The 288,358-nt window shown below is 44.8% G+C and overlaps 1 protein-coding gene, 2 long non-coding RNA genes, 1 other non-coding gene and 1 pseudogene across 15 annotated transcripts in view; 1 reads left to right on the top strand and 4 right to left on the bottom strand.

Annotated features, from left to right (window-relative positions):
* Positions 1–37,044: 37,044 nt before the first annotated feature.
* LOC117711850 (small ribosomal subunit protein uS14 pseudogene) lies at positions 37,045–37,217 on the top strand (annotated as a pseudogene).
* A 44,131-nt stretch (positions 37,218–81,348) lies between these two features.
* Positions 81,349–82,622, bottom strand: LOC143442898 (uncharacterized). The gene is made up of 2 exons (XR_013111498.1): positions 82,454–82,622; positions 81,349–82,303 (listed from the first exon to the last, which is right to left on the bottom strand). It is a non-coding gene; the product is annotated as an uncharacterized LOC143442898 (long non-coding RNA).
* On the bottom strand, positions 82,490–82,561 carry Trnat-cgu (transfer RNA threonine (anticodon CGU)). Its single transcript has one exon. It is a non-coding gene; the product is annotated as a tRNA-Thr (tRNA).
* An 18,622-nt stretch (positions 82,623–101,244) lies between the features above and the next one.
* Positions 101,245–260,769, bottom strand: Mrtfb (myocardin related transcription factor B). 8 transcript variants are annotated; one of them, XM_076937449.1, is made up of 18 exons: positions 260,577–260,599; positions 243,726–243,786; positions 194,350–194,552; positions 188,925–188,987; positions 144,923–144,988; positions 143,176–143,231; positions 141,591–141,666; positions 138,746–138,949; positions 137,308–137,486; positions 125,556–125,693; positions 121,579–121,841; positions 118,135–118,216; positions 116,613–117,653; positions 114,951–115,106; positions 112,837–112,995; positions 112,294–112,431; positions 108,513–108,573; positions 101,245–106,445 (listed from the first exon to the last, which is right to left on the bottom strand). In XM_076937449.1, the coding sequence occupies exons 3-18, from the start codon at positions 194,501–194,503 to the stop codon at positions 105,892–105,894; spliced, it is 3,390 nt and encodes a 1,129-aa protein (XP_076793564.1). In that variant the 5' UTR covers positions 194,504–194,552; positions 243,726–243,786; positions 260,577–260,599; the 3' UTR covers positions 101,245–105,891. The 8 variants fall into 8 exon arrangements, with proteins under 8 accessions (XP_076793564.1, XP_076793563.1, XP_076793565.1 ...); XM_076937448.1 differs by lacking the exon at positions 260,577–260,599 and adding an exon at positions 251,069–251,231; XM_076937450.1 differs by lacking the exon at positions 260,577–260,599 and adding an exon at positions 251,069–251,226 and having other exon boundaries at positions 138,788–138,949.
* Positions 260,770–277,852: 17,083 nt separating this feature from the next.
* LOC143442897 (uncharacterized) overlaps positions 277,853–288,358 on the bottom strand; it is a 20,154-nt gene continuing 9,648 nt past the window's right edge. Inside the window, exons 2-5 of one of the 5 annotated variants that reach the window (XR_013111493.1) lie at positions 284,796–284,907; positions 282,553–282,621; positions 279,556–279,713; positions 277,853–278,852 (exon numbers count right to left, since the gene is read on the bottom strand). This is a non-coding gene — a long non-coding RNA (uncharacterized LOC143442897). The remainder of the gene's footprint in view (positions 278,853–279,555; positions 279,714–282,552; positions 282,622–284,795; positions 284,908–288,358) is intronic. The other 4 variants (XR_013111496.1, XR_013111497.1, XR_013111494.1 and 1 more) reach the window with 4 other exon arrangements.

The raw sequence follows: 288,358 nt of genomic DNA, 5'->3' as shown, positions 1-288,358 counted from the left end.
TGTGGAAAAAAAAAGTGTCCTTTCATCTCCTTAACCTATTCTCCACCATGGACTTTGCCCTTGAGTAAAAAAAAAAAGAAAAAAAGAGAATTCATCACACTGTTCTGATAAGAATATATAATTAAAATTGTGGGGAAAAAAAAAAAGGCTTGGGGATCCCACGGTTCCTCCTGCCATGCTGTGGGTAGTCGGCTGGGAACGCTCTGGGTTTCTCCAGCTGGAAGTTGGGCCCGGCTGTTCATTAACTAAAAGTCTCTCCCTGGCTCCTCACGGTTCCTCATAGCGGTGCAGCCCCAACACACTAGGAAGCCCTTGGGTTTCCAAAACTGGTTTATTCACATGGCGGATCGTGGATGGATCTGGATGCATACCCCCTCAAACCCAGGATCGACCTGAGTTAAAAGGGGAGGGGAGAAGGGGGGAGGGGCTGGGGAGGAATGTTTAATCGGCTCCACCTCTGGCCTTCAGGTACCTCATTAGTATGTAAATCTCTCTAGGGCCTGTTCACGCCCTCCACCTGTATACAGGACTGAAGGGTGGAGGTGAAATGGAGATTAGACCTTGTGTTAGGCCCAACAAAAATCAGCCAAATGTGTCAGCACATGCTTGTTATCTCTGCATTGGAGGAAGGAGGCAGGAGGATCAACACCACCCTGGGTTCTGTATCAAAAACAGACAAGGGGCTGTGATTCAGATGTGATGTGCTTGCCATACAAGCAAGAGGATCTGAGTTCAACCCCCAGCATCCACAGAGAAGCCAATAACCCAAGTGCTGAGGAACTGGATCCAGGCAATCCTAGAGCTGGCCAGCTTGTGAGTCCAGGCAATTGATGAAGTCTAGTCCAGCAAGAGACTCTTGAGGAAGACAACTGACAGCAATCTCTGGCCTCCACAGGCATACATTCATATAACCATACACACACTTCTCCACGATTCCCACAGCCCTCTATGCCCCAAATCAATTAAAGATTGTTGAGGGCCTACTTTTAGCAGAAAGCAGCTATCAGCTTTGCAGCCATCTTGAGCCATATACCCTGACATGAGACTTGGATTACAATAGCCTACAACAGCTGAGCTCACTCTGATAATCTTGGTTTAGATACCTTGAGATTAAAGGTGCGTGAGATTAAAGGTGTGTGAGATTAAAGGTGTGTAACTTAAGAGTGACTTAGAAGTGTAGAGATCAGATTTAGAGACAAGACCTAAGGGCATGATTAAAGGTGTGACCAAAAGGCATGGCTTATAAGTGAGACATATAAAGGCGAGAGAATCAGACTATAGATGAGAGAATCAGACACTTAGAGGAAGAGAGACTGAAGAATAAATGGGACTGAAACACACTCTCTCTGGTCTCCATTCTTTGAGTCTGCCCTCACTCTCTCTCTTGCTGAACTCCGACCCTCGGACCGGAGCAGCAGCTTGGACCGGGATACAGTGGCCACCAAACGCGGGGCAGCCCGGGCCTCAACATTTTGCTCAGGCCGAGACATTTTTTGGTGCCCGAACATGGGACTAATGCAGACCCAACATTTTTTGGCACCCAACGTGGGGCCAGCTCGGTTCCCAACATTTTTTGGCACCCAACGTGGGGCTAGTGCAGTTCACAACAAAAGAATTTTTTTTTTTTTTTTCGAGACAGGGTTTCTCTGTATAGCCTTTGGCTGTCCTGGAACTCACTCAGTAGACCAGGCTGGCCTCGAACTCAGAAATCCACCTGCCTCTGCCTCCCAAGTGCTAGGATTAAAGGCGTGCGCCACCACCACCTGGCACAACAAAAGTTGTTAAGGACAGTTGTGGTGAAGGCAGGACAGAGCAGAAGGTTAACACAATTCACTAAAACCTCCACTACTGAGGTGAAGCAGAGGCAGGGCCAGAACCTGACATATCAGTGTCACCTGAGAACTACTCAGAAAGGCACATTTTTGGGCCCTACTCCAGGTCCACTGAGTCAGAGCTCCAGGGATGCAGCCCAGCAGTCTGCAGACACAGCCTCCAGGAGATTCTGGTGCCCATAAGAGCTTGGACCTCACTGAAAGTCCCACAATTGTTTATGGTCAAACCAGCATCTAAGTCTGGTTGACATTAGGAGTCAGTGTTCTGACGTGGACAGTGCCTTTGGTTTGAACAAGCTGGGCCATGTGGAAAATGTGTCACATTGAGGAGTCCAACTCTGAGAAGCTCTTATCACTCACACTGAGAGTCTCATGCTGTGCCGGGAGCTGTATTGTCATCATTACTACTGTCCCCAAAAGGAGAAATGAAAGCTGACAGCAGTTTACAGCCTCATACAGTCGTTGTCTTACAAGCAGCATGGAGAAGACACTGAGTTACTTATTCAAATGGGAGAGTTTTTCAAATTGTTGCATTTGTTGTTGTTCTAGAACCTTCCAAAGCTCACCCTGAGTGCCTCCAGAACTAGCTTTCTCCCTGCATTTCCTGACCTTCGACCCTGACAAACTAAAGGCAGTTTTGGCCCCAGGAAGCCCTTGTGAGGCTGACAATCCCTTGCCAACCAGGGAACCAACATTCTTTTTTTTTTTCTTCTCCACCTGTTTTGATTCAACTATAAGGAATAGTTTCTAGAACATTCAGACTTCAGGCATCTCTTTGTAAAGTGTCTCACTTGAATGTCATCTTGCCCCTGACCCTTGTGTAAATAACTTCCAATTCCCAGTTTGAATGATAGGTGGGCTTCAGCCATTTGGAAGGGCCAGGGATTGAGAGGGACCAGGGGCATGGGAAGGGGCTTCTGGGACTCTATTTTACTCCATTTTGGGCCTATAGTTTAGAATCTAGACTGGCACACTGGAGCTAAGCTTAGCTTCCTGGGGTAATGGAAGCTGTACCAGCAGCCAGGGCTGAGGGTGAAGTCAGGCTCCTGCCTAGAATGGTGCCCTGGGGAGAGCCTCCTAGCTGGAACAGAAAAAACTCCAAATATTTCCTTTTGGGAATGGGGAGGGTAAACCAGATGAAATGTGAAGAGGTGTCTGAAGACTGGAGGAAACCAGCAGGCCCTTCCAGAACTTCTATTTGTGGTAAGAAACCTTGGCATGGGGCAGCAGCTCTACTGCAAAAATAGACCAGTGTGCCGAGAAACAGCTCAATCCTGGAAGCAACTGTCCCTGTGCAGGGAAAGAGCTCCGTCTGAGACTCCTCTCCCCTCTGCTGCTTCTGGTCTTTACCCATAAGAAGAAGGAGAAAGATAAGCATTTGCTTGTATGCAGTGTGTGCGTGCATGCACTCGCTCCCTCGCCTAGACACACCCATGCCATCAACCTTGGGTGTAAATTTCCTTGGGTGCTATCTATAGATTTTTAGTTTTTGTTTGTTTTTGAGACAGGGTCTTCTACTGAGACCTGGAGCTCACCAGGTTGGGTAGGCTGGCTGGCTACCTTTGAGATCCTTCTGTCTGTGCCAATGTTGGGGTCACACCCAGCTTTTTACATAGGCACTGGGGATCAAGGTTAGGTCCTCATGCTCAAATGGCAAATGCTTTGCTTCCTGGGGAGTCTCCTCCGTGCCCAGATAAGCATTTTAAGGAAAACTGAGGAGTTTGTTCAGAGTCATGACTTCTCTATCAGAACCAGAGCCATTAAAAGAGACATGGGGCAAAAGGAAGGTTTTAGATCACTGCCTGGACCTCAGAGTCTACCCCTGCACCTGCTATGAGGTGACACATGGGGAGGATCAGCTCTGCTTTCTAATGTTCAGTCCCCTTTGCCTCTACAAATGACAATGAAAATAAGGGTGAGATGACAATGAAAATAAGGGCCAGAGTAGAGCAGAAGGGATGTGGATAGAAGTGATGTTATCACTTCTTCGGATGCTATCAAAGACAAGATGAAGCTCATCTGGGAACCTCCTCTAAAACAGCAGGTCAGCAAGGTGTGACACTACTGTAGAGAAAAAACGCAAGAGAAGATGTAATCCTGAGGCTATACTCGTTCTTGACTCTGATGTAATGGTGCTGAGGGGCTCAAAAGGCTTCTCTCTTTACACAAAGTCATTCTTTCTCAGGAGTCGGGACCCTGAGCAGGGAGAGAGTCAGGTCCCAGCTGGAGACACTGATCAATTTCATAGCACCACTATGGAGCTAGACCTGGAAGTTCTCTAGGGGGCTGTTGAATAACTCTGTCACCCCTACCTGACCCCATCTGCCAGCCATCCGAGGTCCCGGTGAACACAGTGTGCAGGCGCATCATCCCTGTGACGAGGCTTGGTTTTGCAGCTCAGGCAGCCTGGAGAAGACCTTGTAAGGAGGAAGGATGGCGAAAGATGGCTCACAGATACAGGAGAGCTGCTAGGAAGCCGAGTCAGCCCCAGTGCTCACATAGGGCAAACTATGGTGACTACGGGCCAAAAATGGCAAGCAAGTGGTTTCTGAGGGCTCCTAACAGAGGGGTGGTTACCATTGAGGTGCCCTGTTTGCCAGTTACCTGATCTACTCATTACACACTATCTACAGGTATTAAAATGTCATGCTGGGAGGGCAGAAAAGTGCACCTGGCAAGCACCAAGACCTATGTTCAAACCATGTGAAAAATGCCAGGCTGAGTCTGTGCTGTAAGCCCTGCACAGGAGCTCTCTGACCAGCTAGCCTACCTAATAATGGTAAGCTCCAAATCCACGGGGCACCCTTTAAGGAGGGTCTTAAAGAAACTACAAAGTTTTCCTAAGGATAATGCACAAGATTACCTTCTGACATTCACAATCATGTGTACACATACATACATACATACATACATAAAAACATAAAAGAGTCACCTTGAACCCGACATACATCAATTAAAAGTGAGAAGGCTGGGAGATGGCTCAGTGGGCAGAGGTCCCACTGCCCGGCCTGAAGACCTAGTTAAGATCCCCAGAACCTACATAAAGCCAGGCATGGTGGCGTGTATCTGGGATGCAAATGCTCCTGCTGCAAGATGGGGACAGCAGACTCCTCAGAAGCCTCTGCAGACTTGCTAGCTTGGTGTGCAGAATGAGTAATAGAGCCTGTTTCAAACACAGTGGACGAGCAGGACTAAGGCCCAAGGTTGTTCTCTGCCCTTCACACATGTGCCATGAATGTGACCTGCACCCACACAAACATACACACATACAAACACCATTTGCATACATCCACATACATGCACACAAATGTGCATGCCTCTACAAATCATACCCACACAAAGATTTATAAAGTAAAAATAAGGTACATTTTTTTTTTTTAAAGATCACACAGTGAATAAGACAGTGCAGTGGGTAAATGCACTTGCTGTCTAAGGACCTGAATTTGTTCCTTGGAATCCTTGTAGAGGTAAAAGGAGTGAGCTAGTGCCTGAAAGTTGTTTCTCTCTTCCTCTCTTTCACACACTATCACACACATATCATACACATATTACATGCACATATTACATCCATCACACACATATCACACAGCAAATAAAAAATTATAACAAGGAAACCTTTATTTAAACAAAGAGGCCCAGTGTGTCTCAGCTGGAACTGGGCAATGACAAGGTTGGACCCACTAGTCCCCTTTGCGCATTCAAGTTGGATGGGATCTACACTTCTTCATGTCTGTTCCTCTTAGCGACCTAAACTGTTCACACCCAGCTGCAGCTTTACAGTCAGCTGCTATTCAGCCTGCTAACGTGCAAAGGCCTGATGGCATTTGTAAAAAGCCCTCCCTGCCAGCAGCATCTTGTCTTCAAAGGGTGCCACACACTACAGCTGTCACAGCTCAGACAAGGACCAGAGAGGGAACTGCCTCTCCCATGTGGTTATTCTGTTCGGTGCATTCCGGAGTGAATGGAAGGACCTGTCCCAAGGTCTTTATCTCATGCGGGCTAAGGTCCTCTGGGCATGCTGAGACACGTTTGTCTTTCCAGCACTCAGAGGCCGAAGGGAAGTATTATCAGTTTGAAGGTAACCTCAGCCACATAGGGAGGTCTTGCCTCAAAACCAAACAACCAAACAGAAATACCTCACTATAGCGTAACTTTCCCAGACATGCCAGCAGTTTAAATGAAGACACAGAGTTGCATATATACTAAAAGCTTGGGCCTTTGGCTTGGGCTCTCTCCTGGCTTCTTTAATCCAACTAATTGTGGCCTACATCACAGCATGTGGCCAGGTCTACCTCTGTGCTTGCTCTGAGTTGTTCATCCACCTCAGCATTTACTGCCTGAATCCTTCACCTCTCAGTTCTCCCAGAGACCCCATCTCTGCAGGGAAGCTCTGCCTTCCACTTCCTGCCCTGCTGTTTGCTGTTAGATCTTTGTTAAAGCTAGTCAGAGAATGCCAGAGGCAGATGAAGAAGGAACAAATACTTACAAAGTATGAGGTGGATGATGGGCTTCTCATGACGGGCTCTCAGCCCAGTACAGAACTGACAATTGAATATACAGAGACATACCTTCACACAATGTACCCTAACATGTCACAAAAACAAACCAGCAAACAATGGAACAGAAACGTTATCCAGGTAAACCAGGTGGGAAAGTGATGGGGGTCACCGGAAGAACAGAAGACAGGTGTCCTTGAGGAGGTACGGTGTCTCTACCAGGTGTCTCTACCAAGGTTCAGGATGGCCAGGATTTGGTGGAAGACTTTTTACAAATGTGCATAGAAAAGCCACCAGCCACATTATGCTCCACTGTTCTGGCAGGGAACACTCCACTTCTCTGAGCTGAACTTCTTTAATGAAAGTAGTCTCCTAGGGCCTGCGGGTCCACTTTCCCTGCAGGAGATGGCCACGTAGCACAGGCCCCGCCCATCACACTGCATGTGACCCACAGGGCCTTACCTGTTTAACGAGTGTGCTGTCTTTCTAGTCCACATCAGTGGTTCCTTTGCAGCAGATAAGGAGAGTGACCCAGTTTGAGAGAACGCAGAAATGGTAGCCATATTTGTGTTCTTCTTATGTGCTGGAAGCTAGATCCACCTCTGCCTTTTTAGTTACATAAACCAGTACGGCATTCCCCCTTTGCTTATTCTAGTTTGACTCTGATACCTGCATGTGACAGGCACCATCTCCATACAGGAGGCCCTTTGCCTGTGAGCAGCCTGCTAATGCAAGTACTGGAGCCTGCCATCTGCAGCCTGTGGCAAAGAGGCAAGGAGAGAGGGTGAGCTCACACCTGACAATCTTGCAGGCCCTTGATATGCACCCAGGTGAATAACAATCCCCCAGGTCGCCTGGTGGGCCTTATTCTGTTGTTATGGACCCTGAGAGTTTGCTGGAAGGGCATGCGCAGAGGGAAGTGGGCTGAGAAGTTGAGCTTCAGACCTCATTCACCACTAATGGGAACTGGATTACCTGATAACATCCTGGAGTCTGAACTGGCAGTCCCTAAGGAGCATTTGCCCCTCTGGGCAGAGCATTCTGTCCCTCACAAGGACCTGGTTAGGATCCTCTCCAGGAGGTGGCCCTGTGCCTTGGAGCTTTCTAGAGGCTGTCCCTCCTTTGAGACATTCTCACTGGTGGCTTGGCCTGAGCCAGCTGTCTTCCCTGCCTGCCTCTGACACAGCCAAGCTCTTTCCTGGGCTGTGGGCAAGGCAGGCTCTTTTTGCTCCCTCACACCAGCCCTCCCCATGGCTTATTTTGAAATGGAGAATGTTTCCCAATCCACCAATTTCCAGGTCCATAGTGTTCCTCACTGAATGTCCCCACAGGACAGACAGGGAGCATAATGGAGACACGGCCATCTCTGCTGCTGTCTCCCAGCACTTGGGTCAATCATCTGACTTTCCCAGGCAAAAATGGGAAGATGGGACAATGGTCCAGATGATGCCCACTGGAGCTCTCTACAATTATAAGAAGAGGTAGGGGCTGAAGAGATGGCTCAGCTTTTAAGAGCACTGACAGCTCTTCCAAAGGTCCTGAGTTCAATTCCTAGCAACCACATGGTGGCTCACAACCATCTGTAATGGGATCTGATGCCCTCTTCTGGTGTGTCTGAAGACAGCTACGGTGTATTCATATACATAAAATAAATAAATCTCTTAAAAAAAAAGAATGGGAAAATTGGTGTGTAATGAAGTAAATTAGAAGTCATGACAGCCTCAAGCTAGCTCTTGACTTTGAATAACTTCTACAAACCTGTGAACCCTGTTTTTCTCTATGGTACTACCATGCATGCAACTGGGTTTGTAAGTAACAGAGCTCTGAATGTACTGGCTTACAGTATTTTTGTAGGAACTGGGAAGACAGCACAATTAATAAAGAGACCCCTCTGCAATCAAAAGAACCTGAATTCAAGCCCTCAGAACCCAGTTTTAAAAAGCTGAATTTGGTGCACACACTTATAATTCCTGCCTTGAGAAGGTAGAGACAGACAGATTCCTGGGGCTCAATGACCAGCCAGTCTACTTTGTGAGCCTCAGGTGAGATACCTTGTCTAAAACAAAACAAAACAAAACAAAAAACAAAAAAACAAAAAAACAAAAAACAAAAAACAAAAAAAACCCCCTGAACGTGGGGATGGTATTTCTTTAGTCCACATCAGGAATTCCTTTCCTAGTACATGATGAGGGTGCCCCAGTTTGAAAGAACATAGGAATGGCAGCTATATTGTGCTCACATATGCTAGAAGTTGAATCCATTTTTAACTTTTAAAAAGGCAGAAATATACCATTCTGCCCCACTTTCTCTTGCTCTGAGGAAAGCCAGCTGAGACTCACACAGGAACCAAAGCCTGGAAGGCTCATGGCCAGAGGACTCAGCCTGAGAGTATCATGGGTGAGCTCAGAAGGGGCTTCTCCCCCAGGTGTGCCTCAGATGTCTGTGTCCTGCTAGACCTTTGACCTCAGCCTTTGGAGATGCTTGATCTGGAGAACTCACAGAACTAACCTGAAAAACTTAGAGAAAACCAAACTTTTTTTTTTTTTTAATTTCAGCTGCTAAATTTAGAGCTCACTTGTTACATGGCATTAGCTGACTTGTACATTCATTTTCTAGCTAGACCCACTCCAGATTTCTGTTACTAAGAGGAAAGGAGGATAGGGATTGAGGGGCAACCTCCAGCTCCTGTCACATGTACCAACCAATAGGATTATTGTAAAGATGAAATGAGCTGTCGCTGAAATGGATCTGATACCAAGAAGTGCCTTGGGGTGGGGGGGAGGGGGGAACGGTCATTGATGAAGGACTGTGTCCCATCAGCAAGCTATGCCAGAAGGCACGTGATGGCGATTTTTGGTTGTGAACCTGACTATATCTGGAATGAGGTACAATTCAGACCAGGATCTTGAGGCTGAAAGACACAAGCTTTTGATTCGGGTCTTGAGGTGGGACAGCACATGCTCTTAATTTGGATCAACACACATCTTTAATCCAGATCTTGAGGCCTTTAACCTGGGTGATACCTTCTGCAGGTGACCTATGTAAGGACAATGGAAGAAGGAAGCCGTTGTTCGTTCTTCTCCTGCTTGCACTCACTTTGCCAGCACATCCACTGGAGTCTCCTTCTTTTGAATTCCAGCATATACAGAGGACCAGCTGAGACACCCAGCCTTGTGGGACGGAGCAACTACTAGATTCTTGGACTTTCCATTCACAGCTGCCCATTGTTGGGTTAGTTGTACTGCAGCCTGTAAATCATTCCAATAAATTCTGTGTATGTGTGTATGTGTGTATGTGTGTATGTGTGTATGTGTGTGTTCCATAAGTGCCATGACTCTAGAGAACCCTGACTAATACAAGACACAATGGGGCTGTCTCTTGTGTGATGTTTCCTGACTTCTCCTCCTATGGTTCAGATCCTCTGTCCTCTGTGAAAGTAGAACAATGCACCAAGTCTATCTGATAGGTTCACAGAATGTAAATTCTCAGAGAGACACCTCGAGAGCCCCTTGGATTCATCGGTCTTCATATTAACAGGAGCCCAGAAACAGTTCCAGGTAAGGCAGCCTCAAAGTGCTGGCCTTTTAGACAAGGTGACTGTTCTTCAAAAGGCCTTGTAGATAAGGTGGCCTGCATTCTTCAAAACCATATAGCTATTACTGAGAAAGACCCCAGTATGTATGCATGTATGTATGTATGTATGTATGTATGTATGTATATGACTGTATCCTCAGCTTTTTTAGGAGACTGAGGCAGGAGGACAACTTAAGCTCAGAAATTTGAGACCAGCTTGGGTTCATAGTGAGATTAATGAATGAATGAATGTCCCTGAATGAATGGATGAATGAATGAATGAATACCATGCTAATTCAATCTAAGGTTTTCACCTCATAGGATTTCAGGTCAAGTTTATGGGATGTAGGGTATTTCTGCATGAATAAGTTCCTTTGCCTTCCATCTAGCCTTTGGCAACCCCTGCTGTGCCTCTCTGGCTTGGCCCTGAACAAGCTTCTGCAGCCATTCCCAGAGCCCTGTCCTTGGCAAAGTCAACAGGAGGAAAGTCCAGAGCATCCATGGCCTCAGGTAGAAGGGATACAGGGTTTAATGTCACCCTGGACAACATGGGCTCTGGAGTCACATACAGTGAAGTCCCAGGAGAAACAAATGTTGCAGGGAGAGAATCCTTAGGTCTTAGGACTGTTTTCTCCTCCTAACCCTTTCAATATGTTGGGAGGGCCTGGTGGCATCAGGTAGCATCAGTTGGTGGCGCACTAAACAGGCTGTACTGGCCATACATAAGACCTAGGGTTCAATCTTACACACACATATGCACAGAAAATATAGAAGATAAGGGGCTGGTGAGAGAGTTCACTGGCCAAGACCCTCGTTCAGTTCTCATCACCCATATGGTGGTTCATTACTGCTGCAATTCCAGGTCCAAGGGATCTGATGCCACCCACCTTCTGACCTCCAAGGGTACCAGGCATGTATGTGGCACACACACACACGGACACTCAGGAAAAACACTCACACACATAACAGTTTTTTAAACCACAAATCTTTAAAATATGAAAGATAAAATGTTCTGTATTCTACCTTAACGAACTAGGTTATGTGAGAATCTAATTCCCAGCAATCTCAGCTGCATCAGTACCTCGTCACCGGTTATTTCAACTTCATGAAAGCAGCAAATATCGGGAGAAATGGGTCTGATATGCCAGACATTATTCACTTACTTAGTGCTGTGCTCACATACACTAGTATGTTCTAGTATGTGCAAGGGCTTGGTAGCATGCTCGTCGGGTATGCACAAAGCGCTGGGTTTGATCCCCAGCTCCGTATAAACACAGCATGTGGCACACACCCCAATAATTCCAGCAGGTGGGAGATAGGAGCAGACAGATCAGAAATTCAAGGTCATCTTCAGCTAAATAGTTGAGGACAGCCTGGGCTTCATGAGACCCTGTCTGCGTGTGTATGTATGTATGTATGTATGTATGTATGAATATATCTATTCAGACATATATAGAAATTTTAAGCATAACGTTGAACAGTTTCTGGTTGTAAAATGCAGGGCAGCCTGGCCATGGAAAACCCAAACAAAATCCTCACAGCTAGCTGTCCCTAGGAACACTGAGTTTACAAAGTCTGACATGAAGCTGATAGGTCTATAATGCCAACACTCAAGTGGCTAAAAACAGAATGATCACTAATTTGATAGATAAATCTCCTTGCCCACCCCCTGCACTGTGCACAGACAAAGGTCCTGGGGTGAGCAGCACTACAGGGGTGTCTCTGATAAGACTTGGCCAGAGAGGCTGTTTAAAAGCCATGAAACTGGACAGGTGTCCCTACTGGTGGCAGAATCACGCAATTTGGTGCTTGGGATTTCAGTTTTATCTGGTTCTCACTCACATACACACACAAACACACACACACACACACACAGACACACACACACAGACACACACACACAGACACACACACACACACACAAATTCTGTTTGCCAGGCTCTCATAACCCTACATCTGACCTCCACCCAGGTCATGGGACCCATGTGTTGCTGTAATTCTCTTGCCCATAGGGAGTCCATAGAAGAAAAGACACAAGTCAATAAATATCAAATGAATGCTGCATGCCTAGATTGGGCAGATTTACCATTAAACTACACTATTCCCCGGCTATGAGAGCTCTTAACAACTTGCAGTTTCCTAGGTCAAGGTCTTCTCCATCTTCTCTGCTTCCACCAACTGCCCCCCTCTCCAACGGCTCTCCTCGCTCTAAACCTCTTCCCCTGCCTCTGGCTCCTCCCACTCCTCTTCTACTGCTCAATCACTGTCTCTAGCCTTTATTTAACAAATTTGATTGGACAGAAGGTTCACAAGATACACTCCTCCTTAGCAGCCCCTCCCAGGAGTGGAATTACCATGACAACAAGAGGCTAGGGCTATCCACCACACCCATGTCCAGTTGCTCAGTCTGGCTGGGTGTCTGCAGCCCTCAGCACATAGAACCCAAAGTTGACTGTTGCTTTTTATCACTTTGTGAGTGTTTGGGAGGCAGGGCCTGGAGATGGGGGCTGGAAAGGGGTTGGGGGAGGCAAGGGCTGGAGGCCGGAGCTGGAGAAGGCCCTGGGCCCAGAAATTCTGCTACAGTTGGGGAAGTGCTTGGTCCAGCTGCATAAGGGCTTTGGGACTTCCTGAAAGCTGAGTCTGCTCACTTAGGAACAGGGCCTTGAGCTGGTTGGGAATCCAGCTGCTTAGTGGGAGACCTCTGGTTGCTTTAGATGGGCATGGGGCTGCATGCTCCTGGCAACCTGTTGGGGCTTTCCCTGGAAGCCAGTGCTTCCAGTGTTGTTGGCCATTGGTTCTGGCATCATGAAGTTGCTTCAAAGAGGTTACTGACTGTCTCTGAACCTTATTTCCCGGCCTAGCAGCAGCATGAAATACTAACTTCTTTCTGTGTACAGCTCCTGAGTGACATGTAACATGTGTAAAGTGGCTTCACAAAATGTCAGTTGTCCAGAGAGTTGAGCATGGTGGACAGCCTGTAATCCTAGTGTTGGCAGGCAGAGGCAAGAGGATTGGGAGCTCCTGGCTAGCCTGGGCTACAAAGTGAAGCCCTGTCTCAAAATAAAACCAATCTTAGGTGACCCAATTGCTGCCCATATTAAAGCAGAGATGGCAGCCAAAGGCTGGATCTGTGTGACCTTGAATGAGTTGTAGAACCTTTTGAACTTGAGTTTTACCAGCTTCCCAAGGCTACCATGAAGCTAGGCTCTGAGCTTAACTCTAGGCCTGCACTGTTAACAAACTCAGGTAAGTTCATGGCCATGCAGAAATCCCAGTGATATCCCCCAGATATTCTGATACGTCTACCAGATCCCAGTTTCTGGCAGCTCCATAAGAATTCATGTGCTTGCAATATTGCTTATTCCAAATGAGAACATTCAACTCCCTCTTTCTCTCTGATTGTGGGTGCTAGGGACCCTCATGGTTTCTGGACTCAGAGGGCCAAGAGCTCATGCTGGCTTAGGAAAGGAAGGAGCTTCTGAACTTGGCCAGGCCTCAGAACTCTAGAGTCCTAACTACACTGAGGCACTGCCTCCTGTGAGCTGTGAGTGCCCATCTTTCTGAGCCTAACCACCAACACTGCTTCCAACACAGGTTCAGCTCTTCAGGTCTTGAAACCCTAGATCCAGGCTGGGCTTCCTGGCTCCAAGGGATGCCTCTGAAAGGCAGATTAACACCTCAGCTCCTTTAATGCATAGCACAGTGCCTGGACCCCAGAATACACTTGCTGGATTTATGAGTAATGACCAAGGGCACTAAAAGTCTACTTTTAGTGTTGTCACCCAGGGGATTCAAATTAGAGGCACCTCTCCCAATTCCCAGAAATTACAGGTAGCCAGGGCCTGGGTTTCTGTACATTGTCTCAGAGTCCTAAAAACAGATGGCAGCATTTCTTGAACAACTACTCTGTGAGAAATAAGATGGCACCCAGGTCTGTGCTAGAAGACGTTAAACAGATGCCACAGGCTAGAGCACTGGGCTAGAATGCATCAAGATCCTCAGTACCATGAGGGAAAACGAATTCTTAACATGGCCAGAGCTGTGTCAAAGGCCAACTCCAGCACCACAGGGTAAGCTGAGGAGAACCGATGTAGAGTCCGATGGTGCTGATCGTCGATGATGGGACTGATGCTGACAGTGGCAGGTGATTTATGGGGTCAGCACTGACAAAAACAAAACTTAATTATTTGGGCTGGTACCCTCTGTGACTGGCAACAAACGATGGACTCTTTAAACTGTTTGGGGGCCAATGAGAAAGAAAAAGAGAATACACACACACACACACACACACACACACACACACACACACACTTAGTAAATGAAGCAAAGCAGGCTCCAACAAGCAGGTTCCAACAATTTCTCACATACACATGCATACATACATAAATACACACACACACACATTACACAATGGGTGGACAGAGCAAAACTCTAGCTAGCAAGCAAGCTCTAAGAACTTTATTTTTTTTTTCTCTTAGCCTTTTTATACCCCCTAAGACAAAATTCTCTATGTAAGAATTACTTCATTCAAAACAGATAAAATTGTTACACAAGAGGGAGTTACAGCAATATTATTGATTACATGTTTCTCTATTAAAACTCATACCTAACTAAACATTTTATCTATCTTTCATTCCATAAGCTCATTATAAGTCCAAGGCAGTAGTTTTATCTCGTTTTCATTCCATATGTTTATAAGTTTAAAGCAATAGATTTTTTTTCATGTCATAATTTCACAACGTTTTTTTTTTTTTTTTAACAAGAAACAGGTCATCTATCTTACATCTTATTTTTGAAGTCTTGGTCAGCTAGACAGGCTAATCTGTTCTCTGTTCTTACATTCACAGTGAAATTACCTACTCTTTGTTCACGGCCTTAATTACCATGGTGCACACCGAGACCTGTGGCCTCATCCCTAGACCTAACCTAAAACGAATGGTTTTTTTTTATCATTGATTTGTTCTAAGCCTATTTTTCTTCCTAGTGCAATTTACATGCTTGTAACGAATGAAAGCTCACCATGCTCCCTTTCCAACCTGTGCAGCCCTCACTATTCTACAAGCGAGGGACACATTTGAATTTTTTATATCTTTCTGACAAAACAACTTAAACCATCTCCTTTAAGTTTCCACCAATTATTCTAACTGTCTAAAATTATTTAAATCAAACTAACTTTATAAAATTATTTTAATCAAATCAGGAATTCCATAAGGTCATTAATTCATCTAAACAGCATTATTTCATATAAGTTCATCATGTTGGTCTGAAGGAAATCTGCCCAACAGAGTGAGCAAACACCCAGGAAGCAATCGTAGCAGACTATAGGCAGAAAGGGTCTTTCTTTGCCCAACCACACCACGTCAGAACAATGAGGAACACAACAATGACAAACGTGAGAAGGCACACTAGCAGCAAGAAGCAATCCTAGGACGAGGCCACTGTGGCTGTGCCTCTTCAAGGTACAGCCATTGCAGCCATGCAAAAATGCTGGGTCATCTCTAGGAAGCTCATTTGCTCACCGCAGTTCCTTCTGCATGGTGTCTGCCAGAACTACATATCAGAGCATGAAGTGGAGATTGGTGGGGGGTTGGGGGGTTGGAGAACTGGCCCTACAGGAAAGGAATGGCCTAGGTAATTGTTTCCCTTTTCATCATCTTCCTGTGGTTGCTGCATTCCTCAGCACCTTGAGATTTTTGCTCTAGCAAGTGGGGCTGTAGAGGAGCCCTGTGGCAGGCAATAAGGGAGAGCTGATGATCAGATAATGGAGAGCCTTCCAGACACGCTCCTATTGGGTTCAGCAGCTTTAGATTACAAAAGGACTCAGTTTTTCTAGAACTCTCTTCTTCTAGCACACTCTAAAGAAATCCCCCAGACCCAATCAGACAGAACCAGTTGGCTCACTCCTGGGACCTCTTGCCACCCCTGAAATTAGACCATAGGGTGGAGAGGCAATAGGAGAATGGGATCCCCTCTCCATTAATGGAAGAGGAAGTGGATCCAGATGTCTCTGCACATGCTGACATCATTGAGGGGAGCTGTTTCTGCCCAGGGCTTCCATTACCCTCAAGCTTTTTCGGACCAGCAACTGAGAGTTCAGAGACCCCCCACCCATATCCCACTTATGGAAGTGCAGGAGACAGGCACAGGAGCACATGCCTCTCTGATCACTCTGCTGCCTTCCCATCTTCCCTTGGACTTTAAATACATCTCCTTCTGAGAAATGTGCAAAGATGGTGTTGCCTAGGGACAATGGTGTGTGAATTGAGACAAGACTGTATAGAGAGCTGGAGGTGGTCAGGACTTCTCACTGGCTGAAAGCCATCCCTGATAGAGAGAGAATAGAGTAGGGTGGATGCCGTAAACTCTCAGCCTGACTCCATCCTTCTGTCTGTCCATTTGTCCAAGGATCACATTTTTTCACCATAATCTAATATGGTCTTCTCCTGAGCCTCATTCCCAAAGGTAAGGCAGAAGGGCTGGGAAAAGCCTGTGTTGGGTGAAGTTAGCCTCAGTCCCAAACATCTGGTAGACCTGTGGGTAGGCCAGTGGGTGGGGCAAGTAGTGATTGGAAATGGCTGGAAGGTGGAGAATCTGGGGAACATGCAGTTCTGGGTGTGGTGCAGGGGTGTTTGTGTGTGTGTGTGTGTGTGTGTGTGTGTGTGTGTGTGTGTGTGTGATTCATTCTCTGGAATGTAGGTAACTTTAGCACAAGGGCCAGGTCGTATCCTTCACTTGCTTCATGCCCTCTGCTATCATAGGGCATGGTGCACTGTGGGCTAAGCAAATCTGGATAAACTTAAGGGTAGGATTAACTCCTTGGCTGTCAATCACCTCCTTAGCTGACTTGCTTCTTTGGGAAATCCCAAAGATGGTTCAAGACTCTCATCTCGAGCTGACCACTCTGGCTCTGGCCCATTTCACTCCTAGGCCACTGGGCAGACCGAGTGGCTTGGGCCCCATTTTGCCCTCATTGCCTTATCTGGTCCTTTGCAGCTGCCCTCCTGCCTCAGTGTCTGAGCTCCTTGCTTCCTTCTCCCTGGAACTTCCTCCCCATTCTTCACTCTGCTTAAGAGTTAGCATTTGCTATTTAGTCCTTTCTTGGTGGGACAGGGATAGGTGTGGCTTTCCTGTTTACTGTTCACTATCTCACAGTCCTGTTCTATATATATACAACTAAGGATGGTAGCTAGATTTTTTTTTTGTCAACTTGATACAAGCTAGCGTCATCTAGGAAGAGGAACCTCATTTGAGAAAATGCCTCCATCATTGGCCCTGTGAAATTATCAGGATATTTCTAGATTAATGATTGATGTGGAGGGCCCCTCCCACTGTGGGTGGGGCCACCCATGGACATACAGTCCTGGGCTGCATATGCTGGTAAGCAGCTGTCTCCATGGCTTCTGTTTCTTTTTATTTATTTTCTTTCTTTCTCTCTCTCTCTTTCTTTCTTTCTTTCTTTTCTTTTTTTTTTGTTTTTGTTTTTTTTTGTTTTTCAAGACAGGGTTTCTCTGTGTAGCCCTGGCTGTCCTGGAACTCACTCTGTAGACCAGGCCGGCCTCGAACTCAGAAATCCTCCTGCCTCTGCCTCCCAAGTGCTGGGATTAAAGGTGTGCGCCACCACTGCCCACCATGGCCTCTGTTTCAATTTCTGCCTCTAGTTTCCTGCCTTGAGTTCCTGCCCTGACTTCCTTTTGTTCCTGGTTTCCCTGGATAGTTTTGGATGATTTCATTGGCAGAACCCATCCACAGTAGGCACATTATTCCCCTTCCCCATAACCAGGCATGAAAGAGACATTTGTGATCAGCAGAGTCTTCAGGGACCTTAAACACTGGGGATCAACCTGCTGGGCATAAGCAACTCCATCCTGCTTTGATTTTACGGTGGCATCCACCTTGCAGTGTGGAGCCTGTATAACATCTACCACATAGTTGAGGAACCTGACGCTCAGAGTCACTCAGCAAATGAACTTACAGGTCAGAATCTGCACCCAAGTCTGCCAAGCCCCAACTTCCAACCTCCTTCTCCAAGATTTCGTTTCTGCTCAAAACTGTAGTTGCAACCTGGTCCCATGGCTCCAGAATGGTAAAAGCCAAGACCTTGCCCAAAAAGAATACTGCAGAAAGAGACCAAGCAACAAACGAACGCTGCCCTGTCCCTATGAGACAATCGATATTTTTAGACAGGGAGTGAGTCAGGCCTGTTGACTCACAGGCCTGGCAAGGCTCACAAGGGCAGCCCCAGGCTACAAAGGGCAGGGCAAAGAGATCATCACACAGGAGACAAGACCCTAGTGGACAGAGAGCTGTGCCCGGGGCCACCACCTTCTTCTCTGTTCTGTGAGGGCTGGGAATAGGGGACTCAAACTTTCTCATGTTTGCCAACAGATTAGAAAGTGATGCATCTCTTCTGAGGTGTGTTGGTTGTTAAGGAGGCAGGTGCTCCTGGAGACATGGATGAAGCCCAACCCTGTGCAATACATCCCCTAGAACAGGTGGCTACACGCCTGCTCCATAAAGGGCCAGAAAGTAAAGGCTTCAAGTTTTGTTGGCCATACAGTCTCCATAGCAACTACTCCACAGGAAAGCAGCCCTAGGCAACTTGTAAATGAGCAGAAAGAGCTGCATTCTAATAAAACTTTATTTATAACAGCAAGAGCCTGCCTAGATTTAGTCCATGGACTGTAATGTCTTGGCCCGTCTTGTCTAGAAGATGCTTTTTCCCACATCCTATGGGATGTCAGATACCTGTGAAAACAGAGGAAGACAACACTTTGATGTTCTTCTGTCTTTCTTGATCTAGCTTTGGAGGTTATGATAACTCCTGGAGTCAGCAGGCTCCTGCTACTGCTTTTGTATCTAGTCCTGGACATAGGGCATTATGGGTAGATGGGCTGTGTCTGCAGAGAGAACTACCTAGACTATGCAATCTTTGTTTTTGTTGAAACTGGCCAAAAAAAAAAAAAAAAAAAAAGTGTCATGAGATTTCCTTCCCTGCGATCTTTTCTACTCTCAACCATGTTTGTGTGAAGGGCCTACAGGAAGAACTGGTGGGAGCCCTAGCCTGGCAGCCAGCACGAGCCCCCACTACTTCCTCTGTGAAATAGGTAGGGAGAGAACTTGCCCTTTTAAAATTCCAAAGTTTTAAAAAATTCTCTGGTAAATGAAAACCCCAGCTGAGCCTTAGGAAACCCAAGACCCACTCACTGTGCCTCTCGGCCCTGCAGAGGGCAAGAGCTATCCTTACTTTTACGAGGAACAGCCTGAAGCCTGGAGTGACCTGCTTGAGGTCACAGCCAGGAAGGCCGGGGTGTGGGGTGTTGAGGCCTGATCTCTCTGTGTTTCCTTTGACCCCGACTACTTCTGTGACCTGAGCACGGAAGTGACTAGCTCCAGCTTTTTGAGGGGATAGTTACCTGCCACATCTTCCTACCCAGCTCTGCTCAGTTTTCTCTTGCTCCCTAAAGCCCTGGCATGGCTGGGACCTGCCTTCGCACACTGCTACCAAGAATAAATACCTTGGCTGGGGTGCAGGTCCTCTCATTTGTACTATGGCTCTAACCGCAGTCACTCCAGCATCCTTTGCTGCCTTGAGCTCCCTGTCAGTTTCATTGACAGTAAACTCCTTTACAAGAGACTTACATCCCCATCATCAGTGAGAAACCAGTGCCACTGGCAAAACCAGTTCAGTGTCCCCTTTCCTTCTGAATCGGGGGTTTTAATGTCAGTTCACTGCGGTGATGTTCAAGAACCAAAGCAATGTTCAGCAGGAACCTGTGGCCTGGAAAACACACACACACACACACACACACACACACACACACACACACACAGGTTTGTCATCATTATGGCTCCTGGATAAAAAAAAAAAAAAAAAAAAAAAAAAAAAAAAAAAAAAAAAGCATCAAAAGCAAAAACACATTGCCAGGTGTGCCGGTATATCCCTGCCCTGCAACCCCAGCATTGGAGAAGCTGAGTCAGGAGAGTTGTTAGTTTGAAGCCAACTAGATTATATCACAAAATTTAATTTCTTTCTTCCTCTAGGACTGGGGCTATATGAGCATTTTGCAAACTGAGCTAGACTTCCAGCCATACAGAAAATTCCTAGCCAGCTCAGGCTACGTAGTGAGACTATCTCAAATAAACAAAGCCAAACACATACATGTAGATAAACATTCTAGCCAGATGTATGCAATCACCATTTGATGGGGTTTCTAGGGACTCTCCCAGGTACGTTTGATTTAATGGTATATCTGTGGATGTGTAAAGCACATGTTATATATTTACACGTCTAAATATAAAAAAGGACAGGCGTAATCTAACTGAAGAGCTTAGTCTGTGGTGTGCAGCAGTCTGCCTCCCAACCAGGCTGCCCTCTACAGGTCCCTCCTGAAAAAGGAGGGTGACCAGGAGTGAGGCTCAGCCAGACACTGGCACATCCTGGCTAGCTGGACAGAGACTGTTGGTCAGTCGTGAGAGTGAGAGACAGGGACTGCATGTCTTCAAGACTGCAGGTGTAGAAAGTGCTTAGCTCAGTACCTGGGAATAATGGGTGTTTCTTTTCTCCTTCCTGACCATGATTAGAACTCATCTAGTTGGGGTGTGTGTGTGTGTGTGTGTGTGTGTGTGTGTGTGTGTGTGTGTGTGTGTTATTGTTTGGTTTGGTTTGGTTTGGTTTGGTTTGGTTTGGTTTGGTTTGATTTGGTTTGGTTTGGTTGAGACAAGGTCTTACAATGTTCTGGCTGGCCTGGAACTCATAGAAATCCATCTGCCTCTGCCTCCATAGTGCTGGGAGTAAAGAGGTGTGCCACCATGCCAGGTTGCATGTAGTTGTGAAAAGTGTCTGCCAAGGAGTTAAAGAAGGTGGCCCTGCTTTGCACAAGCAAGGCCAGGGACATTGGTCATGGCTCCCAATACCACTTCCAACATCTTCCATTGTAATGTCCCAGTAAGCTGACCTTCCAGACCTGCCCTGAATTAATGCCCAGTGTGAGTACTGCTGTCCCCATCTCTTTCCTGGTCCACTCTTCATCAATCATGTGGTACACTAGGCTCTGGGGTGACAAAAGTGAGCAGGAGGGAGATGAAGGGATTAGAAACCAGAAAAGCCCAAGTTTGAGGCTCCAGTTTGTGAGAAGCAAGTTGTCCTCAACTTTAGAGAAAGACTCACATCTTACAGACGGATACTCTCTTCTGGGAACCTTGTGGCCCAGTCAGAAGAAACCATGTGTAACTACGTGAAGTCAGAAGCCAGAAGCTAAGAGTCTCATTTCCATGCAGATCCCTCCATCCCAGACACAGCCAAGCAGCCTTGCTTCAGCTAGGAAAGCCATAGCACATGCTGGTTCCCAGTTGACTGCATTACTGCTTATAAACAGGAGTCTGGCTGTGTCCCTGGCCAGCCTAATTAAATCAGAGCCCTTAGGAGACCAGCACCCACCATGGCATTAATGTTTTAAAATATTTTCACTTATTATTTGTGGGTGAGGAAGCATGCATGTTACAGATACATGTGGAGGTCGGAGGACACCCATGTGGGACTGGTTCTCTCCTTCCTTTTACAAGGCTTCTGAGGATCAAACACAGGTCCCTCAGCTTGGGAGGCACCCTTTACCCATGTAGCTGCCTCACCAGCCATAAGATTTCAAAGTTAGCATACATGGTAAAGGTTTCATTATGGCAGTTTCATATGTATATGTCATTATATTTTGTTTTAATTTGTTTTCCTCCGGCACTTGCCTCTTCCCTCCAATTCTGGCAGGTCCATCTCCTCCCCAGATGCTCTCCCTCGGCTTCCATGTGTTCTGCTTGTCTTTTCCCCCATTAGGCTTAGGCTCACCCCTTCCTTCTTATGAACCACTTTCTAGATCCACAACCTACACATACACACACACACACACACACACACACACACACACAGAGAGAGAGAGAGAGAGAGAGAGAGAGAGAGAGAGAGAGAGAGAGAGAGAGTCTAAAATCTGCATATGAGAGAAAACATGTGGTGTGTGTCATTCGAGTCTGGCCTTGTTTGCTTAACATGATTTCTAGCTCCACCCATTTCCCTACACATGTCAGACTTAAAAAACCTCTATAGTAAATCAAGTTAGAAGAAATAAAGATAAGTTTAAAATTTGGAAAAGATGTCATGCTCTGACTTTTATGAACAGTTTCATACATGTAAAACATTACAGTCATGTGAGGAGCACCTACCATCTATCTGCCCAGAGCAGCAACCAGTGTTTCTCTTTCCAACTCTTCGTGCCCTGGCTGAACTGTAAGAGCCCAGAATGCAAGTAAGTTGTAGGCCATGCTTAGCACATGTGAGGTCCTGGGAGGAAGAAGCAGAGAGAATTTGCAGACTTTAGAACCTGTCCTCTCCAAACAGAATTAAGAGAGTTAATTTCAGTACCACTGGATGACCATCAAGTGTTCTGCTTTTCTGGTGCATTGAAATATGTCTCACAGCTGCCTTTCCAACCACGCTCTGCCAGGTGTGGATTGCACACTGCATTTGGTTTCTTTGGGGAAGGGGATAGGTTGGTTTTTTAAGTATATGCTTAAGTTAAGTCATGGGTGAGCAGAGGATAGAAAGGACTGAGAAAAGCTTTCAACAAGAACAGTCACAAGAGACAGGGGAGTGGCTCAACTGGTAAGGCGTTTGCTCCAAGGACCTCACTTCCACCCCAGCATTCACATACAAACCAGACATTTAGCATGCACCTGGAACCTCAGCATTGCGGAGGCTGAGACTGGAGGATTCTGGTATTTGCTGGTAGTCTAGCTGAACCAATGAAGGAACCTGTCTCAACAAATATGGTGGGTACATGATTGAGGAAGATGCCCAGTGTCAATCTCTGGTCCCCATATGCATGTGTACATACATGATCACATACACACATGAATAGATACACACATACACAAAATGAAGTCACCAAATACACATTTTCTTTTATTTTTGAAATGGGATCTCTCTGTGGAGCCTCTGCTGACTCCTGATCTGCCTGAGTCTCCTGAGAGGAGGATGGTAAGTATATGCCATACCATGCCTGACTTGGTTGCAACATTTTTTCTTTTGCTTTATTTTTGCTCTGTCATCTTTTTTATGCACCCCTGCCCACCCACACTGTCTTTAGAAGAATCTAGAAATCTCATAAATAATATCAAATCTGTGATTACCTAATTGTTTGCTTATGGGGTTGTTGAATGTGTTCTGCTCTTTGTGTTTGCTGTGATCTAGATGAGATTTAGATAAGACACTTTCTCAGAGACAAGAGGCACAGGCAGTATGGATGGGTGTTCATGGGCATCTCACTGTGGCTGGGATGTTCAAGTCTTAGCTGGGTCACTTTTCATATTTTAGAAAATGGCCACCATATTAGCAATGCCGCTGCAAAGGACAAAGCTGTGAGCACTGAAGAAAAGATGAAGACTCTAGAAAGTCCCAGCTGTCTGAAAACATAGAGCATCTGCCCGGTAGAGCTGCAAGCAGTGATGAGAGCCATGCAGAGACAGGGCTTCAAACAGCAAGGCCACAGGGACAGGGCTGCAGAAGGCCTGTGGGACCCACTCTGCAGTCACATGTCCCTGCTGGCTTTTAGGCTTGCCCTTGTCCCTTTCCTCCCTTTCTGGGCTCCTAGAGCCCACAGCAGGGGGTTTGCATGAGTATCAGAGACTAGGAACTTTGGTGAGTAACCAGTGCTAGAGCATCTACTAAGGTGCTGGGGCTCTGGAAAGTGAAGTAAATGCCTTTTGGTGGGATGTTTGAGTTTAGCTATGTGCTGTTCCCCCACAAGAGCCAAGTGATGAAGGCCTAGTCCTCAGCTAGCATCAGTAATAGGGAATGACTGACCACGCCCCCTAAGAACTAATCAATGGACATACTCACTGATGGATTTTCAGTAAGGAGGAAATTGGCAATAATTAAATACAGAGTAGAACAGAACTTCTGTTCTATGGAAGAATACCAGAAATAATGAAAAGAAGAAAAAAAAAAAAGGTAGAGAATGTGGAGCCAGAAAGGATCAGAGTCAGACAAGGTCATGACCAAAGCTAAGCACTGGGTTAAAGGTCATGAGGAGCTACTTCCCCATGGCTACTACGAAGAGGTTGACCCAGCTAAGATTTGAACACAGACATCCCGACTCCAGTGAGATGCCCATAAACACAGTCAATACTGACAATGCCTCTTGTCTCTGAGAAAGTGGGGGGTAGCCTGGGGTGCCTCTTGGTGCTTCAAGGATAAAGAAATCCTGTTCTGCTTACACAACATTGGGCCAAAGGAAATGAAAAGAGAGCTTCCTCCCCCTGACCCATGAGGAGGGGAGAGGTGGGAAAGGCATGCCCAGGAGCCCAGCTTTCAGCCTAGGTCCCTCACTGCAGCTGGCACTGATGACTTCACCCTGCCCAAGTTACCTAGCTCATTAACCGCTGTCCCAAGAGACTGTCATAGCATCAAAATGAGCTAATTGCCCAAACAAGGCTTCCTTTCCCGCCTTGGCACCTCTGCTCATTCTTCCCCTAGGGATGTGTCCTGGGGCTAGAGGGTCTCTACAGAAGGAAGGACAATCGGGCCTGTCCAACTCCCGACTTCCCCAAGAGGGTTGGTTAGTCAGGAGTTGCCTTATAGTCTAAGAATCCCCAGAGATCTCATGGCTAGGATGACTGTTTCAGACTGCCCAGGCACCTTTAGCTGCCACGGAGAGAGGCTGCTTTTGAAACAGTTCTAATGGGACACACAGTACACACGACAAAAGTCACTAAAAAGTTGTATGAATCTCAGTACATGCACAAAGTAGTACAACTCACACCACACTCAGATTTTACAAGTGTCTTAACCTGGTCCACGGGGATGTGTGGCAAGACCTCGTTTGGAAGCCTGAGACTGTGGGTAGTACTAGGCCCTGTGATGCTGTCTCCTCCTGTAAGTATGCACCCACCCATGATGAAGGTTCGTTCACAAGTTAGGAACAAGAAGAGACACAGCAGTCGCTAATGGTAGAGTAGTGCCACTATAGTGTTATGTTTAATAGAGCTGGACTGTGGCTCATTCCTGCAATCCCTGAACTTGAGAAGCTGAGGCAGGAGGATTGCTATTAGTTTGAGAACAGCCTGAACTATATACTGAGTTCCAGGTCAATCTGGACTATGGTGTGAGACTTTTGTCTTGAAAAATATTATAGAAGACTACGGAAATAAATAAATGCTTGCTGTACATGCATAAGGACTCAAGTCTGATCCTCTGTACCATATCCAGTATATTGGTGCTCATCTGTAATCTCAACACTGCAGGGAGGAGACAAGCAGATGGATTCCCAGGGTTCACTGACCAGCCAGTCAGACCAGCGAGAGACCCTGACTCAAAAGCCAACCTGGCTGACACACACACGCACACCCACACGCACACACACGCACGCATCAAGCATACATGCAACACAATGCAATGCACACACACAATGGTGATAATTATGTGAATGTGGTTCCTCTCTGTGGCTGCATGTATTATGTTAATTTGGGTCCCCAAAATTGTTTGCATAGAGGTCTGCACATCTGCACATAAGACACTGAGAGACCCTGCCCCCAATTGGTTCTGATTGGTAAATAAAGATGCCGGCAGCCAATGGCTGGGCAGGACAGTGGCGGGACCTTAGGATTTTCCCAGGCTTGGGACTGAGGGAAAGGAGGAAATCTGCCATTCAGGGAGAAGAGGAGAGACGCCACACCTGAGAAGATGCAGGACAGAGAGCATAGCCACCAAGCAGTTGCTGGGAGATAGCAACCCAAAAGGGCTGCATGCCTGTCTGGGTCTGGGGCAGCCAAGATGGAAGATAGGATTTAGTAAGTAAGAACTCGGGAATATCGGAGGGAGGTGGATTAGCCTCGTGGAGGTTAGGAAGTGGCCCAACCATTGAGCTGCCAGCATCTTTATTTACCAGTTAGAACCAGTTGGGGGGGGGGCAGGGTCCCTCAGTACTTAAGTGTAGATGTGGGGACTCCCATGCAAATAATTTTGGGGACCCAAATTAACATAATACAAGCAGGCACATTTCCCCCCTCTTTGTCCAATTAAAAAGGCTCTTTTCTCTCAGATATGCATTGAACATCATTATAGCAACTATGTATATTATAAGGTATTATATATATTTATAACATCCAGCACATCATATTTGGCAATCTAGATAAATTACTCTATCATCCATCCTAACTTAGAAAGTTTACAATTCTATACCTGAATTATAGAATTATTTTGATTTTTAACTTGCATTACCATCTGAAAACCATCCTTTCAAACCTAGAACAACTTTAATGCTAAACAAGTTAAGCTCAAGAATGAGGCTGTAACTCGTCTTCAACCCTGTGGGGAGTGAGGACTATGTTGCTGCTGGGATCTACTTAAGTTTTTAATTAGGTAATACTACACCTCTCTGTCTCTTATAATACCTTACCATAGTTTTGCCACTTCACTCAATGCAAACACATTATATAGCGTAGGGATCCTTGCTGACACTTCTACATTGCCACATCATGATTCTCGCTTATGAAAAATGTAGTCAGCTTTCCCTTACAGCCCCTCCCTGTGGGAGCAGTGGGAGAACAGCATACAGTGGGGCACAAGATCTAATAGAACACAGAACAGTGCAAAGCCGAAAACTTACGTGTTGTTTCTAGAATTTTCCATTTCATAATTTTGGATGCATGATTTAAGCATAGGTTAACTTTGGGGTCACAAGGTGTCTCGTGGAACCTTTGAAAGCAAAGCTGGGAGCCTCGGAGGACACCTGCACAACACTGGCATTGTTTAAATAGCACTTGGTGTGGTGTCTGTGGACAATCAACCCCATTCCTCCTCATACTACCCTGTCACCATTAGTCCCATTAGACAAGTCCCTTTGTCTATTATTTTTTCTACAAATTGGGCCATGATATGGGACACTCACCTCCTCTAGATAGGTTGAGAGCATCAGCCTTTGGATTTTGGCAACAATGTACCTGGCCAGGTCCCAGCATTTGTGATGTGGGCATGGACTGAATGGCTAAGGCAGTCAGTCTCTCTTCCTATGATACATCTGGGTTGGGTGTTCAGAGGCTGGGCTCTTAGATAGACTTCATTTTGTCTCATGTGGCTGGAGATGGCACCAGGCTGGGACAGCAAGGAGCCAGTAAGCATGAGTAAGCAGGAGAGTCCTCATGTTTAGCTCCTGGCTCTGCTGGCCCTCTTGGTTGTGAGCTTGAACACATGGGCTTGTATATGGGCTTGTTGGACTTTTTCACAATGAGGGTGACCAGTGCCCTTTGTGTATTCTCCCTGCCTTGCCATCCTGGCTTGTTGACAGCTATCCCAGGCAAAGACGTCTTACCCACCCCAGATCTGGTGACCCTTGCTCTCTCCCTGCCAGTGGGGATGTATCACCCAATGAGGTTTGATGTCACAACTCATCTGTCCTTGAAAGGGGGCAATGGGGGTACCAGAGTGGGAGTGACAGCATCTAGGGGAGTCAAGGAGACTGATGGGAAGAGAGGAAGGGACACAGAGAGAGGCACATAAGTGGCCCTGAGGAATGTGCTCAAAAGGTATATGTATATTTCCTTATCTAACACGGTAGAATTCAGAAAGGAAATAATTTTGTGTGTCCTAGCCCTGGCTGTGCCTCTGAGCCACAAGTGACCCAGGTGGGCGGCCTGTTCTCTGCATTCTGATTTCAACAAACTCATTAAAATGTCATGGTGCTGCCGTGCCATAGGTGTCTGAGTCTCAGATCATAACTGCCCCTCCACAGCCATCCAGAGCAGGATAAGGCTGGGGAGAGTTCCCTGTGGGAAGCACTTAACTGTGCAAGCCTGACAAACTGAGCAGGGGTCCCCAGAATCCACATGAAAGTTGGGCGCAGTAGCGTGTGTCTGTAATCCCAGTTTGTCTACAGGATGTGGGTGTGTGAGACAGGAGCATCTTCAGACACTAGTGGGTCAGATAATCTGGCTAACAAAGTGTTGAAGAGACAGACAAAATGCAAGGTAAAGACCCACACCTGAATGCTGTTCTCTGACCCTACATGCAGAGTGTCACACATGTGTGCCCATGTCGTTCTCACACACATATATGTGTGTCCACACCTCTATCACACTCATACACTTGTGCCCACACCTTTCACAAACACATGCATGCCCACACCTCTCTCACACTCATACATTTGTGCCCACACCTCTCACACACACATGCATGCCCACACTTCTCACACACACATGCATGCCCACACCTCTCACACTCATACATGCATGCCCACACCTCTCTCACACTCATACATGTGTGCCCACACCTCTCTCTCACACACATGCATGCCCACACCTCTTTCACACATATACAAAGATAGAATTGTTTTTCATTCTCCTAAACAAGGTTTCTCTGTGTAGCCCTGGCTGTCCTGGAACTCACTTTATAGATTAGGCTGTCCTCAAACTCAGAGATTTGACTGCCTCCGCCTCCTAACTGCTGGGATTAAAGGTGTACCACTATGCCTGGCATAGAATATTTTAAAGAAAGATTAGAAAGCATACTTACTGGAACTGGAGCGATTGCTCAGGGGTGAAGGGCACGTGCTCTTCCAGAGTATTCAATTATGATTCCAGTACCTACAAAGGGCAGCTCATAATTGCAGGTTACTTCAGCTCCAGGGGGACCTGATGTCCTCTTCTAACCTCAACAAGCACCAGCATAGGTGGCGCGTGCACACACACACACACACACACACACACACACACACACACACACACACAAAGTAATTCTTTAAATATAGTTATTGTTGATCTGAAATTCAGAGTTGAACTGGGATAGAATGCTTGTCCAGCACCGACAAGGCCATGTTCAATTCACGCCGCCACGGGGGTGGAGGGAAGAGAGGAGGAAGAAAAATTTAATGTTAACTGGGCATACTGTAAGTCTGTGAAGTCTAACAGCCCTTGTTGTCACCCTGGCCCTTGACAATAGCGATAATACTGTTCCTAAATGATTGTCACCCACCTCCTATTCAGACAGGAGCCTCACTCACCTCCCAGGTGGGAGACTATGATAGGAAGGTGCCCTTTCCTCTGAGAAAGCCCAGGGACCAAGGAACAGTTCTTTACGAGGTTGTTCCTGCTTACTCTGTTACACTGCACTGCATTAGGAACTCGGATGCTTCGAAAGACTGCAGTGCCAGATGTCTGAGTTACATTTCTCATTGCTGCAACAAAGTGCCTGCTAATGAAAGCGAATTGAGAAGGAAAGATTTATTTTAGCTCAGTTTGAGGGAATAGTCTCTGGTGGTGCCAGGAGCATGAGGTGCCTGGTCACACTGGGTCCACAGTGAGACCTTCCTTTCCTTCCTTATTCAGCCTGGGACACAGCCTATAGGGTGCTGCTCATATGCCGGGTGGGTCTTCCCACCTCAGTTAACCCAGTCCTCAGATGTTTGTCGGCCAGGTGGGTGGAGATCCTGTCAGGTTGACATGACCATCCATTCTTAGATACTGTTGTCCTTTACTGTCCCAGTGAGTACTGACACCAGGTCATACTGGGCTCAGAGCGGCTGGGCAACTTAGCAACAAGGCTTGCTTTCCAGCCTACGACTTCTGGCTTCTTTCTCATCCAAGCAAGATTCCCACCCTCAACCCCGAATTCTCTACTGCCAGCTGATCTTAGATTCCCAGGTCTCTACACAGGGCTTTTGGGATCCAACCAGGACCAGAATGAAAGGAATATACAAAGTGACACTCTCCTTTCAAGTTTTTTCTTGTGGAGTGGTGGTGGCTCATGCCTTTAATCCCAGCACTCAGGAGGCAAAGGCAGGCGGATCTCTGTGAGTTTGAGGCCAACCTTGTCTACAGAGAGAGTTCCAGAACAGCCAGGGTTATACAGTGAAACTCTGTCTAAACTATTTTTTTTTATATTTATTTGTGTGTGCACATGTGCACATGCCATGGTACTTGAGTGGGGGTCAGAAGACAGCCTGTGGGACTCAGTTCTTTTCTTCCACCTTGTAGAATTTGGGGCTTGAACTCAGGTTTTCAAGCTCCTTTACCTACTGAACCATCTTGCTGGGCACCCACCCACCCACTGTTTTTAAAGACAGGATCCCATAGAGCCCAGGCTGGCCTCAAGCATGCCATGTAGCTGAGAATGACCTTGAACTTGTGATCCTCCTGAAGTTAAAGGGACATACCATGGTGGTGTTGTAGACTAAACTTGACTTTGTGCATGCTAGGCAATCAATCACTCTACCCACAAAGCTACATCCTCAGCCTCACTCTCCCTTTTTAAGCTTGGATAGAGTGTCTTCTGGATCTTGGGGTTCAGACAGAAGATATTGGAATTGAAGGGGACAGAGCTGGGACCCCCTGCCAGCCTGTTAACTTGTGACTTGTGAAGTGCACAGTAGTTTAGATGAGCCATTCTTACTCACCATAAAGCCCCGGAGGAGGGAGAAGCCCCATATGATGATATCACTGGACATGGAAGCGCAGTCTTGTAATCCTAGCTATTCCTGAGGCTGAGGCAGGATTTCAAGGTCAAGGCTTGACTGGGCTACCAATGAAGCTCAAGGAGAGCTTGGTTATTGAGGCTCTGCTTCCAAATGGGAAATGGGCTGGAGATGTAGCTCAGAGGTAGAGCACTCATCTAACATGTGTGAGATGCTAGAAACAACCTTCAATAACCCACCCCCCCACACACACACAATTTCTCTCCCTCTCTCCCTCCCTCCCTCCATAATAAGTGTTTTTATTTGAAGTAAATGCTGATTGTTTTGTTGATGTAACTCTGGTATAAGCCTGGGTGGAGACCATGGGAACACACCAAACTGGTCCCAGATGCCAGTGATGAAGCCTGGCAAATGTGGCTTCCATGGAAGCCACTGGAAGCAGCAGTGCACAGTCCCTTCCAACATGAATCTCCTGGCAGAAATGTCAGCCAAGCCCTGCTGTGTGAGTTGGAAACACTGCCTCCTGCCCGCCTGTTTCAGAGGTCAGGGTGACCTCCAGCTGGCCAGACCCAATGCTTAGCCTGAGCCATACAGCACCCAGCAGCTCCATGCTCTCCAGGGTGGGTGGGACCTTCACAAGGGTCAAGGCTACCCATTCCTGCCCTGTGAGTGCCTTGCCTTTAAGCCAGCACCCTGTGGAGCTAGCTCCTTCTGTCCACGCACGACTTTCAGGGAGGTTTTTTACCAACTCTCTTCTGAGCTTTGTCCCCAGCCCTACTTGAATGGCATCAGTCTGGCACAGGTTGCCAGGAATGGGGGTCCCAGCTCTGTCATTTCCTCTGTGAGAGCCACACAGAGGTGTGCCCTGCCTGTCACCAAAGGTATCTGTAGTTTAGCCTCTGCATGAGCTGCCACTCTTCCGTGTTTTCTGGGGACAGCTTTTTTGGGTATTGTGCTTCAGATGGATGACAAGAGGTAGGTGCTGTCCACAGAGGACACACATGTGTGACAAGAGGAAGCATCCTGTTCCCTCTACTCCTTCACCACTCTGGCTTATATCAAGAGTAAGATAACTAAGGTCTAAGAAATAGGGACATGGCTCTTTGGGTCAAGTGTGTCTTAAAGAATACTTGGCTCTAGCATGGGGTAAGAGGTCATCCTCAGCGTTTCCCTCAGGAGGGGCAAAAGTGCCACTTGTAGGAGACATGTACAAGCAGGAAAGGGTAGGGCACAAGGGAAAGGCTTCCTGCGCCCTGTCTCATGAAGTTGGTGTTCATGAAAGGTGGCTTGCTGGCAGGTCACCTGATACAACTGTCACCCTTCTGTCACTTCTTGGTAACACACACCCTTGACACCTTTAACATGGCAGAAGCATGGCCAAAGGGTGCAGAGACATACACTGCTAAACAGTAGCTGGTACTCACAAGGTCGCCTCTGAGTGCATGGGCTCATTTGGCTGGGGAGAAGGGAAGGAGTGATATGAAGTGTTCCAGAATTAGAATGTTCGGGGAAAGAAACATCCCCAGAGAATTGATTCAGCAACAAAGTAGGAGGTGTGTTATAGGAGAAGGAAACAGCTATGTAGGGCCCTGGGGCAGGGGTGAGTCTGGGCTGTAGCCAGCTGGGATGGCTGGATGCCATCAGTGCATTGCTTCAGTCTGGGGTCTGCCAGCCCCTAGTGTGCTGCCCAACCTGTGTCACTGTGGGCCTCCCCAGATGTCTCCACATTCTTAGTCTCATTCATTCCCCTTTGTTTTTTCTAGTGTGTGCATGTGTGTGCGTGCACATGCTCATGTATGCACGTGTGTGCACATATGGATGTGTGTGAGTGCCCTTGTGGAGCCAGAGGAGGATGTGACAAGCCCCAGTGATCTTCACAGCACTGGGGTTTACAAGTATTCTTGCCCCATGTCACAGGCTAGAAGAGGGTATTGGCTCCTCTAGAGTCAGATTTATAAGCAGTCATGAGCCATCTGATATGGTGCTGAGAACTCTGTCTTCTGCAAGATCAGTACTCTCTCTCTCTCTCTCTCTCTCTCTCTCTCTCTCTCTCTCTCCCCCTCCCCCTCCCTCTCCCTCTCCCCTCCCCTCCCCTCCCCTCCCCCTTCCCCTCCCCCTCCCTCCCTCTCCCTCTTTCTAAAACAGCTGAGCAATACTGCCCTCCCGTGCTTTTATTTCTGAGTAATGTCACTATTTGGGGTCTAAAGAGGACAGGACCAAGTTTCTCTGTGTTTCCCATATTTGGAGTCCAGCAGGACAGTAGCTCGTTCCCCATCTCCTGGATATAGTTATAGAGATATATAGAACTATACAGATATAGCTCTAGGATATATCTGTATAGCTTGGTCTAGCTATACAGATGCTAGACCAAGCATCTGTCAAGACCTATCTCCCTGCCTCTCATTACCAGGGCATTCCTTCCACAGGTTACCCAGCAGGAGCTAAGTGGGAAGTGTTCCAACATGTGTCTGGTTTTCAGCAGCCAGGGCACTCACTCGATTTCTCCTCCCCCCTTCAGCCAATGCCCTGGAGTACCTGGAGGGTAGAGCTTTGAATCAGAGCCAAGGTGGTAGGACTACAGAGCCTCCCCACCCCCTCCTCTGAAAAATGTAGGGACAGTGCTGCTGCAAATGTCTTTTCTTCCAGAGGAATGTATGCAGGAACCTGCCGAGCGGGGCAGCTCTGGGCTCTGGGCCTGAGCCTCTGCAGAGGCTTGGCCCAGGAGCAGTGGGAATGACACAGAAGGCTCCCCTGCCACTTCGAACTGGATTCAGCTAAGTCTGGTAGCAGATAGAGGACACTTGAAGTTAGCCAGGCCTGCCGTTCAGGGTACATGGACAGCAATGGAGGCAGGTTTTTCTTAGAAAATGCTTTCTTCTTGTGTGCATTTCTGGAAAATCTTAAGGTCTTCCAAAAAGTTCACCCTCCTAACAGCAGTGACGTAGGGCAGGGAAGGAGGTGATGAAGCATCGCCCCTCGGAGCTCATAGACTGTGGGTGAAGGTAGAAAGTTAGGGATAGATTGAGATGAATTAAGTAGTCAGTTTGGTGGTGCATCCTTGCAATCCCAGCACACAGGAAGGAAGGGCCAGCTTGGGCTATCTACATTGGGCCAGTGAAACAGCTCATAGTTCATGCTGCCAAGCCTAATGACCTGAGTTCAGTCCTGAAAACTCATAAAGTGGGAGGAGGGAACAGAGTCCTGCAAATTATCCTCTGACATTCACATACCCATTGTGGTCTGCACATCCCACCCACCCTCCCCATCATACGTAAGTAAAGAAAATATAAAGTTTTTAAAGAAAAAACAGATAACTTTGGGGGAGTCAGACATGAGTTCTAGAAGAAAACAGAATAAGGCATAAATATAAAGGGGGGCGTCTCAGGACGTTTGTGGGGAGCCCTCTCTGTGCAGCTGACTTCTGAGGGAAGCCTTTGAGGAATAGATTCCTGTAGGTCCACGGAGACAAACTGTTTATTGGGTACATGCAATAGAGAGAGAGGACATAGCAGAGAGAGTGGTCTTGAGACAAAGTAGACACAGCTATGAGGGAAATAGCACATGGCCCAGCCTGGAAGGATTGGCCAGGTGACGAACCTGCTTTCAAAGGCTCAGGCTCTGGGATGGAGAGGTGATGCAGTGGTACTTGCCTGGTGTGCATTAACATGCACAGCCTCCATTTCCTGCTGGGAGTCATAGGGAACAACCCCACGGGGACACAGATTTGTAGCATCAGGATAACACTTGAGGCTGAGGTGGGGACTTAGAAGGGTCAAGATGTACTGAGTTTGGAGTGTCAACATCTTGACTCCTCACAGTGGCTACATCTTAAGGAGGGATGTACTAGCTTCTAAGCTCGCTGGCCTGCTGGCTGTTTCTCAGTGAGTTCATATAGGTGAGCTTCTTTTCCTAAGCCTCTTCAGCCTTTGCCATCTGCACTGACGTTCTGCCCCTCACAGAACCTCTTCCTATCTGGGTCAGACTTCGAATAAACTGAACCATCGAAAGCAGCCTAGGTTGTTATAGACCTCCTACCTCACCCTGGGGCATCCTGCTCCGCACCGTCCATCTCAGATGTGTGGGGCATGGGGAGGGCATTCTAGGGCACTAATCTCCTTGACTGCCAATGCCTGCCTGGACCTGCTTCCTTTAGTCATGACCCGTCCACCGAGGTTCTCAGTGACTTGGTACTCCATGTGGACAGTGGAAGATACAATGTGCATCTCAGAATGTGCCCGGCCCTGGGTGGGGCAGGCACATAAAGTAGCTCAATAAATTGGGGCCCACAACAACATATCTGGGACTACTCCAGGCAGACCTTCCTGAGCCTGCAGGCTGGCAGGAGATACTACTTACAGTTGCTCCTCTCCCTCAGCCATGTTCTCTTCATCCTAGCAAGTATAGCCTTTTCCTCTTTGTGAGGAAAGTGCTTCAGGGAAGAGGGGACTTCAGGGAGGGCTGAGGACCCTCTCAGTTCAGGCCAATCCTCACAGATCCTTGGGTGGTGACATGGTCAACTGCTTCATACAGAGGGGGAAACTAAGGCTTAGCATATGTTGATGAGGGGCTGGGCTCTGCTGCTGAGGCTGGCTACAGAAGTCTGTCCCTCTGTCTGAGGGCCCGAAGGTCTCTTACACTGGGGCTCCTGGAGACCTTGAGTGTTGCAGGTAAGGTTCTTTGACCACTTGTCCAGGAGCTTCAGGCTTGGTTCAGATGTGGCTCCATCCCTGTTTCCTGGCTCCAGCTTGACCTAAGGGTATGATTGTCCCTTTCTAGTGAGGGTGGATGTCTCTGGTGTGGGCTGAGGATCAATTAGGAGCTGGCATGGCCAAACTGGAAACAACTATGAACAGTGGGGCATTTCAACCCTGAATTTCAAACCCAGCAAGTGCTCATATTATGAACTTGCTTTAAATTTTAAATTAATTTAAATTAATTAAATTTTATTCATTTGTTGGATTGATTAATTTAAGTTAAATTTTAAAATAATAAAAATAATAAACCAAGCATGAGGTAGGTATGCCTGCAATCCCAGCACTGAGAGATAGAGGTAGATGGTTAAAGCTAGCCTTATAACTCTTATAAAGCCTAGCTTTATTTAATTGGTTCTGGCTTACAGTTTCAGAGGTTCAGTCCGTTATTGTCATGGTAGAAAGCATGGTAGTATACAGACTGACTTGGTGCTGGGGGAGCCAAGAGTTCTACCTCTTGATCTGAAGACAGCTAGGAGAAGAGTCTTCTGTGCTGGGTGGAGCTTGATACCAGGAGCCCTCAAAGCCCGCCTACACAGTGACACACTTTCTCCAACAAGGGCACACTTCCTAATAGTGCCACCTCCCATGGACTAATCATATTCAAACCACCTCCTGTGACCTGAAGCAAGTGGTGGTTGGAATGAAAAATGGCTCCCACAGGCTCATCTGTTTGGATACTTGGTCTCTAGTCGGTGGAATTGCTTGGGAAAGATTAATAGCTGTGGCCTTGGTGGAGGGCATATGTCATGGTGGGTGGGCTTTGGGTTTCAAAAGCCCACACCGTTCTCAGTTAGCTCCTGCCTCATGCTTGTGGATCTGATGTAAGCTCTCTGCCACTGCTCAGTGCCATACCTGCCTGCTGCCACCATGCTCCCCGCCATGGCGGTTATCAACTTGAACCCTCTGCAAGTATAAGCAAGCCCACAATTGGATGTTTTCTTTTAAAAGTTCCCTTGGACATGATGGTTTGTTTTTTTTTTTTTAATCAGGTTGATGGCATTGATATGTAGAAATTGTATGAAAGGGTTTCATAGGCCTGGAGCCCTTGTGCAGTCTGGCAGTGGACAAAGCTGCAGCCAGATGACCTTCATGGTGACTCTGGGACAATGCTGTCACTTGATTTGTTTATAGTGGGCAGCATGTGACTCTTCCACTTCACCAAGATGGAGCCATCACTTGAAAGTACTGACAAGGGGCTAGAGAGATGGCTCAGAAGTTAAGAGAATGAATTCTTCTTCTGGAAGACCAGAGTTCCTTTCCCAGTATCCACATTGGACAGCTTATAATTTCAGTTTCAGAGGATCCAACATCCTCTCTGGTATGTATATACCAGACATCTGGTATATACATCTCTCTTTGGTATGTATATGGGGCAACCCCTCCCCCCATATACATAATTTTATAAATAAGAAATTAAAATTAAATCATGACATAGTTGGGCATGGTGACACAGCTCTCAGTAAGTTAAAGTCAGCACAGATTATACTGCCTAATTTTTAAAAAAAATTAGTCCTGGCTAGTGATGTAGCTTAGTGGGTGAAGTAGTTGACAAATGGCCCTGGACTGTATCTCCAGCACTACATAAGTCATGCATAATGGCACATGTCTGTATTCTCCGCACTTGGAAAGTAGAGGCAGGAGGACCAGAAGTTCAGGGACAACTGGGCGACACGAGACTGTCTAAACCAGTACAGCCCCTCCCCTTCAAACGCAGCAGAGCTGTCGCCTTCCTTTGCCCAAAGACCCTCCGTGCTGGGAGCCATCTAAGTCCCCTCCTTGAACACCCCTCTTTCTGTTAGTCCACCATGTATCCATGGAGTGCTAGGTCTGGCTGGGCCTAAAATGCATGAGTATCAGGATTGAAGAGATGCTCACTGGTTAGGAATGCACATTGCTCTTAGGAAGAATCCTGCCCCTTTTTCCTCATTGGCCATCTGGAGGCAAGATGGGTCACCAGCAGCTCTACTGGAGTCACCCACGGAAGTTCGGCCAGGGTTCTCGCTCTTTCCGAGTCTGTTCTAACCGCCACGGTCTGATCTGTAAATACGGCTGAACGTGTGCCATCAGTGCTTCCGTCAGTATGAGAAGGACATAGGCTTCATTACGTTGGACTAAGTGACCTTGAATGGATTATTCGACTGTCTACCCAGTGAACTGATCAAGCTAGACTTTGTGCACAAAGAGTAAAAATGTGAAGACCTCTAAAAAAAAAAAAAAAAAAAAAAAAAGGAAGGAAGGACCCTACACCCATTCTGGGCTGCTTACACTCCTGTACATCTCCAGCCCCAGGGGATCCAATGCCCTCTTCTGGCTTCTGTGGGCACCCGTGCTCATGTGGCTGACAGAAATAGAAACAAGAGTCTGAAATGCATGCGTTCTCATCACGGAGCCTGGCTCTGTATGCCCTTCAAGCTGTGGGCTTGCAGTGCACACACCGTGTCCATATTTGAGCTCAATGGACATGTTAGAAAAGCAGAGGCATCTGCGCTGGGAGTAATCTGGCAGCTGATATACTCATCACAGACTCATCCCAGGTCCTGGGTTTATGGATTTATTTCTTCCCCATATGTTTCGGCTTGTCTACAGTCAGGGGCATTAAGTCAACTGAATAACAAACTCGCACGTATGATACATGAGAAAAGGAAGCTTTCCAGTCTCCCTCTGTCCCCTAGAGGATGTGCAGATCCCATGGGAACTTGGCTGTCCTGAGAATTCTTTCCAGATGTTTTTAGAACCATCACCTGTCCCTTTTATACCCGTGGGTGATCTGTGGCTCTGTTCACTCCATTGCCCAGTGTGTACCTCAGCTGGGCAGTTAGCATACCTGTGACCTCCCAGACAACATGGCTAAGAATAACGCTGACCTCAACTGCTGCTGGAAAAGTTCACTGGGACTACTTATGTGAAACATAGTGTCAGAGAAGAAGTGGCTGCTACAGATACTCTTGTCATGAGATAATAGCCCTGGAAAGAGGCAGGTGGCCATCTTGTATCTTCTTTCAGTGGCTCAGCTCCAGAGTTGGGTATCCTGGAAATAGTCTCCTCCCTAGTTTGACCATCTGGGGGCTGACGGGCTGAGGGCCACCCTTCTCGGGCATGCTTTTCAGTTTTGCCTCCTTTTAACAAAATCACGATCGTTTCTTGCCTCCTGGACTACAAATTATTCCACAGGATGTGTGTTCTTAAGGATTTGGTTTCTTTCTTTCTTTCTTTCTTTCTTTCTTTCTTTCTTTCTTTCTTTCTTTCTTTCTTTCTCCTTCTTCTTCTTCTTCTTCTTCTTCTTCTTCTTCTTCTTCTTCTTCTTCTTCTTCTTCTTCTTCTTCTTCTTCTTCTTCTTCTTCTTCTTCTCCTCCTCCTCCTCCTCCTCCTCCTCCTCCTCCTCCTCCTCCTCCTCCTCCTCCTCCTTCTTTTTTCGAGACAGGGTTTCTCTATATACCCTGGGCTGTCCTGGAACTCACTCTGTAAACCAGGTTGGCCTCAAACTCATAAATCCACCTGCCTCTGCCTCCCAAGTGCTGGGGTTAAAGGCGTGCACCACCACTGCCCAGCGTGTTCCTAAGTTTTTAAATCTTTATTTAAGTGTATGTGTATGTTCATGTGAGGGTATGTGCATGCAGGTGCTCACATAGAGACCAGAAGACAGTGTTGCCTCTCTTGGATCTGTAGTTACAAGTGGTTATGAACCACCTGAGTGCTGGGAACTGAACTTAGGTCCTTCATAAGAGCACTTCATGCTCTGAAACTTTGAGCCAGTTTCCACAGTGTGTATTTAAAGCAATAACTGTCATAATAATTCAAATAGGGGTCAGAGACAGCTAGAAAAAGAGGAGTCTCTCCTTTTCATGCCAGGACTCATAGAGGTGGCCACCCATTGGATCCATCCCTCTCTGAAAGTAGGACTTTGGGATCTGGGCTGGACTGAGCACCCAGTCTCTTTTGCCAGCATCTGCCCAAATGACAAATGCAGAAACTATTCCATTTGGTCCGCAGCCCAGGCTTAGCTCTCTGCCAATCAAATGGAGCTTGTGAGTCCTTATTCTGTGTTAGTCTGTGCAACACTGTGGAAGGACTGGGAGTAAAGCTGAGGACCTTACAGGGTCAAGGCAAGAATTTCCCTCTGAGCCACATCCCCAGCAGTCTGCAATATTGTGTACAAAATCAAAAGACTGAGGACAGTGTAGCCCTCCTCAGGAGAGGGTTGCTTCAATAAGTAGCATGTTGTTTATATGATGGAATTCTATATAGCAGTGCAAAGGCAGCAAGGCCTGACCTCTAAGTTTCATTGGGTGAGAAAAGAAAGGCTCAGAGCACCACACCGTATGTAGCCTTTCCTGAAAGAACAGGGAGGTGGGAATCCATCTTCTCATTGCATACATTCCTATCCTTTAGAGAGGCATGCAGTGTTTTTAACTTTCCAAACTTTTCAAATTTTAAAAGCATACCCTTTCAAAGGGAAATAAAGTAGATAATTATGAATGGATTACCTAGTGGCTGGAATGAGTAGAACAAGTGGGGAATTTGTGGAGAGGAGGTTGAGGAAGGGAATATGGGGAAAAAGAGCTAAAATTAACAGTCATTTGAGGGGTAGTATGGGAACCTATTGAAATAGTAACTTCCTAAACTATATGTACCTATATAAAGGTAATCTAAATAAAATTGCCAAATAATGAGGAGACTGAGCCCCAAGTCACCAGATGAAGCTTTCAGTACTAAGATTGGGTTACATATAATTGTTGGCCAGAGGGATATAATGGGAACCTCAAAACAACTCAGGCTGCTGCCAAGAAGATGGGTTGCTCTCCACAAACTGACAGCAAGGTCTCATTGCTGAAGACAACAGCCACACAACCCATTAAACATGGAGAAGTCAAGCTGGTGTCTACATAGAACCTTCACCCCTCCACTCTAGTGCTTTGGTACAGGAAGATACTCTGCATGAAACCAAAGGGGGAATGTAAAACAGCAGGCCAGCCACAAACCCTTTGATCTGCAGTGGTGTCCTGCCTGCAGGATATGAGAGGGCAGTGACCAACCAATGTCTGATTTGGCTTAAGGCCCACTCCACATGATGAACCCATACCTGCTTGGGTGACCAAGAACCAGATACTTTCGGGACCTAGGGTAAAATCAGTTACTGGTCCTAAAACAAACAATAACAATAACAAGCAGTGATAAAACAACTTCTAACGACATTCTGCTATACTCATAGATCAGGGCCTTGTTCAGCCATCGTCAGAGAAGCTTCTTCCTGTAGCAGATGGGAACAAACACAGAGACCCACGGCCGGACATTAGACACACAGAGACCTCAGCACAAGCAAAGCTCATACGAACTCACACACTGAGGAAGCAGACACAATGATGATAAGGTCTGCACCAGGTCCTCGGTGTGTATGTTATGGCTTCCAGTTTAGTGTTTTATGGGACTCCTGAATGCAAGCAAGTGGGTCTCTGATTCTTGGGTCTTCTCTTGAGTTCCTTTCCTTCTGTCAGTTTGTCCTGTCCAGCTTCAGTGTGAGAGCCTTTGTTTTATATTTTATTTTGTTACATTTTATTATTATCTCTTAGCAGACTGTTCTTTTCTGATGACAGAGAGGAGTGGTTCCAGGTGGGCAGGAGGGTGGGGAAAATTGCAAGGAGTCGAGGGATGGGAAACTGTAATCAGGATGCATTAAATGAGAAAAGAATCTATTTTCAACAAAGAAAAAAAACAGGTTTTTTTTCTGAGAGCCTGTTTTAAAAAGAGTGTCATACAGGGTCTTTCTCAAGCAAGTAGGTGGGTCATTTGACTTCTCCATTCCAGTCCTTCTATAGAAGGAATGTACGTAAGAACATATACTTGGCCTGCACATATTCTTCAGGGAGACCATAACCTGGTGTGAAGGAGGTAGGTAATGAGGGGGGCTTGAGAGAGGGGGTTTCCCTGACTTCATGCAGACAATGTAACTCGGTAGTCTTTTTCTTTCCTTTAAAATTTATTTATGTATTTTATGGATATGGGTATTTTTGTCAGCATATATGCCTGCATACCAGGAGAGAACACCAGACCCTATGGGACTACAGTCAAAGATAAATGTGACCTGCTATGTGAATGCTGAGAACTCAGGGGCTCGTTGGTTAAGAGCACCGACTGCGCTTCCAGAGGTCCTGAGTTCAATTCCCAGCAACCACATGGTGGCTCACAAACCATCTGTAATGAAATCCAATGCCTCTTCTGGTGTGTCTGAAGACAGTTCCAGTGTACTCATATAAATAAAATAAATAAATCTTAAAAAAAAAAAAAAAAGAATTAAACTCAGAACCTCTGGAAGAGCCATCTCTTTAGCCTGAGACTCAGTAGTCTTGAACACTCTCTGGGACATCGGGTGTTAAGCATGTAGGTATCACTCATCTCAAAGCCGTGATACCTGAGGATTGAAACACAATGGTAAGTCTCTCTCTGAGACACTACACTGTTGAGAACCCCACTAGCCCCACGTTCGGGCAGCCAAAAAATGTTGTGGCCTGAGAAGAATGTTGAGGCCTGGGCTGCCCCGCGTTTGGCGGCCACTGTATCCCGGCCCAAGCTGCCGCTCCAGTCTGCGGGTCGGGGTTCAGCAAGAGAGAGAGTGAGGGCGGTCGCAAGGAATGGAGACCAGACAGAGTGTGTTTCAATCCCGTTTATTCTTCAGTCTCTCTTCCTCTCAGTGTCTCCTAAAAGTGTCTCCTTCCTCTAAGTGTCTCATTTCTCTGTCTCCTCTGTCTTATTCTCTGATTTCTGTCTCTGCCTTTTATATGTCTCACTTCTAAGCCATGCCTTTTAGTCATACCTTTAATCATGCCCTTAGGTCTTGTCTCTAAATCTGATCTCTATACTTCTAAGTCACTCTCTTAAGTTACACACCTTTAATCTCACACACCTTTAATCTCACACACCTTTAATCTCACACACCCAAGGTATCTAAACCAAGATTATCAGAGTGTGCTCAGCTGTTGTAGGCTATTGTAATCCAAGTCTCATGTCAGGGTATATGGCTCAAGATGGCTGCAAAGCTGATAGCCGCTTTCTGCTAAAAGTCGGTCCCCAACACTACACCCAGCCTTTCCGACTTCAGCTGAGAGAGCCCTGTGTCTAAGGGCTGGCAGCAAATGAAGAGGATGCTGGACCACGGCTTTTGGCTCAGAGGCTGTCCTGCTTCTTGACTAGGGAGGTCTTTTCTAGAAGCTTCCATGCATTGTGGCTTCAGGAGTTGTTTTGTACCTTCTCGTGGGTGCAGTAACCCTGTTGCCTCCTCTTCCTATGGCCAAGATGTAGCTTGCAGTCACTGTGAAAGGAGCCAGGACTAGGGGACAGACTTGTGGTATCAGTTGTGTGTCTACTTCTGCCTTAGCTGCTGTGGTGTGCATGCTTTTATAGGAAGCTCATGACTAGAAGTGGATGCAGCCCCAGGATCAGATGTGCAGAAACCCCAGCGCTGACACTGGTCCTCCTGTCCTGACCCAGCCAGCTGTGTGTCATGTCAAGGACCTGGTGTCATGGAGGTCCTCTTAATACTTGGACAGGTCCCCCTCCCTTTTTCCCCTTCTTCTTCTCCCTTCTCTATCCACTGTAATTTTTGTTTTTCTGGTACTGGGAATGACCCCAGGGCCTCACATATTTGGGGAGTGCTCTACCACTGAGCTGTACCCCAGCCCATGCTGTCTTGAAATAGAATTCTCACTCCATAGCCTAGGCTGGCCTGAAATTCTTGAACCTCCTGACCATCAGGGTCCTAAACATGAGCCGCTGCAGTTAGTTTAGCATCACGTGTATCCCTTTGTGTCGGCCGACTGTGCTGCCTGACCTCAGTTCCCTACTGCCCCTGGGGGTGATTGATGGCCAGAGCTGGCAAACCTGTGCAGCACAGAGAGGGACTGTTCGTGCCATGTGTGTGCCAATAAAGTGGCTGGTGTAGGTCAGAAGCTACTTGGGGCATGCAGAGGTAAACAGGTGTGTTCCAATAAAACTTTATTTATGAAGACAGCACAATAAAGGAAATAATGAACACTGAGAAAAATACAACCTCCAGAGCTGGAGGAAATGCTCCTGAAAAACATGTCTCACAAGAGGCTGCTTCTGTTTCCTTTCTGTTACTGTGATAAAGGGCTTGAACCAAAACAAAAAGGAGGAAAAGATTTGTTTGGCTTATACTTCGGGTCACGGTGTGTCACTGAAGGCAGTCAGAGCAGAAACTTGAGGCAGAAACCATGGAAGAATACTGCTTGCTGCCTTGCTTAGTGGATCATGGTTAGCAAGCCTTCTTATACAGCCTAGGACCACCTGGCATGGGAGTCCTGCTAGCCATAGTGGGATGGATTTTCCTATACCAATCGACAGTGACGACAATCCCCAAGACATGCTATAGGTTAGTTTAACCTGAGCAGTCTCTCCATTGAGACTTCCTCATCAGATGACTCTAGGCTGTGTCAAGTTGGAGGTTAGAGGTAACGACCACAAGGGTAGTGTTAAAGACATATGAGGAACTCCTACAGTACAGTAGCTAACAACAACAGTAACAATGACAGCAAAGGATCTGAGTAGATGTTTCTCCAAAAAGACACAAGTGACCAGGTTTATGAAAAGCTGCTCCATGCCATCTATCAGGGAAATCCAAAGTCAAACCACAGTGCAGTTTCACTGATATTTGTCTGAATGGCTGTTATAAAAAAACAAATCAAGGACTGGCAAGAACATGCCCTGTGCAAATATATGTATAATATAAAGATTGTTGGCACGGCAGCCCTAATAGAAGTGACACAGTTGACCAAATCAGAATCCTTTTATGGTCCAGCAAACCCTCCTCGTTTGTTTGTTTGTTTGTTTGTTTTGAGACCAGGTTTATGTATCAAAAGCTGGCCTCTAACTCATGGAGTTAGGCATTGAGGATGGCCTTGATTCCTGATCCTCCTGCCTCTACAACCTCAGTTCTGGGATTACAGGTGTTGACCATACCATGCCTGGCTTTATGTTTTTGAGACAGGCTTTATGTTTTCACTATGTAGCACAGGCTGGCCTGGAACTCATGTTAGTTCTCACCTGCCCAAGTGCTGGGGGCATAGTGCTGCTGCCATGTGCAATTGCACGCCTGGGTGCACACTCGGCTTAAGAGGAGGAGGAGGCTTAAGAGGCTTAAGAGGAGCCAGAGCATCCAGGAGGAACCCAGACAGTCGCCCTCCACCCAGCCTGACTGTGAACACTTTTGAAAGTCAAATGTCATTCCTAATTTACCTCTGGAGGGGAGATGCATTTTCCTATGCCAATTTGCCTATAGCTTACTCAGGGTGCCTGGGGTCACAGACTCTCCAGGGGCCTAGGTTTCTGTTTTCCACAGTACTAATCCCTCTGGTTGGGGACTTGACTGGCATGGTGACCTCCCTCAGCCTGTATAACCTTGGACCAGATTCCAGCACCCTCTGTGCTGCCCAGTTTGCAAGAAGGCAGGCTCAAAGCAGTTGATGTTTGTTAGGTGTTCAGCTGGGTCTGTTGAGCTCAACAAGTCAAACCCCCACTCAGCCTCCTTCTTGCTCTCTTGTGTTCTGTTCCACTCTGTTCCATTTTTTAATTTTTTGTTTTTACAACATAGTCAAATATAACTTAGGCTGGCCTCAAACTCATTACACAGTGAAGGCTGGCCCTAACCTCCTCATACCTGTCTCTGCCTCTCAAATGCTGAGATTCTGCCTATACTACTACATCCAGCTTTGGGGGGAGTCGTTTTTGAAACAGGATTTCGATGTATAACACAGGCTAGCCTGGAACCCACTGTGTAACCCAGGCTGTACTTGAACTTGTAATCCTTCTGCCTGTGGGGAGCCGACAGAAGGTGGCTATCGTCCTTGCAGCCATCTTGAACCATATACCCTGACAAGAGACTTGTTTACAATAGCCTACAACAGCTGAGCACACTCTGATAACATCTTGTTTTAGATACCCAGGATTTTCCCTTGGGTGTGTGAGACTTAAAGGTGTGACCTAAAGGTGTAATTTAGAGATAAGTCTTAAAGGTGTGACTTAAAGGCGTGGCTTAGAAGTGAGACATATAAAAGGCAAGAGGCAGACAGAAGAAATTATTAGACACTTGGACTTGGAAGAAGGTTACTTGAGACTGAGACTTGGAAAGCAACTTGGAACTAGGATTAGGACCTGAGACTTGGTGCTAGGAACTAGGGACTTAGAACTAGGGACTTGGAGAGAAAAAGAGAGACTGAAGAATAAACAGGATTGAATCACACTCTGGGGCTGGTGAGATGGTTCAGTGGTTAAGAGCACTGACGGCTCTTCCAGAGGTCCTGAGTTCAATTCCCAGCAACCACATGGTGGCTCACAACCATCCATAATGAGATCTGATGCCCTCTTCTAGTGTGTCTGAAGACAGCTACAGTGTACTCATATACATAAAAATAAATAAATCTTAAAAAAAAAAAAAGAATCACACTCTGTCTGGTCTCCATTCTTCATGTCTTCACTCTCTTTCTTGCTGAACTCTGACCTGTGGACTGGAGCAGCTTGGGGCAGTGCGGGCTCTAACAATTTAGCCCCCAAGGCTTTTGGCAGTGAGGGTTCCAACATTGACAGAGTGGTTGGTCTGCGACATTTTGGCCCCCAAGCGTGGGGCAGAGAGGTTCTCGACATCTGCCTCAGTTTGTTAAGTGCTAGATTGACAGCAGGGTCACACCATTTCATCTTCGTGGTCCCAGCAGTAAGTTTCTTCTATGGCTACAGAACAGGCTTCCATAAGTAGTTCATTCAGAAGGTTTGCTGGTCTGGACATGTCCTGTGCTTGTCATCTCTGATGTGGTGGGGATTGGAAGTCTGGAGAGACAGTGGGCACAGTGGGGCTTTGGGGTCAGCAACATAGGGTACCAACATTTGTAGAGTAGTGTTTCATGATTATAGTTACTCAATATCTCTGAGCCTAAGGCTGCAAACATGTAAGATGGGACATGATGTGAGGGTGAGGGTCAGTGGCTAAGGGTCAAATACTGGGCCAGGGCCCAGTGTACTGCAGAACCCAGGTGTTCAGGAAGGGGTGGAATGGTGCAAGGGCTTGATGGGAAACCGGGGAAGACAGAAACATCCAGAAGGTACCATCACCCATCAGGGAAGGGAGGTGGGAAGCCAGACTATGACATTCTAACCTGTGCAGCTGTGCTTGGCTGTGCACCTAGAGGGGCCCACACATCCACCATCCATGCCTACTGTGGATGGTTTGAAATTATTTTTTAAACATTTTAGATTTAGGGACTGGGGAGATTGCTCAGTGGTTAAGAGCCCTGGCTGCTCTTCCAGAAGTCCCAGGTTCAAGTGCCAGCACCCACATAGCGGCTCACAACAATCTGTAACTCCAGTTCCAGGAGATTGACACCCTCACTGGTGCACATAAAATAAAAGTAAATAAATTATAGCAAGTTTTTAGATTTATTTATTTTGTTGTTTTGCCTGCATGATTATATTACCCATACACATGCCTAGTGCCTCAGGAAGTCAGAAGAGGGTGTTGACTCTCCTGAACCCTTGTGGATACATTAGTCAACTCATGATTAAGCACAGTCTCAAAATTCCTAACATAACCACCTCTGCAAAGTCCCTTTGCCATAGAGCTGACATACAGGGTCCTGGAATATCATGTGGACATGTCTGGGTGCCATGAGACCTGGAGTCAGGGCCTTCTCTGGGCTCCACGGCATCCTCCTGACTTCCACCTTGCCTGGCATACACTCTCATTAAGTAATTGCTTGATGAATGGATGGGTAGGTAACATTAGGGAATACCCAGTGTGGAGACAGAAGGATCAAGAAACTGGCTCAGGCAGGATCAGGGGCATCACTTTAGGGGCTAGCACTATACTTATGGGGGGCTGGTGGTGATCACTGAGAAGCTGACTGATTTGACAGAACTTGAGAAGGTGGCCAGTCCCCTTGTGGGCTCAGCCTGTCCAGTCCCATCCATTGGTTTGGTCTTCCCTTGGTTGCTTAGTGGACAGACACGTGTACTTTCCTCTCTTAAAGCCATGTCACCTTCTCTTCCCCGGGGTCACTTGCTTTGAAGTGACAGGCGAGCTTAGTGAAGCAACCCTCACCCCTGGGCTATTCTCAAGACACTGTGGAATGTTTTCCCTCTGCTTGCGGTAAGTGCTGAGTGCCAACTGTGTTCCAGGCAGCTGCCAAGTGTAGGAATGGGCAAGGGTTGGGGATAAGGCTCAATAGGCAGCAGTGTGTTTGCCCAGCATGGAAGCCCTGGGCTCAGTCCCCCAGCTTTGATAACCCAGGTGGAGACGCACATCTGCCATTCCAGCATTCAGACCACTCTTGGCTTTCTAGCAAGTGTGAGACAAGCCCAGTCTACATGAGACCCTGAAGCTGTGGGGGAGGTGGTAAGGCATGGAGACGATCTGGGGGGAGTAGGGAGGAAGGAAAAATATGATTAAAATATATTGTATATAAAAATGTTTTTTTTTTTTTTTTTTTTTTTTTTTTTTTTTTTTTTTTTTTTTTTTTTTTTTTTTTTAAGGAAAAGGGACAAGGCCTCCTAAAGTCTATATCACACTGCTTGGGGGATACCCAGAACCTGGGAGTTAGAGGAGTCAGCAAGTCCAAGGTCACTTCAGAAACAGTGAGGTGTTATGAGGAAAAACCTGGATGGTGTTTGTTTGGTTTTGTTTGTTTTAAAATTTTGAAACAGCATCTCTCTAGGTAGCTCGGGCTGACTTCTGAGTCTAGAAATCCCTGCCTCCACCTCCCAAGTGCTTGGATTACAGGTGTGCACCACCATACTTAACTTTAGATGCTTTGTGGGTGAGGGGGTCTCCAGCAGACAGGCCCACTCAAGCCTTTCTGCATCCAAGCTGAACCTGAATGACCAGAATCCTAGCTCATTGTCTGGGAGACAGAGGAGTAAACAAGCCACAGAAGCCAGGTGTCAAATGGGCAGGGAGCATAAGTCAAGGTAACATTTTAGTGAAGCCAAGTTTCAAGAGAATGGCAGGACGTATGTACGTATGTATGTATGTATGTATGCATGCATGTATGTATGTATGTATGCATGTGTGCATGCATACATGTATGTATATACATATATATGCATGCATGCATGTTACTTATGTTTACTGTATGAGAAAGAGGGTGTATGGACACATAAATCCATTCACAATTTATATGTGCAGGTCAGAGGTCAACTTACAGGAGTCAGTTCTCTCCTTCCATCATGTGGAACCCAGGAATTGAACTCAGGTCATCAGGCTGGGTGACAATGCCTTTATCTGCAGAATCATCTCACCAGCCCAGGCTTTAGGTGGCCACATTGGAGAGGGCAGGCTGGTAAGAGGTGGTGGGGATGAGGACATGGGACGAAGAAGCCTGCTAGTGGCTCCATGTACCAGAGCTGCTGAAATGACAGCCTCTCCCCACACTCTGCCCCATTAACTCAACAGTAAGCTCCTATCCTCTAGAGCTGTGACATGTGATGGGCTAGCAAGCCCTACTCTCCATCCTAAGGGAAAGTTGGCACTAAGGAATGTCACTGGTCCTTAGCAGGGGCACTACCCCAGCCAGGACTGGGCCTCCCTACTCCTTTCCAACTTCCTGCTGACACCATCTGTCCTTTGGGTTTTTCTCATGAGGCCCAGCCTGACCTTGAACTCTCTATGTAGGGAAGGATGACCTTGAACTTTTCTGATCTTCCTAACTTCACCCTGGAAATTCTAGCTAGGACAAGAGATGAGCACACTTTCACCGAGGATGAACCACATCTTACAGTTAACAGAATGAGACTAGTGGTGCCTGCGGTTCATCAGCTCAGGAAGCTGAACCACGAGGACCATGAGTTCAAGGTCTGCCTGGACTTGCATAGTGAGTTGAAGGCAAGTCTGGGAAACTTAGTAGGACCCTACCTCAAAATTAAAATAAGAAGAGGGCAGAGGATATAGCTCGGTGCCAGAGCGTTTACCAGTCTCGGGTTTAATCCTCAGTGTGGTAAAGAGACAAAGGAAAAGCCGAGCTTCAATCTCACTACATGGGAAGCAATGGCAGGGTGATCTCTATGAGCTAGAGACCAGCCTGGTTTACACAATGAGTTCCAGGCCAGCCAAAACTGTATAAGGAGACCCTTCTCAAACAGAAAGAAATAAAGAAGGAAAGACAGGAAGAAAGACAGAAAAAGAAAAAACAAACAGGAAAAGGCATCCTTTCTGCTACTCAGGTCCCCTGGACCTCCCTGGAGACAGCTCAATAAATTCAGAACCAGTCAGTCATTCAACTCACTTATGTAGACATTCACTTCTATTAAAAACCCAGGCTGATGCTGCATCCTTGGCTCAGTGAGTACATTCTAAGGACTCTGTCATAGAGAAAGGAGATGGGTCAAGACAGCTTGGCTGAGGAGGGAAAGACTGGAGACAAACCATGTATCTGGCAGCAGGGAATACATTAAACTTCACAGCCACTGGGAAATGGTCTGGTTAATGCAACCATTAACCTGGGGAACATGGACGGAAGGACAAGAGCCTGGCTCTTCACTGGGACATCATTGCAGAAGGGTCTGGAAGCTGAGGCTGGAGGCAGAAGACACCATGTTTCTTTTGTTCCTTCTGTGCTGATTGGCTTGTTTCAGGGGCACATATTGCTTCTGAAGCCTTAAAGGAAAATGCAATAAAAATGTTTTTAGACATTTACTGAACTAGGCTGTGTGCACACTGCTAAAACAGCTGTGTCTATGGAGGCTCTGTCTCTGTCTCTTCTCTCTTTGTCTCTTCTCTCTCTGTCTCTCTTACTTGCTTTCTTTTTCTTTCTTTTTTCTTTTCTTTTTGCTGAGACTAGGTTTCTTCACATAATCCTGACTGTCCTAGAACTCACTATGTAGATGAGGCTGGCCTAGAACTCAGAGACATCCTCCTGCCTCTCTGCTTCCTAAGTGCTGGGGTTAAAGGCATGAGATTAAAGGCCAGCCCTCTCTAATCTATTTTTCAGAAAAAACTGAGGGCCAGAGAGGTAGAATGATTTGCTCAAGGGAGAACAGACTGTGGGAGTGTCAGTGTGAGTCTGTTTTCGCTGAAGATAGTTGGGTTGGGTTGTGGGGGGCAGGAATGGGAAGTACTATGCTTCACCTACACCTGTCATTATCTGTTGAGTGACTGCTGGGACACCCCGTCTGTGGAGAAAGGGGTAAGGCTGAAAAGTTCATGTTTGATTGAGGTGTGAATTTCCCAGCATGCATCAGTGTTCACTGGCACTGGTAGAAGGGACTTCACAGAGGAGGGGCTCACATTGTGTGCAGATAGGAGCTTTCAGACTTGGACCTGAGTCAAAAAGGCTTCAGATCTGGAGGGTAGAGCATCTAGGGCTTGGCTAGGAAGAGTCCTGCCAATTGGTGGTGGCTCCCAGCAAGACCACAAAGTGACTGAGCTCTGGAGACAGCTGTGGGTTCCATTCTTTTCAGTGTCTCAGCAAATAGTATTGGACACTTAGACAGGAAGGGGTTTGGGATGATTCGTGAAGACATGAGAACCCAGCTGGGTGGAGAGTTGCTGCAAACATTTCATGTCTCTCTGGGGCTCAAAGCCACATGTGCAAGTAAGGAACTTGTCACCACAGTCGTCATTCATAAACAAACAGTGAATGCCCACTGGGGCTTGGGCATATGTAGAGACTGCCTATGACAAATGCTGAGGAAACCAGGAGTGGAAATTCTGCAGGGCAGGGCAAAAGCTGTCACACGAACAAATGAATGGGATTTGGCCTTTGAATTTGAGACATACAGGACCAGAAGGTATCAATCCTGCAAGAAAAGAAGGAAAAGCATTCGAGGCAGAAGAACACATGCAAAGGCCCAGCTTCAGGAAAGAGTTGATGTCGGAGAGGAACAGATCATGTATCTGCAGGGACAGAGTGGTTATGAGAGAGTGACAAAGGTCAGGGTTGGCAATGTGGGCAGGAGCGGGGCCATGCAGATGCCCGCCTGGGTGAGAGTTGAGACGTTACTAGACTCACAGTAGAAACGGGGTGATACAGTCTAGTATCCATAAAGAGATCATTCTTGTCTCTGGATGGAGACTGCCTTAGTCTTCCTTCTATTGCTATCACCTGAGACTAAGGAACATGAAAGAGAAAGGAGTTTAAATTGACACATGATTTGTAAGGCCAGCACATGGTCCAGAAGAGCCTCCTGCTTCTTCAACCTGTGGCAGGAGGCTGTGTGCATGCTTGTTAAGGTTTAGTCTTTCTGTCTATTGTAAGCGTGGTCCCCCAGGACCTGGAGTCTGCACATAGCTACCCAAATGACTCTCTTCCAAGTTATTTCTGATTGGTACTAAAGATGCCAACAGCTAATAGTTCAGTAGAAGAGACATAGGTAGGGTTTAGGATTCCTGGGCCTGGGGTCAAAGGAGAACGAGGAAAAGGAGGAGGGGGAAGAGAAAGAGGAGGATGAGGAGGAAGAAGAGGAGGAGGAAGAAGGGGAGGAAAAGAAGAGGAGGAGGAGGAGGAAGATGAAGATGTCATGGGTTAGGAGTCAAGAAAGCATGGCCCTAAGGGCTAGCCAAATGGAGTTAAGAGCAGCCCAGACAAAACATAGTAAGTAATAACTTGGGAGTAGAGATAGATAAGTAGGTTCAATAACATAGAGGGTAGGTATCTGCCTGGCTCTAGTGCTGTTTAAGGCTTATTGTAAATACAAAGGTTGTGTGTGTGTCTTTTATCCACGAATTAAATGGTCAAAGGTGGGGTATAAATCCTGGATTGGGATTAAAATTTTCTCCTACACATGCTTACCTCTCAAGGTAATTCCCCAGTCTAGAGAGAACATGTCCTGACAAGCACAGGAAAGGCGTTTACTCCCTCACCTACACACAGCTCATACTTTACAACCATCTTGGCAGTCGTTCAGTGTGAAGTCTGGCAAGATGAGCCATCTAGAGCAGAGACAAAGGAGGAGTGTGAATGAAGAATCTAGAGGCTGTTGGATAGTCTGGAAGAGAAGGTGGCGGGGTCACTGGAGCAGAGGAATGGGGTGAACAGCAGGCTTGGCTTGGCTAGTGGCTTACTTTTCTCTACTTTCTTCCCCAAATTTTAAGCTTCATGAGGCCAGAGAGAATTGCTACATCTCTCACCTCTGGTATGCAGCAGTTGTTATTTCTAAAATAAATCTAAAATAAATGTAGGTCAGTGTCCTAGAGACCTAGGCTACAATGGCCCCTCTCTGCACACAGACAGCCCACCAAGCTTTGTGGTGTTTGTTGGCGTATATTTTCTGGAGGTTCCCTACTTGAGCTCTGAGGATACAGACTCTGTTCTTGAGTGGGTTCAGATTCTAATAGTGGGAGACCTGGGTTGGAAATCTGGCTTGGCCTTTAATATATTTGTTGGGTTTTGCTGCATAACAGACAGGTCCCCAGCCTAATGTGAATAACCATTCACCAATAACCATTGTGCACCAACTGGATGGTTCCTCAACTGAATGCACCTATTGTTAATGACTGTGGTTGCTGGAGGCTCCACAGTGACCTTTAGCAGCTGGAGTGACAGTTAACATCAGTTATTGACTAAATTATCTCAGTTCTTCACAAGGCCTTGCATTTTTTAATAGATAAGACTAGCATCCTTACCCAGCATTAAGTCATCAGAGCAGAAGCTTCTAGAACATTCTATTAGTAGAAACATTGAGAGAGCAGCTTAGATTCAGAGGAGTAGAAAAATAGACTTCACCTTATTGTAAGCAGAGGAAGCTTGTTCTGGGCTTGTTGAACCTGCTACACTGGTGTGAGGTCTGGGGCCCACAGCTTAGCCCCTCTGCATCTTCACTCTTAGCAAACAAGGTCTTTTAACATGTGCTTTGTAGAATTAGTGGTGAGAGGATAAAGGTGATGTTATGTGCAGTCTGTAGTAAGTACCCCACTGCTCCCTTAGAAGGCAGCTGTTGTTCAGGTAGTGGTGGCACACGCCTTTAATCTCAGCGCCCGGGAGGCAGAGGCAGGTGAATCTCTATAAATTCAAGGGCTTGTTGAATTTATAGAAACCCTATAAAACCCTGTCTTGAAACAACAACAACCAAAACAAACAAAAAACAAAAGCAGCCACTGGGAAGGAAAAACTGTCTTTACCAAAGCAATTGTACTGGGAAGTTGGTGGCTGTGTAGAGAATGAGCTTGTAAGATTAATAGGAAATAACATTCCATGGGGTTTACAGTAAACAGCAGCTCTGCTTGTTGAGTTCAAATACCTTGATTTGTAAAGAGCCCTGATCTACTTCTTATGCTCAGCCATCTGTATTTGTCTGGGAAGAGGGTAGGCCAGGCAGTTCCTGGCCTTCCTCAGCCTGTAGCTGCATCCCTCCATTCTTGGCCTTGAAATCTCTATACCCTTCCCTCCTCTCTCCTTCCCTTCCTCCCTTGCTCCCTCCCTCCTTGTTGTTTTTAGACAGGATCTCACTAGCCCTGGCTGGCCTGGAGCTTGCAATATAGAGCTCCACCTGTGTCTGTCTTCCAAGTGCTTGGTTTAAAAGTGTAAGCCATTGTTCCCGACCCCTCTCTTCTTATAAGGTTTGTACTCACTGGAGTTTGAACCCACCATAGTCAAGGGTGACCTTGTTTGATTACACGATTACATACATCTACAAAGATGTTATTTCTGGAGACTGGAGAGATGGCTCAGTGGTTAAGCACTGGCTGCTCTCCCAGATGATCTAGATTCAATTTCTAGCACCCACATGGTGGCTCACAACAACCTGTAACTACAGTGCAGTGGACCTGATGTCCTCTGCTGGCCTCTGAGAGTACCAGGCATGGTACACATCCATCCATCCATCCATCCATCCATCCATCCATCCATCCATCCAGGCCAAACACCCACACACAGTAAATACAATATTTTCAATTATTTTTTAAAAAGATGCTATTTCTAATGAGGTCAGAGGCTGACATTTGGGTGCATGTTAGGCTTATGGAACACAGTTTAACTCAACATGGAAGGCAAAGCAAAAGCAGATACCGATGGGAGAAAACCACAGGTAAAAATGCAAAGCTATGGGGGTTTATCCCAGTAGTGAGCAATGCCCTTTCAGGATCTGAAAAGGCAGCCATAGGATTTGAAGGTGGGCAGACTATACGATTCCTATAGTGCAAAGCACCATGGGTCCCAAGGGATGCACCTGTTTGGTACCCACAAACACTCTGCTTTAGAGCACACCTGCTTACCTAGGACCCTGGCCAAGTGTAACAGTTTCTCCAGGCCTTGTCCTCCATGTCTTCCCTCCATTTGCAGGTGAGGACCCTGCTTGCCAGCACCCACACCATTATCCTAATAGGGAGCTAGCTGCCTCAGTCTGCGTCCTATTATAACAAAATACTCAAGGTCAGGTAATTCAAAAAGAAGTTTTCATTTAGCTCCTAGCTCTGGAAGGTGAAAAGCTCATGAGTGTGCTGTCTGCTCAGCTTTCATCTGGGCTCACACTGCATTTAACATGGCAGAGAGCATCCCGTGTCTAGATGGCAATGAAGTAGCTTTTACACCAGACTTTTGTCATAATTGGGGCATAAATGATGGGATGATGGAGGCAGGAAACTAGCTCCTCCTGTCCTCCTGGCTGTCCTCCTGGCTGTCCAGCTCAAAGTCTACGAGCTGAGCAGAACCTAGTTGGGACTGATCAATCCTAAGGAGGTTCCCCAAGGTGGACATGGACATTACATCATGATGTGACATCCCCACCACCCAGGTTGGCATTTGAGACAATCCCTGTGGGTGCTGTGGAAAGATAGGCTGGAGAGGAGGTAGGTATGGACATGGGAGAGGGTGGAGAGGAGGTAGGTATGGACATGGGGGAGGGTGGACCTAAGAGGGAGACAGTTCTAGAAGACCAAAAGAGAAATGATAGCAGCCAGGGCAGCACAGGAAAAGGTCAGGAGAAAGCACTGTGCCCCAGGACTGCACAGGAAGGATGGGCAGAGGTAATGGACAATATCAGTGAAGCTCAGATGTGGAGGGACAGAGGGACAGGAAGGGATCTGACAGGACCTGGCATCTAGTGAGTCTGTTAGATGGAAAGGTGGCAGGCTTGAGGGCTATCAGTCTGGCGAAGACTGTTTCAAATACGTTGAATTGGTTAAGCTTTAGATAGCACAGACTGGAATCCTTGAGCACACAGTGGTGATGTCCCCTGGGCAAGGCTCCTGTACCCCTTGGCTCAGTTCCCCAGCCTGCAAAAAAAGCAGTAACATACTAGATGATCTTAAGGACCTTATATGGGACTGTGTGCAAATCACCTAACATATGGGTGGGTACCATGCAGTGAATCTATATGCTCCTGCTTTTTAGCAACACACACACACACACACACACACACACACACACACACACACACGCACAAAGCTTAGTGTTTTCCAAGCAGAAAAATTATTCACTATTAGATGTGAGGCATGGATCTGGTTTAACCCGAGCTGGAGCTCAGAGGCTCTGTATCTTTCGAGAATTTCTTTCTTTCTTTTTTTTTTTTTTTCAAACATCTTCCACAGGTGTTCACAGGCAGTGTAGTGCATGAGGTCTTTTCCTATAGTTCTGGCAAAAAAAAAAAAAAGTATCGGAGAAAATTCTGATTGGTTCATCTGAGTCATGTGACTATCTCAGAACCAGGTCTTTCTGAGAGAAGGAAGCCAAAGTCTACAGCCATCCCTCCTGGCTTCCACATGGCCCCGGCAGCTTCTGAATGGGAAGAGGGGGAGTTCCTGGTGAAGCTGAGCTGAGGTAAATGCTCTTCCGTTCACGTATTTTATAGTCCTTTATAGCCACCTGTGGCAGCCCATATTGTCCCAGCTGCTCAAGGACTGGGGGATGCTTAGGAATTCAGAGGTCCTGAGCAAATAAGGCCCTCATTGCAAGCACCCCAAGCTTAGTGTTCTTCAGTTTCCTGAGCTTCTTGGTGTCATCACTGACCAAGCTGTGAGGTGGACATGGCAGTTTAATCCTGGGGTCTCTTGAGGTATCTCTGCTGCCCCAGGGTGGGAAGTCACATGTCCATCCATGGCCTCTCATCTTCTAGAACCTGTGACCCTCCTCAGTCAGTTCAAGAATACAACAAATCCTGCAGTGCTAGTCAAAGACCTTTGCATGACATCAACTGCTAGAAAATTCCCAGCTCCTAGAGTGAATGCCTTTCTCTGCAGCTTTCTAATTGGAGCAGCCCAGGAACTCTCCACCAACGAGCAGCAAGGCTCCAGAACCTGGAACTTTATAGCCTTGCAACTAGCAATCTGGAAGAATTCAGGAATCCACTTGAGAAAAGGGGCAGAAAAACGAGGAGAAGGGAACTAGCGAGCAGACAAGTAATGAGGCTGCGAGTTTATTATTACCTCGGCGGGTGCACTCATTACTGCAAAAGCCAGAGCCAGAGAACGATCATGCCTTGAACTCCAAGGCTCATGGGTCCCCCACAGTATCCAGTGAATGCTAGGGTAGGGATACGAACAGAGCTAAGAGGAGCAGATAAAGAATGCACAGCCACTCAAGAAAAACTGGACCCCAGCATCACATGTTCTCCCCAGTGTCAGACTATGTCTTCTTATCTTCCACCTTGTGACATCATGGTGTCCCAGCTGTGTCCCAGGATGACATCAGGCAGAAAAGAGGACAGGCAACTCTGGTGGGTATGGAAGATTTGATTCAGATGGAGCAGCAATGGTAGTATTGGTGGGACCATTTGATAGCTACAAAGTGCCATCCACATGTCACCAGCCAGGAGATGTAAAGTAGAAGTGGGTATCAAAGATGTGAACTTGGAATGACAAGCTGGCCACTGAAGTGCTGGCCCTTGTACTGACAGGCTAGCCATCGACAATCTAGTTTATGCACTTACACACATATATGATTCGAGGTCAGGTGCTAGTGTCAACTCCCAGAAGCTATCCACTTTATTGTTGTTGTTATTGTTGTTTTGTTTTTCAAGATAGGGTTTATCTGTGCAACATCACTGGCTGTCCTGAAATTCACTCGATAGATCAAGCTGGCCTTGAACTCACAGAGATCCACCTGGCTCTGCCTCCTGAGTGCTGGGATTAAAGGAGTGCCCCACCATGGTTGGCTCGTCACCTTACTTTTGAGACAGGGTTTTCATTTGGGACTTGGGGCTTACTGATTAGCCTTTGCTGGCTGGCCAGGAAACCCCATTCACCTGACTCTGTATTCCTAGCACTGGGGCATGGCGATGCCCAGTTCTTTATGCATTACTAAGGGTTGAATTTAGGTCCTCATGTTTGAGCAGTAAGCTAACCACTTTACCAGCTGGGCCCTCTCCCTAGCTCCAAGGTGTTGATAACTAGGTGAGCAGACCGAGAGATCTTTGACCAGTGTGTGTATATATATATATATATATATATATATATATATATATATATATATATATAGTGTGTGTGTGTATATATATATATTCATTGAATATATATTCATTCTATAAGTTCTGTTCCTCTAAAGAACCCTGTCTAATCTAATGCAGAAACAAATTTGATGTCCCTGGGAGGTCAGAAAAAGAACACTTTTCATTTTCTTGTATGTGGTATGTGTAGATGTGTATGCTTGTGGAGACCAAAGGTACCTGTTGGGTGTCTTCTTTTGTCACTACTTTAGCTTACATGAGTTTGCTGATTCAGCTAGACTGAATGGCCAGTGAGCCCCAGAGATCCTCCTGCTTCCTCAGCCCAGGTAGTGATATCACAGGCACATGCTTTTTCCACAAGTGCTGAGGATCCAAACTCAGACCCTGATGCTTGTGCAACAAGCGAGTACTTTACCAACCGAGCCCCTCTCTCTCCCTATTGTTAAAGCTTCAAACAAACACAGAGTGGGATAACAGGGTGAATTTGATAGTCTTGTCCTGTGCAATATCCCCTCCAGACTATCCTGAGGCAAATTACAGATCAAGTCTAAACAAACACCAGACTCCAACAGAAAAAAAAAAGTTTTGCTGCCGTTACACTTTAAAATGAACAGTGATTCTTTAATGTTAGTGAGTCCATGGCTCCCTTTCAATGTTCCTGGGGCCTCATGGGTGCTTTCTTCACAGGTAGATAAAATCAGGATGCAGAGAAGGCTTAAATGTTACAACAGGTCAGGTTGCTTCCTTCTCCCGTAAACTACATACAAGTCCACTCCCCATTGATATTTTTGAAGATCTTGTGCCATCTTATGGTTAACCGGAGTTTGCCTGTTTTTGACCCCATAAAGGTGTGGCACTCAGATTTGGAAGCTCCTTTAGATTTGTGTCATTTTTATTTTAGTAGGACTACTACCAAGGGTGGTTCTACATGTCATTCAAAGATGACATCTGGCTTCCCTTCTCCAGAATCCTAGCAGCTGCTGGTCATTTTCTCAACGTTCTCATTCATTACAGATCACACAGGAGAGCACACAGAGCTTGTGTTTGCTGAGGAAAACACTTCCATCAACACTGTCAGTGTAGGGCTGGGGTGTGCATCAGTTAGTGGAGAGCATAGCATGTATAAAGCCTGGATCTGATCCCCAGAGATACATAGCAGAACTGTGGGGGTGCATACCTAAGATCCCACTTAGGGTGTGGAGGCTCGGAAGTTTGAAGTTGGGACTGGTGAGATGGCCCAATGTATAAAGTGATTGCTGCAAAGCACAAAGGTCTAAGTTTTGGTTCCTAGAACCCACGAAAAAGCCAGGCAGGGCACTGTAATCCCAGCATTTGGGAGGCACAGTCAGGGGATCCCCAGGGCAAGCCAGGCAGCCAAACCAGGAGAAAGAGAGAAGAGACAACACACAGAGAGAGAGAGAGAGAGAGAGAGAGAGAGAGCACACACACACACAGAGAGAGAGAGAGAGAGAGAGAGAGAGAGAGAGAGAGAGAGAGAGAGAGCACTTTCTGTCAGCAGACATCATCAGGCCTCTGCACATGCACACACACACACATATGTATCAACATGCATACAGAGAGAAGTTCAAAGTCAATCTTGGTTACAGAGTGAGTTTGTGGCCAGTCTGGTCTACATGAGACCCTCTGCTGTGGTCTCACAGCAGAGGAGGGAGAGCCTGGGCCAGCTCGGCCAACTGACCCATTTGATAACCCTGTTCATTACCAGCCATGAAATCTCTGGGTCTGCACTAATCTCCAGAACATTCTCTATCACATGGGTCAAGATTTGTGGGGCTCACTGTGGGAGCCCCAGCCCACTCAGGGGCTCTGAGCATTTGGACTGATGCCAAAAGACCCTCACTCTGTAGCCCAGGCTGTCTTTAAATTCTCAATCCTCTTGCCTCAGCTTCCCAAATGTTTGGATATGGGCATGCAGCACCACACTTGGCTAAATGTATTTAATTGTACCTAATTTAGACATAAATCACCACAAGTGGCTAGCAGCTTCCATTTTGGACATCCCCTTTCTAGAAAATCCCTCACTTACTATGCTTGCCTTGAAGAATTATTTTTGTAGGGAATTGGATGGATTAGATCATGTATATGAAAGGCCGGTGGCACACAAGCCCTCCATAAAATGCTTAAGTCTGTTATCAACATCAGCTTAACACACTTAAAAAAAAAATGGTTGAAATTCCAAGCCATTCCAGAGAAACTCGTAGAAGACATCCTTCATTATAGAGTATCAAAGCAGCAGGCTACAAGGCCTTTACTTCATTACAGGTCTGGTGGCCACTCAATCAATTAAGCAATCACTCCAAATAACATGTTGCTTTAATCTTCTGTTTGGAACCATTTGAGGCTGTCTGATTATCACGCGAACATGCCCCTGAAAGGCAAAAAGTGACTGTTCTCTTCAGCCCCTCTGGAAGCATCTTTACCATCTCTTGAGTAGCAGACTGGAGGGTGTTAAACTGAAGGGGGCTCCTATGAGCAAAACCAAACTTTTTCCATCCTTAGCTTTGATATATCCCACTGTCTTATATACTGAGATTCCTGGCAACTTTACCTACAGCTAAAACAGGGAGACAGTGCTGGGCAGCACAGTCTGGGTGGGGCCATCCTGCTCTCTACTCTCTGTGGTGCTCCCTTCTCACTGGTTCTCTGCTGCTTTACTGGTTTGCAGTAAAATTTCATTTCCCCTAGAAACTTGGCATCGGAGGTGTCAGCCTGAGAACATATTTGTTTGTGTAAAATTAAAAAGAAGAATATGTTTTGACCATATTTAATTCTAACCATGCTAAAGAAGTAAATACTGGCTGGCACAATGCCACTCACTGAGATAATTTTCTGGCTATCCTCCTCAAACTCTGCCTTGTTTACATAACATAAACTCACACGATTGCTAAATGGCTGGTCTCCTTAGCAATCATGACTACCCAGCCACCCAGGCCCACTCGTAAAGTCTCCTTACCTCATGAGAATATTGCATCCATGCAGGAGGGAAAGGCTACCAGAAACAGGGACCCTTATATGTCCATCATGGAGGGGCATGTTAGACACACACCCTTTCTGAAGAGCACTAAGGAACAGATGCAGAAAATGCACAGATCCTTTGACAAAGAAATTCCACTTCTTGGGTCTACACTATAAGTACCTGTGCCAAGGAATGTGCTGTTGTTTCAGCCAAGTCCTGGAATTAATGCAAATGTTGGCCAGTAGGGGACATTACATATGGTGGCATGCTGGATGTTACTGGAAGAAATGGGCTGGCTCTGAGAGCTGGCTCTTCAGGGTGCATGGCCGGCCACACTCAGGCCTTCATGAAAAAATAAAACAAAGGACTCTTGACCTTGCCCATGAAACTTACCTGGATTGGAAAGCCACAAATAGTGCCGCTTCCTTCGCACGTGCGAGTGTGGAGGCCAGAAGACAACTTTGGGTGTTCTTCAAGTACTGTCCTTCTTGTTCTTTTCAGACAGTCACTGACTCTCTAATTAGACTAGCCCACTGACCACCAAGCCTCTGCCTCTCCAGTGCTGGGATTGCAGGCATGCGCACACACCCAGCCTTTTACATGGGCTCTCAGAATTAAATGTGGGTCCTTGAGCTTGGAAGGAGAGCACTTTACTGAGCCATCTCCCCAGCTTGGTGGCTACATCTTTGAAGATGAGGTTGGAGTTAAAAAGAGAATGTTATCTCCTTGCATCTCTCTCTCTCTCTCTCTCTCTCTCTCTCTCTCTCTCTCTCTCTCTGTGTGTGTGTGTGTGTGTGAATATGCACATGCTATATGCACATACAATAGCACACGTGGAGATCAGAAGACAATCTGTAGGGGTCAGCCCTTTCCTACCATCTGAGTCCCAGGGATCAAACTCAGATCATCAAACTTGGTGGCAAGCACCTTTACCCACTTAGCCCTCTCGCCTGTCCCTCTGTTCTCTTTTGTATTTTTTTTTTCTTTTCTAGTCATAAAGGTTACATTATTTTTTTAACACCTGGGATAATTAAAAAAAAAAACATTAAACGGTATATTAAAAGTCATTTCTGGCCAGGTACAGTAGTAAATGCCCATAATTCCAGCGTCTGAGGCCAACCTGGGTTATAGCAGAAAGACCCTGCTTCAGCGAGGGGTGTTGAGAATGGAGGGAGAACTTCGGGGGAGGGAAGGAGGGTGCAGGAATGGGGAAAGGTTGGAAGAGTATAATATACCAACTCTCTTTTACCACATGCCTGTCAGGCTGAGATGGCATCCGGCAGAGACTACAGCTGTCTGGCAGATACCATGCAGTGTGTGCCCCGTCTGTGGGACCTTATGAAGGCCCTCAGCCACCCGTCTGCTCTCCCAGTCCCTGCCTGACCCCTTTCCCACCACCCCTAGTCTGAATACCCCTTCAAGACAAAGGAGCTGACATACTACTCCGACATTTAGGAGGCTCTGGATCCCAAAGCACCGAGTGGAGATGAGTCCAGAGTCTGAGAGTCTGGGTGAATACGGAAAATGAGGAGTGTGGTCTGGTAGAGACTGGCCTTTGAGAAAGATAACCGTATTCTGTTCTGAGCAGAAGGCCTCGGCTACCACATTTGGCTGCCTGTGTCCACCACAGCCACCTGCTTCTATTGGGCACCCTGGATCTACCGTAGCTCTGGCAGTCTGCTCCTCTCTTCCTAAGACTGCAGCCCTGTCACCCTAGGAAATATCTGAACCCACTCAGAAGCTAGAACTAAATATTGTGGCCAAATAAATCAATCGCGGTTGTTCGGAGGAGAGGCCTCAGACAAGTGATTATTTTTTTTAAGTGTTTATGGCCTCCAGGTTGGATGGGGTCATCTTATTTTGGGAGATTCAAATGATATGGGTTTGGATCCTACATGCCAGGAGACACCCAACTGTCCTTGGAACCACTCCAGGGATGGGGTGAGGCTTGCTTATGTGTCTCCTGGGTATCCAAGGTTTTAAATTCTTGCATCTGCTGCATCTTTTTGTTTTGCTGACACGCTGTGCAGACACATGGGGATCCTGCTGGCTCTATGATTGCAACTCAGATGCCACCTTTGAAAAATAAACTCTTTTGTTGTTGTTGTTTTTTAAAAAACAAAACAACAACAACAAAAAAACAGGGTTTCTCTGTGTAGCCCCGGCTGTCTTGGAATTCACTCTATACACCAGGCTTGCCTCAAACTCGGAGATCCATCTGCCTCTGCCTCCTGAGTGCTGGGATTAAAGGAGTGTGCCATCACTGCCTGGTTGAAAAAGTTCTGGTTTCATCCTGAATCCTGTGAGTTACACAGCTGGTTAAGCCTCACTAAGGGCTTTCTCCTTGAAAATGCTACTCTCCAGAGTCTGTCCAACTCTTCTGATCATCTCCAAATTCCACCTGAAAGTCTGAGACAAAAGAAAGTGTTAGAATGTTAGAGGTGGAGAGGTGGCTATCAGTAAAGATTGTGCCTTACAAACACAATGTCCTGAGTTCAGATACTACCACCTCTTTAAAAAGCTGAGCATGCCTGGGCAGTGGTGGCGCACATCTTTAATCCCAGCACTTGGGAGGCAGAGGCAGGTGGATTTCTGAGTTTGAGGCCAGCCTGGTCTACAGAGTGAGTTCCAGAACAGCCCAGGGTATACAGAGAAACTCTGTCTCGAAAAACCAAAAACTAAAAACTAAAAAAGAAAAAAAAAAAGCTGAGCATAGAGGTGCACCTGTAATCCCACAATGCTGAATGGGAGGTGGAGACAGGTGGGTGGATCTCTGGAAGCTCTCAGACCAGTTAGCATGGCCTGGCCATGGCCGAGTTCCAGGCCAATGAGAGTCTCCCAAAGGAGAGGCGAAAGGCACAGGAAGACCCACCTGAAATTCTGTTCTCTGACTGCACACGTACACTGTGTATACATTCACAAACATGAAAGAGAGGCTGGAAAGAACACCCAGTGATTGAGTGCTTACTGCTCTACCAGAAGTGGAGTTCAGATCCCAGCACCCACATTGGGCAGCTTACAAATGCCTGTCACTCTATCTCTGGGGAAATTCTGTATCCTTCCTGGCATCCATGGGCACATCATATTCATACGTACACACACACCACAAATTTAAAAAAAAAAAAAAAAGAGTAAGAAAACACTGGCCAAGAGGCATCCCACTCAGAGGAAGGAGAAGGGAGAGAAGACAGAGGAAACAAGCTACGGACTGCCACTGGTGCACCTGGACTCATGTACCTGGTGCTCAAAACAGCATTTCCTCTATCAGAAAACAGAACCAGAAAAGGCAATATAGGACCTACCTCTGGAAGTCCTTCAAAATGGAAAGTGTGGCATCATCTTAGGATCCAGCAGCTCCATGCCTATCAATATACCCAAGAGGAGTAAAGATACACAAGCACACAGAAGCGTACATGAACATTCATGACTGCATTATTCATGATAGCCACAAACGGAACAACCCACATGTCTATCAACTGACAAGCAGACGTGTCACATGCAGCCATCCCTGCAATGGAATCGTACTCAGGCGTAGAAGAAGGGAATGAAGTCTTGAGCTGAGGGCCAGGGGTGGGGTGGTACAAGCTGATAGCACTGGCAACTCAGAAAGTGGAGGCAGGAGAATGAGGCATTCAAAGCTAGCCTTGGCTACACGACAGCCTATCTTTAAAAACAAACAAACAAACAAACAAAACAAACAAAAAACAAGGAAAAGATGGAAGAGAGGAAGAGGGAAGGAAGGAAGGAAGGAAGGAAGGAAGTCCATCCTGATACTACAGCATGGGTGTACTCTGAGACCACTGTGCCACATAAAAGGACCACAGACTGCATGGAGGTAGAGCAGTGCCTATCAGGATGGGGAGGCTCAGTCATTCATTTTGATAATGGCTGCACGACATGACACTGAATATACCCAAGGCTGGCTGCCACACTTTCAATGTGAATGTTACCATTTTAAGTAAATTAAAACTATTAAAATCCCATTCTGTTCTCCTGGGTGCCGGAGTTACAGGCAGACACTGCCATGTATTGTGTCTTTACATAGCCAAGGCTAGCCTGGATCTCCTGTCCTCCTGTCTCAGCCTCTGGAGAGCTGAGTTATTCTCTACTGACTTACTTACTCTACATTGTCATATTTAACAGTCCCTGACCTGTGGCCTCCCACTGGGTCTCAGACACACTCAGAATGGAAACCTGAGTGTTTTTAAGCCATACTTAGTTTCTTTCCTTGGGAAAGGCATCACAGACCCAGCCCTATAGACCTTTAAATCTGTGTCGTCCTTGAACCTCACAGAGCCTGTTACAATACAAATCCACCGAAGTGTTGGTGTTGAGACAGGATTGGGGCATAGCAGGGAGGATCTCAGGAGACCTGAGTCTTCACCCTCACAGAGATTTCTAGGAACCAAGCAGGGTTGCCAGAACTGCTTTCCTAGAAGGGGTCAGTTGCTTAGGTAGGTTCAGGTCAGGAGGAAGAATGACCTATGGTTCACTGAGGTCTATGGTCCCATGCTGGGGTCTCAAGCTTCAGTGGAAAAGAAATCTGTCCTATCCTCAGCAGCCGCCCTGCCTGTAATAGAGAGGCCGGCAGGGATGAAGTGAGCAATCAGACCTAAAGTGAGTACGATTTTCTCCTGGGGGATTCAACCCCATTACAGAACACTAAATTGGGAGCTGGGGATATAGGATAGTTGGTAGAATGCTTGCCTAGCTTGGTTCAAGGCCCACCACAGCATAAAACTGAGTATGGCCTATAATTCCAGTACCCTGATAGGGGATCTGGGAGGGAAGATCAGAAGTTCAAGTCCAGTCTTGATGAGTTCTAGGACAGTCTGGTCTAAAAAGACTGTTTCAAAAAGTAAATCCAAATGCTGGATTGATGAATTGAAAAATTACCCTGGGCCCAATGTACAAACTACCAATAGTAGAAGAGTGAAGTCTGTCAGAACAAGGCAGGACAGAAGAACTTGCAAAATGAAAATGTGGGCTCCCTGGTTCCAAAATCATTAAGTTCAAGACAGCAACACTACAGGACCAACCCAAGTGTGGACCTCAGGCACTTGGGAACCAGCCCAAATCTAGGCTCAAATGGCTTGCCTGCTAGAAAAGTAGCTACCAGCACATCCCTGCAGAGGTGAGACACCCATATCTCACTCTCCCATTGCTGAGGCCCACGAGTGAGGCCCTCATTATAGAGAAAGACTCAGTAATGTCCCCAGTGCCATCAGCCTGATGGGTAGCAAGATTCTGACTTCCAATGCTAATCTGTATATATTCCCATGCTGTAAGCCAAGGCTCCCATGGATCACCTGACTGCCAATTCTTACCCCATTCCCACTGCCACCCCGAGTTTGTCTTCCTAGTACTTACAGATGGGGAAACTGAAGAACAGAGAGCATTATCACATACTAGAGATTGTAAAACCTGTCCCTGAAGATCCAGATTCAAATACAGAACAGTCAGGTAAGTGTCTGTTTCCTTTTTGGTTGTTACTGGATGTGTTTTGTTTAAGACAGGATCTCACTATGTCCCAGCTGGTCTGGAACTTGCTACCTAGACAAGACTGGCCTTGAACTCAAAGACCATCCTCCCGTTTCTGCCTTCTGAGTGCTGGGATTACAGGAGTGTCAACCACACCTGCTGCTGCCCGTGTTTTTACTCTACTGAGACACTGGGACGCGGAGCGATCAGCACTGAATGTTTGTCCTCACGTGGGTTAGCCATGTTCCTGCTTTCTCGCCCATCTTGTCCCCTTAAAGTAAGAAGCCTTTAGTAGGGGTTGTGTCTCATACAGTGTTGGGCCTCCAGGGCTCTGTGCCTGGCAGACTGGGCCCTTAGCAGACCTCTGTCCAAGGAGAGAACGAGGGAAGGAGGAATGGAGGGAAGCAGGGAGAGAGGGAGGGGATAACCAGCTTGATCCAGAACCAGTCACCTCTAAAATTCAACTCCACATGGCTTAAAAAGTGTGTTTTAGTTGGAGAGATAGCTTAGTTTGGTAAAGCACTTGCCTCCAGAACACATAAAAAAAAGCAGTCTGTTGTCGGGGGTACATCTTTGTGACCCCTGTACTGGGGAGATGAAGACTAGAGAAGCCTTGGAGCCTGCTAGGAGTTCAGGTGATCAGTGATGTCCAGGCTCAGTTAGAGACCCTGCCTTAAAAAAGTGTAGAGGGTGTCCAAGGAGGTGGAGGGCGGCAGAGAGAGAAACAGAGACACAGAGACAGGTGCACGCAGAGAAAGACAGAGACACACAGAGGGACAAAGACAAAGTGGCACAAAAACTAGTTTTAGTAGCAAGGCATGGTGTTGTAGGCCACTAACTCAGAGTCTAAAACAGAGGTTTCTGCAAGTTCCAGGCCAATTTTGGCTACAGTAAAAAGGCCTGTCTCAAAAATGGTCCTAAAGGCTCTCCCCAGTGTGTGGGTGGAAAGAGATATGAGGGAAGACCCTAGGGCCCAGCCCTATCCTGGCAGACTTGCAGAGTAGGGCTGGCAGCTGTCTGCTGGCCTTTGTACCTGCCCTGGCTGGCTAGTCAGCCCCCTCTGGCACCCTCATCCCATGACACAGCATAAAGTGTAACCAGAACTGGCCCCTTGCTAGGGCTGCTGCTTCCCTCCCCACCACCCTGGGGCACTGGCTAAGAGCTAGTACTCAACCTAGCACACTGTGGCCCTTCAAGGCCAAGAGCAGTCTGGTGCCCCTGCCTACCCTGGTGCCCTGCCCATACAACCCTGTGTGGTGGCTCCTTAACCGGCAGTTATGGTGGCCGGTCCTAGAGCTTCGAACCTCTCCATGTCCCAGAGAAAAGGGAGATGCATTCAGGAGCCTAAACAGGAAGGAGGCACCGGGTTATGTTAACCTAGGACAGGGAGGCACAGTCTCTGAGGATGGTGAGCCTGAACTGGTTCTACCTCACTGTGTGGCTCACACAAAGTTTTGTTGAGTATGGATGTCAGCTGATCTCTGTGCATTCCAGCTTCTCCATACCAACCTTCCCAGGCAGGAAACAGGAATTTTTAAAAGCTGACCTAGGACACTTATTGGTTTCTGCCTCTCTGCCTGCACAGTGCTTTATAGTTTTCTTTCAAGAAACCCACTCTTTAGCCAGGTGTGGTGGCAGCACTCAGGAGGCAGAGGTGAGCACAGTCTCTGTGGGTCTGGTCCACAAAGTGTAGTCCAGGCCAACCAACAACCAAAGCTACAAAGTGAGACCCTGTCAAAAAAGACAGACAGACAGACAGACAGACAGACAGACAGACAGACAGAGAAAGGAAAGAAGAAAGAAAGAAGGAAGGAAAGAAAGAAAGAAGGAAAAAGAAAAGAAAGGGAAAGAGAAAAGAAGGGGTTGAGGTAAGAAAAAGAAAGCCTCTGATTTTAAGAAATTTAAATTCATGTGAAATATTCCCACCTTAAGTAGAAACAAACCAGCTGCCATAACTAAAAATTGGCCACGAAAAGAAATGCCTATGAGCATAATTTATAACTTTATTCACCATTTACCTAAAATCACCTGGTACATATGTGTGAGAGACTTGGAGATGCTTCTGTTCTAAGCCATGGGCTCCAGAAGTGAGGTAGTGAGGCTCAGGGAGATGGAGTCACCTCCGGTAGTGACACAGTTCAAGCCCAGTGCTTAAGCAGGATATGGTTGAGCAGACATGCTGCTTCCAGAAACTCATGCATGCAGCTGAACTGTGGCTTCTGAACCCTCTGCTCTGAGTCACTTGCATGTGTTAGTAAACAGCAGTGCTAATACTAACTAATGTTGCAGGCACTGACCTCCCCACTCCTCCAAGCACCATCAAAGTTTGTAACCTTCATCCAATTACACCCTTGGATATGTCCAAGAAACTCTGAGGCTAGTTCAGGGAGCACAGGCCCTCCCTTGGCAAGATGAGAAACTGAGGCAGGGAGTGGGAAAAATTTCTTTTTTTCTGGGAGTTGGCAGGAGAAGGACTGCCCAGGGCACTGTGCCAGAGTGAAGATCCTAGAAACCCTGGAGGGACTAGGCAGTCAAACTGGTAACTCTTGTTTCTCCCTCGCTTTCTCTGCCTCCCTGCATCCCCAGGAGCGAAGGCGGATGGCAGCCATTGCTAGCCTTTTTCCCAGGCCTGAGCGCATCCTTCTACCCCTGGAGGGCAAAAAGCACGTTTAGCAAGAGGCCTCACATGTCATCTCCTTATTTTCCACCAGTTTTGAGCGTGGTGAGGGAGATGGACCCCAGAGCCTGAGCAGCTGGGGCTGGAGAGCTCAGGGGACTCTCTTCTGGAGTTGCAGGCAGCTTCTGGCCCAAGGACCCCCGAGGAATACTGCAAGAGCAATAAGGATTTTTAGGGGCATTATGATAACGGAATGGAAACACATCTGCCCCCAAAAGTCCCTCATTTTCCCTGCGGTAACCAATCAGCTGGCAGAAACTGAAGGCTCTCAGAGGTCCTGAGAGCCAAAACTAAAAAGAAAAAAAAATGCAGAAAGTTAAAGCAAACTTCAGACTAGTGAACCTTTGGGGGATGTGGCACTAGGCACAGTATCCCAGGAACCTCAGCATCTTTGTAGCAACTGACTGCATGTGTCTCTAGGCAGAAGCTTCCCTACAGACATGTGAGTCCAAGTGTAGGGAACCTGGCATCTGAAACCCCAGAACAGGCTCCAGACTTGATCGTGCCAACAATGTCCTGATGTCAGGCATACACAGGGGCCGGCCCCCTTTTCCCAAACACCAAATATTCATTCCTGATCCTCATTAATGAGCAGTGAGAACAAGTGACCCACCAGAGCCTTCTTTCCTGCATTGTGGGGGAGTGAGAAGCTGCTTTCAAGATATGGATGCTGAGTTGCTGGTTCCGTGGCTGATGGAGGCAAGGGAAGGATCACTGAGTGTTTAAAGCTGATGGGCAAGGTCACTGTGAAAGTCCACATACCCACTTGGAGTCTGGCCGCTAAGGTCTGGGTAAGAAAGAGTCTAAGGCAATGTCGCCCCCAAGACATTAACCTTGGGGTTTCTACATGGGAGTGCCTACCAGGCCAGCCAGCACCCCAGAGTGCCTTCAGTGATACATCACCCTGGGCCATCGCAGAGAAGACACAGCTGAAAGTAGTCCCTGAGCTGAACGAAGTACCCTAATCACCACAAAGTGGGGTAGAAGCCTTCCCAACACATTCCTGGCACACAAGGAGCTCCTTGGCAGTGACTAGGTGGCCCTAAGGCTCTGGTGCAGCCTCCAGGCATCTGGGCTGGGCCGGCGAGTGTCATTCCATCACTACCATGTGACAGCCAGCAACTCAGCACACAGCTCTCCTTCCAGGCAGCACCTAAAATATTCTCCGGGTGAACCTGAGGCTAAATATGGCCTGGCCCACGAGCCCCTGGTTGGATCCTTTGATGCCATGCTGAAATGCAATGAGGAGTCCACAAGGCCATCTGGAGGCCTGGAGTTCAATCACTAGGGCCAATGAGAGTCCCAGGAGTTTGGCTGACTCAGGGCTGGGCCCAGTTTCTTAGAGAAGGTGTCTCTGCCAAGGCTCAGCAGGCCATAGACACCTCTTCCCTGCAGGACTTAGGCTAGGCCTCACACAGGCTGTATCCAGGTATCTTAGATGTTACTCCTTCTTGGTCCACTTGGCTCTCCCTCCAGGTCCTCAAATACCTGCAACCTTCTCCCTATTTCTAGTCTCACGGCTCGACCCCTTCAGGCCTAGGCAGGGGAGGCTCAGCTCCAGAGAGTGCAGCAGGCTGCCTGGCTTTTGGAGATACCTGCAAAGAATTCCATGGTAGCCACTCCACAACCACTCAGCCGCTCCAAAATGAAGGATCCTAGCCCTATGTGGACTGCAGAGAAGACTTTACTTGGCTATAAAAGCAGAGACTTTACTCTGCCCTGGGATTTTCAAGAACCCTGTGTGTACTCACACAGCGTCTCGCTCCAAGCTCAGTGCAGTAGCTTCACATGTTTCCTTCTGAGAGTCTGGAAGAAATTTATCCTTCCGCAAAGTCCATAGGGTCACCAAGCAGGATCTCCGGGAAGGCCACCCTGGGGATCCAAACATTCACTTTCTCACTAAACTGCTTCTATGCAGACCCCAGGCGAAAAGACCTCCAGGTCACTATCTGGAGCTTGTTTGGGCTCTAGTCATAGCAATAAGGCCACGTCTGGGCCTCAGTTGGCAGTGGTCCAGGCTGTCTTGGGCACTGATGCCAACAGGCCCCAGGCTCAGCGCTCATGGATGGTTCTAGCAAAAGAGTCCCATTTGCTTATGTCTCAAAACTCTGACAGCACATTGAAACTGAGCAGCTCAGCTCAGCCCTGCACCAGTGTGGCTTGTTCTCCCTGCCTGGGCTCTGTCCTCAGAAGGAGCTTGTGGATGCCTGTACCCTGGACATCACTGCCTTTGTGTTCTCCAGGGTGTCCCTTTCCTGCCACAGTGCATGAAACTCGGGAAACTGCACTTTGTGGGTCCTTTTGTGGGGAAAATGGTGGAAACTGTATCAATATCTGTCCGTGTCTCTACAACTGTGGATTCTGTGAGGGCCACAGTAGAGCACTGGCAGCTTTGCTTTGGAAAGCTGCACAAGGTGCCTCGGGGTTAGCTCGGCATGGAGTGAATGAACTGAGGAACCCCAGAGTCGACTTCCTCTGTCCTTTCAACGCCCCTCTCTTCAGCATCTACCTCTTTCCCTGAAAAGTTTGCAGTTGTTTAGAACATGCTTGTGCAGGGCAGGGTTGACTGGGGTTTATTTTCTTGTACCAAATCTAAGAAGCAAGAAGAACTTCAGGCTAGGGTAGCAGGTGAGGAACATTTCGACAGCAGTCAGTCTAATGACCAGTCTTCTGTGTGTGTGCTTTCTAACGAGTAGGTCTGAGGTAGGGACTCCTGTACCTAATTTTCTTTTTCATGTCTAAAATAGCTATTTATTACCTCAGGAGCTCTAAGTTTACTTTGCCCAAAATCTTCTTCTTGTTTGTTTGTTTATTCCACTGCTAGGGATGAACCCAGGTCCTTTGCTAGGTAAGACTGAAATATATATCACCAGCCCTTCTTTCAGTTAGATGAGGGGGGCAGGGAAGCAGGGGCTTTTACAGCTTCCATTGGCTTCAGATGTGCATGTATTCTTTGTTTTGAAGGATAAGTCCCTACTGTCTCACCTCAAGTAATAAGTTATTGACATATTTTCTACCGAAAATGTCCCCAGACCATATATTGCAAAGGACTAAATCCAAAGTTGCTTCCCCCACCCCTTTCTAAAACCACACTCCCACATGGGTGGCTCAAAGTAGCAACTCCTTAGTGAAATTTCACACATACAGGCCAGGGGAGAAAGCCTAAATGTGTATGTATTCAGAGTATTCAACAGTTCCTTGTCGCTTTTTTTTTTAATTGGCAGGGGAGGGAAGCAGAGTGGCATCTGAGAACTTGAAAGGAATCTGCGCTGCTTTGCTGATTTCATGACTAACCTCTCACTGCAAAGCACTGATTTATAATCTCGCCAGGCTACTTTACCTGCTTGCAAACTCCGGCTGGGGGGAGGGTGCAGGGGGCAGTTTGCTAAATATATTCATAATTACATGTGTGGACCCAGAGGGCCGAATGTAAACACTGCCCTGTGTTTTGGGCATGCTCACCTTAAAAACAGGGATTGGTTCACATCTAAAACTGAATTCTGCTTGACTCTGCACTTTTAACAATTCCATAATTTTCACCTTCAGCTTCCTCACCTCCACCACAGCTCATGATCTGAGCATGATATCTGGTGCTCCGGGCTTATTAGATCACAGAAAGCACTCTATTTGTACAAGTGTCATTAAAGGCTTATTTGGTGAGATTATCTAGCTGAGTAGAGGGATCTGGCAGCCAGGTCAAGGTGGCCAGTCAGCGAAGCACAAACACCGCTCACCGTGTGGCCATAGCCCACAGGTGAGCCGTAGCACTGTGGACTCCTGGAATTAGTGTGGACTCACTGTGCCCTGTAAGGAAAACAGGGAACTCTGAAAGTAAAGAACTTTTCTTGTCGGCCAAATGTCATCTGTGTATCCATGTGCCACATAGAGCAAATCACTCAGTCTGGTACCGAGGATTCAGTTCAAGTGAGGCATTTTACCCACTGCTGTGAATGCTTAAATTCAAGCTTGCAAATAGCTCAGGGTGTGTGGGTGCATATATGGAGTGTGTGTGTCTGTTTTCACTCAGGTGAGTGAATGTCCTGAGAGGGGCATTTGCTCTGCCTTACAGATGCCTCTTGAACTCATTGTCCAGACTTTCATAGACAATGCTTTGTTTAACATGGAGGAAAGAATTACAAACCCTCCATAAGTCCAAGGTGGAAACGGTCTGCTTGCTCCTTTGACAGATGAAAGCTGAAGTCCTATAGCACTAGAGCGTATGATCTCAGTGACGTTTAAGGGTTCCACGTTGGGAAACATGGTCCACATAATCGACCATTTCCTTCTGGTCTCGTGCACTGAAAGGCCTCAGGAAGCCTTTTGGGGATGTGTGTGTGTAGAACCTGAACTTTCCCCCCTCTGCTATCTTTTTGCCTCTCAAGTAGAGGGGCCAAAGCAGGTTTGTTCTGAGAATTTAGCACCGAGCCGGATAAGAATACCCTCCCAGCTCCTCCCACTCCAAAACACCCTTTGCCTTTGACAGAAGGAGACTGCCTTCTTTTTTGCCTCTAAAGGTTTTCGTTTCAGACCGGTAGCCTAGGGGTGTGTTGGGTCCCTGTTCTCTCCCTCCAGGGGCTGCCAAGGCCTGAATCCTTTGCTGTTAGGATGACCCCAAAAGCGGGACTTTGTGGGCCAGTTGGATAAAACACAAACTCATCTCGCCCTCAAAACCCCGATTCTGGGCCCACAGCCTCCGGAGCCTCTTCTCTGAAGTGAGCCCCTTTAGGGTTCGCAGTTCCCAGCTCCCATCCGCCTTGCCTTAGACACAGGGTTTGGAAGAAGGCAGAGTAACTAAAAATGCTTGCCTCTTCCTGCTGTAAAGAGGTTCGTCTCCCCCAAAGCCAGGGGGTCGCTGTGGAGGGAGATACTGTGTCTAACACTGCCATCCGTCCCACACAATCAAGCCTGAAAACATTCCAGCAAATACGAGGCTCTCGAAAAGTCCTTTTACCAAGCATAAATCTCGAACAACCCATCCACCTCCAGCTAAATAAAGTTCCGTTTATACCCTTAATTGTCTCATTAAAGTCAAATTTGCTGTTCAGTCCAGATTGGGAGAAATTATTTCCATCTTTAATAGCTCAATTAGCCTTTGGGTTTCCAGGAGGACACCACTGCAAACACACCTTTTCTCCCCATTTTAACCTCCCTCCCCTTTTCACAACTTCTCCTAAAAATAAATTATAAATATGAATGTGTCCTCAGAAGACGTGAACAGCACATTCCTCCACTCCCCTCGTTGGGAACGGAACCAAGAGAAAACAGAACCGTCACCCTCCGACCTGAATCTTTTTCCTAACCATCCCCCAACTTAGTGTCGTCTCGGTCCCAGACACCCTGAAACCTAGTTTTAATCTATTTCACACTAGTCCGGCTCGGCTACAGCCAAAGAGCCAAGGCCAACTGTTCCTAGAGGGAGGGGTCCCCTAACTTTATCTAGGGGAAGGTGGTAAGCTGCTTCAGACTCTCGGGAACCGGCCCCTAGCGTGTCCTGCCAGCGGGGCCCCGGGACGCACGTGGAGTGTCGGGCGCGGCAGCGAGCCAGCAGCTCTCTGCTCTGCGCGGCATTGATATCGGGGTCACGCAGCGAGTCAGTTTCTCGAATGGGTTTTCCGGGGTGGGGGTGGGGTAGTTGATTTTTTTTTTTTCTACCTCCTGGTTCATCTCCAAGCCCCAGCACTAGGGAAGTCGGAGCCGCCTTGTCCCTGTCCCACCTCCTGACCTCACACACGCCCCACTGAGGAAGGGGTTCGGGTAGGTATCGCGTCTCCAGCCGCCAGGGTGCTAGCAGCCCAGACAAGCTGGGTCCCGGGAAGACTCGAGCCCAGAGCCCCACCGCCACCTCCCGACTCGGGCCCCCACCCAGCCAGCCCGGCAGCCAGCCGCCCCGCACCCCACGACCCAAGGCCTGGACACCCACCTGCCCGGCTTCCCGCCCCAGGCCGAGGCAGGGAGCTGGGCAGGAAGAGCCGGGACACTCACCGCGCCTCCTCCTGGGCACAGGGAGCCCCCGGGGCTGTGCCTTCTGGCGCCCCAGCAGGCGTGAGCGGGGTGGGGTGCGCCCTGGGGCCCTGCAGCCATTTCACGCGATCCTCTCGGCGGTACGCGGGGGCTAACGAGGGTGAAGGGGGACTTCTAGAAACAAAAAGAAACCCAGCCCCTTCCCCAGCCACGCTCGGAGAGACGGGCTTTTCTGCGATCGCGAGCAGCGCGCGGTGCCCATGGGGCTGCACCGGGCCTCCGCGCCCGCCACAAAGCCGCGCCCCCGCCCGGGCGGCCCCCGCCCCCCCGGGGGCTTGGCCCCTGCCCCCTCCCCCCAGCTCTGTGGCCAGCCTGGGGCGGGGGCAGGGCCGGCCGGCCCCGGGTTGGCCGTGCTAGGGAGGCAGCTCCTCCTCAGCCCGGCCCGAGAGAAGGCTAGAGCTTGCCAGCCGAGCTCGCCCGCCCCAGTGGCTGGGTGGGTGGGGGTGGCTGGGTGGGTGGGGAATACCTTCCTAGAAGCCCTCTACAGATACAGTTGCGGTCACTCGCATTCCTAGAAATGCGGCCGGGCCAAGTCACTTGGGACCGTTGCAGGGGGTTGCGGAGAGGGACACAACAGATCCTAGGGTTCTCCATACTAGGGGAGGGAGAAGACTCCCCACTTTTAATGTGCCAAGAGACGAAACTGCCGCTGTGCCTCCGTCTGGGAGGTTGGGGGTGGTGAAGTGGGGAGCAGGCAGGATTCCAGGGATCGGTGAGCTGGAGGTGGAAGCAGCCGGGTTACCCGAAATGGGGAAGCATCTACTTAAGATTCAGACCCGCCTTCTTTTGGGAACTCCCGGTGCCTGAAGCAGGGATCTCCTTGGGCCCTTCCCCCCAACTTTCAGCACCCCTCTCTTCAACACACACGCACACACACACACACACACACACACACACACACACACACACACACAAGCAGGCAAGGCAGCTAGCCGCGCCCCCAGCTCTTCCACCCACTCCTGGTCTGTCTCAAATCTCTTCATGGGGTGACTGCAGTCCCTTGGAAGACCCCCAATCTGAATTTCACGGATACTCTCCACTCAGCTCCGAAGAGTTACTCCAACCAACCCACCTTCACACCTGAACATAAAGTTGAGCTTTCTCCTTCCGAATCCACCCATACTCTTACAGCCCCAGGCTCTGGAAATAGGGGTGGGGCACGAAGAGGACACTTTCCACCTGGCAAGGAAGGTACTGACCTCTGGTTCTGTCACCCTGACTCCCAAAAGATACTTTTGGTTTCAACATTAGGGAGTTTTTTCTAGCTCAACTGGCTCCTGAAATCACCATTCCATACCCCTATCCAAGGATCCCCCAAATCCAGAAACCATCACCTCTCTTGGCGGAAGAGGATTCGAATAACTGAGACACGCCTTGTCCCTCTCCAGAGCCCAGCCTCTCTGCGGTTAAACGTGACCTGACTGAGCTTCCCGGGATCATAAAAAATGTATTTGCTGTCCTCTGTTGGCCAACTGTTGTCACACTCAGAAAAGCATATCAGCCAACCCAGAGTCTTGATTCCATGGGGAGTGGGAGAGTGCAGTGTGTGTGTGTGTGTGTGTGTGTGTGTGTGTGTGTGTGTGTGTCTGTGTCTGTGTCTGTGTTCCAGAGACCTCAAGGAGAGTGAGCCAGGCATAGCCCCCTCTCCCTTTGCTTTAGTGGTACATCTGGACTGTAAGCCAGACAAAAGCCAGGCCTTCCCAGCCTGAGGTGAAGCCTGCTTGCCCCACCAGAGTCTATTTTGCCTCCTGCATCCAACCAATTAACTCCTTGGGTTCAGGCAGAGCCTGGACTGGAGTTGAATATTGCAGCGCCATCCACAGATATAGGAAGCACAGTCATCCTTGCAGGACCCTGAGCTGGTACTGCATCCCAGGAGAGTCATCTCAGCTACAGAGTAGGCTGGGGCCTCCTCATGCCACACACACTGCCCCATTTCTCTTTCCCACTGGCATGGTGTCTTCTCTCTTTCTGATTTCACCTCAGTCCTCTCCAGGCAATGCAACCAAGGACAAATAATGAGTAATGGTTTTTGCTAAGTACCCCTAACAGACAGCCTCTTTTAGATACATCCCCCACCAAATGGCCACTTTGTAAAGTGGCTTCTTTCTTCTATGCATGCATCACCACCATTGGCTTAACTCCCACTTTACAGATTGGGAAACTGAGGCCCAGAGAGGCTCTGGGAAGTTCAATCTGTAGCTCACAGGCTGTATGTAGCCAAGGATCCCTATGAATGCAAGTAAAAGATCTGTGTGTGTGTGTGTGTGTGTGATTTTGGGGGGAGGGGTACAAGCTTAAGCATGAACTTTGCTCAGATTCCTCCAGGTTGTGGATGCTCAGTCCATCGGACTACCTTCCCTAGCTTCTGACCTGGTACCTATTCTTTGCTTCCAAGTCCGGCCTTCTCTTTGCTTCAGCCTTGAGCTCCTGTTTCTCTCTTATTACATTGTATCCTGGTATCAGCACTCCCACCCCATTCATCTGTGAGCCTCTGGGGGCAGCGGTCCATTTTCTCAAGCTCTGGAGCCCTGGCACCACGCCCCACCTGGCACACAGTGGAGCTCCAGCTATCTTTGTTTAGGAAAATGAGCAGAAGGGAGGAAGGCACAGGAAGAGAGACTGCCTGGGTGAGGTCAAGGCGATCTCTCTTTTGTGACACTGTCCAAGTTTCTAGGAGTTTAGAACTCGAGGCCCCATGTAGACAGACAAGCTACCGCTTGGTGAGATTCTGGCCCGTGGCTTCCGGTGGCTGAGGCAATGTTGCCACCTGTTAAGGGGTGGTGCTACAAGCTGGGAGGCTGGCAGAGAGCGTGGCTTTACAATAAAAAGAAACCAGAGATCCAGCCACAACTGAGTACAGAGCTCGGGTCTTCTTGAGTTTCAGTTCAGCAATGTTGGGGGATAGAAAAGGATCAAATTGCATGCTCCCCATGGAGCCTTGCAGAGATCAAGCACACAGTAAGTGCTCAATAAATTATAGCAATTGTTTCGAGCAACCACATGTGATATGAAACAGGTATGCCAGTGTATGCTGTAAAGTGTGAGGGAGGCTCCCTTCTGTAAGGGATGGTTAGCTGTCCCTGACATCCACAACATTCCACTTCTGTGCTGGTTTAAATATGCATGGCCCAGGGAGTGGCACTATTAGGAGGTGTGGCCTTGTTGGAGTAGGTGTGTCACTGTGGGTGTGGGCTTTAAGACCCTCATCCTAGCTGCCTGGAAGTCAGTCTTCTCCTAGTTGCCTTAGGAACAAGAGGTGGAACACTCATCTCCTCCAGCTCCATGTCTGCCTGGACTCTGCCATGCTCCTGCCCTGATAATAATGGACTGAACCTGTAAGCCAGCCCCAGTCAAACGTTGTCCTTATACGTGTTGTCTTGGTCATGGTGTCGATTCAGAGCAGTAAAACCCTAAGACACCTTCCAAACCCACTGGAGCCAAAGCAGAGGAAGCATTTGTATGTGAGTGGGTGACCCACATGACCTGACTGGCCTGTCCCCAAACACTGGGAGAAAGAGTACCGAATGCTTAGAGCTTCAGACATGTTGCCAAAGTATGTCAACACACTAGAAGAAGCCAGGCTTGCTGGTATATACCTATAATCCCAATGCTTGCGAAGCAGAAGGGTGGAGAGTTCAAGACTAACCTTGGCTACAGTGAGGACCCATTCTCAAAGGATGGCATGTCTATCAAAAACAGTCAAGGGCTGAAGAGGGGGTAGCTCAGTTGGTAAAGTGTTTGCTATGCAATATGAAGCCCTAAATTTGTCTCAGCACCCACATGAAAAACAGGGGATGGCAGGTCACACCTCAGGAGGCAGAGACGGGAGAATCCTTGGGGCTTGCTGTTCAGCCTAACTGAATAGGCATGCTCCAGTTTCAGGAAGAGACGTGGCTCAATACAAGGTGAAAAGCCATTGAGGAAGACACGAGTGGTGATCCACAGCCTCTACATGCACACGTGTGCACACACGTGAACACACACAGAGACCATCACACACCCACAAAGAACGCATACGACGTAAAGAACAGCACATACAACAACAAAAAATAAACAAAGAAGGAAGATGAGCAAGTGAGCTGGGCGTGGTAGTGGCTGCTCCGGCCGTTTATCTCAGCATGGTGGACCTAGAGCGTGAGGCAAGCCTATTCTACATCCCAGGCTAGTCAGGGTCGATAGTGAGAGCTTGTCTGAAAAGATGAAAAGGGTGGAGGAGGAGAAGGAGCAGGAGGAGGAGAAAGAGGAAGAGGAGGAAGAAGAGAGAAAACAGAGGAGAAAGAGGGGAAGGGAGAGGAGAAAAGAGGTCTCTTATAGATCTTACAGGTAGTGAGCCTTCCAGACTCATTGGTTCAGTTTTGCCCACACACTACACTCCCTGAATGAAGAGGCTCCTGAAACAGGAGCTGCCTTTCTGGGTGCTCAGGAGAGCTCCCCCTAGTGCACACTGAACCGCAGCACTCCAGGCTCTGTCACGCTTCTTTTCAAAGCTGCTGGTAAGGTTTGAAATGCAATTCTCAAGGCAGGAATGTGTACAGACCGATCACTTTCTTATGAAAGGGTTCATTTTGTTTGTATTCTTTGATGTCACTTTCTAAGCAGCTGATGTCAGCCCAGACAGACTGTGGGGATGTGGGGACCTGCCAGGCCTGCCCCTTGGAGAAGGTCAGAGCCAGGGACACAGCTTCTTCATTGGCATCTCGTCCATGCAAGTGCAGGTTCAGGGCGACCTGCTCTCCAGAGCCCTAACCTCTGTTTCCTCTTTGTGCTTTCCCTTTATAAGTTTTTTTTGAAGAAACCGTGAACCCGAAAGGCAGCCTCTCTTTGTTGGCACTGTGGGCTGTCTTCACTGCTCACCTCAACCTGGAGGTCTAGCCTTCTCAACAGCTAGACGCGCACGAGAGTGTCTTGTGTGGAGAAAGGACTTTTTCACCTCGTGAGAAGCCAGTGCTGGCTGGGGCGCTGCTCCTTGGTAATCCCAGCACTTGGGGAGCACCCATTCCAAACAGCGTCAGCTCCACAGTCTCAGAGACAAAACCAGACATGATGCTCTCCACAATCAATCACATGTGTGACACAGTTCTTCATACACACGCAAAAGAACATCAGTTAAAGTTCTAGCAAAGTTACCATTATTCAAGAGCGGCCAATGCCAGGGCTCTGTTACCGACACAATGCCTAGGTGCCAGTGTGTGCTGTTAGGTCCCAGGGAGAGGAACTCATGTGGTAAGTACTTGTCACACTCAAACAAAGAAGTAGATGTCAGAGACACAAGGGAGCTTTGGGGGCAATGCATATGCATAGTCCTTGATAGCAAGGGTGTACTGATCCCCACGTTATCAAATTGTTTAAATTAAATTTGTGTAGTTATTTTGTATATGTGTGTGCATGGTGCTGGGAATGGAACCCAGGGCTTTATGCTAAGCGGAAGTCTAACATGCAGCTATACCCCAGTGCATTAACATGGTGTGTGTGTGTGTGTGTGTGTGTGTGTGTGTGTGTGTTGGTGATGAAACATCAGGGCTTTGTGAATGCAAGTGCTCTCCCCAAACCAGATTTGTTTTGTTGTGTTATTGGTTTTTTGAGATGGAGTTTTATACGTAGCCCAGGCTGACTCTGAACTCCTACCCTCCTGCCTCAGCCTCCCCAAAGTGCTGGTTTTACATGCGAGTACCACCACACCTGACTTGGAAACAGTTTTTTTTTTTTAATGGGAGACTTGCTCTTTTGTAGCTCTTAGAGAAGAAATAAATAACAGAAACGGCATAAAATACAACAAAAGAAGAGGACACACTGCCGGAGAGCCGCCATGCTCTGCTTCTCTGCACTCTGCTGCTGTAACCTGCACCTGCTCTAAAAAGCCATCTCTGCAGACTTTCTCTCTTCCCTCCCTCTCCCTGCTTCTTTCTTTCTTTCTTTCTTTCTTTCTTTCTTTCTTTCTTTCTTTCTTTTTTTTGTGGGTGTGATTCTGTGAAAATAAAACTTCACATGTTAACACCATCATCTTATAGAAAATACAAACAGTGTGTAGGCTCTGATGGAAACAGTCCTTCCAACAGCTTCCCCATTATATCTCTGTTACGAAAGCCACTACGGAACTCCTTGTCTGCTTCTGCTGCCTGGTGATGCTGTATGCTAGAAATGCCTTTGGAGTCAGACCTGCATTTTAATGTGGCCTGACATGTCACAAACATGGATATTCGTGTGTGTGTGTGTGTGTGTGTGTGTGTGTGTGTGATGCATGCATAGGAAAGCCAGAATTGACATGGGTGTCTCCTTAATAACTTAATTTTGTTATTTATTTATTTATTTACTTACTTACTTTTGAGACAGGGTTTCTCTGTGTAGCCCTGGCTGCCCTGGAACTCGATTTGTAGACCAAGCTGTCCTTGAACTCAGGGATCCACTTGCCTCTGCCTCCTGAATGCTGGAGCCACCAGTCTTACAGCCTGTTGTTTGAGACAAGCTCCTTCATTCAACTAGAAAGGGTAGATGAAGGATCCTCTTGTCTCCCTTTCCCATCTTCGGGATTACAGACCTACACTACCACGCCCCCGGGACCCCTCCCCGGAAAATGCATGTGCTGGGAGTCTGAACTCAGGTCCTCACACCTGCCCAGCAAGAACTTTCTGGCTGAGCCATGCTCCCAGCACCTGCAGTCACTACTTTGCCAAGGAGGGCTACCTCCCATGTTTGTATAGCACATTCTCTTTCTGGGTTGGCAATGGGACTTTGTGAAATGACTCTCAGCAGGACAGCGAGTCTCAGAAACCTGGAACTTGAAACACCGTCTTCCCGAAGCTTGTTAGAAACACAAATGACAGAGGATGGGGTGCAGTAGGTGTGTTTTAAACACTGCATAGTCACACTTGTGAGACTCACTGCTGTCCAGTCAGGAATCTGACTCAGCCCACAACTCTCTTCTTCCCCTTTCCCTTCCGATTAGGAGAGTCAGCTCTGGTTTGATTGGTCCCCCTGCTGAGGTACTCTCAGGAGCACTTAATCCATCCGAGCTTGCTTCAGTCTCAGACAGGTTTCCACAAGGTGTTTGTCATATTCCACAAGATGCTGGTCCTGGAGTTGGAGTCAGTGACTTCTTCAAAGGCACTTTGAGCAACATCTGGTACGTCCTTTTGAGAATGCAAACCAAGCTTCTGTGATGTAATGCGACAGGCATGCTGTGTGGAGAGGCGGCCTCTGCAGCCAGTATCTGGCTCCATTCTCACTGACGCTGCCTCTGGGTCACGTGACCCATTTTAGCTAGTGGCGAAAGAAGGCCCTGAGCCAGAGGCTTACATTTTCAAATCAGAATCGTTCCAAGTCCGGGCAGGGCTTCCTCGCTTGTCGAAGGCGATGCCCACTTCTGTGGATTTCCTTTTAAAAATTGCAAGCGAGAAGGACTCCCACTGATTCTGGGTGTGGAATCGGTGTGGTGCCACAGAGGTTCTTTCTGTAGGGCGGGTAACGTTGGATCTTAAGGATCAGAAAAACGTGAAGTGCCCTGAAGCCAGCCAGATGCCATTCAGCTACGAAGCTCTTACTGCAAGATGAGCTGGTGACCCTTCCAGATTGCGACCTCTGTCCACCAGGTGCACTCTGCCAACTTCTCCCAGAGGTGAAAGGACGTATGACCGGCAGGAGCCTCTGAAGGACCGAGGCTGGACCACCCACGGTCACCTTGCGCGAGGGAATGGGAAAGGAGTTAGTTTGAGACCAAGCTGAAAGAAAACAATCTACCCAGCCAGCTGCGGTGGGAAAGAATTGCAATTCAAAGCTCAAAGCTGAACACGTGGGGCCTTTCAGGGTCACTCTTGAAAAGAGTCTTACCTAAAAAGTCTCCGAAACCCACATAGAAAGAACGGCAGGCACGGACGGGGTTCGAACCCGTGATCTTCGGTTTACGAGACCGACGCCTTACCACTTGGCCACCGCGCCTGCGTTAGAGCAGCGGCCACGCGAGCCTCTATGGTGGCACCACTCCCGTGAGCTCGCCTGACGCGCGCGAGTGTGCGCACGAGCCCAGCGCAGCCGCTCCGCCCCGCCCCTCGCAGCCGAAGCGGCTCGGGCGCGCGTCCGCTCCTGCCGAGCTCCGCGCCAGTAGTCGGCGCGCTGGAGTTCCCGCTGGCTGGCGCGGAGGCCGGTCCACAGATCCCGAGCGCGGCTTGCCTGGCGTTTCTGTGTCCGTAGTTCGAATCCTAGCTCCATCAGTGGGCTCGTTCACTTGCGCCGTAGTTCTCTTAGCCTCAGTTTCCCCTTTGGAGGACTGTTTTTCTCCCTCTCCACAAGAAACAGAGGTATGGTGGCCAGTTGTCATCATTAGTGCAACTTCGGTTGCCTGGTTCGGTGCTGTGAGTCGGTGCATCGATTTTGCAAAATAAAAAGTCCCAGCTAGCTCTTAGACTGCTTCTGTCTGGCGTAGGGACTACCTTGGATATCAGTATCAATATCAGAAATATTTGATAGGAATGCGATTTGTGCTGGGATTGCTTCACCACTCAGGGCTTTCTACTCACAGACTTCCTTCCTATTTTCTTCTTCTCCTTTGGAGCTAGTTCTTACATAGCACAGGATGGTCTCAAGCTTGCTATAGACTCGTGATTCTCCTGCCTCCAGTTCTACAATCCGGGTGGATGGTGGGGGAGGGTATTATAACCATGCCTAGTTTTTCTCTCCTCTTCCTCCTCCTCCTGCTGTCCTCCCCCTCTTCTTTCCCCTCCTCTTCTTCCCTTCTCTCTTCTTCCTTTCAAGGTGTTGATTCCAAATTTGTTTCATTGCTATCTCATAATGTGAGTTTCCTGTGGCTCTCAGAGGATGTTTTCCTTTTAACTTTCGATTTAAGTAAGTCATCCCCCCACCTCATTTTGGATTGTGTGTCATCTGCAGTTTACTGCACTAGGTTGTCTGTGTAACTGAAGATCCAAAACTTGGGTAAGAGGGTGACAATGACAGCTTCCAGACCTTTAACAAACACTGGTGACCATCCTTAGATGTAAAGATAAGAAAGCACTTTTTTTTTTCCTGCACAGGGAATGGCATCCTTGTGAGAGGCCCTAGCATCACCTCATCTAGTCACTCTGAAGTTCTCCCCCCACCCCACCCCCCGCCCACCGCCCCGGGAAAAAAGTCCAGTGAAATTGGTTCATTCCAGAGCCTAAGCAAGGTCACCCTGGGAGAGATGAGCTCTTAAAAAGACAAGCAGTTTATTTGAGGTACAATATCAGCGTGGGGTGTTGACATCAGGTTGCTGTCAGGCTATGTGTAGGAAGAGGGGGGAGGGAGAGCAACAGGATGCAGCTGCTGCTCCCACCACGACTGATGTGGCAGAGAGCATCTCCTTCCCAGCTATCCAAGGACAGTCACTATGAGCCAACTTTTATAGACTTTATTTTAGTTTTATTTATGTGAATATGTATGTGGAGGGTGAGGGCCTCTGATCTCCTGGCGCTGTAATTGCAGGCTGTGTGAGTTACCCAGCATGGGGGAGGGGACTGAACTTGGGTGCTCCCAGAGAACATCAGGTGCCTGTATCTTTCCAGCCATCTCTTCAGCCTCAGGGACTGATTTTGTTTCTGTGTGTGACTTTACTTTTGTGCTGACCTTCAATTATCCCCAAGAATAAAATTTTCCTCACGAACACCATCATGGTGTTTTTGCCGTCTTTTTTGTTGCACGGAGCCCTGGAGGTGCAACCAGGTTGGCTCTGTGGGTTATGTACTTTCCCCACCACTGAAGAAATGGCTGACAGAAATAACTTAAGGTAGAAATTTGTCTTGGCTCACGGTTTCAGAGGACACAATCTTTCATAGCCAGAAAAGCCTGGTGGGTGTTGAAGCTCAGTCTACAGGCGCAAGTGCCTGAGATACCACACAGTTCAGACAGGAAACAGAAGCAGGATGGGGAGGGAGCTCATTTGCTAGGGTCCTTGCCTGGCACATACAAGCCATGGGCTGATCCTTAGCACTGCATAAAACTCAGTGTAGTGGTCCATGTTTGTGCTCTTAGCACTGGACAGGTGACGGCTGGAGGATTATAAGTACAAGGTCATCCGTATCTAGGTAGCAAGTTCAAGGCCTTGTCTCAGAAAGCAAACAAATGTCCCGAAACAACAACATATAAAAACAGAGGTGGGCCAGATGTGCTGGCTCAGACTTTTAATGTCAGCACTCAGGGGGCAGAGGCAAGTGAATCTCTGAGTTTGAGGCCAGCCTGGACTACATAGAGGGTTCCAGGCTGGCCAGGGCTACACAGTGAGATCCTGTCAAAAAAAACCAAAGACAATCAAAACCAGGTATCACTTTACACACAACCCTGAGCAGTCAATCCACCTTTGCAAGATAGGTTATTAGCACAGAAGGCCACACCTCAGTGTAGCAGCTGAGGACAACGTAGGGGCCGTTTCACACTGCAGCTGTGACAGCAGCACAGACAGATTGCCTTTGGTCCTGGTTTATTCCTCATCCGGTGTTGCAAATCCACTAGCACACAGTAAGTTTTGAGCTGGCCCCTCACAGTAAGTTTGTTGCTGGCCCCTAGGTTGCTCCCAGTTCTTCTTCATTGCACAATTGGCACGTACCCTGGGTTCTCAAGCAAGGGCACAGGCTCACTGTTTTCCTGAGGTAATTTTTCATGAATTCTTCACTAGCCATAAGCAGCAGTTCTGGTAAGTTATGTGACCAGCTGCCCCTCCACTCCACAGCTGCCCCTCCACACCACACCACAGGAACAAGACTGAGTCACTCAGTTCTGGATTGTGTGAGGTTAGAGAACAGACAGAAACAAGCAGCTCCACACTTTACATGTCAATATAGCCATAGCTGGCATGTACGCTAAGGGTTTCATGTACTAGATTAAACCAAACAAATGTCTGCTATCTTTTTAGAATGATGAACTTCATAAGAAACAGTACATACGTACCCAGAATTCATTTCTCGTCATGTATGTTCCACTATTTACAAGGTGCCTTGAATGGTGGACGGGTGCTTATGCATAAAGGGAAGAACTACTTATCATCATTTAGATCCGTTACTATATAAAATTTCACATTCTCAGAATTTTACCCATATTTTTCAGGAAGTGTATTCTCCTTTCCTGTGTGTTTCTGTGCTTTGTATGTATGTGGGCAAGGATAGGTGTGGAGAACCAGGGTGATGTACTTTCCCTATCATTGAGCCAAGGCCCTTAATCAGACCCACAGCTTTCTAGTTTGGCTTCTGTGCAGACAGCTGCCTGTATCTTCTGAGACTGAAGCTCTGTGTGGGCAGACACACCCACTCCTTATTTAGGTGGCCTCTGGGGATCTGAACTCAGGTCCTTGTGATTATGCAGCAAGCATCTAACCACCGAGCATCTCCCCAGCTGGGGATGTTACTTTGATGATTACACAGACCATGTTTTAGATTCCCACTGTATAATGACTCTCCATCACACATACACACCCATATACAGATTTTTTTTTTTTTTTTATGACTTTGCACTTTCTGTTGGGACATCTTCCATGTTCATATTTACTACTCTGGATTAAAATCTAGAGTTTGCAAGCTGAGGATGCAGCACTATTGGTAAAAGCCAGGGGTGTTCACAGCTGGATCCCCAACACCTCATGAACTGAGAGTGGTAATGCAGACCGATAATCCCAGCTCTCAATGGCAGGGGAGGTACAGACAGGAGGATCAGAAGTTCAAAGTCATGCCTGACTACATAGTGAATTTGAGGCCAGCCTGGGCTACACAAGACCATTTCAAAAAACCTCTAGAGTGGAAGAGATACCTACAGGATTAAAGATGAAATAGGTGACTATGTTTAAGGTGATTGTTTAAAACTGTCACCTCCTGTCATCTGACACCAATTACCACATCCTCCCTGGTGCTTGATGTGGGAGGTGATTATTCCCAGGTTGTTCTTAGCAACTTGAAAAGACAAAAGGATGGAAGAAAATAGAAGCAGAATGTTCCAGTGGGTTTATTCAGATCCAAATCCTACCATTTGCTTTCCCCACTGTAGCTCAGGGAGGCCATGAGCATAGAGGTACAACTGAGATGTGATAAAGTCCAACACTGGCGTAGCAGGATGGCTCAGCGGGCAGAGACGCTTGCTTGCTGCCCAGTTTAGTTTCCACAACCCACACTGGAAGGAGAGAATCGGTTCCCGAAAGTTGTGCTCAAAACTCCGTGTGTGTGCCATAGCACACGCATGTGCTGGTGTGCTGGTGTGCATGCACACACTAAATTTAAGAAAAAAAAATGTCAAATAATAAATGTGTCCTATTTTCTTTCTCCTCCTCATGTTATGGATACCTTAGAATTTTTTTTCCTGCAGAAGTCAACATAAGGTTTTATGAGAAGCCATGTAGTTTTGTGGCCCTCATGTCATTGTAGGACACTAGCTTACTGTCCCGAATCTTGAAGGGTTTTATCTCTGGTGCTCACCTGCTCTGGTGCTTTGGCAGTTGTCCAGGTTGGCAACTGCTCCCAGTCCTCTGCTTTAAAAATAACATAAGGAAGGCCAGGAGAATGGCTCAGGGAATAGAGGAGCTTTGACACATATTTTGTGACTGGGGTTTGAATTTTGGTACCAACAGAGATGGAAGGCAAGAAGTGGCACCACAGTATTGCCCTCTGATGTCCCCATGCATACAGTGGCATGTGCACATGTACTCACACACACACATACATTCACTCTAATAAAAGTGTTGAGAACCACATGACCAGGGGCAGAGATGACAGCTTGAGAGCATGGAAACCTGAGTTCAATCACCAGACCCATGTGACAATGCTGTGTGCGTGTAGTCCCCATGGCAGGGAGGTAGAGAGAGAAGGATCCCTGGGGCCTCACTGGCTAGCCGGTCAGTGAGAGACCCTGTTTCAAAGAAATGGATGGCATCCAAGGCTGTCCTCTGTCTTCTATACACACACATGAACACACACATGTGCACCTGACCATAGAAATATGCACATGAGTATACACACAAAGATCATAAGGAAAAAATTTACAAATGAAAGCCAGATTTCACACAAGCCCATGAATAAAACCAGGGTCAATCATTTGTCCCAACCCATGGTGAATTTTGTTTTGTCATTTAAAAAATGTTAGTGTACAAAAGGGCAGGTTCAAGACATCTTCACTGTCTGCCCTGTTGTTCTCCCATGGTCCCTACTATTTCACTCCTTCCTCTGCCCAAAGAGCCCCCTTTCTGATTTCATGCCATTTGTGTTTGTATATATTCTGTATACATATTTATACATATATTTATCTACTTACATACATTCATACACACACACATAAAATCAAGAGTTAACTGTAGACTCTGCACAAGAGCTCTATGTGTCTGAATCCAGCTCATTTCACTTAGTGTGGTATGTTCATCACTTTGTTGCTGTGGTAACATGTTACCCAAGACCAAGGCTACTTCGGGAAGAGTTGATTTGGTCTTGTGATCCCAGAGGGTTAGAGTGAGCGATGGCTGGGAGCAGGCGACTGCAACAGGACGCTGAGAGCTCACACTTTGAACCATAACCACAAAGCAGAGAATGAGACCTGAAAATGGCTGAGACTTTAAACTTTTCAAGCCTTCCCGGAGTGACGTGTCTTACCTAGTAAGGCCATATCTCTTAAACCTCCCTTTTGGGGTCCAGGAATCACATTACAAACCACACGAACACTGATCTCAGTCAGACAGGGACAGTTAACTGAGCACACACTCCAGGCCTGGTCAACCAGGGCCGTGGTCCAGATTGGGAACTGAACCGTGACCCTGAGTTAAGGTCCTACAGGGCTTTTTAAGACTGAGAGCTACGAACATCTGTGTCAAGTTCTTCCACCAATCAGGATTGAGGGATAAAGGATTTCCTCAGGAACATGTCTTTGTTGTACATTTGTCCTGCTTCCATTGGTTGGGTGTTCAACTGTAGCAGGGGACTTGCCTTGTTTAATATTCAAGTCTTAACTTGTCTACCAAGATGTCAATCTTGTCAGGATGTCAATTACCCACATACATGTATGTTTCGGCCAATCCCTACTCAAAATGGAAGTCTTATTCCAAATGGTTTCTTAATGTTAGTGCAGGTTGAGGTCCTCTTATGTCGAGGTCCATCCCAGGGGCAGCTTATACCATAAAATCTTATACACAGGTTCAGGAAGTACTGCTGGGTGGTTGGTTCGGGTCCAAGCTTATTGTGGGTCACTATACAAAGCAGTTCTACTGACTTCTATTGTGATTGGTTCCCAAGGGCACAGAACATAACAGAATTCATGATCAATCTTGGCGTTAGAATGTTTCCTAGAAACAGCATGAACACATGAAAAAGTTTCTTTATAATGGCAGGCTAGCCATGTAAGTTACCTAGGCTTAGGCTTGGGCAGTCCATTTAGGCTTTAATATTTTATCTAGGCCTTAACACTCCCCAAACAGCCATGAGCTGGGGACAAGTATTCAAATACAGGAGGCTGTAGGGACTGTTTCCACTCAAACACCTCACACAGTGACTTCAAAGTTGTGGCCATGTTCCTCCAATGACACAAGCTCCTCTTTCATGCTGGAGAATCCAACACACGCACACACCCCTGTCAGCTCTCCTTCATTTGTCTGCTGATATCATCTCAGCTGGTTCCACTGCATGGTTGTGATGGTGCTGCAGGGCCCAGGCCCTTGTGCAAGCCGCCTTGGATTCTTCAGGTGCATGTCACACAGTGTTGGGCCTGGGTCATGTGCTAGCTCTGTTTGTTTGTTTGTTGTTTGTTGGAACTTCCATGCTGATTTTCACAGTGGCTGCTTCAGTTCACTTTCCTACTGCCATGACTCAAGGTCCTTCTCAGCTTTTGTTGTTTCCTTGGTGACAGCCATTTAAGTAGAAGGAAGAGGAGAGGTTTTGTGCTGTGATAAACACCAAAACCAACAGGGGAGGAAAGGTTTATTTCACCTATAGTACTGTCTCACAGTTCATCATGAAGGGTAGGGACTCAAAGAAGAACTTGGACCCTGGAGGTAGGAACTGAACAGAGGCCATGTAGGGATGATGCTTCTGGTTTGATCCCAGTGGCTCCTTCAGCCTGCTGTCTTATAGCACCCAGGGCCACCTACTCAGGGGTGGGACCTCCCACAGTGAGCTGGGCCCACCTAAGTCAATCACTTGCCAATAGGATGTCCCCCAGAATCTAGTACAGGTAATCAGATCGAGGTATTTGTCTCATTTGAGGTTCCATTTCCCAGATGACTCTTGTGTCACGGTGACAAAACAGAATCTCAATGCAGTCTTTGTTTTTGAGACAGGATCTTACACTGTAGTCCAGGCTGACCTCATCACTCATGACAATCCTCCTGCATCAGCTTTCCTCAAGCTGAAATTACAGATGTGGGCCACCACATTCTGTTCATGCAGTTTTGATTTGTATTTCCCAGCTGGCAAAAAAAATATTGAACATGTTTTCTATACATTTATGGATCATTTGTAGTTTTCGAGGCCTGCCTGCTCAGCAGTCTTTTTACTCTAATCATTCTATTAGCTATGAAGCACAACTCTTATAGTTGAGGCTGGCTGAGAACCCATGATCCTCCTGCCACTGTGCCCAGCCCATTGTAAGTTTTTTTTCCATTTGTTTGTTTGTTTATTTATTTATTTTTGAGACAGGGTTTCTCTGTGTGGCCTGGCTATCCTGGAACTCACTCTGTAGCCCAGGCTGGCCTGCCTCTGCCTTCTGAATGCTGGGACTGAAGGCATGTTCCACCAACTTAGATGACTGTGGCCTTAATTGACATTTCCAAAAGATGGATGTTGGGCATGAGCTCAAGTGTTCAGTTTTCATTTCTTTCCATGGCTGAAGCGTGTGTTCAGAGCCTTTGTGTGTCTTGAATAGGTTTATTTTCTTGTTACTGTAAGACATATGATGCTGTGTGCCATACCTGTATCTCACTTTTCAGTCTTGTAAACATGTCCTGTAAAAGGCAGGCGTCCATGTTTGGTAAATTTCAGTTTGTCACTTGATTTTATGGCTCCTGTTTCTGTATATATATATTTATGTGATTCAGTACCTTTGGACGCCCCTCCCTCCATCTCCCCCTCCCTCCCTCCCTCCCTCCCTCCCTCCCTCCCTCCCTTCTTTGCTCAGTCACCTTTACCCCTTTGTTGAGAGTCAGTCATTTTGTCACAGGATCTGCTCTCTGCTCTAACACACCTTTCTAATGTTTTCAAGCCTTGAAAGCAGGTAGTGTTTGTCTTCAACTTTGTTCTCATTTTTCTTTTTCTTTCTCCTTAAGGAAAAAAAAAAACGTGTGTGTGTGTGTGTGTGTGTGTGTGTGTGTGTGTGTGTGTTTGAGACAGGGTATCAATCTGCTCACTCTGTAGGCCAGGTTGGCCTTGAACTCACAGAGATATCAACTTCTGCCTCCCTAATGGCTTTGCATGCTTATTTTTAACTTACATTTGAGGTGTTGTGAGTGTGTGTGGTATGTGTGTATTTGTGTGTGTATCTGTGTATGCATGTGTGTTTGCCTGTGTATGTGTGCGCATATATCCGGTGTATGTGTGGTATATGTGTATGTGTGATTTTGTTGTTAATTTTGGGGGTAGGCAATGCAATGTCTATATTCTGAGACTCTTCCTGCCATCATTTAGACCATTTAATGATAATTTGAATATAGGTGGACTTAATTTTATCATTTTACTATGGACCTTCCATTTCCCCATAATTTTTAGTATTTTTCTTTCTTTCTTCCTCCCCTGTTACCTTTGGGTTTATTGCTTTTTTTTTTTTTTTTTTTTAATGTACTATCATATAGTCCAGGCTGGCCCTGAACTTCCTGTTTACCTTGAACTTTCTGATTCTCTTGTCCCACCAGGTACCTGCAGGAATTACAGAGATTTACAACCACATCTAGTTTTCACGGTATTGGGGACTGAACCCAGGGCTTTGCACATGCAAGACAAGCAGTCAGCCAGGTTCCACCTCGGTTCACTTGGTTTATTATTTCTCCTCCTTGTGGTCTCTCCTGTCACTTCTCTACCCACAATCAGGTTAACGAAAAACCCACTACCCCAAAGCCCTCCGGTAATTGGCTGTAGCCAATTTTATTTAACAAATAGTGTTAAATTAAGGAACAAGGTTTGCATGACAAAAGCTTGTAACTGTGAGAATTCGCTGGTAGGATAGACCTTCTGGTACAGAGTTTAGCATCACAGTACACAGCAGCTGGTCAAACCTCAGCAGGGTTTCACTGGTTGTGGTGGATGCTGAAAATCATTACAGGTGTTTATTACATTTATACTTCTTTTGACAACTGCCTAGCTGATTGATTTGCCCACTTATTAACTGGATAGGTTTTTTTTCTCTCTGTATTCTAGACATTATCGTGCTGTCAGCTAAGCAGCTGGCAGTGAGTTTCTCCCCACACTGTGGGCCGTGTTCACACTGCTGGTCATTTCCATGCTGTGCCGGAGGTTTTCAATTGGCTAGCAGTCTCACTTCCCGGTATTTGCTGCTCTTTCCTGAGCTGTTGGAACCCTTGTGAGACAGTCCTTGCCTGTGCCTGTACTTGACATGGTTTCCCTCTGAATGCCTTGGTATAGTCAAAGTTTCAGATTTTATTCTGATCAGATTTATTTATTTATTTATTTATTTATTTTGGTTTTTTGAGACAGGGTTTCTCTGTATAGCCCTGGCTGTCCTGGAACTCACTCTGTAGACCAGGCTGGCCTCGAACTCAGAAATCCGCCTGTCTCTGCCTCCCAAGTGCTGGGATTAAAGGCGTGCGCCACCACCGCCCGGCTTCTGATCAGATTTGATACTTGGAGAGAGAGAAGGGGGAGAGAAGAGAGAGGGGGAAAGGAGAAGAGAGATAAGAGAGGAGAGAGGAGGGAGAGACAGAAGAGAGAGGGGGAGAGAGAGAGGAGAGATAAGAGGAAAGAGAAGAGAGAGAGAGAGTGAACCAGTGCTCCCTTCATTGGTGTCTTTGTCAGTGTCTGTGGCTTCAGGTTGCCCCCTGGCTCCTCTGTTCTGGTCCATCTCTTTGTCAGATGGCTCGGGGGCAGTATTTGAAATCAGGCCCTGCAATCCCTTCGGAATTGCTCTTTCTGCTCAAGGCTGGCTGGTTATTAACGCTTCTGACTCTTGCTCCATGTGAATTTCAAGATTGTTTTCTGGATTCTTGAAGATTGCATGACTGTGTATCTCATCTTGTTAGTGCCTTTTAAAAACGACATTGATTTTACGTTTTACAATATTAATTCTTGCAACTTATGAACATGAGATGTTTTTCCATTTTAGTATCTAAAGACAGGTCTTTAGTTAGGTTTTTTTTTTTTTGTTTTTTTTTTTGTTGTAGGGCTCTCATACTTCCTTGTTTAGGTTTATTCCTAGGTTTTATTTCTTGGTGAGTAGTAAGTGGAACTGATTTTCCGACTTCCCGTATATAAGTTGTTTGTGTTTTAGGGTCTTTTAAACATGGTATAGAATTGGGTCATATCTGCAAATAGGGCAATCAGATGCCTTCCTGTCCTGCGTGTATTTCTTTCCTTTCTCCAGCCTGCGGCTCTGGCTTGGACTTTGAGCTCTACACTGAGTAGGAGTGGAGAGAGCAGACGTCTGTCTCATTCCCAGTGTCAGGGACCCGCCTTTCAGCCCTTCCCGTCTAGGCTCCCATTGGCTATGAGTTTGTCACATAGACCTTTAGTAGGTTGGGGTACATTCCTTTTATTCTTAATTTCTTTAGGACTCTTATTATGAAATGATGTTGAGCTTTGTTTTCCACATCTGCTGAGATGCTTATTTGGTTCCGGTCCTTGATGCTATACACATGCTATGTTCCCTATACTGGCCGTCATCCCTGCATCTTTGAAGCAGCTTGATGTGGTCGACTCCCTTATGTGTCTTTGGATCTGGTGTGGCAAGTATTTTATAGAGAATTTTCCTACCTGTGTTCACCAGGGAGATGATCCATGTGTGCACTCATGCTCCCTCAGACATTTCCTTCCTTTCCTTCCCTCCCTCCTTCCCTCCCTCTCTCCTTTCCTCCCTCTTCCTTCCTTCCTCCCTCCTTCCTTCCCCCTTCCTTCTTCCCTGCTTCTCTCCTCCCTTCCTCCCCCTCTCCCTCCCTCCTGTCCTTCCTTTCTTCCTCCCTCTTTTCCTCTTCCAATTCCTTGTTTCCCAAGTAAGCTTATAGCATGAGCTCTGTAATGGCCTGTCTTTCTTGTTTATGGAATAATTCAAGGCTTACTGCTGAGTTCCTCTTTAAAGGTCTAGTGGAATCCAGCAAGTGACTCAGTCCACTCTTGGGCATTGTTAAGAGACATGTATATGTGCATGTGTGTGTGCACATATGCAAAGTGTGTACGTGTGTGTGTGTGTGTGTGTGTGTGTGTGTGTGTGTGTGTGTGTAGGCCAGAGGTCAGCCTCAGGTACCATTCCTCCTCAGGATTGTTCTTTTTGGTTTTTGAGACAAGGTCTCTCACTGTCCGGGAACTCATCAATTAAGCTGGGGTTACAAATGTGTACCTGAACACTCAGCTCTCATATTGGTTCTGGGGATAAACTTAGGTCCTCATGCTTGTGTTGTAATAATTTTAAGGACCACGCAGAGCCCCAAGAGCCTCTTAGTTACTGATTCAGTCTTGTTGCTAGTAGTAGATGTGTTCACTCACATCTTCTTGGATTAGTTTGGACAGGTTGTGTATGTCTAGAAAATTCTTCTAGATTTTCCAGTTTCTTAGAAGTTGTCAAAGAGACCTCTGAGGAGTCTCACCTCTGTCTGTAGTGTACCCCCTGCGGTTCTGATTCTGTCATCTTGGCTCTTTCTTAGTTGCTGTGGTTAAGGTCTTATTAATCTTCATCTTTTCAAAGACCCAATTCAGCATCCACTGGTGCTTTATGTTGGTTCTTCATTTATTCTTCAGTGACTCCTCCATTCAGATAGTTTAGGGTTTAGCTTGTTCTTGTTTTCCCAAGACCTGGGGCACACCATTAGGCTATTTATTTGCAGTGTAGCTTTCTTTTCTTTTTCAGACAGGGTAGTCCTGTCTGTGTAGTCCTAGAACTCACTATGTAGACCAGGCTACTCTTGAATTCACAGAGAGCTGCCTGCCTCTGCCTCCCGAGTGCTGGGATTAAAGAAATGTGCCACCATGACATTTCTGACTTTCTGATGCAGTCCCTCAGACCCACGGTCTTTCCTGTTAGAACGACTCCAGAGACTCAGGTATGCTTTTTGCATTTTCATTTGATTCTATGGCAGGTTTAACCCTCCCTCCCTCCCTCATTTCTTCAATGATGGTCTGATTATTCAAGAGTATACTGCTCCAAAGCTGTAGCTGTATCTCAGGGTAGGGCAGAGCGCCAGCATCATGTGACAAGGGCCTGGGTTTTATTTTCAGCTCTACAAAGAAAATGTGTATAGTTCAATGTTCTCATTTTGTAGATTTCTTTTTCCTGAATGTCAAATTCTAGGGTGTTTCCACTGTAGTATGATAAGACATGAGAAGTTATTTCAGTTTTTTTTTTTTTTGTATTTAAGACTTGCTTTGTGACCTACCTCATGATCTATTTTAGAGAAAATTCCTTGGGCTGCTGAGAATGTGCATTTTAAAGTTCTTGTGTGTATGAGTGTGTGTGAGTGTGTATGAGTGTATGTGTGTGTTATGGTGCTTTGATTTGATCTGTTGAGAGTTGGGTCTTGCACATCCAGTACAGTTACATATCTGCTCTCATTTTCATTTTATTTTATCTCCATTTATTTTCAGTAGTTTTTTAAAAATGAAATTGGGTGTATCTGTGCATGCCATAGAATAATTACTATCCTAGCCTTACATTTTCTTAGTGTCGTGTTCCCTGTGGCAGGTAGTGAATTAAAACAATCATGTTACATTTATTTGTTTTAGATGTGTGTGATGGGTGCATGTGAGATGCACATGCCACCGTGGTTCACTGGTAGGGACCAGAGGACGATTATCAAGAGTCAGTTCTTGTCTTCACCGTATGAGTCACTGCAGGGCCTTCTCATTGATCTCGTCTGATGAACGACTTGGTTGTAGCTTGCTTCTGCAAGCATAGCATAGCATTTCTGATGTTTCCTGCCTCTCCTCGCATGATGTGGCTTCACACTCTTACCTTCAGTGCACTTTTGCCAATAAAATGTGGCTTTTACAGGGAAGAAAGTTATATCTTGTGGGTTTTTTTTTTTAATATTTAAAATTGTGTTTGTATAGGTGTATGTGCCATCACACACATGTGGAAATCAGAGGACAACTTGTGGGAACTGTTTCTCTTCTTCCACTATACGGGTCCTGGTGATTGAGTCTTGGTTCTCAGATTTTTTATATTTATTTATTTATTTATTTATTTATTTATTTATTTATTTATTATTTTGGTTTTTCGAGACAGGGTTTCTCTGTATAGCACTGGCTGTCCTGGAACTCACTCTGTAGACCAGGTTGGCCTCTAATTCATAAATCCACCTGCCTCTGCCTCCCAAGTGCTGGGATTAAAGGTGTGCGCCACCACTGCCTGGCAGTTCTCAGATTTTAAAAATTACATTTATTTACTTATTCATCCATCCATTCATTTGTTCATTCATTGAATGTGTGTGTGAGACTGAGGAGGCATAAAAAGGCTGAAGGCTGATCAGGCTGAGACGGGCCTCATTATTGGCATACCTTACTACGTTTGCTGTATTTGCAAAGTATGAACTTTTTAAGTTTCCATTTATTTGTGAATGGGTTCTCTTTCTCCACATGAATCTTGGGGAACTGAACTCAAATTCTCAATCCTGGAAGCACCGGGCAAGTCTTGCATGCTGAAACCTTTGTCTAAGTGATCAAGCTAGGCTAGAAAGCTTTTCCTTCTGGGCATGACATTCGATTCTGGCACTCAGGTGGCAGAGGCTTGTGGGTCTCCATGAGTTTGAGGCCTGTTTGGTAATAGTAAGAGCTGCCATTTACTGATTCCTACGGAAGGATTTGAGTCCCCACTCATTACTACTGAAGGGTCTGCATCACCACTGATTCTCACAGAAGGAGGAAGGGTGTGTGTTCTCATTGATTGCTACTGAAGACTCTGTGACATGCATACCCATCAGTCGGGACCTTCAGCAGTTGATGAACTCAGCAAGATGCTTCTTTTCTCATTTTCTTGTTACATACATGAACAGAAAAGTTAGGCTGTGATGACTAGGCTTCTGAGTCATATGAATATTATAATATGGTGGCCTGGAACCCCTGCTACTTGTAGGATTGTTGGAGTTTTGGGTCAGCTCCGCCACAGGGGATGGCCACTCCGGGAGCCAGATGCAGGAAGTTCACCGCACTTACCCAGACCTGTTGCTGGGCAGGTATTGGGCTGTAGGGAAACTGCAGGACACTGCTCATGGGGTGGGGAAGTGCAGTCTGAGGTACAGGACAGCCGGGACAGAGGGAGCTGGCTCAGGGGTCCCCGGGCCTGCAACAAGGCCAGGGGCCATCTGGTTCTCAGGCCCTTGGACATCCAGGTGCTGCTGGATGCCATGGAAGAGCTGAGAACAGAGTGGGGGGCCCGTGGGCTGAATCTAGCCCAGGGCTGGGAAGAAGGGGGGACTTTCCAGCTGGTCCCTTGGGGAGAGTCCTTGGCTTGATGGCAGCAAGCCAGAGCTTGGGCTTGGTGATAGCCGTGGCTGGGAGCACAGAGAGGCCTTCTATGGGGGGTTAGACGGTGACTCTATAGGCAAAGGCCTTCTCTATGGCTCCTCATGGCAGATCCCAATGAAAAGATGCAGTTGTTTTAAGACATTTATTGTCATGGTGGAAAGTGGATGTGTGTAAAACCATATCACACTTCTCAGGACGGGCCTGAGTTTAAATACCTTTTGCAGGGAGGAGTGTCTGGGAAGGAAAGCTTATTGGCTAAACCCTCCAGGCCTTTAGGTACCTCATCAAAATGGAGATCTGTCTTGAGCTTATGTGACCACAGGTCACATCCTCTACAAGTGGAGGGGCTTGGGGCGTTGCTCTTATGTAACTGATGGCCACAAATCTATGGGGGGTTGCAGCTAGTGACAGGGGCCTGGTGTCCAGGAACAGGCAAAGTGCCTTCTGTCCCCTTTCAGGGTCTCCAGGGCTTCAAGCCTTAGCTCAACTGGGGACCAAGCGACCTTTCATGGTCCCACAGCTACCGAGGAAGTTCAAGGCCAGACTTGTATACAGAATGAGTGTAGGACCAGTCAGGTCAACTTAGTGAGACCCTGTCTGAAAATAGCAAGAAAGAATGGGATGTAACTCAGGTGCTTGCCTAGCCTCTCCAGTATTACATACAGTGGTGCAGTGACATATGGCTATAATCCTGGCACTTGGGAGGTGAACCTAGAAGAATTAAATTACATGTGACTAAAAGGATGACATAAACTCCATTTGTCTTCATTTAAGGACCAGACCTGATTTCAAAAAGAAGGCCATAAGGCACCAACTCCAGGAACAGACCATAAAATACAGAAACAAGGTCATAAAACCCCCTCCCAAAGAACAGCCTGGAGATAACCACAAAAAAAAACCAGGAAAATATCTTATCTCAGAATGGGCCATCTTTGCTGGGCAGCCCTATCTCATCCAATAGTTAAACGTTCATGACATAGGAATGAAGACCATTGACTACCTGTGACCCCCTAGTACCCATCAATGAAAGTTTAGATTACCTAATCCTTCTAGAGAATTCCTCTGGTTCTCTATAAGAAGACCTGCACACCTTTGTCTGGGGTCACTATTTTGATGAATGGTTGACCCCCACATGCTGGTTATTTCTGCAGAATAAGTGCACTTTGTCTTTGCATACTGAGTCTGGGGTCTTCCTTCAGCAATTGCCAAACCCTTACATAACTACCTGAGGGAAGGAAGAGAGGGAGAGGGAAGGAGGGGAAGAGGGCTGAGATGACAGCAGAGCTAGGCAGAGAGACAATTCAGAGTCAGAGAGAGATAGGCAGAGAGAGACACTCAGAGAGAGAGAGAGACAGAGGAAAGAGACAAAGACAGAGACAGATAGGCAGCAGAGAGAGACACTCAGAGAAGAGAGACAGAGGCAGAGAGACAGAGACAGAGAGGCAGAGGGAGAAAGGCAGACACACAGAGAGAACTCGGGATCCAGGGGAGGGGGTGGAAGAGGAGGAGACAGTAGCAGATGCTACTGTAGTAGGGTGAGAGAACGGTAAACCCCAGAATTATGGGACCAGGTGAAACTGTTAACCTCTTGTGTCTAAGCACCTTGATGAGCCCCCTGCCTATTTCATGCTGCTGGGATATCACATGGACTAGTTGTCTTAGGGTTTTACTGCTGTGAATTGACGGCATGACCAAGAATACTTATTTTAAAGGTCAACATCTAACTGGGGCTGGCTTACAGGTTCTGAGGTTCAGTCTACTATCATCAAGGCAGGAAACACAGCAGCATCCCTGCAGGCATGGTGCCGGAGTTCTCCTCCATCTTCATCCAAAGGAAGCCGGGAGCAGACTCACTCTCACATGGCTAGGAGGAGGGTCTCAAAGCCCACACAGCTCTCCAACAATCCTACACCTACTCCAACAAGGTCACACCTCCTAATAGTGCCACTACCCCGGCCAAGCATATACAAACCACCACACTGGCCATCAGCCATCTGCAACAACACAGCTATGATCAATTAGCAGCCATCACTGACTGAAACGCTTTGGCCCTGAGAACTAACACACTCAGTAGATTTGCTCAATACCTCAAAGACTCTCTAAGGCTCAGTACTACCAGAAAACAAACAAGCAAGCAAACAAACACCTAGTGATTTGTGGGGGATTCTAATGCTTCAGGCCAGTAGCCCTAGAGTCTGAGGTCTCCTGGAAGCCCAGCCCCAATTTCTGGGTTCTTCCTTTGTGGATCCCTTCCTGCACTCCAGCCTCAGTGCTGAGCCTGCTGCCTTGCACAGTTGGTCTCCAGGGAACCTGCTCTCATCTAAGAGTTTCCTCCTGACACCCCACCTAGTGTTTTGTTTCAGGTGAGGGGATCTGTAACAAGTGGGACATTGCAGACAGGCCACTTACTAGACTGTTGGCTGCTCTCTTGCACCCAAGATCACACAAGATTTGTCTCCTGCATCTGTTAATCAGCCTCCTCTGTCACACGCATCATTGTCACATCAACTGTCACCGTCAATTAAGTTTACCACCGATTGGTTTCTTCTAATCCAAGAGGGGAAGAAAACATTGTAAGGGTAGGTTTGATGCTAAGGTCCTGTTCTGCAATTGGTTCTTGATCTGTCAGTAAAGAAAGTCATGGGTCAAGTGCTGGACGGATGGTACTGGTGGAACTTCCAGGTCCCTGGAGGAAAAAGGAGATGCAAGAAAGGAGAGGAGTTTTGCCATGCTTTGGAGGGAGAAGAACCCAGCAGCCATGTGAGGTCTTGGGAGGAGGTGTGGGGCCAGTGGCCTCTACCACAGATGGGTTGTCAGGGATGTTTGGCAGGGGCTAGATGGGACTAGCCACTGCAGGGATGCTGCTGTGTTTCCTGGCTTTATTTAAGGCAGGTGGAGAGACGTAGATAAGAAATTGATAAAGGCATGCTTTTCTAGATGGGAGGTAGTGTCCAGCAATTGTGCCAAGAAGGCAAGTAGACAAGGACCAACTGTGTGTGTGTGTCTTTTACCTGTGGATTCAAGGGAAGCCAGGTGGGGGCATGGCCTCTTCCCTGAGCAAAGAAAGGTAGAGCAAAGTTACACACAACAAAACATTATGTCTAGCCGGGTGGTGGTGGCGCACGCCTTTAATCCCAGCACTTGGGAGGCAGAGGCAGGTGGATTTCTGAGTTCGAGGCCAGCCTGGTCTACAGAGTGAGTGCCAGGACAGCCAGGGCTACACAGAGAAACCCTGTCTCGAAAAAACCAAAAAAACCAACCAACCAACCAAAAAACCATTATGCCTAGCCGGGCAGTGGTGGCTCACACCTTTAATCCCAGCACTTGGGAGACAGAGTCAGGCAGATTTCTGAGTTTGAGGCCAGCCTGGTCTACAGAGTGAGTTCCAGGAAAGCCAGGGCTACGCAGAGAAACCCTGTCTTGAAAAAAACAAACAAACAAACAAACAAACAAACAAAAAACAAAAACAAAACAAAACAAAACCAAACCCAACCCAAACCAACAACCAACCAACTAACCGACTAACCAACCAACCAACCAACCAACCAACCAAAAAACCAGTCTAATTTAACCATGGGCTTTTGGCTGAAATGCCTCTGCCTCTCCCCTACTTACTAACTTCTAAAGATCATTCTATATGGGCCATATAGTAGTAAGCAGTTATTTTTGAGACTTCACTGAACTGAAGGACTCAGTTCTGGGTGTTTGGAAGTTTTGTTGGTACAGTTGTCGCCACCAGAGAGGAGGCAGCTGTCAGTGCGGACACTGCCACATACGTTGAGGCCTCCTACTCAGTGGTCCCTGATTCTGGAGAACAGAACATGTCTTGATGGTCAGGCTGAGGTTAGTGGGTACCTATGATCTTTTGCTGTGTGAGGGCATGAGGTCAGCAGCCCGTTTTCTATTGGCCCACTTGCTGCTTGGCTGGGAGCTATTCTGAAGATGCTGTCCTGCCAGAGGCTGCCCCATCTCACAAGTCTACAGTGCCCCACAGTGTATTCCTTTGTACACACAAAGTCATGGTACATCAAAATGTTTTTTTATTTGAGACACAAAAATGCAAAATTGCTGAGATATCAAACATTTCCCGATCAGCTACAATACTGCCACTATGTACAAAAGATCCAATGATAAATGCGCACACATATAAAAATACAGTCTGCATCGCCTATGTACAGTACAAGTGCAAACGTATGGCATTCAGACACAGTACAGAATCGAGTCAGGGGTGCAAACAGCAAGTACAAAGGCATCATGGTTTGTCTTTTAAAAACAACATAAAGGCAACACACAAATGGACCCCCGATTGCCATGATTTTCTGTTCATTAAACAAGCATGGTGCTGCCCACTGGTGTTTTCTCCTCTCTTGTCAGGAAGTGAGATGCTAAGACATTATGTGAAGATGAAAAGAGGAGAAACACCTGCATGTCCATTGCAAGCAACAGAGAACCTTTACATACAAGAAGACAATTCAGCGTTACTACCAAGAATGTTATTCTTAAACCAACAAAAACAGCTCTATGCTATTTTATAGGAAAACAAGAAATATCTACATCTCTGTGAAAATTATAACCTTAAATGGAACCTTTTGGGGTCTGACTTGAGATCACATTAGTCTCAAATCTTAAAAGTGGCTGCTTTTGGCAAATACCTGGCGATGCCTTTGGTTCCTTTAAGCATTTTGGATTACTATTGGTTTTTTGAGGTCAAGTACTTTTGATGGATACCGAATCCTTTCCTAAACCTTCCTCTCCTGTTGATGGGGTGGGTGGGTTCCTCACAGCAGAAAGTAGAGGTAAGACAGCTGGGCTGCTTTCCAGTGAGTCTGCTCACTCACTAAAGCTTTGTCTTGGGCGTTGGCATAAAGCTTTCCTTTTATTGCCGGTGTCTCTGATGATTCCAGACAGCACCTAGTAGATCTGAGATTGCCAAGCTGCTGTCACAAGCCTGGGACACCTCCACTCCCCAGAGCAGTGGGCCTAAGTGGAGGGTAAAAGCTTCTTGTAAACATGTGCAGCTTTTTGAATCATAGGCCTTAACTCAAAGACACAGGGACACCTCAGGTACTGTCAGAGTGAGCAGTGGAAAAAACAACCTGCCCACTCCTAGTCACTGGGCAAATAAAAACAGAGCCCAGAGACTGTTTAAATGAAAGAGATCGAAGGTTTGAACCAGGAAACAAAAATGACTATATCAGAACTGCTACTTTCCAGTTTTGACAAAAATCTTTTACGTTAGCTGAATGTTCAGGACAGTGCTCTCCAAACACACCTTCTGTGAGCATGAGCAGTGTTCCCTGATAAACCTGGCCTTCCAGTTAGTGTGCCGGGACAGCCTGGGGCTAATGGTCCTCTGGGTCAGTAGGTCCTCAATGTCGTGTAGTGTAATGGACAGAGGCAAGCGAGGCTGTGGCTTTGCTGGCAGAACCCACCAGCCACTCTCAGCATTCCCTGCAATCCCCAGCCTTCTACCAGAGCTTCTGAGACTAGTCACTGTGGGAACAGCCGAGGGTGCAGATAAGATGGGGTGTCCTCTTGGCCACTTCCCTGAGCCAGGTCTGCTGTGGATTGTAAAGTGGCTGTCCTGACTGAAGGGACAGCTGTCTCCTCAGCTATCACTGCACAGAATACTACAGGAACTATGAGAACAGCCTTGCTGCCAGGAGGCTCAAGTCCATTCTGGTGAAAAAGTGGACACCACTCTCACCTACCCCCCAGTGTCAGCTGACTGAGTGTGCAGGGTTATAACACCTCCCCAACTCCTGGACTCTGTGGCTTTCTGGAGTAAGGCATAGCATGTAGTCAAAGAACTATGGAGCTTCTGAAAGGAAAGAGAAAATATCTGTGTGAAATGAACAGAGATGACATCTGAGCAAAAAGTTCCAATAATTCAGGGCATCCGCGCTGACTGGATGCCTGTGTGACTGAGTGAGCACTGCCGCAGCCTCAGAGGCTTCTTAGAGAGGCCTTGCTGAAATGTACAAGGTCACAGCCACATCAGCCTTCTAGAAGCCATGGTGTAATTCTTTCCACTCCTCCCACCACAGTAAGACAACTGGGAATCTGTACATCAGAAAGTCAAGTTGATACCACTACACTGTGGGACGATGCAGAAGAGTGAGGCTGGGGTTGGACACTCCAGACTTCTAGTAGGAATTTTCTTGGCAACATGATACAAACAGAAGCCTACAGCCCACGCGTGCCATGCACATGCACAGTGGGGACAGATGGGCTCTCGGACCTGAGCTTTAATGGCTGGGAAATAACTTTACACCTATTTGAAGGTGTCTCTGTATATAGAGGTCAGAGGACAATTGCAGGGGTCAGTTCTGTCCTTCCACCACACGGGGTCTGGGGCTTAAGCTTGGCCCCTCAGGCTTGTTGGCAGGCCTTATCTGTTGAGTCATCTTGCTGGCCTGAAACTAGCTTTAAACAACAATTCATCTTCAGACACATAGCTTTTCCAATGTACTCACTGAGGGCTGGGGCTAGGTCAAGAGGCCTTTTTATAGAATGGTCTTTGGTCATGATACATTTACGTGAGCCGATGGGAAAGATGCCCACGCTCACTCAGAACATGTGGGAGAGGCCTAGCAGGTGGCTCTCATGTCACTGGTGTCACATGTACCTACAGGATGCTCATACCAGGAGAGTAGGTCAAGGAATGCTGTGGGGAAGTTGGGTGCTAGTGAAGCCAGTGGCTGGAGGCCCCTTGCCTCTTTAAGAAATGAGACTGTGATGAACTGAAGGCTGGATGGGCACATGAACAACTGAGATGACCTCCTCTGTACCCACTGTGTTTGGAGATTGTCTTTCATGTGGCAAGCTTCAAAATAACTTAGAAAGCAATACGAGGAAGGGACTTGAGGGCTAGAATGTTGTCTCTACTCACAACTCTGGATGACAGACACTGAAGTCTGTCTACAGGAGGAAACACACTAGTAGTAATTATGGGCTTCCAGAAACCCACTGCCTTTAATTGGACACTCAAAGCTGGAGAGAGAGGACTAGAGCTCCCTACCAAAACCTGGAGCTGAAGTTCCCATGGGGAACGCACCTTCTCAGATCCTCAGCTGGGGCCGGGACATAAGCAGCTGTGCAGCAGAACCAATGCATTACATCCTGACCTGAGAGAGTACTCTCAGGAGGCTTCGTCAGATGACAGTATCAGCTACCAGAAAGTTGATGTCTCCCAATACAGAACTACCAGACTCTATACAAGAGGATTACCTGAGCTCAGCGGCTCCTTACACCATAATGCCAAGCTTCAGGTGAGAGAGTGCTGTTCACCAGGTTAAAGCCAGGAAAGGGGGCCTTTCTGATCACTAGATGATGGGTCAGGATACTTCCTGGATGCACTGTGGAAGAGGCATGTGGATTGATGTAGGAAGCCCACCTGGCTCAGGTTAAATCGGTTGGGAAGGGGATAAGACAAGGGCTGTCATTGAATAAAAATTCCATACTCTGGTCAGTTATTTATAATTTGTCAATAACTAAATCACTAGATCAAGAGTTGTGGAAATCCTGTGGCAGTTGGCATTTTAGAAAATTCTTAAACCACTTGACAAATATAACCTTTCTGTTACGGATCAAGAAAAAAAAAAAAAAAGGAATAAAACCTCCAGTTTTTAGGCTTAGGTTTGAGAACAACTGAAAGCAGGCAGTTACAAGCCTATGCAATGAGAACCAGGGAGCTGGTGACAGGTTGGTCTAACCTGTGCTCAAGGTGGACTATCCTAGAGTCTGACAGACAGTCCACACTTTCCATTCTTCTAACTCATTAGGTTGAAAAGGAATTTCATGCTGAAGCCTTTTTTGGTTCTTTGAGATGGGCATGGTCACCTGAGAGAGTCTGTCGGCAAGTCTTCAAAGATGGAGACACTGTGGCTCAGTACTCTATAGAGATATCTGACTTATTTTAAGAAGAACCAGCCGACGGCCATCTTTTTACTCTACCAAAGATTGTAGAGGTCACGAGGTCAAAGCACATTCCAATGTCTAACATCACAGGAGAACCAACCTCATCCACCCGAGGCCACTAGGGAAGTTGCAGCACTATCAGTGTATCTGGCCTCTGTACACTGGGCTCTTTTGTGACAGTATTTTGACATGTGTTTATGGTGAGAGGTTGTTCATTTTGATTCCCAAACTCACAAAATGACCTATGACATCACAAAGTCACACAGATTTCAAAGTGGGACTCAGAGCCTCTGGCTAGAAGCTGCTGCCAGCTGCCCAAGTGCTTGGATGCCTCTGGCTTGCTATTGACCTGGTTGGCTTATGCCACTCTAAGGAGCACATGTGCAGTGGCTCCTCCCTTCCCTCCCTCTTGGTGGCCTGGCGTTTCAAATGGAGCTGCTTGCCTCTTATTAGGGCTGTGAGGTGACCACAGAGGATGAAAGGAAGCTGATATCCAGAGCCTGGTGCCACTTCCTGTGGATGGTACCTGACTTTTGGCTTGATCTAAGGCATTTCACAAGGGCTCTGCATATGACTATTTCTGTGGTGTCTCTCATGCTTGGCTTCTAGGCTGTGGCCTTCCTTTTTCTATGACAATGGATTTTAACTTCAACAGTGCTGCTATGGCTCCAGCTCCCAACACTGGCCTCTCAGGATTATTTTCATGTTTCCAAATTTCACAAGCTCTGAAACAGATCTGTGACCTTAGTCCCATGGCAGTGGCAGGTCCTGTGGGTCCAGAAACTCAGCAGAGAACATGCTTGGTGCAGTGGTGCTCAGGGGAGTGAGTCCGGAGGGTGTGGTGGGCATGGTGATGTCTAGCCACTCCATGTTGTCCAGGTTGGAGTCTGACAGGTCAAGAGATAGACAGGGGGTCCCCGACACAAACTGGGCCTCAGAGGTCTCCATGGGAGAGTGAGACTGGCACAGCACGCTGGAGTGACTGAGCATGCTAGAGTGACTCAGCAGGTCGTTCTGGAGATCCTCGATCAGAGAGAAAGGCTCTCTCTCTTCACTGCTGCTCTGCAGAGGGGTGACGTCATTGGATGAGGGCAATGTTCCATCTAAGAAGGCTTCTAGCTGGTTCTCTAAGCTGGCAGATAAACTGTTCACAGGTTCTAAGGATACAGGTGGTGCTATTTGGACCTGGGGTGGTGGTCGAGACACCACCGTATTGACTGGCATTGTGGTGATGCTGGCTGTCACTGGTTTCATCTTGGAAATTGGAGAAGGCTCTTCTTTTATCGGGAAGGAAATCTCTGTGCAGAAGAATTGATGGTGTTAGTAAGTATTTGCTGCTGTTGAACAATATTAGTGACTATTCTGTCACCCTTTCTTACATCGTAGAGGCAGAAATAGCACATTCTATCTAATTCTTTTTAAAATTAATTTAAAAAAATGTCATTATAGTTGGATGGTACTCCAGTTTGTCAATACAGTCTAGAAAGTTTCAAAGCAGACACAATACATCTTATCAATAACTCAAGACTGACGTTGTCTCCTTTGCCCTCCTTAAGGTGAGGCAGGTCATCCACTGCTCTGAGTTCTTGTTCTGAGTTATCTGAACTATTAGTTAATTTATTCTTAAAAATTAATTTTTACTTATGTATATGTGTGTGAATGTGCTCCTCTGTGTAGGAACCCATGGAGGCCAGAAGAGGTTGTCTGATTGGCTGAGCTGGAGTTACAGGCACATATGAATCCAGCATGGATGGTGAGAACCAAATTCCAGCCCTCCACAAGAGCAGAAAGTGTTCTTATGTGTTAAGCCATCTATCTAGTCCCAGTCTATTTAATTTTTCATGGTTCTGAGTATGTAAGCCATAGATAGATGCAAATGTCTTTCTCAAATATAACTAGCCCTAAATTTTGGGACGGGGTCATCTCTGAACTGGGCTTGTCTGTGCAGCCTCAATGGCCGGCCAGAAAGCCTCAAGGATCCACTTGTCCTCGCCTTCCCAACACCAGGATTATAGGCATACGTTACTGTGTCTACTTTTTTTTTTTTTTTTTTTTTTGTTTGTTTGTTTTTCGTTGGTTCTGGGGGAACTAAACTCAGGTCCTCATGCACACACTGATGGAGTCATCTCCCTATGTGATCATACTGACTCTTTAACAGGGCAACTGGCAAACCAACATACCTTCTGTTAAGGATATACCAGTGCTCACGTAGATGGATTTTAATAACTTCCTCCACTGCTGTTTTGAGATGGGTTCTTGTTATGTGTATAATCTTGGCTGATTTGGTGCTCAGTATGTGGACCAGGCTGCTTAGGACTTGGAGAGATCTGCCTATCTCTACCTCTTGAGTCCTGGGATGAAATGTATGTGGCACCATGTTTAATCCTTTCTCATTTTTCTGGAGCATACAGTAGGAGAAAATCTTAATGAACCATAAACTTAATAGCTCAGTGTGTCTGTGTACCATATGTATGCAGTGCCCATGGAGGCCACAGAGGGCATTGGATTCCCCCTAGGACTGGAGTTACAGATGGTTGTGAGTCACCATGTGGGTGCTGGGAATTGAACCTGCATCCTCTGGAAGAGCAGCCACTGAACCACTGAACCATCTCTTCAGCCCCATAAGTATTATTATTAATCACTGGAAAAAAACTTTATCTTTATCAGATTGAGCAAAAATTGTATGCCTGATTCTTAAATACATACGCGGGCTCACATATGTGTGTGTTAATATCTGGTTTAAAGATAACAAGCTGTAAACTGATGGCTTACTTTATTTTTAACTACATGTTATCACTTATGTATGTGCATGCTACCACAACATGTGTGTAGAGGTCAGAGAACAACTTGTGGGGGTTGGTTCTCTTCCATGATGTAGATTCTTGGTACCAAATTCAGGTCATCAAGCTTGGCAGCAAGCATCTTTACCCACTGAGTAATCTTACTAGCCCCGACGACTCACATGTAGACATTCTCTGACTTTTAACAGAACCACCAGAGGGAGCTCAGGCCAAGTGACCGGGAAAGTTCTCATCCCACGATGAGACTGATGGTGAGAACATGCTTTGCAGTTATCCAGCAGAGCTTAGAGGTGACCAAGCTCTGATGTGTGAGCAGTCTTTCCTTTTTTCCAGGTGACAGCTCTGGAGGATCTAACATCACGCCAACCTTCAATGTGGAACTGAAGGGCTTTCTCTCCTCTGTTATATGGTTTAATGGCCTAACTTGATCAGGTTTATAACTGCCCACTGTTAGAACTGGATGTTTCTTAGTTTCCAAGACAACATCCAGCTTTAGAGAAAGGCTGTCCTAGGCCTGTGGTATGTGGCTGCTTCCCTTGGGCTTGTATCCAGCCTTTGACCTACCTCCACTCTTTATGAGGATATCGAAGAGGTCATCCATCTGCTGACTATGCACACTGGAAACCTGCAGCCAAGAAGAGCAGAGTTAGCCACCTGCACCAGGGGTACACTGAGCCTTGGCTTTGCTCTAACATTTGATAGTCTAGAAAATAGCCAAGTTGCTATGTAAGCCAAAACACCACAGCATGATAGATAACTAAGAGCCAAGAAGAGTCAGCTCTCTGACTTCCTTATGTGCCTTACTTTAACTGAATGGCACTTTGGGAGATTTCTAATACTTTATTCTAAGAGTGTCTGAATTAATTTGCATTTACCAAGAATTGATCTAGCTAAAGACGAGCCCACCATGCACATGTTTTCAGCTTTGAGGTTTACTTGACATGTAAGTTACATATGTGGGGGTTTAAATGAAAATGATCTCCACCGGCTCACAGGGAGGGGAGGGGATTATTTGAAGACTAGAACCTGCGGCTTTGTTGGAGTGGGTGTGTTACTAGGGGTGAGTTTTGGGATTTCAGAAGCTTAAGCCAGGCCCAGGGGCTCATTCTGTTTTTCTTCTGCCTGGTGATCCAGATGTAGAGCTCTCGGCTACTTCTTCCAGCACCATGTCTACCCTTGCTGCCATGCTTCCGGCCTTGATGATAATGGACTAAACCCCTGAACTGTAAGTCAGCCCCAATTAAATGTTTTTCTTTATAAGCGTTACCATGGTATCTATTCACAGCAATAGAACCCTAACAAAGACAGCACAGGTCATGGAGTTTAATGTTCTGATGTGTATGTGTCTACAAACCCATCAACAAGATCATCATTTATCAACTGGGAAGTCCCTCATCTCCAGGACCCGCCGTCCTTCAGAACACATGAGTTTCCTGTCAGTGCTTCAGACATGTTTTTCTTGAGGCACATTCTCTTATGCTGGGACATTATTCCGAGCTGTATCCATGTTGTAGTATCTAGCTTAGGGATAGCTCACTCCTTTCATTGCTGGTCAGTATTCCATGTATAGGAATGTCTGCTTGCTTATTCACTCACTTGCTGGTGGACTTCCCACTTTCAGGCTGTGAACAAAGCCGCTATAGAAGTCTGTGCACAACTCTGCACAACCATGCCCGTGCCTTTCTCTTTCTTTCTCTAAGAGTAGAACGAACAGGTCCCAGAGTGGGTGTACACTTAACATCTTGGAAAATGGTCAAACTGTTTCCCAACATCATCCTATGTTCCCCAAAACAGCTTGCAGGGGAGGGTTCTCTCCTTTCACTATGAGAGTCCCGTGAATGGAACTTGGTTTGTCTGTCTTGGTTAGCAAGCTCACTGAACCACCTTGACAATCTCTTTCCATCACTGGTGTAAAACTTGACATTAGTCACATAGTAGTTTTTCCTTATGCTTTTCTCTCCAGTATCCCTTACCTTTACTTCTGATAATGTGATTGAAGGAATGTGGAACACTATGATACAACGTGGACTGCTAGGATGTAACAGGAATTCTCAACACCTCAAAGCTGAAAACATGAGCTATTATCTTGTCAAGTACTTAGCTGTCCCACTATCTTGTTTCTCTTTCTATGGCTTTCAAGTTACACTATGGGAAACCATTACACAGGCTCTGAGGTTCTAGTCATGTGTGTGTGTATGTTTTTTTTTTTTTAAATTAAAGTTTAAGTGATATAAGGCAGTTGCATATATTTATGGACCATATATGCACACAATAGAATGGGCTAGCTAAGGATGACTTGGAGACAAAGTTTCTCTCTTTTTCCCTGGCTGTCATGGAGCTTGCTCTGTAGACCAGGTTGTTTTCAAACTCAGATCCACCTGCCTCTGCCTCCCAAATGCTAGGATTAAAGGTGTGCACCACTGCCTGCCATGTTTTTTTTTTCAAGTACTGTATTTTTCTTAGTTTTAGAATTTCCATTTAGTATTTAAAAAAAATCCTATGTCGGTTTACATTCATAAAGGATGGAAACACAGGGTGACCCCATATCTCAGCTTGGGGTTCACCTCACTAGTGGCTTTTCCATTTCCTGACTGTCAGGAGAAGATGCCAATTGGGTTGTTCTCTCAGGTGAATGGTTCTGGTTTAGCAAGCAGTTGGTTGGGTTAATTTCAGCTTTGAAATTGCTCCTGGGGTAGACAGCTATATCAGTTTGTATTCTGTCTTTAGCTAGGCTGCTATGTATCTATGCCAAGTCTCTGGTGAGGCTGTGGACATGGAATTTAGGACTTATCTTGATTTTTCTCATCAGTAGCTCACAGCTTGTTCCTGTGCTTTGCAGGTCATAGAGACTACTACTTTCTACCAGAAACCCTGACTGATAGCAAGACTCCCCAGCAAATGTAGCTGAAAGAGAAAACTCATGCTGTGTCGTTCTCTGCTGAGTGTGGGCTTTCCACCAAAGTGCTGAGCACACTGTCTCTGTTTCCATGATGACCACAGATTATAGCTGTCACCCTTGGGAGGGTGGAGCCAGTAGGGCCCCACTCAGTCCCTGGTGGAGTTGAAGTCTTTCCCAGTGGGGCTGAAAAGTGCTGATGCTGAAAGGTGTTGGCAGTCTCAACCTAGGAACTGAACCCGGTGACATGTAATCCCAGTACTCCTGCTGGTTTCTGGGTAGTGCCGGTCGGTCTGCACATGAGAAGAATGCTCCTCAGTAAGGGCTGCCTTCTAGCTGTCACTAAAACCACCTGGAAGTTCATTTTACTCCCTGGGGAAGAGATCCCACTTCCAAATGGACCGGGGAAGGCCAGGATCTATTGGTTTAGATTCTTTAGATTCTTTCTACAGTGTTTAAGGTTTTTTTTTTTTTTTTTTTTTTTTTTTTTTTTAAATTTGGCCTTTTCCTCACAGGTGAAGTCTTTGTTGATTTTGGATGCTCACAATTAAGAAAGCTGTCTTTCCTCTGCCTCCTGTAAACTACAGCAGATGGTCACTGTGCATTTCCTCACCCTTCATGCCATAGACAGCAAATATATAGCAAGACACCATGTGTCCCTGACAAGCATTCCACAAAATAAGGGGAATGGGGCTGCACACAGGTCTGGCCAGTTGCTGTGAGTTCTAGCTTGGATCCACTGTGTCCTAGTGCCAGGTCCATCCCTCAGGTCCTCTGGCAGGCTGCAATCCTTTCTCACCAGGAAGTCCTTAGCTGTGAAAGGGAGCTTTGGAGAAGCAGGGCTTGGATGAGTTTAGGTGAACTGAGGCTTGATGCTTTTTGTAACTGAGAGCTCTCAGTCTCCTCACTGGACCCAGGAGGGCTCCAAGGAGACACGCCTCTCACCTGAGGCCCCACCATCACTGCTGCTCCCAACACTTGCTGTAGGCAGGTGGCTTACAGTCTTTATGGTCAATTAAAATCACCAACCAAAGAGTACACATGGAGGGACCCGTGGCTCCAGCTGCATATGTAGCAGAGGATGGGCTTATCTGGCATCAGTGGGAGGGGAGGCTCTTGGTTCAATGAAGGCTCAATGCCCCAGTGTAGGGGAATGCCAGGGTGGTGAGGGGGGAGTGGGTGGGGGGGGTGAGCACCCTCATAGAAGCAGGGTCAGGGATGAAACAGGAAGTCTGCGGAAGGGAAACTGGGAAAGGGGATAACATTTGAAATGTAAATAAATAAAATATCCAATAAAAAATTTAAAAAAATTAACAAAACAAAACTAACAAAAAACCAGCCAGATAAAATATAAAGCTTCTAGCTGTTATCTCTGTGTTTTAACAGAGGACTGGAACAATCTGAGGAAGCCCTGAAATGTGACTGGGGTACGACTGTGACCACACTCACCTCTGGAAGGGCTGGCTGGGTGCTGCGAGTCTGTTTGATGGCTTCCTCATATCGAGGTGGATCTTTTGTCTTTGGGACTGGGGTTGCAAACAAAGAGTGCTGGACAACAAACTGCTGGGGTGGAGGTGGTGAGCTAGGCTGCAGCAAACAAGGGAGAAATACTTGTTAGTTCTGGGCCAGCCATGTGTTCTTTAGTGACCCAACTGTGCTGTTCTACCCATAGTGGCTCAGTATCCCAAGCACTGGGCAGCTGACAACTGGTGGCTGAGCAGGAATGTTAAGTCCCTGTCTGTTCATCTTGCAGAACCAGCACTGGTCACCAGGTGCCCACATGACTGCAGGGCAGACAGCATGAGTGCAGGGCAGATGGCACGACTGTAGGGCAGTCAGCATGAGTGTAGGGCAGACAGCATGAGTGCAGGGCAGTCGGTATAACTGTAGGGCAGTCGGCACGAGTGCAGGGCAGCTGGCATGAGTATAGGGCAGTTGGCATGGGTTTAGGGAAGCTGACAGCACTGTAGTGCTGTCATCACTATGGCTTACCTTGCTGGCTGGGCTAGGTCCATTTTGCAGGGGTGCAAGTGCGGTACTTCTAGACTGAAGAGCAGGGTTAGAGGTATTACTGACAAAGGGCTGCTGGGTCGTTGGGCCAGGCTGCCTCTGATACTGAAGAACTGTGTTTGGTGCTGAGTTTGTAAAGACCTGTGCCAGTGAATTTAAGAAAACCCATGTTTTAGAGCAGAGGCTAACAAATCCACCTTCTAGGTTTGTGGGCCACAGGCTCTCTGCTGGAAGCTTCCTCCTCTGTCAGGAGCATGAAAGCAACCCTGGACAGTTGAGAGACAAGAAGGCAGCTGCCAACAGGACTAGATCTGCAGACACTTGGTGGAGTGTGGGTGCCATGTAGATACTATCTTATGGGAGATGGCTCAAGCAGTTTTCCTTGTTCATCACTGAAGTGATCTGGTCCCCTTCCCAGATACAGGGTTCTGCCTGCCCCCAACGCATGTCATCTCTTTGGACAGAGGGTGGCCTCCGTGGCTCTGCACTCAGTGCGGCCTTCGCGGCCTTCTCTGTAGCTTGGGCCCATGGGGCCACCTGCAGACCTCTTCCCTCAGCACTTCTCAGTTCATTAATCCTACCTAATCCTGGACCTCCTTTGCTGCCACCCCTGGGAGGGGTGCTGCTCAAGCCCTCTCAGCAATATGCTTGTCATGTGGGCAGTAATCGTGTCTCACTCCTTCTAAAGAGCCACTTTCTGTGTCAGCAGGCCAAAGGAAAACCAGTTTCCATGGAACTCTCAAGTGTTTCTTATGGCTCCATGAAGAGGCATAGTGTGGATGACTTTTATAAACTAAGGGCCACATTACTTATACAGTACTGTGTCTTACAGGGCTTGGCTTCATCACCAACATGAGGAGTGTACCACCGATGTCCTCAAAGTGGCTTCTCCCGTATGTCACATGGACAGATCTGTCTTTTTTGCTGGATTGATTTATTTTTATGTGTATGGGCATTTTGTCTTGCATGTATATCTGTGTACCATGTGCATGCCTGGTGCCATGAAGGTCAGAAGTGGGTGTCAGACCCCCTTGGACAGCTGTAAATGGCCATGTGGATGCTAGGAATTCAATGTGGAAGAACACTTGGTGCTCTTAATTACTTAGGTGTCTCTCCAGCACCAATGTAAGCATTTCTTACCATGGAGTACCTGAGTACACATGTCTTTCTACAAATGCACTTACTGTTTGTGAGTCTCCTTGTTTGTGGCAAACATCACTTTATGGAAATACTGACTCCTAATTCCAGGATTCCCAGATGAAGTAAGAAACCCTAATTTATACTGTCTATCATTGCGGTCTCTCTTCCCTAGACCAAAAAAAGCTGAGCCTTCTTTAAACTTACAGAACTACACATTTTATGGCTTCTCGGCTTGGTCATGTATAACTGTTTTCCATTTTCACTCATGTCAGTGCTGCTGTTGATAAGCTGGGCCCTCTGTTTCACCCTCAAGCTATCTCAGCATCCATGGTTCAGGATTACCCGAGCTTACAGACTGCGGTGCCTAATTACCTGTTTAAGATCAAAGCTCTGAACCTAGCTAAGACCCAGAACATGTTTTTGAGGCCTTAAGGTTACATCCTTTTCTCTTTTCTCCCTTTTTTTTGAGAAAGGGTTTCACTATGTAGCCCAGGCTGCCCTTAGCCTTCCCAGTGATGGGATCACAGGTGTGTGATGCCTGATCTCCCAGCTCTTCCTCCACAATGTGGCACAGACTCTTACATATAAACACATAAAGTACTAACTTGATGGAGAAATCCCAGAAGTGTTCTTCAACTACCTTTCCCCATGGAACAGCATATTTAATTGGAAAAGAAATATACCTCAAAATTCAACAAATCTACCATGCCAGAATTATAAAAACATGCTCTGGGAACTTACTTGGAAAAGGTCTGAACTATTTAACCATCTTTAACACTAAAGATTTCCCCCAGTCCTAGACAGAGGATCTGTGTTCAAATAGCTTTGGATCCAAGGTCTGTTCTATGGCTGAGGATTACAGCCTTCCAAAAGAACAGGCTTTTGGGATGATGTTTATTGACAGGAGAGAGGTGACAGAAAAGAGTAGCATTAGTCTGTCTTTGTAAGCATCCCACCTTTCTGACTGGCTGAGGCTGGCCCAACACATGCTGCGGGAAGGTTTCCTGCTTCTGAGGCAGTGCTGAGGCCAATGTTGAAGCCAGGGCTGCAGCTGGCACCTGTGTGGCAGCAGCTACCTGAGGCTGAGCCTGGACTCCTCCTTGTGCTGGGGTCTAGGAAGTAAACAAAAATTAATCTTAGTGTCAAGAAGCACATCTGGAATTGAGTTTATAATGCAATGTAACCGTTTGCTTTGGGATTCATCACTAAGACAACATGACACAATGGTTATAGTCACATACTATGGTCTATTTGTATACATCTGATCTTTAGTAATTTTTCCCTTTCTTTCTCACCCCTCCCCACCTCCCTGGAGATGGGGACTGAGGGTTCAAAATTGTCTAGTTTCCTGAGAAACAGAGTACTTCATTATATACAGCCACCCACCCAAACAACATGCTGGGACTTCTATCAACATTCCTTGAGTGAACTCAATGACAATTCTAAACCAGTGACAAATGCCAGACAGCTGTCTTTATGACCTCACTCTTCCTTAATGTGGCTAAGATTTCACTTGAAAATTTTTGAAGGCAGAAAACAGAAACAAGACAGCTCTGCCCATTATAGGTCTGTAACCCATGCAGGAGTACCTCTGATACCCAACAGCTGACAGTACTGCTTTTAAGCTTGTAGCATACACAATCTAGGAACAGTAAGAGATGCTAGACATACAGCTATACACAGGCCCAGTAGAAAACAGGCTTTGTTCTTGTATCAACTGCAACAAAAGATCTGGATCCATTGCCCCTAATATATGTTACAGAACAGATTTCTAACCCACGGGTACTCTGCATACGTCTGCACACCAAGCAGGGCCTTAGACTGCTTTACACTTGTTGAGGGTGTTTGGGCACTGCCTCCTGAACCATGTGTGGTGTGAGCTCGTTTCTGTCACCGGTACAGGCAGTTAAAGCTTACATACTGGCTCAAATGGCTTCTTGTTTTCCTTATGGCCACATCTGGATAAGGTCCACCAGACGTGCACTGTACAGCTAAAGAGCCAGCCTGCAGTCAGAACAACCCCACTACATGTTTTTCTCAGCTGAAGCATTCTTATATAAATGGCACCTTCCAAGAACAGGTATATGACACCTGCCACCACCCCCAGGCAGAAGACATGGGTTTACATGTCAGATCTGTCCTCAGGCTCCTAGAGATGAACTGTCACTTAGAACCAGAACAGAGAGTGAGGTATTCAAGGCACATAGCCTATACTAATGTCATTAATCTTTAAATACGTATTTTTATGTCTGTGTGCCTTTGCGAGTTTATGTGCACATGTGCAGGTCCCCAAGGAAATCAGAGGGCATAGGATCTCCTGGAACCGAAGTTACAGACAGTTGTGATCTGCCTGATGCTGGTACTGGAAACTGAACCTGAGTCTGCTTTGAGAGTAGGATGTGCTCTCAATAGCCCTGCATGTGCATCTAAGAGAACAGGGAACAGAACAGGAGGCCACCCTGCTGGTTTTTATGATGTAAACACAGTGCTAGCCAGACCAACCCTGCCCCCATACCCACACCATGCCTTCCAAAACTGTAGCCCACAGTAGCTGCATAGCAGCTCAGGGGTGACTGCAGTATTCACTCTAAGGCAACACTGTGAGACACACTTTGTACCTGGAGTTGGAGGCTGCTTACTGGGAGTTGCACTGAAGTAACATTTGAACCCTGGATGGACACCGGTAACAGCAGCTGAGTTGTCTGTGCGGTCAGTAAGGTCTGAGGCTGAGCAACAAGAGCAGGTGGCTGTCCCTGGGAACTCAGGTAGAACTGTGAGACAACATTCTGTTGCTCTGCTTGGACCATGGGGACCTCCTGCTTGACGACCACAGCCTTTTTGGCAACAAGAGTCTGGCTACCTGTGGAGATGGGCTGGCCTACAGCGTGGCCAGGCACTGGGATGGGCTGCTGGGGGCTGGAGCAGTCAGGGAGTGAGGCTTCATCCTTGATGGAGGACCCAACACTGGCATGTTTCAGATCTGATGTACTAAAGGGATGTGGGGAGACACTAGGCTGAGTGTCTGGTGGTCGCTGCTGCCCACGTTTTTCCACCTCAAGCTGCATCTTGAGGACCTCCACAAGCTTCTGTTCTTGTTCCAGTTTCCTCTTCAGCTCTTCAATCTGCTTCTCCTTCTCCTGAAGCTTGCGGTCCTTCTCAGCAGCATCCAGTTCTAGGGTTGACAGGGTGCTACTGGTGGGGCTCAGGTTGTCCTCATGGTTAGCCACCCTCAGGGGAGATGAACACAAAAACTGGGAAGGTGACATCATGGTCATGATCTCTGTGAAGGTGTCTGTCATGTTTGTATCATCAGTACTGAGACTGGACTGCTCGGAGGGTGATGGCGAGATGGGCAGAGGAGAATGGGCATTTTCAACATGGGATGGATGGACACTGCTTGACCCAGAAGGTGGCAAGTCTGCCTTGAAAGTGGACATAGAGCTAGTTACAGCATTATGCAGTGTTGTGACTGGCAGTGCCACTGTGACCTCTGGGTTACTACCGGTGACAATAGCTGCTGATGACACTGCCACAATACTGCCAGTGGCAAGGTTACTACTGGTCACTTCCTGGTAGGGTTTCAGGCGTTCAATGAGGTCTGGTTTAGTTCCTGACACTGGTAGACCCCTCAGTTTGAGTTCTGTCTTCAGCTCTGACACCTGGAGGCAAAAGCAGATCAGGTGTTCAGTTTTATGGTCTCCCACACATAAATACCAGAACACACCTCCGTTGCCCACAGGGGATGCTGACACTCCCAGGAGATGTCTGGACCTGACACATAAACAGACTTCCTCCATTTGTACACACTGTAACGACTTATGTCTACAGAGGAGGCGCAGACGCCTGTGGGCAGTAACTAGAAACAGGCGCTATTGTGGCACTGCCAGTCATAACACTGCTACAGAGAAGTGGTCTCTTCTCATGATGTTCACCTAAGCCACATGGTCGGTAATGAGCAGGAGTACCAGTTATCTGAGATCTAACACCTAGGGGAATAAAAGAACAGTTCCATGAAGGGTTTCAGTGTGTTGCTGAAGTTGTTCATCTACACACAACTGGACATAGGACAGGAAAACCTGGCCGTCGGCTCATGTGCACAGAGGGCACTCGGGGGTGAAGGGCTGGAGGTAGAGTCCTCACCTTTAAGTCATCCAAGCTAGAGGGCAGTGGTCCTGGCCTCCTCGCCGGCACGCTTGTGCTACTGCTGTTGTTCTTGTCAGTTCTTCAAGAAAAAAAGAAATCAGAACTTACAACAAGCTTGGTCTAGGTTTGGGTCTATCAACAATCTGTCAGCTTACAAGGACAAGCGATCATGGATACAGACAGGGAAACTCAGTATTATGGAAATGTCAAATGCATCCTACACCAGTCAATCCCTAGAGGCTGCATCTGTTTGTGTGGTGGACATTTATAAGGCCACTCTACGATTATCGCAGAAAGGGCAAAGGACTGGGATCAGCTCAGGTGCCCTTGCAAAGAAAGCCGCAAGGGCTGCGCTAGTTGTGCATGCTGCCCGCGTGCTGCCCTTTAGCAGCTACCACAGTCACTGCACCACCTTTCATCACTTCCTGATGTCATGCAGTTAAAGCCCTAGTCTTAGAAATGAAGTTCTCCGAGGTTTGGGTGAAATGATGAGAGTCTTATGTCTCATCTTGGAGTTGTAAGAACAAATTCGTGTGCTTTGTTTTACTGCTATTCAATATTGTTGGCACAGGGAACATTCCTGGGTATTTTTTAATCAACCTTGCCATGGAGTTTGAATAACAGCTTTACTGTGCTTTATTATCTGATGTCCCACCCCTAGGCTACCTTTTACTTCCTGTGTAGTTATTTTGTTTTCTGGAGAATATACAGTTAGGTATTAGTCATGGGGCTAGACAGACAGTGCAGTTGGTAAAGTGCCATGCAAACTTGAGGGCCTGTATCTGGATCCCCACATACGTAAAGCTGGGCACAGAGGTCTGAGTTTGTAATCTCAGCATTGGGAAGGTGGAGACAGAAGCGTCCCTGGGCTTGCTGGCCAGGCTCACAGGCTACTGATTAGTGGGCTTTAGGTTCAGCGAAAGACACAATCTTGACAAATAAGGTAAAGAGTGAGAAAGTATCCATCTGATACTGACTCTGATATCCACAGGTATGTACACACACAAATGCTTTATGTTACATTTGGTTGAGATTCTATGCCTATGATTCACTGTAACTTATTTCTGTTATTTTATTTTTATTTATTATTTTTTTATTTATTGCATTTATATGAACACACTGTAACTGTCTTTAGACACACCAGAAGAGGGTACTGGATCCCATTACAGGTGGTCGTGAGCCACCATGTGGTTGCTGGGAACTCAGGACCTCTGGAAGAGCCATCTTTCCAGCCCCTTCTGTTATTTTAAAAGCTGAATTCTCTTTTCACCCAAATCATAGATTAGGGTCCTGAGATTCTGAGTCCTGAAGTGGGCTTGTGTCTTGTTTTTGAGATAGGGTCTTGTGGTATGGCCTAGGCTAGTCCTGAACGTGTAGCCTACAACCTTCCCTTTCTTCATGCTGGGACTGTGCAGTGCTGACCAGACCTGGCTGTATCTCTGTTTGGTTGTGATGGGTCTCTGGTAAAGATTAACAGTGTATTGGAAAACAAATCCCTCATTTTTCAGATCTAGGAACTGGCCAGAACTTGAGTTTAGTTTTGCTGTGGTTAAAATGTCACAGGACATTAGATGGCTCTTTCTCTTCCTGGGGTAGGCGGTCTGGCTGTGGGAGTGGATGATGCTTATGGAGGGGAACTGAAGCCTCAGGGAATGCCAGGGTATGTGGAGTCTGAAGTTCTATGCCTTAGATACCCTCTTCCCAGGTAAAGGGGTAAGCTGTTTTATTCTTATTTGGGGGCTGCAGAGTGGGTTCAGCACTTAAGAGCACTTCTTGTTCTTGTCAAGACTTGGGTTTCATTTTCAGCCCTACATGGCAGTTCACAACTGCCTGTCACTGTCCTGGGGGATCCAATGCCCTTTGTGACCTCCTCAGGCATCAGGTATGCACATGGTTCACAGACACATGCAGGTAGAAACCTCATACACATAAAACAGTAAATATTAAAAACTGTTAGAAGTTTTATTTTATGTGCATGGATACTGTGCCTGCATGTGTGTCAGTTCACTTTTACAAGGATAATTCCCAGGCAGACATCACAGAAAAATCATTTTTGAGGAATTTCCAGTTTCAGTTTCCTCACTGGGAATAGAATAAAAAGGAGCGATCTCACTAACCTTTCAGGGCAATGGGGACATGAACTGTAAGCATGCTGTGGGTCATGCTTGGAGCCACAGTTGCCACTGTTGTGACACTGGAATGCTGCCCAGGGCTTAGACAGAGGTAAAACGCAGTGACAGCTGCTTGTGGCCCGTCCCAACTCTCTGTGGACTTCCTGCATCCCTTGTAACAGCTCACGTGGGGCATGCTTGCTCTTAAATAATAACACGTTACAGAAATGCTTTTCCATCTCCATATTCTGATGTTTTAAGCACGAGCTTCACAATATGGCTGAAATTACCAAATGATTTAGTCTTCATCATAATATTTTTATCTTAGGAGAAGTAAACTGATAGTCATTCCCCTATGGAAGCTATTATTTTATAACAGCATCTTTTAGTGGGTTTCCTTGAAAAGTGGCCTGGACCTACAGACAGGGTCAGTGGGGGTCTTACTGAACAGTTCACTCAGAGTATTTTTCTAATGACAAGCTTTCTGTCTTTTCCTAGTCTCCTTTACAGAGCTGGGTAAGTGGGAAGTGAAAGATAGGGTTTTCTATTCAGAAAAAACATTGAGATAAATACTTAAAACATTTTTCGGTCAGTAAGTCGAGGGTACAAACTTTCCTGCTTTGGGCCTAAGGCCAGATTTCAAGCTGTGTAGATGTTATCCTTCTCAGGTCCTGGGCATGCAGACTGCTCCCTGCATATCAGCTCTGACCCGTCCTGTCACTACCTTGTCATGGCCCCTTTGCCCCTGAACATTTCCAGGCTTTTTCACTATCAGCATCCAACTGTTGTCTTTAGTGACTCAGTCTTCTTGCCCAGGTCCCACTGTCGAAGACACTGCACACTCTGCCACATGGAATAGAGTCTACTGCAGACGGCTCTCCCTCTCGCCGCCTTTCACCTGCCTCATGAACTAAGTATGGTCCCCACCAGGCGGCTGTCTCAGCATCATTGCACACCCTTCCTCTTTCCCTGTTTGGAAAAGCCTTCCGTGTGGAATTTTCCACAAACCGTTCCCTTGCTCCTGCCTTTCTGCCCTTGCTTCTTCCATGCAGGTGGGTATGCATCCTAAGGGTTTTCTCACAGCAGTTGATACTGATGGGTCCTGAGTAGTTGTGAGAGGCTCAGAGACTACTGGAGGGCAAATGCTAGACTAGATGGCAGGCCACATTCACTGTGGGATTTTAGATACTGTGTGGTAAGCATGGACCATAGCCAAGTGAGGGTGGTCCCTGAGCAGAGTACTTGGCCACACCCAAACTTCTGTAACTTGGGATCCTCCCAAAGCGGGGGTGCAAGTCATGCCGGGACAAATCCTCGAGCACAGGCTTACTTGATGGGTGCGGGCAGGATGGTCTGGTAGTTGTAGTGTTGTTGCTGCTGCTGCTGCTGCTGCTGGCTCAGGATCTGCAGCTGTAGGAAGAGCTGCTGCTGCTGGAGCAGGCGGGCGTAGTTGGAGTCCATCTGTGGCTCCCTCTTCTCCCCTTTCTGGTTGGGTGGGATGTACTGGTGATACTTAAGCTTCTTCACTCGGGGTTTCGGATCTTTGCATTTTTTGCTACGGTGTTTGTCATTTGGATTCTTGGGATGGCTTTGCTAAGTTTTGAGGAAATAATAAAAAAGAGAACATTTTAAGACATGTCAGAGTAACCTGGAATGAATCTGCTTGTTGATCAGTGTTAAAAGTGCAAAGGAGCTTTTATATATTTGACAGTGTAGGAAATGTCTGTTCCTGATATAATTACGGTAGTACCCTTGCTTAAAGCAAGAGTCTCAAACTTACTGCTAAATAAACCCATCTATTCATGGAAAAAAAAAAGACAGAGAGAGATGGAGAGACAGACAGAGAGAGAGGGAGAGGGAGAGGGGGAGGGGAAGGGAGAGGGGGAGGGAGAGGGGGAGGGAGAGGGGGAGGGGAGGGGAGGGGGAGAGAGAGAGAGAGGGAGAGAGAGAGAGAGAGAGAGAGAGAGAGAGAGAGAGAGAGAGAGAGAGAATATGAATGTGTGTGTGTCTGTCCAGGAGAGTGAAACATACATGATAGCATGCGTCTTAGTGATTCCCAAGTAAGACAGAAGTGTGCCTTAGATTGGCCTTGGCAAGGAATACATGAAATACATTTCAGGAACCACTGACCTGGGCCTGTAATTCCAGCACTGAGAAAGTAGGAACAGGAGGATCAGAAGTGAGGCCAGTCTACATAAGACTCTATCTTAAAACAAAGAACCATAAAGACAGTTGTAGACGTAGTTTGATTTAAAGATTTTCATTCTACATTGCTCCCTTGACTCAGCCAAGATGCTTGGTCTGGCACCGCCAATACAAATAACAGACATCTACTCTGGGCTTCCTTTATAGAGATGCAAAGATACTTCTGTATACTATCTCCTAGAGAAGAGCAGGTTGTACACTGCATGTATAATAAGGAAATAATTATATCACTATTACAGTGTGATATTAAAAGAATACAGCTATGAGCACATGCCTTTAATCCCAGCACTCAGGAGGCAGAAGCAGTTGAAGCTCTGTGAGTTCAAGGCCAGCCTGGTCCTGGAGCGAGTTCTAGGACAGGCAGGGCTACAGAGTGAAACCCTGTCAGAAAAGCCAAATACTACAACCAACCAACCAACCAACCAACCAGCCAACCAAAACCACCACCATCAACAACAAGTGCAAACAAATAAAAATACAGCTATGGAAAAATAAATAAATGCTTCCTTCTAGTAAGAATAAGATAGACTACATAAGTAGTTTTAAGGAAAATAAAGAATTCAAAATACTAACACTATAACACTAATTCAAAATACCACACTATAACAGTGTGGAGGTTTGGTCTGCTGCTACGTACTGTAATACTAAATTGTATACCAGAAGTTTACATACGCTTTGGTTGTGCAAACCTTCTTCCTTGATTCAAAACCATTGGTTAAATAAACTTGGCTACAGCTAATTACTGGAGGGATTTGGGTTTGGAGTGACCTGGTTAGGGGAGACGGTCTTGAGAAGAGAAGGAGGAGGAAGAATGAGGGGAGGAGGAAGCCGCCAAGAGGGGACGTGCATACAGCCAGAAGAAATAGCAAGTGTCTGGGGTCCACTGATGGAGAGGTAACCAAGCCAGCAGTTAGAAAAGCAGAATAGGGGTGACCCCCCCCAGTAATTGACAGGGCTAAATAAAATAACCATATTGTGAGTCTCACTCATTTGTAAGCTAGTCAGGGGTGGTGAGAGCACAGTCTTGCCCTAGCTTATGACTGAAAAGGCAACTTTTCTCTGACTTGTTCTTTTCAGTTTCAAAATCATCAGACCATTCTCTGCCTTTTGGTATTCATACTATATCTTCATCTGAAAACAAAAAACAATAAAAACAAAGTTCGTTTGGATTGTCCTATTCTGGTCTATTTTTGTTTTATCTTATTATTCTTTAGATGCCTGTTTGTTTTCTAATGAGAGACAGAAAGAGTGTAGGGAGGAAAGATGGGAGAATCTTTGAAGAGTTGGGAGAGGGTTAACTTTGATCAGAATATACTGTTTGAAAAAACATCTATTTTCAATAAAAGAAAGAAAAAAACCACAACCAGACAAAGAACAAAATGAAACAAAACAGTGGGCTGGGGAGGTGGTTCAGCTGTAAGAGTACTGGCTGCTCTCGCAGAATACCTGGGTTTGGGGCACTCACATAGTACACATAAAGACAAATACTCATACAAATACAAAATAATGAAAAAAAAAAAACCCAGGCAAAAAGAGGATATCATTCCTAAGCTGCTTTAGTCATAGACAACTAACTAGATCTGAATAAGCTACATGTACATGGTCATAACCAAAGCAGATCTAGAGCAGACACTGAGGCTGTTGACACACTTGGGCACATCCTTCCTGCTGAATGCCAGTGTAAAGTGTGTGCTCACTGGGAAGGTGCCTTCCTCTCCCTGCACAGACTACATGTCACGAGAGAATGGTTCTCTGGCACGACTTTTATAGCAGGGTTACAAACAGCTAGTAGAAACAGGTTACTGACTGACTCACAAGAGCTCAGTGTGCATCTTTTCCATAAATCTGCGCTTGGAACATCACACAGTGCACTTGAAGCTGGTGACTCTGGTGGGGGTGGGTACTTGCCTTTCAGTCTGCTGAATTTATTACACACCCTCCAGCATGGCACTCAAGCCTCCCTGAAGGAGTCCTTAATACAGCCCTCCCTCTGCCTTCTCAGGCATCCTTGGTGTTTCTTCCTTAGAGTTAAAGCCCTTCCTAAAAGGAGATACTAGGGAAGCAGAGGAGGAGAGAGGTGACAAGGACAGGCTGGCATCCTGGCTCTTCTTGTGCCATTAAGGGATACAGGGTGGTGGAGGAGATACTGCAACATATGCTAAGTAGCATCATTGTTGATATTCCTGGTTCCAGTACTAAGCTGGGGAAAGACGTCCTGGAGTTAGAGTCCCACTGCCTCAGAGAGCCTTGGTAGGAGGGTGGGAAAGAAGACTATACTTATCTGAAAGGCAAGCCTTTGCCCTATAACTGAGTGCTGTCTGACCATCAGGGCAGAAAAAGGCTGGAGTAGAACCTGGGAGATTGGACCTTTCTGGCCACACTGCTTCTTAACTTATTTGAGGTCTCTTCAAGATGGTAAGGTTAGCTAACAATAATATCCTATATAGTTCACGAGCTCTGAGACGTACACTGCCAATTTTAGAAGAGTCATCTATGAAATGATTAAACTATTCCTGGCTCTCCTACCACTTTAAGAACTTTTAAAATGTACTATATAGTCAAGGTTTTTTTTTTTTCTTCCTTTGAGCTTTATTCTAACTGAATTATTTCAACGAAGTGCACTTTGGGGAACAGTGCCATGAACTGGGCTTATCTGAGATCACACCAAGCTGCTTCTGGCCAAAATGGCTAACCCAAAAACCTCTCCAGAGCTTCTGAGCAGCATATACTATCATCTGGATACCACAGAGCTTCTTCACTTTGTGCATAAGTTATTCCCAAAGCTGGCTGTCACAAAAGACACCTATGTAAGGCTGTTCCTCCAGTGCTGTGCTGAATCAAGTTATCTGATGTGCTTAGCTGGGCAGGGCTGCCGAGGGAAGGGTTCCTGAAGCGTACCTCATAGCACAGCACTTCAGACAAGCCAAGCTCTGTATCGTCTCTGTTACCATGAAGACAGGTCATGTGTTGACCCAGCCTAGCAAGCATTACAGTTTAGTTTTCAAGGTTTGACTTAGAAAGTAGGTGAGAGATCAAGACACATGCCCCTTTAGTGTCCCTAGTCTTGAGACAGAGTCACCGAGTGGAGTCCTGGGTACCCACCTTCACCAGTGTCGGGCCAGACTTCGTTGAGGACACAGTGCTTGTGGGGAGGACAGGAGCTGTAGTCCTTGTGGGAGGCTGGTCCGCAGTAAGAGGGGTTTTCAAGAATTCAGGAACTGCTGGGGACACTGAGGTAAACTGTTGGGAAAGGCAGAAAAGACAAGCCAGGACATCAGTGACTTTAGAGGACTGTGATAATAAAATGCCCCAGTACAAAGTGCTCAGTCTCAAACTGTATTTATATAAACAACAGAAATGGACTCAGCAGCTTGGTTTTATGTTTGGACACACCTACACACACATATACATATGTGTAACAATGATAAAGCATAAGAGGCTATCAATTTGAGAGTGGGGGACATGTGAGGGGGAGCCCTGGAAGGGGCTCAAAGGAGGAAAGGAAGAGGTAAGTGATGTAATTCTATCTTAATTAAAAATGTATAAAAACTTACTAATATAAAAATAAGTCTACAAAAATGAAACAAAGAAAAATATACTATTGTGCCTAGGATCTTGATGAAGCAGTTTATTTACCACTTACCTCTGTAGTAATGGATAGCTGAAACTAAGTAAGTTAGACTGATATATGATAGTGTTTTTAGTTTTTTTCCCCTCAAAAATATGGTCAGAAACATCCTTTTTTCCAACACTTTGGAAAAAAAATGCAAGACTCATAAAAACACTCAAAACAATACAGGGCATTTCTAAAGTTTTCTTGATAGACAGGTCATGCTAACCCTGGCTCATTCACATGTAGGGTTTGGCCTCTCAGAGAATGGACACGCCCTGGCCCCCAGCAGCTGGCAGCATCTCAGTGAAGGTTTATGTCATCCCCAGGGCCTTCAGTGTGCTACACACCTCAGACTTCTGCTTCGGAGTTGTTGCTAACTGACGCTCATCCCTGTGTCTTTCAAAAGAGAAGCTGAATAATGTATTCCCAGGAGACTGCCTCATTGCATCCTGGAGATTCTTTTACAGATGCTGGGCTTTGCCCTCACTTGAGCTGGAGTCAGGTGGAAGTCAGAGAAGCTGCAGAAGGTCTCACTCTTCTCACTAGTACTTCACTCCACATATGTCATCACCAGTGTCACCCCTGTGTGTCAGTGTCATGTGCTGTGGCCTTGACTTCAGGACCAATGACCCTGCTCTGCCCTTCCAGTTCCTTAAACAACCCTCAAATGCATTATAGCAACAATCAAAATCAGTTCTCTTGTGCAAGTATTTAAAATAGTAAACTAAACCTGGAGTGCTATTAGCAACAAGAACTATGAAACCCTGTGTGTATAAGCAATAAACATTTGTTTAATGGATGAATGGCACTGCTGAGGCTTTTCCTCAGAAGTTGCCTTCAAGCCCAGCTGCGGCTGTATGAGTGAGAGCAGGACTGCACACATGCACACATGACTGCACAAGTCCACACTCTCTCCTTAAGGCCGGCTCCTACTAGTCATTTCAGCTTGTGATTATTAACGCTGAGACACTGTAAGGGACTCTGTAAAGATAGCCGTGGTTAGTTTTATTTCATCCCGAAATGGCAGTTAGGGACCCACCCTGTGTTTTTCAACACTAAGATGTCTGGCTCCCTGACAAACCTGTGGCCAGCCAAGTAAAAGGTGGCACTTCCTTATGGGACATGGCCTTATTATGTTAATGGTTATTATCTAGAAAGAAGTAGTATCTCTGGGTGGTCTCACAGGGAGCACAGTCTTTGGCTCTTGTATAACTGGTATATGAAGCAGAATCAAATGTTTAAATTTTGAATTACACATTTATGTTCTTATATTCTGTCTGGTGCGCAGACAGGCAGTATTTGAGAACAGTGTTACTAACTTAAAGGTTCATCAGAGCATGGGGATACTTGTGAGGATGTCTTCTGGCCTGCATCCCTAGGCTGTGTGCCTCCTTTAGCCTCTTTTTTATCTAGAAAAATTGTAAGGCTAACTCCACCAAAATACAGTGGTTGTTCACTGTACCCAATGAGAAGATAAACAAGCTGAAGGGAGAGATCCAAAAGTCGCCCAGGCATTCTGTCAGGTTTCGTAGCATGTCTTCTGAAGGTCCCAAAATATCCTCCCCAAGTGGCACCTAGATCATGTCTAGGTGTTAGGTTCCAATTAGGTAAACTTTCCAAAGCACCCAGGTGCCAGGGTTCTGAGATATCCATGTTCTAAAAGGGCTGAAAATATGCAGGTCACAAAGGACACTTTCTCTGCTATATAGTTAACTGAGCAATATGTCATCACCTTAGAAAGAATGCTAGGTGAGTGTCTAAACTGACACCAAAACCTGCATTCATTTTGTGACTCTCTAACTTTAATGACTCAGACTTATTTTCCTAAAGAAGAAACAGAAGTTGGAGACTTGACTTCGCATCCCACAGGGTGACTGTTTCCACCACAGGGTGTAGGGTCATGATTGCTAGAACCTTTACTTTCATCCTAACACCACCAAGGAAATCACCAGGGGCTGGGGACTGGCTCAGCTGGTGGACTGCTTGCCATGGAAGCATTAGGACCTGAGTTTGGAACCATAGTATTCATGAAAAAAAAAAAAAAAAAAAAAAAAAAAGCAAGGTCTGACAGTATGTATCTGTAATTCCAGCACTGGAAAGGAAGGGAGGAGGATCCTTGGAGTTCCTTGGTTAGCCAGCCTCACCAAGTAAGTGAGCTGAGGTTCAGTGAGTGACCTTATCTCAGGAAATAAGAGGGAAGTGATTTGAGGAAGACCCTAATGTTAATCTCTAGCTCTCTTTCTCTTTCTCACATACACATACACGTATACGCATGCATATACACACACACAAACACACACATACAGACACACACACACGTGTGCACACACACTCACATGAGCATATACAACATATGCAATACCAAACATCAACTTCTGGCTTCTACATACGTGTGCATACACACCAACATGTACATACATTATCTAAAGGAAAATGTAAGAAAAATATTAAATATTGAATATTTTGAAAGTAAGTTCAAAAAAGAGATTTTTAACCTTAAAACTAACTTTTTTCTTACCAGAAATTGCTACAAGAAAGTTTTGTCACTGTGGAGAAGATGAGAGCTGGAGTGAATCAGCTCTCAGTCCCCTCACGATGTACGCTCTGGCTGCCTCCTGAGCACTGCTGTCTGTCAGGAAGGCCCAGGGGCTGCTCTTTGGAAAGCTCTTCCCTTCTTAGGTCGGAGCTAGTCAATCTCTGATAAGCATGCTTTAATTCAGGCTGCAGAAGAGGCCTTGCTGAAGATTGCAACATGCAAACTGCGATTGTTCTTTGACTACTGTTTATATATTCCAATTCCCACACATCAAATAAACAATGAGTGAACTGAATACAAACCCAAACCCACACAGGTTTTGTATGTTGAATACAGCAAGTAAAATTCTCGTTTGGTGAAAAGTGTGACACGTACAACCTTTTACTTGTTTCTATAGTATACACTTGTAAGCCTAAGCCCTGGATTTTGCTGTTGTTGTTGGGTTTTTTTTTTTTGGTTTTTCAAGACAGGGTTTCTCTGTGTAGCCCTGGCTGACCTGGAACTAGACCAGGCTGTCCTCGAACTCAGAAATCCACCTGCCTCTGCCTCCCAAGTGCTGGGATTAAAGGCGGGCGCCACCACCGCCCGGCCTTGATTTTGTTTTGAGAGAAGGAAGTAATGTTTACTATCCTACATCTGGAATCTTTACATTATTTTGTTTTACTGTCAACAACCTTGCATGACGTACACTTCACTTTTAGACCACGTAGGAAAATATTAGAAGTACACAAAGACACCAGCACAAGCTTTGGGGGTCTTGGGCCAGTGCTTCCTTTATACATGTAGCCAAGGAGAGTGTGGGTACATGTATACAGTGCTACTTAAAAAGTGTGTGTGTGTTAAAATATAAACAAAAAGTGAGGCTGGAGAGACAGTTTGGTGGTTAAGAGCACAAACAGTTCTTGCAGAGGATCTGAGTTTGGTTCTCAGTACCAAACTGGGTGGCTTATAACTGCCTGCAACTAGGTCTAGAGGGGCAGTATCCCCAACAGATATACATACAAAAATCAGTAAGACTAAGCCAGAGGCACCCTTGATGTCTCCTCTACCCTTCTATGAGCCCCCTTCTCTTCCCATAGCAACTACTGTCTATCTGCTGTCTATGAATTCAATGATTGACACAGTTCATGTCTGTCCCTTTGTGACTGGCTCATTTCTTTAGTATGTGCAGGTTCATTCACACTGAGGTTGGTGAAGAACTCCTTCCTTTCTAAGGGCAGCTTTTGTTTTTGCATTCAGACACTGTGCACACTAGGGCTTCTTTTTCTGTTTGCCATGAGATGCTGTCCTCAGGAATAGGCATGAATGCTTGGTATGTATGCTATAGAGAATATATGTGTTCTAATTCTTTGTTTCAACTTTTTGGTTATTTGTTTTTAAGACAGGGTCTTATTATAAAGCCCAGGTCAGCTTGCAAAGTACTGGATTATAGGTGTGTACCACAACATCCCACTTCCTGCTTTCAACTCAGAAACAGAACTTCTGGGTTACTGGTTAAGTTCTATATTAAACATTATTTACTTAATTTTTCTGTGTAAGGGTCTGGAGGATGGAGGTAATATTCAGGAGTCAGATCATTTACTCTATTAAGCAGGTTACTGGGACTGAACTTAACATTACCAGACGTGGCGGCAAATACCTTTACTCACTTGAGCCATCTCACTGGCCCAGTAAAACTGTGTACATATTTTAAAAGATGTATTTATTTTATATATGTGAGTACACTGTTGCTGTCTTCAGACACACCAGAAAAGGGCATTGGATCCCATTACAGATGGTTGTGAGCCACTAAGTGGTTGCTGGGAATTGAACTCAGGACCTCTGTTAGAGCAGCCAGTGCTCTTAACCACTGAGCCATTTCTCTAGCCCATAAAATTGTATTTTTAAGACACCATTTTCTACAGTTACTATGTAATTACACATTACCATTGTAATAATGTGCAAGAATTCTAATTTCTCTACATACTCTCCAGAACTTGTTTTCTGGGTGTGTGATAAACATTTTGTGGGTTTATGTTCGCTTTAATGATTATTTTATGCTATGTATGTTGTTTATGTAACAGTTATAATACATCAAAGGCCATCATATCTTATTGGCCCCTTTCATTCTACCTTATTTAGCGTTTCTATTGCTGTGCCAAAACACCACAGCCAAACCAATTTAGGGAGGAAAGGGTTTATTTGGCCCACACATCTATATTGTTCATTACTGAAAGGAGTCAGAACAGAACAGCAAGAGCTGATGTGGAGGTCAGGGGGGATGCTGTTTATGAGCTTGCTTCATCTGGCTTGCTCAGCCTGCTTCCTTATAGAACCTGCCCAGGGATGGCCCCACCCACAATGGACCAGGCCTTCTCTATCAATTATTAATTAAGAAGACACTCTACATGCTTGCTTCTATAGTTTGGTCTTATGAAAGTGTTTTCTTAATTGAGGGTTCCTCCTCTCAGATGACTTTAGCTTATGTCGAGCTGACATATCTTCTTTGGAGAAATGACGCTCAAGTCTTGCACCTGATTTTGAATAGTGTTTTTTTGTAGGTGTCCTTCGTGTATATCAGAGATAATTCTTCTTCAAATACTTTCTCTCATTCTGTGGGTTGGCTTTATTTATTTATTATTATTTTACTTTTTGTGGGTTGGCTTTTTATTCCACTAAGATTCTTTGTTCAACCCTTCTTAATTTTGATGAGACCTAATTATCTATCTTTACTCTTGTTGCCTAGGTCTTGTGTTCAAGAAAACAGGGCAAATAAGGCTGAGATGACACTCCTGTGCTGTCTTCTAAGCCTGTCCCAGTATCGCAGCTCACATGCAGGTCTTCCTGCATGCAGGTCTTCCCGCTGAGTCTTGCATTAATTTTCTATAGGACTGTGAGGAAACACACACATGCAGATTCACTCTCCTAATTATGGACACACTGCTGCCTCCGTAAGGCCGTATTTCTTGGTGATCTTGGTGTCTTTGTCAAGGAGTACATCATCATATACACGAGGACTCTTTCTCTAGGCTCTTACTTCAGTGTGTTCTGATAGATTCCACTTGGCTGTGTGCCTGTTTTTATGTTAGCACCATATATTTTGATTTCTATGGCTTCATAATAAGTTTTAAAACCAATGCATTATATAATGATACATATGAAATACATATGAATACATACGAAATTGTCAAAAGAAGAATTTAATTAATTAATAAGTTAAAAAATACAGAACGAGTGAGGCTGACAATATTGTATTCTTTTAAGTTCATGATAGTTTTGGTTTTCAGGGCCCCTTACACCAGGTTATTTCAGTAGAAATCATTGCTGGGATTTGCGAGGGCTTGCAATGAATCTGTGAAATGGTTTAGGTCATGTTGATGTCTTAACAAAAGCCTTCTATGAATACATGGTGTCTTTTCATGCTCAGCTGACATTTCAGTAGTGATAACCTGACTCTCTTCTCTCTTTCTACATACTTTCTCAATGCATTGTCTTTGGTTACTGTGACAATTATGCACAACATTGAGAGCTATTCATAACATCAGCTCCAGTCACATATAGAGATGTTGCTTTATGGCATTCCCATGTCTGCCAGGTAACCTGAAGGCATCAATCCTCTTGTCTTGTCTTCTTGAATGTGAGAGTACAGAGGTGTATACCCATCCCCAGATCTCTTCTATACTAGTAAGAGCACATACTGTTGTAAACCATATAGTCATTACCATAGATTTATAATTTAAATTCTGCGTAAAAACAGAGTTATAAACAAGGTTGTAATAGTTTTTATTTGTCTATATATTATTGAATTAATTAGCTTGCTAATTAGTACTATGAAAAATTGCCTGAGATAATCAACCTAGTTAAGGGAAAAGTTTATTTAGCTTGTGGTTTCACAGTTCTTATTACTTTGGCACAAGTCCATCCTAGTGGAAGTGTATGGAGGAGACAGCTGGAAGCAGGGGAGAAATTGAAAAGGGCAAAAGACTCAGAAAACTGCCCATCAAAGCAGCTGGCCAACAAAGTTCTTTCTCGAAGTACCAGGCTTTGTGAATTCACACAAGTCTCACCAGACCAGGCTTACGGTGAGCATTGTGGTGTTTTAAATAACAGATGATTAATTAAATGGCTTAAGAAACTCCTAAGAGTCTGCAGATGAAAGAGAGCAGGTAAACTCTTTGCACCCACATGTGGAAACTGATTTTCTACAATTTCCCACTCTTCATGAGTTGCCTAAACATAAAACAAGTTGTGCTCCATTTGTAGTATGTGATCTTTGGGTATAAAATGAGTTCTGAAGCTTTGAAAAATACCTAGTTAGTTTGTGCTCTGTGTTAACCTATGGTTTCAATGACTATGCTGCTTTAGGCTGATGGTAAGGCAGAAGGATGGTGGTGAAAGGAGGAGAGGCTGGGGGAGCCATGCTCTGTGTCCTTCTTATAGCTGTTAAGTTGTGAGATGCTCTTCACAGGCTCCCAATGCTTAGTTCCAAATTGGGGGTAGTAGTTTAGAAGGTACTAGAACCTTTAAGAGACATAGACTTACTGAAAAAGTGGGTTACTGGGGGTGGGCACTAGGTTTTCTAGTTAGGTACACTTTCTAGTCACTGTTTTCCAGACTGCAGATACAATGTGAAGAGCTGACATGTCTGTCCTGCCATGATAGACTACAAGGCAAAACAAGGACTTTCTTTAAGTTGCTTTTTTGCCAGGTACTTGCTCACAGCCATGAGAAACGGAACTAATAAAAGAAATTAAGAAACCTGGATAAATACAATAAAATTAAAAAGTTGTCAAAATAAAAGTTATCAATTCTAGGTGATATAAAAATCCCTGAAAAAAAAAAAAAATCCCTGACTTGACTGATACAAGGCTTGCCTATGAACTTAATTTAAAAAATGAACACAGAACAGAACCCTGGTAGTGTTACTTACAGTCCTACTTCAGGCTTCCTGTTTTCAGGTAACAGGCAGCTTGGCTGCCAGGGTCATGCAGTATATAAATAGAGTCTAAGCATTCTCCGATTCCTTACTTACACATTTAACACAGGGAGTTTCTGACAGACACACACACAGGCTAGAAACTGCCTGAGAGGTGATGCTGCAGTGGAGCCATCCTTCCCTGCCCATGGAGTTGTTTTCATTCCCCAAAGCAGGTCTTTTGCCACTGGCCTAGCTGCTGGGAACAGGGAGTGGGGACCAACTTGGTGGAGTAGGTACATCCAGTGCTGCAGACACACTGAAAGCATCTCAGGATCAGTGCCTTAGTTAAGGAGTGAGCTGAAGCTTAGTGTACACTCTTCCGGCAACATGCAATCTGTATGTATTCTTTGAGAAATACTACCATTCATATTTTTCCTCAAAGGGCTCTGTAATGTCAGCCTCTTGTTAAAATTTCTCACATAAACTTGGATAGGAACCAAGTTTCATGAGCAAAATAAAAGTCTGGCAGTGACAGAGAGGACAGAATCTCTTTTGCCTGCAGAGACTCTGTGGCACACACATTTCTTGTTGCTGTGACCAAACACCTACCTAGAATTCCAAGGGAGGAAGGGTTATTCTGGCTCACAGCTTTGACGTACAGTCCATCATGGGTGGAGAAGGCATGGTAGCAGGAGGCTGCATGTACACATCTGGTAGCAGCAGAGATAAAGACTGAGCTCGCCTGGCTTCCTCCTATCTTTGGATTTGTTCAGTGGGTCCACCCCCTGGAGCAGGACCACCCTGGTGTCCTCTCCTCAGTTAAGCCTCTCTGGGGAACACCCTCAGCAGACACATTCTTGCTCATATCTCCTACCTGACTACAAATCTCATCAAATTAGTATTAAGGATCAACCATCACAGACTCAAAAAACACATTCAGAGAACTGAGATGGTAATTCTGTCACTTAAGTTATAGCCATGTGAATAGCTGTCTCACAACTTGACCTATTCAGAGAGAAGCAAAAAAGTAACCCAAGTGACTAAGTAAAATGTTTCCCTACAGTTTATTTACTTACATTCTTGACATTCTTTTTAGGCCTATTTTTAAAGTCTTAGCCAGGGTGAAGCAAGTATGTGAGAGCACAGTAGAGCAGGCCTCCCTTCTTCATCTGCTCAGACCTCAGTGTGTGCTGCTCCATAACCCTCAGTTTTCCTCAGGCCGTAGTCCAGAAATACTGGGGGCCACAGACAGAAGCTGTGAGCTTGGACAGAAGATCTGGGCTGTAACCATCCATACCATCTCTGATGGGACCACTTTTAAATATAAGAATACAAATGTCTATAGAGTTTCCAGTCAGTCATTTAGAGAGCTTAGTTAAGTAAGCCTTTACTGAAAACCTTTGGGAAATGGGTGCATGCATGCATATAACACACAGACTAAGTTCCTTCACACATACATGCACTAAGTTGTCTGCCCTCCATATATACACAAAGTTGCCAGCTCTCAACTCTACTTGGTCTACCCTTCAGAGTCAAGAGTTCTTTATTCCCATTGAAGACAACACACAAGTAGAATATATATTTTGTACTACAGTTCTAAGTGTAATGAAGAAATAATGCTTCAAGACAACTTCCCAACAAGAGTATGTTCACAAGACCAGGACAGAAGAAAATGCATTTTCAGTCTCTGAGGTCTTCACATCCTGTCCACTCAGGTTGTCCTTACACCAACACCCACTTCAATATCTGGCAATTTAGCCAAAGAAACAATCAGGTAAGTGCCAAAAAATATAATCAGCAAGTGGAAGTGAAGACAATGGCATCTTACTATAACTGCAAAAGTGAAGACCAGGAGCCGGCCACAGTGCCTGACCACATGGACTGCTTAACTGGACAATGGAGCAGTTCATCTCTACTACAACAAGGCCTTTGTTTTCAAGACATGGTTTCTCTGCATGGCCCAGCCACAACATGGCTAGAACTATGGATATTATACTAAGTGAAATAAACCAGTCACAAAAAGACACATTGTCTAATCCCACTTTTAAGAGCTACCTAAAGCTGGGCAGTGGTGGTGCATACCTTTAATGCCAGCACTTGGGAGGCAGAGGCAGGTGGATTTCTGAGTTCGAGACCAGCCTGGTCTACAGAGTGAGTTCCAGGAAAACCCCGGGCTATACAGAGAAACCCTGTCTTGAAAAACAAAAACAAAACAAAAAAAAACCAAACTAAACCAAACCAACCAACCAACCAAACAAACAAAAAGAGCTACCTAAAGAGTCAAACTCATAGAAACAGGTAGTAGGACAGGCTCCTGGCAGCTGGACAGACAAGAGTGAAGGAGGTGTCAAAGGTTATGGCATTTCATATTAGGTGAAGAGGCCATGGAGATCAGTTGCAAGACAGTGCAAATATATTTGACCCTTTAAAAATGGTTCAGATGTGGGTAAGATTCTGTACAGAGCCTTACCAACCTAAGACAGAAATGCATTGCCTTTGATAATGCATATTCCATGATGGGTAAGGAAGGCATTCTTATCAGAATGACCTAAGACAGGCTCAGTCTTGTTAAAGAAATAAAAAAGGGGGAGAGGTGGAGAGCCTTTGAGGCTGCTTGTCAAGAAGCTGACATGGGCCAAGGACAAGGAAAAGGGCTGCTTGATAGGAATATGACATTGGCCAAGGACAAGGAAGTAGGCTTCAAGCAGGAATCTGACATTAGACTAGAACAAAGAAGTAATTTCAGGTTGGAGTCTAAATCATAAGCTACAACAAAGAAGTAATCTCAGGCAGGAATCTAAATATTAGGCCAGAACAAAGAAGTAATTTCAGACAGGATTCTAAATTTTAGAGTAGAACAAGGAAGCAGGTTTCAGACATGAAAATGACCTTGGGCTAGGATATGGAAGTAGGCTTAGATACTTTCGTCATCCTGATAAGCCCTTAGAAACAGTGATTACAAAGTGTTTGCGTAACTGGGTTTAATGCCTTGCTTTTTCTTTGACTATTTGTGTTCATTGTATTGCTTGTTCCTTGATCATTTGCATCTACTATATTGCTAGACCCTCAACCTAGAACGGGTCTTATTACATGCATGTAATCAAAATGGTATAAAAGCATAAAGGAAGAGGCAGTATAGGATATGGGGTTCTAGGGAGGGGAAATGGGGAAAGGGGATGACATCTGTACTGTAAATAAATAAAATATCCAATAAAAAATGGTTCAGATGATAGAAAAAAGGTTAACTATATTATATTATGTTTGTCAAAGTTTTAAGAAAATATGGTGGTTTGAATAAAAATGGCCCCTATAGGCTCTTAGATTTGAATGTTTGGGTACCAGGGAGTAGCACTATTAGGAGGTGTGGCCTTGTTGGAGGAGGTGTGTCACTGGGAGTGGGCTTTGAGGTCTTAGATGCTCCAGCCATAGTGAGTGTAGCAGTCTTTTCCTGCTACCTGAAAATCAACATGTAGAACTCTCAGCTCCTCCAGCACCAGGCCTGCCTGGATGCTATCATGCTTCCCGCCATGAGGATAATGGACTAAACCTCTAAAACTGTAAGCCAGTCCCAATTAAATGTTTTCCTTTATAAGAATTGCTGCAATCATGGTGTCTCTTCACACCGCTAAGATCAGAATAATGTGTGTGTATGTAAATCAGAACTATTAAGTGAGAACCAGCTGTGAATTTTTAGTGTTTGGCTCGCAAGTAGAAAGTGTCAGTGTGTGTGTATGTATGTGTGTGTATATATATATTTAGTGAAAATATTGTTTTAACATAGTCTGTAAGAATGTTAGGAAAGTCTTACCTGGGCTGGAGTGCTTGCAGTCACAGGAGGTGGCGAGGCACTGACTTTTGGCTCACTGGGGGATGCAGCTGAGCCCTGAGACTCCTGGCTCGCTGGCTGGTCTGGAGACAAAGCATCACTGCTATCTTCATCAAAGGAGAACTCACCATGAGTGTGAGGATAGTCCTCCTTCACTACGCCTGCAGAGAAAACCACAGGTAACTCAGGGGGCTCCAGAACCCTGAGGCTGACAAGGAAGGGAGGGTTTAAGAAGATGGTTTAAAGCTGGGCTCTCCCGGGGAAGCCACCTTGCTATAGACATGGAGGCTCTTCCTAATGGGAGTCACAACGCTGCTGTCATGTTCTCTTTGGGGTTTGATGTCCTTTCAGTCAGATCAAACCTTTGGATCCAGCTACCTTGCTTTTGCTCTGTGTGCTGCTGGGGACGGCCCAGGGCACTGCATGTGCTAGCCAAGAGGCCAGAACACCAGCACCACTCTAGCCCTGCCTGAAGGGGAGGGTTCTTGACACAGCAGGAGAATATCACAGCAGGGGGGTGATCTAGGATGCTGGGCACACAGCCTCCTTTTCAAAATATAAGCATCAGGGCAAATATGGAAAAGAAAAGAACCTACTCTCAACAGAGTAATATTTAAGAGATACACAGACTTTATTTTTTTAAACCCTGACCTGGAACCCAAATGTTAAAATGCAGGAAGCAGAGGAGATAGTGTGCTTGTTACCAAATCATTTTTCATTTCAAAGAACAGTATACCTAACTACACTCATGCCCCACTGCTGGTGGCTCTCTTCCCAGATGTTTGGGATCAGAGTTGGCTGTTTTACAATTTTGTGATTACAAACTCATACGATCTTAGTAGGAAGTCCTCAGAGGTACATGAGCTATACTAACTAGTTTCTCAGTATAACAATTAAAAACCTGCCGACTGAGGATCATTTTTCCTGCTGCAACTATGATAGAAACAAACAGTGCAACAGTGCCACGGGGGAGCCTCAGTGCTGGAGAATGCTACACATGCACAGGTCTACTCAAGTACCCAGAACAGGGTGAGCAGCAGCAGCAGCTGTTCAGAGCGGGTGAAACAGACAGATGTTATTTCCCTTCAAGAGTACAGTGAAACCATGGACCACTCTACTTGCCTGTGAAGCCAATTATCTTTCTAATAGACATAATGAAGTCTACCAATCAGAAAGAATAGAAATGAAACAGTACAATACAATACAGTAATTGACCTTAGATATGTGATAATGGCATGAGACGTTCCTCTGAAACGTAAAATGGGAGGCCTCACTAAGTGCAGCAGAGGCCACTTCCTAATCTATAACAAGGAATCACAACAAGAACTACTAGATGACCATCAGCTTCTAGCTAACTCAGAAAACAACAGCCTTGATTGATGTTAGCATCTTAATCAGATTTGTTTTATCTGAATCTCACGTGCTTTCCTTTCTCCCAGAAGACAGAAACTGGTACTCTTGCCTATAATTGCTTCCTTGACACTCGAATCCACAGGAAGGATGTTCTTCTCCACTAGCTCCATGGGACCAGGCCTTTGAGCAATTTTCTCATTCAGGTCATCTGCCAACCGAGCTCTCTTCAGCTTCATCTGTGTGGCCTGAAGAGATGGCTCGGCAAACGTTTCTGGAAGAAGAAGCATAAGCTTTAACCATGGGGCCTAGCAGGCCAAGTAACTGAACTAAACTACTTGAACAGGGTTAGACTCTGGAAGGAGAGAGTGACAGCTGAGAGTGCTCAGTAGACGTAGTGTCTCTCAGGGTGGGCCTACCATCTACACAACACACAGGCAGCAAGGCTGAATCACCATGACCTGAAGCTGGCAATGGGAACTGCCTTCATGCACCTACAGTAGGAGGTCAGATTTGTTAGAATTCTGATTAGTTATCAAGGAGACACAGCACGAAGGCCAATGTGGCCCAGAGCTCTAAAAGTGTACGGTTCTCATTTCGCTTCACTGGAAAGGCAGTTCCTAGAAAGGGAGGAGGCACGAAGTCTTAGGATAGAAATTTATTTTCTTCAGTGGGAAGAGCTATGATTCATATTCTTAGATTGGTCCATTTGTACCTCAGGTTTAGTTATCATACTTAAAAACTTGAACTTATTTTGGACCAAAAACCTCATTTTACACAGATTTTAGTGCACAGAACTGTGACCTCATATACTTAAAATAATGGAGTTGCTACAACAGACACGAAGCCACTGTAGTTTTCCCAACTCCCGTGCTTCGTCTTCTCAGTTCTGGAGCTTGTAGTAAGTCATTAACATGTCCTCCCATTGTCTTGAGCTATGCTTATGCTGTTTTAAAAGTAAGTGGGAAACTTGAACCCCAAATTCTGAGTTGATGCTAAGCTCTTATGAGGTGAAGCACACAAAACTGTATAGGAACACTATATACAGAGGACAGGGATGAGCCAATCACATTGATGTTTTCAATGCTTCTGTGAAGCTCACAGTAGGAGAGCCTTCTGTTTCTCTCCCTTCTCACTTTCACACCATCTAAGTGGAAGCAGCAGAGCTCAGCAAGTCCATGAAGCCAAGGCCCAATGTTTCCTGCTGAACTTCAGAAAGTAATTTAGACTCTAACCTGCCAAATACCCAGTATCAAAACATGGCTGTAGTTTTAAGGTAATTCAAAGTTAATAATGATATATTCTTTTTTACTCTTCAGATTTCAACTCAAGAATGCATGTTTCAATACATACTCATAATAAAAAAATAGGTATGTGAGTGTTTGCAGGCATGTGTCCCATGTGAGTGGCTGGTGTTCAGAGAGGACAGAGAAGGGCGTCAGATCCCTTGGAGCTGGAGTTACAGGAGGTTGTCAGCTATTTGACCTCAGTATTGCAACTGAGCAGTGTCCTCTGTAAGAGCAGCACAGTGTGCTTTAACTGCTGAGCTACCTCTCCAGCCCTAGGGCTTTTCTTTCTTTTATTTTCATAACCAAGAATTTTGAGTAGATGTATTTCTTTTTATTTTAATTCCATTAATGACATCTTCTAGAGTCAGAATTGCCTTCTGACTCCATAGACAGCACTGTACACACACACACACACACACACACACACACACACACACACACCCCACATATGCCTTGTTGTTGTTCTTTGCTGTGTTAGTGGAGGCCTGTTGAAGTCACTGATCCCTGACAGCTGCAGTGCTCTACGCTAACACTGCTCTGGTAAGTTTTTCAGTTCAGAGGACTTCTGAGAACACAAACCATAGTGGAGAAGGCACACATCTCCCACCTCCTACTCAGGACCAAGAAGGACACATAGGAGCACACACCCTTTAGGCTTAAGGAGGCTGGTACAATACTTAGTAGTCTTTTAGAGCATATTCTAATGCAGTTATCAGCCTGTGTCTTAGTCATAGCTCCCTGTTTGCTCCATGTCTGTCTCTGTTCCTAAAGCACACGATACAGAAAGGCAGGCAGCTTTGCCTTGCTCATCACTGGGCCCCTGGTTCCTAGCATCTAGCCAGTGGATGCACAGCTCTCAAAAGGGGACCTATTGTTCTTGAAGAACTGCATTTTTGGCTGTGTCTGAGCTACCAGGCTACCATCCTGCATGGGAAGATTATTTGACTTCTGTCACTAGGCCCAGAGAGAACAGACTCTGCCTCCCACCTGTCTCTAAGTATCTGAGAGGTTTCCAGATTCTTCTTAAAGCTTAACACACATGATATTGTCCAAGAATCAAGCTTTTTTCTTTTTTTCTTAGTAAATTAGTTACAAAAGCAGAATGATAGGAGAAATAGAGGCTGGGAATCTGTGACAGAGAAGCTGGCTATCAAGATGGCTAACTCAGAGAGAAGCACAGCCATGTGAGCCATGTATTCTGCAGGAATGGAAGGAAGTTGCTTTGCCACCAGGGGCTAAGACTAGATCACCCAGAGGTGATCAGAGACAGTCACGTCACGACTGTTGAATTTAAGAAGAATAGCAACATGTGTGAGCACCACCTTTGCTAGACACCAAGGAGCTCCAAGCTAGACAGACAAGATGATAGACAAGTCTTATGCACCTGAAATGTCCTAAGGACAGTACAGGTGGGCTTAGGAGGCAGCTGGCAGAAGCACCAGTTTATCAAGTGACTCCCTGGAGGTCAAATGCTCCCCCAGGCATCCTACACAGAGCTTCAGTTTTGAGTCTTCTTGGTGCTATCCAATTTGAGGATGCCAGCCTGTGGGGTAAAGCATTATTGAAATGGGAATAAAGAAAAATAGTGGGCACTTCTCCTTTTCTTCAGGAGACACAACCCCTTACCTTCTAAAATATGCATCCTGACCAGCTCAGAGCGGTCTGGGCGGCTCCGGATCTTGTGCTTCAGAAAGTTTTCAGTCTTAAAAAGAAAAGTATTGTTCACAATTCATTGTAGTTTTACATTTTCTTCCAAAATAAATTATATACCCTGTTGTATCTTTGAGAGAATGAGCAGATATTAGCACTGAGGAGAACTATCATCCAGCACACAGTTTACAGCATAGCCTTCCAAAGTCATCCAGAGGTTTGAAGTATTTCACTATAAAGTAAATACTTACAGAATTTTATAGGTAAACTGAGAAAAGCTCAAAATTAAGATAAACTTTAAATAAACATAAGATTTAATCCCTTTATAGATAGCTAATACTTTAGAAAAGTAGAAATTCATTTAGATATTAAAATTATTAAAAATAAAATTTTATTTGTGTTCATATTCCCAGGCACCTTCTCCTGTATTCAATTCTCAAGCAACATGTCTAGGAGCTTGTTACTGCTCCTAGACAGCAGGGACAGTCGGAAGGAGTTTTAATAACATTTGCATTTCCATACTACATAATAGAACTTGATCCCCCCAGGCAAAACAGAAAGAATGGTTGTGCATAGTGGGACTGAGCACCCATGTGACGTGTGAGCACAAAGAAGCCACTTTCAAGAGCACAGTTGAGTGTACCATGTTTATTTAGCTGTGCTCTCAGTCCACAGGCAAACACAGTGGCACAGACCCATGGAGAAATTGGCCACGGACCTTCAGAAGCACATGGCTTCCTCGTCCCTCTGCAGGGCTAATACACAGCAGAGGCTCTTGCCTGGTTTGTTAAAGATCATGCCCTAGACTGCTTTCTTATAAAACCCAGGACCACCACCCAGGAGTGGCTCCATCAAAAATGGGCTGGGTTCTGCTAAATCAGTCATCAGTCAAGAGAATGCTCTATAGCCTTGAAATGTGGCAGGGCATTTTCTCAATTGATCCCTCTTCTCAGATAATTCTACCTTTTATCAAGCTGAGAAAAAGCTAGTCAGTGCAGCTCTGAAAACACATGAAGAAACTTGTTATCATTTTGTTAATTAATTAACTAATTAATTAATGTGTGTGTGTGTGTGTGTGTGTGGTAATGCATGTATATGTGTACATGTGAGTGTGTGCACACAGAGGACAGAGGCTGATGACAGGTGTCTTTTTTTTCAACTTCTCTCACTTTTTGGGGTGTGTGCATGATAGGGTTTCTTTCTGAAACTAGAGCTTACCAAGTTGGTTAGACTGGCTAGCCAGCAAGCACCAGGGACTTTGTTACCTCAGCCTCCTCAGTGTACTGGCAGGTCCAGACTTAATTGTATATGGGTGCTGGGGATTAACCTCAGCCCTTATGGCAAGCACTTTACTACTGAGTCATCTCTTCTGGCAGAGTTCCTGATTGTAAAGAAACAAAACTGAACCGTCACATGCTTTCTCTCAAAAACTACCCCAGAACACATGCCATCTATATCAGGCGTCCTTGAGACATCATGTATGTTCTGCGGTGATGGATTTAGGAGCACTAGTGCCTGGGACATGGCAGAAAAGTAAGGATTTTAAAGTGAAATCACTTACTCTGGCTCGCTCCAGGCTTTTTATTTGCTCATGGAATGCTGCTGGGCTCTTCAAAGCTGTTAGGAAGAAAACAAATGGATTCCCAGCATAAACAGGAGCTTACATCTTAGCTCACCACTCTGCTGACCCCTCAGTGCACACCTGTGCTGACATTTACTTACCAGTTACTTTATAAGACCCCTACAAATTTGAACTCTTCAATGTTACCCAACTGAACTTACATCCTTGACAAATAAAACAAGTGGCCATTTCAGAGCTGGCATATAATGACTGTAAATGCCAGGTCAGACCATCACAGGTCTTTGTTCTTAGTGCCCATATATGCTTCTAGACAAAGCCCATGTGACCATGGAATCTGAACATGGGGATTCACAGCACTCATGCCTCATGTCTGAGGGGCCATTTATTCAAAACTCACAACTGGCTGTGGTGAAGCACAGTTAAGAGTCTTGTCCGTCTCCCTAATAAACCTGAAAGGTAGGTATGAACCCCAGCATACATGTTCAGAGTGTGTGAGTCCCTGAGGTCATATAGCTAACTAAGTGTTGGTCAACAAGTGGGATTTACACCTCATTTCTAAATTAAAGGGTCATGTTCTGTGCAGCACACCACAATGCAACAAACAAAAGATGACCCTTTAAGTATTCCGCTTTAGAATCCGAGCAGAAGGGGAAATGGTGTTTACATTTCCATTTGTCATCTTTGAAAACTCTTGATTTGTTTCTATCCAGCATTCCTTGTAATAGCAGGCACATAAGAACCATGGACTTAGGTCAGTAGGTGGGAGACAGGACCAGCTCCCCATAGCCAGTCAGGACTCATGGAGCAGTAATGCCTTAGGCACCATTATCTGATGCTGCTTGACTCACTGGGGAGGAGTGTGGTGGTGGAGACACCTGGCAGATTACCAAAGTGTCTTTGGGCTACCACAGCTGTATTTAAGAAATTTAGAAGATGGGCAATAAGTAGACTATAAAAGTTTCATGAAGGGGAAAAATTCTGAGGAAAAATTTATCTGCATTAACTGATAAATGATTTCTGGACTAGCAATGAGTTATAGGACTGGAAATTTCTTTTTGGAAATTGTTTGTCTTGTAATTTCTAGTGTTTTAAAGTTAATTTCTAAACACTAAATAAAAGATAAATAATAACAATCCAGATGTATAATCCTATGGTATACAAAAACAACCATTCTCCCCTCTAAGACTTTCAAAGCTGGTGGTTAAAGGTAAGGAAAAAAAGTTTAGAGAAATATTTCAAAATCAAATCTTAGGAATCTCCTGAAGGAAACTGTATTTAGGCCAGAAATATTGTACTAACTGTAGTGTTAGTTTCCACTGAGATACATGTAGATCATAGATTACATGTAGATCATAGCCTACTATCAAGGAGAATGACCATGAATTATATTTAAGTCGAACAAGGTCGTGTGTTAATTGTATCACAGGTCTAATCTCAGATGTGCCAGCAGTGTTATCAATTCAACAATTTTAAAACTCAGACATTAAAATTCACAGTAAGAATGTTTTAGACACATTCTTCATTAGTGTAAAATTCAAGCCCATGTTAGAATTGCATCTGTTTTTAAAATGTATTCTAAGGGTTCTCCTGGGTGGGCCACACTGACCCCTAGCTTTCCTGATAAGCCCACAAAAAGACCTAGAAGACTGAAGGAAGAAGGGCAAGCTTTCCTCAGGAATGCCCAGCCTGTCCCAGCACGGCAGAGACAACAGTGACTTGGTCTTACGTGGCATGATGCCCTGGTCCACTAGCTGCTCTCTTGTCCTCCTTTGTTGCAGCCTCAGCTGGAGCACTGTAGGAAGAAAAGAGTTCATTAGCAACCATAGAAGCCAATGCCCATAGTTCCAAACGGGACACTGTTGGTCATTATTAAACATCTACTTCACTATCCAATAAGGACATCAGCTATGTAGCTGAGTGGGGTGGCCATGTCTGTAACCTCAGCTCTCAAGGGGCTGAGGCAGGAGGGTCAGCCAGGTTGCATAGTGAGTGAGTTCCAGGACATTCCTGAACAACAGGTGAGACCTTATCTTAAGTAGGGAGAAGACATTACTTGGCACTAAGTTGTAAAAAGCAATCATGATTCTGCTTGTTGGTCAATTCTGAATTTACTCAGCAATTCTTTTGTTTAGTTAAATGACAACTGCTAGGCATCTTCCTATTTAAAGACTCCGCACAGAGCTCAAGCAAATGAAGATGGTTGGCTTATACATTATGACTTGTTCCGAGGCGCTCTCATTCAGCGCAAGGGTGAGAGTCCTTGATATTTCTTTTTAGTAATAACAATTTACTTTAAGAAAAGACTGGCTTGTTTAGAAGGACTTCTCTATGAGGAAACAACTTAAAACAAGAGCTTCAGTGACGCTTTGAGTGCATACAGATTAGGCCAGTGAGAAACTTCTAAGTTATGAATTTAAAACAGTCTTTGTATAGACACACGCCAAATTTTACCCTACAAGTTCTGAGAAACCTGCAACCAACTGGCATCACTGTTGAATACACAGTAAATTGTGAGAATTGGTAGAAACAAGGCCTACATTAGGAAATGTGGACATCTAGTTTGTCAAATAAAAATTAACTTACCGCACCCCCTGATTTTTCAAGGACATTCTTTTTCTCTAGATATTCAATTTAAAAAACAAGTCTAACTAAAAAAGAATGTATCAAATAAAACTGAAAACTTTTTCCTAGTTATTTTAAGGTGTTTTGTATTATTTTTAAATTACAGTTAGGATGAGTCAGGGTCTGTATAGAAGTCACCTACGTGTGCTTTTCCACGGCAGGGAGAGAAGGACATGGAGATACAGCACACTGGTGCCTCCCACTTTCAGGAGACCCCTGTGTGCCTCTAGGACCACAGTCCTGACAGCTGTTGGCCCTGTGAACACTTCAGACCAGAGTCCTTCCTTATGCTGCAGAGCCCGGAACTGTCCTTTGGCTCTTAAAAACACCTTCTTATCAAGGCTAGATATGAGGACTGAACATAGAAATGTGACTTGGGGTTTTGTTTTTGGACCACAGAGTTTCACTGATACTGAATTTAGAACTGAAACAGTTGATATAAAACTGTTACAGAGAGTACAAGCAGCTTAAACACCAAGCACACACACTTTTGACACTAGCCTTTTTTTTTTTTTTTTTTAAGACATGCACAAGCTAATGCTGACAGTACTTAAGGTTGTCACATCAAGGAGAATCCCAAGGAAAGCAATGAGAGGACAAAGAAACAGGGTGTTACTATAGTTCAAAGGGTCAATGTTGGGGAGAAGCTCCACCAGCATTGTCTTTCCCTGCTTCCCTGGGATCCTCAAAGAAAGATCTCAGAAACACCAGTGCCCTCTTAAGAACAAGCAAGCAAGCAAGCAAGCAAGCAAGCAAGCAAGCAAGCAAGCAAGCAAGCAACCAACCCTGGGAGGCAGAGGCAAGCAGATCTGAGTTCAAGGCCATTTTGGTCTACAGAGTGAGTTCTAGGACAAACAGTGCTACACAGAAAAACCCTGTCTGTCTAAGACAAACAAACAAACAAGGAAAAAAAAAGGCAAAACCAAACCCAACCTAACCAACTAACTAAACAAAAAACCCCAGATAACAACAGAAAACCCAAACTCCACAATATGATATGCAGATGTGAGTCATGCTTTGAACATAGAACATTTTCTGCACAATGACTTCTGTGGATGAGCACATCACCAGTTACTTTGCAAGCCAATACCATGACAACAACTGTGTGTCTCAGAGGCCCTTTTGAGTGGACACTGGTTGCTTCAAGAGCCCACAGCGCAGGAATGCAGCCCTGGCTCCTTCAAGACTGACACACTCACTCACGTTGACTGTGTGCTATACCTGCTGTGAGGTTACCACGTAGAATGGATGAGTGAATGCTGTTCCTCACGCCAACATTCCTGACTGTAAATGTATAGGCTTTCCCTATATCTCCCCGTTCTCTCATCTGAGAATAGCAACTGGGTGTCCAACAATTCCAATGAACTCTGACCATATATACTCAGAGTGAAGGTAAGACTTCCTAGATTCCCCTGCTTTCAAATACTACTCACTAGCCTAGGCTACTCATACTACAAGATCCTCCTCATACTTGAGTATTTGTCTGAATGTCCCACAACATGCAGGAGGGCACGTTATTTATGACTGCTGCTTTCTTATGAAAGCCACAACTCAGAAAGAGACCAATGAAAGAGGTGCATTGGGGTGGAGGTGGGGGTCCTTCACTTTTCCATCCTTTCTCTGACTTCATCTTCACGTTTCCATCCTTTCTCTGACTTCATCTGTACCTTCCTGAAACTAAAGGTACCCAGAAGCCATCTAGGGCCCTCAGCTACCAGTCATGTAGCATACTCCAAATGTTCTCATCACTGGCAACACTGAGCAGCCTGTATGGACTAAGAACAAGGCTCACAGAAGATGCTTGCTCAGGTCCAACCCCCATCACCTAGGAAACCATTTTTGGAGCTGGGTGGCAGGAATCAGAGGCAGAGAGCAGATAGTCATGTCTCATGCATACCACACAGCAGAAGCACCAACCACCAATTGTTAAAACAAAAACTATGCACAAAGCCATGTGTGTTTTTCATCCAGTTTCCTATATGGATAAAATAAGCAATCTCCCCTACAAACTAGATCATTCTGACTGAAGGGAACAGAATAATTTAACTGATGCTCTCAAAATTCCTTGTATAACTTTCTCCCAATCAAGAACATGCACAGAGCTCCTCTAAGGCATCTTCCTGAGGCTGCTGCATGGAATTGCTAGACAGTATTAGTAGGTGATAATGGGACAGCTATTTTGAAGCAAAGACATTAGAAAGGACATGACTGGAGAAGAGGCAGACTTGGAAGTAATGTGTTATATTATGTCTGTTGGTTGCTAGCTCTTCCATCCTCTGTTTGTACTAAAACATGAACAGTATGGGACAGAATCTAATATATAAACTCAGGTAGACATAGGGTGCCTCAGTACATTGCAAAAGCTTAGTGAATTTTAAAATATAACTATGGTATTTGTTCATAAAGCCTATTCTTAGAACTAGTTATAAAGTATTGTTGGCACAGACTAATAATTTTAGAAAATAGTGAATTTCCTTTTACTACTCCACTCACCAACAAAGAATAAATGACTGGGGCTGGTGAGATGGCTCAGCAGTTAAGAGCACTGACTGCTCTTCTGGGGGTCATGAGTTCAAATCCCAGCAACCACATGGTGGCTCACAACCATCTGTAATGAGATCTGCTGCCCTCTTATGGGGTGTCTGAAGACAGCTACAGTGTACTTACATTAAATAAATAAACAAATAGATAAACAAACAAACTTAAAAAAAAGAATAAATGACTGTGGTCAGCTGAGCACAATGGGAGGCAGGGGTAGGGCAGGATGTATTTATTGTGCTTCTCAGGGATTGTGGAAAGGACCAAGGACTGTGAAGACGATGGTGTGACCTTCTGACAGCAGAGGTTTCTGTGGCTATGGACAAGGTGTCTTGTCAGGAAAGGTTGTCTTCCTTTCTCTAGAGCCTCCATATTAACCAAAGCTGCTCCATCCACATAAAGGAAGAAAGTCCCAGAACATTGGACGTTACTCAGCCCCTTGCAGTCTTGTATCCCTAGCTGCTATCCTAGACTGCATACCAGCATGGCCTGCTCTCCTATGACGAATGACAAAGGTGTCTGAGAGGCCTGTTTTCCTGGAAAAAGCTTCATGTTCAGATAGTGTACCTGAGAGTCGTATCCTGTTCCTTTCTGAGATGCTGAACTGCATTAATGGACTCATAACATCACAGCCTGTATGTGATTAGTAAGCTGACTGACACTGAGGACCTCCCATGCCCATCCTGCAAATGACTGAAGGCAAGAGAAGACATGTGAAGTGGAATTCTGGTGGGAAAGCAGCTCAAGTGAATACTAACTGTATGCTAAAAACTTTCACAAGGCAAAATGCATGGCTAAGAAAGTAAAATAGAATTCACATTTCAATAGTTGCAGAGGTTGCCTTTATTTTTGGAAAGAAGGAACTAAAGTAATTCATTACACTGTCCCCTGAGAAGTCCTTAAACCTGTTTGTTTCCTAGAGAAAATGGGAAGTGCTGACATGCAGAAGTATACTGTATACCAGAAGCACTATATCCTCTGTAAAAGCCTCAGTCCCAGTGAATGAATCCCAAATACTTTGCATGTCCAAATGTATTAACACTCAAGGGCTGTGTAGAGGCCCTGCCGATGGCAGCAGACGAGGGTACAGCCCATCTGCTCATGCATGGCTCACATCTTTCTCTACATAGTCTGAGCCTCAAGTCACATTAAACAAGAAAATACGAAAAAGAAAGAGAACCAAGGGGGAAAACAATGGCTGCACAGTGGCACAGTGTCTGGTTCTGTGCTTTGGCCTCTGTTGTCTTGTCACAGTCTGCACAGCGATGAGGTAAACTTTACTCTTCATTCCCTAAATTTAAATTTCTAGACAGGAGGGTGCCTTGATGGTCTCTGCACCCAGCATGACTTCAGGGTAACAGTATTAGTCTGTGTGCACAGCACCATGCTTTGAAGTTGCAGCAGGTAAGTGAGACATTAACAACTTTCTGTTCCCTCCATCATGGTGAAAGATTTACTTATTGACTCCGAGGTGCCATGTCTCATGTGTGCTTAGGGCTAGCATTCATGATCTTTCTTATTAAATTCTACATGGACAAAGATTTTGAAATTTTAACTTAAAACTTGTTTTAACACAAAACCCAAATTGTGTCAATAGAAGTGTTTTGAACTTACTTTATTTTCATCAAAAAATTTTTTTATCTTAATTGCCACTATGAAAAAGGGTAGGACATCTAATGATTAACCTTGTGTCTGGTGAACTTGCAAATATTTTGATATTAAAAGTGTCTTAGTTACTTTTCCTTGCTTCCTAAATAGTTGAAGATAATAAAATTAAGATTAATATCTAACATAGAAGATCTTACATATAATAATGTAAACAATACTTATATAAAATTTCAGCTTTCCAAATTAAAATGACCAGTATTGAAAATCACAATGAATAGTTAGCATGATCTGAGTAAGCCAACAGGAAGCAGAGCTCTGGCTTAAAGTGAGGGACACTGAGCATTGTATGCTACAAAACAAGTGGAAAGGACACTGTCTGGGAAACAGGACGGCATGCAGCCAGGGGCCTGGAGATGCTGGGTGTAAGAGGACAGGAACCTGCAGCTGGCTGCAAGGCAGAGACAGGAGCCGAAATATGCTACTTAACTATAGGACAAGGGTGAGGCAAACTGCAGATTCATGAGGGGTGAAGAGACCCTGAAAACCAAAACCCAAAGCCAAGCAGTCTAATACAGGCTGGGTGAGCTGGGGTAAAGGCGGACAGGTATGAGATCACGCCTCAGAACTGATGATCTACTGACAGAAGAAACTGCAGGGCAGTATGCAGATCTTGGTTTCAGCTCTTTTCCAAACAGATGTTGCAGTAATTAAAGAGAGTGAAGTGGTTGGACTCTGGCAAAAATCTATCATCTACTGTTTGAGCAGGATGAAGTGAGGGGTCTGATTCTGCAAAGCAAGACAGCCCACAGAAATGCTATCTTCTGGGGTTGGGCATGGAGGGTCAAGTTGGCTTATGTTTAATATCTGTCATTTAGTTTAATGGCCAAATGGGATTTGCTACAGGGAAATCATAGCATGAAAAATTTAATACAAAACAAATGTTTAAAATGGTGATGACTTAATATTTTTACTTCCACTATTACAATCATCAAACTGTACAGCTACGAAAAAGCCTTCTTTAGAGATTTCCTCATTGATTTTATGTTTTTAATACCAAATTATGTGTCTCTGTGTGGGTAGGTATACATGTATACAGGTGCCATGGAGGCCACAGCTGTTGGCTCTCTGGACCTAGATTTATAGGCAGCCATGAGCCAAACATGGGAGCCAGGAACTGACTTCAGGTCCTCTGGTGTGCAATACGGGATGTTAACCTAGCATCTTTCCAGATTTCTTTGCTGGGAAGATGCACTTTACAGTCATAAGGGAAGAAGCTACTTCAGGGGCTTTCTTCTAAGCCCAGGCCTCAGAAAAAGACCCCTGCTTATGATGCCAGTACCTTGACATAGGTATCACATTTTTATGTAACACTTTCCTACTTATTTGTTGAAATTAAAGTGAAGATGCATATAATGGCTAGTAAGAAGAATGTGAAACCCATTCATTTTACCCAGACTTTCTGTCCCCTGTCACCACTGTGAGAGCCCCATGGAGCCAGACAATGTCCTCTGAACATCCTGTTAATAGGACATACAAAGTCTGCAAAGAAACACACAGGACAGGGCTGTGTTTAGTCATGTAGCTTGTGAGTTGGCTTAAAGAGTGAAATCTAGCTCTTTTCCTTCTTAAAACCTGAGTACTTGTGCTGCAAGGCCTCTTGTTACTAAAACCAGGTATAGTTAAGAGCCTTATTCAGTTGGTAGCATCTTTGACACAGTTGTAGATTGAACTTTCTAATAATAGAGTTAGCATCCTGACAATCTAAAGATGGTACCAATATATACTGTCAGGAATTATGAGATCCTGTCTCCACCTGTTCCATGATGTGTACCACTATGTTTTAATAAATTCAAAACAAAAATTGCCTTCATCCACCTAACCACACTGGTTACCTCATGTTAAATAACAAACATTCACTGAGTGACAGGAAGACAGCAAAAGTCCTGGGACAGCAAGGCTGGCTGTGATGTGCTAAAGAAGCTCAGGGAATCTTGGGATAACATCTCCAGACGTTCCAGGGCAGGAACTTTGACAGGACTAACTTTCCTTAACATCTTAAGAGTTGTTTTGAGATGATGGCAGGTGTGAGTTTTAAGCCTGAGTATTTAGTAGACCAGTTACAGAGATGTGAGTTGCTCAGGCTGGAGCTTAGGAAGTGCATATTTGATATGGAAGCAGAAATGTCAGATGATAATTGGCCTTGTGGGTCCAGGTCTCAGAGACTGGGAACAATGTATCATTTGAAGCCACAGGCATTTGCTGAGGCAGAGATATAAACAGAACACAAAGGAGTTCAGGGCTCAGCTGTCAAGAAAACCAACAATTAAATGTGCACTTGGGGGTAAGGTTCAGAAAGAAGAGAGCATGGCTGTCAGAGGAAGGACAAAGTGGAACCAGAGCACTGCTGCCTCCACACACACAGGAGCTGCTCTGTGGAAGTTAGGCTCAGGAAGAAAAGCCATAAGCAGGCAGGGGTTGGTTGTCCTGGAGGCTGTGAGCTGGGCTGACACCCAAGGAGAGCTCTGTGAGGGATAAGCTTTCTGCAGGGGGCTCAGAGCTTTGTGAGAGGATAGGCTCTCTGCATGGGGCTCAGAGCTTTTGTCTGACACAGCCAGGGAGTTCTGAAGTGACAGCTTATATTTTCTCTGAGAAGTAGCAAGAAAAATGCAGTGTTTATTGAAATTGAGGATGATAACTAACTGGGAAGTGGAAGAGGCATGGAATACTTAACAGCACAACTGGCAAACTTGAAACATTGCCATGTTTTCCTCTAGAGTAATAAGGCAGCAGCTACAGTTTGCAAGTCACTCACTGGCCCTGAACTATGCCATTTTTATCAGCAAAAAAGACCACAGCTCACAAAATCAGAACACTTGGAGTCTTTCAATAGTTCTGTATATGGCACCTTTGTTTAAAAAAAGAAATCCTTGCAACTCTATTCTTAAGTGAAATGCAAAGGGCTCAGGTATGCAGACACAAATATGTGCACACATGTTCACAGCAAGTATATCCACAATAGCTTAAGTGCTACAGGTATCTGGAAAGTCTATACTGAATATGGAGAACTATTCAGCTAGAAAGGAATTATGTATTGATACAGACCAAGTGTGGGTGAGGGAGAGAGAACTCAGCAGTTATGAGCACTTGCTGCTCTTGCAGAAGACCCCAGTTTAGTTCCTAGCATCCATGTTCACAGTAACCTGTAATCCTGGGGCTCTGACACTCTCTTCTGGACTCTGCAGGTACCCGCACCCACTCTTTTCTCTCCCTGCTTTTCTCTCCCATCTCTAAATGCGGATGAACCTGGAAAACATTACATGAAAGAAGCCAGACACAAAGTGTGACATATTATTTCACTTAAAAGAAATATCCAGAGCGGGCTATCTAGAGATGGTACTGCTGGCTGCCAGGAACCATGGTGAGGACACAGGAGCAGCTGCTGAGGGTGTGATGATGCTCGTTGGAAGTGATGATATTTCTTTGAGCCTACACTGTGGTAATCCTTGTGTAACATGATAAGTGTATACAATACTACTGAACTGCTTTCTTTAAAATGGTCAATTTAATGTTAAGTGAATTTCACCTTAACACATTTAAAAAAAAGAGAGAGAACAACATAAAATATGCTAAAAACTAATTTCTCAGGATTCAAATCTCCAATTTCCTACCTCCTCCTGGACTGTCCCCTCCCCAACACAATTTCATTAATGGAGTGATCTGTAACCAATATAGTTACATTTTTTATTTCCTGCCACATAGACTTCTGTTCATTTCCCCAGAAGTATACCTTTTCTTTCTGTTTCTAGCATCTTCTACAATGCTTACTTAAAACCAGCAGATTTTTCAGTTCACATGGGTAGTTAGAATATACAATTAGCTTCAGTTTCCTAAGAAAAGAGTGCGATGCCATATTTAAGAACAAATTTTCAGAAAGATTTTCTATGGGTCAGTAATTATCTTGGGGCAAACTGTTACATCTTAATCTTAGTGTGAATCTTGGGGTCTTTTTTTTTTAAAAAAATTAATCTTTTTTTTTTTTTTTTTTTTTTTTTTTTGTATTCTATTAATTTACTGTGTGGGGCACAGCCAGAGCACCAGTGGAAATGAAATATTCCCATCTTGTGGGTCCATTTTGCAGAGGCCATCCATCTTGTTGGCCTTGGTGTTTACTTTTAAATTGATATTGGTAGGATGTAATTATGCTGCTGTGAACAATAAAGGAGACTAAAAAGGGCAGGCTCTGAGCAAGGGTGTGAGGCCCACAGACACACTGTGGATCCAGGTCCTCCTTAGTCCTACTCACACTGACTGTGAAATCCATGTGAACCTACAAATCCTCACATGCTAAAGAAGCCATCAACGGTCACATGGCTTTAGCTGTATTTTCAGGGTCTAGTTTTGTTCATAATAAAATGTTTCTTCAGTAAGTATTTTAAAAGTAAGGCAGAAGATGAAAACAAAACAAAAAATCAAAAATAAACAAACAAAAAAACCAAGCCTCAAAACAAAGCAAACCATATCAACCAACCAACCAAAACCAAACCAACCCCACCAGCGGCAACATGTCCTCCAAGCTGTGCTGTCTGTACTGACTGAGCATACTTCCATCTGCACTTCCTGTCTGGAACAGAGGCAACTGTACAGGGCAGGGCGCCCATAGACTCAAGGCTCAGCCATGAGCAGGAACAAACAACATCTGCACCAGAATTTTTATGACTATTTTCTGACTAAAACAGGAGCAACAACACCAGATTAACTAAAACGCTGTGCAGATTAGTTTCCAAAGAAAGCTGGCCATAGGTGGAGAGGGAAGGACTGTCTTCCTCTTCAGTGTGACAGTGGATGCCCTCTGCTGCATCCTTGTAGGCACACAGGCTGAGGGAGACACCCACTGCAAGCAAGCTGAAATGCACTCCAGGTGCTGCTGGTTCCCTGTACCAAGGCAGGAAGACAATGTTTTCACTAGTCAGCCCTGGAAATTTACAGGAGCTTTGAGAACTCTCTGTTTGGCTGCTGCTTCTGTTGCCATGGAAACCGACTGCTAAAAATGGGGCATGTTTCTTTAAACTGAGCATACCTTCACACAGATTCCTCACCCCTTTTTGCAGAAGTTGCAAGGAATGTCTGCTCGTCCTGGTATGACAATGTGACTGATACTCAGCTGGGGTGGAAGGACAGACATCACACTAGCCACAGCAGAATTCCAGAAAGATAGACCCACTGTCTCAGTTGGTGAAAAAGCAACAGAAAAAACGTGCACAGTGGCATCTCCGCAGGCTCAATACTCTAACAAGCTCTGAAGAAGCAGACATGTCCACGCACTTGCCTGATGCAAGAGAGATCAGAAAGTTAGAATAAGATTTGATTTTTTTTTTCTCCCAGTTTTTGACTGGAAGAATCATGAGGCTCTTTATGTGAAGATTTCTTATCTATATGGTTCCAAGGGAACAGAATGCTTATTTTACGTGCTTTGGATGTAAGAAAAACCCAGCATTCCTGTACTATAGTAGAACAGTGGAGGTCTCTTATGGTGGGCTCTAGTTAAACCTTCATTCACTTCTTAATCTTTCTGCAATGACACAGTATACAGTGTCTAAACGGTTCTATAATTTTTTTTTTTAAGCATAAACAGCTAAGGTGGGTGCTCTGAACAAGAACCAACCAGAAACTACTCAGGAAAACAGTTCTATTCACTACCCCAGAACAGCCAGTGCCAGCTGCTCCAGGGAAGTAGCCTGATCCAGGCTCCCTGCCTGCCCAGGTTTTTCTCATTTAGTGAGGTCAGAAATGTGGTGAGCCGAGGCCTTCGTCTAGAAGGGTTAGTGTCCTTGTAAGGAAGCTAGCACATAGCTGGCAGAGAGCCCTCTGACTCATGTAGACATGTAAATTTATACACACTTATATATGTGTGTGTATATAACATATATCCATGTTCATATATGTGCAATGTACATCAAAGCATAAAGACAGCTGAACACTGTCATATCTGTATTATGCTAACAGCATTGTAACTACTCACAATGACCCAGGTGACACACTGAGCAACTGTATGTGGCCTGAAGGATCACCCAGCTGTCCTTCACACAACAGTTCACCACATTTCTGGGATTACAATGGCATGGCATGCACAAAGAGAAAGACTGCTGATGGGTGTTTAGATTATGTGATACACTCTTGACTGGTTGTGTACTTTCCATTAAAATATGTAAGAAATTTGAGCCATTGAACAAGGATGCTGAAAATTTACCAGGTTCATAAATATCTAGATATGAAATGAAGGAAGGTTCATCATCCAGAAATGGTGCACAGGTAGGAAACTGCCTGCCTCTGTGTTCTCTGGCTTCAGCAGCCTAGAAACCAGTGTGGCTCTGCTCCAGGCTCCCAATACTGTACTGCCAGCCAGGGAGGACTTCCACTTAGCAGGTTCCACCGGGAGCTTCCCTGTCAACATCTGCTTCTCTTCCCAGCAGTACCATGAGGTGGGTACCAATATTCATCTTTTCAGAAAAATTAAGTACTTATACATTATTGTACGTAAACCAGCAAGAAACCAAAGTAGAATTAAGCCAGAAATTGCTGTGGAAATTTTCCTCAAAATTTTTTTAGCTCAAATGTTTACCAAAATACTCGAGTTCAGCTTTGGCTATAGCACCAACCTCTGTCAACAGAGCTGCTAATCATGCCATGGACCAGAAGTCTTGTCTACTCAGAAAGTTACATATGCTCATAGAAAGAAAAAAATTCACTGTGCTACAGGCAGTGACTTTCTATAGATAGGACCTTTAGAAGAAGGCAAAATTAAGTGGGGCAGAAAGCTTGCTTGCTGCTCCCCTCCCTGTGTTTTAGGGGAAAGGCTGTGTAACCTCATGGCAAAGCTGCAGGACAAGAAGAGAGCTCTCAGCAGCAGCTCAGCCTCAGGCTTCTAGCCTGCAGAGGTGTGGACAAAGAAGATTGCTATGGAAGCCATCCAGTGTGAACTTGGATGATACAAACTCTAAGATCACCCCTCTTAATTACTCAGAGCTCCCGATAAAAAGAAGCATCCTTGTAAAGCCACTGTTACGAAATAACTGGAACCCAAAGCTTTGACCATATCTAAATTTTCTTAAAGCTTTTCAATGAGACTTGTGTTACATTAACCTGTCATATTACCACGGTGGGATGACATAAAAAACACAGCTATACCCTTCCTTCTCCAGTTCCACACATGGGACTTTTACATGATTCACAAAGTCAATCACAAAGAAGTGATTCTGCTGCGCTTTTCTTTTTCCAGGTGAGGGGTCAGGGCAACCCCAGAAGTCCATGCACACCTTCCTGCTGACTCACCTCAGAGATGGCACCTGCTCTCGGAACAGCCTTAAATTGAGGGAAAAGCTCAGGCCCCTGGCTTTGAAATATAGAGAACACATACAACCCCTTCCTTCTGAGACTCTGGAGTCTAGAAGGTTTTTGTTTTTTGTTTTTTTGTTTTTTTTGTTTTTTTTGTTTTTTTTTTTTTAAATAGGAACACAGGTCCTTGCAGCACTGTCTGGCATCTGGAATGAAACTGAATTAAAGAACCCCAACTTATTGGTTATACCTGGAAATTCATACAAACATACTGAAGATCTGTAAGTTAAACTTAGGCTCTTGTGTGGGCATAGTTAGAAAACAGCCAAACTCCTTGTATGTAAGGCAAGGGGAGATCCCCCCCCACCCCCCCAATCTCCTCCCTTCCTCCCTCCTCTGTGTCGCTTCCACAAAGGGAGCTGGTATAAGGAATGCTTTATTTGACAATTGAAGCTTCTCATCTAGGGCAGAGAGAAGTCACACTATCCAGCTACACATTTGACTAGGAGTTACCAACACATTTGCATAATGATAAGCATTAGCAGAATGTGGTGATAACTTCTGCCCTTCAGTCCATTCCCTGGTATGTAGAGCAACTACTAATGGAGAACACTTTCCTTGGGTTGAGGTGTGACTCACTGGTAGAACATTTATTATTATTATGCATGCGTAAGACCCTGGATGAGACAGAGGGACAGCTTTACCTATGATATATTACTAAATTTCCTTGATGTACTGCAAAATTATGTAAAGTTGTGTTTGTGTGTTTGTGTGTGTGTGTGTGTGTGTGTGTGTGTGTGTGTTATGGCATAAGTATAGAGGCCAGAAAACAGCTTTTGGGAGTCAGTTGTCTCCTGCTACTATGTGCAGCCCAGGGATTGAACTCATATGGTCAGGCTCAGTGGCAAGTACTTTTACCCAATGGACATCTTGCTTTCTCCATATAAACAAACCAACAAACAAATCCCCTTAAATCCTATGATTATTTGCTTGCAAAATCTGAACCCAACCTGAGGTAGCCTTATAATAATTTTAGTCAACAGCACTGTCAACAATTATTGGGATTGGCAAAGACTTCAATATAAGCAAGCAAGAGAGTTGTCACTTGAGTCAGGGAAACTCCAGCCCTCAAAGCAGACACAAGTTAGCAACACCAGAGGGACCAGGCTGGTGTCTATGTGACTAGAATCAGATGAACAATGCATTGCCTAGAAACTTACAGGTGTTTAAAAAAAAATTCTGTAGGGTGGTCCTCAAAAAAACAAAACAAAACAAAACAAAACAAACAAACAAACAAAAAAAACCCCAACTTTCTTAACAATGAGTAGAAAAAGAAACCAACAGAATTGATGTGAAATATAATAAATAACTTTAATGAGTGCCTTTTAATACACAAGGATAAACTATTAGGCATTACTAAACGTCATTTACATATTTATCTGTTTTACTAAAACAGCGCAGGATCTACTTGGCCTTGAAGGCATTTTCAATAACAAGAATTTAAGACACCTGAGTGACTGTCTCTCTCAGGAGGCAACACAGCTGCTGGACCAGAGGGCACTGCTCAGGCGGTGCAGGCCCCGGACACAGTCGGCCGCAGGTCTCACTCACCTAAGTACCTGCGGTTGGTACCAGGGCACACTCAGTTTCAGGGTTCAGTTCTTCATAGGAGCAACTTGTTTTTCATACAACTCAAATAAGGGAGTTTTCCTAAAAAGTTATTTTTCCATTCTGATTAAATCCAGATCTGAGGCAGGAGACCACCCTTAACTTGATATTTGGCTATATCATTGTACTCTCATCCCCTATTACTGAAAATGAGTAAAAATACATAATATGTTAAATAAACATGTCAAACTCAGTTACATACAGTTCTGGCGAGATGTAGAATTTATTATCAGTCATTTCTGTGCGGTGTCCTGAAATATGAGGCTCCCTCAGCTCTTTATGAATTTGCATTTATGAATATGCAGGCCACTTCTTTACAAGAAAAATATACGTTGGCTGTTGAACTTTAACTTTTGCATAGATGCAGACAGTAACAAAGGGCTTTCAAGTGGGTAAGAGGGTGAATGTGAAACTGATACTGCTCCCAGCCTCCCATAGAAACAGAAGGACATGGGTTCTGTTCCTCTTTGTACAGACAAGGAAACCAAAGTGCAGAGCAGTAAACACAGCCATCCAGGGCCACAAAAGTAATGCTGCACCTGGGCTTGGGCCTAAAGACCTGTCACTCACAGCCTGTCTTTGCTCTTTCAATATTGCACTGTTTACTGCACTACACAATCCTCGGGAATGCCATGGAGAGTCTAATTATGTAATCAATCCTTCTACCATGGACACATGTGCAGGATGTATATTATGTATGTACGTATGTACATACATACGCATGCACACATGTACGGTGTTGGGAATTGAACCTGGGACTCTTAAGTGCTATCCACACCTCTCTACTCCTTGTCTTCATATAAAAATATGATCCTTGCTTCCTAAGTCCTTTAAATCACATTCTGCTGCTTGGTTATCTTTTTATTTCTCCTACTCCACTTGCCTGATTTCACAAGCATACAAAGCTGTTTTAAATATATGGCATTAAGAGGAAATGACATTAAATATCTTGACTTAAATGATGCAAAAGGAATTCTTAAACTGTATCAATGAGTAATTTAAACACTTTAAGCCCACCTGACCCCCACAACAAGCCTTCATGTGTCCTAAAAACTCCCTTGGCACTGCTTGTTCTAACCATCCACAGTAAACACTATGTACAGGCGGAGCACATGCACTGTTCAGTTCTCAGCAGTAGGAACTTACATTTCACTGTGTTACCTGCTGTGACTTAGGTGTTTCCTGACCATTCCTAAAAGGAGTTCAATTCTGGGAAGTCAAAGAATGATTTCTTTTCATCTTTTGCAAGCTACAGCACTCCCTCATTGCATTTTCACACTCTTAGTATCTGAGAGAGAAGGATGGAAGCACTCACTACTCAGGGCAATGGGTTCCTTATAGGCTGTCTGTCTGTAGGAAGAACAGGAAGGAGCTGGGCAGGACAGGAGGGTTCTGCAGACAGAGTTGAGGGTGTGGGGAAGGAAGCCTCCCAGAGATGATTGAGTGGGCACTGGAATCAATAACACTCAGGTCTCAAAGGGAGGAAACGCTCACTCTGTTCAGACTCTGGGTTTCTTCACCCACAGCCCCTGCTCTCAGCTGTAACAGAGAAGCATGCTGTGCAAACAGAAACAGGAATTCCCAGATCTCTGGCCATTTTCTTAATTAGTGCAGTACTTACTGACAATTATAACCACCAGTAAGCATTCTCAAGCTTATTTGCTTGTTTTTTTTTTAAATCAAACTATGCAACACGCTTTTAAAAACAACATACAGATAACACATACACAGCTCACTCATTTCAGGACTCAAGTAAGGAGACAAACAACAAACATTCAACATATCAATTGGGAAAAATTATTTTTCCTGTAATTATATGACTGTAAACACAAATAAAGCAGTGTTCTGGTTAATAACACCCTCCAAATAGACTTTGGAGAGCCTCTTTGGAATAGCTTCTCCAAAACCCACAGGGTTTGGAGGAGAATATCCAAACTGGGAGAAATACACAAACCAATATGGACAAATTCAACTGAAAGCAGGACTGGCTTCCTAACTGTCCTTATCAGCGGCAGTGACTGTGAACTGCTCATGTCCTGTCAGCTCTGCCTGTCTGCAAGCGGCACTAAACCTTCACCACATAGAACTCAGAGTAAGGGCAACAGCAAACACAGAGACACACAAACACACAGTGCAGACGGACGGTAGACAGACGTGCTAGCCGGCAAGGTGACAGGAACAGAAATGTGGCCTCCCTGCCCTGTCCAGAGACTGACCTTCCTTGAGACTTTTCTGGTTGCTCCCCTCAAGGCATTCCTTTTCTTTGAAAGGTTCGAAATCCTCAGCAGTTAAAATCTCTGGGAAGCCTTGTGGCTGCTTCTTGGAGCTATCGATCATGGTGAAGACTTCAGGAGGCAGGCAGCATCCAGCAGGAGAGAAGCTCGATTTGCAGGACAATAGAGAGCACAAAGTATCTGGTCTTGCTCTCTCCTCAGGGCACACTAACCACTAGGCAATTAAGTCTCTAAGTGACCTAAAGCAGCCATTCTCTCGGAGTTCGCAGCCTGACCAGCAGACAAACTCCAGCGGGTGGGAGCCCTTGACTCTTCCACACTGGGAGGGAGGCAGAGGCTGCGAGGCACGACTCTTAAGATCCCACCCCCTTTCCCAGCCATCCCCCTTCCCCTTGCCATTCCAGCCTCCCCCGCACTGGCTGCTTCAATCTGCAGCTAGATGGTCCCAATCATCTGACGAGCACTGAGTCAAGCAGTTAAAAATAAAATCTCTAGCTGTTAAAGAGAAACCTTTGCTGATAACAGGAAGACGAACGGCTGTCTGCAGTCTTCCGTGCTCTCTGTAAGCAAAGCCTTGGGCTGTGAACTACTTCACACTGGCCAGACAAGTCCATGCATTACTCATCAAGTTCTCCAGCTAAACCAACGACAGAAGAAGACTTCCAAAGGAAGCAGCTGTACCCCTGCAAAGGCCCACGCTACCGGCACGTCTAGGTGGAAAGCATCCCTTCACTCCCATGTTCCTTTGTGGAAGGCTTTTGCTATACAGGGCCATCCCTGGCAGAGCTCTGTAGCCAGGAATGTGCTGCAAATCCAGCTGCTTCCTTGGCCACTCAGAACCCATGGAGCAGCAGTTTGCCTTTGTGCCACTAGTCGGCTGAGAGAGCTAACATCACTAGATTTTTTTTTTTTTTTTTTTAAGGAGAATTGTTCTCCCAAGTACAAAGCAATGCCACTAAGAGATTATGTTCTAAAAAGATTTAATCAGCGCTTAACAACAGGAGTTGTTACTTCACAACAGGAGTGCCTATCCTGCAAGGTATAGGTTGCTGCTCACACACGCAAGGGGCACTCTGGCAGGAAATGTCTATGGACGGAAATTCCAGGCAATGTGGAAACAAGTTTGTTTCCAAATACAGCAAACACACACCAGCAGACACAATATTCATTTTTAGAGCTCAAACTCCGTGCCTTTGCATAGAACTCCCATAGGCCCATCAAACGAAGGGCGGCGGCGCAAGAGCTGGGCTCCATGAAGAGTCTTGTCGCATGAGAAAGTTTACTTGTACACAACCAAGGGACGAGACTAAACTGGAAAAATACATAAGAAAATAGCTGACAGCACTGTCCCTGACCAGTGATCAGGCACCACTGATGGAAGATGAAGAAAGAAGCCTCTAAAGGATGCGTGTTTCTTCTGAAGAGAAAATGCAGTTATATTAGTCATATACAGCCTAGCCCTTGGTGGCCTGAAGAAACGGTTACATCTTGCACCCAGGAGAAGCAGTATTTCCACTCTGACACAGATGGGTCTGGATGAAGCATCCTGTCCTTTGCCTCTGGTTCCAAGGCTCATGTTCAGTCAATCCGTACTAGCCTACTAAGACTGCTATCTACCCTTCTCCCACATCTCTGGAGGACGGGATTACACACATATGACATGTTTCTTGTCAACTGAGGCTCCTTTTGAAGCAACAGAAGTCTCCAGAGCAGTCTAAGCCTCAGAACACATGAAGGCATCTATCATACTGCCCCTCAAGCAAACCTCTGCTACTGTCCCCTGTTCCTGGACCTAGTTTGCAGACACAGCATTCCTGTCCTTCCAAAGAAGTCACAAGGAGTGACTGCTGTTTACTGGGTACTTCATCAAGGATTCTGCACATATGATTACACGTATGCCAGCAGTCCTACTGAGCTCCATGGTGATCTGAACATCACAGACATTGAAGAGCAAGACCAGGGTCACAAAGACTTGGAACTGAACCAAAGTTGCCGCTCTCTAAGCCTGAAAGTCTTTTTATTACACTGCACTGCCTGGTTTCTTCTATAATAGGCCCTAGTTCTAAGCTTTGGCTAGAGACATGTAGCATCAGAAGTCATGAGTTTATGACATCCCTGCTCTTTGGGGAGTGATCAAAAGGTACTAATTTATAAAAGCATTTTAACTTTTTATGAAGCAGTAACACTTTATCTATTTATTTATCTGTCAATCAGATATTCTGTTGATAGACTTTCAGAATCAGTATTATCAACTCAATTTACACAAGGGAAACAGAGGCCTAGGAAAGTTAAATCCTTTGTTAGAGATAGCTTATCTCATAAGTGAAGGCCAGGATTCTCACAAAATAAACTTGGCTCTAGGGCTTATATCTTACAGTACTTTGCAAAAGAAACAGCAAAAACAACAGGGGGCATGTACTTTCCTAGGATACTGTTCAAATGTTTTCAAGTTCAAAACCACGTATATATTTCAAGTTATACTCATCACTTTAAAACTCAAAACACCACGTCAAAGTCTCTTTGAAGGAGACTCTGCAGCCATATTACCTCTCCATACAAGTGTCAGCATCCCAGCAACAAAGCACCATCTGCTACAGGTTTATATTAAAGTCTCAGCTTTGTAGTTTTGAAAAAAAATATTTTCTCTAGTAATGGATATATCTAAAAAATGTTTTTGCTGTTTTTTAAAGCATTTGAAATAGTTTCAAATTCACAGAACATTTTCCTCAAACTGATACTACTTCTTCAAGAACATTGTTGAGCATGTTCCTACACAAAAGGCTACCTGTTTATAGAACCACAGCATTAAGAGTCAGTACTGAGAGACTGAGGCTGATCAGCTACTGCCATCAACCCACAAACTCCATCCAAGTTCCAAATTGTCCAAATAGCAAAAGGGATCCAAAGATAGGTCCCATGTGACTCTTTTAGAATGACCTGTGGTTTGGGTTTGGGGACTGTGTCCTTGTGATGAGACTGGGTAACACAGTTGGTAGGAAGACTATCATCCTGTCTGCAGTTACAGATGTCCCTCAATTTATGTCCTGATAAATTAATTTTAAATAAAAAGTATTGTTAAGTTCAAAGTTCATTAAGCAATACCTCAACATACAAAGCTTCACATCACAGTAGCACAGCACTATAGCATAGCCACTGGCTCCTGGTAATCCTGGGGCTGACTCCAAGTGGTGGTTGTTGGCCATTACCTAACTCTGCACAAGAGAACTGGACTGCATATTGTCAGCTCAGGAAAAGATTGAAATCCAAAGCATGGGTTCTACACTATATGTATTGCTTTTATGCCCCTGTAAGTTGGAAACTCATAAGCAGAATCATAAATTGTGGACCACCTATATTAGAGGTATATCCAACTGTAAGGAAATGAATAGCTGGTATATATCACCAGTTTATAGCATGGTCTCAAGGCTTCCTGCTTTGTTCAAGGGGTTGTATCTATGACTGTCATTTATTTGATGATAGGACTGTCTCTATCAGAGGCCAGGACTCCTACTTTGGCATTATCCTCTGACAAGAAGTTTCAAGTCTACCTTGTACTCTTGCCCCATTCAGGAACCAGGGTCTGAACGTGAGGCAGGGCTACTCTTCAGGCCTTCTGAGCACAGAGCTAGGATGTGCTGTATGAGCTGACATACATTTAACACACACACACACACACACACACACACACACACACACACACACACACAATCTGTATTTATTTATACATAGCCAAGAGCAGAGATTCACCCCAACACTTCCAGTTTCCAGACTAACACTTAAGGTCAATGCTTATTTCCTCATGGCTGCTCTCATGACTCTCTTCTCCTCCAGGGTGAGATCTGCTTCCAGAGTCTCTACAAACCACTGCTGCCCACAGTCAGCTGTGTAGCTGTGCCCTGCACAGAAGATGTCTCATTCTGACCCAACACACTCAGTGTCCTAGGGCAGCTGCTTTGCTGTGACCTTGGTCTTCAGGTTGAACAGAGGGGAGAGAGAACCTTCCATTTCTTTAGCAGGAGAAGCCCACCGTGTCACAGGGACTACTTTGCAGTGGGTCTGCTCTTCTTTCTACCACATGCACTGCACACCTTTATTGTCATTTGGCTCTCTGTCATGAGCAACATTTAACTTCAAATGATATGTGATTAAAGTCACTTCTATTTAAGATAAATTTGCTTTGCCAGTGTTTGTGTGTATGCATACTCAAAAGAGCTCTTTAACCCTGACAAAGGCTGCCAGAAATCAAGCCAGTTTCTCCATCACTAAACAAAGATATTTAATACGCGTGAGAAAAACTGGGTGGTTTAGAGTAGCAGTTTCAGGGATCAAATATAAACAAACATGGCTCAAGGGATCCACACAAAAACCTGGCAGAGCCAAGGGAGGCTCACAAAAGTCCTGATGAGAAGATCCCTGCTGGGGTGTGTCACACCTAGAAAGAACAGGGAGTATTCTTAACAAGGCTTGTTCCACTGATGCAAATGCTTCCAAAGTTACAACGCAAAGAGGCTGCTGGGATTGAGGACACTTTTTTGGCATTGTGACCTGGAAATGGGAAGAATATGACCTTTCTTGTCACCTCTGCAGTGTGTTGGTTTGTCACAGATCCCCAGATGCTGCTCTCTGGAGAGAGGTGAACTTGATGGCTTACTGTACACTGACTGGGCATATTCATAGAAGAAACATTCAAGTTTTCTCCTACGGGCATCATTTTTCTGTAAGTCTTATTTGGGTCCTTATTTCTTTCCTTTTTAACACTATAAATACTACTCTAAAATAGGAAACCATGATTAAATAAATAGGCTAACTTCCAAAGGTGAGTTTGATTTTTTTTTTTTTTTTTAGGAAAGAAAATTAGAATTAAATAGCACTATCATTGAAATAGATCTTTCAAAGTCTTCATCTTTATCATTTAAACAATACATTTTGTCAAGGATGACGGTTTATTTCTGTAATCCCAGCACATGAAAACTGAAACAAGAGGACAGCAGTTAGTGTCAAGGCAAGCCTGGATTATAGAGTGAGATTATTCTAAAAACAAAAATAAAAACAACAAGAAGGAAACTCCTCCTTTCAGACTGAAGGAGCAGGGCAAAGACTAGCATATGGCCTAGGGTCCCGTGGTTCCTCTCAGGCCTCACTGCTCTTATTACAGAGGCATTTACTGCTCCATGGCCAAACTAACTTCATGAGAATGTCTCATGCCATGGAATACCTTGCTTACAATGATGGTGTACACAATCAAGAGATGACAGAGTACTCACATTAGCTCAGAGAAGCTGTCTGAATTCTCTCCCTGTTTCCAAGCTTTACAGTTACATAAACAGACAACTGGCTATGAAAGATTCATAACTAAGAGCTCTCCTTAGAGTCTCTTCTAGCTAGTACTATGCGTTCTCAGAAGACAGTCACAGACATAGAACAGAGAATAAAACGACACAGCTTTGAAACCTTAGCAAAGAAGCAGAAGATGACAGGAAAGTGAAGTGGACCAAATCCCAGTAGACTGGGCGGCTGCTTATTACATTATAGTCAGTGATGCTAGAGTGGCCGCTGAAATAATAAGGAACCCTGACAGTTGGAGCTACCCTCTTCATCCCAGTGCCCCATCACAATTCTTTCCTAGTCACATTTCATGAAGACGTAACATCATAAGCTTCTGCAGCATGAGAACAAACATGCGTGTGGAGATTCTGTGCACAATTTTTGTAACCATCTGTAATCATTTCAAAACATAAAGACAGAGCCAGGCCTGGTGATGCATGTCTGCAGTTCCCCACTACAGTAGACCCCAGCACTCAGAAGCTGAGGCAATGGTCACTTGAACCCAAGACTTCAAGGCCAACCCAGGTAACACAGGACTCATTCTCAAAGCACACACAAACAAAAAACAGAGCTGCAGAGATGGCTCCGTAGTTAAGAGCACTGGCTGCTCTCTCAGAGGACCTGGGTTTGATTCCCAGCAATGCAGCTCACAAACCTCTGTAACTCCAGCTTCAGGGCACCTGATGCCCTCTTCTGGCTGTCATGGTCACCCAGCATGCAAGCAGTACAGACATATATGCAGGCAAAATACCCACACACCATAAAATAAATTAAATAAAAAAGCTTAAAAACCCTGATCCTCCTCAAACTATACATTGAAGATCTGTGCATTTCAATGTATGTACAACATGACTTAATAAAAGAGGCAGAACCTTTCAAGTAGATACTGCAAACCATTCCTGAGTGCTGCCAATAAGGCATGGCTGGCACACGTCTAGAAAATTGACTTTGGGTCATGTCAAGAGCCTAGAAAGAGATCTGGACTCTTTAGCCCAGTAATTCTGTATCTGTGATTCTGTTCTAAGGAGCAGCCTGAGAGTCTCTTTCTTTTCTTCTCCTCTCCCTCCTTCCCTTTCTCCCTCTATTCCACACCAGCAGGGACTGTACAACCATCAATATGACTCAGCCACTGCACTCACAGAATACACTGCATAGCCCCTTAAATGGCTTCAAAACTGGAAAATAATTACTGGATGCTTCATTATTAGCAAAGAATTACAACAATGGACTGTAGGAGGAGTTAAGGTGGGAGGAGTAAGGGGAGGGAGAGGAGAAGGAAGAGGAGGAGCTAGAGAGGGCAGAGATGTAGGAGGATGAAGAGCCACGCAGGTATGGAGAGCAGTCGTGGTTAACAACTTATATTTAGGTTAGATAATTGGGAAACAACTCTCTTTGTATGGGCATATTGTTATTGAGCATTACCAAACATATAAAGCCTTTGATTAATTTTTAAACATTAGAGTCTCATTTTCCTACTGGGCCCACATGGATGGTGGAATGGTCTGAGCACAGCCCAGCCTTGTGGAGACAGCGTGGAAGATTGCCAGAGCCGTCTCCCATGCTAGCGTCTTGTGGGTAGCAGGGCTGGTGTTTCTGGCTGGCTGTTTCTAGCTGCATTGCACAGAGCCACCACAACTTAGATAGTGGGCTTGACTATCGACTGTTTTAAATAATTACTTCAACAAAGATGGACTGACTTCAGGGGAATATTTAATAACCAGGAAAAAAAATCAGTATGAAGACAAGGAGAGGACGGAGAGCATATTCAGAATGAGACCCTAGTGAGACTGAGCATAGAGCTAGAAAGGTCAGCAAAGGCCCTGGGCCAGAACATGGGAAACACTGTCAATGTGCCCAGCAGAGTGTTTTAAATGGAGGCTCGTGAGTATGTGAAGCTTCTGTATGGGTATCCACAATTTTACCTGAAACATGGTTTTTAACAAGGGTAGGTGAGCACAGGAGACTGAAGAAGCATGATTTAATATTACTGGTGGAACCAATGCTGAGACATGAGTGCTCACTGCAAAATGTTCAACATGTGTTGTATCCCTGAAAATTACTACAATAAAAAGTTCAGGACAGTATAAAAAAACCCTTATGCAACTGTATATAGTACATAAAATCTCCAGATATCATAAAAGATACACATTCAAACTATAAGACAGCCACACACATTGAAAGGAGACTTTGCTAAAGAGAGCATAACATTCCTCATCTATTTTCCGGAGTACAAAATGATTTAGCTGTTTCTGAAAGGATGTGCAAATTTAAACAACTAATATACAATTAGTAAGTCCATTCTCACACAAGACTATCAAGGCAGGGTTATGTACAATAGATCCCAAGTTGAAACAAGGTATTTACTAACAGGGCATGGGTAAATTGTAATGTGTTCATATACTGGGATGCCGGTGAGTAATGCCTGAATGGACATCACAAGCACTGTGACAAACCTGGAGTTCTACCAAGACTGCATGCTGCATGGTTGCATTTACAGATGCTCTAGAGCAGCAGTTCTCTACCTGTGGGTTGCGACCCTTCTGCCATATCAGATACTTACTTTATGATTCCTAACAGTTAGCGAAGTTATAGTCATGAGTAGCAATAAAAATTTTATGGCTGGGGGTTACCACAACCTGTGGAAGTATATTAAAGGGTCACAGTGTTAGGAAGATTGAGGAGCACTGCTCTAGAGAGAAAGATCAACTCGACATAGGACAGGTCTTTCTGAGTGACAGCAATGCCTTGTAAATCGACTGATAAGGGCTTAGGACTTGTACATGTATGCATGTGTCAAAATTTACTCAACAGCATGCTTTAGATGTGTATACTACAATGCACATATCACATGTGCATGATGCATATATAGTATACCCCACTGTGAAAACACAAACTACTACTGAATTTTTACAAAGTATTTAAAAGTATACTGCAGATGGCAACCTTTTTGGAGGTACACTAAAAATGTGGCAGAATGATAAGCAAAGCAGATGCCTCCGTCATAAACAGGGCTCATAACTGGTAGTTGTGGAATCTCGGTGTGTACTGTGCGCATGTTGATTGTATGTGGTCAGAGTAAAACAATCACAATGGTATTCACCACTGTGCCCATCCTGCTCTTTTACATTTATTTTCAAGACAGGATTTCTTTGGATATCCCTAGCTGACCTAGAACTCATTCTGTAGACCAGGCTGGCCTCAAACTTAAGAGATCCTCCTGCCTCTGCCTCTCAAGTGCTAGGATTAAAGGTGTGTACCACCACACTTTGCTCTAATCTTGTTGACAAGATTGACATGTACACTTGGAAGTGGATCCTTTATTTTGTAAAGAAAGACAATATTAAAATATTTTTTAAAAGTCATTATGTCCTACTTTTATCTATCGAGAAGGAGACACAGAAAAATATAGTTCTAATTGCAGAAAAATGACCTGTTATTCTTCAAATAAATATTCAGTGGACATTAAATCAGAAGGTCATCTCTGAGAAACAGAGAATGATTAATATTTCTGTAGTAAATCGGAAAAGAAACAGAAAAGTGGTCACAAATTCAGGTATAAAACAGAGGCAAGGGTTGCTACTGAGAGGCCAGAAAGGATACTCATTCAATCATCTAGTTGGACAAAGACCAGTAAGAGTGTTGGAGGATGGTACTGTGCAAACAGGAGCATGGGAGTGACAAGGTTGGAATGGGAAGAGAACACATACGAGAAGGTGATGTGCCATGGTTGAGTTACTGTGGGTTAGAGCTGGTAGTTGCACACTTCAGCCCTGGCTTCAAGGAAGCATGAAGGAGAGCTGGAGAGCTGGGCACAGCTCAGGCGTGATGGAGAGAGCGAGAGAGCTGGGCACAGCTCAGGCGTGATGGAGAGAGAGCTGGAGAGCCGGGCACAGCTGAAGTGTAATGGTACTTGCAGCTCTGTAGGATGTTTGGTCTTTTGCTGAAGGCAAACTGGAACCATGGAAGCACTGTGGATAGGAGTGGCATCTACTTGGGAGGATGGCCAGGACAGTGAGAAAGCACCAGATGCAGAGCCCGAGTTCTTGCTTCTGTTTTTCCAGAGAAAATATGCACACAAGTGCACCAGGAGGCACACTTGATGCTCCAGGCTGCAGAGGAGCAACACAGAGTGATGGCAAGTAGGGAGGCACAGCCTGAATGTACACTTTCAGCCACAAGACTCATCTTCAGGGCAGCCAGGACTTTGAAACCATACATCAGGTAATTAAACCTTATTGTGAGATGCACTCCTGGCTTAGAGAAAGCTCCAAACAGGAACAAAGGGTTCATGCTGGAAATTGTTTCTGGGATCCAGAAACTACTACATCTACCCCCTTCACACAGGAAGATGTGCTAATATTTCAAGCCAAATACCACTGCTGGCTTTGTTTTGTCCCCTTAATGTTTACACAGAATCAGCTCTAATCCCAATAAAAATAAGTCTACTCTGAGAAAGGAGGCATGCTTATCACTGAACGTGGAGTCATGAAGACCTGGCCTAGACCCTGCTCACTTCATACTTTCAGACCTGTAACCTACAGTGTTGTAGATTTCTCAAACTTCAGTTCCTCCTACTCTCCATAACCCAAGGATAGTAGTGCTCCACTTTCACAGACTGCCTGGGAGGAGACCTGAGACAGTTGCGGAAAGCAACCAGGTACAGGGTCACCAGTCAGTAAGGACAGGACTCTTATTGGTCCTCCTGATACTTGCTTTTCTGGTGAAAAGCAGAAAAAGAAAGGAAGATAATGGTTTGTTTTTAAAAGTGTAATGTTGGGTCTAGAAATATGGTTCAGTGGTTATGAGTGCAGACTGCTCTTGAAAAAGGCTGGAGCTCCAGCTACAGGTGATCTGATGACCTTTCTGACCTCCATGGAAAACCTCTTTATGAGCTCAGTGTGCTTGGTGTGGTAGATCATGTCTATAATCCTAGTACTTGAGAGGTGAAGGAGGATCAGGAGCTCAGGATAAGCCTTGGCTACATCGTAGTTCATAGATTTGCTCAGTGGGTAATTTACTCAGTGATCATAATTTTTCTTTACATTTATTTATTTGGTGTGTGTATGACAATGTCATGAGAGTCAGTTCTGTCTTTCTACCATGTAGGTTCTAGGGATGGAAGTCAGTTTCTCAGACTTGGTGACAAGCATGTGCGCTCACTCAGCCACTTCACTGGCTCTGACCGCTCACTGCTAATGCTGGTCTCACCATTATGTGACCATTTTAGTAATAGGCTGGCATCTGGGGTAACTCTTGTCTTTAGGAGACTGAAGACTGGACACTGCTGACAGTGAGTACAAGGCAGCAACTTGTGGAGTTCCAATTAAAATCCCACCTTGGGATGAGCACCAAGTGTGTATGTCTTTCTGCTGAGTACTTAGTAGTGGAATTCTAATGCTGGCTGTGAATGACATTGTTTTTTGTAAGTTATACAAGTTCACGCACCACCAGTTGTTCCACGTCCTTGACACCTCTGGTGTTATGCCATGTTTCACTGCTCTGATGACTGAGGACAAAGTACCCATATCCACAGGCACAGGCATCCCAAACATCCATTGTCAACTGTCTTAGCTGTCAACTCTTCTACTGCTGCAATGAGACACCATGACCAAGGAAACTTAAAGAAAAAAGTTTTAGGGGTGTACAAGTGCAGAGGATTACAGTCAGTGACCATCAGGGTGTGGAGCACAGCAGCAGGCAGACGGAGTGCTGGAGCAGCAGCTGAGCACTGACATCTGAGCCACCCGCAGAAGGCAGGCAGGCGGGAGGGCAGGTAGGTAGGGAGGGAGAGACAGAGAGACAGAGAGACAGAGAGACAGAGAGACAGAGAGACAGACAGACACACACACACACACACACAGAGAGAGAGAGAGAGAGAGAGAGAGAGAGAGAGAGAGAGAGAGAGAGAGAGAGAGAGAGAACACTAACTCACTAACTAGGAATGCCATGGACTTTTGAAACCTTAAAGCCAATGACATACCTTGTTCAACAAGGCCACAAGCTTCCTAATGCTGCAACCCCTTAATACAGTTCCCCGTGTTGTGCAGACCCACAACCATAACATTATTGCATTGCCACTTGTTATCTGTAATTTTGCTACTGTTATGAATCATAATGTAAGTGTGTGTTTTCTGGTGATCTTAGGTGATCCCTGTAAAAAGGTCATTCAACAACCCCACTCCTACTCACCCCCTACAGGTTGAGAACAGCTGTCTCAAATCTTCCCAAATCTTCAAACATAACCCTATGGGGTCATTCTTCTTTGAACCAGCTGCATGGACTAACTGTCCATGCTCTTGTCCATAGATTAGACTTGCTTGTGAAGATCTCTTTTTTACAGACTCAGTCTTTTAGTAAATGTATCAATTGAGACTCATTTCTTTGCATTCTGTGGGCCTTCTATATCTCTCAATGATATGCTGGTACATCAGTGCTCATAATTTAAATACAGCATAAACTATCAGTCCTAGTTAAAAATTTTCTGCTATTCCAAGGTCATGGAAATATCAGCTCCAATGGTTTGGTCTACCACAGTGGGATGTTTGTGTATGGGATGAGTAAAAGGTAAATGTCTTTCCACTGGATAGTTAACAAATCGAGAACTTTCTTTCTAGAAGACCATTGTTTCCTTATGGCACAGTCCAAAATGGAGCAGGTGACTGCATGCTGTCAGCTCCTAATTCCCTAATGTAAGTATTCGTGTTTTCTGATGGTCTTAGGTGATCCCTGTGAAAAGATCATTCAACAACCTCCTCTGGCACTGTCTGTCTTCTTTATACTTGAATGGCGATTCTAGGCTAGAAGACACAGCTCTAAAACAAATGTCCTAGCTAATCTACTAAAAGCAGTGGACTCAGTGACTCCCAGCTGATTATTTCCATGTCTGGCTCTCTGTGGTTTCTAAATACTATTCCCACTAAAGGAAGCAGAGATTCTCAGAGGAACAGTCATTTTAAGATCAGGTCAAGGAATATTTAAAGGTGGTAAACAGGAGAAAATCAAAAGCACAGAAAGGAAGAGTATATGCCACAAGGGATTTTATTATTCAAGTTAAAATAATGTATGCATCAAAAAAAAAAAAAAAAAAAAGGCAGAGATGGCTCAGCAAGTAAAGGTGCTTGCCACCAAGTCTGACAAACTGAGATTGATCCCTGGGACTGACAGAGTAGAAAGAGAGAACTAATTCCAAAAAGTTGTCTTCTGCCCTCAACACACATGCTGTGTGGCTCATGCATGTCCACACATATACACATACACAATAAATACATGTAAAAACAACAATGACAGTTATGCATAACGAACCTATGAATCTACAGTGCATGCTCCCTTAGAAAAGAGTGAACCTCTCAGAATTCCAGAAAGAATTTCAGAATATGCAAGTAAATTTATAATGATTAGATGAAAACTGTCATTCAAACAATGGTCCTGGGGGCTAATAAACTACCCTAACTCCAACAGTTAAAAGAACATGCAAAAAGGCTGCTACTCTATTATGGAAACTTACAAGGGAAAACTGTTCATGTATACTTTACCCATAGAAAAGACAGTTAATTTATAAAACTAGTAAAAGCAGGCCTTTATTTTAGTTGTTAAATGTCAAGTAGTTTATTATAAAATAAATTGCCAGAAGAGGATGATCTATTTGGGCTTTTCACTTTCCTAGAAGATGAAGCATATGTGTTTAAAAGATTAGTAAGAGGGACTGTGACTAGTAAAGGTACTTGCCACCAAGTATGATGACCCCAGTTCAATCCTCAGGATTCATACAGTGGAAAAGAAAAGCAAGCTCTTGCATGCTGTCCTCTGACCACCACATGAGTCTAATGGTACATGAGTGTAAAGGTTCATGAGCAAGCACACATGTGCACACATGTGCACACATGCACTTGCACATGCGCACCCCCACCCCCACCCACCCCAATAAACAACAAATTAATTCTTTAAAGATTAAAAAGAATCAAATGATTGTTGGGACATTTTTTACTAGAGGAATTCTTAAAATTTTTTCATCCATTTCACAGAGAACCTTCAGAAGTACTAGGTTAGGGTAAAAGACAAACCAGACTGCTTCTGGCTCTAAGCTCCAAACTGCCTTGGTGCTTAGCTATGAAGTCACTCTTCCTTGAGCAGTAAGTACGGTTTTAAGATGGTGGGCATAAGGATGGGAATGCACAAAGGACTGAGAGGAGAGAACTGCAGGTGGCGGGGAGCTTCTGTTTGCATGGATGCTCTTATGAACAGCATGGCATTTGTAGTAGTTTGGATGACAAATGTCCTCCATAGTCTCAAGCTTGGTGCTTGGTCCCAGTTGTTGGCTTACTTTGGTGGTGTGGTCTTGCTGGAAGAAGTCTGTCACTGGCAGTGGGCAGTTTGCTCCCTCTGCTTCATGCTTGGTTCTGGGTATGAGCTTTCAGCTTCCTATTCTTATTGCTATTGCAATGCCTCTGCTCAGCTATTATGGATTCCTTTCCCTCTGGAACCGTAAGCCCAAATAAGCTCTTTCTTCTCTAAGTTCTCTTGGTCATGGTGCTTTATCACAGCAACTAAGAGGAATTAAGTAAGATTGTATCTGTAACACCTGTTGGCTGAACTGAAACAAGGCAAAGCCACGAGGCCAGCAGTGGCAGGACAATGTTTCCATCTTCAGGAGAAGTTCAAAGTAAAACTGTTCTGCTTTGTAAAATCTTCAGCATCATCTGGCTTTGTACATGGCCACCTTTATACCTTTTCTAGGAATTTTATGTAAAAAGAAGAGGACACCCACCTTGAAGATGGCTTTAGCTTTTGTCTAAAAGCGATCTTTTCTGCGTTGTAGCCTTCTCTACAACCTCTGGTGGCAGCTTGATAGTATCTATAAAAGTGCATTTCTGAGCAGCCACTCGGCCTTATTTAGTCTCCTTGCAGGAAAGTCACATCCTATCTCACAAGGGCAATGCTTTTCCTCTTTGAGGAAGAAAACATCTTTCTCTACAGAATTCAGGGCTGTATGTGGCTGTGTACTCAGGGGACATAGGCCTAGAGTACAGCAAAGAGGAAGAATGTGGCAAAATGCAGCACCACAGAGCAAACTGACACAACAGCTTGTTTATAGGTGTCATTGGCTGTATTATTAGCAAAGGGGGTGAAGAAAAAAGATGGCTCAGTTTTGTAGGTGGCACAGTGACTAAGAAGCTCAAAGCTAAGTGTTAGGTATTATCTGACTGCACACCTTAGAAAGGAGCAAGGGAACAGTGGCTTCTGAAGGGACACAGTATGGAGATGACACCTCACTTTGAAAATACCCTGTATTAGCATATTACAGCAGCCAACCCCTTAATGTAAATGATCGGCTATGAGTGGTAGCCATGCCTGCAGTGCCAGCACTTGGGAGGGTGAGGGAGGGGGATGTTGCATTCTAGGCCAGCCTGGACTACACAGCAAGACCTTGTCTCAAAACAAGTTACAAACAAACTCAAACCCAAACCCATATACATAGAATGTGGGCTAATAAATTAGAATTCTGTATTATGAAACTCCTTTAAAATCTCTCTCTCAGTCTGACAACTGACATTTCCGAGTATCAATCAAGAGCTGATTCTAATTTCATTCTGCTCATACTTGGCTTTCTGCATTTGCAGCAGGTTCCTGGATCTACCAAGCACCACCTGGTCTCACTAGCTCCCTAATGGAGCTGCTCACCTGCTCTAGGGGGCTCATCTTCATTGCTCCTGCATTCTGACACATATGCCTAGTATACTCAGTCTGCTACCAGACACTCTCTGTGGTCTCTCAGCATCTCTGGATCCATGTGAGATGGGTTTACAATAGCACATGTAGGCAGTGATGACAGCTCTATGAGCTGAGGTGTGGACCTTAAACCAACACCCCACTAACAAAACTGGGCACAGCCTTTGCAGAGGAGACCACAGAAAGTCTGTCAGTGTTTTCAGGGTTATGGTGAAACAGGGGCTGAGCAGTGTGTCCAGGTGATCACAGTAGTACCCTATTTCATTTTTATCATCTTGTTCAAAGAGGCCACACATCCTAATAGTGCCACTCCCTGGTCCAAGCATACGCAAACCATCACAAATAGCATTGTGTGTACATGATGAGGAATATATACTATAGCAAACAAAGGAACTGCACATGATGGTGCATCTTTGTCATCTCAGAACTTGGGAAGTCGAGGCACAAAGATCAAGAGAAACAGGCTGATAAAGAATCAAAGCATGTCATTCCCAGAAAAATAGATGTGACTACAGATAACATTTGAACAAATTAAGCCTGTTTAAGACTGACAAATATTGTTCACTTTCTCTCAGTGATCAGTCCTAGACTCTACGGAGCTGCATACAACCGTGGATGAGGAGCTGCCTAAGAGACTAAAGGGACCAAGAAGGGCAGGAAGAGGGTGCCAGGTGAGAGGGGAGGGAGAAGGAAACCAGTGTGCCTGCTGCTAACTGACAAACACAACGTGCTGCTCCACTACTAGCTTTCTCCCAGGAGCAGGCTTTGGTGGAGGCTTTCCTGTGGTTAGGATGGAGGATGGTGGAAAAGTGTACATAATAAATTTATAATTTTGTTCTTTGTTTTTCTCTTAGTGGAATCTAGATGTTTCTAACAACAAAGTTTCCATTTGATACACTGGTGAGACCAGAAGTGCACCCATTGGTTATCTTTCAGGGATAATTCTTTTGCCAAGTTGAATCTAATTCAAATACTGAGGCAAAGTGTATTTACTATTTATTTATTTATTTCAGTATTTCTTTAAGGAGAAAACAGTATATAATTAGCTCTTTATTAATGAGGAACAGACTCTGCCAGTCTGAGAAACCGGTCCTCTCTGATGTTTATGAATGGAGGGAAATTCTGCCACTGGCTCCAGGAGGCGCAAAAGGCTGAGGAGTGTCCTGCAATCCTGCAGGCTGCTTTAGCCAGCTGAGGTGTGGAAAGCCATTCTCCTTACTATTCCTTCACTCATTGCTCGAAAGCACCAAAAACTAGCACTGAGATGATAGTGTTGCTGTAGTCTGATCAGAGGCTTAGCCCCACACACCCCAGAAGACACACAAGCCAGTTCCAGACCCCACAGATTTGGCCATGATGGAGTCACAAGCACTGGGCTTTACTTCCTGTCATGAGAAACTAGGAAACCCAACATAAATGAGGTATTTGCTCACACACACTAGGAAACAGAATGTGCGTCAGGACCCAGAGCTCAGGAGGGTGAGCCAGCTCAGACACTGCAGATTAAGTTTATAAAAAGGAAGACTTGTGCTGACTGAGTCCAGAAACCTGCCTGACAGTGCCCTGATGTCTCTGTTGAGGGAAGTGCTCTATGTGATGGACTAGAATGTCACAAGACTAGGTAAGAAATGATCAGCTGAAGTATCCCCATAGCACACATGCTGCAAGCAACCTGAATGCAAAGCTCTCCCCAGGGCAAATGTCAGGCAATAGCAGAGATGCCAAAGGAGATGAAAGTGAGTGTACTTAAAGCACTGTTCCCAGCACAGTCCAAGAGCTGCCATAGTGTGGAGAGAGCAGGAGAACAGAGAGCTGCCCCTCTCAGTGGGGGGTTGGGAGTGTGGGGTGTGAGCCAGAGGGTGAGAGTGTAAGAGAGCTGGCCCTGCCTCCTGCTGATGGTGGCATTGGGTAGCCTAGCCTGCGCAGTGCTGGAGTGTGCCCTGGTGGTACAGACAAGGGAGAGCCAGTGGGCTGAGCAACTCAGTGGTAACCCAGGGCTACATCCAGGGCTTTGATTTGGCCCACCCCCAAAATCTGCATTATCTGTAAACTGCTGTGGATTAGTCCTTGTTGGTATCAGGCTCTGAACCCAGTGACATCACATCTAGGCGACCTCCACATCGCTGCCAAGGCAACCGCCATACATTCCCAGGATCTACCTGGCTACCTCACCTTTACCTGGGAGAGGCTACGTCACCGCCCATATAAAACAGGCAGAACCCTCTGACCTCACTCTCTTCTTCCATCTTCTTCCCCCCACCTTTGCTCTATCTTTTACATATCAGCGCCCCCCCCGCCCCCCGCTGGAACCCTGTGGTCTGTTCTAAGCTGCCTGTGGACCTCTAACATTGGTGTGTTGGGCTAAGACCGAAAACTTTGGGAACCATGACTAGCTGTGCAGGGCTGCCAGCTGCTGCAGCTGCTGGCTGCTGTAATCATGCAGGACGGGACGCCATGTGGCCTGCTGCTACCACCGCCAACCCGGCTGCCGCCACCACCTCCACCACTGCTACACCACGTGAGTTTCCACTGCTTCTGCTGCAGACCAACTCCACCCGCTGCCACGAGGCTCATGGAACTTCCACCACGTGAGCTGTGCCACTGCGGACCCCTACGTGGTGCTCTGCCACGTGGGCTAGGCAGCCAGACTAGGCCTACACAGACCTCATGGTTCCACCTTCCTGATACCAGACTGCTAAAGTCTGCAAACACACACCAGCATACTGATTGGTAAGGAGCTTTCAACTGGTGGGAAGGAGCCTAAATGTCCAGATAGCACCTGGCCAGCCTTTCCTGGGCTGAAGGGTTGGCGTTTCAATGCTCCAGTCCATATAACTGGCCTCCTGGCTGACCTACGAGTTAGGACTTTGGCCGTTGGGTGGATTCCCTCCTCAAAAGCAGTTCACAGTCCCCAAAAGCTCTTGCAGCAGACAGAAAAACCTGGTACCAGGTTGAACTGTTTTCTGGCGATCTCCGGGAATTCACCATCTGGGGCCCCTAGATATTCTCATGATGACCTGATATCTAGGCTCCCTGCCTAATTTGTTATCGATTCTTCTCTCGGGACGCTGATATGAATAGCTCGGTAACAGCCCCCATCCCCCCCCCATCACCCAACAGGTGCTACACTGTCTTCGACTGCACCCCCAGATACCGCACTGGGTTGTCTCCTGAAAAACCTCAAATCTCTAAAATTAATGCCTGGTTACATCTCTAAAATTAATGCCTTGCAAACTGAGACACCTCTGCAATAAGGTCTGGATTCAGTACACTCTAGATAATGGTTTAAAATGGCCACCTAATGGCATGCTAGACCTGATCATTTTACAGGGTCTTCATGCACACTGCCGGCAGTCTGGTAAATGGAAAGACATTCCCTATATCCAAGCATTCATCTACCTTCGCTCTAATCCCTCCATGTGTTCTGCCTGTTCCCCACCCCAGGTTCTTTCAGCCATGAAACCTACTCCACCCCCATTAGATGACACCACACCCTTAGATCCAGCTGACGAACTGCTTCCCCTCCATCATAGACCTGTTTCCATGCTTCCAAAAACCCAAACTGCCGCCTCAGTTTCTTCTCACCAGAATACCTCAAAGTCTACTAGTTCGACCTCTCCAGACCCCTCCCCTCCTTCTGCACTAGCTACAGGCCACTCTAATCGCCCTGCGTTGGCACCAACCTTTACCCCTCCTATCACACGTTCTAAGGCCACAGACAAACTTCCAATTCCTTCTCCTCCAGGGACACCTAAACCAGCATCTGTCCTTCCTCTAAGGGAAGTGGCTGGAGATGATGGTCTGGTCAGAGTACATGTTCCTTTCTCACTGAGTGAACTTTCTCAAATAGAGAGCAGACTGAGTTCCTATACCTCTAACTCCTCCGCCTTTATTAAAGAGTTCCAGTACATCACTCAGTCTTATAGCTTGACTTTCCATGATGTTCATATGATTTTCACTAACAATTTACTTCCTGATGAACGCAGGCGAGTTTGGGAAGAGGCAAAAATGCATGCAGATCAGATTCACCAGACAGACGGAACATATCCAATCGGATCTAAGGCGGTTCCTGACCAGGATCCTTGATGGGATTGTAATTCCTCAGGTGCTATCTTAGCTAGAGATAGATTTATAACATGCCTTTTGGCAGACCTAAGAAAGGCAGCCTTAAAGCCAGTAAACTGAGAAACGCCAAGAGGTTGTCCAGGACAAACAGGAAAACCCATCTCAGTTTTTAGAACGCCTCACAAAGGCTTTATTGCAGTATACTAATCTGGATCCTGAAAACCCAGAAGGTAAGCAACTTCTGATGCCCTACTTTTTTTCCCAGAGCTACCCCGACATAAAAGCTAAACTTAGGAGAGGGGGCCCCTAACTCCACAGGCAGAAGTCTTGGCGCTGGCCTTTAAGGTGTACCATTGAGAGAGATGAGAAAGCCCAAAAACAGATATACCACATGCTGGCAAAGGCTATCCGACCAGCCTCAGCTGCTACCCCAGACTCCTGGTCTTTGAAGGCTCAGGGACCACCAGGCTCCTGCTATAAATGTGGTCAACATGGTCATTGGGCGAAGGCTTGCCCCAACCCCAGCAAGCCAAGGGGACCGTGTCCTAGGTGCCATCAGAAGGGACATTGGGCTGTTGATTGCCCTCATGTCACTCAGAACAGAGGGACATCGCTCCCAGAAAACCCTTCAGCTGACCTTCTAGGCTTGGCTATGGAGGACTGACTGGGCCCCAGCTCTCTCGACCCGACCACGCCTAACACTAGCAGGGAGCCCAGGGTAGATATTATGGTATATAGAAGACCCATCTCCTTCCTCTTGGACACTGGGGCCACTTACTCAGTCCTGACAGAGTTTTGGGGACCCACCTTACCTTCACGTTTTCCTATTGTCAGAGTAGGACGACAACCTTACCTTCCTCACCAGACCCCCTCCCCCCGCCACTTAGCTGCATTTTTAAAGATGTACCTCTCACCCATTTCTTTTTGGTAGTGCCTAGATGTCCTGTCCCCTTATTGAGAAGGGATATTTTAACAAAGTTGGGAGCCTCTATTTCCTTGGGAATTGGGAGCTCTCCCAATTCGCCTAAACCCAAGCTTGCCAGCAGTTCCTCTGCTCCTTCTTCTAGCCAGCCAACCTACTAACACTAACATGTTGTTTCCCTTACCAGCTTCTCAGGTGGACCCCCGAGTTTGGGACGTCCAGAAGCCCTCTGTTGCTAAACACCATTCTCCTGTTGTCATCCAGTCACTAGACTCTACCAGGTACATCACCCAAGCTCAATACCCTCTCCCCCTCCAGAGCCTCAGGGGACTTAAGCCTATCCTTTCTGACCTCTTAAGGAAAAAACTCCTTCACCCTACTTCTTCCCCCTCTAACACCTCTATGTAAGTGAAAAGGAGGGATTTGCCCTTGGAGTCTTAGGTCACCAACTGGGACCCTCTCTTGCACCTGTAGCATACTTATCAAAAAGACTAGATCTAACCATCCAGGGATGGGCACCTGGTATTCATACCTTAGCAGCTGCTGAACTTCTTATTCGAGAGTCAAAGAAACTAACCTTGGGATCGTCTATAACTGTCCTCTCTTCTCACAACCTGTCACAGCTCCTAACTTATAAAGGCTTACAGACTCTACCACCCTCCAGGGTTCTTTCTCTCCAGGTAGCTCTAATAGACGACTCTACCCTCACCTTTCAATCATGCCCACCTCTTAATATTTCCAATCTTCCTCTTTGACCTAATACCAACTACTCCCTATCTCACTCCTGCACTGAAACTTTAGAGGAACTACTATCTCATCCTTCACACATACAGGAGGGCACATTGCCTCAAGCCATCTATACCTGGTATACAGATGGAAGCTCCTTTCTACATGAAGGAACCAGGAAAGCTGGCTATGCCATAGTGTCAGACACCGAGGTGGTGGAGGCACAGGCCCTTCCTGCTCATACCACCAACCAACAGGCTGAACTAATAGCCCTCACTCGTGCCTTCCAGCTGGCACGGGGACAATCCCTCAACATCTACACAGATTCCAAATATGCTTTCCATCTCCTCCTGTCCCACGCTGCCATCTGGAAGGAGCGTGGGTTACTTACCACAGAAGGAGGATCAGTAACTAATGCAAACCAAATTATGGCCATGCTAAAGGCCTCCCATCTCCCCACAGCTATTGGGATTGTCCACTGCAGATCCCACAGGACAGATGACTCTACTGTCTCCAAGGGAAACAACCGAGAGCTGATGGGGCAGCTAGAGCTGCAGCCCTTAGGGGTCTAGACTCATCTTACCCTCCCCAGGACATTCTTACACTGCAACCCACATCCCCACCTACACCCCCTGACACTCATCAAACTCTGTCCTATCTTCTCCAACTCTTTCATCCTAACAGCCAAGCGTTGTCTTATTTTGTTAAGACCCACCTACAGCCTACTCCTGAGGACCTAAGTTTCTTAAAATCTATCACTGCTTCTTGCAAAATCTGTCAGATGTCAGATCCCAACTCAAGGTATCGTAGAACCCCTTTTCCTACCCATCAGGCTAGAGGTTCCCATCCTGGAACTGATGGGCAACTTGACTTTACCCACATGCCCACTGTCAAACGTGCCAACTACCTCCTGGTCTTGGTGGACACCTTCTCAGGCTGGGTAGAGGCTTTCCCCACAACTAACAAAAGGGCTCAGACAGTCTCTGATCTCCTCCTCCGAGAGATCATCCTCCGATTTGGTGTCCCAGCCTCCCTTCAGTCAGACAATGGTCCTGAATTTACTTCCCAGATTTCTCAAATTCTAAGGCCCTAGACATCCCCTGGCATTTTCATATTCCCTACCATCCTCAATCTTCAGGTAAGGTAGAAAGAACTAACTGCTCTTTAAAAGCCACTCTTGTCAAGCTGTCACAGGAACTTCATCTTGACTGGGTAAAACTCCTACCTCTGGCTCTTTTCACCCTATGAGCACTCCCCAAGTGGCCTCTCCTCATCTCACCCTTTGAACTCATGTATGGATGACCAGTTCTAATTCCTGGTCTTTCACCTAAATGCTCCCCCCTCCCCAACCATCTACTCACCCCATTACTTTGCCACCTCCGTTCTCTCTTGTGAAACTTTGCAGACCACCATCTACCTCGACCACACAGTCTCTTGTCCATTGACTGTCAACATTGGAGACCAAGTCTTTCTCTCCTCTCCAGATCATCGGCCCTCACCCTTCTCTCCCCAATTGCAGGGCCCTTTTAAGGTAATTCTTGTGACTCCTAGAGCTGCTAATCTTGAGGGACTCCCTTATTAGGTCCACTTGTCTCACCTCAAGCCTTTCACCCCTCCATCTAAAATCAACTCTTCATACACGTTGACCCTAACAGGACTGTGCTCTATTAAGCTCCAGAGGACTTTGAAATCATCCACCTTGTCCTCAATCCCAGAAAATGAGACTCTACTCCGGCAGCCGAGCTCGACCTCGCTGGACTAGACATGGGTTTCTCGTCCTCCCCCTGATGCTTGTTTCTATCCAGGTCAGCCCTTATATCTGGAGGTTTGAGGTTCAAGAGACCCCCACAGATAACAAACAGTCTTCCCAACAGGGCCAGGAAACTGTTCCATAGCTGGATGCCAAGAACCAATCCAAATTGCTGCCATCCCTCTATCTGTTGTCCCTTCTAAATATTATGTTCTCTACACTTGCTTTCTCTTTGACCAGATAGATTATTATTGTAGAAACTGGCTAGATGATTACGGGGGCTGCCCATTTTGGTCTTGTCAGATACATATGCTAGGATCACGGACCAACCATTTCTTCTACTAACACCGCAAGACACTCTGTGGTGCTTCAGAACCGACGGGGGCCAGATGTTCTGACAGCTAAAGAAGATGGTCTTCACTAGTTCCTCCAAGAAGAATGCTGTTTTTAGGGAATGTGAGACCTCCAGTTCTAAGATTTTTAAAAACCCATATAAAAGCAGATACTCTTTTGTAACATCCTTTCTAGTCATCCCCCTGGTGTTATTATTTCTAACCAAACTATTAATCAGTTCCTGTTACAGGATTACCAGCCGCTGTCCACAGAGGAACCTGATACACATATCAACCGAGTGGACCCTGATGGTGAAAGCCAGCTATACCCCACAACGAACTACGCCCCTACACAGCAGGAAGTAGTTTAAGAGACACTGTGCCCCAACTCCCCTTTCACCATCGGCTTCCCCTCCCCTTTTTTCTTCTCTTTATAATAAGAAAAAGGGAGGTATGTTGATATCAGGCTCTGAACCCAGTGACATCACATCTAGGCAACCCTATCTCACCTTTACCTTGGAGAGGCTATGTCACTGCCCATATAAAACAGGCAGAACCCTCCCTGACCTAGCTCTCTTCTTCCATCTTCTTCCCTCCACCTTTGTCTTATCTCCTGAATAACCTCCCCCCTTGGAACCGTTTGGTCTGGAGTGGTCTGTTCTAAGCTGCACGTGGACCTCTAACAGTCCTGCTGATTCAAATCTGCAGGATCTCCATGACACAGGACAACAAAAGGATAATCAGGCCCTGTGAAGATTCAATATTGATGGTGTCACAGAAACCAGAGACTGAACCAGACCAATGACTCATTGCAATGAACGTTCACAAGTCAAGATATGTAGATAGAGGGGTATGTTATGAGACACACTGTGACATACTACAGCCTCTATGACAAGATGTTTTCTGTTTTATTTTGCTTTGTTTGTGTGGTTTTTATTATTTTTGTGGAGGGAGGGAGGTTGCAAGGACAGAAGGCAGATACAAGGGGACAGGGAGACGAGTGGAACTGGGGTGCATGATGTGAAAGTCACAAAGAATCAATAAAAAGTTAAAAAAATGTACCTCTAGATCTTGACAGGCAAAATTTACAAAAGGCTTTGAGGTGACCTAAAAGTTACTCAGTGCCTACCAAAGCCAAAACCCAGTGCTTTTTAAATGAAGACAGCAAAACCCAAGCTCAGACACTCAGCCTGGTAACAGTCATGTTATAGCCATCAGCCTTTGTTTGTCCTTTACGTATACATATGTTCACACATGCATACATAGACTATTACAGTTTTTATGACTCCTATGTGTAACATGCACACACACACACACACACACACACACACACACACACGGGGGCGGGGAGAATTATACATAAGAAAGATAAATCCACAAAGATAACTAGTAGCTTTAAATTTCTAAATACATGGTGAAGGAGTGAACAGAAGATTATTGGTGACTGCAGACAGCATTTCATGAGTGGAATCTGACAGAGACACAACGTTCTACCCTTAAGGGTGCATGAGAGAATTAGTTGCTTATACAATATAAACATTCCACAAGAAAGCATATTTTAGAGAATGCTAGTGCCATTATTGAGGAAAATAAAAACCAAAACACTTTCTAAAACCTTACCTGAGCTTGAGTTACAGTTACTCATCAGCACATTCCAGCTCTTAGAAAAACAATGGAGGCTAACGCGCACACACACGGGGCTAGGGGTCAGAGAGCCGAGGGTGGAAGTGGCATTACATCTCACACACTGACCAGGAGCCGCACAAGTCGGTCACCACTTGTGACCAACTTGTTATCACTTTAGTTTGCTTCCTTTTTCTTTTTTCCTTTAAAACTAGGGATATCTAAATTATCCTGGGTTCCCAACAGAATATGATAAAATATATTTTATTCCTACTGCCAGCCTGAAGGGGATTGGTTAAGAACACACATCTACTTGCTCGTGTACCTTAAATATTATTCCAAACATATTACAGTCCTACAACAGAAATGGATACGAAAATTTCCAGTTGTGTAGGACTCTTAACGGCTGAATTCTGTGGATTCATCTAAGGTTAACTCGTTGAAAAGAAACAAGAAGACATGTACCTCTAAGAACATCTCCCACCCCTAGTTTCCAGTGTGGAATCCTGCCCCACCTCTGGAATTTTAGACATTCCATTTAGGCTTCCAGTGGGAAAACCCCAGGACATTTAGCATTTAGAGCCAACTATAAACCCAATCAATCCTAATTACCTACTTCCTGAAGTAATCCAGCCTCCAGATCACTTGGGTTCTGCCCTTCACATTTATTTCTAGTTTTACGTGTGTATATGAAGTTATTTTATATAGAAACAGATACATATAAGATGCTAAAAAAAAGTATATTAGTACACAATAAAGCATTGAAAGGGACCCAAATAAAGTCAATTTACAGCCTCATCCCCTGAACTTAAAGCTTCAGGCAAACCAGGTACCATCATTGAAAGGTATCTCAGAAGAACATTCTAAGTCACTGCAAGTATTTCCACTTTGTGCATTTCAGAATCAATGGGAAACAAGTCACAGCAACATAAACATGTTCTTAATATCCATGCTTATTTTTTAACGAGTCATTGCTGAACCTAATCTAATTTCTTTGTTAAACAACAACAACAAAAAAAAGAAATCAAGTCATAATAAAAACAAGAGAGATGGGATTATGCCAGAGATTTCCTGTAATTGAAGTAAAAAAAAAAGTTTAGATGATGACCTAGAAGAAGAAACCTCCTTAAACACGACAAACAGCTATTTAATTACTTTACAACACTGAATGTCTTCTGCCCAGTAGTTATCATCCACATCACAGGCCTTCGGTATCTCAGTAACCACATCTATTGATTTAATCTCCTCAGAATAAGAGCATGGGAGGGAGAGCAGATGTACTCCAGCCCTGGGTGATGGAGGGGTCTGTTCAGGAGCCTGATGACTGGGCCTGCCCTACTGGAACTCCTGCAAGTAGCCTGTGAGAATGTCAACTTGGAGCCTGTTCTGGAGGGCAGGGTCCCTAGAGAGTCCGAATGTTAGCCTGTTTGTATTTTCACATGCTTTACAATCTGAAAGTCCTTCCTAATAGATACTGACTGATGCCCAGGGAATGCTAGGATTGTGGGAACTGGCAGAACCCATGAGAGATAGCTTCCTGGGAAACCTGTGCCCACTGCTTTTCCCTCTCAGGGACCAAAAGATAAGCTTCCTGTCAGTGTTGTGAAGGTGTATGAGTAGTAGGAAGAAGCTGGGTGCCATTTTTGTTTCTTTAAAAAAAAGTCATTGTGGAAACAGGGAGCAAAAATTACTGTGACTACTAAAAAAACCAAAACAAACCCATCAAGTTATAAAACATCATCGAGAGAAAACCTATAAAAATGATATGCCTTTGTCATGGACAAAGGTACCAGATTCTTTAAGTATCCACAGTCATTCTGCACTGTTCTAAACACTACAGTTACCTCCTCTCCTGTTGAATTGATCAAATGGGCAGGAAGTAGGTATGGCCCCCAGTCTGCAGGAAAGAAGCAAGAAGAGGGAGGAAAATGCACAGGTAGGAAAGGTCCGCCTAGGGCTTGGCCCTGGCTGCTGTCAGAACTGCTGTTCTTAACCACCCTATGGGGGTGGTTCCTGCTCATCAAGCATGGAAAACTGAGTGCTTACAATGTCCCTGTGTGTCCAGAGAGAATCATCTCTACACTGCTTCTCTGTATATGGTCAGGGAATTGCTTTCAGAGACCTACATGCATTCTGAATTGCTGGTCCTATATTACAAGCTGGAAATCTAAGAATTATCTTAGGGCAAGGCACACAATGGTCATCTCAATGCTGTTTGCTAATAATATCTTTAAAAAATATCTTTCAGTGACCAGTGAGATGGTTCAGCTAGTCAAGCAAGGTACTTGCAGCCATGTCTGATAGCCTGAGTTCAATTCTCAGAACCCATATGGTAGAGACAGTGGAGGGAAAGAACCACGCTGTCTTTACATAAGCATACGTGTGTAAACACTCATACACATAAATAAATATAAAAATAAAAGTATCTTTATTCCTATCCTCGAAGTGTCAATTTTTAACAGCATGAGAGATGCTGGCTAACTTTTTTAAGTATAGTATTCCATGAGAGGTTGGTCAAGCAGCACAGTCAGCATCACAATTGCCCTGTCAGGAGGAGGCTTCTAGCCTAGGTAGTATTCTAATTTTGTTGCTATCAACGTCCTAGTCTGCAGTTTGTCAACCATCCAAACACCTGGCAGGTTCTAAATGCAGCCTGCAGGAACCCAAGACTAGTGGCAAATGAAACTTCTTGCTTTTCTTGTTATGTCCTATTAAACACAAGGATCACACAGCAACATCTTAAGATGGTAAATACAGATATTGGCACTTTCTCAACAAAAACAGCAACATACATGACAAGAAAAGACATTGATCATTTGAGCTTTTAAAAAAAAGGCGAAATAGTGCCTTTTAAACTTGACATGATGCCACCATCAGCACATTAACACATACCTGTTGACCTCTGAGAACCACAGGAAGAGAATACTGTTATTCTAAGGTAGAGCCATTATATTAAGAATAACATCCATCAAGTCAATTTCTCTTTCCTTTTGGCAATGAGGAGCATTTGACAACAGAGAGCTCTATGTATATTTAATAACATGACACGTGTCTACTCTGGATCTATGGAAAAGTCATCAGCTGGCTGACGTGGGAGCACACTGAGGGCTGTGATGCCTAATGAAGAACACAAGACAGCGTAAGAATGAGGTAGAGGAGCATGTGATGTGATGAGAAGGCCGTGGAGGGAGCAATGGCTGAAGCTGCAGACAGACACTGGGATGGGTGTGCTGTGACAGACTGCTTCTCAGACTTACCTGTACTCACAGACTGAGCGGGCAAAGGAAGCTGCAGTCCTGACTCCCCAAAGACTATACTTCCTGTTAATAACAGTGAGGGCAGCAGTGAGGCAGGAGAGCCAAGAGTATGGGTAAAGAAGTTAGAAAACACTGGTTATGATGGCTTCTTAGTTTATGTGATCATTAACTACAAGCCGGAAGGAAGGAAGGAAGGAAGGAAGGAAGAAAGGAAGGAAAGAAGGAAGGAGGGAAAGAAGGAAGGAAGGAAGGAAGGAAGGAAGGAAGGAAGGAAGGAAATGAAGACCCAATTCATTGTTATTCTTGTTCATTTTGTTGCTTTCTGTTATAATAGTACTACTTTATTGATCTTAAAGTATAAGCTAAATGACACTGAACAAAACACTCATGTTTCCCAGTACCCTCCCTCTATTTAATAGGCTCTTCATAGGTAGGGTAGAGTATAGGTTTCTAATGTCTCTTTTCTCATATAGGTTTCTAATTTCTCTTTTCTTTTTCTTGATGCTCTCTGAAGGATTACAACTCCTCCTTTACAAGTTAGTTCATTAATCACCAGTCCAATGTCTAATAAAACATATAGATTCTAATTTTAAGAAAACCATCTCTCTCATATATATGTATATATCCCATACTTTTTGAATCTAGTACCTTAAAAAAAGCCTTTTAAACTATTTAGGCTAGGCATTTGTATATGTTATGATGCTGTAATTTCAATGTCAGCTTAAACTAAACTGCTAATTACACTATTCTCTAAGTCACCTTTTCAGTACATATAATAATCAATAATCACTGATGCTTCAAAGGCATTTTTTAAAGAGATACCATTTAAAACTCCAAACAAATGACTCTATGAAATGTTAGGGAGAGGGGTCTGTAGCCCTGAGGATGCACCTTTGAAACTGTGGGTCCTCCTGCTCCCCTCCCATCAGCATATGGCATATGCTATGAGGGTGTGTAAAGCAACACACTGAAACAAACTAAATCCTTACTAACAACAACTGAATAAGAAACCCAGAGCAGAAGAGGGCAGACAGGTTATAGGTAATTATAGGCATTGTGAAACAAAGCAAGTTATTCAGTAGGAGACTATAAAGCCATTATGAAAGGGAGTGCCTCAGCCCTGGGGTCTTTATAAGGCTTCGTTTTCATTCTGAAGGAGTCAGGAGATAAACTGTTCACAAACACCATCTTCTGCCACAACCAGTGAAGAATTTCATTTGCAGGTGTCGATCTAGAATTTGTTTTTGAACTTTATATTTGTGTTTAGTCTAAGTCCTAACAGATGATTGCAAAAATTAAAACTTGAATATGGAATATATAAATATACACAATTTTCTTTTCTTAGCCCAACTTTTGAAGAAAAATGATCAAACCTTGTCATAGTGTTTAGCGATGCCCTGAAGAGTCATAGTAAACATTCTGGACCCAAATGCCAACAGGAAAGTGAGCCAGGGGAGTTTTACAGAAAATGATCAACTGCTGTCTATTCACTGTCTGTGATACTTTCAGAATGTTGTGGCTTCTGGCTCCAGAAACAACACTGGCCATCTCCTCTCCTCTCCATCCCATTGTGCCAGCTCACGTGCAGTCCATGGAGCAGAGTTTGCCCAAGAACAATGTTTATTATGTTTGCACATTTCTAAACACCTGAACTAACAGACTGATGAGGGGCAGGGAATGTTCTCAGAAAATGCAAAGAACAGAGCAGCTGTAAACAGAAGCTGTTATTCACTAAGGTGTCTGCCCTTGGCTTAGGGCCACAGTCTGGAAAGTTCCCTGACTGTATGTGGCTAGATAAAGCCCTGTGCTGAGTCCAAAGCCAAGGACTCTCTTGTTTCCTGTGTGCAACCAACTCTTGAGTACATCGTCTCCTCTCTTGGAAAGATCACTAACGACAAGGCAAGAGAGAGTCTAAGTTGCTCACTGTATAAATGTAATGCAAGGGGGAAAATCTCAGAAAAAAAAAAAAAATCAGATGAGGCTGTAAACTCAAGTTTCTAACCATGCTAACCAGTGATCTAAACGTTTGAAAAGAAATATGTCCTTACTGGGACCCCACACATGCCATTTCACAGTAAATGTTTCTGATGGGATTGGGTGAGTCAGACAGAGGTGGGAGGCCACAATCAAAAGCCTTTCAGGATAAGCAGGTGGCAGGCACTGCTTCACTCCCACTGGATAGATATTACCAATGGTGAACCTGAAGCTGTGTGAAGTGAGATGAGTCTCACTCACACTGAAATACCAAAGATGCTCTGGAGAGTGTGAGACACCAAGCAGCTCTTTATCCTAGCAGCTACAGTAGCTTCTCTGCAGGAATGCTGGCAATGCCTGATAGTTCTGCATCTGTCCTGCTTTTCTCTCCTGAAAACAACCTCAGAATGGTGTCTGCCAGAGTAGAGCTCTCTTTGAGTGTGGATGCAGGAAAGGGCTGGCTGCAGCTCTTTTGGAAATGTGGCATCTACCTATACTGTCCTCCACCTGAGCTTTTCTCATTGAATACTAAAGGTCAACATAAATATAGAAATAAGATGGCGCTAACTACTGTGTACTATGCCAGAATGAAGCTCAGTGTCCCAGTGGATTGACTACATAAACAAACACTGCATATTATAGCTCTTATAGGGCCCATCTGGAAAAGCTGACTGCCTAAGTGACTGCCTTATTGAGATGTTATTGGGTGTAATTTTAGCAACATAGGCTACAATGATGCAATCCTTCTACTCACTAATCACAGACTTAAACACCTACAATATGTTCAACAGAAAAGAACACAGCACCAGTGAGAAAAGTTCAAATTCCTAGGGATAACAACAAAACACACAAGCAGGGACATGTGAATCACACAATTTTTGGTAACACAATATTTTGTAAGTGGTTTTGAGACTAATACCTACATTTTGATATAATTTAAGCATAAGATTAAAAAGAGCTAAAAATATGAATAATATACATTAAAAGATCAAAGAAAGCAAGTCAGGTCTATCACCTATCTTTCTTATTTGATATTATATAAATATATGAAACGTTCTGCTCAAAACCCAGATTTCTATTTATTTAACAGTTTAATTTGTTTTAATTGGAGGGAGGACACAGATTCGATTCTCACAACTGTCCAGGAATGCCAATATGTCATTACTCACAGTTAGTACTCCACTCTAACGCACTTCTCCTGACTCAGGTTCTTATCCCTTGACCAGTATCTCCCTAAAAACCTACATTTCTGGTAGCTGTACACAAGGATCACTTTCATACCTTGGAATGTGTATGTAAAGCAGGTAGATGTTTCAAATTTCCTGCAGTCATCTCAGAAAAAAAAAGGGAGTTACCTCCTGTTTGAATCCTTAGATGGTACTTCACTGTGAGATGGTCTTCCATGGCTTAACACTTAACAGAAATTAGTCTTGGGGAAAACACATTGGGCTAAAAAGCCAACTTCATTCAAAAATAAATTTATATTTATAGAATCACTATAATGATAATCAAAGAAAAAAATCAATACATTACTTATATCCAAGCTATAAAGTACAATATTATTGCTACAAAAAAAGTGTTTCAAAATTATTTTCTAAAATAGTCCAACATTTTTCTCTCATAAAGGACACTAGTAAAAGTAGCTAATCTGGGAAACAAGCAGGCAGGCATAAGACAGACGGGAAACCAGCATATGTTTTACTTGTACTCAGAACAGCTAAACAATATGCATTTGGCTTGAAAAAAGAACACAAAGTGGCTTTATTCTAAAACAAAAGTCCACATCTATGGAAGATTACAAATAGTGACAAATCAAACATAAATCATTACGTCACAAAGATCACAGATACAAGACAATGGCTGGAGAAAACAATCCTATCACTACATGAGTGGTGCTTCCACACTTGTGTCTTAAAAGCTGCTGGAATTCAGAGTGACAGAAACAAAGATGAACTCTGGAAATCACGGCACAAGAGAGGAATGCTGGCTGATGAACGCTATGGTTTTAGTAATGAGAGTAGAAACAGCAATATTTCTACAAATTATTTCATGAAATATAGCTATCTTAGTAAGTTAAACCTTTCATCTACCTCCCTAATGACATGTTCAGGAAGGAAATGACTTCAGTGGTAGAGTGTTTGCCCAACCTAAATAAGGTCCCTAGCCCCAAAATAACAAAATGATTGCCTAAGGGGAGCCTGTTCTATCCCTGCATCCACCTTACACTCAGGCATGTACATGAACATCTGAGAGAGAACATCGTCTCTACATGGGCTACATGTCTATGGTATATCCACTTTGGTGCATTCCCTCCTCCGCTACATATTGCCAGTTGTGAGAAGTGTGACCTTCTGATTTTATACCAAATACAACTTAAATCACTGGGACAGGAAACTGGTCCAGGAGTACATTGCAACTTGATTGTATTTACTCATTTCTGAGTTAATATATTTGTCTCAGCCACTGTCCACAGTAAAGCCAGGCTCTTGGAAACAGAATGCCTAAAAGCCATCTTACAAAACTGAGTCTGTGTGTGTTGTTTAAGCTAAAATGGTCAAGGGCAGAACTTAACAGTAAGATTCGGGACACAAAACTACATGACTATTAAAAGAAGGCACAGGAAGCTCATGCAAAACCCTGTCCTGAAGGACTACACAGTGTTCTGCTCTTGGCAAGGAGAGTGCAGACTCTGGGACACATTCAGGCCCTAGAAACCTAACAGGGTAAACGAAAAGCATTCTGTAGGAAAATCATTTTATTTGTAAAGGTAAAGGCATGAGGCTTCTGACAACAAGGCAAACCCATGTGAAGTTCTGGGTTCTCCTTGAGTATGGTCAACATGCTTTTTGAGTTGTGTTTACGTTTCAAGTGTATTACACTGTATTAGAACTAAGTATATCTAGTCTGTCTTTACTCATTAGTTTGGGTTTTGGGGACTCTGGGATGCCTTTGTCATCAATGAGAATCTACCATACTAAAAAGGACTGGTTAGAAAATATTCACTCTGTATACAAGAATGAACTAACTCCAAAAACAATCTAGCTCATCTTGTGTCCATTAGTATAAAGTCTTGCTTTCACTGAGTGGGCTAACTCTTACCACTCTGAAATTAAGGTCCAACACACTAGAGATGGTAAAAGGAAGAAGATAGTCATGGTTAACACCCACTTCTGGTATAAGCAACTTCACAATGCCTTTCCAGCAAGAGATCTTCCCAGTCCAAGATGGTCTAATCTAAGACTGACTTCTAAAGGTAGTGCTTCGAATAAAGACAGTTGCTGGTCAAACAAATGCATGAGAAGTGAAATCCTGCCCCTTCTCAGAGAGAACATTGCTTATGCTTATTAGGCTTGCCAAGTGTAACTGATACAGAGGCACAAACTGGAATTATCTACATCTACTAAAAGGATGATTTTGTCTAAATCAAAGTCCCAAGTGCAGCTGGACTCACCATTTTTCCGTTCGTTCAGAGGGGGTAAATGCTGGCTGGACTGTAGAGACAGTTCCTGGAATTCGTGAGCCACAGCCTCACTTTGAGGACTTGGTGCAAGGTGGGCTAGAGTCCCTAGCTCTTCCTCTGTGTCTATGGTTCCTGTGTGATCCATTGTGTTCCAGGCACTGGCAAGAGGAAGTATGCCACCTCTTTTAAGCAGCCTGTTGAAGAGAGTGACAAAATGTTTAAGAAGGTAAATGAAATAGTACCTTACGTTTTCTCCAGTTGACACAAAAGTATCAAGACAGACTCTTGGGGTTCACTACAGTTCAGTTCTACCCATGCACCCACTGCCGACTCCTCCTCTCTGCATCTCAGGCTCCTTCACCAACTCCAGGGAGATGGCTCCTGTCTAAAAAGCATTTGTACAGTAAATAGAATCTTAAAGACACTTTGCATATATTTTTGTATCAAGGATTATAAAAATTATAGCTATCACTGTCATTTAAAGACTTCACCACATCTGGAGGAAAAGAAAGTCAATAAGCGCTAATAAAAATGAAAGCATGGGCTGGCTTGAAGATCCACCCCAGTGCCTAGATTTTGGGGAACTCTAAATTAGTCAGCACTCACAGCAACCAGCAGTACTTCACAGACTCCTTCACCAGCCAGGGCCTCAGAATGAACAAAGACAGAACAAAGAAAATGCAGTTCATAAGGGAAAAAAGGTGCATTTTACATTACCGAGACTTGGAGTTGCTTGTTAGTACAGTGTAATTTAGACTGTGTTACTGAGAAGCTGGTAACAGCAGAATCAAAGACACAAGAGCCCTAAACGTGTGACACAGGTGCTGAACTGGAAGCCAGGGGATAGCAGTGCATCCATGCTGTGCAGTGGCAACACGTCTGTTCAAATGGTGGCCTCCTTCCAAGGTAGCGTTCTATACTTCAACTACCTAGTGGCTGGGTGGTTTGCAGTTTTGACTCTTACATCACAGGAATTCTCCTATATAGGAACCTAGATACATGCTTCCACTTCTCTGCCTACATACCAGGAGTGGGATGACCAGATCACACAGCAGCAGCATACGTAGATTTTTAAGAAACTGGCTAAGTGGTGCCCACCACTAGGCACCAGAGCCCAGCTGATTCACAGCCTTGCCAATCCTTTTGTCGATTCTTTTCATTTTAGACATTTTCGTGGACACAGGATATTTTACGGTAGTTTGACATTGTTTTCCTGGTGACTACAGATGCTGGACATCTTTTTATGTATCATTTTCCATTTCTTTATCTTCTTGGGTTAAATACTGATGATATCTGCTCATTTTTAATAGTATGCAGTTGGTGTTTTACAACTGAATCTTGGATCTTTGGGATATTCTGGACACAACACTTTATCATTATGCTTCTCTGGCAATCATTTTCTTCCATTTTTGTGTTTGTTAGTATTTTGTAAAAAGGAGATATTTTTGATTTGGTAAGGTCTAATTTATAAATACTTTCTTTTATGCATCATACTTTTGCTGTTGTAACTAAAAAATCATGCAACTAGCCCATAGTCACAAAGGTCAACTCCTGCGTTTCCTTCTAGGCATGGACATATTTAAATCTAAGACACCAAGTTTTATATATGCAGTAAGACCTGAATCAACACTGGTGGCTTAAGAATGGCTGATGGCTACAGCATCACTTGTGGACAAGATCATCTTCTCTACTGAATTGTCTTTGCACCTTTGTTGACAGTCAGCTAGCTTGTCAAATGTGTCCATTGGCTTTCTATTTAGTTCCTCAAAAAGGGAGAACTATACCCAACTCTTTGGGAGATCCCCAGGCACTACATGTGCAGGAAAGACTGTGGAATATGCTATGGCAATAACAACTGCACTGACATGTGCTGGGCTGCCCAAAATATGAAAGTCAGAGCGGCACAAACAAGTGAGGTGAGGTTGAATTTTCCCTAAAAATAATCTTAAGAAGAAACCACCAAAACCTAGAGCCTCTGCAGCGGCCAACCACTGGTGTTTTACAACTCCATTGTCATTGAAAACACCCGGCAATAAAGATGGCAGCAGCAGACACCACTACTAGAGGACTCAAGTGAGATGCACCACAGTGCTAATACACAAGGGAAGAACTAAAACCAGTTTTCCTTCTTAATTCTTCAATATTAAACTCAATGCAAAAGCTGAACACATTGGATGGTCTTTGCAGGTGAAATCCAGGAGACAATTTAATATAATGGATGGGGGGAGGGGGGACAATTGCAAGCAGCATTTTTACATTTCTATAGATTGTAAGTAAAAGCTTTAAAAAGACTGAGAAGGCAGAAGACAGTTTTTCCTAAATAACTGCTCACAACAATGCAGATTTTTGTATTTCTTTGTGACCATGGGCTAGTGCATGATTTTTTAGCTACAACAACAAAAGTATGATGCATAAGAAAGTATTTATAAATTAGACCTTACCAAGTAAAAAAATCTCCTTTTTACAAAATATTAATGAACACAAAAATAGAAGAAAAATGATTGTCAGAGAAGCATAATCACATTAATCTTAGCTGAGATACGAATAGAGGAATTTAAATAATATTCTAAAAATTACCAAATTAACTCTCAAAAGAAAGGGAGAGTGAAGAAGAGAAGACAAAAACAAGTGATAAGATAGTAAGCAATAAGACAGTAATCAATCTTCCAATGATTGGGAAATGGTCTAATTGAAAGAGAAGTTGACAATGTTTGCTTCTTTTTAAAAGCATATACAAAAATACATATGCTCACAACTAACACACAGTTCTGGTAGTGGTAATGACTGCTAACAGGAAGTTGAGAAGAGAGTGAAGACTACATACCACTATCAAATAATGTTGACTTCAAAAGGCTCTATTAGGTAGATAAATTCGTAGGCAAAATTACTTATTTTACTAAGAAACATTAAAATATAACTCATAGATTTTTTCAACACTGAATTTTCATTTTGAATTAACTATTCCTACAAAGTAAAATCTGTTCATGCCAAAATATTTTGAAGTTACAAGTACCAAAATGCCCTTACAATGGCAATATATACAAACTCTGAACATCGATGGTGATGATCTGGAGGGTCCTTTAAACAAAGATTTAAAAATATTTTCAAGGCAGTACTACCTGTTTTTAATACTGAAAGATCTTTTTTCAACATATGCCTTGACATTGTACTCACCTTAAACTCCCACACACTTCCAAATCGAGAAAATTATAAGCTAAGTAAATCTTTACAAAATGTAGCAAAGGGAAAAAAGTTAAAAAAAAAAAAATAACTTAGCATCTGTGAACATCTTTGATAGAGCATAGAATATATTCTGAAATTTGCAGAATGTCATCTTAAAGTATACTTAAGTGCTTGTCAATTTCTTTAGAAATTTAAATCTACCATCCATTATAAACAGCACTCTATCTACAAGTCCCTAGTTGAGTTGTTACATACCACCATTGTAAAATGTTAAAAGAAACCATATTAGAATAGATTGCCTCACTAGGTCAAAACTGAGCTGTCAGGTAAAATACTCAGCTTAAAGTGGACAGAGTGACAAAACTGTGATTGTCTGGACCTGGTGAAAGGAATGACTAGGGAGTTTACTCAGCACAGAACTTAGTAACAGAAATATTCCAAAAAGAAACATCCAGCACTCAATTGGCAGGAAGTGAATACAAAGGAGAATGCTGTAACATCAACCTAGCATGCACCTTTTGTTCTTAAAACACATCCAACACCATTCTCCAGGGACTCAACTGGTTAAGAGTAGTTTTCACCTCTCATCAAGGAAATGTCTTTTTGCAACAGTCAGAGACCATTACAGAAACTGCAATTACTCAAAGTGCACAGTTGTGGAGCACAGTTCCAACTGACACATCTACAGCACAATTCCTAAGGCTCAGTGTACACTGCAAAGAGGAGGCTGCAAGATCCTAGGCGCCAGAGAACCAAAGAGCTTGCTGCCTACGTGTGAGCTGAACACAGATGACACCCATAGGCAATGCTAATGTGGACAGGGCGTTAACAGCAGACTTTGAAGACACTAAGGAATGCTGAGAGTGGGAGACATAGTCTTTCTTAGGGAATACATACCAGTTGGTTATTCAATACCAAATCATCAGGCCACGTATAGACAAGTAACATTATACAGAGGAACAGGTCTCATTTATGTATTTAAGAATATACAAATATATGTAACAAGAATTAAAGAAAAAGAGGTCATGAATTTGAAAGTGAGCAAGGGGTCACACAGAAGGGTCTGGAGAGAGGAAAAGGAAGAGGGAAATTATGTAATTATAATTTTTTAAAAAATCAGCCAGGTGGTGGTGACACGCCTTTACTCTCAGCACTTGGGAGGCAGAAGCAGGCAGATCACTTGAGTTTGAGGCCAGCCTGGTCTACAGAGTAAGTTCTAGGATAGCCAGGTCTACACAGAGGAACCCTGTCTTAAAAAAACAAATAAAGTAAAAAAAAAAAATTTTTTTTTTAAATCACTAAAAATTAAAATAACAAAAAATTTAAAACTTTATTATTTAATACTGTTGTAGTGCTAGAATATGGGAAACAAAAGAGTGGGCATTCCTTTCCCCACCCCCACCCCCCCACCCCCCGTATTCCCTTACTCAATCTTTTTTAAAAACTAGAATCAAGATAATACCACAAATAACGATATTTCTAAACACTAGATTATTGGGTAAAGTTAGTCCTTAATTCAGTGTTAACATTTGTTTCCAACTGAGTGTAAATTCAAAGCAAACTTTCTTTCCATTATACTTCGTTGCTTATAATGGCTAATTCTGTGACACAAAATAACTAACACAGTCACAGCTACATACAGAAAAAGCTAAATAAGAAGGCACTCAAACCATGTTTAAAAAGAGCTTTGGAAGTTCAGAAGTTTGATACACAACTAGTCAAATGCTGAATGGCGGGTTACCCAGTCAGTGCACACAGCAAAAAAACACCTTAGCCACAGCAAAGCTGTGTCTCTACTCTTCAAGTTCTTGTGAATCTTAAGCATTAAGGCAAAACTAAAGTTAAAACAGCAGACTTGAACAAAGATGTTTAAAGACAAAGTTAATCACATACAATCAAGAATCCATGATCAAATCTATTTATATTTTAAAAGTTACTTCACTATTGTATAAATGGATCAAAATAATCACAGAAAAGGACATCTCAATTCAGTAGAGTTACCGTGGAATCAATGTCTGGTAAAAAGTCTCAGTCTCTCAGTCTGTCTCTCTCTCTCTCTCTCTCTCTCTCTCTGTCTCTCTCTCTGTCTCTCTCTCTCTGTCTCTCTCTCTCTCTCTCTCTCTCTCTCTCTCTCTCTCTCTCTCTCTCTCTGTCTCTCTCTCTCTCTCTCTGTCTCCTTCTCCTCCCACCCATTCTCTCTTGCTCTCTCTCTCCAGTGTAACAACCAGCTTATCTTAGTTAAGGTTTCACTGCTGTGAAGAGACATTATGACCATGGCCACTCTTATAAAGGACAACATTTAACTAGGGCCTGGCTTACGGTTTCAGAGGTTCAGTCCATTATCATCATGGTGGGAAGCATGGCAGTGTCCAGGCAAACATGGTGCTCTAAAAGGAGCTGGGTATTCTACATCTTGATCCAAAGGCAGCAGAGGGTCTCTTCCACACTGGGTAGAGCTTGAGCATAGGACCTCAAAGCCCACTCCCCAGTGAAACAATTCCAACAAGGCTACACCTATTCCAACAAGGCCACATCTCTTAATAGTGTCACTCCCTATGGGCTATGTATTCAAACACACGAGTCTATGGGGACCAAACCTATTCAAACCACCACCGAGCCTCTGAGGGGAAGGAGATGAGAAGGATCCAGATGCTCCTACAATGAGTCTGGGACAGAGTGATTCTATTGCTAGCCATAGAAACACTATACTCTGAGACTTCTTTCATAAATAAGAAATCATTTATGAAAGACTGGTAAAACAGGCACAAAACAAATTAATGTTGATGTGTAAAGAGGAGATGAAAGTATTGTGGGGCCTTACAGAATCCAGGACGTGGATCAGAGGTTCAGTCCACTATCATCCAGGGTATGGGCACATCAGGGAAGCCGTGAGGATGAGCTGGCATTTGTTGGGCAGCAATATAGGAAGGGCACACTAACAACACAAAAAGTGACAAGTAATGGGGATCATTACAGATTTTGATTTTGATTTTGACAAGGTAACTGTGGCAGAGAGTGAAATGTCAGGAACCAGTCAGTGGCTATGCCAACAGAACTACATTCAAATAGCATTTATGAGACATGATTCCAAAGTGTCAGGGCTGGACCATGCAGAAGCCCAAAGAACTGAGAGTGGGTAGATGCTTCCAGATGGGCAGTTAGAAGGCAGGTGCCACACCTCACACTGAGAACAAGGTAGTGAGAGACAGAGGAATACCCACTGGGAAAAAATTGTAGACTCCCAGGCAAGAATATGAAAGACAGGTGTGTCTGGGGAAAGAGTAGGCTGACTTCAGGCAAATCCACTGAATTAAAGTCCAGATGCCAAGAAATGAAAGTTGCAGACTTGATGTATAAACAGGGCACAGTTTACAATTTGTTCAAATAAACAACTCTAAATGGTGCTGCTATTTGTAACAGTTGGACTTTGTGTGTAACCATTAAATGCAGGACAAAACATACTATAAATATGCCAAATACTGAATAGAAAAACTCAAGCTTTCTCTGTAGACAAGGTTACAGTTCTAGGAATGCCAACTATTTGTTTTCAACCTGACATGGAGCAATCTGCAGGCTGTCCTACCATCAGTGGAGTTCTGATGAACCCAACAATGTCATCTAAGCAAATAGCTTATGTGATCTATAAGCAGAATAGTGAAAGCACAAAATACATGTGGCTCTTCAACTTATATATTAAAAAGACAGATATTAAAAAGACAGAATTAATGCCAATCACTTCTAAGTAAAATATGTAAAATGCCCCCTTTAACTTAAGCATCTATTTTAAAAGTTTTATTCATAGTGAATGACTCTAAAAGAATAAGAGTTGATTGATTAGAGGATTGATTTTAAATTAGAAAGATTTTCACATTTAGTAAACATTGCACTTAAAGCAATTGGTGAGTTTTGAACCAAAACTGGCTAAGAAGTAAATACTTTTAAACAGGTTAAATATTTCATTTGCTTATATTTGTGTAGTACTGAAAATTGAACCCAGGGACTTGTGACAAGTCTGTCATTGCTGTACCACTGAGACACACCTTCTGAGTGTTTTATTTATCTTACAAAAACACCCATTATATTCTCATTTGCAAACACTCTATACCAGGGGAAAAAAAAAAAAGAGTAAGAGAGAAACATAAGGAAAGGGGAAACTCATCAGAAGGAGTCCCTCTCCTCCCAGCTGCTGTTTGCTCTTCCTGACATTAGCAATCAACAAAATTTAAATTTACAATACACAAGGTGGAGGCCAGGGTGAGTTTCCCCAAGAGACAACAATCTAAGCAAATTAGAAGTGAATATAGCTGACTTCTAGTGAGCAGACTCCAATGGTAAGACCAGAAATGCATTACCAAACTCCTGCAGCACCTCTTGGTCACCATTCAGCACTAAGAAAGTCAAGGCTTGTGCTAAGGTCATCTCTAATCAGAAACCTGGACTCTGTTAACATAAATTACAATGCAAATATTATTTCAATACTCCTTGCAAATATATTTTTATTGTACTGGTAGACAATACCGCAAAGCTCATCTTTAGGGGTATAAAAGAATACTCTCAGTAAGCATCTGATATCATTTACTCTGGTCTGATCAGTTATTCAAACACTCCTGAGTGGTTGGTATCAGCTTCACTCTAATGTATGAAATAACAGTTTTAATCATCAATGAACATCTTATCACTTGCTCTATAGTTGTGAATAAGAAATACTCATTCTTAAATACTTATCTTTTTAATTATGTTGTAGATGAGATATTTTCTTGATTACTGAGAACTCATGGCTATTTGTTTCCTCATTTTGTCTCTCACTGTCTGGCAATCACTATCTGCTGCTGTGTCCTGGGTTTGCCTGCTGTAAACATTTCATTAACAAAAGAATTACACACTGTATGGCTTTTGTGTGTAGCTTCTTTTTCTTAACATATTTTCCAGACTCATAGTCATGAGCATCACATGTTATGCATTTTATAGTTAAATAACTCACTGTATGAATTCACTATATTTTGTGTTTCCATTCCTGGAAGGATGGAATTTGGCTATGTTGCAGTGAACATTATTATACAAATCTCGTGTGAACATACATATGCCTTTGATCCCTTGGGAATACATATAGGTATGATATTGTTGGGTCTCAGAGTAACTATTCTTGGCTGTTTGAAGAAATGCCTAACTGGTTTAACACAAGACTGCAAAATGTTACTTCTCCCATTTCCACACACCTTCTAAATTTTATTTTCGACAGAGTCTCATATAGCCAAGGTTCACCTTAAATGCTCAATGTAGCAGACAATGACCTTAAACTTCTAATCCTTCTGCTTTAGCACTTGAGTTCTGGCTTGTCTGCTTGTACCATCATGCCGAGTACATGCAGTACAAGGACTGAGTGCAAGGCCTCCTTCCACATGCTCAGCAAGCACTACTCTAACGGAGCCACACATCCAGCACCCAGAAACCTTTTAAAAAATGACAGTTACCCTAGCAGATGCAAATTGATATTTAATTGTGGCTGTAATTTGCATGCCACTAACACCTAATGATAGTGAAAATCTTTTTTTGTATTAGATTTTGTATGTACTTTGGAGAAATGTCTTATTATTGAATTGTAACAGTCATTTCTATTTGAACCTGTACTAGACATTAAATATAACTAATACTACATCTCAATACCAGAGGCCACACTTGCCAGAAAACCAAAGCCATTGTCAGCCAGTACAGAGTGAAAGCTAACACTGAAATCTCAAGAATTTGGAATGACCCTGCTGGAGTTCTTCTGACATGAAATATGCATTATTCATAATGTTCAAACTCTTAAAATTCAAGAAGTATGATTCATTTTCAGATGAGTAGATTAATGCCAGTATGACAGGTTTGGTATTACTATTCATTTCCATAATATAAGAAACACAATTACATGATTATTGCCAACAAAGACCACTAAGTAATATATGTTATATAAGATACCCAAATATCTATATCTATATTGATACCTGTGATGGGCTATTAAAACCCTTTCTTTTTCATGTGTTCTAATGATACTGATCCAATTATTTTCTTTTCCTCTTTTAAAAATAAATTTAACAATCTGTGTAAAAATTATATTTGCTAATATTAAATCCCATTCTACTGACTGACTTTTCTCCTTCTTAATAGTGTGATTTAATATGTAGGTCTTTAATTCTGATTGAATCTGATTTACCCATTCTTTGCTTTGGTTGCTTGTTTTGTTGTATTACTGAAGAAACTAGAACCAATTCCAAATATATAAAGTCTGTACCCATGTTTCCCTTTTAGTTCTCTTCTGTCCATTTTGACTTAACAATCTCATTATTCTGATAGTAACATGCAGTCAACTCAGAACCATCTGTAAAAAAAAGACTTGGCTGTTTCTGTTTGTTTTTTTAATTAATTAATTAATTTTGTTTCTCCACAACTGATTGGGTATCATCTGGCCTGGAACTAGTAGCCTTCTCCTCCTGTCTCCTGGGATGCGTGTGCTACCATTCACATCCAGGCAGTGCACTCAATGGTCTTGCTGCTCCTGTTCACAGCTCAGCATACATGCATAGCTGCTCTCGATTCTCTCACTGATCTATATGCTTATCTTTATGTCAGTACCACAGCATCTTACTGCAGCTTTGTAGTAAATTTTATCTTTGAGACAATTTCAATGTTATCCTGGCTGGCCTGAAACTCACAGCAATCTGCCTGCCTCTGCCAGCCAAATACTGGGAAATAAAGGTGTACATTGCCATGCCTGGAACTTGTCATGAATTTTGAAATTGAAAAATGGGCATCTTCCAACTCTGTTCTTTTTCAAGGTGTTTTGGTTATTATGGGTCTCTTGAATTATCATGGGAACTTTAGCTTGCCCATTTTTTCCCAAACACAGATCTTTAAAGAAGCCCAAGGGTATTGTGTTGAATCTACAGAAAAATTGCCAATATAGTCATCATTATATTAATTCTTCCAACCATGAGATGCCTTTCCACTTTCTTTTAAGATAGTCTTTAATTTCTTTTAACAGTGTTTTGTGGTTATTTTTGGTTTAATTTTTTCTGGGTATTTTATCTTTCTGATGATTTCTTCTTTAAGTCACCATACAATGCTTAGCAGGCCAGAACCTCTATCTCCACACTCATTTCTGATTTTGGTAACTTGAGTTCTCTTTTTCTTTGTTAGAACAGCTAATAGTTGGTGTCAAAGTACAAAGTTTTATTATTTTCCATTTCTTGAATTATTTCTGCACTAATCTCATTTCCTTCCATCCACTTATTCCATTTTCCCATTGTATTAAGATTTATTAAGATGTGAGGGTAGATTATAAAATTAAGACTGCTGACTGAAACTGATTTAAAGTTCTAAACTGCTCACCAAGTTCAACTCTTCTTCCTTGCTAGTCAGTATCTGTGTTATTTCACATGTGGGATTCAGAAACTGTAGAGACTTAACTGTTCATGTGTGAACTAGTTAAGCTACATGCTTCCTGAACTGTCTCTCTAAAGTTGGAATAGATCCAAATCATTCCAGAGTCAGAACTAGCCTTCCCTTTGGACAGCCAAACTATGGATAGCCATGTAAAAATGTCAAATTCTTTTAACTAGAAGTCTCCTTCCATTACTGAAACTATGGCAGACTTTACAGCATAAAGTCTTCTGCTTGAGTCTTGATTAATTTGTTCTACAAAAAAGAAATATAATTACACATGACTATAAAGACTAAATCATTATAGGTGTGCTGGATAGCTTTATGTCAACTTGACATAAGCTAGAGTCATCTGAGAGGAGGAACCCCAACTGAGAAAATGTTATCCTAAGATTGGGCTATAGGCAGGCAAACTTCTAAAGATACTCTCTTAACTAGTAACCAATAGAAGAGAACCTGGCCCAATGTGGGTGTACCTCTGAGTTGGATATGCTGGGATCTATATGAAAATAGGCTGAACAAGCCATTAGAGCAAACCAGTAAGCAGCACTCCTCTATGACTTCTGCATCAGCTCCTGACTCAGGTTCCTGCCCACTTTTGAGTTCCTGCCTTGACTTCCCTCAGTGGATTAAGATTCAGGATATGTAAGCCAAATAAACCCTAAATTGCTTTTGGCCATAATGTTTCATTACAACAATAGAAACACTAACTATTGTCTATACAGTAACCCTATTGTTTATAGGTCTGCCAAGGTCTCTTAGGACACTCATCTTTTGAGTAGATGAGATACCCTGTAAGCCAGCTGACTGCCCTGAGGCTGCTACTACATGAGGAAGCCACCAAGACATTACATAGAGCAGTTGTGAGATAACATGGAGTGACCAAGAGAGATACCCAGTCAGCACCCGACGACTTCAGCTATCTTTCCCTTGCTATTGTAGCTCCAGCTTCCACAGGACCACAACCATACAAGTGGCCAAGCCAGAACTTCCCCAAGGAGCCTTTCCTAAATTTCCCAGAAATCACAGGTTTAGAGGGCTCTCCCTAGTATATACTTAGGATTATAAGGAGCCAGTTACGCTGAGCTTGGTGGCACAAGCCTGTAGTCTTAGTTACTTAAAAGGTAAGGCAGGAGGGTAGCAAGCTCAAGTCCTGACTATTCAACTTAATAAAACCCTAACCCAAAAATCAATCAATCAATCAATCATTAATCAATCGATCAATCGATCAATGTTTTGTAGAGAGAAGGGTGGGTACTAAAGATGTAGCTCATGGGTCAATTACTTGCCTAGCTTGTGTAAGACCCTGACTTCAATCCCAGCATCAGTAATGTATAAGAAAATAAATATGACTACAAGACTCTATTTTTAATTATATATATATATAAAACATATACACACATTTGTATATATAATATATACATGTATAATATATATGATACATACATATACACATACATACATACATACATACACACATACATATATTCTATATATAGGGCCAAATGCCAAGAGTTGGTAACACATACTACTGGCAAGCCTGAGCCATACTTGTATAAACTGTCACAGTTTTTTATGAAAAAAATTAGCTAATATCTATGAAAATTACAAATGTGTCAATTCTTTGACCTGTCAATTTATGTTCTAGGAATCTGTTTAAGATAAAATGAAGATGGGACTTCCAGAACAACAGCGTGGCCATTGGCTCCTGAAAGAGGAACAACAGTGTCAAAAGGGATGTTTTTAGAACTCTAGAAATTGACAAAAGACAGAGAACAGAGAAATGCTTCCTCAGGAGGAGACTTTAAACCTTAGGGAGAAGCAGGAGCCCTGTAGTCCTATGCAAATCATAAAACTAGACAGAGACTGGCATGGAAAATATAGAGAATGCTTGCAGCTCAACAGGGCACCACCATTTGAAGCTGCACAAATGATTTGGACAAACACTTCTCTAAGGAAGATGTGCACATCTCTGGCAAGCACCAGTTTTCAGGGAAAATGCAGTCAAACCCACAGTAGGGCAACCTTCATACCTGGCAGAACTACTGTTAGAACAGTAATAAGTCCACAGAAACAAATGCTGGGGATTGAGGGGAGAAACAGGAAGCTCACCTAGTGCCAGCAAAGCGCAAATTGTTCTCCTTACTTTGGAAGCTGTCCCTGAAATATTAAGCATAATTTTCACCAGGAGATCCTGCAACTCTGTTCCTAGCTTATCTGAACAAAAGAAATGACCACACATGTTGCGGCCCAAGGTACCCTAGCCCACATTTGGGGGCCAAAATGTCTCGGACCGTTCTGTCAATGTTGAGACCCGTACTGCCAAAGCCTTGGGGGCTAAGTTGTTAGAGCCTGCACTGCCCCAAGCTGCTCCGATCTGCTTGGTCAGGGTTCAGCAAGAAAGAGAGTGAGGACGGACTCGAAGAATGGAGACCAGACAGAGTGTGATTCAATCCTGTTTATTCTTCAGTCTCTCTTCCTAGTCCAAGTCTTGAGTTCCTAGTCCCTAGTTCATAGTCCCTAGTGCCTCCAAGTTCCAAGTTACTTCTTCCAAGTGCTAAGTGCCTAATACCTAATAATTCTTCTTCCAAGTTTTCTAGTCCAAGTGCCTTCTACCTCAATGCCTAATTCCTACTCCAAGTTGTACTCTAAGTTGTACTCTCTAACCTAATTCCTAGTTCCAAGTTGTACTCTCTAGTGCCTAATAATCTGTTGCTTTCTTCTGTCTGCCTCTCGCCTTTTATATGTCTCACTTCTAAGCCACACCTCTAAGTCACACCTTTAAGTCATGCCCTTAGGTCTTGTCTCTAAATCTGATCTCTAAATCATGCCCTTAAGTCACACACCTTTAAGTCTCACACACCCAAGGGAAAATCCTGGGTATCTAAAACAAGATGTTATCAGAGTGTGCTCAGCTCTTGTAGGCTGAGGTAATCAAGTCTCTGGTCAGGGTATATCGCTCAAGATGGCTGCAAGGATGATAACCGCCTTCTTTCGGCTCCCCACACACAAAGACTCAAAGACACAAAGACACAAAGAGGTAAATGTTTATTTGTGATAGCATCTTCAAAATCACCAAGAACCACCAACTATCAGGCAGTGAAAAGATACACACTGTGGGACGTGTAATGCATTCCACCCAGTAACAAGAAAGGAAGTAACCTTGACACCTATGGAAAGGGTCAAAACTCAGAAATGTTAAGGCAAGTAAAAGAAGCCAGCTGCCAAACAATGCACATTGTGTGGTTCCATTCATATGCAGCCCCCCAAATCAGCCTACAGAAGCAAATTAAATCGGTTGCTTTCTGGAAAGGGACTGAGTATACACAGGTACAACTGGGGGCTTTTGTTTTGTTTCAGTGAAAATGATGTGAATTATACTGTGGTGGTGGCCATAAAATTCCATACAATTACAAAGCAATCAACGTTGATACTTTGTGTGAACACTGTAGCATGTAAATAACATGGCAGCATTTTTCATAGCAACAACAAAAACTTAAATGCAACCCAGATGACCTTCAGCTACAGGTGGAGCCAGTCAGTCGTGTGAGAGTACAGAGGCCCTCCACTGGACCAGTGATGCCGGCTACCAGGTGGGCCAGGATGTATCTAATCCAGCCCTGAGACCTTCCAGGTGGACAGCCACTGGTACCTTCAGAGCCACAGAAGTTAGCTAAAAGTGAGGTCACCAGGCTCCTGCCTTGGACAGGATAAAGAAACAGTAACTTGTGGCATACAGCCGAGATTTGAATAAATCGATTCACATCAATAATGTACGAAATTAGTGTTATTATTTTGTCTGCCACACTCCTGATTTTTGGCATCTATTATGTGAAATAACACAAAAAGTACAGTAATTATTTTTAAAAATTTCAAACTACATGTCAAACCTCATTTCTAGCTTGTCTTAAATTGTATTTCAAACTTCTAAATTGTGGGTGGGGATTCTTCCTTTGATGAATAATGACAATGAGGTTTTTAAATTTTCATAAAACAAGCACACTACAGTTTAGTTATAAAGGGAGCACATTGGGCTAGCCAATTTTCATACTCTTACTAGTTCTTTGAGAATGTCATACAATGTACTTTGGTCATATTTATCCCCAACTCCTCCCAGATCTACCACAGCTCCATCCCCTTCCAACACTGTGTCCTTTTTAATTTTTTAAAATAACACACCAAGTCCAGTGTGCTGCCTATATACCCTGTGTGCGCAGCCAACCACTGGAGTATAGTCTATCTACCAAGAGATTACTGATTCTCCTTTCCCCAGAAGCCATGAACACAGCTCTCCAGTTAGGGGTGTAGTCTCCTGAGCCCTTGTTCATTTCATGCTGGAATGTTGACTGGCTTAATCTTGTGTGGGTCTTGTACAGGCACAGCTGCTGAGTTCCTCAGTACAGTGTCATCCAGTTTTTCCTGACCTCTGCCTGACTCTTGCAGTTTTTCCTCTCTGTTTTCTGAAACAGGCCCTGAGCATGGGATAAGTGAGTGAGATAGATGTCCCATCTGGAGCCAAGCACACTACAGATACTGATTTTTTGCCCTCTGATTGGCTGTGAATCTGTGTTAACTACCTTCTTTGATAAGGTGTAGAGCTGTGGTAATCTTTGAACATAGAGATATTTAGAGGGATGCTTGACTCTGTCTGTTTAGCAAAATAGTAATAATATGTTAGTCACTGGGGAAAGGGTAGTTCTAAAACTAACAGAAGCTGGAATTACAGTTACTTTTTGCATAATTTTTCCAATCTTTAGGGTATAACAAACATTTAGATTTCAAGATATTTGGCAACATAACATGGCTATATGGCTAAACTAAGATTTTTTTTTAAAGTGAGTAGTCTTTAACCATGTATCATCCCTGAAGCTACTTCTTAACACTAGTCATTCAGTTCCGCAGACTCAAAGTTCTCACCAAATTTTCATTTTTATTTCAACCAGTATAATAAGCCTCTTTCCATGTACTTCTTATTTCCAGGGAAGCTTGGGATTTTGAATTTACTCCCTGAAAGCAGTTATTCAGAGTTACCATTTCTGCACTGGAGAAGGAAAGACAACCTGAGTCTCTGTGTGAGAAAATCCTTTGTTTTCAAGCACCATTATTTTAACTATTTCCTATAAACATATGAGAAACCTTAAGAGAAATACTTTCACTTGACAAGTTAAAACCTTTAATCACGACTTAGAAATGACCTCAGAATATTATGAGCCTTCTATGTGTGGAACTCACTTGCTGAGCATGAGGGGATGCTACAGCAGCCAAGTGCACCGAACAATCTGTTATTTTATGATTTTAAAAGGAAAACAGTCTTCATCAAAAGACTGGCAACAAAATATTTTTGGAAAAATTACAGAGGATTATGTAATACTTACTAACTGGATAAAACTGGAGTGTTGGCTAGAGAAGAACTCTGCTGATGAGACCTCACCACTCGCTAAGCTGTGCCTACACTTAGGGCACCGCCTGTCTGCCTTCTTGCCTGGCATGACTGCTCTCTCAGCCAGTGCAGATGACCATTACACCAGGAACTAGAATCCCATTCCCTTTTAAACCCAAAAGGAATCTGAGGCGGGATAGAGTCAGTCTCAATGGAACTGATGATGAAGCAGGCTCCTCCCAGAGAAGAGGCAGCAAAGTCCCTAGCTCTGCCCTCGCATCCACCTTGCTCACATCCACCTCGCTTGGGCCTCAAGCAAGGCTAAGTGAGCTAGCTGTGTAGGGCTAGGCTACCAGCAAGCACTCACAGTCGTGTAAAACTTGGGGCTCCTCCCTTGCACACTGAACGGCAGGTAGAGCACTAGGGACATTAGACAACAGCAGCATAGGCCTCAAATACAGGCAAACATTCTGACGGATTTTATTTACAACTACATGGAAATCCTAACAGCTATCAAAATACAAATGCAAAGACAGAGTACCCAGCTGTGGACAACCTGCTAAGCAGTCAGCATAGGGGCAAAACACAAAGCAGGAGAACACACTTCTTAAAAGCATTAATATAGAAAAATGGAAACAACCAGACAGTTAAAAACAAATGTTGGTGCATTCAATCCACCATAATAAGTGGATCTTTATGTACTTTAAAGATGGCCTTAATTTGTAACTAAGGAAAACAAAGATGTATGAACAGAACGAACTATGAGACTGTATGCCAAAGAAACAGAGAACGTACAGCAAGGGAAGTAAGGGAAGAAGAAGCTGTACCCTGAGGCAGACTTGGGAGTGAGAAAGCTGAGCTGTCTTGGGGTATCTTAGTCAATGCTCATCGCTTGAGTCAACTTTATTATTATTATTATTATTATTATTATTATTATTATTATTATTGATAGTTATTATTTAGTCTGGGCTATCCTGTACTCACTATGTAAACCCAGCTAGCCTTGAATTCACATAGATCCTTCTGCCTCAGCCTATACCACCACGACCTGCTTTAACTCTAAGTTAACTGCAGTGAAATGGAAGACAAAGGAGCTCCACAGCTGTACTGTCACATTCCAATTGCTGATGGCCTCCACACAGGCATCATGAGGTAGAGGCCCAGGCAGGGCTGTTCTGCACCTCCAGACATTGTTGGGCCTCCACCTACTGAGCAGTGTGCATCTATATAAAGTGTGTGAAGACATTCTCAGTTTGAAAAGAAACAGACTGAGCTTTTTACCCTCTGTGGTGTCTCTTTAACTCTTCTTTTCCAACCACTACAAAAGCAGCAAAGGCTTCATAAGCCCTTAATAACCTCTACAGCAGCCAGTTTTCTCTACGTTGTTTCTGACTAACTTGAGAGTCCAGAATAGGCAGCTATATCTGAAACACAGTCATATGCTGCTGCTCCTGAAGTCTAAAGAGACAAAGCAGGGCAGTCCACAGAAATCCCTGCAGTTTAAACAAACATTTTATATTTTTTATTGGATATTTATTTATATTTCAGATGTCATCCCTTTTCCCCATTTTCCCTCCCTAGAACTCCCATCCCATCTCCCCTCCTCCTTTTTGCTTTTATGCCATTTTAATTACATGCATGTAATAAGGTCAGTTCTAGGTTGAGGCACTAGCAACACAATAGATGCAAATAGTCAAGGAACAAGCAAGACAATAAACACAAATAGTCAAAGAATGAGCAAGGCATTAAACCCAGTTGCACTCCCGAGATCACTATTTCTAAGGGCTTATCAGGATGAGCCTACTTCCCTGTCCTAGCCCAAGGTCATTTTCACGTCTGAAGCCTACCTCCTTGTTCTAGCCTAAAATTCAGATTCCTGTCTGAAATTACTTCTTTAAACAAACATTTTAAACTAAAGCTTTTCTTTAAAAGAACAACGATATTTAAATATAGCATTCTTTTTGATTCAATTCAGTACAAAGTAAAGAGGAAAAAATACACAAGCTAAAAAGCTTAAAAACAGAAGAAGAAAGGGAAGGAGAATGGCAAGAGCAGGAGGCCACTTTCAGAAGGAGACGGCGCCTCCTGGTAACCCTCACGATGGTCGGCTTCAGGCTTTCATTGGAGGACAAGCTTGGGCACTGTAAAAAGCTTTTTAGGAGGGTCAAAGTTTAAAAAGGAGTCAATTGAGAGATCTCCAGACAGATAGTAGGTACATGCTGGGAATGGGAACAAAGTGCAGGGACTCTCAGCCCCAGAACTGCAGCTAAAAGTCAAGGTCTCAGTCCTGACTGTTATATATACCAGCAACCAGTGATCCACTGGGTGCCAGAGAGAGATCTAATGTGTGCCTCAAAGTCCTCACAAGTATCAACCCCATCAGCTTCCATAGCGCAGTGGCTGACTCCTCCTCCACTAGACTCTAACCCCATCAAGGCAGGGGCTCCTGGAAGCCATGTATACATGTATACACATGAAGACAATGGCAAGTGTGAAAGGTAGCAGGGCTGTACCCAATGAAGCCCAATGAAGTAGAGGCTGTACACGCTGAACAACTCAAACAAATGACAAAGTAGCATGTAATCTGGGGAAAATGGACTGACTGTGCAATGTGAGGTTGGCTCATGTCACTAGTGTTTACATGGAAACTTGCTCCCTGTCTTATTCTTTTCTCTATCTTATGCTCCAGTACAAACATAAAGCACAGGTGATCAGACTAACACTAACAAACAGGACAAACTTTTGAAAAAAAAAAGACAAAAACCAAAAACATATGATACTTTATTAACTTTCTTAGTGTTCGTTACAGTCACAGAACTTATAGGATGAATCTACCTACCTACCTACCTACCTACCTACTTACCTACCTACCTATCTATCTTATTTAACTAAAGAATTTATTAGAATAGCTTACAGGCTACAATCCAACTAATCCAACAATGGCTAGCTATGAAGGAAAAGTCCAAAAATCTAGTAGTGGCTCAGTCCCACAAGGCTGGTCTTCTGTATGTGCTGGAATCCCGAAGAAGCAGGCTTCAATACCAGTAAAGGAATGAATGTACTAGTCCCAAACTGCAAAACATACACACTTTTTGCAGTTTATCTGTGGCCCAAACTTACCAGAACCACGAGAGCAGAGTCAGAACCTGCCTGCCTTAGGGCTGTATGAACCCTGGTTCCTGTTTAGTGCGGCTATAGGTTCTGTTCCAGACTTACTGGGAACTATAGTATCTCCTTAGAACATAGGACAGTAGTGAGCTCACATTTGTAATCCAGTTCTCAGTAGTGAGTAGAAGATAGTCTACATTTGTAATCTCAGCATCTAGGAGGGTAAAAAGTTCAAGACCAAGCTGGACCACATGGTCCATAATAATAATGTTTAAAACTGTAAAAATCATACTAAGCAAAATAAGACCAACTCATATAAATACTGTATGTTTTCTCTCGCATTGATTCTAGAGTCTTAAGAAACCACATGAAGGTAGAAGAGAAACTATTTGGAATAGGAGAAACAACAGCAGGAGCAGGAGGATCAAGAGGGCAGCAATGGTAAGCTCAATTCTTTATGTGCATGTAGGGAAAATCATAACAAGACTCAAGACCTATTGTTTCATATAGTTAACATATGCCAATGAAAGACATGTATTCTGACATGCATTGGGTATAGGGTTCAATAACAGTGACCATGGAGCTACACAAAAAGAATGAATGCTGGGGGGGGCGGGGGGGGGGACTATTTTTTTTTTATCCTAGGTACTGAAAACATGGTAATTAATAAAACAATCAAGACGGTCCCTTGGGAGCTGCAGATGCTAACAATATATACATGTAGGCACATGGGGTTTAAGCCGTGCTGAGGAAGCCTGGGATGACAGTCCATGGAGAAGGGACCAGCATCCAAGGGACTTTATAAAACCTCCCTGAGAAGGTAAAGCTGAGAGCTAAAAATATAACTAGCACTTCTCAGCTCAAGGGAACACGAATGAGAGGAAGAAACTGGGCCCAAGCAAAGCAGAAGAGTGAAAAGTAACTGCAGAAAGCAGGATGGGGTGAGGCGTAGAAGCCAAGGCCCCAGTGCTGGCAGGAGAAAACAGCCTCCCAGAGGAAATCCAGTTTGAAACTGGTTTCTACTTCTGAGGTTCTGGAGGATCCTTCTGTGCCCCAAAGCATACCTAATCTGTGTTCATGAGGGCAGGAGGAGCTGCAGGAGGAGGTCTAGAGAGCTCATGAGTCTGAGGGGCAACTGAGATTGGTGCCATGTGCTGCTGCTGTAGAGCGAAGACAGTCTGGCAAGACACTTTGCAACAAATTTACCAGAAGCATAATTTGAGTTATTCAGATGTCAATGTGAAAATCTGGCAGTGTTCAAGTTTCCAACCACAGCTCTAACAGCATAAATTGTACTCTGTATTTTGAACTATGACAGTCTGAAAGCAAATGCCGGTACTCTGTCTCAAAGACCCAAAATAATAACCTACTCCCATGCCGGCTCCATCCTGAACTCTGAGGGTTCAGGAGTGAGCACATCTTTTCTTCTCAACTGTTTGCTAGCCTGCCCATTGCTTTCTTCCTTTCTCTGGTTATGTACACTTGGCACCCCACTAATATTTATGAGCATCTGCAATCTGCCAAGTTCTATAATAGGTACAGGGAAAATGTACCATGAAAAACAGCGACAGAAATCTCTGCCCTCCTTTGCTAGATCAATCAGCAAATAAATCAATTCAAATCTAACTAAAGGGTATGCAGTAAAACAGTGATCAAGTGAGAACTTAACACACACACACACACACACACACACACACACACAAGCAGAGCCCTCAATGGCTGCTAAGAGTGCTTAGTAAATGATGGTCTCCCTTATGCCCAAAGTAAGTCCTTGAAGAGATATATGAATGTGGAGAGGGGCAAACTACAAACATGAAGAAAAGAATGGTCCACACATGTCCTGGAGGCAGGGACACTCTGGTGCAGAGCAGGCAATGCAGTAGCCTGGGGAGCCTACCCCACCATTCCAAGAGAGATGAGAATGGAGGCACAGGACTCCTGCAGAGCAAGCAGGCTGCTGCTGAGTTAGGACTGGCTGCAATGGAGTAAGAGCAAGCCAGGAGTCCTGCACTCACCTTGAAGACACTGCTGCCTTTGCAGCCCTTCCAAGTGGGAGCCATTTTCCTTTGATAAGCCTCTGCACAGTTCACTAATCCATCTGACCATCTATCAGATGAGCCTCCTGCCTTCACACCATGACCTTCACTGCCCTGCGTACCCCTCCCCCCATGCAGCTTTCTCCACAAGCTTGTCCCATCCCTCAGTTACTCACTGCAAGATAAGTCCCTCAACAAAAGCACTCTTTCACCACACCAAATTCACAAACCTACCCTGCCACCCCCAGCCTGGCCACACCCTGGCCTACCTGTTCTCCATGTCTCAGCGACTACAACCTTCTGGGACCTCCACACCTCAGATCCCATTACCTCTCTCCCCTGTCCCTCATATAGTCTCTCCTTCTGGTTCATGGACACTCAAATGATAGTTTTCTTGGGACTGCCCAGCAGAACCTCAGCACAGATTAAACAACACTGTACCCTGCTCCATACCCACCCCGGATCAGGAAAAAAACTAACAAGGCAGGACACAAGTCAGTAAAACTGTACTGTTAGGTAAGGGGAAGGCAGCCGTATACAAGGAGTGTCTTGGATGGCAGCTGAGACTATCCATCACCAGCATGGATATTCCCATTGGGTCGTTTCCCTCTAAAGGGGATCCACCGACCTATTCTTCCTTGTTTCTGAGATAACCCCATATCTCCCTCTATTGCTCCCAATATGCAGGTCTGGTGGCAGACACTGGCACACATGATGGCTATGGTAGCTAGAGTGTGGGTGGAGTCATGAAGTGAATGTGAGTCAAGGACAACAGGAGGAAGTGAGTGTGGAATGAAGGAAAATGGACCAACTCTGAAGCCTTAACAGCTCCTTCCTCTTTGTTAAGCAGCCCTCTCCACTTTCACACACCCTTACCCAGTCTAGAACCTGGTGTGCTTGTGAAGAGGATACAGCCACTCTCTGGTAGTTCTATCAGATCCATGAAGGCAAACACTGAATTGAAAAGAATGACTCCACCACAAACCCACGCCAATGAGCTGCAACTTGTTTCTCTAGGCTTACTCAGAAGACCTTGTATTCGTATGCAGGAAAGGCCCCACTAACGGGAATGGGGATTCCCACTTCTCTCATGCCTAGAGCCGTATCTCACCTTTCAGAATTAATGGACTTGGCTTCTACTCTACTGAAAGAAAATGTATTTGGCGGTGATCATGAGTCTAAAAACTTCTTCTCTGTGACTCAAATCCTGCATGACTAATATCTATCTATCTGCTCTTACCTAGTGGCGCCCAATGTTCTTTGCTACTTTCTAAGGTACCGCCACTGTCACTGCTGCCTTCTCTCTGGGGCTCTATTCAGTTATCCTATACCACTCTTCATTTCTTGATTAATTTGAAGTTTTCATGGAGAGATATATAAAAAGAATAAAGCAGCTGGGTGTAGGAGATGTTTCAGTAACTGAAGTGCTTTTTATGTATGAGGACTTGAGTTCAGATCCCTAGCACCCATACCAAAGCTGGGCATGTTGACCCACATCTGTACCCTATGGTGGTGAGGGGTTCACTGGCTGGACAGCCCAGTGGAACTGGCAGACCCACTTTCAGTTTCAAAAAACATACTAGAGAATGACAGAGTAAGACTCCTTTAGTCAACTTCTGGCCTAACTCACACTCCCTCTCCGTCCCCGTCCCCGTCCCCGTCCCCCTCCCTCTTCCCTTCTCCCCCACATACCACAAAGGCAAGTACCACATATATGCGCTCATACATGCAAAGCAGAGCCCACTTGAAAGTGACTACAGCAGGATGGATAGGGCAGGCTCACTCATAGAAGATCTTTAAAGCCAGAGCAAAGATTTCTGAGTGAGGACACACTCATGACCAGAAGACCCAAAGCTCAGAGCTGGACAGAACAGGAAAGTAAAAGGACAAAGTGGGCTGGAAGGAGGCACAGGGGATGGGGATGCACAATGGAAATGTGACAAGCTAGGGAAACACAGGTGCATAATATAAACATCCTGAAAACACAACAGCTGATGAGATACAGGACAGTGAGAAGGGAGGGACAGAGAGACAAGACATTTGCAAGAAGAAAACAATGCAAGCATAGTGACTAGCAGCCCTGATGGAGGAGTCAAGCCCACATGCCAATTCCACACTGAGATGGCACAATGCTACATGGGACATGGAGTCACAGCACTTGTAAGGCTGAAGTTGCAGGTTTCAGCTCCCCTGGGTTTAACAGAGAAGCAAAGGCCCAGAAGTGATTTGTCACCTGTGTCACTAGCTGTGTCACTAGCTGTGACAGAGCAGAATAAGAACCCATCTCCTGATGCCTCCTACACTCTTATTAGCACCTCTTCTAGAACCTGGCCATCTCAGACAAGGGCATGTGTGAGGTTCCAAGGCCCTAGCAAACAGCTACACTAGAACAGGGGCTGAGAGTAGACAGGCCTAGATCAGGTTGCGATTGTTTGAACTTATTAGCAGCTTGCTGGGTCAAGTCCATAGTGCTCAATACTTCATAGTAGAATTGTCGAGCACCATTTGTTGTCTTCTCGCTAATTCCCCCAAACCATAACAAAACATGTAAAGAGAAAGAACTGCAAAACACATGAATTCCTCTGAGCAAGTTGCCAGTTCTGTGTTTCCATAGACAATTTTTCAAAATACCAGTCCATAGTGATGGCAGCCAGTGCAGCTGAATGGACCCAATCCAGACACCAGACTAGACTGTGGATTTGTTCTCATCTTACCTTCCTTCCTCATACAATTCATGTTGACATTGGATGCTCTGGCCACACGTGTGTGAAGCACCTCAAAACCCTAACCTGAGAGCATGTTTGCTTATCAGTGTCCAAATGGTCTCTCTGTGGCTAAGTGGCACATGCTGTTCAGCTTGTTTTCATTCATGCAAACTGTGTCCTTGAACGTAAAGGCAAGGGAAAGCATCCAGTTTAGAGTTTGAACAGGAAGGAACCATACACCAGTTTCTTCTAGAACAAGCTGCTTTTTCTGGATAAAAAGAATTTCTGTGTTTTTCAAACAGAATACTAAGAAACAATGAAGATAGACACGTAAACCATTAGCTACTTCAAGTCCTTTTAAAGAGCAATTTCTTCTAATGATTGTGATATTTAAATCAAGTCAGGAATAGAAAGAGAAACTAATAAAACAGAAATGTAATACAAAACTTTAAATAGACTATACAATTTTTAGATTGCTATCTAGAGGAGTTCACATTTTCTTCCTGGAAATAGGACATTAATACTTTGAGTTTTAAATGTCCCAAATACTGAGGTGCTATTCTTGATAGGGCAGATAACAGCAAGGTTTTCTTTGTTGGCATAGTTGTTCCTATTGTCATAAAACTGTTTTGATCAAAACATACACATACATAGACTAAATTCCCTGTTAAACATAGCTTTTAGAATTTAACTCCAGTAATATTCAATTGTTTCTTTTTTTAAAATATGTATCTTTAAAAATAAAGGTTAAAAAACAAAACAAAACAAAACAAACAAACAAACAAAAAACAAACCCAGGATTCTGAATCTGAATGGAAAGAGAGGTAACCTCCTCGAGGTACTGAACTTGTCTTCTTCCAGCTTCCTACAGAGTAACTAGGTTCTGGACTAGCTAGCTCTCACAGCCTCATTCCAGCTAACAGGTGCAGGGCCAGAAAGACAACTGGTCTGTCCATTAGCACTAACAGCCTTGCGTGCTTCAAGATTTCACTACCACACACTTAGAAATCCTCTGTCAGGGCTGTTAACTGAACTTAACCTTAAGATGAAATCCAACCTTGAGTTCTTGCAGTAGTCTTTCCTGAACATTACAAGGTCATCTCTAAATATGAAGGACTTATGTGTGGAAGAGAATTCTAGAACTGACTGTTTAGGAAAAAGCAGTATGCATGCAAAACTATCAACTGTTTAGTCTCCTGGACGCTGTTCAACTCACACCAACCCTACTCCTCTATGCCTCCAGCACCTGGCACAGCAGTTCAACTGGCTGAACGCTCCAGACCTAGGAGAACCCCAGTCAATCACTGATGCCCAAGCAAAAGAGGCCCCAGACTAGGCAATGGCAGCCAGTATCTGGAATGAGGCCATTGTTTCCTGTCCTTTGGGACTGAGCAGTTGAAGAAGACAGAAAGCTATTCTAATAGGTAAGTGTCTCTTCTAGCGCTCCCTACAGCTCGCAAGTGCCCTCTCCTCAGGACCTTGCACTGGAAGCTGCTCTCTCTGTTCCCTCCATATCATCTGCCTGGTGTGTCTCACACACTTGCTTCCACCTTTCCTTCTGCCTGTAAGACTGGAAGCCACTGACCTTCCTGCCTGTGCTTCTCTTCCTGACTCAACACAGCTGGCACAGGATGGCCTTGTAACACATGTTTCTGATGTGCTTATTAGAGAACAATATGAGGTCTGTCACTGGTTACCATCAGCAGTCCTAACTGTAGTCACCTCCTACTTAGTATCTCAACTCTGGTGAAAACCACTGTCAGAAAAGGCTGTGCTGAGCCCTTTCTTTCAGGTGTGTAGCTGCCCTCTGCAGTGGTGCTCGTTGGATGACCAGCCCCTCAGCATGCCATGGGTATGACTGCCCCTCATAAGGCTGGCAGGCTCACCACACAGGAAAAGTTCACCTTTCCCCTCAGACTGCCATTTCAGTACATAGTCCTCTTTGGCGACCTTGCCAAGGCTTCCTTGAAAACAATACACAAGCTATATGGGTGTGCTTCCTCAGTCAGCACACTGAATACTTGCATGCATGGCCATACTATACTCTGACATCCAATACTATCGCTCATATCTGCTCATGTTCACTCTCAACTTGGCCAAAACCTGAATAAGTATAGACACTATGTATACCTCCCCTCTCTGAATCCAAGCCCAATACTTAGCACAGGGCAGGCATCCAGCAGCTAACTATAAACAATCTCTAGTACTGTTTGTAGTACTATGGTGAGCTAACTTGTTAGAAAAACACCCCGAGGAGCTAAGTGTGCAGTGACAGGACCATTGCTGCTACGAGAACACATGGTGCTTAAGAATTGCCTCTCTTAACCACACAGCAGCCCTAGGAGGCTAATGAACTCAGATACTTAAAATCCCACCAATACTTTCTAGCTGTGTGGCCATGGCTGTGATTTAAAAGAACTGATTTAGATGAACCTTCCTTCTCCTCTTTGCCCATACTAGCAGCCTCCCTGGTGGGAATGCAGGCTTCACCCCACCTGTGAGTGTGGCATTCCTGACTTTCTGACAGCAATCCTCCAGCTGCCTCTCTGCATCTGCTGTCCTGCCCATTTACCTGCTTGTCACCCCCAGAAGAAGCTAAACCATTGAGGCCAAGAACCTTTCTTTTGTCCTGTGATGGCACTGGCAAGTGCAGTCAACACCTGTCCCTGAAGTAGCTGTTGGGGTAGCATTTAGATCCTTGGTATGCAGTATCTATCTTTCACAAACCAGTATCAAAATCTACACCTTAACTTTCAGTAATTTAAATGTGTTTCCATAGCAACTGGGCCAAGTGATCCTTGTAATAGTGGGAAAGGCAAGCATTACCTTAAGGTTCAACCCACTAAAATACTTCACAATCATTTGCTTTTGTTCCTGAGTGTGAAGAGAAAGACTGCAGCAGTTGTCTTCCTCTAACAGCTTCTTTAAGAACTAACTTTAGTAATAACAATAAAATGTCCACCTTTAAACAAACACTAACTAGGGCATCCATTAAACAAAGGGTAGAGTCTCATGACATTTGAAGTATATATGAGGACAGTGTAACTGTCTTACTACTGTATTTCAGATCCTGACCTGTAAACAAACAAACAAACACCATATATGATGGCATTTTATTTTTAGATGAACATCACATACTTGTGAACTGACCTTTTATAGAAGATAGTCCCAGGCGCCCTCAGCAAGATGAGATGGAAGCAGCTCTCAGGGCTCATGTGAAGCATGAACGAGCAGGCAAAGGCACTGTTTACTAACTCAATGGTAACACAGACCAAGAATGAATTTTCATCTTTTGGTATTTGATTTCTTGAGATGGAACTTCACTCTGTGGCCCAGGCTAGCTTGGAATACTCCTGCCTTAGCCACAAGAGCTGTGGCGGCTACATGTCACTAATTTTTCATTCTGAAGTCGGTTCAGAATGAAATGACTTCTATATTACAATTTTAATTTCTATACATCGGTTCACATTAAAAAAAAAAAGAAGGCTCCATTCTTTCCATCTATTCCCTTCATCCCTAACTATTTGAAAATACAGCCTCCTGGAGCTCCAGGCAAAGGTGCAAAGGCCCGAGTCATTGCCACGTTCCCTTATGGCTCTGCAATGTGAAAAATCATCATACCCAAGAAGAACTGGTGGGCCAGGAGCAGGTCACAAAGTGAAGGCCCACGGCAAGCTAAATCTTACAGAAAGAAGTCTCAACTAAAACTTACACCAAGCTCTCAAAGGTTTTAACTGTCTTTCTCAAATCTTACCATTGCAGGAAACACTGTTAGTCTTTTCTATTAAACACTGTAAAACTTGTGTTTATGACAAGAAATTCAAATATTTTTATCTCCTTTCCCTGTAAGACATTTATGCAAATGTTCTACTACTCTCTCTCTCTCAGATGAAAGAAACCTTTTGTTTATTTAAAGGCCCTGCTGCAGCATTCTTAGAGCTTAAGTGACCTAGGTAGCTCACCCTTCCCAATTTCCTTCAATGTCCTTTGTCCAAGTCTTCCCCCTTTTTGGAAAATAATTATTACAATTTTTAATTTTTTGAAATTAAAATATAGTTATATAATTTCCCCCTTCCCTTTCCACCTGTCAATTTTGCCCTTAAAAACAAACAAACAAACAAACAAACAAACAAAACTAGGCAATTTCAAAGACTATGAGATCAGCAGTACCTAACCAGGGAGAAAAAACAGTCACTCTGGAGTTAGAATAAAAGCCAAGTGCATATCTGCCTGGTGCTCTTTCCTGCTTTATGAACAGCACGCCCTCTTGATCGAGAGCAAACCTTTGCCTTGTCAAGATACTCTGATGGAAGTGCTGCTCTCTTTCTTTGCGACCCCAAGCTTATTTCTAATATCATTAAAAATAGTAGCGTCCAGATGAAAATAATGCTCAGTTAATTTTTTATTTTTTGAGACAGGGTCTCACTATGTAGTCCTTGTTAGCCTGGAGCTCAGAGACATCAGCCTGCCTCTGTCTCCCAAGTGCTGGAATTAAAGGATACACCCAGCTGGGTCCTAATTCTTCCTGACAACTGGATGCTTTCAAGCTTACAAAGTAAAAGCCCAAAAATTTGGGAAACAAAGCCTTCAAATAATGAGGCTTAACATCTCAAGAGAGGGCCCAGTGGGATGACCCAGCCTCATTGGGATGACATGGCCCAGTGGTGAGGAGGGAAATGGGAAACAGTCAACCCAGACAACAACAACCAAGGCCTTCCTCGATCCTTCCCAGCTGAAGAAGCACATGTGCAGTGTCTTTGAAGACCTTTAGTCCAGGATCTCGCACCAAAACGTCCTCAGTATGATGATGCTCAGCAACATTCATCTGTAAGCTTTTGTGTTCTAGTTCAAGAGTACTCAATCAATCAAAATTGCTATTTATCAATCGGGAAAACTGCAGTGGTATATAGTCTCATCATGTGACTCTATTTGTCCGCCATGCTAGTCTGACCTCACCATCCAGACACCAGGCAAAGCTCCTTCCCCAGAGTAATCACCCAGGACTGTAGTAGCAGAGCACACAAACTCCATTCTGTTCCATGGGGGTACTTGTCTCTAAAACCACTATGTTCTTCATTTCTATTTCAATACCAGTGTTGCCTGACTGCAGTCTTGCTGGGCTGGCTTTGTAGGATACTAAAAGTAGCCTATGTCTATAGCCATTTGGCCAGTGTGTGTAACACAAAAAGGGGGAGGGGGAATCAGGAGCCCTTGATGTCACAAGTGGGTATGTCCAGATGTGTTGCACAGAAGCCATCAAAAGCAGCAGCTTGGAGTGATGCCACAATGGATGTCAACATCCTGTGGCAAACAGAAGGCTCATCCTCAAAGCAACAAAATGAAAAGGACGAGGATAGAACACATTCTCTGAACTCTGAGCTTGATTCTTCCTGACCAACACTGCTGCCCTGAGAATCTTTTATTAAACACCTGCTGGGTGGTGGTGGATGGGACCCACTCCTACCCTACAATTTACTGGGAAGACTGACAAGAAAAGAGACAACTGTAACACAGTATGCAAGGAAACAGCATGCAAGGAAACTGCAATACATGGTTGAGGAAACTGTAATAGTGTGTGAGGAAACTGCAACATAGTATTCGAGGAATGTGAGCGAGCACCTGTCAGGAGAGCAGGCAGGTGCAGGAAGGGTTAGTCCTGAGAAACAGGATGGTTAAAGGACAAAGGTGAGTGGGAGGAGAGGACACTGGGAAAGGAAGAGCAGACACTCAGCACACTCACCACCTTACTGTCCTCAAAGCTCAAGTAACAGGAAGTTCCAACAAAGAAGAAATGTCATATCCTAAAATATCTGTCAAGTAACGGAAGAATGAGCAGCACACATGACTTCAAGTCACTGGATATGAAAGACAGCAATATTTCTTTTAGCACACAATGTTTAATTAGATAGATACATCATTACAAAGTTCAAGACCAAATGAAATGAAATCCAATTTCTAATACTTAAGACCGACCAGTTTGAAAGGCATTTGTTCATGCATAAATGCATGAAAATTTGGCTGCATTTGTTTAATTAAAAATACAGTTGTAATTCTAAAAGTAGACAGAATGTGTAAACTGGATTCACTTTTGAGACACAAAAATTCTAAGCAGTGTCATATCTGCATTTGACCCTTGATTACTTCCTCAAGTCCTTGATAGAGAAATGACTCTGCCCTCAGAAAGAGTCAACATTCACTGGCTGGTATCCACGAAGAACAGGAGCAGAGTGCTGCTATCCTCTCTTATAAAAGAATGGCCAAGCCAGAGCTTACTAACTCCAGAGGCTGGGGACCTGGTCCTGCCACCATTGCTTCTAACCACTGCTCCCATCACTGCCCAGCTCTTTAAGAAATTATGAGCTTAAAAAAAAAAGAAAAAAAGAGAAAGGGAGGGAGGGAGGGAGGGAGGGAGGGAGGGGGAGGGGGAGAGAGAGAGAGAGAGAGAGAGAGAGAGAGAGAGAGAGAGAGAGAGAGAGAGAGAGAGAGAGCGAGCTTGAGAGCTGGGGATGTGGCTTAGTTGGAAGAGTATTTGCCTAGAATACATTGGCCCCTGTCAGGACACAGCACACAAACCAGGTATGGCTCATACCTGTAATTCCAGAACTTGGGATGAGGTACAAGGTAGAGTTCAGGTTTGCAAGCACCCTGGGTAACATGAGACCCAGTCTCTACATAAACAAACAACAAATTTGAATTTTTTCCCATTCTGAGATTCAAACTGTCAAGAGAGCAGCTTTTTCTTGAATAAAATTCAAACTGCCTTTCCTTTTTAAAAGAAAAGCTAAAATAACAATACATTCTATGCCTATGTGACCATTGAAAATAAATCCTCTAGGTTTTCCTCCTGTTCTTCCTTTGTATTGACAAAGGGGTTATATTAGTGCCTCTCTGAAAATGCTTGCTTACAGTTTTAGAAGTTTAGTCCATTTTCATCATGACAAGCGCATAGCAACATGCAGGCAGATACTGGGGCAGTAGCTGAGAGCTTTACATCCTGATCAGCATGCAGAGAGGAAAGAGAAAGACAGAGACCAGACAGACAGACAGACAGGCAGGCAGGCACCAGTGGCATGGGCTTATGAAACTTCAACACCCACTCCCTAATGACATTCTTCCTTCAAAAAGGTCTCCTAATCCTTCTAATCCTATCCCTGTTCCATTCCCTGGTGACTACACATTCATATGAGCCTATGGGGGCCATTCTTATTCAAACTACCACACCATGGACCACTACTAACAGTCTCAATAGAAATAAAATCTAGTTTGCCTATCAGACCCCAGAAAACACTGTCTCTGTGTAGAAGTACTCTTGGCATATTCTAATTAATTTTCATTATACAACATATTAAGAGAAAGGCCTGTAGTCAAGGTAAAATAAATTCAAACAACTCCCAGACCAACAAGGCTTTGGATCTTTGCTTCTCTGAAAGTCTTGTCATCTGCTCCTGACTAGGTAAAGATTCAACAGACTAGCCCACCACAGCAATCAAAGCACAGTGGCCATGGGACAGTGGGGCACACCTCAGCTATCTGTCGTGACTTCTCTGAACCTCAAAACCTTTTTATGTATTAGGGAGGTAACTGTAAATAAAAAAAAAAAAAAAAAAACTTTAAGAAACCATACTTTACTCTTAAAACCAGAAAAATTTAGTAAAAGAGAAATTATTAAAATGACATAGACATTAAGTAAGCTGGGGAAAGAGAGTAGGGGCAAAAAGATTAATGAAACAGAAAACCTAAAAAATTAAAAGTTGGTTCTTTGTCTGAGGTATGTGCATAAGGTGCTGGCTTCAATTCCCAGATCCAAGTGGAGGAGAAAGAGAGCAAGGCAGAAGAGGGGAAGAAAATGGAAAGGAATGAGGATGAGGGAAGGGGAAAAAAGTGCAGAAAAGAGAAAAGGAGGGGAGGAGGGAAGAAGATGAAAAAAAAGAAAGTTCCCGAAAGGGTAAATAATATTGATAAATTTCCAATCAGAATGACCAGGAAATGTGGGTGGCTACTGTAAGGAAATGACAAAGACGAAATCACAGACACTACAAACATGAAAGGGATTAAGAGAATATTGGTAAAACTTGATGCCTATAAATTCAACAACCAGACTGAAAAGGACAAATTCCTAAAAAGATGTCACCAAGAAGAAAAAACCCAAAGAGCAGATAAAAAAAAATCTAAATAGACCTATAACCCCTAAGGAGACAGAAGCAGTCATCAGAAGTCTCCCAAACAAAAAAAGCCCAGGGCTAGATGGTTTCAGCCTAGAATTCTACCAGACTTTCAATGAGCTAATACCAATACTCCTCAAATTATTCCACAAAATAGAAACATAAGACACTTTGCCAAATTCATTTTATGAGGCCACAGTCACCCTAATACCTTAACCATACTTTGTTGAGTCTTCACTCAATAAAGAGAATTTCAGACCAATTTTCCTCTTGAACATTGATGCAAAAATACTTAATAAATAAAATACTTACAAACCGAATCCAAGAACGCATTAAAAAGATCACCATGATCAAGTAAGCTTCATCCCAGAGACACAGGGATGGTTCAACATACAAAAATCTGTCAATGTAATCTACCATATAAATAAACTGAAAGAAAAAAAATCACATTATCATCTTGTTTGATTATGAAAAAGCCTTTGGCAAAAACTAATACCCCTTCATGATAAAAGTCTTACAGAGATCAGGATACAAGGCACATACCTAAACATAATAAAGGCAATTTACAGCAAGCTGATAGACAACATCAAATTAAATGAAGAGAAACTTAAAGCAACCCCACTAAAATTAAAGACAAGACAAGGCCTGCCTACTCTTTCTATATCTATTCAATATAATACTTGAAGTTCTAGCTAGAGCAATAAGACAGCTGAAGGAGATCAGGGGGATACAAATCGAAAAGTCAAGTGTTACTATTTGCAAATGATATGATAGTATATATAAGTGACCCCAAAAAATTCTACCAGGGAACTCCTTACAGCTAATACCTTCAGTGAAGTGGCTGAATACAAAATTACCTCAAAAAAAAACAAAACCCCAAAACAACAATAACAACAAAAACAGTAGGTCTCCCATATACAGACAATAAATGAGCTGAGAAAGAAATCAGGGAAACAACACCCTTCACAATACTCTCAAATAATATAAAATATCTTGGTATAACTCTAACCAAGCAAGTAAATGACCTGTATAATAAAACTCCAAGCCTTTGAAGAAGGAAATTTAAGAAGATATCAGAAGATGGAAAGACCGCCCATGCACAGGAATTGATAGACTTAACATCGTAAGAAGGGCCATCCTACCAAAAGCAATCTACAGATTCAATGCAGTCACCATTAAAATTCCAAAACAATTCTTTACAGACCTTGAAAGAACAATACTCTATATGGAAAACCAAAAAGCTCAGGATAGCTAATAAAATGATACTATAATAAAAGACCATCTGGAGATATCAACCATCCCTGATTTCCAGTTGTACTACATACAGAGTAATAGTAATAAAACAAACAAAACTGCATGGTATTGGCATAAAAAGACATTGATTAATGGAATCAAATAAAAAAAGAAGAAGTAAATCCACACACCTGTGGACATCTGTTTTGTTCTTTTCGTTTGTTGGTTTGTTTTTTTAATAAAGCCAGAAATGCACACTGGAAAAAAGAAAGCATCTTTAATAAATGGTGCTGGTCTCCCTGTATGTCTGCATGTAGAAGAATGCAAAAACATCCATATCTATCACCCTGCACAAAACTCAAGCCCAAGTTGATCAAAGAACTCAAAATAATATCAGATAGAAGAAAATGTGGAATAGTCTTGAACACATTGGAAAGGAGACAACTTCCTGAACACCAATAGCACAGGCACTAAGATTAACAATTAATAAATGGGACCACAGGAAACTGAAAAACTTTTATAAGGCAAAGGACAAAATGGCACCTTATGGGATGGGAAAAGATCTTCCCCAACCCCACATCTGACAGATGATTGTTATCCAAAATATATAAAGAACTCAATAAACTAGACACCAACAAACCAAATAATCCAATTAAAAAGGGGGGTACAGATCTAAATGGAGAGTTCTCAATAGAGAGATCTCTAAAAGCCAAAAAGCACTTAAAGAAATGTTCAACATCCTTAGTCATCAGGGAAATGCAAATCAAAATGAGTCTGAAATTCCTTCTTACACCTGTGAGAATGGCTAAGATCAAAATCTCCAGTGACAGCTCATGCTGGTGAGGATGTGGAGAAAGAGGGACACTCATCCATTACTGGTGGCAGTGCAAACTTGTACAGCTACTTTGGGAATCAATATGGCAATTTCTCAGAAAATCGGGAATCCACTGACCTCAAGACCTATACTATTCCTGGGCATATACCCAAAGGATATTCCATCCTACCACAAGGACACTTGCTCAACTATGTTCATAGCAGCTTTATTTGTTATAGCTAGAAACTGGAAACAACTTAGATGTTCCTCAACCGAAGAATGTATAAAGAAAATGTGGTACATTTACACAATGGAGTATTACTTAGCTATTAAAAACAATGACATTATGAAATTTGCAGGCAAATTAGATAGAAGTGAAAAAGATCATCCTGAGTGAGGGAACCCAGACCCAGAAAGACAAACATGGCATGTACTTGGGGAAATTTTTGCAGCAGACATCCAAGAGGCATCTGGGGATCAATTTTAGACCCAGCAGCACCCATCTTCCCAGCATTTTTCAGAGATGCTGTCACCACCCAATAGTCTGGAGTCAACAGTTTTTATGGGGCAGTAACCTCAGATAAGATGTCTCTGTATCAAAGTCTCCCCCAGAACAAAGGCCTGGTCTTTGTTCTGGCATGTCTATGACTCAGCAGAGAAAGCCCAAAGAGTACTGGACCTGGAAGATTAGGCAGCAGCTAGTGTGTGGTGTTAACTGTATCCAGTAGAGAGAAGGATAGGGAAAAGGAGTGGTCACCCATTCCCACATGGCTTGGGTAGGGGATCTAACTCCCTCAAGTCAGGGCACCAGCTGATAAGAGATTGGATAGGCCAGAGACCCATGAGAGAACCAACCATGAAGTCAATGAAATGATTCCTGATGATATTCTGCTATACTCATAGACTTGCATCTAGCCCTATTGTCAGCAGACAAGCTCCATCCAGCAACTGATGGAAACAGATACAGAGACCCACAGCCAAACACTAGGGGGAGCTTGGGGAATCCCGTGGAAGAAGGGGAGGAAAAACTGTAGGAGCCACAGAAGTCAAGGACACCACAAGAAAACCTACAGAAACCCACAGAATCAACTAATCTGAGCCATAAGGGCTCACAGAGACTGAACTGCCAACCAGAGAGCTTGCATGGGACTGACCTAGGCTCTTTGAACATGTTACAGTTGTCTTCTGGTGGGATTCCTAAACCATGGGAGCAGGGGCTGTCTCTTACTCTGCTGCTGCCTTTGGGACCCTTTCCCCCTACTGGGTGGCCTTGTCTAGCCTTAATAAGAAGGAATGTTGGCATAAATTTTTTTCAACTTCTTTTAGGGTTCAACCTCTCCTCTAGCCCACCACCTACCAGAGGTAGTAGAAGAAAAAAGTTATTAGGCTATGGGGGAAGTGGACCTGTTTAACAATAAATAGCTCTTTGGGGTCAAGCTCAATCTTCTTTGTCAGCAGTTCAGATCCGTAGCAAACACCAAATACAATCAGCAGCTTCAGTCCAGTCTTCTCGGCAGGCAGACACCATGCACACAAGTCAGCAGCTGTAGTTCAATCCTGAAGAAACCTCAAGGCTCGCCAACCAGCCCAGGGTGAGGCCAGGAAAGCCTCAGGAACCTCACAAAAAGTTCTTTGATGAGTTTCTCTTTCGTTACCACCACAAACAGAGCTCAACAACTCAATGTAAGGCGAACCAATACGTGTGTGTGTGTGTGTGTGTGTGTGTGTGTGTGTTGGCGAAGATAGCAAGATAGCAAGGTGGAGCAAAGCAAACCAATGTTCCATCCCCCACTGTCTGTGGGGTTATATTTATAATCCTTCATCAAGAGCCTTTTCAAGTGTCTGCTTTAACAAAACATCATTTGGCATAACTGACTTCCCAAAGAAATGCCTAGTCTTACTGAAACATGATATGCCATGGCTGGTTGATATTCATGGAGCCCTGCCCTTTCTGAAAAGAAACAGAGGTGTGGTTGGGGGGTGGGGTTGGGAAGAGTTGGAAGGGAGGGCCTAGGAGGAGAGGAGGGAGGAGAAACTTCAGACGGGATGTAAAATAAATAAAACTAAAACCAGAATTTTAACAAAGTAAACCAAATAGCATATTAAACAGGTAATAATACATCATGGCCAAATAGGGCTGATGCTAAGAATGGTTAAAATGTAAAAGTGATAAAATTCACAACACTAACAAGCTCAGAAATGCAACCCAACCAAACGATTGTCTCAGCAGATGCAGAGACAATTTACCATGTAATCTACCACTAGCTAAAAGCAATGCACAGCAATAATGCAAGAGGACTCAACTTGATAAAGGAATCCACAGAAGCCTACTGTTCGCCGCACCACACCTATGCAGGATGCTTCCTTTAGATCGAGGAAAAGGCATGGATATCTACACTCTCAGTTCTATCCAATATCATCCCAGTGGTTCTGCTCAATTCAGTACAGCAGTCAAGTTAAGAAAAGAGTTAAGCTCTCTTTGTTTTATATCGGGGAGGTGGGGGGGTTGGTTGGGAATATGGGGGGGTGGGAGTGTCTTAAAAATTCCTTCCCTTAGGGAGATGTAAACAACATCTACCTCCTCCTCCTAATGGTCCAATGACAAACCAAAGTACAATTCCACCAAAGTTCAGTCTGGGAACCAATTAGTTTACCATGCTTACTTACAGAGCATGGGCAGGACTTACAGACAGGAAAAGACAAGTGACTCCAAGGCAGACTGGATGATGGTTTCCCCATAGTCACACAGAAAAAGCTCCCTTTTCCTTGTTTTCCCCAGCCTACATACTCTAGACCTTTCCCAGTATCCAGAGGCCGCACACAAGCAGAGCAGAGTTACATCCAGTAGTCTGGGAGAAGTGTCCAATGAAGAGGGTCTACTGATCCTCTCAATTCCTTGTCCTTGGAGGGAATGTCTGAAGTCCATAGGACCTATGGTGACTCGTCCATCAAACAAGCAAAGCTGGTGCCATAAAGATGGTGGCAGTGTGTCTAGGAGGGTGGTGTCTTACAACAATGTCTATATACAAAAGTTAGTGAAGGGCAGATGTGTAGCAAGGTCCTAGGTGGGAGTCCCAGTGCCAGCAAAAAGAAAACAACAGTGAAGCAGACAAATGTGCAACTCCTAAGTAAGTTCACAAGCTAAAAACAAAACAAAACAAACTTCCTCTCCCAAGTTGGTTTTAGTCAGTGTTTTATCACAACTGGTGAAACAGAAAATAACTAGAGCACTGGGCTAATACTCAGTGGGGAGGGCCTGCCTAGCACACACAAGGCCTGTCACTCATCAACTGCCATTAAAAATAGAGGTGCACACCATTTAATCCCAGAAGGAGGCCAGCCTGGTCTATACATTAATCCCATCACAGGAAAAAAAAAAAAAAAGAAAGAAAGAAAGAAAGAAAAAAAGAAAAAGAAAGAAAGAAAAGAAGGCAGGCAGGCCAATTCCAGGACAGCCAAAGCTATACATTAACCCCATCTCAGGAAAGAAGGAAAGAAGGAAGGAAGGAAGGAAGGAAGGAAGGAAGGAAGGAAGGAAGGAGAGAGAGAGGAAGGAAGAAAGAAAGGAAGGGAGAGAAAAAGGAAGGGAGGGAGGGAGGGAGGGAGGGAGGACAGGACAGGACAGGACAGGACAGGACAGGACAAGACAAGCTACTTGAATTCTGCAGCTCTTTCAATAGCACACTGAGACTGTTGCTGTGGCACAGGACCAATGCTACTGCCTTCAACACACCTTTCCTTTTGACCTTTACTCCACATAAGCACAACTGTAAAAGTAAATGACTGCTGGGTGGAAAAGTGAACTAACTGGTCTCCCTGGATTGTGCAGTGGTCTGCTGACTGGCTTTGAAGAAAGCCTGAATGTTTAGCTCAGCCATGAACACTGATTGCTCTGTCACTAGATATTGAAATCATTACTACTACAACCCGCCCTAAAGCGGTTCGTTAATTCAGGTAAACATTCACTACACGTGCTCTCTGTGTCTGGCATTGCTGAAGTACTGGACTTCATGCAGCAGGGCCAGGACCACATTAAAAGCTGTTCTGCATCTTCTGTTGGATAGACTTAGCTGCTGTACTAAGCACAGTGAAGGAAGGCAGTGGGAAAATGCACAGTAGCCAGCCTAGGACAGCACTCTTGCAATGGAGCTAGCTGGCTCCAAAGAGGTCCTTCCTACTTGGCCTAGGAAAGGGTGTGGAAAGCTAACAAGGACTAGACCCAAAGGCTGGAAACTAGTAATAACTGAAATTTTCAAGTAAATTCTTAGAGATTACATCAAAGATAATATTCCATACCATATTCTTTTCATTTCTGTTTTCCCTGGGTGTATTTGTGTATTTTTTGATTTCAGACAGGCTGGGCTGATACAATGGCGCCTAGGCCGACGCTGAGGCGCAGTTGGCAGGCTGCTCCACGGCATGGCCCAACGTCTGCTGCCAGCTACTCGCCATTTGGCCCTTCCTACACAAACAGTCCCATCATCCTCACTATGCTAGGGAACTTTTCCAATGATGGTAACCATGTCACAAGCACAGAGCTGCTTCTCATTACTAACAGCTCAGAGGACACTTTGTACTGTGTGGCAGGGAGTCTCCCAGGCTAGGTGTGACCACACCTGCTGAGAATATGGATTCACCTCACCATGTACACCTACAGTTTTAACTGTTCTCAGTGGGGTCAATATTCTGTAATCTGCCTTAATCTTGGCAAAGAAGACAGGTCATCTAACAACAGGGCTGGCCGCACACCTCACCCCACAGCCTAAGGATCTGGAAGCACACAGGCTGTACTATTGTGCAAGATGGCTCAATGGACACAGTGTTTGCTATAAAAGTATGACTTTCACTCCCAGCGCCTGCACCACCTCCCTGTGCATGCCCTCCTACAAAAACTTAGCTGAGCATGGAGCAGAGAGGTAGCTCAGTGGTAAAGAGCACGCATGGCTTTTTGCAGAGATCTGTGTCACAAGCAACTGCAGCTCCAGTTGTACAGGATCTGACACTCTCTTCTGGTCTCCACAGGTTCCTACACTCAGATGGTGCACAAACACGACATCAGGCATACACAGATATGCATAAAGTATTTTTTTTAAAGCTGGGCACAGCAGCTTTTCAACTTTTGAACATTCTATGGCTAGCCAATCTACCCACATCAGCAGGCCCTGGGTTCAGTGAAAGACCCTGTGTCAAAACATAAGATAGGAAGCAACACAGGAAGACGCCTGATGTTATCCTCTGGCCTCCACCCACAAAATATTATTTTACATCTACTGAATGGCTTTATTAGCAGTACTTTTACTCTTTATCATGCTTAAATTGGCTTTAAATTATGACAATTCTGATTCATCAGTGCTTATAAGAACATAACTTGTGAAAAGCTATAATAGGATGCATTTAAATAACTTCTCACAGTCGTTCTCCCACTGTCTAAGTAACACAGCTCAGTGATTTTTCAGTGGTGCTCCTGGAGCCCAAGTGACCAGGGTCTTGGAATGAAGCCCCTGCTTTACCTCCTACAGACTGAGATTTCCATGGAGCTGGAGAGGTGGCTCAATGATAAAGAGCACTCACTGTTTTTTGCAGAGGTCTGGGTCTCAAGCAACTGCACCAAGAAAAGAAGCTAGCAGTTCCCACCCTTTTAGGACTTCTGTGATCTTTAAGATAAAGACAAAAATGGAAATTCAGACCTTACTACTCAGAAGCAAGAAGGACCTGAACAGCACTATGGCCCCTACGTCCATGAGAAAAGTCCAGACAGCATGGACATGACCTGTTATAGATAAAGCTATAGCAGCTACAGGTGATGCGCTTGAGAAATGTGTTCACATACTATGTGCATACCCTCCTCCCCTCCCTCTTGTCACCTCCCACTCAATGGATGCTGTACTCTGTTTTAGTTAGGATTCTTATTACTAAAATGAAACACCATGACCAAAAAGGAACTTGGGGAGTAAAGAGTTTATTTGGCTTACACTTTCACATTACTATTCATGATCAAAGGAAATCAGGACAGGAACTCAGACAGGGCAGGAACCTGGGGTGGGAGCTGATACAGAGGCCATGGAGGAGTGCAGCTTACTGGCTTGCTCCTCATAGCTTGCTCAGCCTGCTTTCTTCTAGAACCCAGGACCAACAGCACAGGGATGGCACCACACACAATGAGCTGGACCCTCCACCATCAGTCACTAATTAAGAAAATGCCTTACAGGCTTGCCTACAATCCAATTTTATGGAAGCATTTTCTCAATTGAGTTCCTTCAGATAACTCTAATTTATATGTTAAGTTGACATAAGATTATCTAGCATTTATCCTAACTTTCTTCTGTGTTTTTCATCGTTTGTATTTTTGAAGCACGATCTTATGTAAGCTCAGGTACTCAAGTCCTGACTCCCCTTTCTCTATCTTCCAAGTGCAGGGACTGTATTATTTCGTATCCCTGTATTCTTGCAGCCACTCAGCTTAACTTTTACCTGCTCGTTAACAAAGTGCACTGCTACCTGGCAGTGGTGGCACACGCCTTTAATCACAGCACTTGGGAGGCAGAGGCAGGCAGATCTCTGAGTTCGAGGCCAGTCTGGTCTACAGAGTGAGTTCCAGGACAGCCAGGGCTACACAGAGAAACCCTGTCTCAAAAAACCAAACCAAACCAAACAAAAAACCAAACCAAAACAAAAAATCAAAGTGCACTGCAATGGTTTCTCACTCACATATTTCTGACTGCATCTCAGTAGGGGCAGATCATTTGCATTTGCCACCCTCCCATATTTTATGCTGTGTCCTTAAAAAAAAAAAAAAATCAGAGCTCGAAAAATTGTATGAGACTGTGGTTAGTTTTAATATCAACTTGACACAAATCAGAATCACCTGGGTAGGGAGCCTCACCTGAAGAACTGTCCTGATTACCTTAATGGACGTGGGGTGGGAGACCTCACAGCCTCTGCAGTAAGAGAGCCTCTATGGGATGCCTCCAACTGCTGAGGTGCCCCACCTAAAGGATCAAGAAATTACCAGGTTCTCAGTCTCTGTGGGACAAATGCTACTATTTTAACAGAAGCTGACTTTATAACATAATAAATAAGTATTCACCCCATTGCTTCTGTTCCTCTGATAAACCCTGACTAATACCCATGTCCTGCACTGAGTCTTCAGAACTCACATAAAGGTGGAGAGAAAAGACCCCACAAAGCTGACCCCTGACCTCCACTCATATGCCAGAGCAAACGAGTACATGCACATGTACACACACACACACACACACACACACACACACACACACTCCTATTAATATCACCTACATAAATATACAGATACAAGTTAAAGTAAAACAAAATTAAAAAAAAAAATCAATGACTCTCAAGCACATGTGAAGAGTGGTCTTCCTGAACAAGGTGCATTCAGCAGAGTGCAGCCCTGACAAGCCACAGCTCTTCTCAGCAAAGCCTGTGCTTGGCATGTCTGGATAAGATATGTTTACTCATTTACAACATTGGGTTGTAAAAGTTCTCCTTTAAAGAGCACCACCTTTAAAGAGCTAATTAGTGAAGATCAACACTAACTACTTCTTAAAGAATAACTAGCACTTTGGAAAAAGAATAAACTGTACTGTATCAGGTACACTTCAGTTACTTTTTGCAGAAGCTGGTAAGTGTATCTCCTCAAGTCAATAATCTTTCACTGCAGTTCCATAGCTGATTTACAGTGTGATGTTACAAGGTCTGAGGCACAGGAATTTCCTGTGTGATTACTTAGTCTGCATGGTAAACTCCATACATTTATTTATTTATTTATTTATTTGTGGTTTAAAACTATTTTGCCAAGTGTATGTAGTACATGCATGTATGTATGCATGTGTGTATGTGCATGCATGTGAGTTTATCAGATGGGCACACATGTAGGCCCAAGTTAACATCTACTCAGTCACTATTTATTGAAGCAATTTCTTTATCTTCTCAATTAAAAGCCAGAGCCCCGTGATCGGCTATCTCACATGCCAGTTTGCCCCTTTGTCCCTCCACAGTACACAGATTACAGCTTTATATGGGTTCTGGGGATCTAAACCCCTCTGCCTGTGCTTATGCAGCAAGTGCTTGATCCAATGAATAATCTCCCCAACTCATATTTTTGCTTTTCTGTGTGTGTGTGTGTGTGTGTGTGTGTGTGGCGGGGGACAGGGGGGTCTACTCTGTAGCTGGCCTGAAACTCTTTTAGTAATGTAGGGTAGCCTAGGACTCAGAGAAGCCTGTCTCTGAGTGCTAGGACGATGGGTGAGTCCTGAGCCATCACTCCCAGCCCAGAATATTATTCTAGAATGTATTGTTTTCTCACAGTCTTTGAGTAGCTTCAGCCTATTCAAGGCCTTAATCTACCTGATACAAACTCTAATACAACAAGCATTTATCTATAGTTCAAATAAAAATGATCAGTTATTTTTAAAATAAGTATAGAACATATCTTACATAATTTAAAAGGCTGAACCTGACTTCTTGCCGAGAAATGTCTATTATATTACAACTTGATAAGAGCCTGCATTTGCAGCCAAATTTAATCAATTTTCTATGGTTAAAAACAAACAAAACCAAAATTATCCCTAGGAGGTCTGCTCTTTTCTGAAGGGAAATGGGGGAAGACAGAATCTGGGAATGCAGACATTGAGGAAATGGTGGAAACTGCTGTTGTGATGTATTGAAAACAAAAATAAATTTAAGAAAAAGTAAAGAGTCAAACAAACAAATTAAATAAAAATAGTTCATATCTCTACTGTGAGGAAGAAAGAAAAGATTCTAGGCACTAAGCAACAACATTAAAAATACAATTGGCCTTCTTTATCCATCAGTTTTGCAGCTATGAATTCAGCCAACTGCATATACAAGACATCTTTAAAAACACTGTTTTTATCCTGTGCATAGCCTCTTTTCCCTAAACTGTTCAGTACCACAATTTACACAATATTTACACTATACTGGGCATAGTAAGTAATCTAGAGATGATTTAAAGTAGACAGAAGTGGATGGAGAGAAGGGTCAGCAGTTCACCACCAACTCTAGTTCCTGGGGGTACCTAGGCCTCTACAGAAGCCCACTCTCATGCATATATCCTGGCTTACACACAACTAAAAATATACCTATGAAGTAGACAGGAGAATGTTTATAGGTTAGATGGAAACGTTACACACGCGCCTTGTACATCTTTGGATTCTGGTACCCACAGGCTGTTTGGAAACAATAGCCATGGAACTTAGAGAAGACTGAATATGTAGATACTGATAACAGCATGCCATTGGCAGGGTGGCAGACAAAGGGTTAGCCTACAAAAGCAACACAATTGTATTTTTGCCTTAGAAACACTTTGCCCAAGTTAAAACATAGTATTCCTTTTATATGTGTGTGTGTGTAAACACAAGTATGCTTTTACAAATTTAAAATAATAATAAATAATAATGATGATGATGATAGCACACCCAAGCTACCAATGGTTTGGTTTTATGGGATTTAGAGAGAAGATGGAGCTGGAAGCAGAGACACTTTAACATTGAATGGCAGTCACCAAAGTCGACTCCACCGCTGGACTGGTGCCCAGTGGCCATTAAGAGATAGAAAGAGTCTGTCTTCAAGATGCTAAGGTTTGAAAACTGCAACTCATTTTATTTTTATATAATAGATGAAACTAAGCTAAACTTTTTTTGAATTTAGAATACAAAAGTCTAAAGTCTAAAATATTACATTAACTATATCCTTACTTTAGGGTGAATTTCCAGTTCCTCCCATTCAGAGGCCCCAAGTTACTAAGAACCCTACTTCATATCTCCATGGTTGGTCAGAGCACATTTTCTAAGTATAATTTGTATCATTCCAAATGTTTCATAAACATCTTGAGTTTACAGAAGAGATCTGGAATCAGCCAGAGTGCCATTCTTTGACTCAATTATTCTTAAAGGGAAAGTCTCTCGGTCTCTATTATCTTTATTCCCTAAGTCTATTGTTAGAAAAAGAATATTTTTAATTTTTTGGCAGGACTGTCAACAGGTAACTAATGACATTAAAAGTCAGGTTAAAGAAAAAGAGATGAAGAAAAAACGAATTAGGCACAATGATATTACTTGGCTATGGGAATCACAGACTACAGAGTATCTGAACCAGAAATGTCCTTTAGCCAATAAGATCCAAGGCTTTGCAACCACCTGGCCTGATGCAATAACTCCCAAATCTCTGTATTCTATCCCCATCCAAGAGAGGATCCACTCAAAGAACTGCTTCAAACAACGAGCATGTGGCAGACACAGGAAACAGGCTCTAGAGAGGAAGAGCGAGGAAACGCTTCTAGCAGTAAAAGAAGTTAAGTCAATCAAACTATTAAAATTGTATACCCCAGCAGTGTCCCACCTAGACCACATTTGTCTAAAACATTCAGTTGACATCCTACGCTCTGCTCTCCCTATCCCTGAACCTCCTCACTCTTGGGCAAGAAATGGCTTCCAAAGTCACAAACTTGTGAGGTCTCCTTGACCTGTCCCTTCATGTCAGATCCTGAGCCAGCTCACATTTCCAGAGTGATGTGCATCAGATGAACCTGCTGGACACCTCCCCCTTCTGCTGAGAACTGTGTGAGGCTGACAGAGGGCTCCAGCACACAGGGCACAAAGGCTCATTTCCTCTCTGGCTTTAGTGTAAAGACAGCCCTGCCCAGTGAGTAGGCCCCTGCTTTCCCCCAGGGTACCTGCAGTCCTCCTGTTTCTATAGCACTGTACTGTTTGACCTTCTCCAGGGATCTTCCAAATAATGACTGAGCTTCCTGTTAACTGGCAGCCAGGCTCCCTGACTAGTTCCTCCCTAGCTTTTCCAGCCTCTGCCTTCACACTGCACCACTAGCACCCAGCTCAGATCTCACCAGCTCTCAGATACAGTAGCACAAGAGCCCAATTATCTTCACACTCAGGTCTTAAAGAACAATAGCTACAATGACTGTCTCATCCCTTTTTCCTCTGCTAGATACCTCAATACCCATTCCTACCTGCTAAGGACAAAATGTGAACTGTACACCAGGACACAGCCAACCCCCCACAATCAATATTTTTCTCCAGTCAAACAGCTGTAGAGTGGTGTGCCCTGAATACACTGGGGCTGGGTTTGAGCTCAGACCTCCCACCAAACATATGGAACCCATTACTAGGGGGATGCTTTCTTTCCTGCAAGCATGAGGAAACTCAAGCCAAGAGGCTTTCCTTGGGCTCATTCCTGGGCATTAAAGCCATTACATCTAAATCTACATTTTACTGTGACTACACTGAAAAAGCTATTTTAGCATAATATTTTAATTTATTCTTTGGTAATTTTATATTCCATGTTTTGACCATATTCACTCAACTCTCTGCTTTACTCTAGCCAGATCCAGCCTCACCTCCCTGTTCCCTCCAACTTCATGTCCTCTTTTTTCTAGTTTTAGAATCCAGAGTCCAGTTTGTATTACCCATATACTCCTGGTGCTGGGTCACAAGTGGTTCAACTACCAGGAGACATTTTCGTAAAACACCAGACTCTCTCTTCTCCAGAAGCCACCAACTATCCACAGCCCCTCAATTGGGGTGGGGAGATCGTGGGCCCTCTCCACTCTATGCTAAAATGTTGACTGGCTTGATCCTGTGGAGGTAGCCCCAGGTACTGTGAGCTTGCTCATGAATACAGGGGTTCCTGTCACGCCCAGAACACAATATTGCTCTGGTCCTCCCTAATTAACCTCTGGCTCTGACAATCTTTCTTCCTACTCATCTGTGATGTTCACTGCCCTTGTGGGTAGGAGACCGACACAGAGGTTCCATTTGTGGCCAAGCACTTCATTGACCCTAATACTGGTATTCTGCTAAGTGGACACAGCATCAAACTTCTCTCTAAATTCAGGTTTCTTTCCCCATAGATTAGTGCAGCTCTCAGGATTCATCCAAGAAGTTTCTTTGTGCAGTGGATGGTGGTTAACACAGAAACTTCCAACTGGTCAAAGAGCAAAGTGTCAGTGGGGTGCCCTATGCACATAACTTAACCAAGGCTGCCATAGCAGATGCCCTGTGCACAGCACACCCAGCAACAAGGACCAAAAGAGACAATTACTAGAGATAATGAGAAATTCTTGTCCCAATTTTACCTACCCAATGATAAAATAATGTATATCCACACAACAGAATATTACACTGAAGTAAAAATGATGCTTTGATATTTGCTGCAAATAAATAATGTAAATAAACCTCAATAACATGCTGTACTGGATAGTTTTATGTCAACTTGACATAAGCCAGAGTCATTTGAAAGGGGGGAACTTCAACTAAGAAAATGAGCCCAGCATATTGGCCTTAGTAAGCCTATGGTGCGTTTTCCTGATAAATGACTGAGATGGGAGGGCTCAGCTTGTGGGCAGTGTGTGAGCAGTGCTACTTGCTGGTCAGGCGGTCCTGGGTTCTGTAAAAGAGGAGGTTAAGCAAGTTATGAGGAGCAAGCCAGTAAGCAGCACCCTCCACAGCCTTACTTTATCACAGCAATAGAAACCCTAACAAAAAAGGGCCATATATTGAATGACTACATTTATATGATATACCCAGAATAGCTAAATTCATGAAGTTAAAGATTAGTGCTGCCAGGAGCAGGACGATGGGAGGGAGCATTTCTTCATGTAGTGCTCACAGGATTATGGACTTAGCAGTGACTGGTACAGAACTTTATGAATATATTAAAGACCACTTTTATGAACCTTGTATTATGTGAGTTAAATATGAGTAAAACCATTATTTTAAGAATTAATGGCATAGTGGGATAACATAGTGCCTCTGCTCAGAGGCTGCTTGAATCAGCCTGCAACAGGCTAATCTATCTTCACAACACACAATCTGTTCAAATGAGGAAAGGATTTATTTTTCAACCAATAAATCCATTTAGTAACCAGCCATGAAATCAAATCCAAGGTAAACAGAGCCACAAAAACAAAAGAGTGTACAATCTGCAGTTAGCCAGCAGGTACAGGATGGAACCAACTCAAAACTGCACAAGGAAAAAGTGTTCTCGAGCATGCAGCTCACTCCTGCTGATCACAGCGACTTCAGTAAGTCTAAGAATTACTACCACATGAGGAGAAAATCTGTAGCCTGACTGGTAGAATGCGGCAAACAGCATTCTCTCCTCTGGCCTGTTTGTATTGGCCATTGGGAGCCTTCAGCTCAGAGCATTACTAACTTAAACAAGTCTATGTTGTACTGAACTTAGCCAGACCCCTGGCAGGCTGAGACACTTCCTCGGCAACGGTTGAGGATGCAGGAAAGCAAGAGAAAACAGCATGGGGAGGATGGTATTGCTTGACATCATTCTCTTCAAGACTGCAGGCTCTCCCACAACAGAAACATCTAACCATTCCAAACACAATCCCTACACCTTCTGGGGGCATACCCAGACATACAGATCTCGGAGCCACAGAGTAGGTTTTTGAAACCTACTAGCTACATGCCCAAGGACAAATATCACAATTTCACTGTGCCCTTGTATCAGTGCCGATCATGAAAACCAGGGCACAGTGCTCAAGAATGGCCCACCACAGAGCATCTTCCTACTCATAACTCCATGTTATACCTCATGCAGGGCTTATCCTCAGTTCCAGTCACTGACACCAGCTATGCTTCTTCCTGGATCTGTCTTCATGGAACAACCACCAAAAGACCCCATGAGGACTTTATACTAAATGATTCTCCTCCTCTCTCCAGCCCCCGCCATGGAACTGAAGACAAGAAGCCATCAATAAAGTCTCTCAAATGTATTAAATCAGGGCGTGACACAAAGCCTTCATTCACCTAACAGGCATTTAAAAGCACTGAACCGAGACATTTGAAGTGCATATTGTGCAGAACAGTAATTGGTAACCTTTCCATAAGACTGATGCAATCTGATTATAATTCCCAAGTGTCAGCAGTCAGTTTTCAAGGTAAAAGAAAAAGGAAGTAGGATGGCTTCAAGCACTCAGGCAGAGGTGTAGGAGGGTGTCCTTTCCCTCTGACAGCAACTCTCATTTGACTGAAGGCTGTTAGAACAAGCTCAGACTGAAAAAAAATCTGTCACATTAGAATCAATTGAAATGCACTCAAGATGAAACTTACTGGGTTTAACATACACACTTAGCCTCCCCCTTCTCCTCTCTGAAGACAAGGAAAGGGGTGTAAAGCCATCTGACTATGCTAAAGATGAAAGGCCAGTTTGCACGTATTCTCAGGTGAGATGTCCAGTCAGCAGCTAGGCTCTGCTGCTGCAGCCTTCTTCTGCCTCGCTCCAGATGAATTTCCATCATGCCACACAAGGCACAGCTCCCAGGGCTGGCAAGGAAGTAAAGTTTTCAGGGAGGAAGGATATGAAACTTAGAAAATAACTTATGGCCCAGGCTACTGTTCTCCCCTCCCCACATCTAAAGTTCTACCTTAAGCCCAGATGTATGGAAGAGAATGAATCAGACTGACTCTGGGGACCAGCTATTGTCACCACACAGTAGCAGTTGGCTTTTTTCCCTAACACATTTCAGTCTTCTCTCCCTCACTGCAAAATGGTTCCATCTGGAAAGTCAACAACCTTGAATACTCAGGCTCAGCTTCCCACCTCTGCCCAACTTTCCATCCAGCAACCACTGAGTCTGCCAGTTTAACTAACTAAACTCTGCCTGCGATGGGAAGAGACATGGTATCTACGCACCCACTGTAGTCAGCTTGCAGTATCACACCAATGCTACTGAGTTAATGCTAATGATGTCCATTTACTCCTCGTTCCACACAGGCACTTGCACCAGTAAAACAGAAGGAGATCTATAACCAAGAACTGCACAATTAAGAGGGAACATATGAGCATCATTCTATTATTCCTAGTAAGACACTAGGGGGCTGTCAGAGGAGGCACGGGGAAGCCTCCTTCATTCAGAACCTACTGCTGCTATCAAGTCCACCTCAGCTGAATTGTGAACTATGTATTTTAAAGAGTTGTTAGAGTTGGCAAGATGGCTCAACCGGGGAAGAACTTACTCCAAAAGCCTAAAGGCCCAAGTTCAATCTGGATCTCATGAAGGAAAGAATCAACTCCCAAAAGTTGTCCTCTGACATCAACATGTGCACTCTCTCCCTCTGTGTGTGTGTGTGTGTTTGTTTCTCTCTCTCCTTGAGATGGCACAAATTTAAAATGTAGGCCCCTTGCACACCTCACAACCCCTAGTTTCCATAGCTTTGAACACTCCTAAGACAACCATTCATTACAGAGAAAAGAACCTTATGAAGAACTTAAAATGTTTTCAAAGGAAACTTTTAAAATCATAAAAAGACTTACCTTAGTAAAAATATTTCTTTTCCTGTCTTACATTCTCTTTCTTAGCACCTTTATTATGAACCTGAAAAAAGAAAGTAGAAATTACTTTTCCTTGACCATCCATCCTCACATGCCAGCAGGTGATTATAAACAGCACTGATGTCATCAAAAAGAGACCACCAAGAAACAGAACTCGGACAGAAGGAAAAGCTTCTAAGTCAGGGATCCGCAGACGATGGGAACTTTGCAGTAGGCTAGGGGCTGGGTATAGAGCTCCTGCTCCAACCAGGACATCCTCAGTGAATCATTGCACCCCAGGGCCCACTGTTTATATGTCTACCAAGAACACCCAGCTAAGGACACATGAGTGTCAAGGCTCACACTATATGACCCAGCCAGGGACTCCTTGGTGTCCCTTGAACATACACGTGAACAAACATTTATGCTTTGTTCTTACAGCTTCTTACAAAGAAGAATCTGCCTCTCGCCACACTCCCTAAGGTTTGTTATGGTTCCTATGACTGTCTTTAAGGCACTAAGAGTATAACAGGTAAGAAGAGAAGGAGATGAGTTTTCTGATTTGCAAGGCAAAAAGGAAGACTGGAGTCAAGTCTTCTTCCCTCACTTACTTAACATCTGGTTTGCTTCTATCAGGTCTTTGCTTGGGTGCTAGGCATTCTTCATAGGATGGTCATGATAGCTCTCTAGTTTCCAAAATAATTGAGATACAAATCACCTCCCAGACAGGCTCTGTGGCAAATGCACCAAGTACAGCAGATATTTGCACAGATGCAACTGAGTCTGTGACCCCAAACACCAGGTAAAGTCCTAAATGGACCAAAGACTGAAGTGTAGAAGTAACCACACAGTCACTCTAATAGACACCGGAATGAGAATGCCTTTTGGGAAGAACATCCAAATTCAGCTCCACAGCAGGCTGATAGAAACCATGGAAACCTTAAGGGAAAGGTGAGGAGCTAAAATCATTGGCTCAGTGCTTAAGGGCACTGGTGTTCTTCCAAAAGATCTGGCTTCAAGTCCTAGGATCCACATGGTGGCCAACAACTATTTATAACTCTAGTCCTAGGAGATGCAACACCATCTTCTAGCCTCTAGAGAGAGTGTATGCTGTGGTGCACATTTAGGCAAGATATCTACAGACATAAATAATTTTTTAAAGAATATCTTTCTTTTTAAAATATGAGGCTGGAGAGTTGGTTCAGTGGTTAAGAACATTTGTTGCTCTTACAGAGGAGCCAGGTTCAGTTCCCAACACCCACATGGTGGTTCACAGTCATCTGTTACTCCAGTTCCAAGGGATCCAATATGCTCTTCTGACCTCTGCAGGCATGCATATATGTGCAGGCAAAAATACTTACACATATAAAAAAAAAAATTTAAAAATCTGTTTAAGAAGGAAGGAAAACATGTGAGCCTTCTGTTTGCCACAACACACCAAGGTTAATGAATACCCAGTGACAAGGTAAGGACTGAGATTGCAGGAATGCAGAGCCAACCTCGGTAATCTACGAAGTCCCAGAAATTAGAAGAAGAAAAATGCAAAGGGCATGGACACATGGTTCATAGAAAAACTGCAGAGTTGGCAAGATGCCCAGAGCACCCTCTGTGCTTGCTGTGCAAGCATGAGGACCCAGGTTCTGCGCCACCACCTACAGAAAGCAAAGTGTGGTGCTGCAGAGCTGGAGTCCTATGTTTTTACAGTGAGATGGGAGGTTGAGACAAGAGGATACCTAGGAAATTCCTGGTGTGCACAGCAGCAAAACAGAGACTGTCTCAGGTGGAAGGTGAAGACTGATGCCCAAGGTTGTTCTTTGATCTCTACGTGGACAGTCCCCAAACAAGAGTGACACAGAGCACATATTAATTTGGGCTGTACACATGTCTTAGTTAGGGTTACTATTCCTGTGATAAAACACCATGATCCAAAGCAAGTTGGAATGAAGAGGACTTATTTGGCTTACATTTCCACATCACTGTTCAACACTGAAGGAAGTCAGGACAGAAACTCAAACAGGACAAGAACATGGAGGTAGGAGCTGGTGCAGAGGCCATGAAGGAATACTACTTACCTGCTTGCTCCTCATGGCTTGCTCAGTCTTTCCATATAGCACCCAGGACCACCAGCCCAGGGATGGCACCACCCACAGGGGCTGGGCCCTCCCCCATCAATCACTAATTAAGACAATGCCCTGCGGGCTTGCCTGAAACCAGATCTTCCAGAGGCGTTATTCTCATTTGAGGTTCTCTCCTGTTAGATGACTTCGGCTTGTTTGACATGAAACTATCTAGCACAGCATGTAATCTACAGATGAGTTCACAGCCTGTAGAGTATGTTTATGGATTACATGGAAACACTATCTCATTGTATAAATCAAGCAAAACTGGATTTCATCATCTACACAGAATCCTCTACTGAAACTGAGGAACAACCATACTCGTGTAAGTTCAAAGTGGTAGGGAAAGGAAGTATTTATGACAATTAAAACACACATCTCACTGACCCAGCAGCCCCTCTGTGGGAGTCCATCAGAAACATGCTTGTCTGTCTACAAAACCATAAACACTCAAGCTTTCACCATGGCATGCTCTGTAAGACTGAAGACAACACGATGTCTTCATCCGTGGGGCTGGCTAAGCAGACCCAGGACAGAGAGGATGCCTAGAGCTGTTTAAAAATGTTTTCTGGGGTTGGAGACACCACTGACTCAGCACTGCTGCAGAGGACTAGTTTTGATTCTCTACATTCACATGGTGGCTCACAACCATCTGTAATGGGATCCGACGCCCTCTTCTGGTGTGTCTGAAGACAGCTACAGCATACTCATCATATATATAAAATAAATAAATAAATAAAATCTTTACAAGTAAGTTATGAATGCTGTGACCACCAAGAGTATTTTCTGTAAATGAGCATGCAGATTGCATAACTAATGGAAAGCCAGTGAAGGTAGGCTGCAGACCCCTGCGCTGTATACAAAGAGAAAGATTACAACCTACAGACAGCTGCTTCCATCTACAAAGAGAAATAATGAACATATTTATAGTAAACAGATAAAGGATATGGGGGGTGGGGGAGACCAAGAGAATTGGAAACTTGGCCTTCTGAACATGCCCACATTATTTAAGTGTGTCATATGAACATTTTGTCCATATAAACAGAGCTCTTACATGTTGAAACAATACTCCCATAGAGTATTGCCTATAAGCCAGAGTCCAAATTTAAAGATTAAGAGGGAATATTTCTCTTAAATTCTATATTGAACGGCAATTTTAGTAAGACCGTGACAAAGAGGTAGAATCTCCCCCTCAGTCAAGCAAAACATGTGACGAAGCTAAAAGCCTCTGGAGCAGCAGCCACAGCTATGACTTGGTAAACTACAAAGTGTCCCTTGCCTGCCCAGACTCTAGTGGTGGCCAGTAGTCCTGGGGATACATGCTCTACTCTGCTGCTGTTTCTCTGTTTTCATGTGTATGTGATGTGCATTGTGTGTACATGCATGTCTCTGTGTATGTGTGTGCAGATGCATACAGAGGCCTCAGGTAGATGTCAGGAATCATCTATGATTGGTCTTTCACCTCATTCATCGAGGCAGGTTCTCTCAATCAAACCCAAAGCTCAATGACATGGTTGGTCTCACTAGCCAGCTTTCTCTGAATGTGCTATCTCTGACTTCCAAGGCTGAAATTACAGATGGGCCTCCCCCCACCCTGACACCCCAGTACTCAAGCTCCTGTCATAAGCACTTTACCGATGGAACCATCTCCACAGCCCCTCATCTTAGTACCTCTCCCAGGCTTAGCTCACACTTGTTTGCATGATAAACAAGCCCCAGGGCCTTATGAAGAGCTGTTAGCTGGGGATCACCAAACATGAAAAGCAAAAAATGAAGTTTACCTGGGGACAAGGTGCTCAAATAGTTGTTGTAAAGCTGGATTTCCTGTGGGCCCATCCTGGTGTCAAATAGCTCAGACACCTAGAGAGAGCTCTCCACATACAATGCTGGCTTCCTATAGTCACAGTGTTTTCAAACACATTTCTTACTACACAGTAATAATTGAGAATCACTGAAATTAGTCTAAGGATGACCCATTCAAAAAATTATAAAGAAAAGGGTAAGCTTTGCAGAATAGAAAAGCAAATAAAACAGCAGATCAAAATAACTCTCATTCTCCTAATGCTTGCAGAGGCCACCACCCTACATGAGGCTTTTCTCTGAATATTAAAAAAAAAAAAAAATCATGGTTCTGAGAGTGACTGTGATTTTTAAATCTTCAGAACAAAGAAATCAAGTAAAGATGGATCTAGAAAGTGTCATTTGCAAGTCATTCTTCGGATTCAGTTTTTGTTCTTAGGAATAAACCTATGTGTGAATATGTTTGTATAATCCCAATTTCCCTGAGATGGCATCATCAAGACACACTCAATTCATAATTCATAGTTAATTCATTTAAGAACAGGTAGGTTGTGCTGGCTGGTCCTATGTCAACTTGACACAGCTAAAGTAATCTGAGAAGAGAGAGCCTCAACTGAGTTTAGTTTGTGAACAAGCCTGGGCTGCACTGTCTTGACTGGTGACTGCCCACTGTAGGTGGTGCACTCCTAGGCAGGTGGTCCTGGACTTTGTAAGAAAGCAGGATGAACAAGCTAGTAAGCAGTGTTTCTTCAAGGCCTCTGCATCAGCATCTAAAATGATGGACTGATATGGAAATGTAAGCAAAATGAGGCCTCTTCTTCCCAAGTTTCTCTTGGCCATGATGTTTACCTCGGCAGAGCAATCCTAACTAGAACAGGAATGTTTTTAAAAATGATGATTAATAAAAACAACCAAAACAATTGGCCTATTTTACCCTGGAACTGGACAGTGTTTGCTTAATGCAATAAAAATGAATTACTTTCACTTAGATGAATTTTCAACTCACAAGGGCTCATTGTATCTATGGCTAGACAACTTTAAATGTAGCATCCTATTTTCACAAGTCTTTACTTAGATGTTAATTTCCATAGTGCCTTTCTAAAGTAACAAGCAACACAGAATAAATGTTCTATAGCAAGAAGTAACTTATATTTAAAGAAAAAAGGCAAAAATAAACTTTCAGATTTAAACAATTTGAAATTTACTTCTGTAGCTACAAATGGACTGAGCTGAACTTTTCTTGATTTTTTTTCTCTAGCATCGAGAAGTTTCCAATGAAGACAAGTTTGTTTGTGAGCCAACTCCTAGAACTGCTTAGATGAGTGATTTTAGTTTTCACTTTTGAGCATATCTGTATTTTCCAAATTCACTACTATCACTAAATAGCAAAAGCCCTGGGGCCACACTGACTGGTAGTCAATAACATGCCCAAGGTCTATCACCATCCATGAGGCTGCAGGCGCTTGCAACTCCACTCTCACCTCACGCTGCTCAACAGTTCAAGTGTGACCAACATTTACAACAAGGATTCCCACCAAAGAGAAACAACTGCAGAGGAACAGGTACTAAACCTGGCTCTTGAGAGCCAGAGGTAATCCATGAAACTGTCACTAGCCAAAGAGGCTGTCTTTTTATGTATCAGAATCACAGAGAGACTTTTATTTTTACTTTCCAGTGAAAAGTGTGTATTAGATTCTGCTGTTATAATTAGCTGATAGTGGAGCGTGTGCTTTATATAGTGGTTCTCAAGAGGGCAGAACTGTCCCCATGGCACATTGTTAGTTACTGAAGAGACTCCTAGACGGCAGCAGAAAGATCTGCAGTGTTTCGGACCCTGAATCTAGAGTCATCTAGCACGGGGGTGGTAGAGGAGATAATCAAGGCTACCCTGGCCCATAAGCTGCTCAGGATAGAATAACATCACTTTACATTCAACATTGAACCATCCGACAAGTTACTCTGGGAAACACCCACCACCCTGCCCCAATTATGTAGGCCAGCAAGGTGAGGGAAAGGGAACTGTGTGAACTTCCATATAGTACATTACACCTGTACCCACTAGACACACATGGGGCCGTTACTGCCAACCGCAACAATCTTCTATTTCCTTATTACCAACGATAAGCATTAGGGCTTCGGTGTACTCCCTTAAATGTTGAGAACTCAGACTTTGTATTGGTTACAATGTAGCCTGGAATACAGCATCCCTGGAGGGCTGTATTATCTGAGCCTAGCCTGAGACAGGCTGTGATTTATCCTGCATGCTGTCAGTCAGCCTACATTGTTTTTCTCGTTAGCATCAATTACCCCAAGTAACACGGTTTTATCTCAGGTCCCAATCTTTGTTACTGACTTTGAGACACTCAGTCCCACAAAGACAAGCGTACATACGTGTGTGTGTGTGTGTGTGTGTGTGTGTGTGTGTGTGTCTGTGTCCAAACATGCTCACTCGCCGCAGGGAGGGTCTGTGGCGTTATGTCCTACCTAGCAGGGCGTCTGGGCTGTACTAACACCATAGCACGGTATCTTCCCCTTTATTTCTTGTTCACATCTAAAGGAGAGCACTCCACTGACCTTGGATCATGTATGTGAAGATACATAATTTATGAACTTCGTGTCAGGGTGGCAAACACTTGCCACAGAAGCAAAGGCCTTGATTACGAACTTCATAATCACTCATCAGAAGAGTGCGATCTCGTGCTTCAGACAAGAATCAAACTTTTCAAAGTTTCTTTGCCTGAGGCAAGCCTTGGGCTATCCTTCGGGCCTGAGACACCCCCCCCCCACACACACACACACCCGGCGCACCCCTCATCACTCTCAGACCCGGGGTCTGTTCACACGCAGGGCCAAAGGATAGCTTCTCAACACTGAGAACTCGGGAACTTTCGGGGACAGAACAAAAGCGGTGGAAAACTTTCTCCCTAGAAACACGGGACGCTGCGTGCAATTGCAGGAGGGCTTGCAGACACACCCTCTGTAGCCCCACGGGGACCTTGGGGGAAGAGCCGCGAGCTGGGCTGGGGAGGAGGATGGAAGGTGAGTCCGGGGCGTGTGCCGTCCCCATCCCACCACGTCCCCGTCCAATGGCTTCGGCCAGGGCGCTGCACCTCACTGCAGTTCCAGCGTGGGAGCGCGCAAGCAAAGCGCCTGGTACCAAGCCAAGGCTGCCCCGGAAGATCGGGCGGCGGCCGCGTACAGGACCCCCGACGAGGGAAGCCCGGACCCTGTGGCCCCGAGACCGTGGCCGCCCCGCCCCGCCTCGCTCGAGTCCCGGGACAGCGCACACCCGGCAGCGCCGCAGCAGCCTCGAGGGGCCATCGAGGACGCGGGCCTTCCGTCCGCCCCCTTCCCGGAGCCCGGCCTCGCCCTCCGCAGCTCTCCCCTGCCTCAGCCGCAACGGCCGCCTCTCGCCCGTTCGCCGCTCACCTCCCGGGCCGCCGCCGCCGCCGCCGTCGCCGCCGCCGCTGCTGCAGCTACCACCAGATCTCGCGAGACTTCGCTCCGCCCCGTGCTTACCCTCCTCCCGCCTGAACGCGGCGAGCGCCGAGCCCGTCCTGGAAGCTCCAGGTAACGCCGTGCGGACTCCGGGCTGTTTACACCCTGCTTCTCTTCTCCCACCCGACATCCGCCCGCGCCCCTGACCCGGAAAAGTTAAAACTCAGGTGCGAGAGGCCGCTACCGCCGTGCTCTCACCTGGCTGGCCCGGGGCGCATGCGCAACCGGGCTGCGGAGCCCGGAGCTCCTTGGTTGCTGCTTAGTTCTAGCTGCGGCCAGTCGGATGGTCAGTCAGTCAGCGTGTGCTACCCTAGCTAGCTCACAGCTCATACTGCCTCACTAAGTGCATTCTTGCCGCCTCCCCATTCCAGAAGGAGGTTGTAGCGAATGAGCAGACCGGCCTGTGAAGTTCGTGCGTCTCTGATGCCACACCCGCACCTGTAGGATCCCCTCCTCTGGAACCCTGCCTCACCTCCAATAGTTCTCCAGACTGGAAGAGGTGACCCTGACAGCTGGTCTGTTACAACCCACCTTTCTGCAACTAGACAGCAGAATGCTTTTCACACTTTCACCAACTCCCATAGAGCCCCCAAGGCAAACTATGTTCTAAAACAGTGGGAGAACCCAGGATAGAATGGATCATGGACATAGAACCAGAGCATACGTGAAGTTGAGCGGTTCTTGACCACAGGGGTCGAATATCAGATCCTGTGTATCACTTACGTTGATTCGTAAGAGTAGCAAAATAATTTTATAGTTGGGGAGAGTCACCACAACACCACAACTGTATTAAAGGGCCCCAACATTAGGAAAGTTGAGAAGCACTGGGTTACTGTGTGACTTCTTCCCAAAAGAAAACTCAAGAGTGATTGCTTCTAAGGGAGAGAGGCCGGCACAGTGAGATGCATCATAGTGGGTACCCATAACCTCCTGTCTCAGGGTTTTACTGTTGTGAACAGACACCATGACCAAGGCAACCCTTATAAGGACAACATTTAATTGGGGCTGGCTTACAGGTTCAGAGGTTCAGTCCATTATCATCAAAGAAGGAACATGGCAGCATCCAGGCAGGCATGGTGCAGAAAGAGCTGAGAGTTCTACATCTTCATCTGAAGGCTGCTAGTGGAAGACCAACTTCCAGGCAGCTAGGATGAGTGTCTTAAAGCCCCCACCCACAGTGACACAGCTACTCTAACAGGGCCACACCTTCTAATAGTGCCACTCTCTGGGCTGAGTATATACAAACCATCATACCTCCCGAGCCTGCAATGAAGAAACTACTCATATGGTCATAGTAACACAGTATTTGAACTTGCATTGAGTCTAGGGCCTGGCACTGCCTTGTGAGAAGGTCTTTGTCTTAGTTTGGGTTTCCATTGCTGTGAAGAGACATTATGACAACTCTTATAAAGGAAAGCATTTAATTGGAGCTGACTTACAGTTCAGAGGTTTAGTCCAGTACAGTCATAATGGGAAGCAGGGCAGAGTGCGGTCAGACACAGTGTTGGAGGGTTCTACATTTGCATTCTCAGGCATCAGGAAGAGACAGTAAGTCACTGAGTCTGGCTTGAGCTTTTGAAAACTCAAAGCCTACCCCAGTGACACACTTCCTCCAAGGCCACACCTCCTAATAGTGCCACACCTTGTAGAACTATGAGGGTCATTTTTATTCAGTCTTGTTGTGTATATTCCTGTGAGCTGGGCCCTCTGTGTCAGCTTCTGCAGAATCAAGAGCCTGGAAGGTTCTAGCTCATCCCTGTAAACTGCACAGAGGCCTGCTAAACTAAGTCATCCTGACAATCGTGTGGTGCCAGCAAATGTGAGCCTACACCAACCTTTCTAACATATGTTGCCTAGAAACCACTCCCCTTACAGAGACGGAGCATATCGATGCCAGACATGGTAGTGCAGTTCAACAAAATGGAGTATGGATGAAGAAAGGGGATCCCATCTAACTGGTAACTACTGGTTCAAGCATTGTTCATTTGTTAACTTGGTCAGTCTTTCCAGAGACCCCTATAGGCAGGTTCTCCAGGGAAAGAACCAATAGATACCCTATAAATGCATGAAAGGATGTATCATGGAGGCTGAGACCCATAATATGCTGCCAGCAAGATTAGCAACCATGGAAGTCTGTGACATAAGTCAGTCTAAGTCCAAAGACCTGAGAACCAGAATTGCTGATGATGTCTCTCAGTTTTAGGCTCAAGGCCCAAGAGGATGCTAGGAGTTGGGAGGGAACTGGCCTAAGTGTCAGAGTCTGAGAGTCAGAGTATTTGAAGTTCTCCTAGTGAAGACCAGAAGTCTGGTATCTGGCTCTAGAAGACTGCACAGTTCTTAAGGCTCCCTCAGCCCACTGACTCACATTGTCACATATCTCAGTGGGAGTGGGTGTTGTTTCTTTCTCACAGATGAATACAGCAGGAGTCTAGAAAGTGAGTGGACTTGCCTAAGGACACACAATTGGTAAGTGGCGGTTAGGAATCCCATTCTAGGTCTCTGACTACAAATCTACAAACCTCCACTTTGGTGACCTACAAATCCTTTCCTAGCCCATACAACTCCTATTATCTGTAAAGGCATGTACTGCGAACACTAGCCACCCAGGTCTATCCCTGGGATCCACATGGTGGAAGGAGAGAACTGACCCTCATAAGTTGTCCTCTGACCTCCTAGCCTACAGATTCCCTGAGATCAAGATTTCAATGTAACGTTTTCCATGTTTCTCTCTGAGTGGACCATACCGTCAGTGGTCTCATAGAAAATAAAGGCATAAATAGATTTCACAGAATGAACTAAGTTAATATAATGGTGCATATGTAAAAGTACATTACACAGACTGGGACACTCTTACATGGGAAAGCACTCTGTCATACCTGTCCTGTTCCTCTTTTTCCAATATAAACTCCAAATCATGTTGGAGGATGTGTCCAGGTGTGAGACTACAAGTACTTTCTAGCACAGTGGGGAAAAAACACAAAACTATAGTGGTCTCACGTAGCCCAGACTGTCCTTGAATCTACTACAGAGTAGAAGATAAACTTGGAAGATCCCTCCACCTCTACCTCCTGAGTGCTGGGATTATGGGTAAGTGCCCACACTTGATTTGTGGGATGTTGGGGATTGAATCCAGAGCCTCAAACACAGTGGGAAAGAGCAGCACGCCAGAACAATGATGCCAGCACGGGGTCCGTCCTCCTGGTCATGGAAGAGACTGTCCCTCTCCAGAGCTTGCCCAGCAGCCTGGGCCCCAAATGTTTTCTTTGTTTTGTCTTTTGTGTTTTCGTTTATTTGTTTTTTAAGGATCTCCCCCACCTATACAGGAAAAGGTACCCAGACAGTTTAAAATCTCTTACTCTGGAAGTCACTGAGGGGAAAGCAGCCATGCACACACATATGCATGCACGTGCAAGCAAGGAAACAAGGGTAAAGGAAAGATGAATAAAGCCGAAACTTGTTAACAAAATTGTGGTGGGACTGGGGTTAACATCGGTGACATTGTGAACACAGAGGCAGGTTTATGGGAACTGTCTATCACCTTAGTCCATGTCACTCACAAAGACAAGTTTCTATCCCAACAAAAGCCATGTTCCGTGTTTCCACCACAGCCTGTTACAGAACTGACCCTCAGAAGAAGTAGCAACATCCACAAGGGCTTCACTGTTTGAATAATGACATGGGAAATGATGCCTACATGTGTATCTTCTTAAAGGGCCAAGGTATACTGTATAGTATATGGTATCACTAAGGATGTAAGGTATCAAAATGTCTTTTGATACATGAGGGACTTTATAAACGCCAATAATAGGGTTTGGTTAATGCCCCAATAAAAAACACTTCAATCACTAACTGGCAAGTATTGTATTACTATCTGTGAGCAAGACCATCATATTTCATGTTCTAGAGGGATGGACGGAGGAGTCAATAAGAACAAATGAGCTCCCTAAAAGGGAGTTGGGGGAATAGATGGCTCAATGGTTAAAGCTCTGCCTGTGCCAGTGTGAGAACCAGCATTCGGATCCTCAGGACCCACATAAAGTCTGGCATGGGGGCTCAAATTTGTAATCCCAGTCATCTTACAGACAAATGGGAGGAAGAGATCAGTGAATGGCTGGAAACTTAAGGACCCGCTATCTTGTCATACTTGGGCACACAACAAAGAGACCCTGTCTCAAATGAACACCAGGTTGTCCTCTGGACTCCATACACATGCTATGGCACATGACTCTCTCTCTCTCTCTCTCTCTCTCTCTCTCTCTCTCTCACACACACACACACACACACACACACACACAGAGAGAGAGAGAGAGAGAGAGAGAGAGAGAGAGAGAGAGAGAGAGAGAATATACATAACTTTTTTTAATAGCTGGAAGGGTAGAGGGAAAACATGATTGAAATGAGTTCTTAAGTATACACCAGAGATAGTAAGTGTCTTAGTTAGCGTTCTCTTGCTGTGAAAAGGTACCATGACCAAGGCAACTCATAAAAAGGATTTGATTGAGGGTTGACTTACAGTTTAGAGGGTTGGTCCAGGATCATCATGGTGGGGGATATGGCAGCAGGGAGGTAAGTATGTACTGGAGCAGGAGCTGAGAGCTCTACATCCTGATAGCCGATGGGAGGCAGAGAGAGCAACACTGGCCTGGCATGGATGTCTGAAACCTCAAAGCCACTCTCAGTGACACACCTCCTCCAACAAGGACATATTTCCTAAGGTTCCAAATAGTTTGTCAACTGGGGACTAAACTTGCAAATATATCAGCTTGTGGGAGCCAATCTCATCCAAACTCCCATAGTAGGTAAAAAGGGAATAGCATTCTAGAGACAAGAACAACAGGATCAGCAAGAAATACTGTGGGTAGCTGGGAAGACAGGCTACCCAGGGGCAGCGGAAGCCATGTTTGCAGCCAAATGTGGTGACACACACCTGATCTCAGCACTGGTTAGGCTGAGACAGGAGGATTTTTTAGTACTAAGCTAACCTGAGCTACACAGCCAGACCAAACTCTACTTCAACTACAAAAAGATCTGCACATGCCATGAACATGTAGAGACACTGGAAAAGAGGTGACTGAACTGAATCAGTAAAGTCCCCAGATATAGATTGGGTCAGCCCAATCTCATGATTGTAGAGCCCTCCATCTCTGCCCAAGGGCTTGATCAAAGGTGGTTTGATCACTTCTGTTGCTATGATAAAAATACCCTGACAAAATGCATCACAGGGAGGAGTGTTTATTTGGTTTAGAGTTCCAGGCTAGAGTCCATTGTTGCAGAGGAAGTTAGGGGCAGGGACCTAAGCATCTGGTCACATCATCTTCACAGTCAATACCAGAGAGAATCAAGTGCATATGGTCCCATCATCTCCACAGTCAATACCAGAGAGAAGCGAGTGCATCTGGTCACATCATCTCCACAGTCAACACCAGAGAGACTCAGGTGCATATGGTCCCATCATCTCCACGGTCAATACCAGAGAGAATCGAGTGCATATGGTCCCATCATCTCCACAGTCAACACCAGAGAGAATCAAGTGCATATGGTCCCATCATCTCCACAGTCAACACCAGAGAGAAACGAGTGCATATGGTCACATCATCTCCACAGTCAACACCAGAGAGAATCAAGTGCATATGGTCACATCATATCCATAGTCAGTGCCAGAGAGAAGCGAGTACACCCATGCTGCTTCCCTGCTCACTGTCAGCTAAATTTCTCCAACTCCACCTCTCAGGATCTGTCCCAGGAAATGGTACTATCCTCCTTCAGGGTGGGTTTTCCCACCTTAATTTACAGACAAGACACTCCCCTAACACACAGATACACCCACAGGCCATCCTCCAGTAAGACTTTCCTTAGGTGATTCTAGGATGACAGTTAAAAGCAATCAACAAAGACAGATTAGCTGTAATCGACAGCCATTGCTTCTGTGGGCAAGGAAAAGTCCCAGGACCAATTCTGGCATACCAGAGTTAACCTTGAATTGCAAAATGTCCACCTCCTTTGCTTCTAGGACAAAGGACATGATGTCTCCAGTCAGCTACTAGTCCCACAGAGGCTGGACCCCTATATGAGCCTCTATCTGCTGATGTTAGTGCCAACAGAGCAGCAGTGCTTATAGGATGCTGACAGTAGTGGTAGCAGCCAGGAAGAGCCCCTGACACCCAGCACTGGAGGTAGTAGAAGGCTGCTAGCCCAGCTTTCAGTGGTGGTAAGTTCACCCGGTCAGATCTACAGTGTGGTCTGGGGCACTATTCTTAGAAGCTTAATGGAAAGTTCTCCCCCTCCTCCAGTGCCTCTGTGGGCACCTAACATCCTTTAACTTTCCACCTTTCGACTTAAAGCAGCTAGGATTTCTGTTCAAGAACTCTGACCCTACAGTGGCCAAAGCAAGCTGGAACCTGGAAGACTTGAAGGAGAGACACTAGTGACTGCAGGGGCAAAGGTAACTTACTCTGCTGTGACTGAGCATCTCTTGGAAGTCAGCACAGCACACTCTCTGCTCACTAGTGCTTTGCCTCTATGGGATGGGAGGCATCAAGGCAGAGACCAGAAGAGCCAAAGTATCTTGGCTCCTTGGTGACGTCAGCACGCTGCTGGGAGGCCTCCAGACCCACAGAGCTCTGAGCAGTTCCTTCACTGAACTCATAACCAGCTGCATGTGGTTTCTGTCCCCAGCAACCCAAGCATTCACAGTGGCACAAGACAAAGGCAGGAGTTCTGAGGAGTAAGCATGCGCAAACCCCAGCCGCGCCTGGGCTGCTCCAACTGCCGCGCAGGCTCTGTGTGCAGCCTTCTCCCCATCAGTCTTATCCAGATCAACCCTGGCGGCATTCATACATTTCATAATGGAAAGCATATCCTCTCCCTGCCCCTCCTGGCCCTTTGAAGGACAAAGTGGTCTCTTCCCTCTGGTGACACAATGGGTGAGGAGCAAAGTTAAAGGATGTCCAGACTCCAGGCTTTTAACCACTGCGTTTAGCGACATATGCTACCCAACCTTGTTACATTAGAAAGTAGAAACTGTACCTTTGAACCAGCTCCCTCACTTTGCGGTACAGGACAAATCCAGCTTTGTCTCTTACTCTCTGCTCACGCACACACTTTCTGTTTTGTTTTGTTTTGTTTTGTTTTGTTTTGTTTATTTGAAACAGGGTCTCATGTAGCCAAGGCTGACCTCAGAGAACCCCTGATCCTCTTGCCTCTACCTCCCAGGTACCGGGATTGTAGGTATATCGCAGGCGCTCAGCACACTGCCTAGCTTTGAGCACGTGTCTTCAGGCCCACTGTGAAATGAAGCTGACGGGACTACCTCCTTGGAGGCCGATTATCATCAGTACTGCTCAACAAAGGTGTCCAGCTCCTCACTGTCTAGGTGCATACATGATGGCACTTCCTGGTTCCCTCGGGTCAGGTCACAGTCTGGTCAAAGACTGTGAAAAGAGGGAGAATGTGGCAGTTTCTGGGACAAAATATTAAAAACTAGAATGAGACAGGGTTCCATCTGTCTAGCAGGGCAGTGCCCTGGACAGTGGTGGCTCTGCCAAGCACGAGCTCTCCTGTTCTAAGCCATCTAGAACTGTCCAATGTGCAATGGTCTGTCTTGACTGACTATTTTTTCCCTCCATAGCTATTAGTCTTGTATTTGTGAATTCAACTGAGAAAACAAATGTTTTAAATGGCATCAGTACTGAGGGGGTAACCTAAGTGAGCAATATGGCAACTTTTTCTATCACATTTACTCTGTAATGTGTTAAAGCAATCTGAAGATGGTTAGTCTACTGAAGGTTACAAATATTATGTACAAATATTATGTCATCTTGCTTTTTAATATTCAATTCTGTGTACTGTGTGGACGTATGTGTGTGTACATGTGTATGTGTTTGCATGTGTGTACATGTGTAGGCATGTGCATGTGGAAGCCTGAGGCAGTGTCTCAGTCAGACCCAGAGCTGGCTGCTATGTATAGCCTTGCTGACCAGCTTGCTCTAGGGAGCCCCGTGTCCACTTTTATGTAGGTTCTGGGGTTCCAAACCCTGGTCCTTACTGTGGCTGATACACTAACCACTTAGCAATTTCCCCTGCTCTATTATACCTTCTACATAAACAATTTGAACATCCATGATTTGGAAATCCCCGGGGGCCCTGGATACGTAAGAATGACTGTACATGCAACTTGATTCTCCACTCATTGATTCAAAGTGTTGTGCTTAGCTAGACTATAGGAGAGCTTAGGCTGAAGCCCTGAAGATTCCAGTTGTAACTATCTGGGGCCAGCCTCCCACCACTGCCAGGCTGAGATTTCCACACAGCTGTGATCTCTCCCCTGCAGGTCTAGAACTCAGTTTCCACTCTTGAGGGCCACATGCACTGAGTAAACATAGATGCAGAGTTAAAAGAAGTTACCATAGAAACAAGGCAAGCATCTGAAAGACACAGCATGAAGTGGGAACATACAGGCACTTTATAAGTAACAAAGCCTTGCAGGTAGTACAGAGTCACTGGCAAAATCCGTCATCAAAGGGATGACAAGGTACACAGCTTACCAACCTAACAAGGAGTATAACTTGTGTCTGCTTTCCAGATGCATAGCTACTTTGCACTACTCTCTCATCTCTTTAGCTTTAGTTATGTAATGTCTTTAGCCTTGAACCCTACCTTATACTGAACACCATCCACACTTTGGCTCCCACTCCAGAATCTGTCTGGCATGTCTTCCCTCCAGTCTTACTACCTTATCTGCAGAATCCCTGGCCAGATCCCTGAAGGCTGGGTGGTACTGTGACCACGCCCCCCTGAGTGGCCCTGACCCTGCCACATAGGAGCTTCAGTCATCAGATTGCAAATATAGGTAGTGGGGAGAGCCTTGTCACATGTCTCAGTCATGTGACAAACATTAAGAACACTTGTGTAAGAAGCGTCAGCCTTGGCTACCTTAGTACTTGGTTCAGTAAAACCAAAGCCTTGGGTCTTAGTGAAATGGTTGTTGTGCAAGCATGAGAACCTGAGTTCGAATCCCCAGTGCCCATGTGAAAAGATGGGCATTCAGGCACATGTCTATAATCCCAGCACTCAGGAGGCAGCAGGCAGGAGCAGCTCCAATACCTGCTCATTGACCACTGAGCCCCAGTTTCATGTCAGAGCCTGTCTCAGAAAATAAGGTGGTGAGCAACTGAAGACAACACAATGCCCACATCTGGCCCCTCACACTTGTGCACACACATTACTATGTACATGGGACATACTAACACATTTTCAAAGCCTGACTACCCACATGACAAACATTTCCAAAAAGACCTGTCACACAGTGAATATTGACCAAAGGCCATTCAGGGTTTTCTTCTAACGCTTCCCACCTGCGGCTTTGTGGCCACAGTGCAGTACTTCAGCTCTCTGAACCTCAGTTCCTCAGATGTAAAATGGGATTGAAGGCAGCACTTACCATATACAGTGTGAATCCAGGAAGACACCAACCCAAGAACATTGTCAAGCTATGAAGAAGGCGGTGAGATCCCAGCCACCTTCACACTCATCATGGCTGCTTCGTTGTCTCAGCTGTAAACACCGCTCACATGCCCCTGACAACATCACCCTGGATGTGACTCACCACATCCTCTGACCCTTCCTGCCAACTCAAAGTAGCTTTGCTAAACATTCCTTTCAAAGATGGAGAGTGTTCTTGGAATTCTCCAAATGAGTTCTACATTGTCTCAGGAAGGTTCAGGGTTCAGGCAATGATTCAGACACCCCGTCCCCCACAGGAAGCCTCAGTGGGTCCTTGGGAAGTTTATGCCTGGTGACATTCTCTGCAGACTTCCTAGAGACAGCTAAGAAAATATGGGCTCTCCCTAGTCTCTCTCTTTTGTGGTCTTGCCATCTTCTGGCTGTGGCATGGCAGGGATTTGTAATCTATTCCTGGTAGAAGTGGCAGCTACCTGTTACCAGGGGAGGGGCAGGGTCCAGGTATCACTGATAACATGAGAATGAACAATATATGGCTTTTCCCCCTTTATTTCTAGTAAAGGCTTAAAGAAGTGGGCCTCTTGATCTGCAATCCTAAAACCTGTAGGCCAGCAGTTCTCAACCTGGGGATCTCAACCTCTTTGGAAAACATAGATTACATTGGGGATTCATAACAGTAGCAAAATTACAGTTATGAAGCAGCAACAAAACATTTTTATGGTTGGGGTCCCCACAATATGAGGAACTGTATTAAAGGGTCGCAGTGTTAGGCAGGTTGGGAACCACTGCTGTAGGCCATCAGAGAGGGCACCTTCTGGCTGCCTCTCCTAACTTTCCCACATCCGGAGCACAGTGGGTACCATTTGGATTTTTTGGTGGAAGCATTTTTTGAGGTTTCATGCTGAATAAGACTGTGTTGTTATGAAAGGATAGAAACCAGAATATCTTCCCCCGACACCCAGTGTGTTAGAAACCAAGGAACCTCAGAGGAGGGAAATAAAGTCCTCACATAACAAGAAAAGACAATTGTAAGGTTGGCTTGCTTGATGGAAATTTTCTTGGGGACCCAGCTATGAAAGGTTGACACTGGGACACTGAGGTGAAAATTCCCAGGTATAAGGATGGAAATGAAACAGCTGTTCTCCTGGAAGGAGATGGGAGCAAAAGTCACTTAGGGGGTGGTGACAAGTGTCTTTAGGAGAGAAGCCAGGGGCCAAGGTGAAACATTACTGTTGCAGGGATCTCAAAGGACTGTGGCAGAGAACACCCCCTCCTGTCTGTACCATGTCGACACAGAAATGTTCAGATGCACTTCATTCCTATCTCTTCTGAGTCATTTGCCTGGAATAATGAGCCCACATTCCAGAGCCTGCTGACCCTCCTGCACCCATGCTCAGTGCTTCCTGCAGAAGGAAAGCCGAGCGTCAGCTTCTAACAAGGTCTAGAACTCCAAATTGTACATGGTGCCAAGCCATGTGAGCGGTACAGAGAGAGGGGGGAGCCTGAGAGGTAATGTTTTTCACAACTTTGTCAAGATTTAAGTATTATTCCTTCAATTGGAAGGAAAATGTACCTCACAATTAAAGAAAGATTAAGGCCTAGTGGCAAAGGGCCCCAGACTGCAATGCTGAGCATGTATTTCACCAAATCTCAGTTTCTATACGCTATCCAGGGAAAGAAACAAGGATTCCAGAGGAGGGGAAGCACGTGGAAAGGATTCAGGAAAGAGGGACAATGACCAAAGCTGGGGTGGTTTCAGCAACAGAACAATGGTAGTGTTGGATTATAAGTCATACAATGCAGCAGATGTCATTAATTCATATGGATAGGAATTGTGAGGGAGGGAGGGAGGGACGGAGGGAGGGAAGGAGGAGGATTATTTTCTTTAAGGAAGACTTATAATTAATAAATGAAAGAATCAGAACAGTCCCCATTAGACCACAACATTAATTTCTAAGAGTGAGGCCTGTGAACCAAACAGGCACCATGTTAATCAAGTGATTCAGGTTACAATCACCACTAATAAGCCATACCAGGGCTGCATGTTTAACACGGTTTACAGCCCTTGCTGGCCACCCACATGATTGATAAGGACATTTCTCCAGTTTTCTAAAAGCATTATGAACCTGAAAACTGTATATTCAAAAGCTAGAATGAAGGCCCTGACTGGTTATGGTAGGCAAGCCCGCAGTCTCAGGACTCTGGAGGCTGAGGCAGGATGGTTGCAAGACTGAAGTGAGCCTGTGCTACACACATGGTATGACTGTCTCAAAAAGAAAGATAGAAAAGAAAGAAAAGAAAACCCCAAATCACAGCAGAGCGAAACAAAAGTAAAACACTTTAGAACAATCTGTATCTTATGCTGAGGCTTTCAAGGGGGTCTTTATTCAACATCACCTCTGTAGCAGTGTGCTAAACTCCGAAGATATGAAGTTGAACACATGGGCATCCTTACTAAGGACTCACTAAGGAAGTGGACTAAATGAAAGAATGAAGGTTCAAGAGCTGGCTCTGTCGGGAGGAGTGCTGCTCTCTCAGAGGACCAGAGTTTGGTTCCCAGCACCTCCATTGGGTGACTCACAACTGCTTGTGACTCCAGATCAATGGGAATACAATGTTCCTTTTGACCTGGGCAGGCACCAGCACTCACATGTACACATACACACACAGCGGTGCATATACACAGAAATAAAAATGGAATCTTTCAGAAATAAAGCAAGGGACCAGAGAGATGCTCAGCAGCTAAGAGCTCGGGCTGCTCTTCCAGACGACCTGGGCTCAGTTCTCAGCACCCACATGGAGGCTCACAACTGTCTGCAACCCCAATTCCAGGGGTTCTGATGCCATCTTCTGGCTTCTGCATGCATGTGGTTTACATATATACAGTCAGACAAAACACCCATACACATAAAAATAAATCTTTTTTTTTTTAATGCCTAAGTAGAGAAAACCTAGAACCATTGTGAACTATGGCAGATGCAGGAAATCAGCAGGAAGGCCTGGGAACATTCCTGAATTGGTGGCACTAGGCTTGAGCGCTTAAACAGGAAAGAGCTGAATTGACCCACAGAGAAATGAGAATGCAGGCAGGAAAGCAGTTCTCAAGAAAGACTTAGGTGTGGATCTTCATTTTCTGTTGCTACAGGTAAATGCTAGAATCTGGAAGATTTATAAAGTAAAATATTTTGTTTAGCTCCACAGTTTTGAAGACTGAAAGTTCAGAATCAGGCAGCTCCATTTGTTCTGCCTCTTGAAAGAGCCTGACGAGGTTTGTTGTGTGTGACGGAAGACATCTTGATGGGACGGCATTTAATAGGGAAAGGGAGGTCACGTGTTGTGACAGGAAGTTATGAAACCATAGGGGACCAGGCATGGTCTCTGTGTGTATGCTTATGTGTATGTGTGCATATGTGCATGCTCGTGTGTGTGTGCGTGCATGTGTGCGTGTATATGTGTGTGGAAGCCAGAGGTTGATATCAGCTCTTCCTCAACTTTGAGACAGAGTCTATCAGTAGCTGTGAAGCTGGGCTGACTGACCAGCAAGCTCTAGAGCTCCTGATTCCTCAGTGCTGCAAATGCAGGTCCCTGCAGCCATCCTGGCTTTTACCTGGGTGTTGGGAATCCAGACTCAGGTCTCCATGCTTATATATGGCAAGCACTTTACTGATTGAGCCATCTTCTCAGCCCCACCCTCAACCTCAAGCCTTCCTCTCTTTTATATATAATAATTTACTCTCTTAGGAGTGACCTGGGATCCTGTCAGAACTACACATTCCTTCTAAGACTATCCCGAAAGAGCCAAAGTCCTAGGTACCTCTCACTGGGTCCCACCTCTCACAGGCTCCTCCATCTCAACAGTGCCTTTCTGGGGATCAAACTTCTGGGGTGTGAACTTTTATGGGACAAACTCAGACACTACCCCACCCCAAAATAGCAATATGCTTGAGGAGTTGTAGTGCCCATCACTATGAACAGTGGGCTTTAAGTTGACTTATGTACTTGCCAGCACCGTCACATTTCACAGCATCCTTCCAACCAGCCTTCGAGCCGCCAGGTAGAGAAGGAAAGAGCTAATATGAACCCTTCAGCATGTGTAACAAGGAACACTGTGATTATGGCATTATCTTCAGTCTAAGAGCGAGTGACACGCCACATCAATGGGAAATAAACCTCCCTGTTGCTCACCTGCTCTAGCTGAGTCTTGTGGGAGTAGAGTGGGAGCAGGCAAAGCTTGGGCATACTGAGGGAAACCCAGAGCAGAATCAAAGAAAGGAGGGACAAAAAAAAAAAATGACCAGTGCTGATTTAAAAAAAAAAAAAATGGAGGAGGATATTTTGAGAAGCAGTGTAGAAGTCAAGAGAGAAAGGATGTTCAGTGGGCTTAAAAGGAAGATTCTTAATATTTAACTTTGCCTTGACAATTCTTTTATTTGTTTATTTTCTTTTGTGGCAGAGTCTCACAATGCAGCACAGGCTGGTCTTGAACTTGTAACTGTGTCCCTTCTGTTTCCTGAGGGCTGGGATTACAGTAGCATATGCACCTGATCTAGCACAAGACTCCAGATTCCCAGACCTCATCAAGTTGTCCATACGTTCAGGTGTGTGTGTGTGTGTATGTGTGTATCCATGTGTTTTCCTCAATTTGAGACTGTATCTGCATTTCTATACATAGTTCAACATATGGGGGTGTGTCTATACATTTGCATGTATGTATCTATGCATATACACGTGTATATATGTGTCTAAATACACTATCCGTATCTCTGCCATCCAAGTACCAACCAAGTCTGACTAGTTCCAGTGATCAGACAATATCAGGGTTGTTCAGTGTGGTGTGGCAGATATAAAATTCCTTATTTGCCTTGTAACATCTTGATAGCCCAAGATGTCCTGGAACTCCCTATGTACACCAGACCTGCCTCAGCCTTTCAAGATCCTGGGATAGCAGGCATAAACCACCATTTATTTATTAATACTGGGGGTTGAACCTAGAGCTTACAAAGTGTAAGCAAGTGTCCTACTGCTGAACAACGTTCCCAGCTCTGCTTGCATGTCTGTTTGTGTGCTTCTGTGTGCATCTTTCCACTCTAAGTCTAGATATGTTGCTATGTCTATGACGGTGTGTACGTGTGTGTGCATGTCTCTGTGTGTGTGTATATGTGTGTGTGTGTGTCCTGAGTGTCTGTGTGTCTCTGTGTTCATTTCCCCTCTGAGTCTAGATGTGTTGCTGTGTCTGTGGGGGTGTGCATGTGCGTGCATGTGCGTGCGTGCGTGCGTGTGTGCGTGCGTGCGTGCGTGCGTGCGTGCGTGTGTGTGTGTGTGTGTGTGTGTGTGTATCCCGAATGTCTGTGTACCTCTGCCTTTGAGTGTGTGTCCTGGAAATCAATGCAAGAAAATTTCTGTGAGAGAAGACATCCAAGTTTCTGCACATGCCAAAGGGAGGGCAAGAAGTCAACCTAGAAAGGAGGGAACAGAGCACTGGGTGGGAACGGAAGGCTTTCAGGATCCAATGGCCTCTTTGCATTGTCGTTGGAATTTCCCCAAGACTGGGAACAGGGCATGGGTGGCAAGTCGAGTCGGTGCTTTCTAGAGACCTCAGAGGATGTGCTGGCACCGGCTTACATTATTTCTTACTGCGTCACAGCTGTGGAAACTGAGTCTCATTGACAATGTTTTCATAAACTGAAGAGGAGCTGCCGAGTGCTGAGCCAGCAGAGGCATCTGGCTGGCCAGGCACACCGAGAGGCAGTGAGAGAGCCCCTTCTGTTTTCCAGTCGCTTTCTGTCCCGAGAATATCTCTCACACTCTCATACCAGCACTGCGGAGTCTCCAGGACACACTGCACTCTCAGCTTCACAAGCTGGAACATGCTTTCCCCCAGAGATATGCCATACTCGCTCCGCACACAGGACTCATGGCACTATCTCCACACCCTGCCCCCAACAGCTAATCTGCCTGTCCTATCTACATATGTGTGATGCTATGATGGCACGGAAGACCTCACTTCTCTATTTGGTAACATTCAGATTTCGTTATCAACTTTTAGGAAAAAATAGAAGTAGTCAATTCATCAGAAACCATTTAACACCCAAGCCCTCCTGATCTCCTAAAACTTGGGCATTTGTTATGCAAGAGGCAGGGACAGGAGAGTTTTACTTGCTTGCTTGCGAGTGTGCATTCAGGTGGTGGGCAGATGGACCTGTGCTTATGGAGGCTAGGGCACAACCTTAAGTGTTACTCCTTAGCAATGTCCATCCTTTCGCTCTCTCTCTCTCTCTCTCTCTCTCTCTCTCTCTCTCTCTCTCTCTCTCTCTCTGTGTGTGTGTGTGTGTGTGTGTGTGTCTCCTCCTCCTTCCTTCCTTTCATTCTTTTTTCTTTCTTTTTTTCTTTCTTCCTCTCACTGGTCTGGAGTTTGTCAAGTAAGCTAGGCAGCTAGCAAGCTGCAAGGAATTGTTTGTTTCTTTTTTCAGGCATTAAGGATTTAAATGCCTGGCTTTGGGATCTGGGAGATCTACCTTGGGCCTTTTTACTTGCAAGGCAAACACTTTTCCCACTGAGCTATTTCTATAAACTATGCCAACCCTGCTTTTAGCTTTTTATTTTGGATAAATGTGAGGCACAGGGGTGGGGGTTGGGTGGAGTACTCACTTCACATTCATGAAACTTGACTTCCACTTCCAGAACAGAGTAAAGCAGGAAAGGCAGTGCATGCCTGTTATCCAAGCACCGGAGAGCTGGGGGGAGAAAGTTTACAAGTGTGGAGTCGTCTTCATCTTTTGTTCTAATGTGTTCCAGACCAGCCTCATCTACCTGAGACTCAGGGTGGGTCTCAAAAAAGATAAAATAAAAAATAAAAAATAAAAAAAGGAGTAAAGTTACAAAAGCAATACAATTGTTTCCCTTATGTACTAGATCTAAACGTTTATACTTTTACTGTATTTTTTCCTCTGGGTACCTCTCTGTCCATGTCTATTTACATTTATTTACTTATACATGTATGTAACTATATCTCCATTTTTTTTTTTCAAAAAGCATTTGATAGACAGCAAGATGGCGCAGCCGATGAAAGTGCTTGCCTGGAAGCCTAGTGAGATGAGTTTGATTCCTGGATATCAGTGAAAGGAGAGAACAACTCTCCAGAAGTGTAATCTGACCTCCATGTTTGCACACTGCATGTGCAGACACCCTGGTCATAAACAGTAAGAATACACTATAATTAGGTTACTTTTTAAATGAGTCGAGAATAACTTGCCAATAGCATGATTGTTTATTCCGTTCTTATGTGTTTCATGTGTTTGCTAAGAACAAGGGCACATCTGAATATAACTACACAAAGTCATATAGTGCAGATGCCTCCCAGTGACTTAACTCAGAGTCCACATGTCAAGCTTGTCAGCTGCCCCCAAATAAGGCCATCTGAGTCATTTTCATATCCGTTTCTGATTCAGAATCATACTACATTTATCTGTCTTTTCTTTTCAAATTCTTTTAACCTAATTTCTAAGGTCTTCATGATGCTGACCAAACTCTGTTTTTAAGAGAGTGAAAACAAGCTTCAGGCTCAGGACCTTGAATGGTTGTGACATTCAGCAGTGGTGTAACTGGTTTTTCTTTTACGAGAATTTATCTTCATGAAGTCTTCTATTTATCAGAAGTCACGTTGGTTTGTTCACTAGGGGAGCCATAAGTCGTCTTCGTTTTAATTTTACTTTATGTTTTATTGCTTTTATTTGTGTGTTTTTGCAGGCTAGGAATGGAAGGCAGGGGTTCCTCTGGCTCGGAAAGCACTTTACCCATAGGCTGTCTTCTCTTCTTACTTTTTTTTTTTTTTTGTCTTCATTTAAAAAGTGAACTCATTTTCAGAGATGTGTTGAGGGAGGAGAGGGAGGGAGGAGCGTCTAATCCAAGTACACTACACACTGTATGAAATTGTCACAATGAAACCCATTATTTGACAAAATTAATATGTGCTAATGAAAAAGGGAATTCATTTAGAGGAAAATATTAGGGAAACAGTGGAACAGGCATTTAGATCCAGTGCAGGTTTTCTCAACCTCAGAACTACTGGAATTTGGGGCCAGGTCATTCTGTGTTGTGGGTCATCCTGTCCCCTGTGAGGAAACAGCAACAGTGTGGTGGCTTCTCTCTAGTTATAGCAGCAGCAGAACGTGTCTTCAGACATTACCAAATGTCCCCTGGGAAACAGAGTCACCCATCAAGAGCCAGTGCTCCGGCCTGAACCATGAGCAGAGCCAATGGCAACAGGTGGGAGATCTTGGAGCAGGCAAGCTGTTGCCCAGTTTAGCTCAAGCTTAGCAAGTGTCTCCACCACGCCTGGTCCTGCACAAGGTCTGGGGATAGCAGGACATAGGCGTTCTAGGAGCTGCCCTGGCATCAAAAGGAGAGTGGAGTGGGTGAGGGCAAACCCAAAAGGAAGGTACTGGGGAGAGTTACGCCTTCAGCTGCAATCGCTTCTCTGAGCCTTTCACCTCCCAGCTCGCTGCAGCCCCAATGCTGTCCCAGTGCCCTTGTGCAATCTGCTGCAGCATTCCCTTCTGTGGCCTTGTTCTGTTGCCTGTGACTTTCAGACCTTATGATCTATACGTCCCTCTCTGAGAGACACCCCCAACCCCCATTTATCCCTACTTGCTTCCAAATGAGGGTTTTTGCATTGACCCCCTACTCCATGTAGAAGCTCAGTTCTTGGTCTTTGCAGTGAGCCTGACTCCTAGTTACCCGGCCTTTGTTCAGAGCCACCGCCCCTGTCCTCCTGACACCCTGTATTGTAACATCCTTAGAACTTCTTTATGGCACTTTTGGCTAGCTGACCTCACCTTCTCTGAGTGACTATCTGGGCAGAGGTGGCTACAGGCCAATGAGGTGCAGAGATCCTTCAACACTCCAGCTAGGGCGCTGAGCACTCCCCTTCTCCCCTCCTCCCTCCCTCCTGTCCTCCCTTCTTCTTTTTCTCCCTTCTCCCTTCCCAGCACTACAGGGTAGTGCTGAGTAGTGCTTAGGCCTCCTAAGACAAAGGACACTCATTCCCTGTCCACAGTGTCAGCATCCTCTTATTTTCTGCTCCTGGAGGAAAAGTGAACCCCAAGAGTTTGAGCCGCTCTCATCAGCAACTAGCATCCCAAACCCAAATTCTATTTGAATCTTCAGTGTGAATCTTGCTTCTCGTGTGTGTCTGTATTTGTTGATACGGAACGTTTATACATGTTTGTGTGGCCCACTGTGATTTCAGCAGGTCATACAACATGTGTGCAGATAGGATCAGTAGCACGTCTGTCCATCACTGCCAACCTTTACCATGTTTTAGAACATCCAAAATCCTTCTCACTAGTTATTTTGTGATATAAAACTAAATATTGCCAGCCAGGTACTTAACATGTCACAAAACAAGAAGTGATTCCTCCACTCGAGGGCACCCCTTGACTCCCCAACCATCCCCTCTCCATGACTCCATGTCCAGTCCTCTAGCTTCGGAGCTGACTCATGATCAAATCCGATAACCACTGGGCTGCCTACTCTCTAGTTCCCTCTTATATAAACTCAGGATCATCAGTGGACCTTGAAATAATGCAAGGGTCAAAGGAGCTGATGGATGTGTGGCACTTAGAGCCGTGCCTGGTGTGTAGTCACTGCTCAGAAGTTGTTATTGTCTTTGATGTTATGGTCAGATTTGTTCATGGGTGGAAGGATCTGTTGTTCATGTGCCTTTGCAGCAATATGCGTTGGCTTCTTCTCTTCTGCTCTAAGCTCTGTTTGATGCTAACAAGTCATGCTAGAGATGAAGAAAAAGGACTATGGTGGTTAGGAGAGATTCATACTGGGTTTTGAGAGCTGCCAGGTTAGCACTTTTGAGGTGTGGGGTGAGAGACAGACATTGTACAAAGCCTGGTACACTTCACATCTAGGCCAGGAAGTGCTGGACAGGAAATGTGCCTTTGCTGCTGTGCACTATGGGAAGGATGGAGTTTCATGTTCGTTGTAACTGCTGCTCCTGAAAGCCACTCAGAGGTTCTGCCAGCGTGGTGGGGGAAGCTGTAGCTCACCAGAGCTCAAGAGATTTACTTACCCTTTTTGACTCAAGAAAATATTAACCACCTACTACCTACTCTGTAGAGATGTATCTTGCAGGACAGAAATTATTATAATCTACCAGGCTGGGATGTAGTTCAGCCTGTAGGGTATGCACTCCACACACAAAGTTCTGAGTTAGACACTCTGTGACACATAAACCAAGTGAGGTGACAGATGCTTGTCATCTCGGCACCTGAAGTGAAGGCAGGAGGATCACCTTGGGTAGTTTGGCACTTTGTGTGAAAATGGCCCCCATAGGCTTTAGTGAGTGGCACTATTAGGAGGTATGACCTTGTTAGAGGAAATGTGTCATGGGGGGTGGGTTGGGAAGGGCTTTGAGGTTTTAGAAGCTCAAGCCAGGCCCAGTGTCTATATCTCTTCCTCCTGCTGTGGATCATGATGTAGAACTCTCAGCTCCTTCTCCAGCACCATGTCTGCCTGCATGCAGCCATGCTTCCTGCCGTGATGATAATGGACTAAATCTCTGAAACTGTAAGCCAGCCCCAATGAAGTGTTTTCCATTATAAGAGTTGCTATGAAAAAAAAATAGTATTTGCTGTGCTGGAGAGAGATGGCTCAGCGTTTAAGAGGATCGACTGCTCTTCCAGAGATCCTAAGTTCAATTCCCAGCAACCACATGGTGGCTCACAACCATCTATAATAGGATCCAATGCCCTCTTATGGTGTGTCTGAAGACAGCTCATATACATTAAATAAATAAATAAATAAATAAATAAATAAATAAATAAAGAGTTGTCTTGGTCATGGTGTCTCTTCACAGAAATGAAACCCTAATTAAAACAGGTACATAGCAAGTTTGAGGTCAGCCTTAGATACATGAGAACTTGTCTTAAAACAAACAAGATAAGAAACCGTTATGCTTCGGTGATTCTGAAGACTTCTAGTCTTCCCTCCATAATCTGCAAGCTAGTCAGCAGTAGCACAAGCTTTCAGGCCCTATCGTGTTAATAACTGCAGTTCTCCAGAATGTACTCAGTAGTTGGCACGATGCTGATGTCACTTCAGCCGTGGTTAAGATCAAGGGCTGGGCACCTACTCTGTAGCACCCGTTCACATTTGGACCAGTGAGATGGTTCGCTGATAAAGGTATCTGCTGCCAAGCCTGAAGACCCAAATTTGATCCCCAGATTCCACAGTGAAAGGAGAGAGCAGCATCTGAACATTGTCTTCTGACCATCAAACATGCACCAAATGCCACATAATAAGCACACACATCCATAATAAATAAATAAATAAATAAATAACTTTTATTTAGTCAAGTGCCAAGAAGCATAACTGCTGACATAATGCTGGCACTCAGATGTTATTAGCATCCAGATGCAGGTGTTAGTGATCTAGTGGCATGTTTTCATTTATTTCCCACAGACTCATGAGATAGAGATGAATGTCATTCCCAATATGCAGCTGGGTACACTGAGGTTCAGATAGTTTGAGTTGCCAAAGGCCATTGCCAAAGGCTGTACAGTTTCTAGCTGGTAGGTGTTGAGTGATTGATTTCAGAACCCATCCTCTTACGACCAGGTCTTTCCTATTTGCAAATTCTCTCTCCATTCCCTTGATCTTGCCCTGCGCTAGGATAGCAGGCTAGGTTTTTAGATGCTGGCCACGACAGCCACATGTTCTCTCATTAGCTGCCTCCTTTCCTGGAGTCACTTGCTCTCTTGACATGGAACTCACTGATTGGCAAGGCTAGTTGTGGCAAGCCTTAGGGATCCACCTGTCTCTGCCTCCCCATCACTGAGATTGCAAGCATGCCCCACCACCTTTGGTTCTGGGATCAAACTCAGGTCCTCATGCATGCAAGGCAAGTACTTTACTGACAGAGCCATTTCCCTAGCCTGCCTCTCTCTCCACTCTTAAGCCTAGGCCTTCCCTGCATGGTGGAACACAGCATGTAGAAGAAGGAGGGAGAGGCTGGAAGCAGTCAGCCTTCAGATGTCCACTAGGAGTGAATTTATTGGGGCAGGATTGTTAGTGGAGTATGGAAAATCCAACAGCTGAGATTTTACATAATATCCCGTGTGATATTCTAGAAGGACGTAAAACTCAAATAAACTGGCAAACAACACATTTAGTTGGGCCGGGGTGTCTTAGATCATTCATCTAGAAGTTTCTGGAATGTTCTATGTATCCTGTGGTGGGATATAGACAAGAGCTGGTGGTGGTAGGAAGTCAGACTAATGGGAGTCATTGTAGGAGGCTATGAGGGTAGCCCTGAGATGGACCTGAAATGACCAGGGGCAAAAAGGATTCTTCTCAGAGAACAAAGTGGCATCAGCCTACTGCAGCGGGGAGCTGCTTCTGGTGGTTGGAACTGACTGGCCGCTGTTTAGGACTCCCAAAATTACAGGCCCAACAACTGTAGTCTTCTGGAAAAGTGACCGTGGACAAAAAATGCCCAGCCATGGGGCCCAACAGAGCAGTATCATGACACAGGAGACTCCTTTCCATACTTATTCATTGTGTTGTGAGACAGAGGAGGTGGCTGACATTCTGAGATGAAGGAGTCCTTGAGTGAAGTTCTAATAGCTCTTGGCTAAGGGTCAGTGATGGGCGGAGCCTGAGAAGTGGAGTTGAAGCAGGGTTGGGGCACCGCTTGCTTCACACACCTCAGCTGCAGAGGCAGCGAGTGCTCGTCCTTTGACCCGTGGTGGCTTCCTACTTCTGAGTTTGCAGACAAGTACAAAGGAACGTGTCATGAAGACTACACACCATCCCTATTATGACTTGAATATGACATGCATCTGTTGACTTTCATTTAGTTCCTAGATGCTTGTCCTAGTTTGTGAAGTTCCAGAAATATTAGAAGGCAGGAGTCTAGCTGGATAAGAAGCAGGCGGTCATTAGGGGTGTGTCTTTGGGGATTCTATCTTGCCCATGGCTATATTTTTCCTGTTCTGTCTCCTACCACTAGGTTAGCAATGTACCCTTCACTCCATTCTTCTTCCCATGACATTCGGTAGAACCAAACACCATTGGCTGAAACTGGGAGTCAAAATAAATCTCTCAGGGGTTCATTACAGTGTTCCAAATTCTACCGCGCACAGTCCATGCACTCTGGTGTCCTTCCTTTAATATGGGAACAAACTCCATCTCATGGCTTTATGAAGGCAGATGAACATCAGAGTCCATGAGGATTGTCAGGAGGAAGTCAGTGCAGAAGGCCAATCTCTAGGCATAGGCCCTCCGGACATGTCTCCCTCTCGGCTGTCTTCCCACGAACACTGTCATGGGAAATGCTTGAAGCCACCTGGGACCTAGGTTTATCTTGTTACTAGGTGTTCCCTTACACTTTGTAGATTGATTGAATGTGTGAATAAATAAATGAATAGATAAGGATCTAGTCAGCAGGAATGGATAACAAATGGCACCTCTCAAGGCTCCAAATGTTCTTGGTAAGGTTGCCTAGACAACAGAAGGAAACATTTTTTCAGTCTCAATTTAGATTTCCCCTCCTCTAGGGAGTCTCTCCTGATGTTCACAGTTGGGTCTAGGTATCTGCATTGTAATCAATAAACTATAGTCAGTTCATTGTGGTTCACACTGGGAAGATTGTCTGAAACAGAAGGTCTGGGTGAAGGTGGCATTCAGGAAGTTCGAGGGACTTGTATTGTTGTGCTGAGATTGAACTCATGACCTTGGGCATCCGAAGGACATGCTTTACCACTGAGTGACAACCTCAGTCCTAGTAACCACTTCTTTAATGCTCCAAGGTCTCCAGGAGGGCTCTGAGTGCCGTATCTGTTCTTGTTCCTGACAGTCTCAGGTGCTGGGATGGCCTCTGTCCGTGTGCAGCCAAGGTGAGACGCCCAATCCTTCTGCCTTATTTCCACATCTCTCTTTTTCAGACTGACTGGCCTAGATTCTTGAGGTTTGGGAAGAGTGGGAAATGCTGGGAAATGGGATGGTCTGGATGGCGTGGTGGGTGGGACAATAGAAAAATGATGGAGGACTGTGTGTTAGCAGCTGGCATCTGCTCTGAAAGCCAGACACAATGTGTTCCCCGTCAGAGGAACACAGCGCCAGGACCACCCGAGGAGAGACACCCCTCCTGGCCTCCGAGTGGGGAGTGTTCACCTTACATCCCACAGGCTTTGTCTGTTCCTTGATTTGGAACAAATGGTGCAGGAAAGCTAGGACTACTGAGTGCATGGTACTTCTGGAAGGGAGAATTAGGAACACCAAAGAAAATACCTCAAAATCCCTGCAGCACATATGGGAGTGTGTGGGGTGAGTGGTCCTTGTGTGGTGATACCACAAGAATACCAGCTCACAGCCAAGAGGGAAGGAAGACCAACACCCATGGCACATCAGTTTAGGAAAAAAAAAAAAAAAAAAGTAAAAGCAGCTTTTGCTTTGTCCGAGGAGCTCTGGAGGCCTCTCATGGGATCTAACTCCTTTGTAGACCTTTCCTGCCTGAGTCTTGTGCTGCCTGTAAATTTGACCCTCTCCATGGCCAGGGGCCTCAAGAGCTTGGAGGCTTACCGGAGCAAACAACTTAGCAAAAACAATCTGTCCTATAAACAAAGCCAGTGGAAGAGGTCCAGCTACACACAATGGAGCTATAATCTTCTGGGCACACATTTCCCGTCCGGGTATTAGCTTGTCCCCTGCTTCCTTCTAGGTGAAGACAGAGGCCACTTGGCCTCCAAGTTCAGGAGCAACTGTGCTGTGCACATCCCCCACTTGTCTGCAGTGTGTGCAGCAGCTTTTAGAAGCAGGCCCAGTCTCTCCTCCCTCCTTTCTCTTCATAGAGAAGCATGGAAGGCCCAAAGGCAGGGCAACGTGTTGGGAAGGGTGCCATTCATCGGACCACACCACTCTGCATTGGCTCTGCCACTGTCTAGCCCTGGGCTTAAGCATGAAGGCTTTAACTTTTCAGAGCTGTAAATTTCCTCGTTTGAGTGGGGCAGTGCATAGATGCCCAACTTCACTGAAACTTACGGAGGTATAAAATATAGATATTGGCTGGCCGTTGTCGAAAACAAATATAGGGGGAAAAGGTATTGTTTAAGCACATGAAAAAAACTGCAGCTCTCCAAGACTATAGTCTAGAATGCCCTTGAACTTCTGATCCTCCTGCCTCCACCTCAAGAGTGCAGGGATTACAGGTGTGAGCCGCCACACTCAATGTATGCGGTGCTGGGGATCAAATCCAGCGCCTCATGCATGTTGAGCAGACACACTGCTAACTGAGCTATATCCTAGACTGAAAACTAGAACTCTTGTCCCATCGTTGATGAGAATGTAAGCAAATGCCGTGCTGTAGAGAACGGCATTGGATATTGTCAAGAAATTAAAAATAGAATTACTGCATAATCCAGCAACCCCCTTCTGGATATATGTATACAAAACAATTGAAAGAAGTTTGTGCACCTGTGATCATGGAACCATTGTTTACAATAGGCGACACAAAGAGACAAACCAAATGCCCATCTATAGATACACGGATCAAGGAAGTGCAGCAGGTGCCTCCAGAGAAGGAAATCCTGTTCCATCTTATAGCCTGTGTGGTGTCTGAGGACACTGCACGAAGAGAACAATCAGGTGCAAAATGTAAATATAGATTGTATGATCTTGCTTATGTGAGGTTTCTAAAGCTGGACTCACACAGCAGAAAGCATTGTGGCTGCGGGGGCTTAGGGAGATTTGTGTTATTTTTCAAATGTAGTTAAAAATAATTAAGGGCTGGCTGTGTGGTTTAATTGGTAGCTTGCTTGTGCACTAAGTGTCGTGCATTGTGTAAACTTGGTGTGGTGGCACATATCTGTAATCTTAGCATTCAGGTGATGAAGAACCAGAATTTCAAGGTCATTTCTGCTATCTATTGAGTAAATGGACATAGACTCTGACATAAAAAAAATGAAATATCATTTTTCTACCTATCAAATTGTCAAAAAAATGAGCCAGTTGTCATGGTGCATACCTGTAATTCTATAATTCATGAGTTTGAGGTAGGAAGACTATGAGTTTGAAACAAAGCCTGGCTACACAGCAAGACCCTCAGACCCTCTCCAAACAATTAAAAATACAAAAGCCAAAAGCCTTCAAAGCAAACAACTTCAACAACAAAAAACATAGGATGTGTGAAAATTAAACTGTATAGCAACAGCAGTTAGTGATGCCGTGGAGACGAATGAGAATGCAAATCACTATAAATCAAAGGGCCATTGGGCCTGTCTATCAGAAGAGGATAGATACATGCTACAACTCAGCACTTTCTTTTCATTACTTATCCTAGGATATATTCGAGAAATTCCAACAGGAATTTACAAGAATTTCGTTGGCAGGCAGAGATGGAACAAGGCAGACCAAGCACTTAGAGTCTGTCAGGTTTCATATGTTGCAAAAACACTGGAGGAAGCTCTCCAGAGGCCAATACATATGGGCATAGGGACTGAGGATGTCCCTCTGGGGTAGGATTGGCTTCTGAAAGATGCACTGTATGTTGCATTCCTATTTATGTATATGGGTCCAGAGGGCAACCTCAGGTGTTGTTCCTTGGGAACTATGCACTGTGTTTTGAGGCAGGGTCTCTCATTGGCCTGGAACTCACCAAGTAGGCCACGGTGGCTGGCCAGAGTCACAGGATCCCCCGTCTTTGCCTTCCTAGCACTTGGATTTTAAGTGTACACCACCACACTTGGCTTCTCTTTGTATATGAGTACCAGTAGAGGCATCACTCCATTGGACTCAGTGGCATGATGTGGGGTTGTCCCCTTCCGAAGATGGGGACATTCCAGTATCTTAAGATTGCATGTCATAGACTCCAGTGGCACAGCTGAGACAGACCCAAGCCCAGAGGGCACAGCTCTTCTACATGGGCTCTATTGGGCTGTAATAGCGTTTAGCTATTGTTGGTTCAAAAATACAAAATTTTTTGCAAACTTTAAAATTTTAGGACACTTCACATTTTAAAAGGCCCAATTTCTGGAGTTTCCAAGGGTGGGGAAAAAAAGATGATGTGAATACTACCCTGCCAAGATAATTAACTTTGGGATAAATGGAGGGGCAGTTGCTGCTAAACTCTATATAGTGCTGCAGGTGTGGGGCTTGCCCAGGGTGTCAGATGGTGGCAGTCATGCTGATCAGTTCCACAGTTATAATAGACTGCTAGAGGCCAGAGAATTTATCAAACACAGCAGTTTATTTGGCATACAGTTCGCAGGCCTGCTTCTCCTTAGGGCCCCTTGCTTTGTGTTGTGCTATGAGAAGGACGGAAGAGCTTGTGCTCCAGAGAGGGCGAAAACCCATCCTTTCGTCAGCAGTTGGCTTCCTTGATCAGCCTGTCACTGACTGACATACCTGCAGAGACAACTTAAGGGAGGGAATATCTATTTGGGCTCACATTTTTATAGCAGGAAGGCAATGTGGACTAGTACAGCCTATGGCAGACGTGTGTGGCAGGGGCTCTTTACGTCACAGTGCACCAGGGAACAGAGGGCCCAGATAGCAACCGGAGAGCAGGTCTGAACCTTCAAAGGCCTGGTCCTAGTGACCCACCTCGTCCAGCTTTTCCATCTCCTGAAAGCTCCATAGTCCTTAACACAGTACCAGCATCTAGGGAACAAGCTCTGGAAACATGAGCAGCAAGGGGAGGAACATTTCAGATTTAAGCATGACACCTGCCAACACACTCCATGAGCACACTTCTCTGAACGCCTTCTAAAGACTCCCTTATCGGCACCATTTCACTGAGAAGTTTGGGAACTCTGTGCAAAGCAGCAGTGATAATGACCAATGCATGATAGAAGCTCTTCGGGGACCAATCGCCATCTGGTAGAGGAGGGAGCATGTCCCAGGCTAGACTCGGGTGTGGGTAGAAAGGGATCCTGATGAATTTCACCTTTATCACTCTGGGTCTGTTTTAGAATCTGGGGTTAAAAAAATGAATTGTGAGATCTCTCCATCTTCTGAAGTTTTATTTGATTTCTTTCTTCAGGGACTTGAAGTTCTTGTCGTACAGATCTGTCACTCGCTTGGTCAGAGTTCCCAGTGTGTGGGAGGATACGTAGGCTACATGCAAATGCCGCAGCACTTTAGTCGTGGTCGAGGGCTGGAACATCAGCTGCTCTTGGCATCTATGGGGGTCCTTGGACCCCGTGCCCTTCAGAGACACCAGGGACAACTGCACTTTCTTTGGTTTTATCTTAAATAGAGAAATAATTTTTATTCAAGCATGAATCTGGTGTATGATTGTTTAGTACACATTAAGCTTTATTAGTATTAAAATGATGAATATTTTCCTATTCTTTCATTCCTTCCCTTTCAAAAAAAAATGAAGAGAGTATATGGCTACATGAATGAGCCTTCCCTGAAGTCTACAGATGTCAGAAGGTCTGTCCTCACAAGACCCTGTGTGTGTGTGTGTGTTCACGAGCTCACATGTTCAGAGGTACATGGGTGTCATTCTACAGGTGATGTCTCCTCTTTTTCTTTTTCTCTTCTCCTTCCTTTCTTCCCCTTCCTTCCTCCCTTCCTTCCCCTTCCTTCCTTCCTTCCTTCCTTCCTCCCTCCCTTCCTCCCTCCCTCCCTCCCTTTTTTCCTTCCTTTTTTTGAGTCAGGACCTCTCATTGGTCTGAAGTTCACCAAGTAGGCCAGACTAGTCATACAGCAAGCTGGGGCTCTTCCTGTCTCCACTTCCCCAGTACTGGGATTATAAATACATACTTCCACACCTAGATTCCCTCTCCCATTGGTTTTGAGAATCACATTCATGTCCTTTATCAACTGAGTCATCTGCCCAGATCCTCCCTGGAGGTTTCTTAATGCATCAGTTCATCAGTTAGGGAGCGGCTGGCCTTTGGGGGAAAGGATGATTTTTTGAGTGCGTTCTGAGTACTGCAACTTACCTGTCCTTATATACCAGCAGTGGGGCCTCTTGAATCAAGGTAGCACAAACTCCTGACCCCATATTCAAATACCCAAGCTGAGGGCAGGGAAGATGGTGGGCAAAGTGCCTGTTGTGCAAACATGAAGATGTGGGCATGGAAGATGGTGGGCAAAGTGTCTGTCATGCAAACATGAAGATGTGAATTTGAACACACAATAAAGCAAGACATGGTCATGTACATCTATATTCCCAATGTCCCTACAAAGATGAGAGACAGTTCCCAGAAGCTCACAGGCCAGCTAGCCAGGCATGTGTTGTGGGAAATAAGAGACCTGTCTTAAACATGGTGAAAGGCAAGGGTAGACACTGTAGTTATATTTCAGGATGACTCCTGGTGAAGCACCCCTGTCCCAGGTCTCACACACATATTTCTTGCTCTAGAACTTTTACTGTTTTACTTGTGTGTGCTGTGTGCCATCAGGTGCTCTGAGGTGATCACTGACTTCTCAGTGGCTTTGAGGTCTCCTCATGAGAAGGGTAAGATCATCAACTCAGGATCCAGACTACTGGATCTGAGTTTCTCAGCTAGTCTATGGCTCCGTCTCCTTTCTGTGAAGTAAAGATGGGAGGTACTTTTAATCTCCAGAGGCTGGTGGGAAGGCACCAAGAGTTAATAGGTACTGGGCCTATAGCTGGCTTATGGCTTGTAGTAGGCAAATAGCTTGACTGAATTCTCGAAGCCCCCCTCATTTGTATTGTCTGTCATGTTCAGCCATGATCCTTGCATCACCTTAAGGCACCCTATGAGCAGTCTGGTAGGTTTGCGTTCTTAGTTCATGAATGATGAACTGAGGGCAGAGAGAGGTGGCCTCTGTGGCAACACAACCAGAAACTAGCAGAACCAGAGCTTGACCTGAACATCTCTGACTGCTGTGGAGGGGTGGAGGGCAGAGGACACAATGGAGTTGACAGACTGCAGTGATCTACAATAGGTTTTAGTATCCTGATTGAAAAATGTGGGCTTTGAACCAATTGCCTTGTGTGGCTTATGGTAGCTTAGGAGTCTTGGGTATTTGATGAGACTCAGAAATCTGGGTAGAGCAGAAGGCAGCAGAAAACTGCCCTATCAGACCAGGAACACTGAGTTCCTCTCCTCTCTATGCCAGGTGAGGTTGGCCTACTGACCAAGCTCACTCCTCTCTCCTCCCCCGCCACCATGCCTGGGCATCTACCCGACTCTTGGGGCATCTGAGGACACGGAGGATGTTATCTTGGCCTGACAAAGCCACTGGGTCTAGATCACTGAGGCCTAGTTTCCAGGGAATGCATCTGGTGAGGTGGCAGGTAACCCAGATAGCCAGTTTGTATTCTCCCTAGAGGATACTTCCCACAGGACCCAGGCAAGGACAGCTGCCTCACCCTGATGTGAAAGTGATTCCCAGAGATGGCACTGGGGATTGCAGAAGCAGTCCCTCAAGCTAAAAACATCTGCAAATTCTCTGTGTCCTTCTCTGCCTGTGCAGAAATCACAATGATGGGATGGTGTTCCCAAAAAGATGCTGAGGGCTTTTTACACATAATCATATTTAATATTCACATAGTCCTGTGAACAAGGGGCTTTCATCTCTGTTTTATTTTATTTAATTGTGTGTGTTTGCTTGTTTGTTTTAGAGATAAAACTTAGAGACTCGTGCACGCTTGGGCAAGTGCTCTATCACAGAGATATTGGTCCAGCCTTTTTGTTGCTAAATTTTGAAAGGTTCCGTTAAATTACTTGAGATGAACTTGCACTCACTTTGTAGCCCAGATAGGCCTCAAACTCCTGATCCTTCTGCCTCAGCTTCCAAAGCAGTGAGGATTTCAGAACTACTGGGTCTGACTCATCTCTGCTTTAGAATAGAACTTAAGTAAGATGCTCACACAAACTGAGAAAGCTAAGGGACTCTTGAAAGGGCAAAGAACAGAAGTGGAACATGAATCCTTGGAGGCCTAACTTGTTACCGATGGGCTGTGTCTCACACTGATCATGGCCCTGCCTCACTGGCTGCCCCTTTCAGGTTTCCTCTCCTCTCTGACCTCAGACATTAGGTGGGCCCTAGTGTAATTTGCCTTAAGCTGGATACAAAGGAGGACTCATCCAAGGACCAGCAGGAAGAGCAGGTCCATGCACAGCTTGCTCTTTCACTGGCACATGGTGTACACCTTACAGAAAGAAGGCGAGGTGTGTCATGTGTCATGTGTCAGGCCTAGTCCTGAGCCCTGAACGTTACTAATCCACACAGGATTCTGGCAGACTAAGAAGATCCAGTGGGGTGAAGTGACTTGTCCCATGATCACACAACTAGGAAGAAATCCAAACTCGAACCTAAGGGGCTCTTGAGAGGCAATGAATTCAGAGCTCCAGGCAGCTTGCAGAGGGGGCATATGTCCAGCCCAGGTCAGAATGGAACCCTGGAAAGACCTTGTCAGCTGTCAAACCTGGGCTAACCAGTGCCAGACTGTGCCTGATACCTCACCAAGTATTTAGGACTTTTCCAGAAATTTCCAGCTCTGTCATTCATTTACCTGTGACAATAAACAGTAGTCTCGCCCATCCAGGGGTCCAAGGTCACAGGCTTAGAGAAAGCACCACCTGAACATGAAGACCTAGGTCTGCTCTATCCTGTTTGTACCCCACCCACACAGGATCTCCATTTATCCAGGAGTTCCTTACCCCATTCTATTTGCTGTACATGATGGTAAGCACGGAGAAACACTAGTCAGTGAGACTAGTCCATGAAGACACCTTACCCACTTTAATTACCACAGTTAGGTCACTGTCCCCAAACTTTTATAAATGAGTTACTTTAAAGTTTTGAAGGCTCTTGTATCTTGAAATAAATGTAGACTTACTAGAAACTACTGAAATTATAGAGGACCCATGTACTTCTGCCCAGTGCATCTGGGTTTAAACAGTCTACAAAAAGGCAGTGACTCTTTAAGCAGAGGAAACTGTGCCAGCCTCTCTAACCCACACCTTACTCAGATGTACCAGTGTCACATGCAATCGTGGTTCCTCCCATGGAGAATACTCTGGAATTCCATCCTGCAGAGACATTAGCACCGGTGCTGTCATGATTGAGACTGGGATTCATTCTGCCACCACCAAGATTCCACCATTGTACTCCTAGGGCATCACTTCCCATTTGGTCCCTTGGCTGTCATGCTGGTCACACTGTCCCTAACCCTAAGCTCCAGGTTGACAATTTCTATCATTTGTCATTTTGAGGTATTCTTGTTTGTTTGTTTGTTTTTGAGACAGGGTTTCTCTGTGTAAGCCTGGCTGTCCTAGAACTCACTCTATAGACCAGGCTGGCCTCAAACTCAGAAATCCGCCTGCCTCTGCCTCCCAAGTGCTGGGATTAAAGGCGTGCGCCACCACTGCCCGGCTTGAGGTATTCTTCTAAATGGCATCACGTAACATTTATGTTTTTTGATTGGATTTTTTCCCCTTGGCATAACGTGCTGGAGAGCTAGCCAAGGGGTTGAATATGTCAACCTTCCTTCCTTCCTTCCTATGGCTAAATAAGAGCTGATCCATCCACTTGTCTGTTGAAGGCCATTTGAGTTGTTTCTGGTTTGGAGCTATTGCAAATAAAGCTGCTATGAGGGTTCATGAACAAGGTTAGGCACAAACATACACCTTCATGTTTGATAGAGATGTACAGGAAAGCAAGGGCTGGCCTCAGGGAGCGTGTGCACTTCATTTTAAAAGTCACACTCCTGTCACTGTTATTGTGTGTGCATGTGCACATGCCACAGTGTGCACGTGGAGGTCCGAGCACAACTCCATGCAGTTGGTTCTTTCCTCCTACCTTCTACCTTGAGTTCCAGGGATGGAACTTAAGCCCTCAGGCTGGCACATGCAAGCACTTTTAACCTGCTGAGCCAGCTACGTGGTCCCTGTGTATCCAACATTGTAAGAAACTACCAGGGGCTGGGGAGCCCAGTGGTTAAGAACACTTGCTGCTCTTGGAGAGAGCCCAAACCTGGCACCCACATGGCAGCTCACAACCACCTGTAACTCCATTTCCAGGGGATATGATATCCTCTTCTGACCTTCTGAGACACCCACCCATGCATGTCATGCACATACATACATACATACATACATACAGGCAAAACGTTCATACACATAAAATCAAATGAATATATCTAAAAGGAAAGCTACCAAATATGCTCCAAGTTGCTGTATCCCTTCAGATTCCCATCAGCAATTCTCAAGAGACACACAGTCATGCCAACACTTACTACATCTGAAAAATTTTTGAGTCATACCAATACTTAATTGATGATGTGGCTTTATTTTGGCGTTTCTCTCATAGCTAATGGTACCGAACATTTTTATATGCTTGTCTAGTTTTCACGTGCCTCTCTGTATCTTTGACCCATTTTAATAATGGGATTGTAAAACATTATGTATTTATTTGAGGTCAATGTGCACAGGCATGACTGCATGTATGTTACAGTATACCTGTGGAGGTCAGAGGTCAGCCCCCTCCGTCCACCATGTGGGACCTGGGCTCAAACCCTGGACTCCAGGTGCAGCAGCAACTGTCTTTACCCACAGAGCCATCGCCATGGCCCTGGAATTTGGGGGTTTACTTAAGATTTAAAAGTTCTTTACATGATCCCATTTGTTTTGTTTATTTGCTTGATTGTTTTTCTCACAGATTGTATTTCCAGTTCTTAATTGGTTCTTCCAGAAAGCACAGGCTTTGAAGTTTGATGACGTCCACCTTGCCCCTGTTTCTTTCCTAGGGACCGTGCTTTTGAAACTATGTTCAGGAGCTCTTCAGCTAACGTGGACCATGAAGTTTTTCTCTTACATTTTTTAAATTAACTAGGAGTTTTGTGTTTGACCTTTGTATTTTTGTCTGTAGTGGGCTGGGTGTTCATCTCTGCTTAGTGTTACCCGAGTCTCACCAGTGTTTACAGTTTTTATTTTATTGTCTGTATTAGCTTTATTAGGTTTATATCTTAAGGTCTTGAGTGTATCAATCCTGTGTCTTATGGTGTCCAGTGACATTTGTCAGTTCCAGGAATTGTTTCTTATTTTTAAGGTTTCTCATTGCCCTTCTGGAAATCCCCAGCTTGGCTCCTCAGCCTTACAGATCTCTCTGTCTCTGCTCTAGGACACCTGAGCTTCCTGCACCTGCCCAACCAGCATCCTGTGGCCACAGAGCCTGACAAGGAGGAACAAGTAGCCGAAAGACATACCTTAGGGTTTTTTTCCTACTTGCAGTCAGACTGGGGCAAGCATCACATGAAGGATATCAAGGCCTCCCCAGTTCTTTATGTGATCTTAGTTCATATAAGGTACCCACTGGACCTGGAACACAAGGGACCGAGACTGAAGGATGTGACTGTGAAGGTCAGCTTCATTTCTTTGTGGCTACTGTCTGAGTTCGCTTTACACTGCTGTGATACAACGCTGATTTTAAAAACAAACAAACAAACAAACAAAACAAAAAAAAAAACAACTGGGAGAAAAAGGTTTATTTGGTTCACTTTCAGGTCACAATCCATCACTGAGGGAGGTCAGGATAGGAACCCAAGAACTGAAACAGAAGTCACAGAGGAAGGCTGCTTCCTACCTGACTCCTCATGGCTCGCTCAGCTTTCTCACACAGCTCAGGACCACCTGACCCACGGATGGCACTGCCCACAGTGTGTTGGCCCCTCTGTTGCCAACCAGCGATCAAGAAAAATGTCTCACAGACATGCTCACAGGCCACTTTGATTAAGGAAATTTCCCTGTTGAGACTCCCTTAGATCAAGCTGGGCTGCGGTGCATTGACAACCAAGGGAACGGAGCAGCACAGCGTTCTGAGGTAGCTTACAACTTTCACGATCAACTTCTCTAATTTTTATTTTTACATTTTAAGACATGAGCTTTTATATTGCTAACTCATGAACATTCCAGAAAAGGAAGAACTGATCAACCCCACGTACATAGCTCAGACTGCCTGGATTCAAATTCTAAAGCCAGTGGGTGACCCTGAAAAAGTTACTCAACTTTTTCTGTGGACCTTCTCTGTGGACCACTTTCCTCTTCTATAAAAAGGATAATAACAGGACCCACATCAGAATGCAGAACAGGGCTTACAAAACATAGCAAATTTGCTATTCTTTTTAAAAATTGTAAAGTGCAGGGGCTACCGAGATGGCTTGATGGGGAAAGAGCTTAAGTTTGGGTCCTCTGCACCTGTATACAAAGCCAGGTGTGGCGGCATGCTTCTCCAGGACCGAGGGACCAGACAGGTACACTCCTGGGGCTCCCTGACCAGCCAGTCTAGGCTAGGCAGCAAGTGCCAGGTGAGAGACCCTGTCTTTAAAAACAAGGTAGAGAAGAGACCTGATGTCGACCTCTGGTCTCCATTCCCGTTTGTGCAAGTAAACTTACCTGCATACACAGCTCACATACACACGTACATGAGTCTGCTCACATCCACCGATTTTTAACACCTTGTAAAGTACAGATAAAATTAGGAAAAATATGGGAATTAAAAACAGACACAAGTTCCATATTTGCTTCTCACACCAAGCGTGATGCAGTGGGGATTCAGGCTACCCACATTTTGTGCCCAGTGAGAACATGGCCATGACCATCCATCCTTCTCCCTGACTTCTTGGACATACACGTCTAGAGTGTGTTCTGAGAAGTAAGAGTGCTGGGTCAGGAGATGTGCGCGTTCCTGACTTTAATAGCTCCTGCCCACTTGGGGAGGCCATATCATTTACAGGTCTGGGCATTTCCACTTCTCCACACCCACAGCAACACTTGATACTCTCAGCCCTCAGCCCTCTGGGGAAGGAACAAGCAGGGAGCATGGCATCCTGAGGAGACACCCTTTATCCTCAGCGAGTCCATGTGCTCATGAAATGAATTCTTCATGACTTAAGTAATGAACGGTGGGTTGTAAGTAACTCCTTTGCATTTGGGAGCCTAGCTGGCCTTCCATCTACTAATGGAGGAAGATACACTGCTAACCCAGACATCGGAATTACGATTGCTAATATAAGAAGGTCTTCAAGGGGCTGGGGGAGTAGCCATGCAGCTGTTGATGGTCAGGTGGATGAAGGTGTCTGCAGCAGCTGCCAGACAGACTTCTAAACACTTTGCATATGGAAGCTCACTGACTCTGGGGAACAGCCATGGAGTAGATGTTACTCTTCTTCATTTTTAATATATTCATTCATTCATTCATTCAATCAATCATTCATTCATTCACCGACCACAGGCTTTCCTCAAACTCACTATGCAGCTGTGGATGGAGGATAGTCTTGAATTTCTCATCCTCCTACCCATACCTCCAAGTTCTGAGATTATAGGTGTGGAACACAGCACTCACTTTCTGTGTTGCTGGGGATTGATCCCAAGAATAGACAAATGATGGACACGCACTCTATCAGCTGAGGTACAATGCCCACCCCAGAGACATTATTACTCTTTATTTTATAAATAAATCTGAAACACAGCATAATAATTTGCCCAAGGCCACGAATGAATAGAGGGACTAGAGTTGTGGATAGCCCTGGTCTTGTATTTTGATACTAATTCTGCTTTTCCAGGAGGGGCTACAGACGAGGGGTAAATCAGTATACAGGTGACTTCCTGTGAACCTTCTACCCACATTAAAATAAAGGCTAGAGTCGGTGATTGGGCAGTAGAAGGAAAGGTGAAGTGGAAAAGTTTAGGGAAGAAGGAGAGAGAGGAGGATGAGGAGGAGAGAAGAGGGGAGGAGGAAAGAGATGAGATGGCTGTGGATGACACCCTTGTGTCTCTAGCAGTCTCTGGTAGTTATTCATATCAAGGTGAGGTAATTGGGACAACAATTCTAATTGTGTGAGCATCTTGTGTATTGAGTATTTGCTAATATATAAATCTTTTTGGCTAATCTTAAGCTTTAGAGTTTTACTTTATTGGGTTACTGGAAGGTGGGTCCTCCGACAACCAGGTGGTTATGGCTGTGAAGGAACTAGCGACCCCAGGGACAAGCGAACCAGAGCTGAAGACACAGCGACTGGTTCCTATGGGAACAAGCCAGAGAACAGCCTGGTGGAACCATCTCAGGAGCTCCGGTTTTGCTGCAGAGCTTGCAGAGATAAATGGGCTTAGAGTGGGAACATGGCAGCCAGGCCAAGAGCTCACCGGACACCTCCTTTTTTTCTAATGTCTTCCTCAACAGACTAGGAATGAAGCCCAGGCAACTTGCTTCAGAGCCCATGTCATTAACCAGGTCTGCTGTAGCTGCTTCCTTCTGCTACGGAGCTCTCCAGGGCGGTAGAGAGGGAACACACACAACTTGAGCACTCTGAGTACCCTGTGGCACGGAGTAGCAGCAGCGACATATGTCCGTTGATCGGATGACTCCCTTTACCACATCTAGGTTTATATAAGCTGAAAGTGTAAGACTGGATGGTGACAAGGTTCCGGAGCCCCACCTCACAGTCCTTGTCCATGGAGACATAGGGACTCTGGCAGTTAATAGCTTTGCCCACAGCTACTGAACAGAGCAGCAGGGCAAATTTATCCCAACTTATCCCAACGGTTTGCCTCCTTTCCGGGTGTGGTAGACATGAAGGAGGTACTTCAAATATGTACATATTTTAATTTCTGGAACCTAGAAGTTGTATTCCATGGCAAACATTTTTCAATGTGGTTAGGGTTATGAATCTTAAGGAGATTGCCCTTCTGGGTCAGTAGATTCACATCAGTCCCTGAAAAGTGGAGAATGCCCACTGGGATGTAGGTCAGTGCTAGAGTGGTTACTTAACAC

Source organism: Arvicanthis niloticus, chromosome 6 (genome assembly GCF_011762505.2).
Source record: "Arvicanthis niloticus isolate mArvNil1 chromosome 6, mArvNil1.pat.X, whole genome shotgun sequence".
Taxonomy (NCBI): domain Eukaryota; kingdom Metazoa; phylum Chordata; class Mammalia; order Rodentia; family Muridae; genus Arvicanthis; species Arvicanthis niloticus.
This window is presented reverse-complemented; position numbering and strand designations above follow the sequence as displayed.

Coding starts and splice junctions, on each gene's coding strand:
- Mrtfb (XM_076937449.1), bottom strand. CDS start 194,503: ATGGATCACACAGGAACCATAGACACAGAGGAAGAGCTAGGGACTCTA. Junction 137,487..138,745: donor TCTGGGAGAAAGGAAAGCAC/GTGAGATTCAGA, acceptor TTTTCTCTGCAG/GCGTAGTGAAGGAGGACTAT. Junction 125,694..137,307: donor CTGCAAGCACTCCAGCCCAG/GTAAGACTTTCC, acceptor CTTTCCCAACAG/TTTACCTCAGTGTCCCCAGC.